Below are 288,358 nucleotides of genomic sequence, written 5' to 3'. Positions count from 1 at the left end.
GTTGTAGAGCATAAGCTCTAGGCGCACGGGCTTCGGTAGTTACGGCACATGGGCTCAGTAGCTGTGGCTTGCAGGCTCTAGAGCGCAGGCTCTGTAGTTGTGGCGCACAGGCTTAGTTGCTCTGCGGCATGTGGGATCTTCCCGCACCAGGGTTCAAAACCGTGTCCCTTGCATTGGCAGGCGGATTTTTAACCACTGTGCCACCAGGGAAACCCTGCATCTTCTTTCTTAGGATTTGGGATCAGGACCAGAGGACTTTCAGAATTCCTTCTGGGGTCTTGAAATATGAAGTGATTAAACACCGAGGCTGGGGCAGCTGTGTCTGATCCACACACAGAGGAAGGAGGACACTCAGTTTTCAGACAGAGACACAGAGAGAAGATGGGGGTGGAGGTGTGCTGGTGGAGTGGCCCTGGAGAAAGTGGGACCCTGTAGCTGGGTGGTGGTGGGCAGGTAAAGATGGGCGGGGTGAGGGTGAGCTGGGAATACGATCCCACAGTTATAATGAGGCCTCAGATTTGTGGTCCAGGGTGTTACCAGCCCTCCTCCCAAACTGCCTGGGCCCAAAGGGTCTGATATTCTGTTTCCTTTTGCATTAAACAACCAAGAATACTCAGTGATTTGGGGCTTCCCTGGTGGCGCAGTGGTTGAGAGTCCGCCTGCAGATGCAGGGGACACGGGTTCGTGCCCCGGTCCGGGAAGATCCCACGTGCTGTGGAGCGGCTGGGCCCGTGAGCCATGGCCACTGAGCCTGCGCGTCCGGAGCCTGTGCTCCGCAACGGGAGAGGCCACAACAGTGAGAGGCCCGCGTACCACAAAAAAAAAAAAAGAAAAAAAGAAAACAAAATTCAGTGATTTTAAAAGGGCAAAGGAGAGAGCTCATAAGAAGCCCTTTGACCATCCAGGTACCTCCTCGGATGACCTGAGACGTGGCAGAAATAAACAGTATTATTCTTGCAGTCAATCCTGATATTACCAATAAAGAAGTTTTAAGGGCACAAAAGCCATGGGGCAAAGCTGCCGAGGTAGCGCAAAGTAAACACTACAGGTATGTTTTGAGTCAGCAAGACAAATGAATGGGCCCTGGTACGATGCTTGCCCTGGCACCCCAGGACCCTGGACCACCCACCCAGCTAGCTACAGGGTAGCTCCCTGCCCTGAAGGGATGCGCCCACATCTGGGCCCAGGTAGGGCTGTGGGTGTTTGAACCTCGAGCAGGTGAGGTGCTCCTTTTGTCACTAAAAGGTCCTGAAAAGCCTTTTTGGAGGACGCCACACCCAAAGGCGGTATTGGAACAAGGCTGTCCTAAGGCAGCTTAGGTCTCTCCACGTCTCCATCCTTCTGTGCCACCCACCTCTTCCCCCAGCAGTATAAGAAAGTAGCACAGTTCCTGGAGACAGACAGACAGACGGACCGACAGACAGACGGATTCTGCTATTTACTTACCTTGTAAACATCAGTGAGTTTTTAACTTCTTTTTACCTCATGTCCCCATCTGTAAAAGGGACTTAATCATGGTACCCTGCCTTGCAGCATATGTGAAGCTTGAAGCGGTAACACAGGTAAAGCCCTTAGAATTGGGATTGGCATTCAGAGCTCCTTACACTTTAGCCGATGTATTAACATCATTTCAAACCTTGGTCTCCTCGGGACTCTTCCTGTCCTGGTAAGCTTTGTCGTAACCACTCCTCCAGCTACTGGTCCCCGCAGTAGTTAGAATCCCATAGAGAGGAAGTTAGGAGAGATCCCAGGGAAGAAGTGGAGGGAGCTGTCAGCTGCTAGCCCTGTTGACCCAAATCTCATTTCTTCCACCACCTTTCCTCCGTGCTTCCGAGTCAATGTTACACACAACTGACTTTCTTTCCTAGCATCTCAGCATTCCAGGCCATCCCAACACACGATCTCAGTCCACACCCTTTATTCTCACTGGTGTCTCTACCATCAGGAGTGAGGCTTTCCCAGAAACCCAGTAAGAGGATCCAGTCCTGGAGGAATCGCGCCCCCATCATGGTCCATGCCAGCGACCTGCCACGGATGGAGCTGCTCTTCTCACGATTGCAACACAACTGGCGTCAAAGTTCTTTTCCCAGGTGAAGGTTGGCTATGCAGTGAGAGGTCCTCTGATCTCTGAAGCAGCCTTCTCTATCCTCCTACATTTCCCTGGAGTGGGATCTGCAGGGTGGGCTTTTAGTTATAATCTTATCTTAAACAAACCTGTTATATACAAATCTGATTGTCCTAAAAAAGAAATTAGGTGGTGAGAATTCTTCCCAATAGAATTCAACAGTTTTTGTAGTAAAGAGTGTGGTCAAATGTGATTAACAAAGTGTTATTTACCCATAGATGGGTGTTATGGGAAGTTAAGTAGACCTGGGTTATATTAACAGAGGTATACTCCAGGGACCACTCTGTAAGGTCTCTACAACTGCAATGCTCTAATCTTTTATTAAAAATTAATATATTTATTTATTTTTGGCTGCTTTGGGTCTTCATTGCTACGCACGGGCTTCCTCTAGTGTGGTGAGCTGGGGCTACTCTTCTTTGGGGTACGTGGGCTTCTCACTGCAGTGGCTTCTCTTGCTGTGGAGCACAGGCTCTAGGCATGGGGACTTCAGTAGTTGTGGCTCACAGGCTCAGTAGTTGTGGCGCACGGGCTTAGCTGTTCCGCGGCATGTGGGATCTTCCCAGGCCAGGGATCGAAACTGTGTCCCCTGCATCGGCAGGAGTATTCTTAACCACTGTGCCACCAGGGAAGTCCCTGCAGTGCCCTAATCTTTAACAGAGCAGTAGCCTAACCAGTCCCTAAAACAATTAGCAACAAATAGAGAAATGTTCTAGGCCAGGGGTTGACCAACTTTTTCTGTAAAGAGTCAAAGAGTTAATTATTTTGGCTCTGTGGGCTATATGGTCTGTGTTACAACTACTCAGCTCTGTCTTTTTAGCAGGAAAGCAGCCATGGATAATCTGTAAAGGAATGGTGTAACTGTGTCCAATAAGACTGTATGTATGGAAGCTGAAATTTGCATTTCATACAATTGTCACATGTCATGAGCTATTATTCTTCTTTGATTTTTCTTCAACCATTTCACGATGTTCATAGGCTATGCAAGAACAGGTGAGGGGCTGCAGGCTGTAAATGCTGACCCCTGTTCTAGCCCATGACACGAGCCTGGTAAATATTAGCTCAGCTTTTGGAAAGAAAAACTAAGATATTAAACTTGGTTATAAGTATCTGAATGTGCATTTGGTAGCATGAAATCCACTTGGGTAGTTTTTCCAAAAATTAACAAGAAACATTTCGTAGGTGAAGAAATATTTCACTAAGAGATTTTACATATATTTATAAAATTTATATACATTTAATATATGTAATTTATATATAGTATATGTATATTATATTCATATACATTGAATAAATAGAGAATATTGGAAATTATTTTAGTGTTCCTTTTCCGTAAGTAAAGAGTTAACCTGTAGTCCATTAATTCCTCCTGAAATCTACACTCCTTTCTGCTGCTGACCCCACGGAAATAGACTGTATTCATATTCTAAGCCGACAAACCTTGAGAAATGCTGCTGATGGAAATTTGAGTAAATTTGCTTTCATCTGCAGATTGCTTTCACCATGCAGCTCACAGGAATGTTGAGGGCTGTCAGTCACAGCGACTGATATTCTGGGTGAAAAAACTGAGGAACAGAAACATCTGATAATGGTTTTACAAAGGATGCTGATGCTATCTCTTTACCTACCTGGGGGGGAACCTGTCCTTCTGAAAGGAGCTGTTTGTTCAGTTCCTTACTCCAGGCTTGAAAGGAAAGTTGGGGCATCACTGGAGTCCCAGACAGGACAAGTATTCATCTCCTTCAGTGACAGGTCCATATCCAATGAGAGTTCGCAAAAAATCCAGGTGATTCTAACTTGAGGGCAAACTTCAAACATTTTTCAGAGCCTGTTGTCATTTTGTCATCCTTAGTTTTGAAAGGCTCCTTATCAGGGGTTGGAATGCTCATTTCTAGCAGGAGGTAACTGCATTCTTTCACTTAAGGCTTTGTAAAAAAAAAAAAAGAAAAGAAAAGAAAAGAAAAAAGGATGTAATTTTAAGCCAAATATAGTTGCTAGAGATAAAAACTTCTGAAAAGTAATTTTGACATCAGGACGCCATTTCGTTCCCAAAGCTACTTCTCATGTGTTTTTTTCAACGTTTGTCCCCCTAAAGCACTCCCTCAAGCTATTTTCTGCGTATGTGCAACAGACAAGAATTTTGTACAAAACCTTCTTATGGGAACAAAGCACAGTATGCTTTTTTCAGACTACCTAAGCCTCATGTTTCCCCCATGATTCTGAGACATTTCCCCCTCCAGGCCCCTCTCTGAGAAGCCATTTGCTTGAATGTCGAGGTTGGAATCATATCACTCAAGATCCTTTACAACCCTGACTATCAGATTTCTCTGTGGTGCTCATAGTAATTTACTAGATTATGGACTCATCTTTTTCTTTCCAACAAGTCACTAACCCATATATGAGTTGATATAGGATGAGGAATGACATCGTCTCCTTCCACTATGATTTCTCATTGATCACTGTCAGGAAGGAGAACAAAAATGTCTACCTCATGCAAAATCCTTATCAGGATCCAACTGTCTCAAAACATAGCTGATCAATTTCTCAGTACCCCAGAGAGGCAACTAGACCTCTTTTGTACTTTTCCAGCAGAAATGTGGGAGATCCTGGGTGGGTCAGGTGGAGGGAGTGCAGTGTAGCTGGACTTCCAGGCAGTCATAGGTACGGATTTCCTGCCGGCTGTAGTGCATTCAATTCTGACCCCATTCCCATGCTACCCTGGCACATCTGTCACTTGTCCAGTGTTGAAGTAGGAATACCCACTTGCCAATGAAGGATAAATAGGTGGAGGGAAGATAAACTCTGATCCAAGCAATGCAGTTAGCAGGAAGAAACCTCAGGGTGGAAATCAGATGGTCTGACCCCACGCTTTGTGTCGCATCACACCTCCCTCAGGGGAGCCAGCACCGAGTCAGCACAATGGGCCAAACCACGTGGGAACTGAGCAGTGTCGTGAGTGCTATGGTGCCCAGCTCTCTCTTCAGGACTGAGGCACCCGATACTGAGCAGGGCCCTATGGGGGCTCCTGGGCACAAAGACTTTCTGTGTCCCCTGTTTCTTTGAGTACAGGAAATAGGCTTCATTCAGCCCCCACGACTTTCCTTGAGTTCCAGCGGGCAGATTCAAGAAGTTGTTAATTAGGGAAGGGAGGGGACGCGTGAGAGCAGGGAGAAACATCAAGAGAAACAATAGCGCAGGCTTGGGGCAGGGTCCTGGTTCCCCATCAAGGGATACACACAACAATATCTCTGAGCTGTTTTGCAGATGCGGAAACCCCTTCCAGGTGGGAGAAGTTAAGGTTAATGAGGGTATGCGGCCCACAAGCACACAGACCCCAGACCAGCTGGAACCCAAGGTCGATGACGCCGACTCCCGATTACCTCATCACCAACCCATCAGAAGAATGTCCACGAGCTGATCATGCCCTCCTCTTTGAACCATTGCTATATAACTCCTCACTGCCCCCTCCAGGTCGGGACACACAGTTCTGAGGGCATCAGCCCGCTGTGGCCCCCTTTGCCTGGCAAAGCAATAAAGCTCTTCTTTTCTACTTCACCCAAAACTCTGCGTGTAAGATTTAACTTGGTGTCGGGGTACAGAGGCCAGATTTGGCTTCACACGCATTCATTTCCTGAGCTGCTGGATGGTTGGACGCTTTGTCAAGGTCATGCCTTCTCCCAAGGCACTGCTTCATCAGGAGGGGAAACAGGACTGGACCCTAAGGCAGGACAACTCTGAAAGGTTCTCCAAGGATCGGCTGGGGCCTTTGTCGTGACTGCATTGGGCATCAACTCCCCCCCTCTCCAAAATTCTGTTTGCTTCATTCCCCCATATCCACTCAAGTGAAGGGCACTCCCTAGTAAACTTCCTTTATGCAAATACCTAGTCAGAATCTGTTTTTCCAAGGCACCCAGTTTAAAACAAGCAAAAATCTCTCAGGACAGGATTGCTTCCTCTTAAAAAGTTCATTCTCTTTATTCCTTTATCCACTATGTACTGAGCTCCTATTATGTTCCAGGTACTGTATAAACTTTTGCAATTACAAGGTGAAGAAGAACTGCAATGAAGATTGCTAGCTAGGATCAGCTAAGGAGGCACTTGGAAAATATAAAAGATAAATAAAAGTATTGACAGCAGGAAAGCAATGTTTGGTTGGTGGGGGCGAATTCAAAACTTGTGGGCCTGAGTGGCTATGTCAGTGTTCCTGAAATAGCTGAGATTTGAAGTTGGCCCTGGGAGGAAAGTGGCTGACGGGGTGGGGTGGGGGAGGAAGAGTTTAAATATCTTTTAATGTTGCACACAAGCCACTGCCTACTTCCTCAGCCTTTTCCCTTCCACTCTTTCCCGGCAACTTTATGTTCCACTTGCAATTCCCTTGCAACGTGTCAACTGCTACTCCCATCTTTTTTCTTTGCCCAAGCTGTCATCTCAATAATACCCGCCTCTTCTGTTCACTCACACACACTTAGTTTAGATATCGGTGAAAATGCCAGAGGAGGGTCCTCTGAAAATCCTCTTCTTCATAAAGGTAATGAGAAAACTTGCAAAAATGTTAAGAATGACCATTTTCAGAAGTCTGGAACTTACCCAAACACCTGCAACAATCCAGGGAGCATTTTTTCGGGGAAAACTGCGGGATCTCAGTAAGAACAGAGAGCTTTGTGACACTTTAACTTGCCCTAATCCCATCTCCCCTGCCCAGCTCCGCAATAGTCTTGAAATCAAAAGCCACAACCAGGTGAAAACCAGCAAACTGAAAGACACTGGGGAGAGAAGTTTAGAGATTAAGCAGCTTGTTAGGGGTTGTGGCTGGAGATCTGGGCAGAGACCAAATTCTAGAAGGATTTACATACCCTGTTATCGAATTTGCATTTTATCCTGAAAGTAATGCAGAATCACGCAAAGCTTAAAGCTTCATTCCCAGATAATTGTCATTATTTGACCTGTCTTGTAGTTCCCTGGAAGGCTGTTTTTATTTGACCTGACTCACAGTTGGCCTAGTGCAAACAGTTTTTCCCAGGGTGGGAATGAGGGTGGGAGCATTTGTTGAAAACCATCAGAGGCAATTTTTTAGTATCTTGGCTGCCTGAGGCAGTGGATAAAAGCTGGGGCAAACAATTGGTTAACCAGAAAGCTAAAAAGAAAATCTGGGGAATGAGATGTCCACAGGGGTTTTGGAGAGTTCAGGCAGAGTCCTTGGGATCTAGAAGGCCATGTACACGTGTAGGGCTGCGTGCACGCCCAGGAAAGACCTCTCTGCTAGCACAGCCCCGCTTTAAAGAATGAACTGCAGAATAGCACAGGGTATGGACCAAGCAGTGTTTCCGGGACAGGATGCTGACCCAGCGGGGCCTGGAGTCCCCGACTTTTCCTCTCTGGGTAGCAGGAGCTCATTTCATCAATGGTGGCGGGAGTCGGCAACAGGAGGGAGCCTGTAGGGAGCCTCGGGACAAAGGCTAAGGAGGACAGACTTCCAGGAGGACTGAATCACCACAGCCTCACCAGAAGCCAATGCCCAGGACCTCGCAGCCAACCCTCTGCCACTCAGGTCCTGCCAGACAGGAGCAGCAGGCAGAGTCACCCAGGCAGAAGAGAGGCTGGTGAGCAGGACGGCATCATGCCAGATGGCGGAGCTGGACGGAGGGCCCACCAGCTGGCTCCAGCCATGTGCCAACTCTTAGCAGGGCTCAAGGAGCACAGAGCAGACAGGAAGGATGGTGGCTGCCTCAGCAACTCCGGACGCCCTGCCCGACCGCCTCAGACGTGCCCTGGTCAGCCTGGTGAACACCACCGAAGGAGAGCCAGTCCTCGGGTCGTAAGACAGGAGTTCAAACCAGCAACATCTTCCTCGTGGGACCCTGAGCAAATTACATTACCTCTCCTGCTCTAAGCAGGGGGCTGTCGTGGTGACAAATTAATGTACACAGAGAGCATTTGCAAATGGCAAACTATAAATACATACTACAGTATGTGGCGATCACAGTAGTGCTGTGCTCCTCCAATACATTCGTTTTCAACTGCTCCCTGTTTGTAGTTCGCCTTTGAATATGAAAAATGTGGACCCACTTAAGGGATTAAAGGCTAAAACAACACTGAAGCAATCAGTGGTGATCCCAGATCAGTCACTCTACAGCTGACAGCATCTCACAGTCTCTAAGGCATGAATGGTCTGGCTGTTAGCTGGGTCAGCCTCCCCTTCCCTCTCTGAGTTGCACCTTTTGCCTCTCTGAGCACCCTCATCTACGGTCTCGAGGCCATGCAGTCACTCACTGAAGCAGAAGTGTCATCTGGCTGTGTCCCTGGCTGAGGTTGGTGACTCTTTACTTCTCTCTCGCTAGTTCACCTCCTGTCCAGTCCATCTCTCCACTCTACGTCGGTTTCCTCAAAGCTCCCGGGACGGAATTTATAGAAATGGTGGGTGTACTGAGTTGTCGCAAAAACAAGTGCACACATTGATCAAAACTGTTCAAATCCGGGAATGTTTGCAAGTCACCTGTGTGTGCCACGTGCTGGCTGAATTCCTCTGCTCCCACACCTGCTGCATGACAGGGGCCACCATCTCACCTTGGGGAGAAAACCAGGACGATGGGTGCAGGCTGAATTCTGTTATTTCTAAACCTTGAAACTGTCTAGCAATTTGAGTCTCTTTCCAATGAAACGGTCCAGATTTTGTAAGTCTGGAAGGTTTTTATTCACCTAATTTATGTCAATTTCATGTAAACAAATAGTCACGGTTTTCCACACCGCGAGTCACATGCTGTGCTAGAACCTGGACACACAAATGGAGATAAGACACAGCTGTGCCCCTGAGCTCTCACAGACCCTGCAGAAGGGCTTCAAGGGGAAGAGTCAGTTCCCTGGAGGTGTCCCAGGGGGCCCCGCCAGGGAGGAGGTTTTAGAGCAGGGTCTTAAAGGATATATACTTTGCCAGGTATCTTAGTCCCTTCCAACAGTTATAACTAACTACTGTACCACGGACTTGGTGGCTTATAAACTACAGAAATTTATGCCTCACAGTTCTGGAGGCTGGAAGTTCAAGATCAAGGCCCCAGCATGGCTGCATGAGGGCCCTCTTCCAGGGCCCAGCCACTTCATCTTCTCTGCATGCTCACATGGCAGAAGGGGCTGGGAGCTCTGGGGGCCTCTTTTATAAGACACTAATCCCATTCACGAGGGCTCCACCCTCAGGACCTCAGCACCAGCATTAAGATTTCAACATAGGAACTTGGGGCATGGGGATGGGGGACACACAGTCAGACCACAGCACCGGGTGGGGAGCCCCAGGTGCATTCCACGAAGGCTGGGGCAGAGTTTGCAAAGACGCAAGACAGGAATGAACACACAGGACTGGGCGATGGTGGGTGTATGTGCGTCTGGCAGGTGTGAGGGAGCGAAACAGGCCAGAGAGGAAACTTCCAAGGAAAGTCCTGTGAGGAGGGGACAGCTAAGTGTCACCGTACAGGAAAGCAGGCCCCCGGTGAGCTCGTCTCTCAGCTTCCGAAAGATGTCAGGGATGCAGATTTTTAACAAATTTCCTGAATTTTTTTTTTAATTAATTAATTTATTTATGGCTGTGTTGGGTCTTGGTTTCTGTGCGAGGGCTTTCTCTAGTTGTGGCAAGCGGGGACCACTCTTCATCGCGGTGCGCGGGCCTCTCACTGTCGCGGCCTCTCTTGCTGCAGAGCACAGGCTCCAGACGCGCAGGCTCAGTAGTTGTGGCTCATGGGCCCAGGTGCTCCGCGGCATGTGGGATCTTCCTGGACCGGGCACGAACCTGTGTCCCCTGCATCGGCAGGCGGACTCTCAACCACTGCGCCACCAGGGAAGCCCAAATTTCCTGAATTTTAATTGTCGGTAACCAATTAAAAAAAAAACTATTCAGGCCAACTGTACTGGATGCTGCGTGCCCGCCTACAGCCTCACACCCCTCAGCTACTCTCAATGTTGGCCAGCTCTCTCCGTGCCCAACCCGCCTCTCCCCGTCACCCCTGCATCCTGCCTTCCCCCCTTTGCAACCTGCCTTTCTTTCTCCGTCACAAGTGTTTCCTGAAAGCATCCAAGCTGGGTCCCAGGCACTACATCTGTTGAACCTGACCTGTCACCTGAGACGTCAGGCAGACAGGTCTGCAGTCCAGAGGTGGCCTTTGGGCCATCCATCTGAGAACTTCGAGCTAGAGCTTGGGGAGAGTTGGGGTCCAGGATGGAGCTGAGGTGGGAGGGAAGGGCCCAGGCTGTGATGCCGAACGGGAAGCTGGACCCCTCCCAGGAGGCTCCCCACTCAGGTCCTGTACCCGCCGTTCCTGCTCTTCCCGTCTCCTCACTCCTTCAGGTCACCACTCAAGTGTCACCTACCCACCTCGCTGCACAGCATCACGCACGCCTGTGCACACCCCCGTGCCCTCACGCACCCCCATCTCGTAACTGCGCTGCCTAGGGTGGAGAGAGAGGGGCAGGCAGGTTCTGAAACTCAGTGCCCACCCCCATTGCCAGGCCCCAGCCCGTGGGTCGCATCCCCAGACGGAGGGAGCTGAGCTGGGCACACAGGCTGAGCTGTGTCCTCGCACAAAGGACATCTGTCCAGGATCTAGACACTGTACCTCTTCTGATCTGCATAATTAATTTGATTTCATCCTGCACTATACCCCCCTTGTTTTTTTTTTTTTTTTACTTACCATCATCCTACACGGTCTATATCTTTTTTCTTTACCTTATTTATAATCTCTCTCCCCGACTAAAATGTTGGTCCCATGAGTTTCAATCAAAGTTATTTCCCAGGACCTAGAATAATGCCTGATATACGGTAGATGTAATGCCTGATGTGTAGTAGCTCAATAACGCATGTTGAATAACTCATGAGCGAGTAGATGGAAGGAAGGACGGAGAAGGAAAGGAGGAAGTGAGGCAGATTAAAGGCAGGGAAATCCATCTATAGGCAATTTTAATAATTAATATGAGAGAGAGTGTTGGAAACTCAGGTGGCCACAATGAAGTGAGAAAGAAAGGGCTACAGTTGCTCCGAGTGTCCGGTCTTTTTCTTTTGACTCTCTGCAGCCAATTCCATCAACCAGTAGATCCCTATAAGCCCCACGTTCCCAGTCCTGCAATTCCACATTCCCACATGCTCAGCTGGAGGCGGCTTCTCCTTGAGCCTGGTGCCCGTCATTTCAGTGGCTCGGTTCCTGTTAGCTTTTTCACATTAAAAAACCTTTTTAACATCCCTCCCTCCATTTCTCTCATTTGAATTTTCATTTAAGCCCAACTGATCTCCTAAGAGGTTGAATTCCTTATTGAGTCATTTGTCCGAGGGCTGAAGCAGGATGATGGCTCTGGGGCCCTTGAGCAGAGGTTTTACTGGGAACCTGGGGTCTGAAGCCACTTAAGGAACCTGCCCTCCTGACCTGGCCACCCTGACATTCTGAACAGCCCCAGCCGGTGACCTCCCTCCCCTCAGGACGGGGAAGGGGACAGGAGTATCCTTCCCTGGCTCCGCACCCTCTGTTCAGTGGAAACACTTGCAATCTGGGCGGCATTTGATGCAGTAAGGTTCACAGATGAAGAGCGAATCAGGCTTTGTCTTTTCAGTGAAAGGCCCGGGTCTGAAACGAAGCACAGCAGGTGGGCAGAAACCACTCTCCTTTGCAAAGCTGTCACACATCTGTGACTGATGCTGTTTTGTGCTTTCAAGCAGCCACAGCAGCGGCAGCCTGGGAACCTCTGTGTACCTGCGGGTCAGGCTTAGCTTTGGTAGGGGGGCTGGGGGGTAGGAATCGGGGTGATTCTGGGTCCTCCTCCTTTAGGGACCCACTTTGGAGAGGGAGTGACTGCTGTCTCTACCAGAAAACCCAAATGTGGGTTTTCTGCCTCTCAAAGGAAACCACTGCCCATGAGAGCTAAAAACAGCTCCACCCACTGACCAAATTTAAATATCTGTACATATTCAAATTTTTCATCTTATCCTCCAGTACTGTATACATTTTTAAGATAAACGATCAGAATTTGATGACTGTAACCGTCTTTTCTCTTTGAGGTGTCCTGGGTGGGATGGGGTAGGTGTGGGTTGGTGGACTCCATGCGTGAATTTCTTAATTTAGAATTGGGGGCCAAGGCAGCTGTCTGGGCAAACCCAGATTAATATACTAAAAAGAAATAAAACAAGAAGATTACTGGAATTGCCCCACAAGGAGTATGTTCTGTGTTTGCCATTTTGCTAAGAAAGGATATTTCCTGAGCTTTACCGGTATCCCAAGAGAAGTTTGCTCGCTTCTTTTAATCTCAGCTTTTCAATTCCTGGCCAACCTTCAGAAAGGTAGCACTGGGGAACTTGCCTTTTCCTCTTCTCCTATTGAATTTACACTGCAGGACCTTTCAGAGTGAAGGAAATGGCCCTTAATGAGTTTTCAGTCAAAGGAGGCAGAACCCAGGCGTGGAACCTAAGCCCTTCCTGGGGAGGTGGAGACAGCCTTCAGGCTGGAGGCTGGGAGGCTGGAGGCTGGGAGGCTGGAGGCTGGGAGGCTGGAGGCTGGAGGCTGGGAGGCTGGGAGGCTGGGAGGCTGGAGGCTGGGAGGCTGGGAGGCTAGGAGGCTGGAGGCTGGAGGCTGGGAGGCTGGAGGCTGGGAGGTTGCTCACCTTGTGCGGAGGGGTGGTGAGCTGTACAATTCTGTAGGAGGAAATCCTTGTCATCTGATACAGATTCCATGCAGGACTAACTGGCACTCCTGAGCTGACTCATTTTTGGATACGTTTTCTTCTGATTTTTTAAAGCATCTCAAAAGCCTCTTCTATAAATGATTCTCAAGGACCTTTGCAGAGAGAAATTAGTCCCTTAACTGTAATAAGGGTAGGCTTTGAACCAGGTTTATAACTGTTCCATGCTTTTAATAATGTCTCCCAATATGGAATACTAAAATCAAAATTTAGTTTAATTTTGCCTAATTCCTTTATCAGTACAGTATTTTAGCTGTCTACAATTCTCACATCTACAAGGGGCACATTTTATGAAAAAAGAGGGACATTTATTTTGGCAAATTTAAATATAGCAGAGGAGAGATTTTTTTTCTGTTTTTGATTTTGCTTTGCACACACACACGTATATATACGTACGTATATATTGCTTTCCTGAAAGACATCTCCTTCCATTTTGGAACATACAATCCAGACTGTGGCCAATTAGCTATCAGTTTTTCTAAAAACAAGCTTTTATATATAGAGTGGATAAACAATAAGGTCCTACTCTATAGCACAGAAAACTATATTCAATATCCTATTATAAACCATAATGGAAAAGAATATTTAAAAAAAGAATGTATATATATATGTGTGTGTGTGTGTGTGTGTGTATAACTGAATCACTTTGCTGTACAGCAGAAATTAATGTAACATTGTAAATCAACTCTACTTCAATTAAAAACAAACAAAGAAAACAAAGTCTCTCAGAGATAATGTGCTTTTGTTGGTGTTCTTTATTTTGTAGTCCAGGATAGTGTGTAAAAGTATGACCTCCAAAATATTATCAGAGAAACTCTGGCCCACATTCGCTCGGGTAGATTATGGCTCCCCTCTGCAGGCGAGGCTCTTTCTGCCCCAGCCGGATCACTTTGTTGGCTGCGTTCATCCCACATCCGCTCTGACCATTGCCTGCTAACAGCTCAAAACTGCCCCTTCTCCAAAAAATGGCCCTCGGACAAAAGGGAGCCCCAGCCCAGGAGATGACACCCTGCTCCCATCCCACAGGTGATGATGGGCCAAAGGAGGTGCTGGGCACAGAAGGCCAAGCCCCTTGCTCATGGTGGGACCAGTTTTATGGTACAGTTCCTGCTCCAGAGCTCCTCAGGGGATCAGGCTGGTGACAGACTCCAGCTGAGACCAAGTCCTTGCTTAGCGTCGTCCTTTGCCTATGGTGCTCCCTCCATGGTCCCCAGACAACACAGTAAGTCACGGGTGCCTGAATCCTTGCTCAGGCTGAAGGGCCTGAATTATTTGCATGAACAAGAGGTTATATGCCAACACCTAGACTCAAGTGACCCTCCTTAGAAAAGTATACAAGGTATTTTCACCTAAAAAGCTTTCAGAAACAATACGTTTTGTTTTTTCTTTCCTGTGCATAATTTATATCCAAGATATATTCCAAACATAAAAAGTGCCATGTGACATTGTTACCAAGGCTGTTGCTGCGGAATCATACCGCTGCCCCTCCCTCGAATGGAAACCAATTACTCTTGTCTAAGTTTCAGGAAGAAGCTGTGAAGAAAAAAAAACAAGAACTGGTCAGAACCAACTAGGTCCAAGATGGCGGAAGAGAGACTTCCAGTAGACCTTTGAGCCTCATTATATACTCACTGTAATACATTAGCATGCTAAATAACACAGCCACCAGTGCCAGGACAGTTGCCAGTTGCCATGACAACAACCAGGAAAACCCATACAAGGATTGAATAGACGAACTGAATCAGTTCCGGGCCCAAACCACAGCCCTGTTCTCAGATAAGTCATGAATATTCCTCCCACTCTTTCCAGTTCCCTCCATTATACCTTGACCCTCCTATATATTTTATATCTCCGCCCGAATTGGGTTGAGAAGTTGATTTGCAAACTAGGTTCCCACTTCTCTATTCTTTGGCCATTGGAGAAAGCTTGTGCCGCACCTGTCTCAGCATTGGTTTCATTATTGGCTGCAGGAATCTGATCAGAAAAAGAACCTTTCTGGTGGAGACAAGGGGTCTCGGCCTGGACTAGGACCTCGGCGTGGGTCCAGTCCATCAATTCAGTAACAATATCACCGCAGCCTAGATCTGGAACACAAACCTAATTACAGAATAGAGGCTGTCCTTCTGCCGAGTTAGTCAGTCGAAATGGCAGTGGCCAAGGCAGTGAGCTATAATACAATTTAGAAATGTACATTTTTTATAACGTGATTGTTTAAGATTTAAATTCACTAGGCGAAGAAGAAAAGAGCGTGATGGCGAGAAGCGGTTTCAATATAAGGTTATGATAACAATAGCGAAGCCTCACTTCTTAAGCATGCATACAAACATCCACACATGGGGCTTCCCTGGTGGCGCAGAGGCTGAGAGTCCGTCTCCCGATGCAGGGGACGCGGGTTCGTGTCCCGGTCCGGGAAGATCCCACATGCCGCAGAGCGGCTGGGCGCGTGAGCCATGGCCGCTGAGCCTGCGGGTCCGGAGCCTCTGCTCCGCAACGGGAGAGGCCACAACAGTGAGAGGCCCGCGTACCGCAAAAAAAAAACCCAACATACACACATACATATAAATAAATGACGTTAGGTTAGGCCAGAAGAAAGCGGGGGTGTGTTGTTTGGGTCCCACTGAACTTAAACAGGACAAAAGCACTTATTAGAATATGCAATAACTTTGTAGAAAACAGGGCATCCATTTACTCATTCGTGATGACAAATAAAAGCATCAAGCAGATGGGAGGCTCTCGTTTGCTGTTTGGTTTATTCTATCCCTCTAGGCAAACTAACTGGGAAATCAAATTAAAATCAGAATTTTTCTTTGTGAGTGTAGACTCTGAAGAGCAGGGGGGTTTTGGACTACTTGAAATGCTGAGGTCACAGACCTGGGGCCGCCAGACCCTCTCCCCCATGGGCATGCCGCCTACAGAGGGCCCACCTGTGTTCCTGGATCCGGCCGCCCTCTCCTCGCCAGTGGGGACGTCTCATTCTTGTTTCCCTGCACTTCCTTGACTGGCCAGCTCCCTTTATTCTAACTGCCATATTTTATGCATTCTTTTCTAGAACAATATTTTGATCCTGTGTAACTTTTTTTTTCTATCAGAGACATACGGTCATGACGAGACCTTCGGACAAAGTAAAGGCTCTCCACCGTCTAGAGATCACCTCTGAGCGATGGCAGCAGGGGGTACGTGCCTTGCAGTGAGGAAAAATGAGTGTGGATAGAATTGAGGACGTTGCCCAGGGCATCGGAAGAGCTCAGAGATTATCTTCCTCCTACCTTTAACTATTCTTTCCTTCAGGCTTCAGCAAACTTTTTCTTTAAATAACCTGATAGTAAATAATTTAGGCTTTGGGGGTTGCATGGTCTCCATTACAATACTCAGCTCGATGGCTGCATCACAAAAGCAGCTGTAGACTCAGATGAACGGGGTGTGGCTGTGTTCCACTAAACTTTATTTACAAAGAAGCCAGCGCGTTGCATGGGGCTCAGGGGTCTTAGTTTGCCCTTCCCTACTACATCATCTAACGTGGCTTCAGAGCAAAACATGGATTTTATGATTAAGAACAAGGTTTATTTTCTAGTCAAACCATTTTGAAATGCTTCTCCCCTTACTTCTGAAATAGACATTTTGTCTGGTATCTGGATCAATTTATAAATAATTGTTCAATGTCCTTGTTGGGAGTGATGGCTGCATGAGAAGTGGAACATGTTTTCTGCCTGCAAATATTAACAGTGAATTTATTTTTATTTTATATTTTTTATTGAAGTGCAGTTGATTTACAATGTTATGTTACTGTCTGGTGTACAGCAAAGTGATTCAGTTTTATATATATATATACATATATATATGTTTTATATATATATACATATTCTCTTCCATTATGGTTTATTACAGGATATATATAGCTCCCTGTGCTACACAGCAGGACCTTGCTGCTATTTATTCTATATGTAGTCGTTTGTATCTGTTAATCCCAAACTCCCAATCCATCCCTCCCCCACCCTTTCCCCTTTGGTAGCCATAAATTTGTTTTCTGTGAGTCTATTTCTGCTTTGTAAACAAGTTCATTTGTATCATTTTTTTTAGATTCCACATATAAGTGATATCACATGGTATTTGTCTTTCTCTTTCTGACTTACTTCACTCAGTAAGATAATCTCTAGGTCCATCCATGTTGCTGCAAATGGCATTATGTCATTCCTTTTTATGGCTGAGTAATATTCCATTGTATATATGTACCACATCTTCTTTACCGATTCATCTGTGGATGGACACTTAGGTTGCTTCCATGTCTTGGCTGTTGTGAATAGTGCTGCTATGAACATTGGGATGCATGTATCTTTTTGAATTATAGTTTTGTCTGGATGTATGCCCAGGAGTGGGTGGGATTGCTGGATCGTATGGCAACTCTAGTTTTTTGAGGAACCTCCATACTGTTCTCCATAGTGGCTGTACCAATTTACATTCCCACCAACAGTGTAGGAGGGTTCCCTCTTCTCCACCCTCTCCAGCATTTGTTTTTTGTAGACTTCTTAATGATGGCCATTCACAGCATGTTTAATGGCCCAGTGACCCAGGCATTCCTCCTCTCAGTACATGCTCTACATGTGTTCACTAAGATGCATGTACAAGAATATTCATGGCAGAACAAAGGAATATTCCAAAACTGAAAACAATTCATGTGTCCACAGAGTAGGAAGGATAAATAAATCATAGTAGATCATACCATAAAATAATATATGGCAACAAGAATGAACAAACTACCACTGCATGTATCCATGTGGACGGGTCTTACAAACAGTGCTAACTAAAAAAAAAGAGAACATGTGGTTTGATTCCGTTTTCATAAAGTTCAAAAATTAATCCATGGTATTGAAGGGAAGAATAATGATTTCCCTTGGGAGAGGGGTAGGTAGTGACTGGGAAGGGAAGGGGGGCCTGGGGTGTTGGTAATATTATGTTTCTTAATCTGGGCACTGATTTCATAGCTACACTCACTTTTCTGTGAGTATATTTAATTTTTTTTTTAATTACAGCAGTCATAATAACAGCTGACTTTTATTAAAAGGCAACCATGGGGACTTCCCTGGTGGTCCAGTGGCTAAGACTCCATGCTCCCAGTGCAGGGGGCCTGGGTTCCATCCCTAGTCAGGGAACTAGATCCTGCATGCCACAAGTAAGAGTTTGCATGCCACAACTAATGATCCCGCAGGCTGCAGCTAAGACCCAGCACAGCCAAATAAATAAATAAATAGTAAAATAAATAAATAAAAGACTCAAGATTTAAAAACAAACAAAAAGCAAAAACAAAACAAACAGATAAAACACAGAAGCAAAACAAACAAAAAAAGGCAACCATGTACCAGGCACTGTGTTAGGCACTTTATACACATTGTCTGCTTTACGCCTCACAAAACTCCTTGAAGGTGGCTTCTGAGCTCTATTTGATAGTGAAAACAAGGCTCAGAGAGGTTAAGAAACTCGCTCAAAATCACACAGCTGGTGAGCGGCAGAGCTGCCACTAACAGACAATAGAATGATACACAGCTTCGTGAAATCAATCACTAGACAGGGCATCTTAATGAGAGAGCCTTGTGGGGTTTCAGAGAGAGAGAAGTCTCAGAGATGAGTAGGAGGGGAGACCTGTGCTGTTTTGAAGCTCCAGGGCTGGAGCTTCTATAATAAATACCTACCCTCCAGTTTGTATTGCCACGGGACAAACAGATGGCCCGGAGATGGAAGGTTTCTTCTGCTCAGCTCACTGGTTCCAAATCAAAATATAAGACAGCCCAAGCATGGCCACAATGGAAAGTCTGGTTTTCTTCTGGGAGTGACATATGGTTCCAGAATGAATCCATGCACAGACTCAGCTTCTGTGGGCTATGACCTTGACTGTCACATTGGAAATCAGATTGGACAGAAAAAGATCTCGGGGCTCAGACTCTGAGCGATAAGTAGAGGGGAAGCCAAGAATCCCAACGAACCAGTCTTCTCTAAGGCTCCTGTGGGTCCCTCTGCCCCTCCTCCCTCCCTCCCCCGCCCCCTCCTGCAAACACTTATTGGAGAGTTGCTATTTGTAAGGCCAGTGCTAGGCACCGCTGCATCTCAGTCTTTTTTAAAATGATGGTGTCACTATAACCTGACTCAAATGTAAGCTTGTGAAATTATTCATACGTCCCCAAATAGAAATAGAAGAACCTATGACCCAATAAACAAATACTGCAAACATTAGGAACTTTCAAATATAGCTGATTTCCAGCACAGACAGTGGAATGTGAGCTTTTGAAACATTTGTCTGACTCCCTGAAGGTACCAATAAACTTTTATATGGAGGAAACAATGTAGAAAGTAGAACATACACACTGTAACATTTTATGTTTTATTTAGCAGCCTACATAAACTCCCCAAGGCTCCGGGGACGATTCTGGTGGGCTGTACTTTCTGGCATTTAAAAGGGCTTCTCAGAATACTCATCTTCTCCATCCTGATGCTTTTCCCATCAGGGAATTTGTGATTGCTCCTTTCAAAATACTCTTTCCAAAATTTAGTGAAGTAAAAACTATACAAAAGATAATAATTTTTGAGAGAAGTGAGTCATCTATGTTTTGTATCATAAGTGTGCATAGGAATCGGTCGCTTTAATTGTGTCTAAATACCTTCTCTTTTATGCCGGTTTTGTTTAAGGATGCATATAGCGGCAAAGAGATAGCTATTACGGCTGTAAATTGTGCCTGATACTGAGAGTCATAGCTGTACAAATAGTGCTCGAGGGAATTAAGGGTCTGGTTTAACCATCTCTGTAATGTTCCTATTCCAAGAACAATATTTCATGGGTGTCGTAAAATTTATAAGCCTATATTCACGAGGTCTGCACGGTTCCAACCAGGCAAGACTGAACGTGTATTCCCAGCATCCAGCACCTATTAGAAGCTGCCTTCTAATCCAGGTGTCAGAAAAAAAACAGTATCAGTGGTTAGGGAAGCTGAACTCCACGCGGGGTCTTGGAGCCTGCCCTGGCGAAGGCAAAGTTCCGTGGAAAACTGTCCTCCCCTTTCTGTGACAACTCAGGAGGGTGGAGGGGCGATGGGCGGGTGGTGGTCACCTCTCTGTCACTGCTACTTCATTGATCTCACCCCCCTGGCCGGACAGGAAGAGGCGTGGACTGACTGTGTGCCTGTCACCGTGGGGATGGAGGCACACTGCTCACCCTGCTGCTGGGCTGGGGATGGCTTTCACCACCAGCTTTAAGGATCACGAGAGGTGATCCTTAAATTTTCAGGGATTTTGTGAGCCTGTGGTCCAGCACGGCCATGATTAAAGATGGAATCCCGCAAACTTATAATTAATCAAATATATTGAAAGGTAAAGTGAAATGCTCAAAATTCTTCTTTTCCTCATTTCGCTGTTGTCCCTGCCCTGTGGGTTGGTGGCATCTGGGTGGTGAGCCGTGTGACCTGTGCTCAGAATCAGAAAACTGGGATTTTGAGCCAATCGTTTGTCACTTTTTAGCCTGCAGCTCTTGAAAAGTCACAGACATTGTGCGAACCCTTATTTTTTTCATCAGAAGAATAGGGGTGAGAAGAGTATCTTCCTTCCTTATGTTCCTTATGTAACAGAGAAGAGCTAAATCGGACTCCATGTTGGATCTGTTTCTGTTACTTTAACCTTTGCTTTCCTGCTTTGGTTCACTAAAAGGATCCTGTCTATACACAATGGCCTGCCTCAGGGAACCCTGCCCCTCTGCCTGAAGGTTAAACCAAAGTGCCTTTGTTCAGGGCAACCTCCGGACCCTGTCCACCTGTGCATGGCTGCAAGAAATAAGAAATTAACACACCCCCTGCCCGAGGCTGGCCATTCCAGGGGATATTGGCAAAACTTAAGGCCTTTTTACTTTACTTCTTCATCTCCTCCCCGTCTCTGTGCCATAAAAGAAACTGGCATCCAGACCCCGATAAGATGGTTCTTTCGAGACTTTAGTCTGCCATCTTCTCGGTCTGCCGGCTCTCCGAATAACGTCGTCTTCCCTGCCTCAGCACCCTGTCTCCGATCCATTGGCCTGTCGTGCGGCGAGCAGAGTGAGCTTGGACTCCGTAACGCTCACTTTGTAGAGTGGTTGAACCTCAGTTCAATGCAGTAAAACATATCTAAGAACAGAATTTGTAAACTATGAAGGGCTCTGTAATGGCCTTGTCACTCCTCACATTGCTGGCTCTTCAAAATGTCCCTGGAAGAGGTCTTTTTTTAGTATGTAACAGAGATAACACTAACAAAAGTTTGTTTAGTATCATAGAATGCAAAGCCTGGAAGAAATCTTTCAGATCATCTATTCACCCTGTGCTCTAACTTATGAAAACTTTAAGGAACTTAAAAAATTCCCACAACCAGTAAGAGCAAGGACCTGAATGTGAAACCCAGATCTGCCTCCAATCCCACCTCAAAATCCTTTAAGCCGAAACCGAAGGGCTGCTTTGGGATCTCTGGGTCACGAGAAACAAAGACTCATTCAGTTCCCTCCGGAAGAGAAATAGGGGAGGTTATTACAAAGACACAAGTGGGATGATGGGAAAGTTCATGCAAATGACAGTGATGCTGGTAACAGCCCAGTATTGTGCTCTATGTGCCATATATTACTTTGGTTAATCTTCACACGACCTGCGAATTCTCGCCTCCATTGTACAGATGAGAAGCCAGAGGCGTAGATAGGTCGAGTGCGTGCAAAATCACAGCCAGCACTGCGCCAGGCTAAGATATGAACTTGGGTCTGTCATGACCTGAGCTCATGACTTGCGTGTCATGTTCTTCTAGGCATGCAAACAGCAGGACGGCTGGCCCCTTGGGAACAGAAGCCAGGGGGTGTTTGCTGGATTGCAGGGGGAAGCAGGTCTCTCCTGTAGTATCTGCTTCTCTCTCAGCCTCTGCCCTTTGCTCCAGGCTTCTAACTTCCACTGGCCTGCAGATCACAGTGGCGACTCCAGCTCCACCAGGCACACCCTCCTGTTAGCTCACCCCTGAGTTTTTGAGTTCTGAACTGCCAAGGTCACCTTCTCTCTGGCCCTGCTCTTCTTTTCTAGCCAGGCTGTAACTCACTCACGGCACTTGCAGTCTTTGGTCCGGCCTCCACTCCTGGTCCAATCAGCTGTGGGCCTGCAGTCTAGACCAGCATGTCCAGGACAGTAGGCTTGTTACAATTTGACCTCCTGGCACCTCTCACGGTCTCCTCGTTGGTAGCTCTTTGTGTATTCCTCGTATCTTCTCCCCTGGACAGCAGGGGCCAGGAGCACAGCATCCACATCCGATCCAGCTTCTTGTCCCAGCATCTAGCACAGGAGCTGGTGGTCCAGGAGGGCTGACTGAAGAGGTGAATTATCATTTGGCTGATGGGGAGGTCAGACTACACTAGTAAAGACTGAATGCTTACTACTTTGCCTCGATTCTCTGACTGTTTCAAAAAGTATAAAATTGTTGGTCTTGGGACTTCCCTGGTGGTGCAGTGGTAAGAATCCGCCCGCCAATGAAGGGGACATGGGTTCGAGCCCTGGTCCGGGAAGATCCCACATGCCGCGGAGCAACTAAGCCCGTGCGCCACAACTACTGAGCCTGAGCTCTAGAGCCCGCAAGCCACAACTACTGAGCCCACGTGCCACAGCTACTGAAGCCCGTGTGCCCAGAGCCCGTGCTCCACAACAAGAGAAGCCACCGCAATGAGAAGCCCGCGCACCGCAACGAAGAGTAGCCCACGCTCGCCGCAACTAGAGAAAGCAGCAACGAAGACCCAACACAGCCAAAAATAAATTTATAAAATACAAACAAACAAAATAAATAAAATCCTTGGTCTTTATTATTTAGATTATTAGGTCAACTCCCAATTTCACTTGGCTGGTATCCATCAGACGCAGAGAGCAAGCGTACTTTCTGGCAACAGTAACTGAGTGTAGCCGTGACCCAGAAAAGGGAAGAAAGGAAGCAGCCCCAGTGTCTCCCAGCCCACAGGTCACTCCGGGCTGAGCAGGAAGGAAGCAGCCTCGCTAGTGCTCGCCCTACCCTCGCTAGTGCTCGCTAGTGCTCGCCCTGCCTTCCTGGGCACATCGGAAGGCTGCATCGGGCCCATGTGATTAGTCAGGCCCGTGGACTCTGAGAAGTGAAGCAAGTCACTTCCAGTTGGCGAGAGTTGAGAGTGGGTGTGAGTTTCCTATGTCCCTTCTCTTTCCCATCTCAGTGACGTAGGAGGCTGCAGGCTGAGGGCACAGCTACCAGATAGATCACCACGGACGGATACCCTGGAGAGTCACCTGGCTTGCATCTAACTTTGCACGAACCAAAAATAAACCTTAGCTGTATTAAGCTCTTGAGATTTTGTTACCAAGGAATACCATAACCTGTCCTGACTGATGCAAGCTTGCAGAACCCTCCAGCCATAGCTCTGGCCTGACCGTGGACTCCCTCAGAGGTCACCTTCCTCTATTCAAACCCATCAGGTGTGTAGCTCAATGACCCAAAGGTAGCAGTGGTGATGAACTTGAGTGATGATCAGGTAGACCCAGGCTCGCATCACCTCTGATACATCAAAACCATATGACCTTGGGAGGGTTAAACCCTCTGCTCCTGCTTCTCATCTGTAGGAGGTTGAGGCAACGTCGCAGGCAATGCATGAGGATAAAATAAGAAAATACATACTCAGCATGCCTTCTATTATTTCATATCCCCTCCTGTCCCCGTTGTGCTGGGAGCTTCTCTCTGTCCTGACCAGATGGGGCTAAAACTAACTAGATGTTAGATCTCTGAGGATCCAACGACCAGGGCAACCATGAAACAAAAGCACTTACCTTCACCGGTTCTAATGAAAAATGCCGCATCACCCACTCTGTCCTCCGTTTCATTCCTGCTTTGCTGAGGATCTGTGTTTATAGGGAAGCTCTGTCTGCTTCTGCTCCAGGCACCTGCATATGTTTTCTCCTCGTGAGAAAGGGGCTGTTAGAAAAGGTAAATGGACATGGGGCTCAAGCAACTTTTGCAAGCCTGGCAGATTTTTTTTCTACGAGATGTTCTTTTTTAAAAAAATTCCTATAGAAAGAGTGTGAATGGTCTTCTTGTCCACTTTCCTGATCTTTGACTTTTCCATGCAGAGAGAGGGGGACAGAGGCATTGCCAGGATTACCCAGGAAAACCCCACATCCCTCTGGACTGTTTGTGGCAGACAGCTAACCTTAGCTCTCGGGAAGTTCTTCCCAGTATTGAACCAGAATCTCTCCTCTTCTTGTCTGAAATATTAAAAAAAAAAAAAAATCATCCATGGTGGATGTCAACAGGTGAAAAAGTAATTCATTTTTATCCTTCCTCCTTTATTCCTCTTCTACCTTTCTCTTTCATTCCCCAAAGGCAGAATTTAGATAGATGCAAATCAGAAGGCACCACAGAGTCCACTGTGAGCTGGAAACAAGAAAATGAAATCAGAAAATGCTTAGCTCAACAAGCCCTCTCTTTGCTGGCCGGGGTCCTCTAATTAAACAGCTGATTGAGTGTGTTCACACACATCTCCTACAGTGGGCATCGTGAAAGCCAAGCACTAAACTTCAGGACTCTTTTGGAGAGATTTTTCACACAGTATTAAGGGAGAAGCAGCCTTACCTTAACAAAGCTCTACCTCCTTCCTGATGTTAACAGCTGGGCTTAAATACGAAGCATCACTTTTTTTCCCTCTGTCCTTGGAAGATGCAGTGTTCACTGACCTAGACAACCCCCAGTGAACTCCCAGCCAATTACACTTGAGCAAGTGAAAATTACAAAATGAGCATTTCCCTTTCTGTTGGTCTATCAGAGTGATGACCCGCTCTCTCCCTGCAGTGTTAATAACCAAATATGAAATATTTAAATGGCTGCAAATAGCATCAATCAAAATTGTTTCCATTCCAAGTAAGCTCAGATGGCTTGCATGTTTTGACCCAACGTCTTTTTATGTTTGATATACTTTCTTAATTAAAAAGTGCACAATGATTAAAAAAAAAAGCATGGGTAATTGTAACATAAATGTTTCTTAAGTGTAAAATAAAGAAAACAAAGTTTAAAAAGAAAGGCTGAGGTAGGATTCTTTTGTAAGATACATATTCATGTATTGCTGCTTCATTATTTTGGCAACCTAACAAGCCATGGATAGAAGGGGCACTTTTTAATTCTAAAATTGACTTTGGTTTCTGTCTTTGGTTCCTAGGATGTGCTGACCACTTGGCATGGCCAGGAGTTAAGGAGCAGAGGAAACGTGTAAGGATGCCAAGAGAGGATGGTACTGAGTCCCGAGCACAGGTCACTTCCGGCATGCAATGAGGCCTTTGGAAAAGTAAATCAGATCAGTCTTTCTCTTTCTTAATATTCTCCAATTGTTTCCATTTAGAACAAATGCAAGCCATTGATGGTAGATGCCAGGGCCCTATAAGCAGATCCCATGACTTCTCCCTTTCCCTCACTTACCTCCCTTTAGCCATATTGACTGTCTTTGTTTCCTGGGAAACTGAGATTATTCCCCCCTCAAAACCTTTGCCCTTTCTGCTCACTCCACTGAGAACATCTTCCTGATATAATTTTTGAGTTGCTAACCCTCTTCCTTCAGGCTCTGCTCAGAAAAAGCATATCTTTAGAGTGATTTTCTCTGACCACCCAATCTCACCACCCCCACCTCCAGCTCTCTGTCACGACACTCTCTTTACCTCTTTCATTCCTTCATCACTCATAATGCCTTCAGAAATTATCTTTTTTTTTTTTTTTTTTTTTTTTTTGCGGTACGCGGGCCTCTCACTGTTGTGGCCTCTCCCGTTGCGGAGCAACAGGCTCCGGACGCGCAGGCTCAGTGGCCATGGCTCACGGGCCCAGCCGCTCCGCGGCATGTGGGATCCTCCCACACCGGGGCACGAACCCGTGTCCCCTGCATCGGCAGGCGGACTCTCAACCACTGCGCCACCAGGGAAGCCCAGAAATTATCTTTTTGAACAATCATTTAGTGATTTAATACCTGTTTCTCTCAACTGAAATATAAGATCATGGAGGGCAAGGACTTCATTTGTTTTGCTTACCTTGAAGCCCCAGAACCTGAAACAGTGCCTACACAAAGCACATACTCAGTAGATACTTGTTGAACTGGCACATCTGCAAATAGCAACACAAGCATGGGGTTAAACCAGGCTTGACACCAAAGAGTGTGCTGGTCTTACTAAGTGTTTTTTGTCCAAGCCTCTGGAAACTTAGGCCTTGCTAAGTCCACCCATCTGGCTAACTGTATCCCAGTACCATGTGATTTTAAATGATAATTCTTAGATAATAGTAGAATTGTTAGAATTGTATTAGAATAATAGAATTATTAGATAATAATAAAATTCCCCTTTGAGAGCCCCTGAGAAAATATTCTAAGAATGGTTCTTAAAGTGACTGAAAATAATAGAAATCAATGTTTAATATTCAGATATTTAAATGATGCTACTTACTCACCAACAATGAAGCATGTGCTTTGAATAGTTTCCTGCTGTGGTGACTAGTCTGAGCTTACCTTTGCTAGTTCCCTCAGTCTCATTTCTCCTTCTGACCAGTGGCCAGTGACTGATTGGCAGGTGGGACCCTTACTAGTTATGGTACGGCTGTGTGCTCCTTGACCCCTGGAAGGCAAGATAGTGCAGTGGGAAAGAGCAAAGTCTCCTGTTGCAGATGACCTGGGTTGAGTCATGACTCCTCCACTCACAAGCTGTGACTTTGGGCATGCTCCCAAACCGTCTTCTGCCTTAGTATCCTCATCTATAAGATGTAAACTAATAATAGCACCCAGCCTCTGAAGGGTGTTGTATATGACCCAGCAATCTCCCTACTGGGCGTGTACCCTGAGAAAACCATAATTCAAAAAGAGTCATGTACCACAATGTTCACTGCAGCCCTATTTACAATAGCCAGGACATGGAAGCAACCTAAGTGTCCATCGACAGATGAATGGATAAAGAAGATGTGGCACATATATACAATGGAATATTACTCAGCCATAAAAAGGAACGAAATTGAGTTATTTGTAGTGAGGTGGATGGGCCTAGAGCCTTTCATACAGAGTGAAGTAAGTCAGAAAGAGAGAAACAAATACCTTATGCTAACACATATATATGGAATCTAAAAAAAAAAAGGTTCTGATGAACCTAGGGGCAGGACAGGAATAAAGACACAGGTGTAGAGAATGGAATTGAGGCCATGGGGAGGGGGAAGGGTAAACTGGGATGAAGTGAGAGAGTGGCATGGACTTACATATACTACCAAATGTAAAAAAGATAGCTAGTGGGAAGCAGCCGCATAGCACAGGGAGATCAGCTCGGTGCTTTGTGACCACCTAGAGGGATGGGATAGGGAGGGAGGGAAGGCATATGGGGAGGTATGTATATGTATAACTGATTCACTTTGTTATACAGCAGAAACGAACACACCATTGTAAAGCAATTATACTCCAATAAAGATGTTAAAAAAAAAAACAGTAAGTGAATGTTAGAGCACAGGGAACTCTGCTTAACATTATGTAACAACCTAAATGGGAAAAGAATTTGAAAAAGAATAGCTACATGTATATGTATAACTGCATCACTTTGCTGTACATCTGAAACTAACACAACATTGTTAATCAATTATACTCCAATATAAAATAAAAAGTTTAAAAAGAAAAGAGTAAGTGAATGAATGTAAGCACTTAGAACAGAGTAGAACAGTACCCGGCACAAAGTGCTGTGCTATCTACCATGCCTGCCCTTAAGGAATTTGCTGTCTAGGAAGGAAAAACAGGACACACAGAGGAAAAGGTAATCAATGATGGCACATTTGATAAATGCCCAGTGAATACTAGTGACCAGAAATACCATGGGGCTTCAAAGAAAGGGAATAACGGCTCTGGGCTTGGACAGCTTAAAAAAACACCTTCATTGAGCTACATGAAAGCTAAAGCCTTGAGACATGAACACGCATCTGTCCTTCTTCCGTGGAAAATTAATTGGGTTGGAATGAAATCTCCAGACATTTTGTTCTGAGGTCCCCGCCTGACAGATGGGGTCACTTCAGCTACTGTGATGAGGGTGGTCCCATCAACCCCTCGGGGTATCATCACACACATAAAGAACCATTTATGATTGTTTGACTGAAGATTTTAAATTCGTCTGTTTCAAGCTCAAGGTTTGATAGATGAAAGCACTGTTAGAGAGAAGGGCAAACTTTTTCCTACCCTGCCAGCTAGCTATTGGAAGTCTGACAATTTTGGTTTTACTGTTACCATGCCTAGAATTTCTCGGGGCTGGCTTTTGTGAAATGGGTTAGCAAATCCAATTTTTGTTCTCTCGACCGGGAAAGGATCAAGAAGGTAACATCTTGAAGGAGAGCCCGAATTCGTGTAAGGAATCCCCACGGGGAATCATGGGGCTTCCATCGGCCCCACCTCCCTGTCCTGCTCTCCTTTCTCTGACTCTGAGCGAGAGGCTGCACGGCTCATACCTCACCGCGCACACCTCGCCCGCAGGCGCCAGCTGCCCGTGCTGCCCCTCTGGGGTTCCTGCTGCTGGATGTCAGGGCATCAGAGACTGGAGGGACCCACATCTTCTGCATTCCCTTCCACTTTAAGTGAGAGAGAGCCTCCATCTGTTGGCTTCCTGGGTGTGGAGCCAGTCTTAATCATTTTACTAGAGTGTTTGGTGAGGCCTTTGAGGATGGTCCTTTTGCAGCTGTGTGACAAGAGCCAGAGGAGTTTGTCTGGAGAACGGCGTCTGATGGGCAAATGCTTTATTAGAGACAGCTTGTTAACTATGCCACATAGATACAGATACAGATATAGATATATAGACATATAGATATATAGATACAGGTATCCCCCCTGACAGTATATATACAGACCCATACATGTAAGTATAGATGCAAAGACATATTTCCTTTTGTGTCCAAATGTTGAATGTTCTGTTAAGACATCTGATGTAGTGCTACCTCGGAGGGAAAATGAAAGATTGTCTCTTATTACAGGCTGTTTCCATGGTAGCTTAATACCCTCGGGTAGTGCCCTGATGATGAGTTATTACTTTTTAGCAAAAACACATTGTAGGGAGATGATTAATAATATGACTTGCATAGCCAAACAACAGGTTAATTTTTCTTACGTTTATTCTCAGAAGGGAACACATGCTGATATCTGTGGTCATTTCTCTCTACGTCTGACTCACTCCTCTTAGCCCTTTCTTCACAGAGTTAACAAAGGAAGGGAAAAGGAAGATGGATAGACCCTCAGGGACTCCCTCAGGCAAAGCATGTAGGTGGCACCTCAGATGCTGTCTGGAGAAGGAATAAACGTTTTAATCAGGAAAGTCCCCTCTTAAAACTGTCAGACCAAGTGTTCTAGCCGCTATATTCTGTCAGATGTGATTGTACCCACGGCACATCTTAAGCACTGTGGCAGAACTGATATTACAAAATGGTTTGACTGTTTACAGGGGCTTCTGGGAGGAAATTGCGCCTGACATGATGAGAAACCTCTTCTCTGGAGGAGAGACTGAATCTCTGTGGTTCTCGGGTTTGACCAGCCAGCCTCAGAGGCTTAGGACAGTGTCCTCCTTGTGGCCAAGATGCGAAGATGGCCCAGGGCCCTTAACAGAATTGCCTATGGGAGAGTGGTGATGACAGGGGTTAGTATAGACCCGAGCCCAGACAAGGCAACATCAGGCTGTGTTGAGAGCTAAAAGGCTTACGGAATTCTCTTAGGAACTGAGAATGTATTTGGTAGCTTAAGAGATTAAATCCCTGGATTTCATGCTGCTTCTACATTCTTAGGAGACGCTCTTCCTCTTCCTCCCTCTAAGTCCCATTTCCCCAGGCAAGTCTTGACTCAGGGAAAGACCGTCTATCATAAATATTCAACAAAGAAAAATAATCAAGAGGACTCTTCCAAATGTTCATGTGGGGATAGACATTTTAAATCCCCCAAATGCATAGAAATCAGATTATCCTCTTCAACGTAAAGATTTTCAGGCCATATATTCGTCCAGGTATAAAGAAAATATAAGATAACAAACAGTAGGTAAAATTACAATAAATAACTAAGATATCTTCCATCTTCTGTCCTGGACCCACTAATACTCGGAAACTGAAAAACAAACAAATTAAAGACTGTAGCTATATTCTTAGTTACCAAAAATACGTATTCCGAAGTTGTTTATATATATACCTACATACAAGATAATACATATTATATTACATATAATACTATATATATAATACCTATATTACAGCCCATGGAGAAAGTTGGAGAATAGAAAATGTACTATTTTATTTGTAGATTTATATTTACAGATTTTCAACAATTTGTTAAAGTTGAATTGAGGATTATTTTTACACAGTTTGAAAAAGAAGAGATGCCAAGATACTTTATCCAGAAATAGCATCTGGTGGTTACCAGGTGAAGAATAAAAAAGAAAAAGTAATGATATCTCTGAGAGAAGGGGAAAGACTGATATGTTTATAGAAGAGAGAAGAACTATTTTCTAAATTGAGGTACAGTTGTCATACAACATAATATTAGTTGCAGGTGTACATCATGATTCGATATTTACATATACTGGGAAGTGATCACCGCAAGTCTAGTTAACACCCATCGCCACACACAGTTACAATTTTTTTTCTTGTGATGAAACTTTTCGGGTCTGCAAGCATCTCTTGGAGATGTTGTGGGTTTGGTTCCAGACCATGGAAATAAAGCAAACATTGTTATAAAATGAGTCGCACGGATTTTTTTGGGTTTCCCAGTGCATGTAAAAGTTGCACTTACACTATACTGTAGTCTATTAAGTGTGCGATGGCATTATGTCCAAAAAAAAAGTACATACCTTAATTTAAAAAATACTTTATTGCTAACAACAGAAAAGCTAACCATCAACTGAGCCTTCAGTGAGCTGTAGTCTTTTTGCTGATGGAAGGTCTTGCCTCAGTGTTGATGGCTACTGACTAATCAGGGTGGTGTTTGCTGAAGATCGGGGTGGCCATGACAATTTCTTATAATAAGACAACAGTAAAGCTTGCTACATCTATTGACCTTCTTTTCACAAACAATTTCTCTGTAGCAGGCAATGCTTTCTGATAGCATTTTACCCACAGAACTTCTTTGAAAACTGGAGTCAATCCTCTCAAACCCTACCACTGCTTTATCAACAAAGTTTATATCATATTCTAAACCCTTTGTCGTCATGTCAACAATCTTCACAGCATCTTCACCAGGAGTAGATTCCATCTCAAGAAACCTCTTTCTTGGCTCACGCATAAGAACTAAGTCCTCATCCATTCGAGTTGTATCCTGAGATTGCAACACTTCAGTCCCATCTTCAGGCTCCTCTTCTAATTTCTCTTGCTATTTCCACCACATCTGCGGTTACTTCCTCCACTGAGGTCTTGAACCCCTCAAAGTCATCCATGAGGGTTGGAATCAACTTCTTCCAGACTCCAGTTAGAGTTGACATTTTGACCTCTTCCTATGAATCGAGAATGTTCTCAATGACATATAGAATGGCAAATCCTTTCCAGAAGATTTTCAATTTACTTTGCCCAGATCCATCAGAAGAATCACTACCTATGCCAGCTTTAGCCTTATGAAACGTATTTCTTAAATAAAAGATTTGAAAGTTGAAATTAGTCCTTGATCCATGGGTTGCAGCATGGATGTTGTGTTAGCAGGCATGAAAACAACATGAATCTCATTGTACACCTCCATTAAAGCTCTTGGGTGACCAGGTGCATTGTCAATGAGCAGAAATATTTTGAAAGGAATCTTTTTATCTGAGCAGTAGGTCTCAGCACGGGGCTTAAAATAGTCAGTAAACCATGTTGTAAACAGACGTGCTGTCATCCAGGCTTTGTTGTTCCATGTATAGAGCACAGGCAGAGCAGATTTAGCATAATTCTTAAGGGCCCTAGGATTTTTAGACTGGTAAATGAGCATTGGCTTCTACTTAAAGGAACCAGCTGCATTAGTCCCTAGCAAGAGAGTCCGCCTGTCCTTTGAAGCTTTGAATCCAAGTGTTGACTTCTCCTCTCTAGCTATTGTTGATGGAAAATTAACCAGTCAATCTAAGAGAGAAATGGAAAATCTTGTTCAAGCCAAATTGAGGAGTATAACCTGGGAACAGCCTCTCAGAAAGCTCCGAGAACTGTTCTGCCAGTTAGGGGGTCAAAGCACAGTTATGTAAGTTTTCAAGACAGAGGGCTGCACATCAAATGATGTATTATTGACAGTTTACACCATGCAGATCTGCAAGTACAAAGTTGGTGGGTCATGTGACCCCTTATAAGATCAAGAAGGAATGCTATCTTTTAAAGAGTTATCACCAAAATGTGACACAGAGACACTGAGCAAATACTGTTGGGAAAATGGCACTGATAGACTTACTTGACGCAAGGTTGCCACAAAATTTTAATGTGTAAAAAACGCAATATCTGTAAAGCACAATAAAGGGAACTGCAGTAAAACAAGATATGCCTGTACCCTCTTAGCAACTTTCACATATACAACACAGTATTATTAACTATAGTCACCATCCTGTCCATTACATCTTCAAGGTATTTATTTTATAACTGGAAGTTTGTATCTTTTGACCACCTTCACCCATTTCACCCACCCCTTATTCCCCACCTGTGGCAACCACCAATCTGTTCTCTGTATCTGGGAGCTCAGCTTTTCTGTTCTGTTTTGTTTTGTTTTAAGATTCCACATATACATGAGATCATACGGTGTTTCTCTGTCTGACTTATTTCACTTAACATAATGACCTCCAAGTCCATCCATGTCACAAATGGCAAGATTTCATTCTCTGTTATGGCTGAGTAGTATTCCATTGTATATATATACCACATTGTCTTTATCCATTCATCCATCCATGAACATTTAGGTTGCTTTCATGTCTTTTACCAAATATTTAAGGAAGTAATAATACCAGTTTATCACAAAATCTTCTAGAAAATTAAAGAGGAAAAAACACTTTCTGTGTTATTTTATAAGATCAGTGTTGTCCTGATACTAAAACCTAACAAAATAATTATTAGAAAAGAAAACTAGAGACAAATATCCCTCATAAACACAGATGCAAAGAATCTTTAACAAAATTTTAGTGAATTGAATACATCAATTTGTAAAAAGAAAATGCATCATGACAAATTACCTCTGGGTTTCCAGACTGATTCAATATTCAAAACCCAGCTTTCTTTGGATTAGTGTTTGAATTATATACCTTTTTTCGTCCTTTTATTTTTCAACTTTCAGTATCTTTATATTTAAATTGTGTCTCTTACAAACTAGGCAGGGTGGGTTTTTGTGTTTTAATACAGTTACTGGGAAGAGGCTGTAGATTTTCTAAAGCTCCCTTTAATTCTGGGCAACGTATTCTGAGCTATGTACTGCCAGCCTTTCTTCTGGGCAACGATATGCCTCCACTAAAGGGAATCTTTACATAATGCTCCCATGTCAGTTCCATGGGGAAAAGATTGTGTCTGCTCGGTTCATTATTGTGTATCTAGTACTTATACCAATTTCTAGAACAAATAAGGTGCTCAGCAAACATTTGTTGAATGAGTAAATACATTTTTGAAAAAACAAAACTGCCATTTGAAGTACGTACATAGGTAGACCTGGGCTCCAACATCAATGTGGAGAGGTAGGGAAATGGCTCAAACTAGGGAAATATCAACAGTGTGAAGACGGGTTCCTTGACAACTCTCTTGTTATGAAGCGTACATCACAGTGAGAAGAAGCTTGGGAAATGGCAAGAGAGGAGGCTTCACTCTTTCTTTTCCTAGCAGCCTGAGAATTCACAAATATGTCACAATTGCCTACTTCAAGCCCATCTCTGCCTTGGCTTAGTTAAATGCACCCACCTGAGGTGATTTATAACGACCTCTATCAGAGCTATTGCAGACGGGGGCATGTTTCTTCCACGGAGCCCACCGCTTAGCTTTCTGCAGTGTCAGAATTCATACGTTGCAATGATGTTCCTTTGAAAATATTCTGTAATTCAGCCTTGTCCTCTCCGTGAGCTATCCTTTATCACTTTAGAGTGACTTGTACACGGACAGGTAGAAAACCCACATGTGACACAGGTATAAGCTGTGAAGAACATAGCACAAATTGTTCTTACCACACGCTTCGGCATTTAATCATATATTGTCTTGAATTGTTATTTACCCTTTTCATAAAAGCGTTGCTCGTCACTCGTCTAAACTGTGAGCCTATTTAAACCAGAGGCTGTGACTGTTTCTGTTCTCAGGGATCTTACCTGAGCCATCAACATGAGCTGACCTGAGCAGAGCGCCAGCTGTGTAGGCAGGGGGAAGGCTGAGAGCAGGGAGACCAGGGAGGATCATTATTATGATAATTCAGACACGATGGTGGCCCGGGCCACGGCGTTGATATTGTTGGTGGAGACCCAGGGTGGAGCCCTGAGACCCTCCAATATTATGCATCAAGGAGATGAAGAGGGATAAGGAAGCACATGAGAAGGTACGACCAAGGCACGGCCAAGGAACTAGAGCGTGGTGTCTTGAAAGCCAACTGAGGTAGCATATCAAGGATCCGGTGGCCAACCTGATCAAAACTGCTGATGGCCAAGCAGGAGGAAGACTGAGAACGATGGATTTAGTTGCATGTGGTTTTTGACAGCCAGGGGACACGGTCAGGGTGAGGGTTGACTAGAGTGGGTTTAAGACACAGTAACAGCGACTTCCCTGGTGGTGCAGTGGTTAAGAATCTGCCTGCCAATGCAGGGGACACGGGTTCAAGCCCTGGTCTGGGAAGAGCTCACACGCTGCAGAGCAACTAAGCCCATGTGCCACAACTACTGAGCCCGCGTGCCCCAACTACTGAAACCCGTGCACCTAGAGCCCGCGGTCCGCAACAAGAGAAGCCACCACAATGAGAAGCCCACGCACTGCAACAAAGAATAGCCCCCGCTCGCCGCAACTAGAGAAAGCCCGCATGCAGCAACGAAAATCCAAGGCAGCCAAAAATAAATTAATTAATTAATTTTGAAAAAGAAATTCAAATTCAAAAAAAAAGATACAGTAACAGGAGAGGAACTGTGGACAGTGAAAACACTCAGCTCTGTCGGGCTGTTCTGCTCAAAGGGGAGTATAGGACTGGGGTGGAGCTGATCAGAGAACTGAGATTTGTTGTTTTATTATTGCTTTTGGAGTTGAGAAATACGAGGTATATGCTAAAAATAAGGATGTGCTACCAAGGGGAAGATGGATGGTTTAGCATAGAGGGAGGAGTTTTGCTAGAATCATGTCCTTGAAAGGTTAAGAAGGCATGGGATTTTAGAGTGACTCACCATCTTGGTATACCTGGGACTTTCCCAGCAATACAAGTCCTGTGTCCCAGGAAACACTTAGTCCTGGGCAAACCAAGACAGTTTTCACCCTAAGGGAAGTAGGAAACAAGGTTAACTGACAATTAGATTGGGGCAGGAGGCGCTGGGGATTTGGGAGTGAAGTGAGGGTGGGATGGTAGTTGTCCTGGGACACCCCTTTGGCCGGTCACCAAATTCCAGGGCAGCAGGAAAAAAAAAGATAGAGAGGTGACCTTTGCATCATAGTTTTTAAGTTTCTGATCAAAACCATCAGTAATGAGAGAAAATCTTTAGCGACAAAGGCTTTGAGGTCATGGGAGAAAAATTCAACTAATGCCCAAAAAGAAATAAAATAGACTTAGCTGATGATCCAGTGAAAAGAGAAAAACATTGAAAACATTACAGCCCTCACTCACCACACTTACCATAGCTGTGCTGTTCATGAAAAATTACATCCTCTGTGAACTTTCTGGGGAGAAAGAACTATTGACCATACCATTTGGTTTCCTTCTATGCTCTTGCTGTGATTGTAAACTTTGCTTGCTTGATAAGAGCCCTTCACGTGAAGGAGCCATAGATAATCTCCTCCAACGTCTCCGGTTCACGCTCAAATGATAAATCATGTCAAGATAAGGAAATCATTTGGTATTTTAAAGTCGAAAAGAAGATGTGATTAAAAATGCCTTTTGGTGGATATATGAAAAAGTTTCCTAAAATCGGTTACCCAAAAGAAATCATATTATTTAGCGGATGTCTGCAGGGAGACAGCCAAACAGATGTTTAAGACAATGAAGGAAGAAAGCTTAAGATATCTCCTACATTTAAGTGCTTCTAAAAAATGTGTATTGATTTTGGAGTAAGGGATACATGTTTATTTTTATTTATTTATTTATTTATTTTGCGGTACGCAGGCCTCTCTCACTGTTGTGGCCTCTCCCGTTGCGGAGCACAGGCTCCGGACGCGCAGGCTCAGCGGCCATGGCTCACGGGCCCAGCCGCCCCCCGCGGCATGTGGGATCTTCCCGGACCGGGGCACGATCCCATGTCCCCTGCATCGGCAGGTGGACTCTCAACCACTGCGCCACCAGGGAAGCCCCATACATGTTTATTTTTAAAATGGTAGCCCAATATTGCTTTTATGGGACAGATTTTTTTCTACATAATACAGAAATTAATGCTATGAAATTTTACTTCAAGTCTGGGAGGGAAAATATAAGATGAAATCTATGCGTAATTAGGATTTTGAACTATAAAAAATATCTCTTTCAAATCCACCAAATGACATATTGGAAATCACAGGGAAATGTGTCCGGGAGAGGTGTGAAGGAGAACTGAGTACATTAGATTCACAATAATTTTGTTGCAATTTCACCCGGGAACATAAGGCAAGGGGCTTCTTTCTTGGATTGGACTGTAGCCCACATGTAGAGTGCACCTCTGCTCCCTTCCTTCTCCCCGCCTACTTCCCCCAAACACCTGTACTTCTTGTCTACACCAAACAACAACCCATACCTCTTGTCTACCCCAAAGAACCTCTGCCTCTTGTCTGCTCCAAAGGGGCTTAGAGCCGAGACAGAGCACACCAGCTTCACCTGCCCAGAAACCAAGGTCTGGGAGAAAAGACCCAGCAGGTAGATGATCCCAGATGATCTCTAACAGCCAGGATGAGACAGGAAAGAAGTTGATTTCTTGACTGTAAATGGGCAAGAGTGGGAAAGGTCTAGAATCAGGAAATGGGGGCACTTTATACTAACTAGACGTTCCCAATATTCATTTCTCCCTCATGGCCAGGCTGTGCGCCCGTGAGAATCAGGCGCACGGCAGCTGAAAGGCCTGCTCGGGTTCCCTCAGGAGCGCCCCTGTGGACTCCAGTGTTTGGGGCAGGCCTGCATTACAAACCTTGGTGGAGATCCCTGAGTTCATGTGCGCTGAACTGAGGACAGTTTGAGGGGACACTGGCGAGCCTTCCTGTGTGACTAAAGACGTCCCTGTCCATGTTCTCTCCTGGCTTGTTCTTCTAATTTAATCTCAGATGGGCTAGCATGTCCCCAAAGGGGAGTTATGAAGAGGCAAGGACAGCACGTCAAATATATGAGTCACTCTCCCATAGCCACTCACACACGCCAAGGAAGCTCCAGCTTTAGGGCAGCAGGAGAAGATCGACACACTTACCTGCCAGCAGCCTGCAGTGGGGTGTGTGACAGGGTCTCATGCAGCCTGAGGAGAAGGCGGGAGGTCTGCGGCTCTGTCCAGGTCGGAAGCAACTTCTGAGCGTGAGAAAGGAGAAACCAGAAGGGGGGTGGGGTGGGATGCGTGCAGTGGTGTTTCCCCTCCTCCTGGATTTTGAGCCCAAACTAAGCTGAGGAGGGCCTTTGTCTCCTTCTTCTCTTCTTCCCCGTTCCCTTCCCCCATCCGTGCCCCTCTCAAACCCTGAGCCCGATGGCAGACAGGAGGTACGTGCAAGAGACTGGGAGAGTGTGTGTATTAGTGAGGGGTGGGCATCTGGAAGGAGAATGATGAGAATTGTTTGGAGGAAGGGAAGAGGTTTCTGTCCGGGGTTCTTCTGTTCTTTCCTATTTTATTTTTTTACCTGGAAGTCTGGGATAACTTCGCCCTTTGATCACCACCAAGCACCATGCCCACGGGTCAACCTCCTCTTCTCCTTCCATGAGCTTCAGCATCCTGGCATGTCCCTTATTTATCGCAGCACCTGGCATGTAGGGAATAGATGAATGGATGAATCCCCAAATGAGGATGAGAGGATGAGCTTCCAGAACATTCTTCTCATCCCACCCTGCTCCTAGCGAAGAAGCAGCCGAGCAGGACATCGCTGACCAGCCCAGGATGAAGAGGCATCTTCTCACTTGCCTTTGCAGGAGAGCAACTGCGCTGACTGCCAAGGCCGAGAGGTGCCCTAGAGGCTCAGGGCCTGGCCACCTGTCCAGCTCTGCTTCTTGTAGAATCACCGGGTTTGCTCTTTCCTGGTCTTATGGGAGAAGCACAGCATGAATATTCTTGTGCCCCTCAGAGAGTTGGGCTTTCCGGCCTCAGAGAGCAGAACTGGAAGGGCCAGGAAAGTGGATGGGAAGTAAAAAACATACTCTGGCCTCAATGTCAGACAGAAGAAATGAAGCCATGTATAGGCTGAGTGATTACGAGCTACCGCCCCTGTGCTGGCAAATGTCAGAAGAAAAGATGAATGAAATCAATTGAAGAGGCTTTCCGATTATTCCTGAGCTCCTGAATGGTCATTCAAAGGAAGCACAGAACTGCCTCACTCAGGGACAGCCCGTGCTGTGTCTCTCTGCCCATTTCCCCTCCATCTTTGAAAAAAATGTGTTTGACCTAAACAGTTCAAAATTGGACTAAGAAAGTAACGGTGCGCGGCCTCCCCGCAAGACAAAGCTCCCTCTTTATACCCAGGCCCTTCTTCTTCTGGATGGTAAGTAGGATTTTCCTCCCTGGACTCTGCTGTGCTGAGAATGGACCAGTTCATTTCAAGCATAGCTATGGTCTAGGGGCTGAGGGACAGTGACACAAGCACATGGCTAAGTTCTAGGTCAACCACTCAGTGATGGAGACTTGCCCTGCACTGGGATGGATCCCTCCAGGCTCTTGGTTCCTGGCTAGACTGTGTCTCATTCACCTGAGCCCTCAGGACATGCAGAATGGCAAATACCTTCTGGCTCAGAGCTGTCTTCTCCCATTCCACCCTCTCTGTCACCTTTGCCCCCTGCTTCAGGGCTTCCACCATCCTCTGGGGCTTTTTCGATCCCTCGTGAAATTGACTTGATGCTGTGTTCCATCTTCTCGGGGTGGTGCCTGTTCTCCTGATTAATCACAGACTAAACTGGTATTAAGTGTTTAACGCTGAGCCCCTGCCAATAATACTGGCATTTTAGTCGGCAGCGGGGGGGGCGGGGGTCATTGATGAACTGGAGCTCCGTTTTAGAAAAATGAACCTAGAAATTGCATAGAGTCAGGAGTGGGGAAAGAAGAGCCAGGAAGGAAGGGAAGCACATTAGAAGGCTACACACAAACTAGCCGTGAAATGAGGAGGTACCAGCTAGCATGATTCCACTGGTGAAGACTTGTCTCTGTGGATGTTAGAATCTTTACGGGTTTCCCGTATTGGGAGAACTTAGGCATGAATCCAGCCTTCTTTTCTCTGTTGTTGAAGCAGAGTTCATTTACGATGTTGTGTTAATTTGTGCCATACAGCAAAGTGACTCAGTTATACGTATATATATGTTCTTGTTCATATTCTTTTCCACTACGGTTTATCACAGGATATTGAACATAGTTCCCTGTGCTCTACGGTAGGACCTTGTTGATTATCCATCCTATAGATAATAGTTGGCATCTGCTAACCCCAAACTCCCAAATCTTTAATGATAGTGAAATCTTTCCCGTCTCTCTGGCACCTGAGGTCCAGCCACCTGACTTACACTCAGCTAATCGGGCACCCACTTAAAAGAGAAGCATGTCATTTGCTGGCAAGGGTGTAGACTGTAGCAGAGTGGTCCCATGATTTCAGAGGCTGTAGGGCAGAGGTCGTAGTGGGTCCACAGGGTGATCGCGATCTGCGTCCAGAGGAGGCTACCCAGGGTCTCTGTTGGAGTACTCTGCCGGGAAGAGTGCCTATGTGCTCTTCCTGGCTGTGAAAACTCCAAGGTCGAATCTTGGGAGGTTCTGTGAGCGCTTTGATATCTGTTCATCAGTTCCTTTTTTGCTTAACCTACCTAGAGTGGGTTCCATTCTTGCAACCCTGATTAATACAAGAGGATTTGATGAGCACGACGGTGCTGATTCTTTAACAAGCTGGTAGATCCTTGAAGGACACTATTTCATCTTCTTGACAGCCCCTGCAGGACCTAGACTATATATAGAGAGACATTTCATAGGTGATGATGACCATACAGTCTGATTGAGAGTCTTCTTATTCTCTGGTTTTAAAACTAGATTTGGTACAATTCAGACAAATGTTCAGTGGTGCTCACAGCTCTCGGCTGAGTCGGGTATCCTTTAGGGTAAGTGGTCCTTCTCCATCTTCGAGGCAGAGGCTAGAAGCACTGTCCAGTAGGTACCTGTCGGTGAAATGCATGGGCTCCTGGAAGGGGCACTGTTCCAGACTGAGCATGGCTCGGGCTGTGGGGACACAGAATCCCTCCCGTAGAAATTGAAGTGGTCTCTAACATTTGATCCGACTATAGGAATTAGGGAAAGAATTTAGCACGATGGATGCTGAAACTGGGTCCTTTATTTGCCCGAACGACTTGTGCGTTTTGCAGTTTATCTCCAGAAGAAAATAAAATAAAACAGAAAAGTCTCCAGCAGAGCTGAGGCAGGAAATGCTCATATTATAAATCGTATTCGCTTAGCTGGCCAGGCGATGACCTCTGAACTTGGGTAACACTCACCACCTCTAGGAAAGCTGTGGTCGGGGCACTCGGATGGGCTGGGCAGCTTGCACGTGAGTGCAAGGTTTCCAGCCTCATCCATCAGAGGCCTGTCTTCCCTGCTTCTTATCGAATACTCCTTTGCTCTGCTTGGAGAGAAGTTGCAAAGAACTGGAAGAATCTCCGTGACCGCGATGTTGGCAAAGCCAGGCGTTGAGTTTGTAGGCTGCAGGAGGAAGAGCCCCTGGATGCTTTTATCAAGATAACTAGGGTCGCATTGATCCTGGCAGATGGGACCCAGGTGATGAGAGCCTCAACCCGGAAGCAACTGAACATACCAGCCAGTCCCAGGGAGGGAAACACCAAGGAAATTGAATGCAGGGCTTAGGCGTCAAAGCAAAGAGGAACCGAGAAACAAGAAAGTGGAGCTTCCCAAATGACATCGTGGACCTTTAGAACGAGGTTTCCTGAACACACCTACAACACAAAGTGCAGATCCCTGCAGAATAAAACTGTGTGACAACTATGGCCGTTTCACAGGCAGGATTTGCTCAGAGTTAAACAGTGAAGTGGGGGGAAGGGCCTGTTGTCTGAATCTATAACATGCTCCTTTTAATGCCACGATGTTACCTTTACAATTTCCTTAAAGTTCAGTGGTATCATTAGGAGAAAATTTAATGAGTTGGTCTTGGATTTTCGCAGTCACTGAAATGTCTGTTTGGGGGACTTCTGCTCTTTTTCTGAACCAGTTTAAGAATAATAACTATGTATACAGCTTTACTGTTTAAGATACTTCCTAAACGTTATTCCACTGCTTTATAACCCTGTGTGAGACTAGTGCTAACGTTCTTACTTTGCAGATGAGGAAACCGGGGCTCGGGGAGGGGAAACTACCTCTCCACATCTTGCAGGAAAAAGATGGGTTGCAGTTGGCGTTTGCCTCTGACCAGCCCCTGTGAGGTCCTAAATGATGCTGACTCTCCAGACCATCACGCCAGCCTCGGTTTTGTGATGGGATTAAGCACAGTTTCGTCTCTCCTATAGTAAAGACCTGGAAAACCTTCCGTGGAGGATAACGGAAAAGTGCTAAAGTCTGCCACGTCTGGCAAAACACACGAGAAAGTATTTTTCTTCCTCCTGAGTAGCACCTGCCTTGGGTTTGACTCTTTCCCCGGCCTCGCGCTCTCAGCTCATCCCGCTTCTCCGGGTTTGTTGCATGACTGAGTCACTGGGCAGAAGAGCTGCACTCAGCCGCCGACTGGTGGCAGGACTTCTGTCAAACGGCTTACCGTCTCTCCAGATCAGCGCGCTGGAGAGTACAATGGAAGTAGGGGAAAACACTGCACCACAAAGTGCCATTGAAGTGCCTAATGCTGTCGTTAGGGAAGTGGTCAGGTCAGCTAAACTGTTCCACACCCGGGAAAGTGCCTTCAAACTTACCCAGGGCAGAGCCTCAACCCCGCTGCACGCAGCGCTAAACCCAGTCCAATTTCCAGTGTTTGTGGGAGGAAGGTGGCTGTCACATCCCTCCAGAGCCTCTTCCACACACAGATCAGCCTCTGGGATGTTCTCCCCCACTAGCCAATCAGATTGTTTGTATAAACGCCCCGGGATAGTTTAAGAAACAGGACTGCGGGGGACTGCGTTGTATAATGAGAACTGCTTGGGGTGGAGACCCCAGCAGCCCCAGTCCTGGGCTCAGCGGGGACGTATCTTCACTCTGTTGTTCTTACTGATCCCATGTGATCAGAGCAGTGGACGGCTCTCCAGGTTCATCCGAGGAAGCTGAGGGGAACCCGAGCTGTGACTGATGGCAGAGAAGCTGGCTTTGAGTCAAGACGTGTCAGGGAGAGCCAGCTCCCTGTGGTAAATCTAGACTAAATCTGTCCAGACAGGCTTGCTCTGTTTCCCACTCCGGGCTGACATGTCTTTAAATAGAAAGCACAGATCTGCATGGAGCTCTTTTCCTCTTTTGTCTTCCTTCCTCTCTCCTTCTCTCCCCTCTTCCTCCCTTTCTCCCTTTCTTTAACCACACTGGCTAATATATAAAATCCTGTTAGAGGTGAATTCTAAGGTCGGTTTTCAGGTCTGTTCTAAATAGGTTTCCTAAAACCGAGAGAGTAAGTCATTATATTCATATATTAACATAATTAAGCACTTCTTTCGGCAGAAACCGTGAGACTAATTCAACACCTGGAAGCTGCTTTGGGTTCAGGATGGGGGTGGGACGGGCAACACCCTCAGAAGTGGGAGTTGTGTGGATGGGGATGGATTTGGAGGAGGGCTGGTTCTCAGGGGATATGCCTGGAGCAGACTCTCCACTGGGGGATGATCTAGGGGTACATGATTCCTTTCTCCAGGTCATGGCAGGGGACGATGCCAGCTCTCAGATGAAAGAGCACATTGGGGCTGTAAGTCGGAGATATTGCTAAAAGTTAATTAAATCTCCCCGGGATGGTGGCCGTTGGAGGAAAGGACTCACATTGCACTGGGTATGTTTATCATCATAAACGCCAAGTACTCACTGCTACTAGACTTTCTCTAAGAGGGTCCCGTCTAAAGTTTGCTCGATAGGATTTATTTCTGACTCATTGGAGGAAAGAAGGGTTTTTTTCACCTAGAATGACTGTTCTTGCATAACAGCTGAACTTTTCCCTTACTTCATCTTAATTTACTTTAATAGATCTTCAAAATAATCTTGTAAAGCAGGTACAGTGTCCACATTTCATAGCCCACACCATCTAGAGGCAGAAAGAACCCCAAAACGACAAGAAAGCTGAGCCTGTGGTCTCGGCTGCAGCCCCTGGGAGCTACAGTGCTGGTGACGCTGGGCTCCCTGACTCAGCATCAGGGTGCGGCCACCACTTTCAGGGGTGCAGAGAAGTCACTGTGTTTCCCGACCGCTGGACAGTACTCGGTGATGTGTTTTTGAACTCTGCCGCTTTGGTGGCGGTCTCTTGACCACCACCTCCCTAGCAGAGGTAGTGATTCTTTCCAGTGGGCCAATTTGGTGTTGTTCTGGGCTCTATCCTGATTTCCAGATCTCCCAAGGATTCTATACATTCCTAATTCCTGGTCCTGAGTCCTCTTTTTGTTGAAAACAGCTTAGGATATGTTCAGTTTCACGCACCTGAACACCGACTGACATACACCCTTCCCCCCAGCGCCATCCAGACATGGGAGTCCCTCTGAGTATGTCATGTCTGCCTGTAGTCCCAGCCATCCCACCTCCCAGGTGACGGTGGTCATAGTTGCCAAACTTTCTCCTCCTCCTAATGTTTGTAATGACCCCTACTGGTAAGACATCTGATGCCCATGAAGACCCTTTGCCGCTTCCACTGCTGTTGGGAACTGAAGGCCACCGAAGGTCCACCACCAATGGACGCTTGGCTGAAACTCCTCTGCAGGGGCCATCCATCCTTTGGTACTTCAATATGGCGGCACGGTGGTAACTTCTGGTAAAAGAGGGAGAATCTCTTCCCCACCCCGGTATCGCTTTGCCATACCTGTTGTATTCCTCCAATGACTCAGAGACAATTGCACAAATATGCCCTCCAGTTTGACTTTGCCAGCTACAAACTGGCACTTGCCATCTACCTCTACAAGGATGAAATCCCGAGCTGCTAAAGCTGCTGACTTTCAACACCCCTTGAAAGGAGTTCAGGGTGGAGGTCAGGAATGAGGCACTCTGTGCTCTGGGGAAAACTGACAGAACAGGTCCTTAGATAGTTAGATATTTCCAGGAGAAGATTGTATGAGCCCGACTCTTGCATCTCCTCGTATCTAGAAAAGCACCAAATCATTAACAGTGACATCTGCTCCTCAGGGCTAGCAGCAAGCTTCTGCCAAAATGTGTGCTTGACTGCATGTCCCCCCTTCCCTAAAATCATATACAATACTGACCTTCCCCTATCTCTTTGGAGCAGTTCCTCAGAGCTATCTGAGATGCTGCCTCCCGGGCTATGGTCCGCATTTTGTCCCGAATAAAACTTAACTCACAACTCTTAAGTTGTGCATTTTTTTTCAGTTGACAACTCGGAGGTTCCCCTCTTTGATACTTGCCCCAAATTCACTAATTAAAGAACCAATTCCACAAGTATATGTAAGGCACCTAATGTAGGACGGGTGTGAGGCTACACCTAAAACCATCTGCTTATTCTGACAAATGACAATTGTCACCTTGTCAAGTTTGTGTCTGGAGGCTCTCTTCCCGCTGAAGGACGCCCCACTGGGCATGAATGAGTCCCTCCGGTCACCATGCAAATGTTCTGCAGGGCTGCCCAGCAAGTCTGCAAGACATGCCTGCAAGCTGCGGGGACGACGAGTGTCACCTGGACATCAGCCAGGAGGAGTGCATGGAGGTTGGGGATGGATTTTGTGAATGCTGGGTCCTGGTTCCCCCCAGAGTGACCTCCCCCAGACCACGATCACTCATCCACGATGAGTCATCCAGTGGATCTCAAAAAGGGTGATACAGATAAGGAGGGGAATCTCTGGACAGCTGAACTTAGGAAGTCATTGCTTTTGCTGACTCACTATAATACAGTCTTCCTGAACCTTCTTTTTGCCTACTCCATCGTTGGAAGATGAAACAAAATATATCCAGCGGTCTCATTACAAAGCTCATCTCTTTGAAAATTTCTCTAAATATTGTACAACACCCCTCAGTACTGTACGTAAAAGCTTAGGTCTGTTTCACTCTTTGAAAACTTTCTTTATTTCTCTAATGATACATCATTTTAGATATAAATGATTAGGATAAAAGTTCATAGAATCAAAGAAGAAAACAGTTTTAAATCTCTACTTATATTTACATTTGCTTGAGCTGTTTAGAGAACCTGTGCTACACTCTGCTATAGGAAAAAAAAACAGCAAGGGAAAATAAGAGGAAACCTTTCTAAAAATATTATTTGGGGGAAGGTTTTCTTTAGAAATATGCTCAAGGGTCTGCAGAGGGTAGGAAAGTGAAGAGAAATGTCTTGGGAATTTGGGGAGGAAAAAGTTGTTTTTAATAAAGTAGCAACTCAAAGAATATTGATTTATTTATTTGCCCAGTTTCAAAAGGTGTCTTCTAGGACTTAGTGAGGAGAGCAATGTGCTGTCTCCTGAGGCTGGTGGGAAAAGGGCAGCAGGAGTTTTAACACACAAGCTGGGCGATTCACAGAGAAGCTGAGTCCTAGAATGGCTGCTGGCCCCTTGTTCCCACTGAGACCCAGAAACTAAGAGAGATGGTAGTTAACACTGCAAAATGTTTCCCTGGAAGATCCGACTTTGAGACAAAGGAATTTTTTACTCTCTAAATTTGCACGTCTAGAGGAAATTTTATGAGGTGTGTGTGTGTGTGTGTGTGTGTGTGTGTGTGTGTGTGTCCCCATCTCCCTCTTGCTCTCATAGATTTTAAGATTTTTCTCTTTACCCTTTTATGTCCCAAACTTTTATCAAAACGTATCCAAGTGTGGCTTTTTAAAAACATGTATTCTGCTTGGCATGCTGTGAGGCATTTTCTCTAAGGCCTCAGGCCTCTGTCTTTTCTTCTGGAAAACTCTCAGGCATCACTTTTCAAACACCGTCCCTCAAGGATCCTAGAACCCAGCAGATAAATTTTGGAACTTCTAGATTAACCCTCCACATTCCTTAGCTTTTCTTCCATATTTTCTTGTTCTTTGTTTCTGTGTGATCCATTCTGGAAGGTTCCTTCAGTTTCATCTTTATTTCATGAATTCACTCTCAAACTGTACTCAGATTCTACTCGTCTCTTGAGTTTTTGTTTCAGTAACTCTGTTCCTCATTTCCAGACTTTCTAACTTATTTTTTCTACAGTCACCCATTCCTGATGGAGCTGTTTCCTCCTCTGTTCCCTGAGGATGTGTACTTCCCTCAGTTGTGAGCTGGTCCTCGTTGGTGCGGGCCGCCTGTCCTTAATGCTGCTGGACTTTCACTGGGGTCCTCTCCCTTACTTATGCGGGGTCTGAGGGTTTCTGGAGAGATGATCTCATTGTGACTTCAGCCTGGGCGCTGGCAGGGATGGGAGTTTGGGCTCCCACACCATGTGGCAGCCGGGCTCCGGCCCAGACACATGGGAGCGTTTTGCTACCAGGCCCAGCGGCGGGTGGGCAGTGTAGTTCTCACCCCCAGGCCCCGCCCCCCCGCCAACTCCTGCTGGGACGGAGACCCCATCCCCTTCCCTGAGTGTTTGCCTTTCTTTAGACCTGGTCCCTTGTAGGAATATGGGGCAGCCCACACTTATAGCTGTGGGCTTCCTTCTGCCTCTGTCGTTTGGGGTGACTGCTCTGTTCCTCGTCTTTTCTTATTTCTGTGCATGTGCTCATAAATATATTTTTAAATATTTTTTATATGTGTTGGGGAGGAATGGAAGTTACAGCCTGTGCTTAGCCCAACATCTGGAACCTCCTATCTGGCTACAAGTTTCTCGGGAGAGGACAGAACGCTCGAGGTTCAGTGAAGACAGCCTCTCCTCCTCATGTCTTTAAACTCTCACAGAGGTAGCAATGGAGGGAGAAGAAACGCAAGAGTAAAGAGGACAAGGGAAAGCAGAGTCACCCACGGAGGGCTAAGGAGAGGCAGAGGATGGTAAGTTCTCAGGTCAAGTCTCCCTGTCTTTCAGATTTCAATCATGATTTTGGTTTATACGCCCGGAGGAAGGAGGTTTGGCAAGTACTTATTTGTAAACATTTTTCTCGCGATCACTTCATGACATGACATATGTTCATAGAGCTTAAGTCTCACGGAATAAAAGCTTTTTCTTGACTGTGGCTAGTAACATGTGGTTAGCATATATTGTTTCACTGTTTCTGCCTTTATAATAAAAATTAAATGTAAGCAGAGTCTTTGTGGGTATTTGATCGGAGAAAGATGGAGGAGGGTTGCCTTCCAGCCTTCCAGAACTACTTTGGAAGCCGGCTAAAATGTAAATTTAATGCTGAGGTTGGTAACCTTGTCTCAGTATTGCTGAGTAAGAAATATTTCTTTCCTAAGCCAAATGTAAATGTTTGGAGCTAATAATTCAAGCCAAAATCAAGCCCTAACAAGATAAGTCTGGCTTGATGCCCAGAGAGTCAGTAGACTTGGGTCCTTAAATGCTATTTAGGAAAACCAGTCCCAAGACAAGAGTTCCTCACTAAAACTCAGAATCCAGAGACTTCTGAATCTGCTTTTGATATTGCTAGCTGATATACCTAAGCAGATAAATACCCACTCTACTGGGTTGGACAGTGTCCTCAAAATGACTGTCCACCAGGGAACCTCAGAAGGTGACCTTGTTTGGGAATACAGTCTTTGCAGATGTAATTAGCTAAGAAGAGGTCGTTCTGGGTTAAGGTGGGCTCTAAATCCGATGGCTGATGTCCTTATAAAGAGAGGGAGATTTGGAGACACAGAGAGACAGAAGGAAGAAGGCCATGAGATGATGGAGACAGTGATCACCAATGCCAAGGAATAGCAAGGATGCTAGCAACCATCAGAAACGAGGGAAAGGCAGGGAAGGATTCTCCCCTAGAGCCTTCAGACGGGGCACGGCCCTGCTGACACCTTGATTTCACAATTCTAGTCTCTAGAAGTATGAGAGAATAAACTTCTAATGTGTTGAAATCCCTCATGTGTGGTTTTTTGTTACGGCAGCCCTAGGAAAATTAAATACCGGCGGGATAAGTAGACACAGAGCCCACGTAACAGATTTAATATCTACGATTAACATCCAACCTCCAATGTCAAGGAAGGCAAAGAAGCTCTTTAGCAAAGGGCCATTGTCAGGCTCTCTTGCACCTTGGAGACAACTATCTGATGACCCAGGGTCAACTCTCATTGTGGGCTCCCCAACACAGACTTCTGGGGTCCAGATCAGCCTTACTTGTGATCGCTGCCTAAAGCCTTCCCCTTGAAAGCTTGCCAACTCTTGACCTACACGAAGAGTCACAGTCTAACTTGGAGAGAATCAGGATGAAGCCAGAGGAGATCATTTACAGCAATTGCTTTGATGGTCTTGCTTTAACTGCAGGACAGAATCAGAGCCCTGTGTCTGAGGCTCAGCTGTCTAACCTACAAGTTAGGTTAGAATTCCCATAAGTTGTCTGATTACTGAGGTCTTCTGTCTGGAGCTCTTCTCGTTTGTTTTATCAACGTACTTCCCCGGGAAAAGGATCAAATTGGGAAAAAACAAGAGCTGCAAACAACGTTAGTGGCTACTGTCATGTAATGAGTTGGCAACATATTACTATCTAAATAGTTGGCCCCGGAATTCCTCTTGGGAAGGGAACTGTCTTTCCCTGAGAAAATTCCTTGGTAAGCCTTCTTAGATTCCTTTGGGCCTGCATGCTGGTTGGTACCAAGGCTGCTGTCAGGAGAGTTGAGTTGCTTTGCATGAAAGATGGTAAAAATTTTAGAGTCCCCAGACCACACAGGTGGGAGAGGTGCTAAGGACCATGAGGATGGGGGAGAAAGAACAGTGGAGGACTTGGCGTGAATGAGAATGATGCTCTCATTCCCTCAAAACATTCTAGAAATTCTAGTGAGTTTGAATCCCTGGAGTACATGACGCATTTGCTGTTATTGCTGGGGAGACTGGGCTTCCCTTTGGGTTGATGTGTTCATTCATTTGTCCAGTGTTTATTGATCACGTGGAGAAGACACCTCCTCCTTCCTATGCCAGGAATATGCAGACATCTTAGGGAGGTGCTGGAATTCTCCGGGATACCGAACTGTAGAGTCTATGTCTCTACACCTAGACTCCAAAGAGCAGGACAGCCTGGCTGGTACTCAGCTACATTATCCATTCCATCTTCCCAAGCCAATATTGTGATTGGAATAGAGATTTTATCTCTTACCTCAAATTAGATTGACTCTCTCAAAAAGAGGTCAAGGTGGTGGCTAATAACATGTTCTATTTGGCTTACCGTGTAAAAAACAATGAAGGCCCACGTTAAAAAATTCAGAGATTTCCCATGGAATCTGGATTTTAGACATCTCTTTTTTAAGAAAATTTATTTTATTGAACTATAGTTGATTTACTATGTTGTGTTAGTTTCTGCTGTACAGCAAAGTGACTCAGTTATACGTATATATACATTCTTCTTTGTATTCTTTTTCATTATAGTTTATCACAGGATATTGAATGTAGTTCCTTGTGCTATACAGTAAGACCTTGTTGTCTATCCATTCTCTAGGTAAAGTTTGCATCTGCTAATCCCAAACTCCCAATCCATCCCTCCCCAACTCCCTCTCCCCCTTGGCAACCACAAGCCTGTTCTCTATTCGGCATCTCTTGAAAAGTGGGAACGCATGGCCGCACTGCCAAAATTAGCTGGTGTTCCCCAGGGGCCGCCCCTTCCCCTGGGCACGCCCCCTGGAGGTGGCACCTCCGCTGTCCCTCCCTGTGGTCTCCCCTGCAGGAGGATGAGTGCAGCTGTAGTTTTCTCTGTTGTGAGGGATACTTCTCGGGACCCACGTCTCCATCACAAGTAAGAAAACAGATTGACTGAGAAGCTGGGAGAGGGCATAGTTCTTTGAGGAAGTGCTGAGTCCTCCTGGCTAATTAGTCTGTACGTACTCTGCTGTGATGAAGGAACGCAACTCGGCTTGAGCCCCTCGTTTACGTTATCTGTCCACTCCCTGCAGGCGTTCCAGCTTGTGATTATGGGCTGAACTGACTTGACTCTCGCCCTCATACGCTCATCCATCACTCACCAATGAATCCTACCTCCCTCTGCGACTTCTGTTCCTCTCTTGAATCAATTTCAATCTCATCTTATTTGTCTTGTCTTTACAACCAGATTGTAAGTTCCATGAAGGAAGGAACTTTTCTTGCCATCCATTCCCTTTCCGCCCCAGCCCGGCGCTGCCCTGCCCAGTGGAAGCCAGGGCAGATGCTGAGGTCACCAGGCCAGAACTAGCCACGCCCACTCCTGCCAGGGAAATTCACCTGGGCCACCAGCTGCCTGAGCCCCCGCCCCCTTTTTTGCTATCTGGTCTACTGTTTCCTCTTGATTTGCCTTCTCCTCCAGCTTAGAAACTCTGGGTCTCCCGAGTGGACTGCCTGCCTTTTGTTCTTCCTCCAAGGGCTCCAAAAAACCAGCACCGCTGGCCACATCAAAGCTGGACTTTGGTACCAGGTCCTGCTGTGCTGGAGCCCACCTGACGCCTGGCCCAGCCCAGACCTGGCCCAGTGCCTTCCATTTGAGTAGATAATAGGCACGCACCTTGATTTATTCAGCAGCTCATTCAGACCAGTGTACACACAGAAGTACATTCCTTCAGCCCCCAAATTCTTTTGAACATTTTTGTTCCTTCTCTTTTTCTTCTTCTGGGGAGTGAGGCAGAGTTTTCAGCAGTTCTTCCTCATTTTGCTGATCTAAGGAGTGATGTTCTCCTCACTCCATCCCTCCTGAGGCCGCCTGCTCTGGTTTCATACTCTGCAGGGGTAGCAAACCCTGAACACAGTCCTCAATCCCTCTAAATGTCCCCCAGTGTGGAAAAGCCCCTCCCCCTCGCCCTCTGGGGAAGCCTCACACCCACAGTAAGAGCCTCACCTTACTTTTCAGCTACATGGACATCAGCTTCTCCACGGAATCCTCGGTGGCTACTTCTTCCACGTGTCCCTCAGGTGAGATGAGAATTCCGGAGGCTTTTTGGATCTGACAGATGCCAGCCTGGCCAGACACTATGCCAGGCCTAGACCCTATGCTCACAAAAAGCTCAGATTTGCAGGGAGACAAATTTCAACACTGCCTGCAAATATAGTAATGATATAAATTGGGAGCCCAGAAGAGGGGGGCGTTTAGCTACGTCAGGGCGACAGAGGCCTGGTTGAAGAGACATTTGTGGTATTTATGCAATGGTTTGAGCAGATACTCATTCGTTAAAAGACTATCTATATTTCAAATTGAAGGATAATTTAAACACAATAAATATAATTTACACACAGATATGAATTGGCTAGGTCGGTGAGTTTTGATAATTACATATAACCGTGTGACTACCACCCCAGTCAAGACAGAGAACATTTTCATCACCCTTGGAAAGACCCCCATGCTTCTGTCCTAACCAATCTGCTCCCCTCCCTTCACCCCACCCCCCTTCCCCACCTCAGTTCCGATTTCTATCACCACAGGTTCATTTTGCCTGTTCCTGAAACTTCCTATAAATGGGATGCAGCCAAGAGGAATCACATAGTAGGGGCTCATTGTTTCAACTCAGGATGTTTTTGAGATCTGTTCATGTCATTGTTTGTATCCACAGTTTCTTGCTTTCTAATTCTAAGGTATTCCATTGTATGACTAGGCTACAGTTCATCCATCCATTCTCCTTTTGATGGACATTTGGGTGACTTCTAGTTTGGGATTATTATGTATAAAGTACCTCCAAAGACTTGTGTCTAGGCCCATATATTTTTGGATCGAATAAAGGTTAGCCAGGACCCTGTCTGTTGCAAGGTTCTGAGAGGTCTACAACTGCGAAAGGAGGTTAAGGGAAACAGATCAGAGGGTCCACTTTCCCGGGGTAAAACCTGGTGGGTGGAGGCTAGCTCATACTCACCAAAGAAAAGTTAGGGTAATGAGAAAGTCATGTGTTCTCCTGTATGAGCTCTACTATCTCTCAGTGGGAGGAGCTGGGGGTAGGGGAAGAGGGGACAGGGGTGGAGGAGTGAGGCACCCAGCTCAGGGTCCCTGCACGCCCCTGGCCTCGCCCCTACCCTGCGCCTGGCCCTTCGTGGCTGGGACAGCAGAGGCTGGGAATAGGTGTGATCTATTGTCTCTAGCGCACTCAGAGCCTGCTGGCAGGAGGCCCGCTGTGATTGCACCTCTGCAGGCTTCAGGGCCGAGGGAAGACGAGGTCTCTTCCCTGCCACATCATCCAGGTAGTGAGCTGCGTGTTTATATTCTGTGAGGGGAGGAGAGGCAGGGCGTGGGTTTACTTGGGCAGGTTAGAAAACCCAAAGGCTGCCGTGTTCAGCGGCAGCTCCCTGTTAGCCAGGAGCTTCTCCATCCTACTGTAGAGGGGCACTTGTGCAGGTCCCGGACCCTCTCTGAGCTCTTATTTCTTCCTCTGTCAAGTGGGGAGGAATATCCTTGCCCAAGTTCCCCCATACGACCATCATGGTGACTAAATCCCAGGAAACGTGGTAAGTGGGATATTTCAAGTGTCCCTATTTGTGAAATTAGTACGGGAATCATCAGACTGATGGCTGGAGTGGTTCATTTTTGATTAATCTGGCTTAAGATACTCTTTAGGGCTGTTGACCCACACAATTTGCTGAGAGCACTGCAAATATTTCCCTGTTTGGTTTGAGCAGAGTTGAGTAAACAAGTGCCTACACAAGCAAGAATTCTACAAAACTTTACTTGGGAAGGCCACCTCAGCAACTCCTCAAAGCCTGTGCGTCCCATAAGTCACCTTTTAGTGGCTTCTGCGTGTTTGTTCTTCCTCATCGGAGTCAGCATGAACATAAACACTGTGTGTACACATGTGTACGTGTGTTACCTGTTCACGTATGTATGAGAAGAAAGATCGTGCTGGTAATGCAACACAGACAAAGGCAGAATTGGAATCCCATACAGGCATGGGATCACAGATGAGTTTTTGAGCTGCCTACAGATGGAAAGGAAAGAATGCATCTAACACCAAAGGGTTATCCAGAAAAATGCTGATATTCTTACAGCAAGAATAAAACATAAGCATTTCCACATTTTTTACTATATATAAAATGATAAACAACAAGGTCCTAATGTAGAGCACAGGGAACTATATTCAATATCCTGTGATAAACCATAATGGAAAAGAGTTCGAAAAACAATGTACATCTATGTATAATAGAATCACTTTGCTGTACAGCCGAGATTGACACAACATTGTAAATCAACTATACTTCAATAAAAAATAATTTTTTAAAAAAAGTAGTACAATACCAAGAAGTAAAAAAAGAAAAAAAAAAGAATTTTAGCAGTTTTAAATAGTAAGGGAGCTTAGCAATTATTTTATCCAGTCCCTATCATTTCACAGGTAAGAAAAACTGAGACTTGGAAGGTCTGATTTCTTTTCACCTGGTGACATAGCTAGTTAGAAGGCAGTTCTTCTAAACACTGGAGGTAAATGATGGCAGCCTGTGAAACGTCTTGGTTACATTAAATTGCAAGACTGTACGCTCAGATTTGGACATTTCCTTCAAGTCTGGATAAGGTATAATGTCTTCTGGCAAAAGAGGATTTATTGATTAGAAACCAGGTGACTAATGAAAACCACTCTGAACAGAAAGGTGACTCTAGGTGTCTCCAAAACCCCAGCAGGAAAAGTTCACAAAGAAAGAAAAAAGAATTCGGAAGAAAGAAAACGACCAAACAAAAAACAGGACAGGAAAGGTCTTAGGAATTTGCATCATTAAATATTTTCTGAAGAAAAAAAGAAAAGGTCTACATCACCAGGGCGGATTCAAATCCCTCAAAAGATAACAATGACGGACTTCCCTGGTGGCGCAGTGGTTAAGAATCTGCCTGACACTACAGGGGATACGGGTTTGAGCCCTGGTCCAGGAAGATCCCACATGCCACGGAGCAACGAAACCCGTGTGCCACAACTACTGAGCCTGTGCTCTACAGCCCACGAGCCACAACTACTGAGCCCACGCACCACAACTACTGAAGCCCGTGTGCTCAGAGCCCGGCTCCGCAACAAGGGAAGCCACCGCAGTGAGAAGCCTGTGCACCGCAACGAAGAGAAGCCCCCGCTCACCGCAACTAGAGAAAACCTGAGCGCAGCCACGAACACCCAACGCAGCCAAAAATAATTAACTAACTAATTAATTAATTAATTTAAAAAGAAAGATAACAACGAGAACAGCAGGGGGGAGGGGGGAACGCAGACAAAAGGAAAGGTTCCCCAGAGGAAGTGACACCAGAATGAGGCCCGGCAGCAACAATGGGAGGTGACAAGGGGCCAGAAAGAAACGCAGAGCAAGGATGCAAAATGAACAGTAAAGGGATCACCCCACCCTAGCACACCTGGGAGAGCAGAGCGGGCAAAGTGGGAAAAGCAATTTCTGACAAGGTACCTGCTAATGAGCCTGAAATGCAGGCTCAGCCACTGCATCCATTATTCATCACTTGGTTTTACAAGAAAAGCAGGACAAAAGGGAGGTGACAGTCATCAAGTACGATGGGGCCACTTCCTGCCATCTACACCGCAGTGACCCTCTAAGGATTCCCCAGTTCCCATCTAAGGGAAGAAATAAAAGAAACCTCCTTGGGGGAGGTCATTTTAAAAATGGAAAAATGAACCAAGGCCTGAGAGGTAGGACCAAAGGCATCGGAGTGAACAGAGGACATGATGGAAAGAGGGAAGGAAAGTGAATTTGTCTCTGTTGGCTGGAGGAGCGCCCCTTTGTTCTGTCATGATGACGAGAAATCAGAAATAAAAGGAAATCTTCTTGAAAAGAAATATTTTCCTGCAAGGGGAGAATGATTAAGAGCCAGGCTTTCATTTTTGTTTTGGGGAAAGATCTGGGTACTTTTAATTTCCAGTGTGGTTTACGGCTCTTGGAAACGCTCAGCCCTGAGATGGAGCTACGTCAAGAATCCGAGACACCCAGGTGCTTTGTCAGCCTGAGGTTTACCCCAGTCTCTGCAGTAGTTACAGTCAGAGCTGCTAAGAGACTGCCTCGTGCCCTCGGTCTGCTCCAGGCCACACCGTCTGGCCTGTTCTCCCGGAATTGGAATCGTTTCTATGATTCGTTCACAGCTTCACTCTGCCTGCTGTGATAGGGCAGGGATGCTTCCTCCTGGCTGTGTAACCTCCTCGGTGGGCACACCAGCCCCTGGTATGTTTGTTTCAGCGGGGGACCCAATGTCCTGTGTGAGGATGGAGCATCTTTCATGTGCGTGACCGCCCAGCCAGCAGATCCTGGGCTCCAGATGAAGGCGTGGGTTGGTGGAATCCTTTAGTCCTCTTTGCTAAGATGGCCTTCCCCTCAATTATTCAGTGTAGTTCGTGATTTTTTAAATGACTAGCTTGAGATATCATTTCTTCTCAAACCAGCAAGTCAGATTGTGCCCCTGTGAGTCTGGTCACAAACACATCCGGATTTGTTCCACCCCACACTGTAATATACTTACTACAGCGCAGAACTATGTCTGTACAGCCATCTGTTGGTCTCTTGGATTCTTCAGTGTAGGCGCATGTGTATGTGCATCCTTGATAGCGGGAAGAAGGAAGAGCCCAGGGGCTATTGTTTAATGTCAGGACTTACACAGGTGGTTCCTAAAAGCTAGTCCATGCCCTACTGGCCTAAGAATCCTGAGTGGGGCTTTATAAAAATACAGATTCCTGGGCACCAACCTGGACTCTGGTTAGATTGGTAGGGGCGTGATGGCAAATCTGTATTTTCGTAAGGCTCCCGGGGGTGCTGGTGATTCACCAGGCTTGATGACCACGGATGAACCATCTCGGGCAACAGGATTTGCTCCGTGCTGGGTTGGTTTGACTGAATCTGTAGTAACTGGGTAATCATTCGTTCAGTCAGTAGGTCTATACTGAAGGCATTCTCTGTCCCAGGCACTATTTTAGATGCTGGGAATAGGATGTCGAACAGATACAGATCCTGGAGTTCTGACGTCCTGTGTCACTCATGTTGAGAGTCTAGTTCCCCTGCAGAAGTAGTATCTCATGTCATTTTCCCTCTTACATCTTCCCTCACCTACTTCTCTCTCCAGCCCCAGAGCACGTTTGTGAAATGGAAGCAAAAGGGAAGATTGTTAACACAATGCCACTCGTCAGAAGAGAGACCAGCAAAGGTTTCTGTAAATATCAATACATCTCCCTGGGTAGAAAGGAGGTGCAAACCGGCCACTGGAAGGACCAGTTACTTCAGGACGAGCAAGGTGGACATCTTGGTTTCCCATGAAAGCATCTCCCTAATCAGATCCTGGTGGGTCTCCTTGTTAGCAATCACTGCACCGTACGGGAAGGTAGCCGATATTATGCCTAAAATAAACCCGTGTCATCACCTGGGGGGGTTTTCGGGGAGGGAGGCGGACAAGCATGGTATTAACACCATAAGCACGTGCTCTGTGGGGTGTGAGCTGCCCCAGTATGAGGGGGACGACGGAGCCTGAGTGGGGACCAGACTGGACCCAAGGGTGTGAACACCAGGATTATTAAAAAGGCGTGGCACTAACTCCCAATCCAACCTGAATGGATAGATAGGGTCCTTGCTTGGCCTTTGCTAACGGCTTCACCTGTGGCCCAGAGGGATGCCCCCTGCACTATGGTGGCATCAGACGGGGCTGCATCTGGAAGAGAGGGTCCCAAACAGATGTGGGGCAGGAGTCAAGTAAAATTTCCCCAAGGTCGCTTTGCCTCCCAAGTTTCAACCTGTTTTGTTTTCCATCAGATCTGCCTTAATTTTGTTAGTCTGAGCTCTGTGCAAGGCACTTTATAGCCTTCCAAGACAGGAGTGGGTGATCGTACACCTGGCCAAAGACCAGACACCAGGGATTTACAAAACCTCTTCATACTTGCACGTGGCTTCCCTTGCTGGTGTGCTCCTTGGTCATACCACGTCCATGGAAACATTGAGGCGGGAGCGAGGGTGGAGATGGACGCCACCTTTATCATTTTCACAGCTTATGTAAACACTCGGAGCCACACACAAACGTCAAAGGATCACTTGAAAACCTCTAGAAAGTCTATGTTTCTTATGAGATGGATCTCTCGGCCTTAAGGGTGGCTTAGACGGCTTTCACTTCCCCCAAGAATTTTACAGAACCTGCATTCAGAACATAAGCTGATCACTTTAATTAGTTTCACATAAATCCCCCACTCTTCACGGTGCCCATTTTGGATTTTTTCTTTCTGGACCATCAGCCCAAACACAACTGGCCGTCTCCCCTACCGCTGCTCAGCCAGTGCGGGGACTCGAAGTGATGTCCTCATTAGACCAAGCAAAGCACGACAGGAGGGTACAGACGCTGCACATACTGTGGGTCCTCCCTACATCCCAGATTCAACCAACCATGGATTGAAGGTCTTAGGAAAAAAATTCCAGAAATTTCCATACAGCGAAACTCCAATTTGCTGTCTGCCGGCCACTATTTACATTGCATTTACATTACATTTGCAACTATTTACATAACACTTACATTGTATTGGGTAGTATAAGTAATCTAGAGAAGATTTAAAGTATATGGAGGATGTATGTAGGTTATATGCAAATACTCTACCATTTTATATAAGGGACTAGAGGATCTGTTGTTTTGGTATCTGCGGAGGCCCTGGAAGCGATCCCCTGCAGATACTGAGCGGTGTCTGTATTTAGATTTAAGACTTTTGATCTGAAGGAACCTGAGTTACTAGACTATCTGATGGGCCTCGGCCTGGCCCTCTGATGGCTGGTAGGTCATGAGGCTGGGTTTTGTGCTGGGACGCGTCATACTGCCGAAGGCTTCGTCCAGTCTTCGCCCACAGACACTGCCAGACGAACCACCAGCCTCTCGTTGGGCCAACGGGGTCCCTGCCCCTTCTCCAGGCATCGCTCTATCAGAAGGTCCCGGAGAAGAATCCTGTTTCTAGTGGGTCTCGTTTCTCTGTCACTCTGAGCCACCCCACTTCCTTCATGCCACTGTTAGGAGTTCAGCTCCACTGGGCTGCGAGCGGGAACTGTCCCCTGCATTGGCCACGGCTGCTTGGTGTCACACAGGCAGCTCCAGGAACTTGGGGTCAGGAGGAAGCCCTGCTTTGTTAGTCTGGGACTTGGTTGTCTACACCCCGCAAGGCGCCACCATCCCCGTGCTGCCCACGGGGTGCAGACGTGATTCCCATGGTGCGTCTACGCAACCAGACAGCACGGCCTGAGCTCTTACCGCATGAGGGGCCCTAGGAGGGGTGCTATAGGGGGACCAACATGACCCACCAGAGCTTCCCCCGGAGGAGCCCAGCCTGTGCCAGGCCCCTTCTCCATCCTCCACCGTACGTATTATTATCCTCACTTTATGGATAAGGAAACTGCTCAGAGAGGGAAGCGCCTTGTCCAAGCTCACTCGGGGAGAGGGTGGCAGTGCCCCAATTCAAACTGACCCCAAACCTGTATTTTTCTACAGGGTGTCTACCCTCAATCAGCCCTCACAGTCCAGAGCAGCAGGAAGACACGTACATAAAAAACTATCATGCAAGTTCAAGGGGACATAGCTTATACCAGGAGTATATATAATAGAAGTGTTCCAAATACCGAAAAGTTTTTAAAGATACAAATCCAGGGCTTCCCTGGTGGTGCAGTGGTTGAGAATCTGCCTGCTAGTGCAGGGGACACAGGTTCGAGCCCTGGTCTGGGAAGATCCCACATGCCGCGGAGCAACTGGGCCCGTGAGCCACAACTACTGAGCCTGCGTGTCTGGAGCCTGTGCTCCGCAACAAGAGAGGTCGTAATAGTGAGAGGCCCACGCACCACGATGAAGAGTGGCCCCCGCTTGCCACAACTAGAGAGAGCCCTCGCACAGAAACGAAGACCCGACACAGCCAAAAATAAATAAAATAATAATAATTTAAAAAAAGATACAAATCCAAGTACAGATGACAAGGGCAAGGAATTGGACCAGGTAAATGGCAGAGCTGCGTAAAGGGGATGGACTTGAGCGAGCTTTGAAGTGTGCGTGTAGTGTAACTAATGGAGATGAAAGCCAGGAGGGAGAGGATCTCTGTGTGTGAAGGACGAAATTGTGGGTGTGTTCCATCCATCTTCAACTTTGCAGGAGTTTCCTCTTGCTAACACGGTTGAAGGATACGACCACCGATTAGTGAATGTTGCCCCTTGGACATCATTCTGAAGTGTCTGCACTTTGCTGGGGTGGCGAGCCCAGGGCCAACACCCCACCCCAGCTGGTTAAGGTGGTGTGGACCCCCGTCAGGCACTCACGACCTGCCTGGTTCAGGTGTCGCCGTCACCCGCACTGGAATGTACCCTGCTCTTCTCTTGTCACTCCTTCAGTTCTTAACACGCAATGAGCAACTCCATCCCAGCACCCCTCCGGATGTCAGATTTGGGACCACATAATCAACAACGTGGATGTCACTTCTGATCAAAGCAGATGGAAGCAAGAGAAGCAAGTTGGGCCCCCCAAACCACGGTCTGGCCTGAGAGCTACCTCTAACTATTTGTGTGACCCAGCGTCTTAAATTGGTCTGCTGGCCCCTCCATCTCTAATAGTCTATGAACCTATCTCAATTGTGTGTTTTAACACCATATTCAATTTCCCTTTATCTTTGTACAAGACAAGGTTTCATTAACCCTTGAGGTACCAGCTAAGTGAATATCTAAAGAGTCAGAACTGTGAGGAAGGCAATCCCAGGAAGGAGACCGAAAAGCTAGTCCATGGAGGAAGAAAAGAACAAACAGGAGATTGATAAGAAAGAAAACTGAGTCCCCAGGATAAACAGTCATGGAACAATCAGGGTCATTCCAGCATTAGTGCAGTACTGTCTCCACTTAGCTTTTCTCAAGTTTCAGGAGGAGTTACAGGACACTGCAGTCACAAATGCCTACCTCTTTTTCGTGTGGCATGAGCATCTTCCTATGTTGCAAAATAAAGATCAAGCCGGTGTTCTGTCCCTGGGCAACACTCTTGTTTCTATGCCTTGTAAGCATTGGTCAAGAAGATCTTCAAAACTGAATTCCTCAGAAGAAATAATAATAATTGATTGCATTTCTGCAGTCCCAGCCTCCAAGGCACCCAAACACCTCATGAAAGAGAATTTTTAAATCCCTGTTTTACACTTGCTGTAGAAGTGAAAGCAGGAGGATATAATTCTGATTCCATCTTATAGATCCGGAAACTGAGGCCCAGAGACCCAAGGTGACTTATCCAACTGGCCTGATAAACTAACTGCAGAGTCAATGGGCCTCAGACTTCTGACAATCTAGTGTTTAAATCATTGGAAACCACATCTTTCAAACAAAGTATACATTGCAAGCTGTTCTCTGTTATTGCCCAGTGGAAAATAAAAAGACGAAACGAGGACAGAAAATATGTGTTAAATTTTTAACAACTAAACCAAAACCAAAAAAAGTAAGAAAGGAAGAATTCATCCAAACTAATAAAACTTTTTGAGCACATCTCTTTAGGATGACACTTTGGTGTTTACTTAAATTGCTGAGAACGGCTAGAGACTGTGGGCGTTGAAAAAGAGGATGGTCCGCACTTGGTGAAAGAGTCCCATGGAGCCTCAAATCCAATTCAACTGGGAAAACATTTCTATAATCACCTTATTTGGCATCTCTGCGGTGTGAGAATGATGGAGTGAGAGAATGTCCTCAGTGCCACAGGCTTTTCAATCATAAGATGCAACCTTTAAAGGCTTCAGTCTTTGGAATTCCAATCGCATAAGGCTGGCCCCATCCAGACTGGGAAGGGCACACAAGTGGGTTCAGGGAGCGCACACCTTCTGTTGGGAAAACGAGCCCTCTTCTTCCAAAGGAGGGTGGAAGGTGTCCACAGACCCCGGCCCCACCCAAGCTCTGGGCAAAGTCAGTGGCCAGGTCCATCCTTTAAAGGTCAAGGCCAAATGTCACACCCAGTTGATTGGCCCCTGGCCAGTCGTCTAGTTGAAAAGGACTGTGCCACGTGGGCCCTGGCTCCACGATATGCACGAAGGTTTCTCCCAAACCCCCTCTTCAGAATGGACTCCCACACCTCTCATAGCACGTGTCGTCAAGTTTGGCACACACATGTGCAAATTCTGTAGAACAAACACTAACCTTTGCACTATGACTCCATTTTGCAGAGTCAGCTCCTGTGCTCTGCTTTTCGCTATTCTCCGCTCTGCGTGCCAGCCGTTCTGGTAAAGCTCTGCTCGTGTATGATGGCATTTGATCCCCAACAACAGTCCCTACACACTAGCCTAACCCCCATTTTACAGAACTGGAAACTGAGACTTGGTCTAAAAAATCATCCCAGGTCACTTAGCTACTGGGTATTGTAACTGGAACTGAAACCAGCTCCGTTAGACCCGAAGCCTGTGTCCCTAATCACTAGGTTGTTCTGTCTGTGTGTGAAAACTAGGTTCAGAGAAGTGTAAGTCACTCCCCAGGTAAGTGGGAGAAAGCAGAAGGCAGACTCAGGCGTCCCGCCTTGTGCTACTCTGTTAGTCCCACACTTCCTACCTGATTGCTGTCACATTTTTCATATGGGACAAGCAGATGAGGCAGTGGCCTTGCAACAGGCAAGCAATGCCATCTGGGCTCCGTCCTGCACACAGCAGCCCCTCTGACCCTCTGCACACAGCCAGCATCCCCACTGGGCCCTGCCAGGCCTCCCAAACCCGACACAGGCCCCTCCCTGGTTTTAGCTTCAGCTCCCTCTGCCCCAGCCACGCCCACTTCCCTGGGCATCATCAGATCTGGCAATCCAGATCCCACCTTCTTCAGTTTTCACTTCCTGCTGCTCTGCCTCGAATGCTCCTCCCATAAATGTCTGTGCCACCTATCCCTTCACCTCCTTCAAGTCTCTGCTCAGCTGTCCTTTCTCAAGTTTTTCTCGCTCCGAGAGGCCTCCCTTAAACTGTCATGACTCTCTGTCCCCTCATCCATTACAGACGGACCACAACTTACAAGGGTTCGACTTAACGATATTTCGACTTTACGATGGTGCAAAAGCCATCCACATTCAGTAGAAACTGTAAGTTATATTTTGAACTCAGATCTTTCCCAGGCAGCTATACGTATTCCTATCCTGTCTCGTCATGCTGGGCAGTGAGCTGCAGCTCCCAGTCAGCCCTACTGATACAATGACAACCACTCTCTACCCAGACAACCACTCTGTTTTTCACTTTCAGTACACTATTCAATTACATGAGATATTCAACACTTTATTATAAAGTTGACTTTGTGTTAATGATTTTGCCCAACCGTAGGCTAATGTGTTATAAGCACATTTAAGGTAGGTGAGACTAAGCTATGATGTTTGGTGGGTTAGGTGTATTAAATGCGTTTTCAACTTCCAGTGTTCTCAACTTATGATGGGTTTATCAGGACATAACCTCATCATAAGTTGAGAAATATCTGTATTTTTCTTCATATCATTCATTTCCACCTAGCATATTAAATATTCATTTGTTGTTTATCTTATCCTCTCAAATATATGCTCCTTGAGGACAAGGACATCTGCTGAGGTTTTTAAACATTTATTCTTTATCTCCAGTGTCTAAAATAATATCTGCACATAGTAGGTGTTTCATAAATGTTGATTGAATTAATAAATAAACAATAGTCTAGATAGGAGTTCCAGTACCCAATACAGTGCCTAGTAAGAAATAAAAACAAACGTGTATAAAAATTTTTTAAATAGATATGACTTGAAATATGAATTCTATTTCCTATGTGATATAATTGATGGTATATAAGAGCTTGTCCAATTTGATCTGGTTTTCAATGGCTATTTAGTGGTCATTAACAAAGTCGGAAGCCAGTAACCAAAGCTGTGTTGGAGTGAAACAAAGCCTGGGGACACGTCACCTGCCAACAAAGATGGCAAAGTTGTCGCTGGTCAGTGTCACTCAGCATCCTCATGTTGCCAGTGGCATTTGTGGGCCATGGGCTCTTCTGGGAGCAATGCAGAGCAGAGAAGAAAGCGGATGTAGAAGGGCTGGGAGCTCACAGAAGTTTACACACTTAGACAGGAATCATGCACGACCACTGCCGCTAAGTTCAGAGATCTGAGATCTGAGGATGCAAAACTCACTCCTATCTCACATATGGACTTCAAAATGACTCAAGAAACACTCCCAAACTCATTTTACAAAGCCAGCATTACCCTGATACCAAAGCCAAGTAAGGACACTAAAGGAAAAGAAACCTACAGACCAATATTCCTGAGGAACATAGATGCAAAAAATCTCAATAAAATAGTAGCAAACCAAATTCAACAGCACATTAAAAGGATCATGCACCATGATCAAGTGGAATTTATCCCTGGGATGCAAGGATGGTTCAACATAAACAATCAATAAATGTGATATATAACATTAATAGAATGAAAGTAAAAATCATAGGATTATCTCAATAGATGAAGAAAATGCATTTAACAAAATTTCACATCCATTCATCATAAAAACTTACAGCAAATTAGGTATAGAAAGAATGTATGTTAAAATAATAAAGGCCATATATGACAAGACCACAGCTAACATCATACTCAAAGGTGAAAGGTTGAAACATTTCCTCTAAGATCAGGAATAAGACAAGGCTGCCCAGGCTCACCACTATTATTCAACATAGTACTGGAAGTTCTAGCCAGAGCAATCAGTCAAGAAAAAGAAATAAAAGGCATCAAAATTAGAAAGGAAGAAATAAAATTGTCTCTATTTGCCAATGACATGATTTTATATAGAGAGAAAATCCTGAAAGACTCCATTACCTAACTGTCAGATCTAATCAACAAATTCAGTAAAGTTGCATGATACAAAATTAACATATAGAACTTAGTAGCATTTCTGTACACCAATAGTGAATTATCTGAAGTAGAAATAAACGATCCCATTTACAAGAGCATCAGAAACAATAAAATATTTAGGAACAAACTTAAACAAGGAGGGGAAAGATCTTCATACTGAAAACTACAAGACATTAATGAAAAGAATAGAAGACACAAATAAATGGAAAGATATACCTACCGTGTTTATGGGTTGGAAGGGTTAATATTGTTAGAATGTCCATACTACCCAAAGCCATCTATAGATTCAATACAATCCCTATCAAGATTCCAGTGACATTTTTTACAGAAGTAGAAAAACAATCTTAAAATTTGTACTGAACCATAAAAAAGCTTTGAAAAGTCAAAGCAGTCCTGAGGAAGAAGGAAAAAGCAGGAGACATCACACTTCCTGATTTTAAGATACACTATAAAGTCCTTATTCTTTTCTCTCTTTTTTTTGTATGTACATGAGAAATGGATGTTAACTAAACTTATTGTGGCGATCATTTCACTATATAGGTGAGTCAGGTCATTCTGCTGTACACCTTAAACTTAATGCTGTATGTGGATTCTATCTCGATAAAAATGAAAGAAAAAAAAGACTCAAGAAATATCTCAAGGAAACTCGGAGTCTTGTCCTTTTTATTGAGTTCGGAACTCATTTGACCTAACCACAAGGTGAACAGGCATAATAACATCTAACATTGTTCCAAGAGAAGCAAATTAGAGAATGATTTACTCTCCGTTTAAATTCAGCCCATTGTCTTTCTGCTGTTCTTTGTGTCTTAACATCAATGTTCAGTGCACCCTTGCCATGTATCCTGGTGCACTGCCAACTCAACCAACACCTTTTCCTTCTCCTTCTCCTTCTCCTTCTCCTTAGAAGGCAGTGGAAGCCTTCTCCTTCAAACTGAGGGTAGTTTTATTGGAGAAAAGCCAAAGAAATATGAACTCATTTTCTTTTAACTTACATTATGGTCCTGATAGTCAAGCTCACAGGTAGCCTTCAAAATTCGGAGAAGTTTGGTTTTAGGGTGAATTTGTTAGCTCAAATTCCATCAACCAGGCTTTCAGAGAAAGGTCAATCTTATCCTATCCACCATTTTTCTTTAAGGTACCCAAATGCTTTTGCTTCTAAAATAAATAAATCCTCCTCAACCATACAAAATAAATAAATAAATAAAAACAGATTTTGGTTCATTGCTTTCTCTTACCTTAAAGCCCTTCCTTTAGGATGCCTTAGGAAAGTGTCTTAAAACAAATTTGAAGGTATGAGCACGTCCCATGGTCAGGAGCTCAAGTACTTTAAGAGCTTCTGGAAGACTTTATGGAAGTTGCAATATATGAGCTGAGGCAGCTGGTGGAAGAAGACAAATTAAATGAACTTACAAGTGCAGCTGCCACTAAAGCAAAACACTCTTCGGCTCTAAGGGGAGGGTGAGAGGTTGCCTCTCTTTTAAGTTTATTTCAAAACTTTGGTTACAGTTGCAGTTTATGTGCACAAATAATTTTGGTTTGCATTTGCATCTTTGTGAGTCACTTAATTTTTGATCACTTAATTAAGAAATGGTATGTTTTATGAAATCATACTGAATCACTGCTATATCTTCTTCTGCTATACCTTCTATACTCACTTTGGGGATACTTTCTGCCTCCAAAATTGAACTTCATCATGGTTTTTGTAAATTTATATACAAAATTTACGTTGCAGCCCTAGTATGTAGAATATGTAACACAAATGTTTATTGTTCCGTGTGTGTGTGTTAAGAGATAAGCCCTTTGGTGGGCAAAATGGTTATAGACAAAATTATTTTGATAAATTTTGCCCATACATGTTAATTTTTTTTGCGGTACGCGGGCCTCTCACTGTTGTGGCCTCTCTCGTTGCGGAGCACAGGCTCCGGACACGCAGGCTCAGCGGCCATGGCTCACGGGCCCAGCCACTCCGCGGCATGTGGGAGCCTCCCGCACCGGGGCACGAACCCGTGTCCCCTGCATCGGCAGGTGGACTCTCAACCACTGCGCCACCAGGGAAGCCCACATGTTAATTTTAAAAAGAACTATATTCTTATTTTTTTTCTTTTCTTATTGAGATGTAATTGACATGTGACATTGTATTAGTTTCAGAGGTACAACAGAATGATTTATATTTGTATATATTGTGAAATTTTCACATAGTGTCTGGTTAACAGCCATCACCACACAATAGTTTCAAAACATTTTTTTGTGATGATAACTTTTAAGATCTTTCCTCTTAGTAACTCTCAAATGTACAATATAGTATTATTAAACACAGTTGCTGTGCTGTACATTACATTGCCAGGACCTACTCATTTTATAACTGGACGTTTATGCCTTTTGTCCCCCTTCACCCAGTTTGCCCATCCCCTACCCAAAGCTGCCTCTGTCTGACAGTCGGCTTAAGGCTACTGGCAAATACCCAGGTTGGGAGGAACTAACTCCTTTACCTCCCTGTGCTCGGCCCCGGGCGTCCCCGGGAGTCCCGACCAGCAGGACAAATCCTTGTGAGTCCGAGGAGGAACCTGTAGGGGTTGAAAAGAGAAGAAGGGGCAGGAGACGCGAAAGAATGGAGGCAAGACAAAATCCTGATCAAGCCTCAAACTTTTATTGCTGCAGTAGCTGTATTTATACAGTACAGAGAAAGGGGGGCGGGATCCAGAATAAGGGAAGTACTTGGCAAATTATCATTGGTGCTGCGTGCGTGGGCTTTCGTTGGAAGCGCGGGCTTTCGTTTTTAGGCGCGGGCTTTTATCTCATTAAGCAGGAAGAGAAGCAGGATGTCGGCCATCTTCTAATGGCGAAAACTTCTTGGCTCCCAACACCTCCCCAAGCTTGCTGTCCTTTCTTCTCCCTTCCCAAACAGAGTTATTTCCTGCACCCACAAATGCTCCCCTCTGGCTTTCCTAATTAACCTAAGCTTCTCTTGAAGGCAGCCTCAGCTCTGTTCTCCTGTAGTTATTCACATGTCTACTCCCTAACCCCTCCCTTCTGTGCTTCTTCACTCTTTATCTTCCCTGTCACTGAAAAAAAAAAAAAAAAGTTACAAGGAGCCACTTTTTCTAGCATATTTAAGAGATCCGTGAATTGGAGACAGCATCATTAAAACCAAAGCACCACAGAAGTCTGGAATAGAGCCACCCCCTCTCAGGGTTTCTGGAGGACCCACTGGAGCAGAGCTGAATGTCTTCTAATAATTCAACTTCACCCAGAGAGAAATAGCTAGCAGTTGATCCAAACACAAGCTGAAGGTTTGTTCAGTAGATACAAATCCTTCACCTTCCTTTTGCTCTTCAGTGACCTCCCAAGTATGAGCTGAAACACATAAAATTTGGGTACAGCGCTGGGATGCTGCCAACAAAAACCACTGCAACATAAGGCCAGCGCTCCTGATGTTTTCCTCCCGCCCTCCTCGTTGGGGTACAGACTTCTTGTGAGCTTCGGCCAGTCCTCGGTCAGCTGGCCTCCAGCTGTGGGCTGTGGCACCTAAGAAATACATGATTTTTTTTTTTCTGGTAAAAGGAAGGAGGAACCTAAGCCAATTTTGCAGATATTTCAGCCAAATTTTCCTCTCACATCCCACATCCAAGATGTTGACCCATCATCTCCAAAGTAGAATGGCTAGACAGAGTCTATAAAGTGTCACAAAATTATTGAAAAAAATGTGGGCAGGAATCTATCTAAAAGAAAAAAAAAAACTCACTTGAAAGATAACTTCCTCTTTTCAGTTGATTGGTTACCTTCCTTCTTCCTTAGGGTTTGCTTAGGTCAGTTTACCAATTGCCACCTGTAAAGCCCGCCTCCATGACCTATAACCAAATAAAAAGACTCTGCCATCTTCCTATTCTAAGAACCACCATTGGTTCCCCAGTGACTCTTTCCCTTCCTGCCTTCTCCCCTCCTCAACCTTTTTTGGTTACCTACATATTTACCATTTTATGTGCTTATCATCCTCTCTTATATTTCAGACCTTCTAACTGGGATGCATCTTTTAGAATTTTCTTTAGTGAGTGTCTATAGGTGGCAAACTCAATTTCTGCTTATCTGTCTTTACTTTGCTCTTGTTTTTAACAAAATGTATTATTGTATAGAATTACAAGGGGCTTCTTTCAGCACATTGAAGATATAATTCCATAGTTTTCTGGCTTTCATTATAATTGTTGAGAAGTCATTAATGAATCAGGTATAAATATGATTTATTATCATTCCTTTGAAAATACATTTTTCTGGCTGATTTTAAGATCCTCTATATTTGGGGATTCTGCACTTTCATGAAAATGTGTCTAAGATTGTCTTTCTTTTTATTTATCATTCTAGGAATTAATTGGGGTGCTTGAATCTGTGGACTGGTGTCTTTAATCAGTTCTGAGAAATCCTAAGACATAATTTTCATAAATATTGCTTTTTGTCCCATTTTCTCTCACCTCTCCTTCTGGTAGTCTGATTTGATGTATATTAGACGTTCTCATTCTTTTCTCCATATCTCTTAGTTTCTCATTTTTAAAATATCTTATGTTTTTTGTATGTGTGCTGCATTCTGATTAATTTATTCTAGCTGTCTTTCAGTATACCAGTCATCTCTTTATCTGTGTTTAATATGTTTTTATACACATCCATTATTTTTAAACTTTCAAGTATTAAAATTTTTCTGGAAGTTCTATCTTTTTAGTCCTGCTAAGTCTTTAAAAAAATTTCCCTATTCCCTACATATATTTTAATTTATTTATTTAAGTTATTTATTTTTGGCTGCGTTGGGTCTTCGTTGCTGTGTGGGCTTTCTCTAGTTGCGGAGAGCGGGCGCTACTCTTCGTTGCTGTGCGCAGGCTTCTCATTGCGGTGGCTTCTCTGCTGTGGAACATGGGCTCTAGGCACACAGGTTTCAGTAGTTGTGGCACGTGGGTTCAGTAGTTGTGGCTTGTGGGCTCTAGAGCACAGGCTCAGTAGTTGTGGTGCACGGGCTTAGTTGCTCCGCGGCATGTGGGGTCTTCCTGGGCCAGGGCTTGAACCCGTGTCCCCTGCATTGGTAGGCGGACTCTTAACCACTGCACCATCAGGGAAGCCCCCCTTACACATATTTTAAAGCGTATCTTTCATTGTGTTAAATGTGGTTGTTTTAGAGTTTCTATAGTTTGCATATAATAATTCCAATATATGAAATCTTCATGTATCTGCTTCTGCTGATTTTCTCTCAAGATAATGGTCACTCGTTATTGTAAGCTGCTTGGTTTTATGGAAAATTATGTTGGAAATCCTTGGTGACTTAGAATAAAGGCATGTTCTTCAAGAGGGATTTGCATTTCCTTTGCCAGATACCAAGAGGCTTTATTAGTCTAAAAATATTTTAAATTAAAATCATAGCCCAAGGGTTTGGAGATAACACATACGATAAGATTTGGGCTTGAGAATACATGAGAAGGACTGCTTGTAGCTGCAACTTCTCAGGGACTTATTTTTTTGAGCCCTGCTTTGCTCAGTGCCAAGGATACTTTCCTTCAGCCTTTGGGGATGGGCAGGCTGGAGTAGAATGGGAAATGCTGGCTCACTCTATCTTAATTATGTAGCATTTTGTATTCTTGGTTTTATGGGAAGAGGATCTTCTATTAGATTCCAGCACTGGACAGCAACTTAATGCACTGTCTTATAATCTCACCTCCTTTCCCTTCTCTCTTGGTTGGCACTCTGTCCACGCTGGGATGTCCTCTCTATTGAATTTAGATGACCACCACATGGAAAGGTGTAGGATCTGTTTCCTGGTTGGCCTCTGAGGGTCCAGATGATGCAACACAGACACGTAGGATGTTAACTCCTGGTGGGATGAAACCTGACCCGTGGGAAATGGAGATGGGAGGAAGCCACACAGGTGAGTTCCTCTCTTACTTGGACAATGCCAAGGTGTGGGCCACTTTTATATCCCTTTCCTGGGAGTCCCACGTGTTACCTAAATACATCCTCTGAGTAACCAGCTATGTCTAGTTCTAGCTGGTCATGACGCAGTAGCCAGCATGGAATGTATGGCATTACACGGATGAACATTTTTTCTTTCCTCACTTCCTTCACTCTCACTGCCCTGGGCCTGCATCTCTCAAATCGCCTTAGGGCTGCCTCTGGCTCTGCCTTCTAGAGAAGCCTGTCTGAGACAACCTCCTATACTGTGAAGTTCTGAGTTTTAAATTCTATCTACTCTGCCCTATGAGGGCATCAAATCAAGCTCCCCTGGGTTGGTAAATTACCTCAGAGCAAAAGTGGTTTAGTGCCCTGTTTATCTTGCTTTCTCTCAAAGTCTGGCTTGATATGTCCTTATTATCTTGTCAAATCTTTGACCCCTTTCAAGAAGATCTGTTTATATTTAGCTAACATTTTTGAGTGCTTTAAGTGGGAGGGTTGATCTGGACAACCTGGGAGCCCATGATTCCCCACTCTATTTTTCTCACAGCAATCAAAGTGCTATTTCAAAGATGAAAATCTGACTGTGCCCTCCTCCGCCTTTGCTTAAAAACCCTTTCAGAACCCAGCGTTCTCATAATGAAATCCAGGAAGTTCACCGTAGTTTGCACGATCACGTGACGTGGCTTCTGCCTCCCTCTCGTTCTCACATTTTTTTTTAACTGTCATCCTAGTGAGATTCTTTCAGTTCCTCCAATAATATGTCCCCGATGTGAGGCATTTGCACGTGCTGCTCCCTCTGCCAGGAATCCTTCTCTTCTCCATCCTCCATTCCCTTCACTAGCCAACTTCTACTCACCTTTAAATTAAGCATCAATTCTTCTAAGGGGACTTCCTGGGGGGGTGGGGTGGGGAGGGGTCTTACCACTACATCAGATGTCCTTTCTCCGTGTGTTTGCTTGGCAGCATTCCTGATACTGAAGTTACTTTTCCCGGGACTCTGTGTTCCGTTTCTGCACTGTCATAACCGTAGGGCTGTCGCCTTCAGCACCTGGTCCGCAGCCGGTAAATGTTGGTTGAATTGAATTGTCTCCTTTCTCAGAGGAATCAGAAGTGCTCTCTGACACCTTCAATCAATTTATCCCGAGGTTACCCTGGTACCCAACAGGCAGAGTCTTCTACCTTCAAGTCTGCCGTGGCCCATGAGTGACTGTCATACTTCTGGAGGCTCCACAGAGCAAGCCCGAGGGTTGCAAGGACTCCCATAGGACTTCACACACTTGGCTGGAGCGCCGGTTTTATGACTAGGTGCTGGGTCATCTTGGGCTCTTTGAGGTGAAATGAGTGTAGGTGAGTTTGTCAATTGTGAATTGCAGGCACTTTGACTATATACCAAATCAGCACTTTTTGTGTGTTCATTCTATGCGGGGCACAATGCTTATACTGGACACACCAACAAGCAATCAGTGTGGTGCTACTCTCAGAGAGCTTTGAGCCCAGTCAGAGAGACATAAGATCATTGAGTTACTAAGGCAGTATTCCCAATGACCAGACGAAAATACTGAAGGGTCGGCATCATTTCTGAAGGTTCCTGCAGCTGGAGAGGGGTCTCTGGAGCTGCCTGGTCTTGGCATGTATCTTAAGAAGGAACTTAAACAGCCAGAAGTGGGCCAGTCTGACCAAATGGGGCCCTAGGTGATGGTCACAAGTGCGAAACCTTGCAGGGGAGAAAGGTAAATAGATGATGCAAGCCAGGGGTACAGTTAGGAGTAGTGAGGCCTGTGGCAAAACAGGAAAGACTGTTCTGTCTAAAGGGAGTGAAGGAAACTCAACTCCTCAAAATCAACGAATTGTGAGACCCTGGACCCTGGGCTGCCATAGCTTCTGCTTTTAAAGGAAATGCTGGAAATCCGGTGTCTATGTGCTGATTCTCAATTTTTACAACATTGTTCTAATTCCATCCCTAAAACCATGTCTATACGGTGAATCGGGCCCATAGGCCACCTGTTTTCTCCCTCTACTTTAGAGGAAAACCCAAGTTTGGTACATCACCTCATTTCAAAGTTGCTTGCTGTTGTCTTTCTGCTTAACTGCCCTCATAAACAGATAGTTCCCGAATCTGTATCCTCAATCCCAGTCTCTGTCCTGCGCTTTAGCACCAACATTTAGTTGCCTACCTGTTGTCTTCGTCCGGAAACGCACCTCAAACTCCATATGTCAAGGGCCAAACTTTTCTGCCCAACCCCCGATCTATTCCTAGTACTCGTGCATTTGTTTGACCTTGGGCCTCAGTTTTCATTCAGAGGGATAATGGGAAGAATAGTAATAACTTGCCCTACCTAACCTTGAGGGTTGTTTGGAAGAGAAAAGAAAATGATAGGTATGCATCTATTTGAATGTTACCCTAGACAAAGAAGAGGCAGGAAAACATGAATTTTGGAATGGCCTTTGGATGTTAAGACCAGAACGTCATCCGGAGCACCTGTGGCGGGGGCTTCATGAGGCTGTCGGCCAAGAAGCACCTAACTCTTGCATTCAGCAGCACGAACTCACTGGATTTTTTAAAAAAAAAGAATTGTAGAAACTGGGAAGCATTCTGTTGGCTCTCTGTCATATTGGCCTCAATAAAGTATGCGTGAATCTTCTCAAAATCAGGAGTCTAAGACCCATGGTTGGGGCTACGTGGGATGGAATGGGAGTTGTGCCGTGGCCGGGCTGCAGCTGCAGAGGTAGCCTATGGCGATGGCAACTTCCATAGAGGGTCGGAGTAAAACAAGGCCACATAACAGAGGAAAATCCTTTCTAAGAGCATGTATGAATATGAGAAATTATAGCCATTACTCTTCCATTTTTTAGGTAAGGGTGTTACACTCAGTGAATGGCTTGAACAGGAACAATCTCCATCAATTCTGTTATCCTCCTCACTCAAGTCCATCAGGCACCAGTTCTGTCACTCAACCTTCTCCGTGTCTGGAATCCATACTCCCGTATCCTTACTGCTGTCCCTGCTCTCACATGGGCTGTCATTATCTCGTACCGGATTGCTAAACATCTTTCTGATTAGCGTCCCTCCCTCCATCTCACATCCCATCAACTCATCCTCCACTCTACGACCTGAGGGATCTTTCTAAGCACAGATCTAAGTCATGTCTCTCTAGTACATAAAGCACTTTGTTGGCAACCTATTAAGTCCCAGCTTCCGATACCATTTCATCCTCACTGAGTCACTTTCCCACACACACGCTGTGTTCCTGCCAAACCTGATCACTTGTAAGCTCTTCCTGTACACCTGTATGTGTCAGGTGTTGTCCACAGAGGTCAAGCATTTACAGACCCAGAGACACAGGAGTGGAGGTAGTGAGAGAGGAGAGAGGCAGGGAGGGTGGGGAGTCCCTGAGAGAAGGCAGATTTTTCTAGACACGTTTCCCAAGCCTACTTAGGCTCTTCCCGGGATACCAGTGGCTTCCAGGGAGGGTGAGAGCAACTGCATTGGTGCAGACTTAGAGTCTGCATATCTGACGTAGAAGCCATTCACCCAGCATCATGTGAATTTCTCAAATGTCACCCTATTAAAACATCCACACGAAATAAAGAAAACTCCGATGATTGTTACCAATATGAATATAAGAGATCATCGTAAAGCTGGTTATAGAGAAACTATGTTTACTTAGCAAACTCTTCCTAGGCACAAATTATTACTTACCAAATCTCTGAATTTATTTCCATCTCTTTCTGCTGTATATCTATCAATAGTTATTTCATCACTTATTGCTTCTATTTCTGGTCTCAGTGCTCCCCTTTCTTCATCTCATCTCCCTCTCCTCTCCTCCCAACTCACAGATTGCACATTCCTCCGGGTGGTTTTAACTACTACCACTTACTCACTATCTTTGTGGGAAGGTCTCCCAAATCTTTAGCTCAAACTTCTCTGGGGCTTTCAAGACTGTCTACCAACCATGTACTTCACATCTCCACTTAGGTGTCTCATAGCCATCTCAGACGAAACAGATCCCCAAATGAACCATGTCTCTTGAATGTTCTATATCTCAAAAAGGCATCACCGCCCTTACCCCCATAGCTTTCACCTCCCACTGCCTTTCAGCCACAGAACTATGTGATCCTACCTCCTAAATATCTCTCTGATCCAGCCATTTATCCCTTTTCTCACTCTGGGTTCTTTAGTTCAGGCACCATGATTTCTCGCCTGTTACTGCAACAGTCTCTAAAGGGGCTTGATGTCCCTTGTTTTGTCCCTTTCCATCTCACTCTTTGCTGTGCAGCCAGAATTACCATTCTAAAATGAAAGTTCAGCCACCGTCTTCCCAGAGAGACTACAAAATACCGTCTGTCTCTTCCTCAGACTAGTCCCTTAGGTCAGTGTAAATCAGAGTCAACAAAACACAGCGACACTTTGTTTCTTTTAGCCAAAAGGATAATTTGGCTGACTCAGTAATGAGGGAAAATGATCATATTAGAGACGATTGAGTGATCTCTGTACTTTCACCAGTGTTTTTCTTCTGCCATCCTTTGCAGCGGCGGTGATATCCTCAGGGGTCAAGCAGAGCAGAACCGCAGCTTGTAGGACGGTCACACAGTGTTGGCTGTGGCTGAGTCTCAGAAAGAAGACACTGGTGATCAAGGAGAGGGAACCGAGTCCTTCCAGGACTGTCCGCTTCCTAGCTCTGTGCTTCCCCCAGGGAGGATGCCCTGAATGCAGGGCTTGGTTGCCAAGAGGCACCATGGGGCGAGATTAAACCCGGGGTGGACAGAAAACCTTGCCCTGGAAAAGAATCAAGGAAGAAAATGAAGCTGCAGCAGGTTGCCCTCCTGCAATCCCCAGATCAAAGTGTCAGGCAGGGAAGGCGTCCACCACCCAGACTGGCTGGTGCTAATGCTTGGGATTAAATTACTCCCCTGGGGCTGGGGCATCCAGGGAGTAAGGCAGGAATGTGCTTAAGGGGGATCAAAGCAAAAGTTCTCTTCTTAAAAAGAAAAAGAAAACCTCAAACTGCCCTCCCAACAAGCTTGAGTTATGGCATCAGTAAGCGTGGATTAAGTAAAAACTAGCAGCGATGATGATCTGACCCACGCATTCTGCAAAGCCCTTGCTAGTAACTAGAGCTGGGAGCACGGGACCCACCCCCTCCTCCCACGTTTGATGTGGTGGCCTCTGCCAGGCGCACCACTGTTCACGCTCCACCCACACCCTGGTTCCCGGCCAGCCTCGCCCGCCCTCCGAGAGCTGTCCTGGCACGGCTGCCAAGCCCTGGCCACAAGGTGTACTCCTCCACATTAGTCACGGAGGAGGTTTGTGGGAAAACGGGAAAACCTCTTCAGATCTCCCTCCAAACTAACGCCTGCCACGCACGTCTCTGCTGATGCCTCCCTCCAGGCCCTGCCACATGTCCTCATGGTGGCGGATACGCTGAGACCCAGGAGGGTGACCAGTCATGACTGACCTCCTCAGAAGAGTAGAACAGCAGACTGTCCACCCAGATAGTCCAAGGACAGTGTTCTTTGTTGGGTTTAGAGGTGACAAGTGTCCATTGAGGACCAACAGCTACCAGGCCCTGTGCATTTCAGATCTCACTCCATTCCCTGCTCAATGGAACGAGCCTGGTTTCCTCATCCAGAGAGAAGGGAGTCAAATAAGTAACCTACACATCTGGTTTGTAATGGGACAGGACCGTAACCTGGTCTCTGCAGCTCTAACACTATGAATGCTCCCGGTAGCAGGAATGTGCGTGTCCACACTCAGACGCCCATCTACGCCCAGTCTGCAAAGCACGACATCACATACGACTGGCTAATGATGTAAGTTATGGCTATGGTGTCACTGGCGATCCCTGCAGTATATCCTGGGCCCGATTGTTTTCACCTTCTCTCATGGCTCCAGGCACGTGTGCCAGAAAGCTGAAATAAACATACTCCCTGACGGCCAGGCACATCCTACCTAAACATACGGACCAACATATGGAAGGAAAAGTGCGGTGGAGGTGGGAAGGCGGGAATAGGAGAAGCAAAAGGAAGGCCACGCCGCAGTGAGGTAAATTATTTTATTAGCTTTTGATTTTGACTGAGGGCAGATGCATTAGAGACCATCCAAAATGCCCACACAGTAAATATGCAACAAGAAGATGCACTTAACTTCAAAGGGCAGTCGATTTAGAACTGCTCCGTGCCATGCAACCCACAGGGCCTGTTTGAGGTCCTGCTCTTTTTTTTTTTTTAATCTTATTTTATTTTTTAAATTTTTGTCTGCATTGGGTCTTTGTTGCTATGCACGGGCTTTCTCTAGTTGCGGCAAACGGGGGCTGCTCTTCATTGTGGTGCGCGGGCTTCTCGTTGCGGTGGCTTCTCTTGTTGCGGAGCACAGGCTCTAGGTGCGCAGACTTCAGTAGTTGAGGCGCGCGGGCTTCAGTAGTTGTAGCACGCGGGTTCGGTAGTTGTGGCTCACGGGCTCCAGAGCACAGGCTCAGTAGTTGTGGTGCACGGGCTTAGTTGCTCCGCAGCATGTGGGATCTTCCCAGACCAGGGCTCGAACCCGTGTCCCCTGCATCGGCAGGTGGATTCTTAACCACTGCACCACCACGGAAGTGCCAGAGGCCCTGCTCTTGAAGATGGTTGCTGTCTGGGGCTTTCTTCCAGGGAAAGCTGCCTCAATTTCACTGGCTCTCAGAGCCGTCAGCTGGGAGTGACGATATTGGGACAACAGCTGTGACAAGTCTCCAAACGGCTGCCATCAGCATCCTCGTGGTCATACGTCTTACCTCTGCTCTTAACATGCTTTCACATACATGACTTCAGCCGATCTTCATAATAACCTGTGAAACAGCCAAGGCAGACACCTTTATATATTATCATTATGCATCAATATGACACACTTAATAGGGTGGCAGAATATTAATATGACGTCGATCTTATCCAAGAGGAAACCAGAGTTCAGTGAAGTGACACGACTTGCCCTTGTTCACACAGTCAGGGTCAGAACCAGGATTCAAGCCAGGTCTTCGGCTCCCTGTCTGGTAGGTTTTGCTGCAGTGCATGACGCCCAGGTCAGATAACAAGTTTCCTGGCTTGACTACAAACCTTGTATCTTAACTAGCAAGGAGGAGCTGGAGGTTGAAGAAGGTGGGCACTCTTGTTCCTTTTCTTTGTAGCTATAGCTCTGTCAGTTCCTGACCTTCTTCCCCTTTATGTACATGATACACGGCGAGTAAGCCTTCATCGACTGGGCGCGTGACATTTGGTCTGTGATGACGAAATGGGACCGGACCCCGCATTTCCACCTGAATTGACCTTCAGAGTCAGTACGTGTCGAGACGAAGAGCTTTGAAGGCAGACCCTCCAGAGTTGGCACGGCAGCCCTTCTTCAACTTGGCAAGTTACTCAACCAGCAGGATCCTTGGTTTCCTTGTCGTTACAATGGGGACAGCAATGTCTACCTTGCAGGGACATGATGAGTATTAAGTGAGAGACTGTCAAGTTCTTGACCGTAAAGAGATTCTCCGTCAATGGCAGCAATATTCTTATCCTGGAGCTCTTTCTTTTTACACTTAAGTTTCTAGTGTTGATACTTTCTTCCTTATCAAAGGTTGCTCAATATGCAGGATCTGGGGTAAGGGGGAGCAGTAGTGGCGAAGCTGTTTCTGAATAGCTCGTCATTGCTTTAAAATGTTCAGTGGTAGCGACTGACTTTGGCATCCAAGCCGAGTTCAAATTTCAGCTCCACGATGTGTCCTGGGAAAGTCATTTAAGCGTCTCCCAGTGTCAGCTCCCTCATCAGCTGAGTGGGAACCGCAGTGCCCACTGCACATAAGCTGTGACAATGGACATGAAATAACACTTGTCAAGAGCCCAGCCCAGAGCCACAGTTGGACAGACATCACCTGCTGTTCTGACTGTGGTTGTTTATAGGAGCCGAGCCCGCGTGGCCCAAGGAGATGCCAGTGGGACGTGGGCCGGCTCTGCAGCTCTGCCTGCTGGTGCTGCCGGCACCTCCCCCCAGGGAAGAGGCAGGACGTCGGGGTAGTTCAGCATCTCAGGGCAGCCTAGCTATGGTCATCCCCAGCCGTCCTCCACCTCCACAGGGACCAAAATAGGGATGTGGGGATAAGTTGCAGGAGGAGGGGGCATCAATGAAAGGAAGAGTTTCCTGCCTGGAAGGTGAATGGATACTAGAAGGACAGCAATCCGGGGGTCCTGGGATGCCGTCCACGGAGACATTTAAATGCAGGGATGACACTCATGCTTAGGGGGAGATCTGCTACAAAACAGGGGCCGGGGCCAAAGGACTTCTGAGGATTTCTTCAGTTCATGATTCCATGGCTTTGTAGAGGTCAGAATCCCAAAGATGTTCTGTGCATTAATATATGCTCAGAACAGAAAGTAAACCTGGGTGAACACACACACACACACACACACACACACACACACACACACACACCTTCCCTTCACTTGCTGGGTTCAGGCAGCTTCATGAAGGCAGGTCCTGATGGGGTCTCTTAAGCTAATGAGAGGGTGAGAAGTGGACACAGGAGGACCTGTGCAGGAGTGGCTCCTGGGGAACTGGACTGAAATGGGGGTCGGTGTTACGAAAATCGAGGGCCACCAGAGTTTAGGTCCATGCAGGGGCTGTGCTGTCAGCCAAGTTTGTGGACTCGGTCCTGACAGCTCACAATGTGCATGGCTCTTTCTTTGATGCTCTGTGAGGTCACCATGCAGGCGAGGAGAGGGGGCTTGGTCTGAGACCCTTCAGTGCCCACCTGGGCCTTTGAACTAGTCACTGCCTTTTCCTGACATTCTTCCTCAGCCCCGTGCGTACCTGGCAACTTCACATCATCGCCTGGGTGTGCTCAGAGGCCGCCTCCAGATGGCTCTGTCCCACAACCTGCTCTCTTTAAGCTCCTCAGGACGCTCCTTGCTTTTCTTGTTTATTTATTACCTATTTATTGCCTGCCCTCCCCCAGAGTGTAAGCCCTGTGGACCTGGGATCCTACACCCTTTCATCTTTTCATTCTCTCTGTGAGCCCAGCACACAGAGGTGCTCAACACATACTTGTTGAATGAAGGATGAAGCTGACTTTCTCACAGTCCCACAGCCGGAGAGGGAGGGCAGGCTGAGAGCCCCCAAGCCCTGTACCCACCTCCGCAACTTGCTTTGCTGCTTCCAGAAGAAGTCAAATAGGCTCAAAACTAAATCCTAGAATATTGAGTAAAAATCTTCAGCTGGACTGATTCTCCCTCCGACCCCTTAAAGTTCTAGAAGCTTCCTTGGCCTTATCTTTGAGCAGTTGCCTTGAAAAATCATCCCCAGGAGCGTTTCGTCTCTAACTGAGCTGGCTGCCGATGAGAACGTTATTTACGGTGTGCACGTGTATGTTGCTGGGGACTTGTCAGCCTTGGGGCACTGGGGTGTCACTCACCTCACACTGAGGGGCCCAGGCCTGAGCTGTAGGGCCTCAGCATCTCCCTGAACCAAACACGCGCTTGCCTAACGTCTGCCACCTTCCCAGGGCAGGTCCTCTCCTTTACAGGACCCAGTAGGACCCCAGGGCCCGGGCCCAATTCACTGACTCCTACTAGGGAAATGGTACTCCCACGGGGCAGACTTTTGATGCCCAGAGAAGGGCCTCCTCCTTCCCCTCCCACACTCTTGGCTGTGGCTGTGAACTTGGTCTTCTGAGAACAAAAACAACATCCTGTGTTTGCTCCCACTTGGCGGCCAGGCGGGTCCAGTGGGCCATTTGGCGGCCAGCCTGAGGAAAGCAGTCTCCTACCGCTGGGAGAGCCTGCCAGAGGGAGGACGATTTGTGTGGACGTCGGGGTCCCGAGGGCGAGGCAGCTGGCGGAATGGGGCGGGAGCAGCTTTGACCTCTGACCAGAGGGAGGTGGGAGGTCCCCGGCTGCTGAGGCTCCCAGGGAGACCCCTGGATCTCCCGTCCGTGAGGAAGTGGGCCTGAGCCCGTGGTCACTCCAGATAACTGGGGACACAGAGCCAGGGGCAAAGTGGCACCTTTGTGCCTTTGGCCTCTCGGGCTGTCACCCTCACTAATTGTTGGGAAGGCAGCCATGCGGGTGGAGACAGCAGGCTTGACTGAAAGTGTGTAGACGTGGATGGTTTGGGATGTCTGGCTGTTCCCAGTGAGTGACTTTGTTCCTCTTTATTCATTACCCACTTAGAGGAAAATAGAAACTTATTTCCAGTTTTCCTGTGCCTAGAGAGGGCGAGCTGCCAGACCTTTCTGCTAGGAAACAAAAAAGCTTGCAAAGTGAGGGTTCCCAGGAGATGTGACTGAATCCCCCCCAAGTCAACCAGGGAGAGTTGTGACCCTGGAAATAGCACTACTCTTGTGGTTGGTGTGTCACCTTGAATGACTGGAGACTACCCACTAACCTGCTCCCCCAGGAGACCACCCCCACCCCGTATCCCAGAAATACCAAGGGTATGAGGGCTGTGGCACCAGCTGAAAAGTCAGGGGCCGCTGGTTTAATAGCAACTTCCACCCTCCTCCCTTCCAGGAGCAAGAACCGTGGATTGGTTTTATAAAATGCACAGAACCTCTGAAAATAAGCACTCTTATCAATAATAAATGGAATGGGAAATAGGAGCAAACAAGTCAAAGATGAGGTGTAAGAAAAGCCCGTCTATTTTCTTTTAATTGCCCTCATATCCATAAATGTCAAAAGAACAGCAGCACTGAAAGTCTCCTAATCACACAGAATGCCAGGAAGGGAAAATCTCATGGAGGGAGATGTAGAGCAACTTGAGTTTAATAAGCCAAAACGTATTATGCCAGAAAGAGGAGACCTGCAGTAAAATTCAATTCTAAAAACAGAAGCTGCCCATTGTAACTTTTTCGAGCTCTCCAATTTTTAGAACATTTTTTTTTAGAACGATATCCACAGACACAAATTGAAAACTGAGCATTTTAAAGTCCAGTTAAGTTCAGTTAGAAACGGCTTTTTTGGTAAACTATCTCTCCTCCAAACATCTCAGCCATCTAAGGAAGACTCACTTAAACTCCCAAAGGAAGTATTTAACTATAAACTTGAATGTTCTCTTCAAAGCCTTCTCCCTCCTAAGCCCTCATTCTCACCTTGTGCCCACCCCATGTATATATGGTCATTTAACAGAGATCAAAGCCTTAGAGGATGAAGTCCTTTCTGACAGTGAAATTTCAAATATCAGCCCGTGGGTAGATAAGGAGTTGACGGACATCAGTGTGCACCCCTCAAACCACACCACATATAACTTTGGGGCAGGAGGATGAAAACTTCCACCAAAACAAATCCCTATAAAAAAAAAAATGAATCTTCAGAAGGAAAATTAGGGCAAGGTGTGTGCTGTGTGTCATCCATACCTGTCTCCTTCCTCTAATGAAATTTAGACTAGTTCACTTGCTAATTAACTGTAGAGACCTTGGGTTCTATTTTATCCCTAAGTCTTCACAGCGAAAACAGTGTTTTTAGTAAACATTGTAATAAAATAATTCTATCACTTCAAATCTATTTGAATGTTTTCTAGCATTACTATTACTATTTATTAATTTATCAAATATTTATTGTATACCTACTGTGTGCTCTGGGAAATACAAAGATGAGCTTCAGACCCAGTGTACTGGGAGGGTTTGCTAAGCTTGTAATTTGAATCTACAATTATTGGCTGTAGAAATTATTATAACACAGGGCAGTCTGTGGTGAACGACATTTAGAGAGGGGGGGTGATCCAGGAGGCTGTAGGGATAGCTTCATTTTACCACTGTGGGCCCAGTGCTGACACATGGTAATCAGGCAATCAACATTTATTACATAAAAAGTAACCAAAGTGATAAAAAGTGATGCTCTTGGCTGAAACTTTTGGACCCCTCAAAATTCATATATTAAATCCTAACCCCCAGGGAACTATATTCAATACCCTATGATAAACCACAGTGGAAAAGAATATAAAAAAAGAATGTATATATATGTATATGTATAACTGAATAGCTTTGCTGTACAGCAGAAATTAACACAACATTGTAAAACAACTACACTGCAATTAAAAAAAAAATCCTAACCCCCCATGTGATAAACTTAGGAGGTGGGCCCTCTGGAAATGATTAGGTCGTAAGGGCAGAGCCCTCAGAAATGGGATTAGTGCCCTTATAAGAAGAGACACGAGAGGTAGCTCTCTCTGCTCTTGGCCATGTGAGGGCACAGCGAGAAGCTGGCTGTCCATGAACAAGGAAGTGCTTTCTCACCAGACACTGGGTCTGCCAGCACTTTGACCTTGGACTTCTCAGCTTCCAGAATTGTGAGAAATAAATTTCTGTTGTTTATAAGCCACCTGGTCTACAGTGTTCTGTTTTAGCAGCTCAAATGGACTAAGGTAAGCGAGAAAGGTCTTAAAAGAGAAGTATGAGGAAACTAGGAGATGGCCGAGTCACAGGTGAGGTGTCTCAAGAATGAAAGCACGTAACATAGGGCCAGGAAAAGGTATTAAGAAGTGTTCAGTTTTCAGCAAGAAGTGTTTCAGTTTCAGCAAAAATAAATACTAATGTTTGGTTAGTGCTTACAGAGCAGGATAACATTTTGAAATGAATTCGTAGGCTCCTTCCCCTATATTTTCTCTTTTTCTCCCCATTGTAACATGACTGCTCCCCTCCCCAAGCCATTCAAGCAGTAGAAAGCCCCGTTCTTCATTGCTTCAGGGGAGATGTGCCTGAAAGATGTCTTGGGTTTGTTTCCAATAGTCTGGGCTCAGAGGAGAAAGAGGATTAACAGAGGCAGTAGAAGAGAGCCAGGGCTTGGTTGAAAGAAGCAGAGGGGCTTGGAAGAAGTCATTGGCAAAGAGGCACTTGATGTAAAAGAAAAGAGAGAGAGAGGGACATTTCCCAGGACTTGGAGAGGAGAAGTGGGTGCATGATGGAGCAATGGGCGGCCACACTGCCTCCCAGTGGTGTGGGAGGGACATGACAAGCTCTCAGAAGGAAGGGGCCAACATGAGGTCACAGGCACAGTAGCTCCCAGGTTCTCCCTAAGTTCCATGTCCAAAGAGGCACTTGACTGGAAGAGCCTATGATGGGAGGGACAAAGGACACCCCAGCAGGAACTTGGGTGAGCAGATGACAATGACCAGGGGTCACCTGAAGTGAAAAACCCCACATACGTGAGTCTGAATTTAAGGTCAGAGCCCTCCCTCTTAATCACCAGGCCTTTCTGGTCCTGATGATTTAAAGTGATTACCCAAATAATTTAGACAGAACAGAAAGAAATAACCAAGACACATGTGAATGTGTGTACATGCACACACACACACGTGAACACAGGCACACCTTCAGTATAATTCTCTTTTTCTGGATTTGGTGGGATTTTATCTGTCCCTCCTAGTGAACAGCCAAGTCCAACAATTCCTTTGACCTGACCTAGAAAAAGTAGCCAGGATAGAAACAATAGCAACGACAATAATAATAATGCCAGACTTGGAGGGAAAAGAAGGCCAAACAAGAAAAAAGATGAGAAAAGGTGGTTCATTTTCTCTGCTCACACCCAGGAATGGGTTAATAGCAGTCAGTGGGAGTCACTTTTAGAATAAGAAACTGATAGAAAAAGGAGAAACAAAGAGAGAGTGGGGTGGGGAAGCATAATGAAAATGAAAGAGCAAAAGGGGAGAAAAGGCTTGATGGAGAAGAAAAAACATCAAGGGAAGGAAATGTTGGGCAGAAAGCAAGGAGATGAGTATGTCCCCAGCAATGCAGCCCCCGCATTGGAAATCCTATTAGGCAGCAAAAATGAGGTTATTGTATTTTTGCTTTGTCACTATATGCAAATAACTCAATTTAGCTGCTAAACATGTTGTTATTGAATTCTGAGAAATTCCCTTCATAAAATGTAGTATTTTTGTGACAATATTGTCAGCAATACCAGATTGCTTTTCTATTTTGGTTAAGCTTTTATCTGAGTCTAGTATATGTCATCTACTCTCAGATTCCAAACGATTGCTTTTATGTAATTTTTGGGTAAGCAAGAAATAATAACATGCTTAGAAATGTGAGACATCGGTTAGCCTTCCCATTATTTTTCACTGCCCAAGAGAATTAGAGGGTGGGCCACAATGGGGGATGTAATTATTTCTCATGATGAATTTTTAATTATGTTAATATCCTTGAGCGCCCACGTATCCGTTATTCACCACATCCGTTTGTTTTGCTCCAGCCTTTATATCCCATGTATTTAATCCTTCTACTTTTAGAAGCTTTTTGCATAACGGACAAAGACTTTTAAAGCCTGTAAACAAAGGACTGTGAAATCACATTTTCTATCTCTGACACATTTACTCCTGCTTCGTCACATCACTCTAATTCCAACCATATTTAATAAAAGAAACTGAGTCTCCATCCCTGCCAATCATAACGCTATTCTATCAAAATGGAATTCTATATATTTTGATTTCCCTAAATTTCTATTGATTTAGATGACTTCTCTGAGAGTCAGTCAAACTTCTCCCACCCACAAGGCTAATCAGCGAGAATTAAGGAGGGAAGCAAACAGAGGAACTTTTTGGCATGACCTATTAGTCATAAGCAATGTGCACATAACCATTTGGAAATCCTCTATATCCAGCCTGTTTGTCTAGACAATTCTATGTGGTGAAGAACAACAGTGACTTTCTCAGGAATAATGACTTTGTCTGGGGTAACGTGATGGCTAATTTTATGTGTGAACTTGGCTGCACCACAGTGACCAGATATTTGGTCAAACACTATTGAAGATGTTTCTGTGAAGGTATCTTTTTTAGGTGAGATTAACATTTAAATCAGTAGACTCTGAGCAGAGCAGATTGCCCTCCACAATGTGGTGAGCCTCACCCAATCAGTTGAAGGCTTAATAGGAAAAGGACTGAGGTGCTGTGAGGAACAAGGAATTGTGCCTCCAGATGGCCTTTGGACATGAACTGCAACGTCATCTCTTCCCTGGATCTCTGGCCTGCCCACCTGCCCTGCAGATTTTGGACACATCAGTCCTCACAATTGTATGAGACGTTCCCTTAAAATAAGCAATGCTCTTTCTACACACACACACACACACACACACACACACACTCCCTATTGGTTCTGTTTCTCTGTAGAACCCTGACTAACACACGTAGGTAGGGTGTACTTCACATTTATAAACCATTAATTGGCTGGGCTTATTGCCCACTACTGGGCCACTGCTGATATCAAGGTTTGGCTAGATAACTGAAATCCTATTCTAAGACCATTTTCCTGAATTACAGACACAGTTCCTTTACTGCCATATCAACAGAGATGCCTAGGTAAATTAAGATCTCCTAGGAGAGACTTACCATAACTCTTTTTTTTTTAATTAATTAATTTTATTTTTGCTGTGTTGGGTCTTCGTTTCTGTGCGAGGGCTTTCTCTAATTGCAGCAAGCAGGGGCCGCTCTTCATCGCGGTGCGCGGGCCTCTCACTGTCGCGGCCTCTCTTTTTGCGGAGCACGGGCTCCAGACACACAGGCTCAGTAGTTGTGGCTCACGGGCCTAGTTGCTCCACGGCGTGTGGGATCTTCCCAGACCAGGGCTCGAACCCATGTCCCCTGCATTGGCAGGCAGATTCTCAACCACTGTGCCACCAGGGAAGCCCTTACCATAACTCTTGCTTGAAGCAAGATGATACCTGAACACCCCACATGTGTCCATTTCAAAGACTTTCAGCAAACCAGGTGACCTCACATGGGACAGAGACATTGAGGCAAATAAGGACTGATAAATGTCCCTAGATTGATATAAACTGTCATTGGATGTTATATCCATTAACATGCCACCCCCAAATGTAAGGACTTAACATTCTTACTATTACTCCCAAGTCTGTGGGTTCCCTGAGCAGGTCTACAGTCAGCCCTGGGGTTGACTGGGTGCTTCGTCCAAGATTATTGACTTGAATGTCTGGCCATTGCGGCTGGCTGTCCATTGGTACAAGTTGAGGTCACTGGGGTGACTGGGCTCCATGCCTTTCATCATTCTTCAGGTCTCCTTGAGCTTCTTCATGTGGAGGGAGAGGGTTTCTATCAAAAAGACAGGAAAAGCCCCAGCGCACAAGCACTTTCCAAGCCTCTGCTTGTATCACATCGCATTTGCTTGCATCCCATTGGCTAACCCTAGATTTAAGGGTGAAAAAAGGGATCATCTCTTGATGGGAAGAATGGCAAAGTCACACTGCAAAGAGGCACTTAGATAAGGGTGGGAGGAACTTGTGGCCATATTTCCCCACCCACAGGCCATTGAGTTGTGCCACTGTAGTGTACACATGAGGAAAGGGTAGCCGGCTGTGCAAACGACCTCTCTGAGAAAGGTATTGAAAGAAATGGTAGAAATTGAATGGGAGTTACAATGATCAGTAGGGCCAAAGATGAGCCTATTTTTTTCTTACTTAGGTTAAAAAAAAAAAAAAAGCTGAAAAATAATGGAAAAGAGGCAATGGCATGGAAGAGACCCAAGATTTTGGAAAAAGAAGAGGTGCCCACGTAAGGTGAGGCCAAGCCAAGGAAGGTGTCCTTTAATCTGCTTCACAAATTGGACTCTGTGGAACATTCTGTTTAAAAAAAAAAAAGGATTCCATTTACTGAAAAACCTTTGCGTAAAGCCATGGCCTCCCTAAAGGGGGAGTACTTTTCAGCCTTTGAGACTCAAAGGGAAATGGAAAGAGAGATTTACACAGAAGAGGACTGAGGTCAGAGGATGGAAAGAGAATAAATGAGAGACAGAGTCATTTCTGGAAGATGAGCGTTGGAAGGTGATGACCCTGGGGGAAGGGAGCGAGCCGGATGTGGAAGAGCTCCGACAAGGGTGGCCTCCAGGGCACCGATGCGGGATGGGTCAGAGACGGCGTGGGAATCGGAGTGGTTGGAGGGCTTGGGACTTGCGCATTGTAGTTGAGTGCATGTGAGTCTGGGGCTGCTAACTGCTGAGTAGATTTTGGTGCAACTTGGCACTCTAGATGGATGAAGTGCAAAATCACGTCTTATCAATCAAATTCCAAAGGCTTTCTCTGTCTCACTGGCAAAGCATACGACGTTTGAGTGCAAAAGAAAAAAATATCACCTAAACCCCAGCCGTTCCCCTTGTTTTATGCCAAATGGTTTGATTGGGAGGGAACAGAGGTTTCTTCTGGTCTGTGGGCTACAGATATTAAATGAATAGGAGACACGGGCTTCTCATTTGCATTTGGTAAGATATTCATCGTGGCAATTCACTAGAAAATAAGGACCAAGGCTCGCGCAGACCTATTAGGGAAACAGCATATGCTGATCCGATTCCGTCCTCATTTCAGTACAATAGCAGCTCTTCCTGGAATCTTTTCTAGATTCATGAAAGGAGGAGGTTTGAGGAAATGAGCTCAGGAGTCTTGTGCAGAGAAAAACACAAACTTGCCCTACTCCAAACCCAACATTAAACCCCGGCCATCCTTCCATTTTAACTCACGCAAGGGGCAGACGTCTGCTAACAGCTCGTGCGGGTCCAGAGAACAGCCCTCTCTCAGGGCTCAGCTCTCTCTGGACACACACTCTGCTGAGAAGGCTCCATCACACCTTCTAAGTAGGAGTCAAAACAAAGCAAATTTTGCTTCAAGCACTTCAGACTTTTGACAGGCTGAGGAGTCGTGAGCACCTGTTTCACAGCAGCCTGGTGAACTGACAGTGGTCAGACTCACCCAGTGACAAGTGAGAGACAGCGGGTAGGGCAGGGAGTCTGCCAGGCTGGGCCACGGGCGAGGCAACTGGCAGAAGGCCCGACTCCTGGTGGGGCTCTGACACACCGAGGGTCCAGGGGAGGAAGGTGGACAGGGGGTTTTGCTCTTTAAGAAAAAGATCTTGGATAGAGCAATAACTTCATCCCTTTCTTCTTGCTTTTCATCCTGGAATGAAGAGTTGAGATTAATCCCCTGTCTGAAAGGAAGCTTTTCCTTGCCCGGCTGGCACCAACAAACCTGATGGTGGCCCTGGTTTGATGAGGTTCTCCATGCCGAGGATTACAGGACAATAGGGTTTAGAGGGAGGCCTTGTTTACAGCTCAGGACCTTGGTCCTGCGGGGCATCAGGAGTGACCTGCAAGGGGACAGCTCTGTCTGCTCCCTCCCTCCTGTGCCTGTTCCCAAAAAATGATGCAGAGAGAGGCTGGGTCTTGGAGCAGACTCTGGGGACAAACTGGCTTAGATACCTGGAGGTACTGGGACTGGTCCCTAAACGGATTATGCCAAACATTCTCCTCCCAGCTCTTCTAACTTCTCACTGTTATTTCAAAGACCTCTCTCAGCCCAGCTAGGGACAACTTCTGACTCTTTGCTTACATATTGAGCTCTAAAGCATCTGCTGGAAGGGGCACATACGTAAACACACAGGCACACAAGCACAGCTAATCCTGACGTATGCTGTGAATTGTTCAGAACCCTGCCCTGAGGCAAGAGAGAGCATAGAAAGATATGAACAGGTTGATTTACTTCACAGTTCTGGATTTCAAAGCAAACCTCTTAACCTCCCAGCCTCCGACGACGTGCTGACACTCTGTGTGAGTTCAGACCTAAAACAGAGCTCTGTTCTTCTTTATGAGACTTTGACCCTAGGGACCATTTTGTCACCGCCCCCCCCCCCGCCCCCCGACCTCCAGTCCCATAATACATTGAATGGGTTGTTGAATTACGTTCACGTGCCTGGAGCCTTGGCAAGGGTCGCTGTCTATCAACCGTAAAAAGCCAAAATGCTGACTCTTTGGCCTCAGACAAACTTCAGATTCCAATTGTGATTGACAGGCCAGATGGACGAGGCATGAAATTCAGCAGTTGTTCTTGGGTTTCTTTTTTCCCCGAGACAACCATCTGATGGAAATCATCTTTGACCTCCAAAAGCTCAAGTTTCTATCAGTTTCCTCACTTGGTCACCCCTGCGTTTGGCAACAGAATCACAGAGAGATACTGGGGCCGGGAATGACCAAGGCTTCCCAGCTGGACGCGTCCCCTCCCACCGTGGTCCTCGGTCCCCATCTTTCCAGCTGGGGTTCTGCGGGCCACACCCCAGCTGCTGGCTGCCCTCTTTACACGCAGGTACCCACCTCCAGCCCCCTCATCCTACACCTGACCACAACGAAGAGTAGCCCCCGTTCGCTGCAACTAGAGAAAGCCCGTGCACAGCAGCGAAGACCCAACGCAGCCAGAACTAAATCGATAAATAGATAAATAAATTTATTTTTAAAAAAAGAATCACAGGGGAGCTTCTCTAATGCAGATTTCTGTGCCGGAATCTTAAACATTTCAATTCCGAAGGCCTAAGATTGGGCACTGAAATCTGCTTTTTAATGAACACCCAGGAGATTCTGATGTAGGTGGGCAGTGGGACACTGCTTTAATTCATAGTGTACCATTTGCAGGTAATCCGTATTCACAGAATCATGTTTTAAAAATGGGTCCACATCTGGAAACCTAACTGAAGCGTAATTGAAAATGGCTTTGAGGGCAACCATCTGAGCATTCTGCTCTACCATGCTTCTTCTGAAAATAAAATAAAATAATGAAATGAAATGAAATAAAATAAAATCTTCATGAATTCCACAGAAGTGTTGAGGGATGGTCTCGTGCGCCACGGCCTCCACACATACGTATGTGGTGGTCACAGGAAGGCCCCGGTGACGGTCCTGACACCACCCCAGGTGCCATGACAGCTGCAGGGCCCACACCTCAGCCACCCCTGCCCCAGGGCCTTCCTCCCTTCCCCTGCCGTTGCCGTGCAGACAGTCCTTGGCTCTCAGAGAAACCTCTGCAGTGATCAGACAGGTAAATCACAGAAAGCATTTGCAGAATCTTGGTTGACTTGGAGCCAGTGGGAAGTGGGAGGTACAGTGAGAGGAACTGAGCCGTGTAACTTTGCCACGTCTGTGAAAATCTTGGCCCAGCCAGGCCGAAGAGAAAACACACACAAGTTCCAGTTTCTGCCTGATTATCTGGCGCAGCAGGCTTGTTTTAGGGCCTCCATGCACTGAAGGAGGAAGGACAGTGAGCCACACGTGGGGCAGGTTTTCATGTCCTGCCCCACAGCAAATCCCTGGAGTGACCAATGACCGTCGGTAGGCCACTGTGACCAGCATAACTGGAGGGTCGTGCTGTGTCATTAGCTCCTCCAGTTTAAGCCATTGTGGCTGGTGACAGGGAGAAGAGGTAGAGGACGGGGCCCTCCCCACATTGATGCAGGTACCATGGGACAGAGCCTTTTGACGTCTGTGACACTGACCCACAGAAACTCAAACCGTGGGGCCTGAGTACATGCATAAAATGTAAGAGCTAAAAGGAAGCTAAGCGATGTTTTAGTTTAATGGTTTTATTCTACACATGAAAAACTGGCCCACAAAAATAAAGTGACTTGTACAAAGTGGACTATATAATTAGTTACACAACTGGTGGAGATTAGCTGTTGAATTATATCTTCACGCAAAGGAGCCAGATATACAAGCTTCTCTGTTGTAAATAAAATACTTCCCTTTCATAAAATACTTCCTCAAATCTTGGTTGAATGGAGATAGGAAACGGGAAGGGGCAGAGATAAAGAGACCTCTGGAAAAATGCAATGAGTTAGTTCATCCTACCTGAAGTTGGTGAGCACTTGACAGTGTGATATTTAAAGAGAAATGAATTCCAGACACTGAATCTTCATAACCTCAATTACCCTTGGAAACCTGGTGTTTCTTTCCTTCTCTGGATGGCCATTGGAATGGTCTTGTTTTGATGGCAGCTCTCCTTATTACTACAGCATGGCTCTTGGCTACTCAGGCCAACGCTATAACCATAAGCTCCAAAGGAATTTGGTACAAATTCTCTATAAAGGGTTCTGGCCCAGATACACCAAGCCTTTGCTTGCATCCCAGGGTTGGAAAGCCAGCCAGGTCCAGATCCCCCTCAAGGCAACAAGACCTAGTAAACCTGACGTGCATGTCTCACCCCACCCTAAAAATCCCCATTTCATCTAGAAAATCCTGACACCAGGCACTTCGAGTTGGAAGAGATGCCCCAGCAGGTTAATGGTGTAATCTTAGGTTAGTGTCTTGTAAATTCTAAAACTTCGTATTTTCCTGACGCCTCAACATCCCCACAGACAGGCTGGGAGCATCCCACCCAGATGACCAGGTGCACTCGGGTGACAAGGCTGCTTCCAGCCACAAGTTCCCCTTCTTGCCCTCCACCGACAGTGACCCCGTGACATTCAAACCCAACAGTGAAATACCTCGCACCTTCTGCTTGTCCTCTCCACCCTGACCCCAAATAAAGACCCCTGCCCACGGGTCCTCACTCTTGGCCCCCACCTGCTTGAGTAAGCCCGTTTCCCTGCCCCGACCCTGACTTCAGGTGGCCCCCTCATGGCATGGATCTGTGAGTATAACAAATTTTGTCGTCCTGCATCCCGTCCACCATGTCCCTTCTTGTGGCTGCAAGAATACAAAACAGTGAGAGTGGGCAAGAAGCTCAGTATGACCCGTGGTGTACTTGCCCCCTTGCCTTCCCAAGGGCAAAGCCAGCGAGACTGCAGCTGCACCGAGGCACTGATGCCCACCTGGGCTCACTCTGGGCTGGTTTGTCCACATCAGGAGCGTGACGCGCAGTTCTGGGTTTAGGGTCATAGGACACTATGGACTTTGGAAAATGTCCCTCGTAAATGCCCTGGGTAGCAAATAGTGCTCAAGATGGGGAAAAGCACTCGTGATCCTGACAAGGAAGGAAAGATTGAAACTATCAGAGATGTTTTCCCTGGAGAAGATGAGTCTGGATGGGGTGCAGAAGCCATGTCAACAGATGAAAGGCCATCAGTGAGCTGGGAGTCTTACGCTCATGGCTCTGAAGGGCAGAATTAGGCGCAGATTTCTTTCCCATATAAACACAAATTTTCTAGCAACAACAAAAGCCTAGGGCTTCCCTGGTGGCGCAGTGGTTGAGAGTCTGCCTGCCGATGCAGGGGACACGGGTTCGTGCCCCGATCCGGGAGGATCCCACATGCCGCGGAGCGGCTGGGCCCGTGAGCCATGGCCGCTGAGCCTGCGCGTCCGGAGCCTGTGCTCCGCAGCGGGAGAGGCCACAACAGTGAGAGGCCCGCGTACCGCCAAAAAAAAAAAAAAAAAAAGCCTAAATATTTAATAAAACTCGTAAAGCAGAAAGTCCCCCACCTGCAGGAGTCTTTAAGGAGAGAGTAGGAAACTATAGGCAAAGGAAGGTACAGTTTGTACTCCTTCCTCGACTGAGAGTGGGTTCAATAACTACACCTGAAGGGAAGGGGCAGACTCCTTGTGAGTCAGGGTCCTTTCCTGTGTCCTGGGCATCGAGCTGCATTGCCAAGTGGACCCTCAGTTGGGAAACGAGCACAGGTACAGAGCTAACTAGACATCGGGGGGGCACATTCAACTGGATTTTGTGCGAGATGAAACAAAGTTCAGAAAAGTAAGCAACCTCTTAGAGAGTGTATCCCTCCTGCCCTCGTCTTGTACGGCACTCATCTAGTAAGGTCATTCTTTCAGTTACAGCTTTAATTCATCTCCCTTCCTCCTAGTGGTCCGTGAAAGGCTGGTAGCAGTGGGAGGCCCCCAGCCCTCACCCGGGGATAAAGACAGGGGCACATGGCTGTCAGCATCCACTCAGTCCATAACCCTCCTTAAGAGAAAATGCCTCCTTTTATCCTGTACGCTTTATTTGACTCTGTTTACAGGACTTTGAAACGTAGCCTTGAAATAATTATACTTTTATCCTACAATGCCTCTGGAATCAGTACAGCAAGTAACACTTGGAGAAAGAGGAGTCCCTCATAAGTGGATCTCGACGGAGCCTGAGGTTAAATTAATTCCCTCTTCCTGGAAAATAACCTGAGCCATCCTGGGAGCCAGGACTCGAGATCAGCTCCCCTGGGAAGATGGGCATTTGAAATGGGACAAGGCGCGGTTTTGTCAGAGATGGTGTCTCGTTCATGCTGAAGACTGGCCAGGAGGTTAGCCAAGAGCAATCGATGTAGATGAAGATGATGAAGAGCTGCATCCCCGGGTTTAATGACCCCCCAGCAGGTAGACGCCAGAGAAGCCAGGCATAAGGAATAATAATAGGACTACCAGGGACCTAATACTTACAATGAGTTCTCCAAAAATGCAAAAAAAAAAAATTATATATATATATACATATATAATTCCATTATATTGATGTATATACATAATTGCATTTTATATATATAATTATATATATATATAATTATATATATATAATTGTCTTACACTGACCTTGCGTATATCTATATAGCACTGCCCGCTACACCCAACACTGGGCTGGGCCAGAGCCCCTTTAGGGGTGGGAGGAAAGGATCATTTTACTGTACAGAATGGGATCATTGATCGCATTTAGAACTTCTAAATAACTTTTCATTTGAAATTCATACATACTGGGACATATCCCTACCCCTATCTCCCATGTCTTCCTACAGGAGGAAAAGAAATCAGGAAACCCTTGGGCCAGATGGACCTCAGACACTGGCCGTTCCCAAGACGACAAAACTCAGCCCAGAGCCAGGAGTCGGAGGCCCGCCTTCTTGGCCTTCCAGGGAACGGTAGGACCAGTAAGGGGAAGCCCAGCTCTTGTAAGTGTCTGTCCTCGGGTGTTGAAGATTTTTCACTTTAAAACAATGAAAAGCTTTCCAGTATTAATCCATTTGGTGCAAATTCCTACTCTCTGGTTTTATGAGGGTGGGTGAAGATTGTTTTAGATTATGTCACAGGTTAGGAAAATGCCAAAATGATAATAATGATTATAATAAAAATACGAAAACTTTGCAAAAAACCCCCCAAAATCTGGTAATGTAAGACTAAGATGATGATTCTCAAACTGCGGTCCCCAGTGCGGCGGCCTGAGCATCTTTGGGGACCTGTCACACATGCGAATCCTGGCGTCATGTCCACATCTCATGAATCTGAAACTCCGTGGATGGACCCGGCTTTCTGTGGATTTACCAAGCCCTCCAGGGAATTCTGACACACGGTCAAGGTTAAGATCCACTGGTGTAAGGTGACTTTAAGTTCAAGTGATTGAATTTAGGGCAAATTAGGTAATGACCCTTCCGTTCAAGGACTTGGGGACTGGGGAAGAGTCGAGAGGGCCCAGGTAAGAGTGGTGTGGAGAGCCTGAGTGGAACACCACGCGGGGTCAAAGGGGGTAGCTGGCTAACTGTCACAGAGAAGACAGAGGGTAGTCTGGAGAAGGAACAGGGGATTCAGGACATCCAGAGTCTTGTCCATGCGAAGCTCCCTGAGGTCAGGGGCCTGAGGAACTCACTCAGACGTGCACTCCGACAATTCTTGGGGAAGAACCCCAGAGGTCCTGGGCAGTCAGGCCAAACCCTACCCTCCAGGTGTGGTAAGAGCATGAGGAGAACACTTTGCACGGTATTAGTACTTGACAGTTTATAAAACATGTAAGTTTGGAATATTTTAAGTTTATTTGGCAAAATTTTAAAAATTGACCTACATGTCCATCGACAGATGAATGGATAAAGAGATGTGGTACAGATATACAATGGGGTACTACTCAGCCATAAAAAAGAATGAAATAATGCCATTTGCAGCAACACGGATGGACCTAGAGATTAGATTATCACGCTAAGTGAAGTCAGACAGAGAAAGATAAATACCATATGACATCACTTGTATGTGGAATCTAAAATATGACACAAATGAACTTATTTACAAAACAGAAGCAGACTCACAGACATAGAAAACAAACTTATGGTTACCAAAGGGGAAGGGGGGAGGGATAAACTAGGAGTTTGAGGTTAACATATACATGCTACTATATATAAAATAGATACACAACAAGGGCCTACTGTATAGCACAGGGAATGCTGCTCAATATTCTGTAATAACCTATAAGGGAAAAGAATCTGAAAAAGAACAGATCTGTGTGTGTGTGTGTGTGTATACATGTATAACTGAATCACTTTACTGTACACCTGAAAATATCACAACATTGTAAATCAACTCTACTTAAATAAAAAAATAGAGAGAGAGAGAAATCGAAATTTCAGACTCTGGATGGCTTCACAAAGTCACCTCAGTAGCTCGTGGCAGAATCAAGACTCGAGCCTGTGGACCCTAGTCTGAGGCCAGGCATCCCTCGGCTCCCATGAGCCTCTGCTCTGCAACAATCACTTATTTCTGTGCTCCTGTCTGTCCTTGCTTCTTTGTTTTATTTACTTTTTTATTCATGTTCCTCCAGAAAATCATCAACTGGATTTCAACAGCGCTCCGTTTCCATACAAGAGCCATGTCCTGTGAACCCCCAGAGTAACTAAGGCTTAGAAGTCACGTGTGTTTGCTGGGGCTGCGTCCGCGGGGCTGGTTCCTTCTGAGGGCTCTGAGGGAAGGATCTGTCAGGACCTCTCTCCTTGCCTCGTCCATGGCCATCTTCACATTCACAGGGCGCTTTCACCGTGTGTCTGTCTCCCTGTCCAAATTTCTCCTCTTTATAAGGACACCAGTCAGATTAGATTAGGGGCCCACCCTACTCCTGTATGACTCCCCTTAACTAATTACATCTGCAACAATCCTATTTCCAAGTAAGGTGACCTTCTTATGCTAGGTGTTGGGGGTTAGGGCTTTAGCATATCTTTTCGGAGTGACACAGTTCAACCCATAGCGGAAGTTATCCTGGAACTCACTATAAAATGGATATGGTTGAGTCTGAGCTGCTGCCACTACCTTTTTGTCTTTAACCTAATACATTTACTCACAAAACAAGAAATCATGTTAATCGCTTGTTTGGTGCATATGTTTCTGCGTGAGTGTTTGCACAGGTAACTGCACGTCCAGAGAAAGCAGGGACAGGTCACCAGGGCAACAAGGCAGAATGACCTGCCAAACTCACACTTGATGGTGAGCTTAAAGAACACCAGTGGCAATCCACATCTTTCTAGTGTTATTCTGCAAATAGCCTCTAACAAAGAAGAATCTGAAGATGGTAATGCAGACAGAACTGTTCACTCCAAATGCATAAATGTATTGTGCCTCCCAGATGTATTTGTATGTTAGAAGAGGACACTTCCGGGCTTCCCTGGTGGCGCAGTGGTTGGGAGTCCGCCTGCAGATGCAGGGGACGCCGGTTCGTGCCCCGGTCCGCGAAGATTCCACATGGGCCCGTGAGCCATGGCCGCTGAGCCTGCGTGTCCGGAGCCTGTGCTCCGCAACGGGAGAGGCCACAACAGTGAGAGGCCCGCGTACTGCAAAAAAAAAAAAAAAAAGAGGACACTTCCACACACACAGGGGATGATGGGAAGCACATAGGAATGATGGAATTTGGGGTTCCGTTAAATAAATACTACAGGAAACATTTGGGGGGCCATGTTCCCAGCTCTCTGGAAATGTAGTCTGCCAGGCCACAAAAGGCCCCCACTCCATCCATCATTCAAAGCAGGCTTTTGCTTCTGGGGAGAGATGCTTTTACCACCCAGTTATATTCTGTGCTTCCAATTACTCTCAGGCAAACACCACCCGGCGGGGAGGGGCATTTGCCTTCCCAATTTTCCAAGGGGAGAACACCTTCAACTGTCAGAAAGAGGACAGAACCCCTCAAGGTACATGAACTCAACTGTGTAAATTGCAAACAATAAATCTATTGGGTCTTGGTTTTTTTGACAATTTAAAAGGTACAAATTTATCATCGAGAAAGAAAATAAGACCCAGATAATGTGTGCTTTCCCCATCACCTCCTCCCTCCCCACGGTTCTCCAAACAGCTGCTCAGCACACAGCTCTGATGCTGGCCGTGGCCAGCCCCATTCAAGGTGCCCAGACTCTGCTTTCCGGTTCAAGTTCCCTGAAGCCTCAGTAATACGCATTGAGAAAAACAAAAATACAAATGCTTGCGATTGGCTGCTCCAATCACACCTGCCCTGTGGATTTCTGCATATTGCTAAGGGTGTGGCCCTGAATCCTTCAGAAATGGTCCAGCTCAGCCCCCTTGGACACATGGGGTCCATCTTTGGGCTCAATGACCTACAGTGACCTAAAGAAGCGTGTTCCAGGGCAGGCAGCCTCTAACCGGGTCCCCTCCCTGCCCCAGAGCTGACTAACCCACGGCCAAGAAGCACATTGCAGGTACATGGTACAGCCACATCAGAGAGATGCTCTCCTGGGCAGTAAGCTGCCTGCTCTGCCCACACCTTTAACAAGCCAGGGCCAGGGTCTAACAGGTTCTCCAGGCAAGTCCCGTATCTCCTGAGAGGCGTGTGCATCTCAGCGGTAAGCTGTGTCTCTTGGGCCACTTGAGGGAGACGGTTCAGGCAGCCTAAACATCACCCTGGAGAAGCCCTCCTGTAGGTAACACGAGGCCGTCGCCTGCACCTGCAGCTCAATAAATCGGGCTCACGTGAGGGTGTTCGCCCCCTTTCTTTCTTCATTATACTCACTTCTGCAAATACAGCCCCAGAGCTTACAGGTGGCGTTTTTCAGTCATAAGATTCCAAATGAGATACGGTCGAATGGCTCACTTTTGGCTTGTCAATGTCAGCCGAGTCATCAAATGCCGAAAATATCTCCAGACTAGGAGAACTAGGCTGGGGCTGGAAAGAACAGGCTTTTCACAGACCGATTCCATCCTCTGGCCTGGGAATGCTCTCCTCCCTGGTCCCGGGGGACGCGACCTTCTCTTCCTCCCTGTGGTCACAGATAGACATAAGGCTATTAACCTTATTAGGTCCGCGACTATCTGGCCTGGGATGGATGCACTAAGCGACACCTTGGCCCCGAGATTTCTGAAACAAATCCGTGCGCGGCGTTTCTAAAAGGGTCTGTCTATAGCCATTTGTGGCAAAGGTCTAGGCCATTCCAAACAGCACTAAGAGAGGATAATAAATGCTTAATAGATACTAAAAGAGGAAACGATCTCATGGAAGAAGCCTGAGTGACGTGTCCCTGTTGCACTGACTGTCCCTGCCTGGTGTCGGGGAATCTGTCAGATGCCACCCATCTGCCATCTTCCGGGGGGCTCAGGGCCGCGTGTGAACAGGCAGGACCCCTGTAGCAGGGCGGAGGGCCAGCAGCCACTCAGCTGTCCTCCCTCCGCAGGGGTTCTGGCAGGGAACGAAGCTCCAACAGAAAACAAATTAAGGGAGGACTTTCTCAGTTTCCCCAGGAATGTCGCAGAGCTCGGACCACTGCAGACACCTGGGGGAGAAGTTAGCACAATGGACAACTTAGGGCCCAGGGCTTCCTTCTCAGGGAACCCCAGGTGAGAAGGGTAGGTCGACTGACGCTGGTGGCCAGAGCATCTGGTGGCCCTGCTAACGTCTCCCCTCCAAGAAGCTGCAGAGGTGACTTCTTGCGTCTTCCGTGTGTGGCTCTCGAAAGCTGACACCCTGGCTGGGGAGCGCAGTCAGAAGGTATTTGGGCTGCGTCTTGCCATGAAGGCCCTGTTTCCAGATCGACAGGCAGCTCCCATCGGGCCACAGGGCCAGACATGCTGCGGGGACGGGCCTGGGCTTGGCCTGCCCTTGTGTGGACTCCTCCTCACGCCAGGGTATGTGTCAGTACAGCCTGTGCCAGCTGGTGGCGGGAGGGTTCCTAATTCAGTCACATCTCTACTGCCTGGAGACTTGGTCCAGTCAATGGCAGCCTCTCGTTAGCAAGTCTGGCTCTAGGGAAGCTCCACCAGAAAAGAATCCAGTGTGTTCGCAAGTCAGAGCTTCATGTGCTGGAGGAAACCGACCTGAGATGTCGAACCTGTGGGCTTAGAGCCCCGTACCTTGACCTCACTTCTCTCTAACAGTGAGGATGAGTTCTTGCTAAAGTGAACGTTTCATCTCTTTGAATACCTCCAGGTGGAGAAGAATCAAATTCCCCACTGGTTTCCCCCCCGGAAATGGGTTCTCTTGCTAAACCCAGGAGAGGTGGGGGAGGGGAAGGGGGGAGCAGGCCAGAACATCCATTCGGGGGTCAAAAAGGTCAAAGGGAAAATGTAGCACATCAGTGAAAAAACCATATGGCTTTTCTTTCTCCAATTTTAAAAGTCAACATTATTTCCCTCGGCTTTACTGGTTTCATAAGATGCAGAAGGAAAACTCAATGGAAGACAGGGATTTTTATCAAGAGAGGACAGAATAAGACTTGCTCTTGGCAGGAGGGTCTCCACATGGAATTCGGGATGCCCAGTCAAAGTTGAATTCCAGGGGAACAACAAATAATGCTTTTAGTGTTCGTGTAAGTATATGCCAGACAAAATTTGGGATGTACTTATACTAAAGTTATTCTTTTACCTACGATTCACATTTAATTGGCTGTCCTGTATTGGTTTTCTTTTTGCGAAATCTGGCAGCTCTGCTTGGAGAACAGCGTACGGTTAGTGCCTGGGACATGTGCCAGCCCCACGTGTCTACCCGCGGTTTGCTGCATCATTTAACAAGGCTGTGCTCCCATCCACTCGTCTGAGCAAAGAAACAGTCGTGCAGGGGGCCGCAGACGTAGATGTGTCCAGGATGTGTTTTCAAAGCCGGTCAAAACAAATCAGCCGTTAAACACAAGGTGTGAGGCCAGAGAGACCCATTTTGGGAGGGACGGCAGCCAAAATGTGTCCACAGCGATTCCAGCTACGGACTGATCACGCGTGACCCGGGCTGAGGAGCCCCCCCTGCCTCTAAAGCCAGCAGACCACCGCTACAGCTGGGGGAGAGGGTCTCTCAAAGACGTCCTCGTCCTCGGGCAAACCTTGAAATTGCTGAACTGGTGAACAGGGGGACAGGCCTGCCAGTGTCTATTTGTAGGGGAAAAGGTCACTCTAAGGGGAGACAAGAGGAGCTGGGCCCAGCAGGGAACCCTTCCAGGGAATCCAGGGGAGAAGAGGGGCACTTCCGAGGCCAGCAGACGTCTGCGGCTGGTGGTCATGCCAAACTCTGAGAGCTGGGAATTTAATGACAGTAAAAGGTGGGAACAAACACAGAAGTGCCACCCACCTATCCTCATACCCGACAAAAAAAGCCACACCGGGGCCCAAGTACACCCTCAGGACTCTTCTTATAGAGAGCAACTCAGAGCGGGCAGGTGTCTTCCCGAATGTCACCAGCATTGACTGCCCCCCTGCCCCCCGCAGGTATGGCATCCTGAGGACTCGAGGGCTGTCACGGCTGCAGGCTGGGGGTCATCAGCTGGGGCTGGCAGGAACCATGGGGTCCAACAGAGGGGGGAGCCTGTAAAGCTTTCTGCTCCCAGCCGAGGAGCTATGGCCCCCCAGGGTGGGTGGGGATGGCCATCACACACGGCGGTGCTAGCAGGACACGGTGTCAGCAGCTGGGAAGATCCGGGGGTGACCCGCGGGCGCCCTTGAGAGCAGAGGTGACACCCGGCAGGACTGGGTGCGATGCATAGGAGTCCAACACTGGGGAGGGGCTGGGCTTCACACACAGTGGGTGCTCAGAGGGTCGGTGAATGTATGTGAGGTTTCCTCATGTTCACACAACAGGTGTGAAAATCCAAGCCAAACCGGAGCGGAAACACAGGTTCGTGTATTAGGCAGGGTTTATTTTTTTTTCCCTGTAATTTCCAAACTGTGGCTAAGGAAACCGGCAGTACTGTTTGATTCAGTTCCCATCTGGCACCTTTCTTGGTGGTAAATTGATTTCAGAATCTTTTTTAAAGCCTCATCACTAAGCTTCTATAGTTAGGTATAATTCCCCAAGGTTTAGAATTAGCCCAAATTTCTCTAACTCCTTCTTTATTTTTTCACACAAGCCTTCATGATTGTAGGTTTGGAACATTAAGATGCAAATGACAGAGGAAACGGAGCACATTTCAATGTGCTGGCTTTTGGCGGGAAGCAGTTCCAGGAAAGAACCACAGTCCTCCTCGGGCTTGTTAAGATGGGAAGGGGGAGGGCAGAGAAAAGGCGGGAGGAGTTATAGGCAGGTTATTCCGACTCACTCTTGGCTGGTCAGGGTGAAAGAAAAAACTTCACAAGCTTTTTTTTTTTTTTTTTTTTTAACATCTTTATTGGAGTATAATTGCTTTACAGTGTTGTCTTAGTTTCTGCCCTGTAACAAAGTGAATCAGCTATACGTACACATATATCCCCCTATCCCCTCCCTCTTGCTTCTCCCTCCCACCCTCCCTATCCCACCCCTCTAGGGGGTCACAAAGCACCGAGCTGATCTCCCTGTGCTATGCGGCTGCTTCCCACTAGCTGTCTGTTTTACATTTGGTAGTGTATATATGTCCATGCCACTCTCTCACTTCGTCCCAGTTTACCCTTCCCCCTCCCCGTGTCCTCAAGTCCATTCTCTACGTCTGCATCGTCTTTATTCCTGCCCTGCCCCTAGGTTCTTCAGAACTTTTTTTTTTTTAGATTCCATATACATGTGTTAGCATACGGTATCTGAAGCAAAGGACAAAGGATTAATCTCCCAAATTTACAAGCAGCTCAATATCAAAAAAACAAACAACCCCATCCAAAAATGGTCAGAAGACCTAAATAGACATTTCACAAGCTTTTAACAACCTAATCACTGATCGCCAGGCACTCTTAGCACAGACCCTGACTCAGCAGGGCAAAGCAGAAATGGAAGCAGATGGTCTGTTTTCTACCCGGAAGCTAAGCTGAGCTTTGACTGGCTCATCTTCCTCTTCCCCTTGGAGAGTTTGTGAGATCTACTCTCCTCCTAACAGAGTTTCCTCTGAGCAGAATTAAAAGTGACAACGCGGACAGGAAGGGAAGATGTAGGGACAGAGGCCAGGCAGTTCCAGATTTGTTCTCCCGGAAGCGTCATCCCCCCCCCAGTCCTGAATGTCCAGGGCTTCTACCAGGCCCCTGCCCCCTCCTTCCTGGCCTTTCCTCAGCAGCCTGTTCTGGATCCTATTCTCATCCCCCCTCCCCCAACCCCTCCCCTCCCTCTACTTCTCCCTGTTCCCTCCCCCTCCTCCCCCTGGCCCCATGTCTGTCCATCCATCCATCCATCCATCCATCCCTCTGGCCTTCAGCCCGCACTCCCAGCCTGATCTTGCCTGCTATAGTCACACACACGTTTGCCCCCTGGGCTCGGTACCAGCGTCTCTGAAATCCACCCATCCTGGGAAGGATAAGCCGTGTGTTCTGGGCCTTGGGCCTTTGAGGATGTGCTGTAAGGAAGGGTGAGTGTTTCCCCTTGAGTCTGAGCCAGGCTTAACTGGGGAGAAGCACTTGTCGTTGAACGTGCCTGACTTGCCCGACAAAAGGGCCGCTGAAACCCAGCTCTGCCCACTTGCTCATGAATTCGGAAAAGAGAGACGGGCCTGCTCTCGCCCGGCGGCTTCCGCTGATGACATTGCTGGATGTCTTGGCGGCTGAACGCATCTCTGGGTGGAGAGAGGAATGGCCTGAGGCAGTGGCCTCGCGTGGAGGAGGCCTCCTTGTGCCAGAGGACCAGTGAGGCTCAGTGAAGATGCCCGGCCCGCTCCAGTTCTGGGATCGCGGCCTTGGCCATGACCGTGGCCAAGACGCTCGCCTCTGCGGAGCCGTTCCTCTTTGGCGGGTGGGTGTTGGGTGAGGCTATACACTCCTCTTGCCAGGGTGTCGCTGAGGTGAGCACGTGACGTGCTGGAAAGCAGGGGGAGGCTGCCCATCCTTAACCCACCACTCCTCTGTCCTTCCTTCTGGGGCTTCTCGGAGAAGTGCCTTCTGTTGACCCATGGACCAAGGGGGTGCCCCTAGGATGGGTGAGGTCAGCAGGTCGGTTTTAACTACCCAAGGAGGGGTTTGCAGACAAGAGCATTATACCCCATGCATCCAACCTCTAGAGCCAGTCACTGAAAGCGTCTCTGCATCTGAGATGCTCCGGAAGAGAAGGCATGTCACCTGGGTAATGTGTCAGGCTGCCGAAGTAAGATTTATATTTTATCATATGCATTTTAAGATACTAAGCCTAGGAATGCTGATCTCAAGGCCTGTTTGGAAAGCGGCAAGATATAAATACATTTCAATTAAAAAAAAAAATCCAGGAAGAGTTACGGAGAAGCCTTGTCATGTTATATCCTATGATGACTGCCCGTGTTGTTGAGCTGGGAATTAAAGGAGAAACTTATCTCCAGGCTCCTCTGCTTTTAAGGGAACAAACCTTCGCAGCCAGTGTCACACAGAGAGAAGGCTGGGTGTACAGCAGCTGCGCGGGTGTCCTTGTGTGGATCCCACCCCAGGGGTTCACGCCGCCGCACACGAGGGTGTGAGGCCAGCCGTTGCCCGCTGAGATCAGCGCCTCCCCGCTTCCCTTCGCCTTGTCTGTCCTGGGGTGGGGCGGGGGGAGGGAAGATTGGTAAAACTGGCCCCTCTGCCCCAAATCTACAGCCACTCAACAGATGTCCATCTGAGAACCAGCAGGAAGAGACACCAAGCTTGTTTATTCCCCTCCCCAGGTGTGCGGGAATGTCCCCAGTAAGAGGAGCCTGAGAAGCTGGGAAGAGTTGGGGGAGGGGCAAGGAGAGCCACGAGACTCTTCCGGGCTCCGTGGACGGCATGACGTCTCTCTGATGATTCCATCACACAGAAGTAAGAGCTTATCCGATTGGTGATTAAAAGGTGATACGTATTTCAGGCAAACCATCTTTAAGTGGATAAATCTACGAGTCAGTTGAAAATGGGATGAGATTACATCATATACATGACCTTTAAGAAGGTAGTTATACTTGAAACGAGGACTTTCTACACGCTATTCTTTCTTCCCCACCTTCTCCATCGTGAAATGCTACACAAACAGGAAACGATGTGCCTCTAACAAAAAGTGCTACTCGCAGGAAAACCCGAAAAGTATATGTGTACGCAAGGATCTGGGTGTATGCCTGTAGACGGGCACATGCTTTTATATGAAAGAGAATGTTTATGGAATTTAAAACATGTAATATGAAAACACTCATCTAGACCATCGCTTTATACAGAGGTACAGAAAGTATATGCTTGTCTCCTTGTTTGGTCACAAATTTCCTCTTGAATTTTTTTAAAGCCCAGCATCTCTAATATAAAATCTGACTCAAAAACACCAGTTTGGTCCAGATTTCTCTGACACAGGCTGTAAATCATCCTATGAAACGTCTGTGAAGTTCTGCAAATTTCCTCAGAAACAAATATATGTATTTATTGATAATAGTCCCAGGAAACGGAAGTCTCCATAAAACCAAAAGTGATTTGTTTCCTGTATGCCCAGTTTCTGTCTCTCCAATCTTCCGAGTCTCTTTGTGGGGATTATAAGAAGAAGCTGTCTCCAAACCCACCCACTGTTCCCCCGATAACTGTGCCCCACGAGTTCCGGGATTTGAGGGGAGTGGGCAGGTTACCACTTTGGTGGTTTGCAGATGCTGTCCGTGTGCTTTGACTCCCTCTCCCCCTGGCCTCCCCGAAGCCCAGGGGCACCTTTCTTTCTCCAGTGAAATGTTCACAGCCATCCCGCTTGGCTTTCTGCCTGCTTCCACCTCCTGTCCCTTGCCCAGCCACCTGACTATCCAGGACACACCCAGGTCTCCTGCGGCCCCACCTCTCCTGGGGTGTGACTCACCATGAGAGATGCAGCTCTTGAATGAGAGGTGCCCAGAGCACTCAGTGGCTCCCTTCAGCATGTGGGGGTGGTGAGCACAGCAGGGAAGCATCAGAGAAATGACCGGTGTGGTTCGGACCACTCTCCCTCCTTCCTGAGTTCCAGACCGAATCCTGCATGACGCCAGCCAGTCCACAGTAGATACGAAGCAGGATGGATGTACTGGATTGCAAACCATCTGCGAGGCAGCTGGTGCGGGCAGGAGAAGGCATCGTCAAAAATCAATATGACTAGGAAGCTTGTCATTTTTCTCTAAGAGTATTTTAACGTTTGAAATTATGTGTGTGTTGCTTGTTTGGGTTGGGTTGCTATTCTACACGCTCTTCCTCTCTCTTTCAACTGTACCTCTCAACCAAGTCTCTTTCTAAGAACCAAGAGACTTCCAACCCGTCTCCTTAAGGGGTCAGCTCTTTCTTGCAGAGATGGAGGCAGCTGGGATTGGTCTCATCTTGTCACAGCACTGAAGGAAATGCTCCAAAGAAACAAGGGCAAGAGGCAGGGCCTGCCTGATGGACTAGTCGACATTGACCAGCTGCCTTTCTCCTGTTTCACTCCTATAACTGAGAAGCGGCACTGAGCAGGGCCTGGATAATATCTCTGCAAATTCTTTTGAAGCTAATGAAAACCGTCTACAGGACGTTTCCGGAAGAACTGTTTGCATGCGTAGTTAATCCTCAGAGTTGTACGTTCCGAGGGCAGAGCTCCTGTCTGCTCCTTCTTTGAAACTCCCAGGGTATCTAGTGCTTCTTTTAATGCCCACCAAGTCCCATACTTACTTGAAACTCAACTTTGAGCATTTCCTTTTCTATGGAACAAATTCCATTTCAAAGCCCTCTTCTAATTCCTCATCTGCAACATGTAAATGATAATAGTACTCACCGTATACAGTTACGGAGCGGATTGTGTAAATTCTGCATGTGATCTGCTCAGCACAATGGACAGCATGGCACAAGATGAGGGCTCAGTAAGTTTAACTCGTATTACCGCTGCAGCTTCTGACTCCAGGCAGCCTTCTGGTAACAAGCCACTCACCTAGTCCCCCTATTTCGTATTTGCACGAGACAGGTCTGACTGCACGTCCTCTAAGTGAAGGACATGCATGTATTAGAACTTTGGGGTCAGATCATCCTTCCAGGAATGTTTCAGATGGAAGTTTGGGGGAGGTGTCATATCTCTGATGCTCTAAGAGCTGTGAAAGGAGAGCCCAGTGGGACCTTTGAGGCGGCTCAGAGCAGCAACTCTTCTTTGTTTGCTGGGTTTAAGAACATGGGCTTTCGTTCTTGGACTTCCTGTAGATCACAGGGCTGTGAACGATCTCCTTTCTCCAAATGTCACCACGAAACATGGTGTCCTGTCTTCTGGACATCCTGTCTTGAGGCAGCATGGCTTTGTCATTTTAAGCTGTACTTTGGTACCAGCTGGTTGTTCCGTTCCTTTTGGGTAGAGCCAGAGTGTAAGGCTCAGCTCTCTGACGGACAACCATAATTTGTCTAACTACCTGCCTATGAGGAAACATTTGAGATTGCGTTCAAAGCAAGGACAATTATCTTGTTGTTGGACTGGACGTATGGCCTGGACCTAATCAACCCCCCTCTGGGGGTCTCAGGTCTGAGTCATCCATCAGAGTGTTTTATATTTGAAGGCTGCCAGGCATGGCTTCGAACGGGCAAGAGTCCTTGACTGAGGGGCCTGGCTTCTCCTACTGCCTTCACTGCTAATGTGCTCTGGACCTAAGCCCTGGAGGACACACCTGGAAAACAGGTCAGACTGCTTCCCCGGTGCAGATGTGCAGAGAGCCAAAAAAGACCAGGAGGGCTTCCCTGGTGGCGCAGTGGTTGAGAGTCCGCCTGCCGATGCAGGGGACACGGGTTCGTGCCCCGGTCCGGGAAGATCCCACGTGCCGCGGAGCGGCTGGGCCCGTGAGCCACGGCCGCTGAGCCTGTGCGTCTGAGAAGTTGTGGCTATACAGGACTTTTCTTTTACAAAATCATCTTCTTTGCTTGGAAGTTTATAGTTAATCCTTGTTTTCCCCCAACATAGAGTTTCGTAAAAGAGGAAAAGTATCTGTAAAACAGTCCCGATTTTCATTCTCCTGGGCGGAGCCACACTAGTCCTAATTGTTGGCTATGAGGGGCCAGCCCCTGCCTGGGTCTCAGCCAGATTCCCAACCAGAAAGAAAAAGGAAAGAGAGTGAGAAACCAAGGACAGGACAGGCTCTTTCTAATGGGTTTGTTGCCTGCAGGTTCAGACGCGATTCCTCAAAGCCACCTGTCCCAAGGTGTTTCTCTTCAGTTACCGACGGGCTGTGATGAGGGCAAAGCTGTGTTGTTCCCTGGCTGCCCCTCCTTGGAGAGTGGGAGGGGCCAGGGTAGATGGGAGGGGCCCAGAGCAGTAGGAGAGGCCGGGACAGGTGTGAGGGCCCGCGGGGCAAGAGGGGCTGTGCCCTGGCAGCTGGAGCCCTGGTAGCTGTGGCATCAGCTCTCCTTTGTTTGACGAACCCTTCAGTGTCTTTGGAATAGACAACACGGAGAACTTCCGGCTGAGTTAGAAACCCCGGGTCAGGGTATGTGGGCAGCGGAACAGGCCTGCGTCTTGGGGGTCTTGGGAAGGATCTTGCCCGGGGAGGCAGTGCTGTGTCGATGTGTATAATTCATCCAGCGTCTAAGTCAGCTGGAGCACGCTCCCGGGTGAGAATACTGGAGATAGTTAATAGCAAAATCCCGGCAGATGACACCAGCTGCAGCCGAGCTGATGAATTAAAATCTAAGTGACAGTGGCAGGAGCTGGAGAGAACACTGCAAATGAAGCTGAAAGGGGAGCACGCTGAGGGAACAGACCCTCCTTTTACAACTGCAGCTCTCTCAGAGGCGTGCCTGTCCGAGCCTGCAAGCTGCCGAAGCTTAGAGAGCCATGGGCAGGGCGCTGCAAGCTGTGGCCAGGCGCCTTAGGACTCAGCTGGAAGGAGGGAGAGCAACCCTGGGCCTGAAATATCCAGACCAGGTCGGGTCCTGCTTTTGCCTTGTAAGAGCTACTTGACTTTCCCACACCTACTTGACCTCTCTGGGCCTCATGTTTATTATTTCCAAAAGGGAGGTAATAATACCTTCCAGACGAGACTCTTGGGAGATTAAAATGAGATAAAGTGTGTGAAATCATCAGAGCTCTTTTGGCTTCAAAAAACGGGACTCCCACTTTTAGGCAAAATGGGGAATTTTGTAAAAGGTTGCTGGAGGATCTCATACACGCTAACTGAAGGGAGGGCAGCCACGCCCAAGAGCTCCTAGAACCGGAGGCTGAAACGCTGCCAGAACTTTCTCTTCATTTCTTACCTCTCCACTTGGAGGCTTCATCTCTTTCTCTGGAGACTAATTTTCTGCACATGTCAGAACCCAAAGCCAATGACAACCCAGCTTTCACATCCACTGTTTCACCAACAGAGAGAACTGACTCTGCTCCCCCAAATTACAAGGAAGGCCTCTGGTTGGCCCATCTTAGGTCAGGTGACCAGCCTTCACCCAATCAACTGTGGCCGGGAGGACAGGGTCTGTGCAATATGGGCCCTCCTGCAGGAACCGCATGGTGGAGATGGGGGCGGAAAACATCCCAGAAGGTGGAGAAGTGGGGCCAGAGGGTGGTGGATGGACAGGCAATATAGATGTCCGCCCAGGGCTTTGTAAATTATAAAGGGCAGTTCACATGTGAAGTCTTGGCAATGGCTGCTGGACAAATACCCTCGATGCTGAGAAGCCCTTTAGAGTCTTGTGTGCCCAGAGGCAGACGAGTATCAGTCTCCATTTACTGGCCCTAAGAAAGATATCTATTCCCTGCACTTGTGGACTCCTGCCTTGAAGCAGTAGCTTAATACTTTCTGAGCTAGAGTTTGGCACCCGTTGAATGCGAATACCCCTGGGAAAGAACTAGGAAGAAATCTATAGTCTGAAGGTCAATTAGCATTTGGACCGACACATTGAACTTGAACATCAGTCGGAAAAGACTAGAGGTTTGTGATTAAATGGGAAGAAAATGAACTTCTCAATAGACTACACTGTGTGGCCAGGGCAGATTATAAGAGTCGTGAGTCTGAGTTATTTAGCTCTGGAAACTGGACTGCCGTGGTTTATTATCTGGTTTTGCTTGTCCCCTTCCAAGAGCTTTGTCTACTCATGAAATAAATGGTCTGCTTTGCAAGCGGAGAAACAGATGATGGGGCCATCCTCGGCAGGGATGGGATGGGGGGAAGAACACCTTCTAACTGTAATTAAGGCTCAGGGAGCTGGGGCTCCCCTTCCACAGTGCACGAAGTGTTCTGCATTTCTCCCCAGTTCTAACTTCTCACCCGGCAGGGTTCGAGTTTCTCTGAGCTTTCAGAGTGTAAGTTGGCTTCTAGGTTGGCAGCGAGCCAGCCCCATCAACCTTTACCTTCGTTTCCTCTGGTGTGTGCTTGGCATCCCCTAGCAATAAATCCTTCATAATTAAATAATAGGAGGCAATCCTTAAAATGCTAATCCTGTCTTCATCAGCGCTGGAGAGTCTGGGACACTAAAACTGAGTAATTGTTTCCGTAGACCAAACGCAGCTGAATTAAAACCTCTGTTTGTGCTGATCTGGTATCTCTCTCTAGGCAGAAAAACACCAGGCACAGACAATGCGTTTTGAAGGCCTGGCTGAGGATGAGCAACTGTGTTTTTCAACACCTCAAGTCTGAGGATTCCGTCTGTGGAGGAATCTGATAGACCTTGGCTTCATAAAACCTCGGTCATTGCTTTAGAAGGAGCAAGTCTGGCATTCTGCCCATCTAACTCCTGCCCCGCAGCCTCAACAGACAACAGGAAATGGGATTCATGCCAAGGAGGGGCGAGGTGCTGTGACACGGACACCTGTTCAGTAGTAAGTGGACTGAAGCAGGAAGTGAGAACTTTAGGTACCTGTGCCCATCCCACCCACCCACCGAGGCAAAAATCTGTCCCTAGGAGACTGTTTGGACTCTTTTGGACTTTATGTGATCACTGGAAAATATGAGTGACACGGGCATGGGAGTAAAGGAGAGTGAGTAAAATAAGAGACAGCTTGGGGCACAGAGGGAGGCACCAAGGCCTAAGAACAAGATGTGGAGCCACCAGAGCACCAGGAGGGAAAAGGTCCCATGGCCCTAGGCTTGACAGTCTGTGGACTGGGCTGCTGGTGATGACTCTGACTTCCCACAGAACTAACTTGCTTGCTACCCACACCCTTCCTAAAGGGCCACTTTTCTGCTCCGTGACTCAGTGGACCTCTGCAGCTTGCTCTGCTGATGACTCTGGACCTTGGTCTGAGGCTCCAGAGTTCTCCAGATGGCAGGCATCCCAACAACAGTCTCACTGGGACTTATCTGCATGTTTCCCTCAGTGATGCCTGTCTTGGTCTGTTTGGGCTGCTATAACAGAATATTATAAACTAGGTATCTTATAAATGACAGAAATTTGTTTCTCACAGGTCTGGAGGCTGGGAAGTCTAAGATCAAGGCTCTGGCAAATTCCGTGTCTGGTGAGACCTTGCTTCCTGGTTCATAGATGGCTGACTTCTCACTGTGTCCTCACAGGGTAGAAGAGGTGAGGGAGCTCTCTGGGGCCTCTTTTATGAGGGCACTAATCCTATTCATGAGGGCCCCACCTTTATGACCTCATCACCTCCAAAGTCTCCACCTCTAATATCTTCACATTGGGCATTAGGATTTCAACATATGAATTTTGCAAGGACACAAACATTCAGACCATTACAATGCATAAAAGAATGCATATGTATCCAAGAAAGAACCATTGAGTTAATCTCAAAATCAGAGCCGTCTGTGTTAAAATATAAATTATAAGTGGGGTTTAAGTACATTTTATTTTAAAAATTCAAATATATATTGTGAAATTTAGAAGACATATTGATGGTTAGGACCAGAAGCAGGCCTGGGCTGAGCGAGGAATTTTCTAGATGGGAAAATCAAGGGCAGAATGAGAACTAGGCAGCCAGAAAGCAAAGTTAATGCATCCATCGCTTCAGAATTTCATAGTTAATTCTGCTTCTCAGCGTCAAGCTCCACCATCAGTACTGTAGGGTTTGGAACAAATGGAGGGTCGTATGCCACATCAAAATATTTACAAGTTTTAAATTAAACTAAAAAACTGATCAATAAAAAAAGTTCTCCCCTTCTATCTTGACTACTATTCTTTCAAAGTGACTTGGAATTAGAAGAAAACATAGATACGATGTTAGATCAAGCAATGGTGTCTTAGATGTGGCACCAAAAGCACAAGCAACAAAAGAAAAAAGAGATAAATTGGACATCATCAAAATTAAAAGCTTTCATGCTTTGAAGGACACCATCAAAGAAGTGAAAAACAGCTCACAGAATGGGAGAATATATTTTCAAATCACCTATTTGACAAGGATCTAGTATCCAGAATTTATTTTTAAAAACTCTTATAATTCAACAGTAAGAAGACAAATAACCCAGTTTTTAAATGGACAAAGAATTGGAATATATATTTGTACAAAGAACAAATACAAATGGGCCAAAAGTACGTTAAAAGAGGCTCAGCATCATTAGCCCTTAAGGAAATACAAACAAAACCCCAGTGAGGTACCATTTCACACCCACTAGGTTGGTTCTGATAAAAATAACAGATAGTAACAGATGTTGGTGAGGATGCAGAAAAATTGCAACCCTCATATATTAGTGGTGGGAATGGAAAATGGTTCAGCCACTTTGGAAAAACAGTCTTGAAATTCTTCAAAAGTTAAACTTAGAATTATCCTATGACTCAGCAATTCCACTCCTAGGTATATGCCCAAGAGAAGTGAAATCACAAGTCTACCCCAAAACTAATGAATGCTCCTGGTAGCATTATTCATACTGGCCAAGAGGGGGAAAAAGCCCAAATGCCCATCAACTGATGAGTGGATGAACAAAATGTGGTATAATGAAATGTTATTCAGCCACTATTGAAGTACTGATACATGTTCCAACATGGATGAACCTTGAAAACATTATGCTAAATGAGAGAAGCCAGTCACAAAAAAACCACATGTTGTACAATTCCATTTGTATGAAATGTCCAGAACAGGCAAATCTGTAGAGACAGAAAGATTGGTGGAGACCAGGAGGGTGACTACTAAAGGGTATCGGGTTTCTTTTGGGGCTTACAAAATGTTCTGGAATTAGACAGTGATTATGGTTGTAAGACCTTGTAAATATAGTAAAAACTATTGAATTGTACAATTTGAAAGGGTGAGTTTTACAGAATGTGAATTAAGTCTCAGTTTTTAAAGTGTCCTGGAAAGTTGGGTTCTAGTTTAGAATCTGCATCTCCATTCCCCTCCCCTCGTCCTCACATCTTCGCTTCTCTTCCCGTACGTGGCTCTTCCTCTATCACCAGCATCCTCACGTGCACCCAGGTGAACAGCCCTGCCCGCGTCCTGGTTCTGTCCACGCGCCCCAAAGCAGCCACCCCTCTGACCTAGTGAGAGCACTGGCTGCAGAACCTGCCCAGGAGGATGGCCCTGGACCTGAGTCCAGAAAGCCCCTAAAATAAGTTTCAGTGACACTGGAGCAGGGGATTCTGGTATTTGGGTACCTGGAGTGTGGTGAGTGATTGTGGGGTCCAGGTAGGCAGTTTTCTTGGTCCAGAAGACCCTTTCCCTGTGCAAAGGGCACAGGTGGAGAAGGGTCTACTCCAGGCCCTTTAGAGTGCGTTAAGTGATCACCCGCGTCCTTTTGTCCAATGGGCAGTGCCACTGGAGGCCCTGAAGGGAGGTATTGATGTTTTTGTTAATAACATGGCAGCAAGGGAAAAGGTGATGGAGAGTTTTCAAAAAATACAGAGCAAGGAAGGCAGCCATTCTCCAGAAGTGTCTACTGTACTGATGCTCCGGGAACCAAGCTCAGCACATCCTGAGGAACTGAGAGAAGGAAGCGCAATCTCTTACAAATAAAAGACCAGGAGCAGCAAAGGGCCCAGGAGGGCGGGTCCAGGGTAGCAGCCAGGAGGTGGCAAGAGTGGAGGCCTAGAACTTGAAGGCATGGGCTGGAGCTTTGTGGGAAAATAGAGGGATGCAAGCCTGAGGATTCAAACATGTGCTGCTTGCCCCTAACCTGTCCCGGCTGCCTGGGGACGGCTCCGCTTGCCCCCCTGAGCCCCTCCTCTGGCCTTCACAGAGGTCCTACCCACCACCTGATCAAAAGCCCAGACGGGCAGTCAGTTTTCCCTGGGTGAGATAGAAGAAATGAGGGTGGGGTTGGAGGCAAGGCGCCTTTTGCATCAGCACCACTTGGGCTTTTGGATCAAGAGCCGTGGCAACCATCTTCAAGAGTGATCACAGACTCTTCATGGAGCAGAACACTTAAGGAGAGAAGACATAAGAGCCGCATCCTGCCCAAAGCGTCCTTTTCTCCCCAGTTGTGTAGAGTGTGAGGGTCGTGGGAACAATGCCCCTGCAAACTCGAGCTATACCTCCTGAGTTATAGGAAATGCATTCGCACGGGAGCCCTGGAAGAGAGCGGCAGCCCTTCCTCTTAAAGACGGAGCCCGGCTTTCCCCGAACAGAGGGGACCAGGGCTTTCACTCCGGTTCTGTTCACATTGGCAGCCACCGTGCTGGCCACTGGGAGAGGGGTTGAAGGACTGTCCCAGGACTTCCATCAGCCCCCCAGCCACCAGGAGCAGAGCCCGGGAAGCTCCAGACCAGCCAGTTGTGTGGACGGTTCCTCGCCTTGCTTGGCACCCCGGTTGTCTTCCATCCCGACGGTGTGCACTTCTGCTGAGGTTCATGAGCTGCTGTGATGAACATCCAACCAACCTGAGTTTGAATTCCCGCCCAGCTACTTAGCATCGATTTCCACATCCTTAAAAATGGGAAATATAATGATTAACATAGGGGTGCTGTGAGCTTTCAGTGGGATTCTGAATGTAAATCTCTTAGCCCAACCTCTGGACAAGCGAAATACTGGAAAACTGATGAAGAGTACGACCATGTTGGTGAAGGGGGTGGAGAGGTCGGGGCCAGGGCAGGCGTCCATAGGCTGAGCCCTGGCTGGACAGCCACAAGCAGAGTGGGGAGTGACTGCTAGGCTCCGCAAGTCTCATCCACTCGGGATGTGCTGGCCGTAATTAGTTCTTGATGGGGAAGTTTCCTTTCCAAGGAAAAACCGATCCTCTCTTTAATTTAGTGCAAATCAATAGTATCAAGAGGGTTCCGGGGTTAGATTTTAAAGTACCTAATTTGGAGAGTTGTTTCCAAGTACTCATTTCCAAACGGAAAGCTAAGAGTCTGTAATCGTTCGAGGAGCTTCTGAAAAGTCTTGGCCGCCGCGTCGGGCTATGGTGCTACACGCATTGCTCACAAAAGCTGTCTTCTCAAAGTATTGTGCTTTTCAGCGCCTTGTCTGTGTGGCCAACACCCCTTGCCCCCTCCCCCAGCCCAGGCACGGATGTGTTATAGCTCAGCTCCAGGCTGCTTACCCCCACCACGTACCCGCCACCTACTCAGTGTCTCCGCAGCACACAGACACACACACACGCACACACACACTACAATGGGAAGCTGATGCGGATCCTGGGCTTTCTGGCTGTGGTGCCACGTGCAGGACAGACATAGAGGAACGTGCGGCAGACACTAATGCACACTCAGCTCTCCCACTAGATATCAGGTGTGCCCCTGCCCCACCTCTGTTGTTCTTGCTCTGTTTGCGTGAGCGCAGGGCAATGACGCCAGGTTGTGTGGGGAGGTGGGACGGGGGACACTACAGAAAACTCAGGAATTCAGATGGTTCAACATTTTGCTATTCTTTCTAAACTATCTCCCATTCAAATTTTGGGCTAGGTGCTATTTTCGGAGCACCTAGCATGAAACGGGAATGATGAATTGTTTGGTGCCAGGGATGGAAAATACAGAAGGACCATGTAGGTAAAAATAATGCTGCTGTAAATCATGGGGCTTCTTTATGCTTTTTCTCTTCTTTCAATATTCTTCCAACTTTTTCTCACTTCTCTTCAAGAATTTTTCTCACTCCTGGTACTTAGTCTTATTTTTATCTTTCCAAAGTTTGTTTCATAATAAATAACTTTCCCTCCAATGGTGTGCTCTTAATGAACCCATGACGACTCATGCAACAGAATTTCTTCAGCACCTACCATGTATCAAGTACTATGGCCATCAACTGGCCCCAGGCCAAGGAGGCCACCCAGTTGCTGGGGGGACAGATGGTCATGGATCTGCCCTGGATCCATGGCAGGTTGGAGGCCCCCCGCCCCAAACAGATTGACACAAGCACAGCCTAAGTTTGGGTAGGTGTTGGGCAAGGCTTCTGAAGATTCCCTTAGGGTAGTGTGGGTGAGTGATCCTTTCTTAGTAGGGAGCCCTTGGTCTAGCACCTAATAAAGAGTATTCGAGAAGCAGGGTAGTGGCTTTTGCAGCTAGGATGTCTGGATTTGAATCCTACCACTGCTACAGGCCACATGGGTGACCTGGGGTAATTTATTTCACCCCTCCAAACCCCCATATGTCTCCTCAATAACATGGGAGTGGTAATAGAGCCTGTCTCACAGGGTAATTGTGAAAATTATTTGAACCACTATATGCCCAGTGCTTAACAAAATTAGCTGCAATAACATTAATGACAAAGTGCTGTTACAACAGCAATAATAACAACTCAAGCCCCATTCAGGATGAGGTCTGTGGTCAAAGATGGGTCTTTCAAGAGGGGAGCATTTGGGGCTTCCAGAAAACTGTTACCAACCAGGGTTCTTGGCCTCCTTAATCAATAGAAATTGATGAGAGGCCAGACAAGAAATTCAGGCAAAGCTTCATTGGGTCTGCTTCTGCAGCAGGGGGGAGGGAGAACAAGTTACAGGTTCCCTGGTTTGCTTGCTCCCTGAGGCAGGGGGCGAGCTTGTTCCTTATAGGAGGTGAGGGTAGGGGTGCGTCCAGGGGTCGGGCCGGAGACGTGGCTTAGGTGTTTTGCCCACGCCTTAGGTGGTGTTGCGTGCAGGGGGCTGTGCAGTACCCTGCTTTTACTCCCAGCTCTTCAGAAGTGGCAGTTGGGTTTTTTAGTCTTTTTGTATCTCGTCCATAATTTGCCCCAACTGTGCACGCCCGTAGTTATTTTTAGTCCCTTATAGTTTCTTTGTATTTTGTTGCTCAAGGAGACTTTTGTCCAGGTGCAAGCACCGCAGCAAAGGGTCCCAGGTCCCAGGTCCCAGCCCGTCTCCAAAGGAGGCCACTGGATCTGGGCGAGGAAGTCAGACCGTGAGGCTGACCAGCTGGCTCGCAGACGCAGGTGTTCTGTTCCCAGAATGGTTGTGAGAGGGGCCCGAGGATGCAGGTGGAAGAGAAACACTCAAACCAGTGACCCAGGCAGAAGGCCCAGACGACTCCACAGGCTACTCACAGAGGCCTGGAGCAGGGGTCCAGAGCGTTCGTTATGGATTCTACAGCAGAGACTTGCTGAGGATGTATGAACAGGAGTGATCAAAGTGATGGACTTAAAGCTGAGAAGAAAGAAAGTGAGAATATGAAGAGCTTTCAAGATGGTAGAAGCTATAGAATGACAGTCCTCAGGGGACAGAGAGTGGTTGGCTTCCGCATATGAGAGAGAGTGAGCTTGAAACAGGGAGATGGGGTCAGAAATCTGAATGCTTGGAACTGGATGCTGGAGAAGCTGTGGTCAAGGGCAGTGGAGTGGGTGACTAGGGCGGGCTGGAAGGTGGACAAGGTCATTGTCAGGGAGAAGAACGTCGGATGAAGTGTGTGCGTGGCGTTGGCATCTCTAGGGCTGATGACAGGAGTGCTCGTGGGGGAAAGACGGAGACATGCTCCATTTTTGGTCCTCGGGAGAGGGCCAGGTCCGCATTAACTGGAAGCTAAGGGAATGTTCATTAGGAAGCCGAGGCTGGAGTGGGGATGCTGATGAATGGCCGTGATTCCCAGAGTGCAGGGTTTGCGTGTCAGAAGCCTGGAAGCCTGAGTCAGATGGGGGGATGACCCAGCCACGGTGAGACAGTGAAGCTCAGGTTCTTACAGCAACTGTGGCCAAGGGAGCTGAAGGCCGGTTGAGATGAAGCATGGATGGAAAATCAGTTCTAACTTTATTCTCCTTCTTGGCACTGGTCTTTCTGCAGAGATGAGGAAGGAAAGTTGGAGATGGGAGAGCTGCAGAAAGGTTGGGGGCAAGGTGGCCTGACTAAGAGCAGGAGAGTAAACTTACTGATGCAGGGATAGGGCCATCTTATCAGGACAACTGGGGCTCCAGGGTCAGCACAGACTTGCTGGGGGGCCACTGAGTGCCAAGACCCAGAGTGGGGACCATGTGTGCAAGGGCAGCTAGAAGATCCCAGGATGCTCCTGTCTAGGGAAGTCCCTGACCACTGTACATCTCGACAGGAGGAAGACTGGACCAGTTCTGCTAAGACTGCAAGAGGTGGGCAATGCCTGCCACCCACATATGCTCTGGTCCCTGTTATAGGAGCAGCCCTAGCATTCTGCTTCCCCATCTCCTCAGCACAGCCACTCGCGTCTGTCTGCGTGTTGGAAACAGCAATGAATTAAAACAAAAGATTAATGCTGCGGGCCTCGTGTATTTATATGCTCAACTTCTATGGAAACCCAGCAGGTAGTAAATCAGCCAAAAAACATATTTAATAACTCCTAGTAAAACCTAGTTTACTCACCTGCCAACCATGGAAAAGTTGGTCACGTTGTCACAGTAACCCCATTCACTGCAGACCATTGTAACTGCCCTAGACGTAAGAAATACGTTTCCCTTTCTTTGATAAGGATGGTGCTTTGAAAATGAGCCATAAAATAGCCTAGAAACAACATGCCTGTGGTTAATAATAGTGCTAGATTATTTTATCTGTCATGTACTCCAGATCCGTCTACCTTGGTAGCTGGCATCATTCCTGAATTTTTAACCAGAGTCCTTATAGGGCAGAGAAAGGAGGCAAATATCGACCAGCTTGTAGAGGAAGATGTAAAGAGCAGTGCCCTTCCTTCCTGGTTGTTAAAAGCAAGTCATTTGGCCTTAGCCTTGGCGGGAGAGATTAGCTGTCTGGATCACATCTTCTGGAACAGTGATTGTACTGTTAGGTTTCCTGGGGACTTTTCTATATCATGACCAGCTAGCTCAGTGATTGGATCGATCTGACTGAAATGATGGGGAAGCATTCATTTCTACCTCATTGATTTCAGCACTCTATTGTCTGCCTAGCGTTCTCTCCAACTCTGCCCTCTTTCACCAATAAGCTGCTTGGTCCTGAGAAAATTCCCGATGCTCTCACGCTGTTTTCTAGATACAAGTGCACTTTGATACAAGACGTGTGAACCGGGAGGGCTGAGCGCTGGGGAAGAAGCAAATGATGCTGGTTGCTGGGTAATTTAGTGCCTACTTCCCTGCCTCTTGCATCTTTTTCTTTGCTGTATAAACATCAATTGTTTCAAGGGGGTGAAATGCTTTTCGCTTCCGATCAGAGCAGTAGAGCTGGTATAACTTAAAAGTTCCCATATCTCTTGGGTGACACAGAACTGGAAAACTTGCACAGGGAAAACCCCAGAATCCAGGACTGTGAGAGGGGCAAGGAACTTGGGGTCTGCGTCCCACTCCATGACTGGCGTAAGTGTCCCAGGATCCAGACCCTTTCCTCGGGCTTGACGATTCAGAGGTGTCAATGCTGGGTTTGAGCTCGTCTGCAAATAGGCCACACCTCACAATCAATTCACTAATCTAATTAGTTCCACACTTTTGTTTGCCGCTGACTAGCCTTGTTTCCGGGGCTGGACTATGTCTCTTTAGAGCTCTTTCACAGTCATAAACAAGAGGGTGTGAATTGTGCGGGCCTCCCCTTTAATGGGTGGGAGCCAAGGCTGGCTCGATATTTTAACAAATAACAGTTCTCTGCAGTATTTCTCAAATTAGGCTGGGAGGATATATTCTCAGAGATCAGAATGTTTGAGAATGACTTGGCTTTTTTAAAATTTTGTCCTACCATTTTCTATTACTATTTAAAAAACTCAGCATGTACTCTCCGAGATCGTCGGCTCATAACTCCAGCTTGGTTTCTGTTTCACGTGGTTCATACTTAGACACTAGCACTGCATACATTGGTTTCCCTAACTGTACACCAGGTACCATTCTTCATATTTTCTAAGGTAGGTGCTCATTTTATCCTCACAGCAACCCTGTGGGATGGCTATTATCATCTGCATTTTACAGATGAGAAACAGGCACAGAGGTGTTAAGTGACCTGCCCTGTGTTACACAGCTGGGAAGGGCTGGAGCTGGACCCAGCTGGCAGTCAGGCCTCAGAGCAGGTAGCTCTTTTTTTTTTTTTTTTTAAAGTTTTTTTTGTTTTTGTTTTTTTTGAAGATGTTGGGGGTAGGCGTTTATTAATTAATTAATTTATTTTTGCTGTGTTGGGTCTTCGTTTCTGTGCGAGGGCTTTCTCTAGTTGTGGCATGCGGGGGGCCACTCTTCATCGCAGCGCGCGGGCCTCTCACTATCGCGGCCTCTCTTGTTGCGGAGCACAGGCTCCAGACGCTCAGACTCAGCAGTTGTGGCTCACGGCACTAGTTGCTCCACGGCATGTGGGATCCTCCCAGACAAGGGCTCGAACCCGTGTCCCCTGCACCAGCAGGCAGACTCTCAACCACTGTGCCACCAGGGAAGACCCAGAGCCCGTAGCTCTTAACTGCTTTGTGATTTTGCCCTTCCCGCCGGTAGCACGTCACTTCTGATGTGGTGTTTCTCAAACTGGGCTCCACAGAAACCAGGAGATTTGTGGATTCATATCCAAAGTTACGGAAAATTGTTCTTCTCAGAGTAAATCTGTACATTCTTTAAATTTGCAAAAGCACAAGCTTTGTGATAATACCGTTTGGGGTTCAAATTAGACAAAGGTCTTACTGGTTATCAGATCTTAGGCATGTTTCTTTATATCTCCAGCCTGTTCCCTTCTCTTTTATAATGGGATACTGGTCTCCCTTGTGGGGTTATTCAGAGTTTGTGTCAGAGTTATGCCAGAGTTTGACGTGACAGCATGTGTAGAGTACTTGGCATACGATGTTCAGCGAGGCTCTTCCCTCTTCCTCTCCGTTCCCCTACCCCGTCTTCCTCCTGTCAGCTGGGTGCAAGGTCTGTGCTAACAAACGTGTATCCTGAAGTGGTAGGACTGCAAAAGGAGAACAATCATTAACTTCAACAGTTACTGCTCTCGGTACGAAGGATGAACCATTTACAGCTGACCCCTGGTATCTGCAGGGGATTGGTTCCACAGATCCCAAACTCTGCAGATGCTCAAGTCCTGTATATAAAATGGCACAGTGTTTGCATGTAACCTACGGACATCCTCCCATATTCTTTAAATCATCTCTGGATTACTTATAATACCTACCACAACATAAGTGCTATGTAAAAAGTCGTAAACACAATGTGAATGCTATGTAAATAGTTTCCGGCATGCTTCAAATTTAAATTTTGCTTTCTGAAACTTTCTGGAATGTTTTCTTTTTAAAATATGTTAGATCCCTGGTTGACTGGGTCCACTGACGCAGAGCCCGTGGATATGGAGGGCCACCTGTACACGGAGGTGAAAGCATTCGAGGTACCGGTCGGATCATTCCAAAGAGACAGTTGTTTGCAGACAGCTGTAAAGATTAGTGAGGCTACCGACAAGAGGAAAGATGCCCTGTCCTATTCTTCTGGGAGATAAGAGACAATAACTCGTTTTGGTTTTTGCCGTAAAACTGTGGTGTGTCCTTGGACCGAGCCTTCATTTTATCTCTAAAATGAGAGAATTTTAGTAGATCGGTGGTTTTACACTTTTTTTTTTACACCCAGAACACTTTCATCAAAAAACACTTATGCCACTCAAAGCATTTTATTTTCATGAAGCGTGACAGCTTTGACCGATTCCTAGTGGCTCTCTGGTCCTAACGGAGAGAAGGATTCTACGACAAGAGAGAAATCTGATGGATTAGCAATGTCTGCCAGGGGCGCCAAGGGCAGACAGGCCTCCCAGTGAGTATCATCCTTTCTGGGAGAAAACTATGATAAACAGGTAACAGGGAACATTTCAGGCTCGACCAGGCAGAGATGCCTGGCTCCAGCTTACTCTGTTTAGCAAACCATTTTGCTACATGAGCTTAGAATTCCTCCTGGCATCTATTAGAGTCTGTGGTGCTAAATCTTGGAGGTAAAATACAAAACGCTATACAGTGGTTGAGACTTTGAGAAGAATTGGATGGCTAATTACTAAAACTGTCCCAACCAAACTCAGCAGAGAAAGTGAGACTAATATCCCGTGCGTCGGAACGTTCAGCCCAGCCAATACAACATCGTTTTCTGCCTAAAGCCTCACTTTAATTGAGAGACAAGTAATAAATTAGGCTTTCGGGAAACAGGAGTTACTACCAGATCATCATATCTGGCCGTGGACTGTTTAGTCTTCTCTTGCAGGCACCTCCTTCGTGTAATTGAGTGTCTTGTGGGATGTTTTAATAGCCTTTTTCTAAGGGATGAGTAATGTCCACTGTATTTGCTCCAGGAGCAAAAAAGGCCACAGCTGGGCAAGATGCTTAGGAACTGTTACTGTGTTGAAGGGATTTGCCAAGCTCAGCAATCTGAGGCAGTCGAAATCCATCACTGTGGTCACGAGGTGCCTCGGTACCAACTAGGATGGGGACGCTTCACGGACGGGAAAAGAAAAACCCTTCATAAAGTCCCGGGGAGAGACCTGCCTACATTCTCAGCAAGCTACGGCACTCAGCGCCCTCAGAATGAGGTACAAGCTCCTTGCCCTGTGTACAGAGTGTTTGTTTAAGAGGACTTGCAAAAGATGAAGGGGCAGTAACCCTCAGCAGCTATCCTCAGACGGCTGCAAATTGTATTTTAACAGAAAAGAAGAGAAACAAAAGCCCTCGGATGAAGACCAGTTAACGACGTAAGTGCATGGTTTATAAGTATACGCCAAACTTAATGTTAGAGAATGCCACCTCCTTTATCAAGTTACTTGCAATGTTGATCCTAAAAAGATAGCTCCAAGCCAATGAAACTACTCATCTGAGGTGTGCTGGACTGGACAAATGTTTTGATCTCATGGAAGTATGTGGGACCATAAGACATTAAAATGCAAAAAAAAAAAAAAAAAAAAAAAAATCTGACACCTGTGATGTCTTTCTTCCTGGATAATCCAGTATCTTAAGCAAGTTACTCTAGCAAAACCAAGATTCTAGTTCTTATCTGTAAATTGAGAGGGAGGCCATGGGAAGTAAAAATGAATTAAATGATTTAAGTCAGTGTTTTCAAGTATTTAGATCACAGAGTATTTACAAAGGGCACACAAATATCTTGTGACCTTGAAGATTAAAAACAGGCCTCGCCTTGGAAGTAGATGCCACTGTTTCTTTTTCAAGTACGTGTAAGTGCCGTTGTTGTTAGGCAGATATGAAAGTCATCACGCTTCTCAGCTGTGCGTCTCCAATCTGATGTGTTTGTCCTCTTTCATCTAATGCCTACTCTCCCATCCTCTCAATCAGCACATGGAAAGGTGCCCAGCATCAACAGCCTTGCTCAAGTCAAAACCACAGTGAAATACCACTTCACAGCCATGAGAATGGCTGTAATAAAAAAGGCAACAGCAAATGTTGGCCAGGTGTGGAGGAATTGGGACCCTCACACCCTACTGGTAGAATTGTAAAATGGTGCAGTGCTGTGAAAAAACAGTCTGGAAATGCCTCAGAAAGGTTAAACACAGTGTTACCATAAGACTTAGCAATTTCACTGTTAGTAATATACTCAAGAAAAATGAAAACACATGTCCGCTTTTACACAAATGTTTATAGCAGCAGTACTCATCATAGCCAAACCTGGAAATAACCCCAGCAGTTCATCAACTGATGAATGGATAAATAAAATGTGGTATATTCATATAATGCAATATTATTTGGTGATAAAAAGAGATGAAGTTAAAAAAGAGAAAAAGAAATGAAGTTCGGATACATGCTATGTGTGGTATGGGTGAAGTTTGAAAACGTTATTCTAAGTGAAGGAAGCCAGACATAAAAGACCACATATTGTATGATTCCGTTTATATGAAATGCCCAGAATAAGCAAATTTCTGTCTCTATGGAGACAGAAAGCAGAACAGTTACTGCCTAGGTCTGGGGAGCTCAAGGGAAATGGAAAGTGATTGCTACTGGGTGTGGGATTTAGGGGGGTAATGAAAATGTCCTAAAGTTAATTGTGCTGACAATTGCACAAGTCTATGAATACATTAAAAATCATTAAACTGTACACTTCAAATGGGTGAACTATATGGTATGTGAATTATATCTCAATAAAACTATTATATATGAAAAAGAAATAACCCAGAAGAAAACCCAGAATATTAATAGCCTAGACTAGATGATTAGAATGAGAAATCAATGGACTAAAAAAAGAGGCAAGAAACATACCATTAACTCAATATATGATAAAATTTGTACTCCAAATCAGTAGTGAAATAATGAAATTATTTCATCAATTAGTTGAAGTTGGCTAATCATCTGTGAAAGAGGAATAAAGTTAGATACTATGCTCACCGTATATATAAAAACAAATTCCAAATGGACAGAGGTAAATGGACAGCAAGTATTTAAAAATAGGCAAAAAAAATCTCATCACATAGAAGGCCTTTCTTTTTTTTTTTTTTTTTTTAACATCTTTATTGGGGTATAATTGCTTTACAATGGTGTGTTAGTTTCTGCTTTATAACAAAGTGAATCAGCTATACCTATACATATGCTCCCATGTGTCTTCCCTCTTGCGTCTCCCTCCCTCCCACTCTCCCCATCCCCCTCCCTCCAGGCTGTCCCAAAGCCCTGAGCTAATATCCCTGTGCCTTGCGGCTGTAGAAGGCTTTTCTAAACAAGAAATAGAACTTAAGTGTTCCAAAGAAAAAGGCGGGCAATTCTGATTACCTGAAAATCACAATTTATGACACAAATGTTAAAAAGTTTAAAAATAAGCAAGACTATTAAGAATATTGCTATGGACAAATGTTTAATGAACAAGATATAGAAGGAGTTTTTACAAGTCAATAAATAGAAGAAAAATAAAAAATTTTAGAAAAGATAGGAGCCGGTAATTAACTAACATAAAGAAATTCATATGGTCAATAAACACCTGAAAATGTATGCATGGAAGTTCAATATAAAATACAAATTTCCTTTTTTACCTATGTGACTGGCAAAAATTAAAAAGACTGGAAATACCTAATGTTGAAGGAAAAAGATATTCACTCTCGTACAATGTTCCTAGGAGATAAATTGTCTATCTTTGAGGGATCAAAATTTGGCCATGTCTATATACTTTTGTATTTATGCCATCATTGTAGTTCCACTTTAAGAATCTAGTCTAAAATAAATACCTGCACAGGTGCACAAAATGATAAGTAAAGATAATTGCAACACTGTTTGTACTAATAAAAAATTGGAAACAAACCGAAGGGACTATTGCTGGTGGATTATTACATAAACTAGGGTACATCCCTACCACGGACTGTCATGCAATCGTTAAAGTAATGTATACTGAACGGAAAGACCTCCAAGACACATTCTTAAGGAATGAGAAGCAAGTCTGAAAACAATAAGCCTGGAAAGATTCCATTTATATAAAATGTCTATGTAAATATACAAAATGATTAGTAACGCTAACACAATTACTGTGGGGCACGTGATATAAGGGAAACAGTCCTCGTACTCAGTACTTGTTTGTTTTCAATGAATACATATTTATGTATCATTTAGTTCATTTTAATTGATACTTAATGAGGGACGCCGGTTAGATTAATTCTCAGTTTCTCTCCAGCTCTCCCCATCTGTGACTCCATATAAGCGTCCGTGGCTCCTGCCTCAATCTGTGTTTATCTCTGCAGAGGCAGGCAAGAGAGCCCTGCCAGCACTAGACTTTCTGACTTGAGGTCACCTCCGATCTGATAAAATACACAGGTGGTTAGCAATCTCGCTTTAACCCGTGCCTTCCAGAGTAAACGTATCCGGTTGTAGGTCAGACTGTGAGACAGTCATCTTACCTTGGCACCAGAATCAAGCCACGTGTTGGATGGTATAAAGCAGGAGATGGTCCACGATGTGGTGCCTGTAGGCTGAAGAGAGTGCTGGCTTTGGTTTTCTCTAGCTGGGTCACCTGTGCAAAACTGGACACGCACGTGGACCTGCCAAAGAGGAAGCCATGGGCCGGGGGATGCGGGGTGCTGGTGGCCCTCCCCACCTGTCTGTTAGCCTTTTGCTGCTTCAGAGGACGGATGGATTTTAGCAAGAGAAAGCAGAGGGCCATCCTATCTAAGAGCATCAACTGTGTCCATGGAAGACTCTTGGGCGGTGTCGCCAGAAATCTAGGTGAGATGCAGAGACCCTGGACCCACGAGGTACACAGACCATCTTGGTTAGGAAACTGGCTGCAAAGAACAGAAAACTTCTCAAGCTATCATTTCGCGCTTCAATGCATAAAATGTAAAGTTACATCCGGGCCACACAGAGAAGAAAACTGAAACATGAAGGTTAGGTGTTGGGACCTACTTTGCCCTCCTCACCCCTTACTCTCTCCTCACTATCTCACAGACACACACACACACACACACACACACACACACACACACCCCTCTTATAGCTTCTGAGGGCCCAACTATTCTTTCTCCTTCATCCTTCCTCTTCCTGCCTTCTGTCTGTCCATCCGTCTGTCTGGCTCTCTCTCTCACTCAGTTGGCTTCTGCTTTCAAAAGTCCAAAGTAACCATTCATTTCAGGTATGCACCATGATCTCGGCCTTCGATATCCCAATTCTAAATCAGAAGTGAAAGGCCTGGTTGTCTCAGAGCAACCTAGGAGTCGGCCCCCACTTGGTCTTAGTAATTGCTCCTTGTCTTAGCGGTAAGAAAGCAAGAAGAAAGGCAGGAGAGCCAGAGCCGCGGGCAGGCTGGACTCAGATTCTCTGGGAGGAAGGCCATCGTTGGAAAAGGGCTGCATCTGGTAGCACAATAGAGTCTCAGGGGTTGAAAGGGCACCTGGAACAACACAGCCTCCTCCCCAGGGTCCCCTACGTGACCCTCTTCATGTTTGCTGTTCAACCTCTGCCGGAGCGTTCCAGAGACGGGGCCTCCCTGCTGTAGGTCATCCCGCTTTAGAGCAAGTCTGACCAGACCAGGGTCCTGGTGCGGATTCTGAGCCCCGCCTCTGTCTGCCCAGCAGCCCTTCACTGTACACTCCTTACTGGAGTTACACCAGCTCTTGAGAGTTATGACCATCAACTCTGGGAAGACTCTGTAGGGGCATATGCCTAAAAGCTGCATTTCTGCAAATCAGTGTGAAATCAGTGAAGAAAAACACCCCTTCTGTCTACGCAGTTCTTCCACCTCTCTCTTCTGACTCTTTGGGTCACTTGGTGGACTGTTGGTTTAGCTACTGAACTGGAATTCATTAACGAACACAGTCATTCGTTCATTCAACAAAGATTGACCACGTGTCTACTAGGTGACAAGTGCTACACCAGGCACGCGGTGTGACCAAAGGACATGCCTCTGCCCTCAGGGAGCTTGTGGTTTATAAGGAGAAAGGGGTTAGAAAAAGAACTTCACAGTGTCTATTGACAGAGGAATGGATAAAGAAGATGTGGTTCATATATATACAATGGAATATGACTCAGCCGTATAAAAGCATGACATAATGCCTTTTGCAGCAACATGGATGGACCTAGAGATTACCATACTAAGTGAAGTAAGACAGAGAAAGACAAATATCATGGGATATCACTTACATGTGGAATCTAAGAAAAATGATACAGATCATTTACAAAATAGAAATAGACTCACAGACGTAGAAAACAAACTTACAGTTACCGAAGGGGAAAGGCGGGGAGGGATAAATTAGGAGCTTGGGATTAACAGATATGCACCACTATATATAAAATAGATAGACAACAAGGACCTATTGTATAGCCCAGGGAACTGTATTCAAGACCTTTTAATAACCTACAATGGAAAAGAATCCGAAAAAAGGCATATATATATGTATGTATGTATAAGTGAATCACTTTGCTGTACACCAGAAACATTGTAAATCAACTATACATCAATAGAAGAAAAAAGAGAAAGACCTGCACGCATCATTCAGGGGATGAAAGGGTTGTGAAGGCAAACCCAGGGGCTGTGACTGGTAGAAGAGGGGACCAGCCCGGTCTGAGTGATCAGAGCATCTTTTCTTAGGAAGTGGTGCTGGGGCTGAGCACAGCAGCAGGAGGGACAAGTCACGGCGGAAAGGGAGGCCTCTCAGGACAGGCTCGGGAGGGGCCTGTGCAGGGCCCAGAGGCAGAGGGAGTTTGACCCGCTTGAGGCAGGGGGAAGAGGCCCGTCTGGCTGGAGGTTAGTGAGTGACAGGACGGGCCGAGGGAGGAGGCCTCCAGCAAAGCCTGCAGGGCACGGGGCAGAGAAACGGGGAGGTCACTGCCAGACTCCAAGCAGGCAAGTGGAAAGGTCGTATTTTTATTTTTTAAAGCTCACTCTTGGGCTTCCCTGGTGGCGCAGTGGTTGAGAGTCCGCCTGCCGATGCAGGGGACACGGGTTCGTGCCCCGGTCCGGGAAGATCCCACGTGCCGCGGAGCGGCTGGGCCCGTGAGCCATGGCCGCCGAGCCTGCGCGTCCGGAGCCTGTGCTCCACGACGGGAGAGGCCACGACAGTGAGAGGCCCGCGTACCGCAAAAAAAAAAAAAAAAAAAAGGCTCACTCTCTTTGCTGTGCCGAGAAAATCAGTAGGAAGGCAGGGTGGGTGGGAGAAGCGCAGGTAGGGGTTACCGTGGATCTCCAAAACGGAGACAGTGGCTGTTTGGACCAGGAGGGTTGGGAACAGGAGAGACCTCAGAGGTGGTGGAAAAAAGTCAAAGTCAGTAGATTTTAAGTGTTTTTTTTTTGGCCATACAGCACAGCATGTGGGATCTTAGTTCCCCAACCAGGGATCAAACCCGTGTCCCCTGCATTGGAAGGTGGAGTCTCAACCACGGGACCACCGGGAAGGTCCCCCTTAAGTTATTTTGAAGGCAGAGGACTTTGTGATTCTTTGGAAGGGGAGGGAGGGAGGTGCGCCATATTTATTGACACAGAGAACAATAACAGTGTAGACGTGTCATAAATTCACTGTGGGACCCAGTATGTAAGAGATACTTGGGAAACATCCGATTGCAGATGTCAGGACTCTAAAGGGAGAAGATGCCTACGCTGAAGCCTGGGGTAGTTCTAACTAGAATTCTGTCGCAGCCTTTATGGGCTTGCTTGGAGCAAACTATCTCATTCAGGTTCTCGTAGATAGTGTAATTCTTCACTCTTCTGTCAACGTGGAACCATGACAATCAAAATGCAAACAGTTGTTTAGTGAATAAAGCATCTTGAGTAGATATGTTTCTCTTTGGCCTTTTGGGGAATTGAGATAATTTCACAACTCAGCCATCATGTTACCATCACTCTACCATTTCATGACCCTTTCCTCCTTTCTCACCAGCCTTTGCTTCCTCTAATCTGTCCACGCGGATGAGTTTCTGGGCTCTGGGGCCTCCTGGGGGAGTAGGTGGTGGTTCTGTGGCTGCGCCAGCAGGACTGATTTCTGATTAGAACCCAGTCTAGGAGTGAGGATGTATGCGATCCTTGCTCTGATAATTAATAGTAACACCTTCAAAATCAGCTGATCAAAGCCCATCTGCTCGGAGCTGCAGCCTAGGACAAGGGCTGGTCCTCAAAGCCTCGTTCCCGTGGGTTAAGCCTGAAGCCCTCCGCGGCAGGGTCAGGCCCCTGGGTTCCAGACTCTTCACCTCACACCACACTGCCTCTGCTCTCCTCTCATCTAAGCCCACAGGGGAAGGCAGGCTGGCTGCAGCCTGTCTCGAAGGTCCTAGAGCTACCAGGAGCTGATGCAGATCCCACCTGGGTGCGCCCAGGATCTTGCATTTACAGTGACTAAAGGGGATCCCCAGGCAGGGGACTCAGACTTGCAGGCTTGCCCCGGGCATGTCCCTATCTTCTTCCCTCACCATGCTAGCTGGGACTGGCCACCAAGGCTTAGATGAGTTGTCACACCCTCTCCTGTCCCACTGCACCCCTGGCCCCTACTCACCCCGTAATTATTTGTTCAGAAGGCCCCTGGCCCAAAGAAACCTCCACTCATCTCCATCCAGCCTCTGGCAGCCCCACTGTGGGATGAGCAGCTTCTCGGTGGCTGTCTGTATTTGTGCACAAACAGACCTGGAGCCCTGGCCCTGGGGGTCTGTGCCACAGCCCAGCTTCACAAGGGAGGGCCCATGGGACTCAGAAGGTGGCTCCCAGGGCTATCCGCCAGCAAAGGGAGGAGTGAAGACAGAAGCCGGCCCACGGGTCGGGGTGCTGCAGCTCAGATGGGCACTGCCAACATTTGTCTCTATGACTTTCCTTTTTCGGACTTTCGATGCCTGTCCTGACCATGTTCAGAAGGACATGGTCCTTGTTTAGGTACATTGATACATCTAATTAGGTCATAGACTTCTCTGGCCTGGTTGCCTTTCAGGTTCTTGTGAGAGACTTTACATAGTTCAGTTCTGGGCTGATTTCATGACTGGAAGAGCATTTCTCCAAGAGCCATCTTCAGGCTGATTTCACACATTCCAAGAAAGAAAACTCTGGGGACTGATTGCAGTATGTGATTTCTTTGGCCAAGATGTCCCAGAATCATAACAATATCCGCTGTCCTAGGAAATATCCCTCATCACACTCTCCAAGGGTGGGTCCCAGAGGGGAGAGGAAAAAAAGATTGATCTAAAGCCCGTAGACTCAAGACCTGCCAGGGAGGCCATGTGTCTTCAAGGACCTCTGGCAGACACGTCTGTGGTGTACACGGTCCCAAAAAGAGATTAGGAGAGAAGATCAGCATGAAGCATGCTAAAACACACATTATTTTAGCAATTTCCACCTCACAGTTAGGTCCAGTTGTACAACATGGTTTTGAGGTCAGTATCTTGCAACTCAAACCACAATTCTCTAGGAACAACGTTATAAAAGTCACGCTACGTAACTCTTCCCCCAAACCTACTTCCCTTTCCCTGGAAGATCCAGTTCCGGTGATGAGCAGCTCATGCAGGGATTATGCAATTATCAGAAAGATGAAAGCACCAGTGCAGAGCACAGCGGCCAGGCAAGTGGCACAGAGGCTCCAGGACCCTGGCAGGGAGGGTTCCTCCCGGTGCAATAAGAGGTCGAAACTGGCCCTATGCGCAAAATAAGGATGCAGAGGCGGGGTGTCTCCTGTGGCGCCAGCCCTCGCACAGGTAGGCAAGTCTTGCCGTCATCGTTCCACCTCCAATGTCAGCGCCCAGGTTCTTCCTTCCCGGGCTCACACTGCCTGCTTGAATATCAGTTACAGAATCAGTCAGGATGAGGTTGGGGTCTACGTGGCAGAAAAGCCTAACTGAGCTTAATTAGCTCTCTCGTGGAAGAGAAATGCTGGTGGTTGCAGCGCAGACAGCGGGGGTCCCACCAAGTCCCCCAGCACCCAGATCCCTTCAGCTCTTTGCTTATCCCTCCCGAGCACGTGCTCCGGGTGGGGGGGAAGGGCATCTTCTCCCACACTGTCCACTCTGGCCACTTGCATCTCACTGGCCAGAGTACGGTCACGTGGCCATAACTAACTCCAAGAGAAATGGAGAGGTAGGCTTGAAGCTGGGCACATTGCCACCCACGTGTGCCCAGGGTTCTGATCCTACGGAGGAAGGGGAGGAGGGTTGATGTGGGCACCTAGCAACCTCCGCCACAGCAGACATGTGACTATGAGCCCTTATGTGAACGTCACTGGCTACAAACGTGGTGATAATAATAACTCCTGGTGTTACCAAGTCCAAGCGCAGACTGCTCACTGCACAGAAGGCCAATAAGTTGAGAGACGAGCCACTTTATTGGAATCCAGCAGACTGAGAAGGTGCTGGACCAGTGTCCCAAAGAACCATCTTACTGAGCTAGTATTCAGGCTTCTTTTATACCGGAAGGGGATGGGGTGTGGTAGGTTGTTGCAGACTTCTTGGCATTGGAATCCTTTGTTTTTGCAGCTGTCAAAGTGGGTCAGGTCAGGATGTTCCTGTAAACTTCCAACAAGGCAAGTGTTATTCTCTGTTGTGCAACTCTTTACCTCTATGTGAGTGGAAAGTGTTACACCTTTAAAGGTCAGAGCCTTGAGAATGGGCTCTCCTGTATGTTTCAGGCTACAGGCAACATTCTTAACTTGTAGCTAAAGAACAGAATACAAAAGTTAAAGAAACAGATCCAGTTTGGAGTCAGATTTGTTCTTCCCTGTGACAGTGCAGAGCTCCAGGCTAAGTGTTTAAGCACACGCTCTCTTAATTCTCATAGTGTTGCTGTGAATTAGACGGTTATTATCCCAGTTTAGTGATGTGGAAACCGAGGCCCAGAGAACACACCAGTAGATGGCAGAGCTGGGATTTGAATACTGCAGATTTAACTTTTTTGCCCTGGGACCAGCAAAGGTCTGAATATGTAGTGGGGCCAGTCCGTGCAGGATTTGGGGCTGCCCCGGCCCATGGCCACAGATGTGTGGGCTTCCCATGGCTGCGTTCACACGTGTCCGTGTTAACCCCAGGGATGGGGGCTTGCCCTTGTGCCAAGATACGGCTGGATGGAGAATCTGACTTTCTTCAAGTCCCCTTGCTGCAATTTTGCTCTCATTAGCTCACAAGGTGCCCCCTGTCCATCCTGCTTTCTTTTAGCGTCAACATTGTTGGTTTCAATCATGTCATTCTAATGCCAGGCATAGAAAAGGCGCCCAGCGGAAGCACCCGCCAAATTAGGAAGATGTTGCTTTGCCAGCAGATGTCAGAGGTCAGAGCTGAACACAGTAGACAGGAGGTGAGCTGCCGCAGAGACCAGGAGGGCAGGGAAGCGAACATCCCTTCCACAGTGGTAGAGCCTTTACATAGATGGTGCTGTAGCTGATCTAACCCCACATCACCCCTGTGCGGTGGGCGCTATGACCATCCCCACCTCGGAGCAGAGGGATGCCGCCGATTACTCAAGGCCACTCAAGTTAAAACACAGGAGAGCTGATTCTTTCTACCACCCAGAGAATCCAAGATGGGGAGTCCGGATCAGGAGAGGGGACAGGGGACAGGCCAGGGGTCACAGTGGAGCAAACACAGCCAAGTCAGAACCAACAGCCAAGGTCAGAGTCCAAAGCTAGAGGCTAAGGCTGAGTCAGGAACGGTCACCAGGGCATGAGAACGAATGCTGGGGCCACGTGGGAAGGCTGACACTGGGCCCTCAGGCCACCTGCCTTTGGACAGAGCTGATCAATACACTGGCGTCTGGGGGGCAGACAAGCCCCTCCCCATCGCATGTGGTGCTGCAGTCTGGGACCAGGCTGAGTGGGCCCTGGAATCCAGTCCCTGTGCTGCTGGCCTAGCTGGGGCTCTGACCCGAGGAAGGGGACTTTCCTAGCGGGACACGTTTCCTAATTCCTACAAAGATGCCTCGGAGGCCAGCGGCATCCTTGGAAGCAGGTGTGTCCACCAGAGGACACTGCGTTCCCCGAGGCCTCACCTCGGCATCTGGTTCCCACCCCAGCACACACATAGATGTCTCCTGGGGATACGAGTCAGAAACTCTGAGTGAGAAGGGGCCTCACGCGGGACCTGCGCCGGGCATGAGTGCCTCCCTAAATGCCACCTCCTGAGGGGCTCAGACTCTCCCTCTGCTGGACTCCCAGCCCTTCACCGGCCCTCTCGTGCTAAAGCCTCCAGTTACTTGTGCATAAGCCCTACCTTCCCAGCATTCTCATGACCTGCCTGCCTCTGTACCCTGCAGAGCATCCAGCCCAGGCCTTGGAAGACGAGTACTGAGAATTCCCACTGCCCTTTCTCTGTGACCTTTGGCTTCTCTGGGGCTTCACTGATCTTCCCGGCCACATGGAAAGGACTGAATCGACTCCCTCCAACCCCCTCCCACAAGGATAACATGATCATAAGAGACTTGATTAAAGTCTCTTCGTGTTACTATACTCACTATGCCAATGAGGGACCAAGAGCTCAGGGAGGGTAAGTGATTTGTCTAAAGACACACAGCAGAATTGAAAGTCAGTTTTTATGCCAAATCCCAATATTTCTCTTTTTTTCCCACATAGCATCATTATTTCAGTTCACAATAAACCTTTTCTTGAACATCTAGCATAATGCTAGGCACTGTGGGTCCAATGAGAAATAAGATACGATCTCTGCCCTTAAAATAATTTTGCTTATGGATTCTAGCAGAGAAAGATCATCTGAGTGGAAATGATATAATTTTATGAGTGTCAGCAAACGCACGATCAAGCGCGATGGCCTCTGGAAGTTCTCCGTTCGCTAACGGTTCACAGCCCATGATTACAAACGGCAGACTTCCCCCGCCGCGCCAGTGTCAGGAGTGCGGTCCCTGCCTGTCCAAAGGCACGGCCAATGCTCGCAGGCTGGGTCCTGCAGACAGGAGCTCCGTCAGAAGCGGGCGGGCCTGCGGGGCTGTGTGCACAGTTGCTTTGGAGCTGCCTGGGGCCGGGAGACGGAGGGAAGACGATGGATGTTCCAGCTCTATCCTCCTCTCCATCCCACCTGTTGCACCCCACCAGGGCTGGTCCCGGTGACAGTGTCGGTGGAACTGCTCCTGTAGACATTTCGCATCGTTCCAAACTTTACCCAGGGACTCTCTTTACAGAACAAATAGCAACTGGGCTGCTTTGTTCAGCGGGGGCAGGCAACAGAGAAAGAAATCGGAGCCAGGATTCTAATCCGCAAGGTTACACTGGAAGCAGCCCCAGGCCAGTTGTCAAGCAGTTTCATGGAGCTGAGACTCTAGTTGCTATGTGGCTGAACAGGGAGCTCGCCCTCTGCTCCACGCCTCGTTCTCACGGCCCCTGGAGCTCTGCAGAGACCTTGGCCGTGAGCAGCTAGCCCGCCAGCCTGGGGATGAGCTCCAGGAGGGGATGGAGGCAGGGTGTGCGCGTCCAGGAGGCTGTGGGCGGGTCTGAGGCTTGGGCACAGCTGCGCTCCTGCGGGGCGGGGGTGTGGACTGCCGGCTGCCCGGGGTTTTGCAAGGTTGTCCCCTTGCTCAGACGTGGCCACGTGCATCTGTCCCAGGGGCTGGTCATGCGCTTTTCTGTCTTCTAGCAAACAGACAAGACCTGGAAAGGGAACTACTTTGGACGGCAGGGGAAATGCTTGGGTGGGGCCTTGGGTCAAGCTGGGGCAAACTCTCTATTGACCAGCAGACAGGGGTCCAGGCTGTGAAACTTTGCCCCTGGTTAAATGTCTTTGAACGAGGGAAGGTACAGGACAAAATGGCAGCGTCATCTGGGGAGGGGTTGAAAGAGAAAGTGGGCGTAGAGGGAGGCATGCAGAGGTGAAGTGGGAAGACGCATGGCAGACCCTGGGAGCCTGGAATCCGAGGGCACCAGCTTCCTGGGGGACGAGGGGGACTCAGTAAGTGGGCAGCTGACAGTCAGCTTTTCCTGGACCTTGAGGACGCAGGAGGGATGCCTCCTTCAGGAGGGGGCCTGGGAACTACCCTGCTCTTCACACCTGTGCACTCGAGGAGGTGCGCACAGACGCCCCTACACACACACCGACAAGAGCACACACGGGTCCCCCTGGTTCCAGGGGCTGGTAAGCTATAGACCAGCAACTCCAACAGAAATAGGATGCCAGCCAGCTACGCAATTTTAAATTTTCTGGCACACATGTTAAAAAAGTAAAAAAAAAAACCCAGATACAATTCATTTTAATAATATATTTTGTTAATCAAATATATCTACAGTATGATCAGTTCACCACGTAATCAAAATAAAACTGATCCACGATCTATTGCATGTCTTTCCACGTCACAAAGTTGTGACTCTGACGAGCCCACTGAGAGGACAGCTGAGTTCTGATGCTCTGCGGGTGTCACCAGGGCAGATCACTCATCCATCTGCACCACGCTCCCTGTTTGTAAAACGAAGGGCTCAGGCCAAGGGGACACCTTGGGCAGGATGAATTAGCTCTAGAATTCGAGCAGCCCTCCCAGGGCTTCAGGACCCTCCCACCAACAGCTTAGGATGGTTGCATGGAGGGAAGAAAATTATGGGGAACACTCAGAATGTTCTGGAAAGCCAGGTTTCCTGGGAAAAAAAAGCCCCGATTTATCAATGCATGATGTAGATGCCCCCACCCTGGCCCATCTCAAGCTCCCGATGACATAACAGCCATCTTGCCAAATTCCCAGAAAGTCTCAGCTGGCTTGTAGGAGGCAAGGCAGAGCCCGGGACACCGTGGTGAGTTCACTCCTGAGGCGGAAGCCCGTTGGTCACGGTGAGTGTCAGGGTCAGCTCCACGGGTGTGCGACCGTGAATGGCGCGGGGCATTAATACCCTGTGGACATCCTCTTAAAATTCTTAATGACTTAAGTTTTGAATTTGTGTTTTGTAAGTGAAGTCTAGTGGGGCAATAAAGCATGTGCTCGTGTGGTCACCAGGGGATAAGGGTGGGGAGGGATACATTGGGAGATTGGGATCGACATATACTCAGTACTGTATATAAAATAGATAACCAACGAGGACCTGCTGTAGAGCACAGGGAACTCTACTCAATAGTCTGTCATGGCCCACATGGGGAAAAGGTTCTAAAGAAACAGTGGATATATGTATACGTATAAGTGAATCACTTTGCTGTACAGCAGAAACTAACACAACACTGTAAAGCAACTATACTCCAAAAATAATTTTAAAAACCCCAAAACCCATGTGTCCTCTTGACTCCAATTGGTCCATCTCTTGCTGCCTCCCTGGGATGGGGCTTCAGATGCAAGCTCCCCCAGCCCCTGGCACCCCAGATGCCAGCTGGCCTCCCCCAGGTGCCCTCTCAGCAGCCACTGCCATCTTCCCACCCAGCGGGGACCTGAGCACAGCACAGGGGGAGGCATGGCCGGAGACGGTGACAGCAGGGGACCCTGTGCAGGCGAGCCACCTTGATCCCGGCACCGAGCGTGTCTTGGCCCAGAGGCTGCTGTCCCTTGGGGGCTGCCGTGGGCTGGGCCATGGTCCCTCGCTGCAGCGGCTGGCAGAAGGGGGAACCTTGCTGAGCCCCAGGATGGGGACCCCAGGAGCCTGTGAGGGTCTGCACTCACCCAGGGGATATCCCCCTGTTCAAGGGGGTGACACTCAATAGCAAATACAAAACAACATGGCAGGTAGTGAGAGAGGGAGAGGAGGGGGAAGAAAGGAAAAGTTCTCAAATGTAGCGTCTTCGTCAGCACAGTTTCTCTACTGTTTGAACAAGGAGACCTGCAGTGCACCGGGCCCGCCAGTCATGAAGCCGGCCCTGGTGAGCACCGCTGGGCCCTGACCAGCAAGGGAAGAGAAGAATTCATTAGGTCGGCAGGTGCGTGGGATCGAGCGGCCACACTCCTACGTTCAAGGCCGACTTCCAGCATGTAAGGCCCCTCTTTTGCCTTTTTATTTTCCTGTACCTCCGTCCCCCACCTGCACTTCACATCCATGTCATGAAGTTCTCAGGGGTCCATCCAATCCATTCTCCACCCATTAACCGACGCTTATTTATATCTATGAACAAGCATATTCAAACTCCTTTGTTGTTTTGTAGTGTTTGTTTCAAATTATATCCGAATGGTACTGTGATGTTATGCTCTTCGTTTTTCTTCATTCTGCATTACTATTGTCCTTTTGAGGCCCAACTATTGGCTCTGCAGTCCTAGTTTATGCCACCTGGTTGCTTTGATTGCTGGCGAGGCTGCAAACCTCTTCATACACTCACTAGACTAGGGTTCCCCTGCCGTGACACGCCTACTCAGATACGTTGCCTACTTTTCTATTCATCTTTTTCTCTGGCTAATTTGCCAGAGTTCTCTACATATTCAAAATACCAACATTTATCTGTTATAGAAAATGGCTGGAACTTATCCCAGATAATACTTTCACCCGTCTTTTTTTTTTTGTCTCAGATGCCAGTTACAGAACAGAAATCTTGACTTTCTTTATTTTTAAATATATATATATATATATATTGTATTGAAGTGAGTTGGTTTACAATGTGTGTTAGTTTCAGGTGTACAGAAAAGTGATATATATTCTTTTTCAGGTTCTTTTTATTGGTCACGCCATGTGGCATGTGGGATCTTACTTCCCTGACCAGGGATCGAACCTGTGCCCCCTGTGATGGAAGCCGGGAGTCTTAACCACTGGACCACCAGGGAAGTCCCTCTTTTTCAGATTCTTTTCCCTTATAGGTTATTACAAAATATTGATTATAGTTCCCTGTGCTATACAGTAGGTCCTTGTTGGTTACCTATTTTATATATAGTAGTATGTATATGTTACTCCCAAATTCCTAATTTATCCCTCCCCCCTTGACTTTCAAATTAGTGAAATCAATCAAATTTTTCTCTTCTGGCCTTTCCTTTTTGTATTTTGTTTAATAGAGCTTTTCCCAGTCAAGGTTATAAAGAGAGTCACCTACATTTCCCTCTGGTTTTATAGTTTTCCATAGTTTTAAATCTATTTTCTAGCTTTCTAGATTCACCTATTATATTTAAATAGGTTCATGAATCTGGAGTTTTTGAAATTTTAATTGTGTGAAGTCCAGGATTGGCCTTCTACAATTCTACAACTTTACACAAGGATAGAAAAAGTGGGCAGAGCTCCAAGGAGCCCACAGGGAGAGGGGCTGGGACTCAAATAATGAATCAGACTGAATGCCAAGTGAGGAGCTGTTAACAGCCTAGGATGTGGCAATTAGACGCTCCTACAGCATCCCTATGCAAGCTAACAATTCCCAGATAGGATTACCTTTTTTTTTTTTTTTTGCGTTACGCAGGCCTCTCACCGTTGCGGCCTCTCCCGCTGCGGAGCACAGGCTCCGGACGCGCAGGCCCAGCGGCCATGGCTCACGGGCCCAGCCGCTCCGCGGCATGTGGGATCCTCCAGAACCGGGGCACAAACCCGCGTTCCCTGCATCGGCAGGCAGGATCTCAACCACTGCGCCTCCAGGGAAGCCCAGGATTCCCTTTTATCCGAAGCTTCGCTTGTAACCAGGTCTCTGTCCCTTTGGGCTTATATTCTGTCATCCTCTGGTGTGCTATGCACTTGACGTGAGGCCCAGGGATGCCTGGCCTGCCTGTCCGCTCTCAGACACCCGTGGACACCCACTAGCTGTGAGCCCTGGAGGGCTGCCCTGTCCCCGGCACAGGCTGGATTGTCACTCCCCATTCCTCACCCTCCTGACATTTGAGGACACAGACATTGGGATCTGCTTGTCTGCAGTGGCTCTGGACTCTGCCTTCAGTCAGGTTCCCTTTAGCCCCACAAAGGAGGCCCAGCGAAGAATTGTTGCATGATTGAACCTGAACTCCAGGGGCCTCAGAGGGTCCTGGCTGGAATGCCGTGCACTTTCCATGGCCTTTCTGAGTTGTCCACTAACTGCCTTAGCTCCTCGTTCCTCTTCACAAACATCCACCCAGCACCTAATGCTCGGTGACAGGATGCTAGGAAACAGGCAAGAATTTGAAGAAGCAGCTCACACGCTGGTTGCAAAGATTCACGCATGAAAATGCAATCTGATAACGGTGATGGCCGAGGCAGTTCACCGTCAATGTGCATTTGCCAAGCCCCTGGCATATGCCGGGCAGGATTTCCGGCACTGAGACAGAGGTTGGGGCAGGACGGGGCAGGGGCCCCCATCTAGAAGGGGTGTGTAATGCTATTAATAGCTAGCTTTTATTGAGCGGTTCCTTGTGTGCCAGGTCCTTTTCTAAGTGCTTCACTTGTCTGTACTCTTTCTATTATCATCCTTCTTTCGTATGCGGGGAAACTGAGGCCCAATGAGGCCAAGTAGCTGTTCCAAGGTCACACGGGTCCTAGGAGTCAGAATCCTGTATTTGAACCCAGGAAGCCCGGTGCCAGAAGCCCTGTGGGGTGGCCCATCGGAAGAGACCTATGGTGAAGGAGCCCGGAGGGGAAGATATACTATTTTCTAGACTTCAACTGTCCTCCTGGCAGCAGTGCCAAAGTAAAGGGGCACCCGGGACACATGTTAGCATGTGTTACACACAAATGGGCGTCCCATAATCTCAGTTTTTGGCGTGACAACCGTCAACGAGGCAGCTAGTCTGTGTCAAGGGATGTGCCAGTTGTAAGGGATAAAAAATGCGCTGCGAAATGGACCGTAGGCACTTAATAAGTGTCTGTTGAAAGAATGAATGATTGAGGTAGTAACTGAATAAACGAGAGGCAACGTCTCTTCTTCAGGTAGGCCGGCCAGGTGCGTGATATCACTGTGGTCCGTTTGATGGATAAAAGGCAGCGGAATTGCCCAGAAGAGCTTGTGACTGGCGAAGTCTACAGAGGGATGTGTCAGGGGCACTCACGTGCAAAGTCGTTCCTGGGCATGGCTTTGAAGGAGGAGCGTGAGGTCATTGGGCGGAGAAGATGGGAGGGGACATACGAATGACGGCGTGGTGGGTTTAGGAAGCCGGTGGGCACGTGAGGGGAGGGAGGCAGGGTTTTATGCTGAAGCCTTCCGGTCAGGTGCTGGGTGAGGCAAGACAGACGTTTCACAACTCCCTCCCGCCTGCAGCGTGGTGCCGGGGGCCACGTGCGGGTGGGGGCAGAGCCTGGGAGACCACTCAGGAGCTGGGCGCCAGATTGCAGGAAGGCAGTGGCGGCAGTGATGCTTGCGAGAGAAGATGGAAACGTGAGGACACATTTTCTGGGGTGGGACATTAGAACGACCACTACAACTGCAGCGTCTCTTGATGATGGACTAGATGTAGCCAGCGAGGAGGTGCTGTGACCTAGGCTGACTCCTGGCCCGGGTACCAGGCGGACGCTGTCACGCACTGAGATGAAGATATGGGAATGCAGGGCGGAAGCTACTTGGGGAGGTGGTGGAGGGCAGTGCTGGGGCTCCTGTCTAGTGATGATTCTCTCCTCTCCTGCAAGACTGCAGTCACCCCTTCTCTTTCTCTACGTGCTTTGCGAGAAGCTGACCCAGGGCCAAGTTCCAGGGGGCCCTGCAGGTCATAACTCAGCCCTGCCTGCTGTGATGAGCCCTGAGACGATGATGTGGCCCAAGTTGCGCAACTGAAGTAAACCTTCTGAGTCTCGCTTGATCCTTGGGGAAGACATGTGTCTTGTCTCTCTCTTTCTCTCTCCCTCTCTCGCTCTCTTTCTGGGGCAGCCACCCTGGGGGCAGGAGAAGAGTCAGCCTCACAAGGAGGCGGACCTCCTGAGCTAGACAGAGACACGTACAGGAGTCAGGGCCTTGGGAGCATGGCTGTGCCACCAGACGAAAGCCCTTCAGAAACCTGTCCGACCTTGATTCCCTGTTCTGTGAGCCAAAAATTCCCTTAGGGTTCAAGTCTGTTTGAATTGGGTTTCTGTTAATTATAATTGAAAGCATCCTAATTGACACAGAAGAGCAGACTTCTGGTTGGGGAATCTGGAGCTGGGAGAGGGAATTGACGTAGAGACGGAGAACCAAGAAGCAAAGCCTCCGCTCTCGGCGAGAGGAGCCAGTGAGCTCTCGGAAGCAGAGGGTGGTTTGTAGAAGTGGCTTCCACACCACCGGAGGCTGCAGGAAAGGCAGTAGGGGAGCAGTGGGAAAGGTCTGGAAATCCTGTATGGCTTATAAACTGCCCTGCGCCAGGGGCTGGCACGTAGAAGGTCTATAATGCAAGGTGACTCTACTTAGAAAAATGAAATGTCTATTTGTTTTGGTAGCTGGTGAGCCCTTGGTGGCCCTCATGAGAGCCGTCAGGGTCGAGGGTAGCGGTGGAAATGGAGGTTGATTCCAGGGCACCTCGGGTGGACCTGTAGACAGCCAGGGAGACTGCCTCATCGTCAAATACAGATCAGACAACGAGAGAAGAAAGGCAGCTATTAGCAAAGGAGTTTTTCAAGATGAGAGAAGGCAAGCGACGTGTACAAGCTGAGTGGAAGGAGATTGTAGCGAAAAAGAGGGAGAAGGTGGGGATGGAGGGTGCCCTTGGGAGAGGTGGTGGAAGCTGGGATGGGGCGCCTGGGAAGGGTGCTGGCCTTGGTGGGGCCAAGGGACCGCTCACCTTGCCAGGTGGGAGAAGGAGGAAGGTGGGTAGGAGTGAAGGGGGCTCAGGATGGCAGGGAGACGGGGAGGCCAAGGCCGGAGGGCGTGGCCAGAGGGGGCTGTCAGAGCTCACGGCTTCCAGGGGGAAGCAGGTACATCCAGGCGTGGCCTTGGCCGTGGGTAGCTGCCGTGGGGAGGAGATGTACCTCGCAGGAGGCAGAGGCAGAGACCATCCTCCACGCGCCTGCTGCAGCACCAAATACACACCCACACACACGCAAACACACACACGGCATTCTCCCATCCTCCCTGCGTGCACCTGCCCGGTCTCACCTCTCACCCACCTCCCACCCTCACGCAGGGAGGCAAAACACATTGAAAAGGGGTGGGTAGGAAGGGGAGCCCCTGAGGATGTCGCACGTTACCTCCAAGTACTTGGGGTGGAGTGTTAGCCCCTCGGAGGGACAGTTCACTGCGGAGGTTCCGTGGCCCAGGTGGGCAGTCCTCAGTGGACAGACCGAGGTACGAGGAGGAGAGGGCAGTGGTCCAGGCCTGCCGGCTGCCGTCCCCAATGGGAATGCTCCTGTGGTTCGAGGGGCTTTTCACCTGGCTACACAGCAGCAGGGTCCCTGGAAGAGCCGCTGCTGGCTATACAAGCAGGAAGCCCTGGTCACGGCTCGACCTGCCCTAGACCACTGCTTCCTGCTCTCCTTGCGAAGTCCGGAGAGTCAACCTCAAAGCCAAGTGCGCTGAGCGCACAGCCCAGCTGATGTGTTAGATCCCACCTGGAGGCGGCAAACCAGGAGCCCAGCCCCAGGAAGAGAACTCTGTCTCAGTTTCCCCGATATCCAGTACCCCTTCTGTTGCTCACCTGAGCGTGGACGCGTCACGAGCTGGTCCCTGTAGCAGCTCCACCCATTCGGCTCCAGCTAGCAGAAGCGATTCCACGGAGGAAGCCTGGAAACGTCGCTGCAGAAGAGCTGGCTGAACTCCAGTGCGGGGTACGCGGCCGGCCTGGTCGGCGCAAGGCTGAGCAGCGTGGAGGTGATCCAGTGGCCTCGCGTGGAGCGGCGCAAACAGGAAACAGCCTGGCTGTCATTCCTGGGTCCCTGGAGGAACACGGGAGCCCAGGGAGACCAGTTCTGGACACCTGCTGGAGCCAGGCACAGGCCCAGATCGCTTTTGTTTTGCCAGATTTAAAAATTTAAAACTTGGGGGAGGGGTGGTAGCGGGAAATGCTTTCACTGCAGGTGTTTACTTTGGCATGGGACACGGGCTGGCATCCCTTAAAATGAGTTGGCGCCTGGCTGGGAAAATGCATTGTTAGGTCTCTTTGCGGCCCCATTCCCGGCTCAGCGTGCCCCAGCCGGCCCTGCCCTGGTGCGGTTTGCAGGGAGCCTGGAGCTGGGGCCGGGAGCCGGGTCTCCACCCACGTCCTGGGTTAGCTATGGGGAGAGGGACGACCAGCCATCTGCAGTTTCCTCTGTGCCTCTTCCTAGGCCCAGCCTCCCTGTTCTAACCTGGCCCTGAGCGACCCAGACCGGGCAGGGGCTGCGGGCACTCAGAGCTGGTACTCAGGGGGCGGCCCAGGTGAGTCTCACCTGCCCAGGGGTGGTGATGCGGCTCCCTGACACTGGGCACTTGGGCTGCCTTGCGGTTCCAGCTCAGTGTGTGTCCTGCCTGTCTTCCACAGTCCCACTGGCTTTCTGCTGCTGCTGCCCAACAAGTCCCAGGAGACACACAGCTGGGCTGATTTACAACTATCTGCCCAAGAGTGTGGTTTCCATAGGGCCACCCAGCCTGAAAGCAGCCAGCGCCAATACAGGTGTTTGTGGGTTTGAATTGAGAAATTAGTCCATCATCTTGGTGCACTCTGCCAGAAAAAGAAAATGACTTTACAGCAACGATACTTCAATGAAAAAACACACACACACGCACACACACACACTCACACACACACACACACACACGTATTCCTGTTGGACAGCACTGGTATATAAGATGCATTTTCTTTCTTTTCTAAACATTATTGCTGCAGGATTGGTTTTTATCCTACTTAAGTATCACTCATGCTCTCAATTATTCTTTAAAGATTGTCAATGATATTCTGGTAAATTCCTCTATACATTGCCAACCACCTCGGTCCAGAGGACAGAGATGATCTAGAATAGTTGGATTATGTCATAGGATCACTTCTAGAATTCTTAATTTGATGACCTCAAAAAGATGTTAATTCTATTACTTTCAATACCCTTGGTTATTCTCTTTGACAAATAAATCGTCAAAACGGGGACGAAAGGACTTTTTATGAAGTTAACCCCCACATTTTGTTTGTTTGATCTCTGGTACCCACAGTGTAAGATGTTCTCCTCTCACGCCTGGAAAGAAAGCCCACCGTGGTATTTCTCGCAGCAGCGGGTAGGAGAGGAAATGAAGACCAGACGAGTCGTGGGAACGAGGACTGACCAGCTGGCGCTCCTGGCACCCGTCTTTGCCCTCAGCCTCCTCTCGGCAGACAGCGCTCGGTCGGTCCTTGTGTTGTGAGAGACGTCACGGTGAGTCGTGAGTCCTCTACTGATAAAGACGTCTCTCCTGAAGCACCACCCCCTAGACGCCAAGGCTGTCTGGAAATAGTCTGTGGCGGGGGAGGGAGAAGAAGGGGGAAGAGGGGGCGTGGTCACGGGAGGTGGTTAGGAGTTCTATTTCAGTGGGATGAGCCATTCACGTCACTCATGGAAGAAAGCTCCCACAAGTACTACTAGCACTGCACTTGAGAATATTATCCATACATTATCTAGATCCTAGATTCTGCTGAGATTGTTCCTTCCAGGGTTTTCTGATATTTGACAACTCCTAGGCCCAGCTATTGCCCTTAAAAAGCACAGGCTTGGGCTTCCCTGGTGGCGCAGTGGTTGAGGGTCCGCCTGCCGATGCAGGGGACACGGGTTCGTGCCCCGGTCCGGGAAGATCTCACACGCCGCGGAGCGGCTGGGCCCGTGAGCCATGGCCGCTGAGCCTGCGCGTCCGGAGCCTGTGCTCCGCAACGGGAGAGGCCACAACAGTGAGAGGCCCGCGTACCGCAAAAAAAAAAAAAAAAAGCACAGGCTCCTCCAGGTGGGAAATGGAGGGCATCTTGAACAAGAACTCACTGGGAGTCTCAGCTTCCTCAGGCCAGGCTCTGCCCCTTCTCCTAACCTCAGTGTATGAACACTCCTGGTGAAGGACAGCGGGGTACGCCATCCGTGGGGTGACGTAGCCTGTCCGGGCAACTATTTAAGAGCATTTACCTCTTAATTTCAGAACTGCGTCACACCCTAAGCAGTGGGCTCAGCCAAGGGCATGTGGACACTCATCCTACTTTCTCTTCCTGCCAGGGCCGGTGAGCGGAAAGGAAGCAGAATTTGGGGGGAGTGCATATTAAAACTCTGGCCTCTGCTTGTGTAGCAGTCAAGGGCACCAACAGCTGTTTCGCGGCTCTCTCACAGCCAGCCAAGGCCTAGCACTGGCCGCAGAAGCTCTGTGAAAACAAAGACTACCTGATTAGCCCCTTGATAACTGCCCATGGCACTGTTAACCATGACCTCTCCAGGTAAAAGTGTCAATAAGTGAGTCAACACAAAGTCCCAGAGGCTCAGAACAGAAGTGGCGGGTGGCGGGGGTGGTGCTGACCCCATGTCCTCCATGACCACAAATTCCATCTTCCTTTCTGGCTGGGCTCCGTCGGCTTGGGTGCAGGGCTGAGCTGGATATTTCAGCTTTTGGAAGAACAGGAAACTGGGCAATGCTCCTATACCTCTGCAATGCTCCTATACCTCTGCAATGGTGATGTGGGAACCTGGAGAGCCTTGAATCTGACCTGTTCTACATCTGTGCCTTGATTTTGCTCAAGGGTTCAACGGCCAGGTTGGAAATCACCACGGGAGCCAGGCTGTTAGCGGGTTCAGTAGGACAGAGTTTATGATTTCAGGCAGTGTTGAAAAATTAGGATTTCCCCGAAGATTCCTCATCTCAGAGGTATCCAGTGATGCTTCTTATTATTACTTCCTTGTCTTGACCTAACTTGACCGAGATTAATCAAATCTTGGGTACAGATATCCTTACCCAAAATGCAAACAGTGCCCCAAATTCACAAACACAGCACTTCCTCTGATACAGCTGAAGAGTAACCTCACTGCAGACCGTGTTATAAACCCGGCCTTGCCTGGGTTCCCAGCCCTCAGTCCATCCATCCAGCACGAGTCCTCTTTTCTATAAGGTGAAGCAGGGGGTTCCTTCCAGCTCTGTGGCTCTCCTTCCTTCCAGTCAGTACCAGGGCCTTCTCATAATGGCCTTTGTTGTTTCTTCCTTTGAGGCATGGTTTCCTGGCTTCGGAACCCTCAAGCGCCCCCGAAGCTATTCATCTTTAATCCCTTCCCCCGCTGCCCTGGCATCTGATCTCACCCTTTAGCTCATCCAACCTCCTTATCCTACCAGATGCTCCAACGGCAGAGCTAACTGTGAACATTTAGGGCCTGGAGCAAACCTTTCAGAATCATTCTTCCTCTGCTCTGCATTAATTACCAAATTAATCACTCTTTGGAGAGAGGGCTTCTTTCCTCCGTTGCTTCTCCCGCGGGCCTCCGGAGCACAGCTTCTTGGAATGATGTCTGTCTGAATATATGGCAATCGATCAAAGTCTGGCTGCTTTCTGACATCCAAAGAGCACCCTGGTGGTGTTTTATATTTTCCTGCATTTGTTCCAACAAGTCTTTATTTTTGGTGAGCCTGAGTGTTCTGGGTTCTCTGTGCTTATCCATCTCAAGTCCCTGAAAACTAACTCATTCACGTTCCCATCCCTGACCTTTTAAACAAATGTATTTATTTTGAATTGTGGCGAAATACACATCAACTTGACCATTTTCACCATTTTTAAGTGTTGAGTGCCGTGGCATTAAGCGCATTCATATTTTGTGTGATCGCTGTTATCCTCCATCCACAGAACTGTTTCCGTCTTCCCAAACTGCAAGTCCATGTCCGTGAACAACAGCTCTCCATCCCCCTCCCCCAGCCCCTGGCACCCACCGTCATTCTGCTTTCCCGTGTCTGTGAATCTGACTTCTCTGGGTACCTCCTGTAAGTGCAGTCATACAGTAGTTGTCTTTCTTTTGCTGGTTTATTTCACTTAGTGTGATGTCCTCAGGTTCATGCATGTTGTTCCCTGTGCCAGAATCTCTTTCCTTTTTTAGGCTAAATAAAATTCCATAATAGGTATATACCATATTATCCATTCATCCATCAATGGGCACTTGGGTTGCTTCCCCCTTTTGGTTCCGGTGACTCCTGCTGCTGTGAACATGGGTATGTAAATATCTGAGTTCCTCCTTTCAGTTGTTGGAGGTAATGACCAGAAGCGGAATTGCTGGACCACATGGTAATTCTGTTTAATGTTTTGAGGAACCACCATACAGTTTTCCATAGTGGCTACACCGTTTTACATTTCCATCAACTACATGTAAGAGTTTCAATTCCTCCCCACCCTGGCCAATACTTGTCCCATCCCTATATCCTTTTCATTTACGATACATTTCATCACAAGGCCTAATTCAGGAGAGGGCAATGAAGTCTCAGAGAAGAATGAAGATAACGGGTTTCTGGAAGAGGCAACAGTTATTGCAGGAGGGCTGGCTGTGTCAAATTTTCTAAGCAAGGTATTGCAAATGGTCATATACGTGGGCAAATATGTTTATAACTAAAATATACATCTGTAAGTTAGATGTTCACATCTATTAATGTAATGTATTTAGATGGTAGAACCAAGCTCATTCACCCAAGTAGTTCTTTGAACAAGTGAAGGTAGGATTCTTGCAGGCATCTTTCTGCACATGGCTACGTTCTTGGACGATATCTAAACAATGTAATTTCACGTTTGGAAATCAGTGTCACCGGCAGGAATAACCCTCATACAAACAACGAGACAGTAGACAATTAGGGTGGCCAAGTTTATTTAGTTCAATTGTACATTTTAGGGCAAATCATTTAAGAGGTTCCTGCTTTGAAAGAACAGAACAAGAACCTGTTAAATTAAGAAGAAACACTGGATTTCAGAGTTCATCTCAACAATGAAATTAGTATAAGCGGTGTGTCCCTCCTAGGCTTGTCTCTTTAACTAGGTCACTGCCACGCTTCCCTCTACTTAGCAGCTCAGAGATGAAACGGTTTTAGAATGATGCTGGCTGAACAATGAATGGCCTTCGGAACGTTTAAGTAAGGCAACTATACTCCAATAAAAAAAAAGAGTAGCAACGTAAAAGAACCAAGTAGGAGTCGAGGGGTTAAACCCGCTGACCCCTGTGCCCCGCTACAGGCCATGTCTCCTACTTCCCCGAACAATGCTATCTTGAGTTCTCGAGTGCTTAATTTACAGCAATATAGAAGGCCCAGTCTTGGAATTCTCTATGCATAGAAATGGGCATTGTGGATTTCAGCCTGCTGTTGGGCAAGCCCTCAGCCCAGACGGGGTTCAGTAACGACTCCTGCAAGGTGTTTAATCAGATCCTAGAAGAGCCCATGACTGCCGTGTTTAATTATTCCGATTTAATGGAGCATTCAGCTGGATCCCACTTGGTTTGCGAGCAATGATTACGGTCATGGGGAAGAGGGGCCGAGGACCCAGACAGACACCCGGGATCCAGTGATGCGCTACACAGAGATAGAGGAGCTCTGCCAGGGTCTGACATCTCCAGCTGCAGATGTGTATTTATAGCCATTTTCTCTGAGCCAGCACCGATTTAGTCGAGGCAGATGATTTACTGAAACGCTACGGCTCTGAACCTCCTCCCGCACACGGCCTTCCTCCCGACTTCACTGCACAGGGAAAGGCTCGGGGAGCAGCTGATATTCAAACAACAGAACTTCTACTCCAGCACCTAACGGCCTGATTAATGGGTGCTGATGACCAGGACATTGGGAGTCTAACCCTTCATCGTGTTCTTTAATAAGCGGGCAAAGATACTTGCATGTCAAAGGGGCAGGTTATGTTTTATTTGCTCCTGTGAAAAACCAAGCTGCTCTGCAAATTTTAGGTAGGTCTCTGATATGAGGGCTGGAAAACGGAGGGTGGTATATTTCAGTCTGCAGACGTTAATGGTTGAGTCAGAATTTTGATTGTAAGGATTGAATGGGGCAGTGAATTTTCTTATATTAAGATGAACTGGAGGGCGCTTATAAATTTTTGGTTTTTTTTTTTAAGTAACTTAAAGGCCCCGAATCTTATATAAAACGCAAGAATGTCACCTTTAGAAGTGACGCTCATTTAAACCTTTTGTAAAATTCACGAGGAGATTTTCTTTGGGCTTAAGCTCCTGCCTAATTCCTGCTACTGAAAGTCAGGAAGCTTGGTCTTTGGGTTAACTTGGAGGTCACAGGTCAGAAACCCAATGCATTCCTTGGATTTTGCGGGTTTCTTACCATGTTCCCTCGCTAAGGAGCATAAACAAACACATTTCTCTCCCACCTGCCTCTAATCAGGTGTTGAATTAAATCCAGTCGACCGTATCTACTCTCCTTTCTGCTAGTGACTAGCATGCCCAAACTGTGTCGGCTAGAACTAGGGAAATGCTTTTAAACTTGTAAGCACCAAATCCACAAACGCTCAAGTGAACTGGAACTCTTTCTTACTAACCAGTCACCCAAAAGTGCAAAGCGTCTGTAAAAATTTTTATCACCTCCTCCCATACACCCCCAATCTTGGAAATTCTCAGGAAAAAACATTGGCTTGATTTCAGAGGATCTGAGATTACTTAATAACCTCCAGAGGTTGGGACTACAAGTGGGGGGCCTTTGCAGCTTAGGAAGGCTTGCGTAGGTGCAGTACACAGTGACGGCGGCAGAGGGGTGGCTTTGCCATAGATGGCCGCTCGTTCTAGTGACCCACCATCCTTGTTGGAAAGAAAGTAGGGTCAACTCTTCAAGAAGTCATATTCACAGCTTCTCCACAACTGGAGATTGCCGGTCCATCTAAATGTCATGTCTGTTCTCTCCTTAAATTGCCGTCCAGGCTTCCCGGGCCAACAGTTTACATAATGTGGAGCAAGACACGTTAACATCCACGTGCCTGACACCTAACCACAGTCACAGTTCCTGAAGAAATCTATCAAGAGCATGATTCTTGGGCTTCCCTGGTGGCGCAGTGGTTGAGAGTCCGCCTGCCGATGCAGGGGACACGGGTTCGTGCCCCGGTCCGGGAAGATCCCACGTGCCGCGGAGCGGCTGGGCCCGTGAGCAACGTCCGCGGAGCCTGCGCGTCCAGAGCCTGTGCTCCGCAACGGGAGAGGCCACAACAGTGAGAGGCCCGCGTACCGCAAAGAAAAAAAAAAAAAACAAGCGTTTTGAATAGATATCTCTTTGGTCTTTGGCTCTGCAGAGAAGCAGCTATGGTTTATGGCTTCATGAGTTTGATGGAGACTTCGGTTAATGACATGTCATCAGTTTCTGCATTTTAATGGGTTAGCAGGACAGCCAACTCCTGACATTTCAGAGATAATTGTGGTATCAGTAAAGGCAGGACTGTATTTTTACGCTCTCCACCCCTGCCCGATGTAAGCTATATTTTTAACGATAAACCTGCTCCTTGAGACTGAGAAGAGCAGGATAAAGCCCCTGAAATACGAATTAACTTTGTCACATATGAGAATGGCCTGAATACATAATAGATCACTGCCTATGGTTAGAAAAAACCTGCTTGATATCACTTATTCTAAAATAAAAATGGTTTCTAGTAGATACATTCTAATATTTAATTAGTTTGTACCCAGGAAGTCCTTACAGAAAGTCAACGTGTTTAGCTGCTAAGGGGGGGTACCTTTTGTAATTAACAGTGTCTACGAGGACGCCAAGTTGCTCAAAACCACGCACACTAAGGGGAACACGACACAGGGATTTTCTACAGGTTGGCTGTTCACTGGAAACATACGTTTGAAAAAAGTTGAGCAGGCCAAAAGTCATGCGGCCATGTTCTCTGGCATGGCCACCTGGCAGACTTGAGAGGTGATTCATTCTTTGCTGGTACAGACTGAGAAGTATATCTTCAAAAAAACCTTTCTGGTCTGTAGGTGTGCCCTAGGGAGGTGGGATGACTCTCCATTAGGCTAGGTTTGGGCCAGGTTCCTTTGTTTTCTCGAAGCGACGTCAACCTTGGTATCCGCTTGGTTGCCCTCTGAAGCAAAAGCATCCATCTCTGCCCAGTGACGCAGAGCTGCATGCAGGCCCTGGCCAGGACACACAACTAGCCCTAGTTCAGCTTTTACTGAAGGCAAGAGATGTTTATGGCAAACTGTCTGGTGAACATGCAGTCCGGTGATTCCTCTGAAGTTTAGGGCTTATCCCTGAACCAAACCTTTCCCTCCAGTCTCCCACTCAGCAGCAGCTCTGTGGGTGCTACCTGCGAAGACATTTTCAAGTGTGACCCAACTTCTTGCCCCCATCTTATCTGCCCGCATCATCTCTCACCTTCATGGGTCTTCCTTCTCTACTCTTTCCCTTATCCCAGGCGTTGGTCAACGATGCCAGTTGAGTGGCCTGCAAGCTAAGAATGGCTCTTCCATCTTTAAAGGGCAGTAAATGAGAACTGAACAGGCAACAGACAGTATGTGACTCTCAAAGTCTAAAATATCGACCGTATGCCTCATACAGAAAGTCTGCAGGCCCCTGTTCCATGCAACTCCTTCCGCTTTCGGAGTCAGAGTAAGCCTTTAAAACACAGGACGTATAATAAAGTAAACAAAACAAAACAAAAATAGAACACAGGACACATTACCGGGCTTTCCTGCTTCAACAGCTTCCTTTTGACTTAGAATAAAATCCAGACTGTACTATGGCCTAGAGTTACTTAATGATCTGGCTTTTACCTGTCTTTTCTAACGTCTCCTTTCCCCATCACTACCTATTTTCCCTATATCCTTTCTACAGACTCGGGGCCTTTGAACCTGTGTCCCCTCTGCCTGGAAAACTCCCCCCAGCTCACCCTGGCCTGCTCCTTCCCCACCTTCAGAAGTTTCCTACCCACGGAGGTCTCCCCAAGCACACTGTCTACACCTCTGTTCCTCACCTGTAGAGAGGGGATGATCTAGGTAGCTGTCCTTTAGGGTTGCCGTATAGACACAATGGACACAGAACAGGGCCTGGCACACGGTAACGAGTCAAACAATGTCAGTTATTACTATAGTTACTACAGTATAATTTTAATAATAATTAAGGGAGCCCATCCCAGGCACTGTTTATTTCTTTGAGTTTCAAATAATCGGATGCCTGTCTCCCCTTATTAGACTGTATGCCCCGCGAAGACAGGGCCCAGCTGGTCTTGATCACTGATGGCTCTTCCACTCCTGGCAAGTGCCTGGTTCACGGTGAGAGGGAGAGCGAGGAGGGAGGAAGATGCCTACCTGGCCCACGAAGCCCTGGCTTCCTGAGAACCCGCAAGTCCCTGGATGTGTCCTGGAGGCGCGCCTGTATCTTCTGCAGGGGTGGCTTCAGGAAACAGCCTTATGAAGCCTCCCGGTCTATCCGCTGCAGGACCGTTTAGTTTTCAATACGCCGCTCATGTGAATGAAGCCCACGTGAGAAATCCCTCTGAAAGGTAAATTCTAGGAATCACTCTCCTTCCTCCAAATTCTCGATACGGTTTCTGTTCTCGGAAGGTGGAGAACTTTGTACCGTGATTACTGTGGTTCCCTTCCCACTCTGGCTCACGTTCTGTCTTCTTTCTGTCTCACCTTTGATTCAAGTTTGCAGTTTACTCCTTCCTGATTATTTTTCAAACCCCTGTTACTTTATTGCATTTATTTTCTTGTAAGCAAGACCAAATGCTTTGCTGAATTAAAAATTAAAAAAAAAATCAAAATGAAAGGCAATCTTGGGTAAATCACTTGACTTTAGCCTCAGTTTACTGAGCTGTAAAATGGGAATCCCGGCACCCACCTAGTGAGGATACTGTTAGGATTCAATGAGATCTATGAGAAGGTGTAGAGGACAGTGTCTGGCACGTGGCAGCCGTTAATCGGTACTAGTCACTTTTTACTTTAAATCAGGTTGGGATTCTGTAAGAAGGCTCGGTAGTACTCAGTACAGATTAAGGTCCTAAATTACCAGGAATAAATTCTCATACACTCAGACTGTGGACATATTAGAACCCCAAAGTCTACATTCACCTGACAACACTGTTCCTTGTGTGGACTCTTTTAAACATTTATTAAAAAAGCAAAATGTACGTTCATCTCAAATAGAACAGTTAAAAATGGTAAAGCAATACAAACAACTCGTTACTAGCAGCATCCAGTTGTTAGAAGGAAGGTCCCGCCCCACTCCTCACTCTGCTTGGGCAAGCTCGGCCTTTGCTGAGCCTGCTGCTACCTACACCGCCCTCCAAAGTAGTGCAGGTGAAACCAACGTTTATAAAATTAACAATTTAAGGTTAAATAAGCTTAAATAAGGGTGTTAAATACAAGACACTTCATCAAAGCTTCTGTACAAAGATAAAACAAATTTGGCATCGTACAAGTGATTCTGCTGGCTCAGGGCACACGGGGAGCTCTCGTAAGTAAGCAGGTTGACTCTTTTTTTTCAACAGAGCATGAACTATACAAAAGTGAACTAAGAGTTGAAGTAACTACTCAGTGAGCCATTTACAAGGCATATGTATCTTTTCTTTTCTTTTCTTTTAATCAGAACACTGTTAATATTCAGGCACCATCTGCTTCTGCAAATAAATAAGTCTCTAAAGGAACTGCATTTGAACCCGTGTTAGACACATCAGTGCTTTTTCTGTCCCCCTCCCGACACGGCTTTTCCAACTATTTCCCCTGCCTCTTTCTTATTGCTATGATAATGTGGCTGTAGAAATAAAAACTACTGTACATCCAAAAAAATAGAGCACCTTTAACATTAAAGTATATGTCTGATTATTTGTTCTCAGGTTTATTTTACAATTCTAAAGCCCAAGCTATGGTCAATTGTTTTAATATCTCTACCAAGTCACCTGATATATAGGACATAAAACCCAACCCTCGTCCCTCAGGAGGGAAGCCCACGCAGAGCTCCGTTTCAGCAGAGCCTCAGAGGGCCACACTGACACCAGAGTTTACATTCATCTCGACACCAGCGTTACATTCATCTTCACGAGCGTTGCTCTCCGCGGTCACACGGCGGCTCCCTGTGCTGCTGGGGGCGTGGTGCTAGACAGAGTGGGACAGCAAGCACAGCTACGGTGGGCTGGAAGCACAGCGAGAAACCACATGTTGGCGACTGTGAAGGGACCCCGGGCTTCCCCGGGGCCCCTGGTTGGGCGGCGCTCAGGTTACGGCTTTTTGTCGATGGTGTTGAAGAACCACTCCGTGAACTTGCGCAGCTGGGCCGTGGCCGTCTGCGACTCCTCCTGAAGCCGCAGGTTGTCCTGCCTCAGATGCTGCACCTCGGCCTGCAGCACGGCCTTGTCCTGCTTTTCCTGGGGGAAGGGGGTGGAAACAGATGGTTATGCATCTGCCGGACACGCTCTCTCCTCCCAGCTGCGGTCCGAACGCTTCTACCCCGTTTTTTTTTTTTTTTTTTTTTTTTTTTTATTGATTTACTTATTTATTTCTTGAGGCGAGAGGGAATCTGATTGCCCGCTCTGGTTTCTGCCAAAAACAGGGGGGTGGGGACGAGTAACTCAGAATATTCTTTCCTTTCATCCCACTTTGCTCCCAACAGGAAGCGAGACAGCTGTTATACGGGAAGGTGATTAACCACAGTCTATACTATCCTCTCTCTGAAAAAGGGGGCCTGGGAAAAGGTATAGCCTTGGACAGGAGGGCAGAGCTTCCCGGGTGCACCTCCTTACTGGACAAGTCGGAATCAGCATAGCTGCTGATCCTGGGCTTGTTTATCATGAGCTCATCTCATCTTAAAGCTTTCCTGGGACAGTGTATTTCCCTAATGACCTTCAAAGGGTGCCACTAAAAGCTATGTACAAATTATCAAGATGTTTCAGGGGCTTCCCTGGTGGTGCAGTGATTAAGAATCCACCTGCCAACGCAGGGGACACGGGTTCGAGCCCTGGTCCGGGAAGATCCCTCATGCCTCGGAGCCACTAAGCCCGTGCGCCACAACTACTGAGCCTGCGCTCTAGAGCCCGTGAGCCACAACTACTGAGCCCGCGCGCCACAACTACTGAAGCCCACGCGCCTAGAGCCCATGCTCCGCAACGAAGAGTAGCCCCCGCTTGCCGCAACTAGAAAAAGCCTGCACTCAGCAATGAAGACCCAACACAGCCGAAAATAAATAAACAAATAGTATTAAGGAAAAAAAAAAGATTTTTCATAAGAATCAGACCTGGAGTTTCCAACAGACAGTAACGGAAAACGTACAACACAAGTTTGAGCTCCCAGACGCTGAAAGGGATGTCTTGCCCCAGACAGAGAGAGGGGGGTCACTGTCACAGTGGCGGTGGGAGATGACTCGATGGCTAACTCCACAGAGGCACCTGCAGCCCTGTGCCCACGGCCGTGCGGGTGCGTCGGGGGCTAAGACTCTTCAGGAGACTGGCCCCCTCGGCGTGTCTGGCCCTGCCCTCGAGCTTTGCTGCTATTTCCTGTCCCTTCTCACCTCTCGACCAAAGACACCGGTCCCAAGTGGAGGCTGGTGTTAGAACTCATTGCTGACTCAGCCCACTTCCCTCAGTCACAAGAGGTTCAAGCTCCTGGCCGCCCCAGGCCCCAGGGCTCTCATTCCCAACACGGCTCAGACATCCCCAGGGCCCTGCTGCGGCTCAGCTGTCCACCTCTCCTGAGCCCTTGACCCTTTAACTCCACCCATGGAATGCGTCCTGTGTCACCGAAACCTGCTAAACTCTCAAGCTTTTCCCTGGATATTCCCTTTATCTTCAGCTAGACATGAGTCTTGACTCTCTCCTGGGGACGAGGGCTTGTTCTGAAGAGCACAGGGCCTGGAGGCTGCCAGGTCAACACCTTGCCCCGGCTGCCCGGTGCAGGTAACTCCTCTCCCCTAAAATCCCAGCTCCCGTGAGAAGCCTGACATGGGCTGTAAGACCTGCCACCCCTGCTCTTTGCCATGGTTGACTATATCTCCACTCCCTTCCATCACGGAAGATTCTAGAATGTGGTTCACCTTTCTTCTTTCTTCGTCCATCCCTCATGTTTATTGATGATCTTAAGATGCCGTAGATGTTCCACTTGATTCAGTCTCTTTGTGACCTCGAAGACTGTCCTCCTCACGCCCCCTCCTGGGGCCATGAGGCCCCAATACCTTGAAGCTATTACTGATAACCGCACATCTTCCTAAATGCTTCAAGCTCCCACTGCCTGACCACCACCTCTTGTCTTTCTAAAATAATTTCTCCAGTATCCACCCCTCCAAAAATGATCTAATCTACCAATCTTACCTTATTGTCAGCATCCACTGACACCCCCCCTGTGATGACATTATTCCTTCTCACCCACCTTAGACTCTGAGTCCCTCAGTTTAATCACATCCTACACACACTGAATGGTCCTTGTCTATTGCTGCTGGTCTTAATTTCTTGTCTGAAATCGAATATTGGTTAAGTTCAACTCTCTAACTTTTCTACACCTACATCTGGAGACAGGGTGACCAGCTGGCCCAGCTGGTCTGGGACATTCTTAGTTCCAGCTTTGAAAGTTCTGTGTCCTGGGAAACCCTCCACGCCAAGCAAGCTGGGACAGCTGGTCATCCACACTGGAGGAAAATACCTAACTTATGCTGCAGTCTTACCAAATACATCTGATCCAATTATCCTCCACTCTACACCTTACCCTCCATCCTTAAATCTCTCACCCTCCTTCCCATCGCTCACCCTCAGCTCTGGAATAAAGAAACAACCAGAGGGGAACTTTGCCAACCTATCTCTGTTTGGACTACAGCCATGCCTTGCTTTGCAGATACCGGTGTTTTACAAATTGAAGGTTTGTGGCAACCCTGCACCGAGCAAGTCCATCGGCGCCATTTTGCCAATTACATTTGCTCACTTCATGTTTCTGTGTCACGCTTGGTAATTCTCCCAATATCCCAGACTTTTTCATTATTATCACATTTGTTATGGCGATCTGTGATTTTCAATGTGCTGTAATTGTTTTGGCATTGTTTAGCATAAAAAGTATTTTTTAATTAAGGTATGTGCATTGTTCTTATAGACATAATGTTATTGCACGCATAACAGACGACAGTATGCCATAAACATAATTTTTATATGCCCCAAATATTCCCGTGATCCAGTTTACTGTGATATTCACGGTATTGCAGGGGTCTGGAACCAAACCTGCAATATCTCTGAGGTAGGCCTGTACTCGTGTATGAAGGCATGTGTGCTCGCATGCATACGGACACACACACACAGACACGCACACACACTCTGCTCTGGTAACTATGTGTGGACGGTCCTCACTCCCATCCAGGCCAGCTCCCTCTTTGTTAGGCTCAGGACATTCCCTCCCAAATGGATCATCTCCACCAGCGTTCATGCCGGCTGTCACCTCTCCCTTCTTCCACCAACAGAACCCTCCCCAGGGCCCCTCCCGGCCTCACCATCACCCTCCAGCTACAGCACTCCATTCCATTTCCCCGGATAGCAAAGCGGCTACTGATAACACGGTGCCGATGATCCAAAAAGAGCTCAGCAAATGTCTGTGGAATGAATGACTTCACATCTTTTGAGGACCAAGCTCGCATAGGGCGATGGGTAGAGCAGACGCCGACTCAGTAGGAGGAAGCAGCTTGGGGAGACCAGGCTTCCTGATAGCAACTAACTCTTCTTAGGTCAGCTCATAAATGTTGGTGCAACTGATAACTCACTGAACTGAAAAACGCTAGCCTCATTCTGAAGACTGGCCATCCAGGGCTCAACCTCATTCAGTCCGATCTACAGGACCTTGTGTCCCCTACAATGAAATACAGTAGCTGTGGGCAGGAAGATGGAATCAGACCTCAGGAGTCTCCGTTTCCATTTACTGTTGGGTTTTGATTAGGGCAGTTATCTTTCTTGAGTGTCTTTTTTTTTTTTTTTTTATTCCTAATAGTTAAAAAAGGTTGATTGTGTGAGAGAAAGAGTTCTGAGCACGGGCTTCCCATCGATTGCTTTACCTTCCGAAGGTCGGTCTGCAGCTGCCGAAGAACCAGCTCCAGCTGGTTGACTTTCCCGGTCAGTGTGGATGGAGACCGCCCCCTAGCAAGGAAGGAAAGACTTAGAAAGACTCAAGCACGCTGAGGTCAAGACACCGCGGTCAAGAGTTTTCGTTGGTAAAGTTTTCACGTAAAACATTCTACTGTGCGCTTAGATCCCCGCAAGGAAATAAATAAGATTATGTCAGATGTCGAAAGTGAACGCATTGATGCTTTGGTGGAAAAATCCCTCCTGGGTCGCTTTTGATTTCAAAGGGGATTCAGAATCTCTACAGGCATACACATTGGTAAGAAAGCAAAAGATGGGTGATCTAAACGCAGTTAGCAGCTGAGATTAGGTAGCCCAGAACGAAGTCCTGAGAACCAAATATAGACTCAATGTCCCCAAATCTGCGTTTCTCTGTTAAGGAAGTATCAAGAGGCTCATCACCAAGATGAACATGCAAGTTGTTGATAACTCGAGTTGACAGAGAAGTTGGAATTAGGCGTGGGTGACACTGAAGGAACATACGCTCTGTGGTGATGAGCACGCCGAGAACACAGGGGTAGAGACGGCTCGCTCTCGGCACCCCTCAGCGGGAGCCGTGGGGCTGGGGGCGGGACCGGGGCTGGTGGGCGGGAGCGTGCCCTCGGCAGATGGAGGACGGTCAGCGAGGTACCCCCGTCTGATGCCGCTGCAGTGATCAGGGCAGATGCTGACCGGGCGTCACACCCTCCCACCCGGCCCGAGAGCCTCACCGCCAAGGGCACTGACTACACGTCTTGGCAGGACACTCCCGCGGAGCACAGCAGTTATGCTTCCAAGCTCCACCCACCCGGCACCGCAGAAGCCGACTCGGGCCCGCTCGGTCCCTTCTCTGGGTCCTGAAGGGCTGGGGAAGGGAGGTGGAAATGGTTTCCTGGAGGTGGCCGGGGCTGAGCTGAATCCCTGTTAACAACTGGGGCCCGGGACATGGGAGGGAGGCGGTCCACAGGAGTCACATACCCAGCGGCGTCCATGAAATCTTTGCCACTGCCAGGATCGACACATAAAGGCAGCTCCTGAGCCCCTTCCAGGTCCTGCTCGGGGTGCATATCTGTCAGGGTGCAGAAGGATGCCACTCTCTGGTCTGGGGATGGGAGACACACACAGAAAGAAGCATTAGTAATAGCCGCAAGGCACCGTTTCTTCGTGGAAATGAATAGTTGCTAAATAAAACCTTCCCCCTCCCCCCAGTCAGTTACTGCCCTGTGTGAAACAAAACAAAAGAACAAACTCAGGCAAGTTGCTGACAATCGGAAAGCATTCAGACTGGCCGTCCTTCTGGGCTGCATGGCACACTCACATCACAGCCGGGGGAGCAAGGAGCAGACACTGGACTGGCTAGAGCCAGTCTTTCTTCTGTCCACGTCCCAAAAAATGCCCAAGCTGCTGGCTGGGCGTGAAAGAACGGCGTCGGGGGATGACATGACTGATTCACAGAACCAAGGAGAGGGACCTCTCCTCAAGCTCTCCCCAAAGCCGGAGAGCTTCCTTGAGACAATGGCCCGGACACGTCACCCTGTGCGTCCCCGACCCTCCGTGCTTCCATAACCATGCAGACGTGCAGACAATGAAACAGAAAGAAAAGGTTACGGAGGATGGAGACCCCACGAACAGCCCCGGACAATCACCTAGATAGGACGTGTGGTGACAGAGTAGCCCAAGTTCTTCGTCTGAGTCAAGACCTGAAATAAGATTTAGAATTTTCTTTTGAACAGTGGTATCTCTCCTCACTTGAGAGCCTCTGGGGGCCCACATCAGGCTCAGGTGATGGAAATACAGCTGTGTGTGTGTGTGTGTGTGAGGGGCACGTGTGTACACATGTGTGCCAGTGTGCACATCTGCATGTGTGTAAGTGTATGTACATGTCTGCCTGTGTGCATGTGTTGTACTATGCCAGGAACTGCCCCGAGAGACAGTATATGCATCTCCAAAGAGTGTGGAGAGATGGTACGTTTCACGTGTCATAGTCCTGGCCGGACGCACGGCTGTCGTGACACAACAATGGTAAGTGGCATGCCACACACGTGCCAATCCAGCTGCAGGAAGGAGTGACCATTTGGGGTTTGCTTAAATGACCAGCTCCCTGAAGGTAAAGATAGTGGTGGTGAGAGAGATTAGCTGCATATTCTCACTAAAACCCTTAGAGGAAGATCTGCAGTGTTTACAGCAGCAAGAGCCATGATCAGCTCGACTACCCCTCCTTAGCACGGGGCCATTTCTGTTCCTGGCACCAGTGACTTCACATCCAATGTCTCAAGAGCTAGGCAGGAAAGGGAATGTGATATTCTTTGGAATGGGAACCAGACTGGCCCAGCTCTGGGCGCTGAGCTCTGACACAAGAACGCTGGCCCGGAAATGCTGAATGGCATGCAGAGAAATCCTGCTTTCAAGCAAAAGGTACAGGGGAGAACCAGGGACACATCTAATCATCCACCACCCACCCCCCCCCCCCCGCCCCCTGGTACCCAAGCGCATCCACACCTGGGATCCGAGGGATACGGCAGGTGTGTTAGTGCTGCAGTGGCTTTTTCACGTGATTTGATTAATGGCTGAGAAATCGCACCGGGGGCCGTGTCAGGGGTGCTCTGATCTTAATTTACCCCCCTCTGTCTCCCGCTGGCTGCTGGACGCCTCTCCTAATGAGGCCACCTGCTCGTCTGGATTCTGGAGGGTCACGCACATCCCGTTAATCAGAGAGGATGGCGGAGGGGCCGGGGGCCCTGGAAGGAACTGGGCCTCAGGGATGGGGGCACCCACAGAGTCCGGGCCCTCTCAGAGCTGTGCTGAGTACCCCGCCTGATCGATCGTACAGCAGGCCCCCCAGCCATGTGTCCCTTTCCTCTGTCGTGACACCTCAACACCCGTGACAGGTACGCAGGTGTCCTCAACCGACATTCCTGTAAAGCTTTAAGGGGCCCTTCTCCACGCTTTGCACCTTGTACAGGATGAGAGGCCTTCTGTAACTATACATTCCTGAGAGACAACCAAGCTCCCAACTTGGTACAGACTAGTAGGGGTTTTACATCTGATGAAATAATTTGTAATTTAATTAAGATGAACAGCATAACTTGGGCACTGCCTACTTTTACACCTGATGGGAAGTGACCAGCAGAGGTGGGCAGGAAGGACGGGGCACACAGGCCGGGGGTGAGTGGCCCTGGGGAGGGGTCGAGGGTCTGGTCTACCGGAGTGTCCAAGATAACCCTCTGTTCTGTGATGGCCCCAAAGCAGGGAATGCTTCCCAGTTAAAAAAAAATCAACAGCAGAGGCATTTTTTATTCCACGGTGAATTTAACTACGGACCAAAAGGAGTGAAAGAAAAGAGCTTATTCTTCTCACTTTTTAAAAGAGTCTCATTGACTCATCCACATTTTATGCAACCCGGCAATAATCTGGTTAGCTTGTATCTTTCTTAATATACTTGGTCCTGATGGTCAAGCCTAAATATCTCAATGAAAACGTCTTAGCTCGCTTCATCTATTTTTACCTTAATTGACAAAGTACCCACATATTTGAAGAAACAGAACTTGCTACTGGCAGCCATTCAAACATTCTTTGGGGAGAAACAAGGTCCCACCGGTCAGGAGGCAAGAAGCCAGAAATAGTTTTGCCAACAATGTAATTTCACAAAGAGGATTTCACTTTGAATCTGAAAAGCCTGGGAGGTTGAAATGCAACCAGAATGCTACTCGATTAAGTACAGACACTAGACTCCTTTGTCAAGGAGCTAATCTTAGTGACAAGTTTCCAGTGGGAGCTTTCTTCCTCCACAGCTTATTTCTGTAATGATAAATATTCAGTAACCAAAGTGATTACTGACATGGAACCGAAAGGCACAGGCAAAACTGTAAGAAAAGGGAGGCTCGGAGTATGAACTTCATGTAAATGGTGAGCACAGTTTCCAGTCACCCACACTGTTTGGTTTTTCCCTTTTCTGTTCTTTCCCGTGCGAGCAAATCTGGCTAAGAGGGGACATAAGGGCATGGCTTACACGTGAAACAATCCTTCCCTTGAAAGAATCTTCAAAAAACCTGATTTCAATGTCCGTTTCTTTTTTAAAATGTATGTTTTTGATTAGTATAGTTGATTTACAATGTTGTGTACCAGAGTGATTCGGTTTTATATACATATTCTTTTCCACTATGGTTGATTACAGGATGTTGAATATAGCTCCCTGTGCCACACAGCAGGACCTTGTTGTTTACTGTCGGTTTCTTATTTTAGTGCATTTAGCACTAAGCAAGAGGGTGAACGGTCAGCAGACTATTCCGTGTCAATCTAGAGCTGACATGGCACAACAGTGGCCTGCAAATAATCCCCTCGACTCCAGGCAGGCTGCGTGGAGCAATGTCAGAGACCCGTAAGTCCAGGCCTGAATCGGGAGGGACGGGTGCTCTGATCAACTAGAGCCGTGTCTGCCAAGGGCGTAGAACAGGAGAACGTATGCCAGATGTATGCCATACGAGACATGCAGGTGTGAGGCTAAATTACACTCAACCTATTTCCACAAATGAGGCTGTTCTAATATGTCTTTGCTACAGCTACAAATTACAGAAAAGCTGGGGCTCTCTAGCTACAGGTAGAAAATCACAGGTTCTGTTTCTGACAACTGGGCTTATCCAACTGTAGCTTATTTAACTGACTGCCAGGAAAAAGAACATTTTTCAACATAAAGTACCTTGGTTTAGCCTTTTGTAGCCTACTGATGAACGACACAAGGTAATGGTCTAGAATCTGAGTAATGAACGAAGAAAAGCTCTGGATTTATTCTTTAAGATACAAGTACTGTTGTCTGGTCCGCAACAATTTTCTTACTTTTGAGAGAATCTAAGTCAATTTACTATAGTAAATTAACGGTGCATTTTTCATCTAAGTAGCTGTCATTTCTCTTTTCTTTCCTGTTTTTTTAAACCTTAGGAGTCTTACCGTATGTCCCATTTTGTTTATGCTTATATGCACGCAGTGATTAAATAACAGTAACTAACAACTTCATCAAATTTAGGCTGAAGCTTCAGAACCGAAAAAGTTCTCATCATAAACATGTATGCTTATTGCGCTCTGTTTAAGAAACCAAGGGCAGCGTAAACTTCCATTTTTTCAGAAAATACACTTATGTGGAATATTTCATCCCCACGGCAGTGCCTGACAAATGAGTTGTTAATTGTGCACGTGTCACGACCACACACATCCACTTGCAACAGTTACCACCAGCGGGAAAGAGTTGAGATCCCGAGGGGAGGAAAGGCCCGTGGGGATGCATGCAGGACGCTGACACGCAGAGAGCCTCCAATCACCAGTTTATAATGTTGCCTTTGACACGTGTTTCCACGTAAGACAACATCATCCACTCAACGAATGCTGGAGAACACACCAACTGGCAACCTCTGATATTTTGATAAGAGAACTACTTTAAATCCTAGAACTTTTAAAGACACTCCACTTTTCCCTTCCCCGGCTTCACTGTCCGCCCCACAGCTAGCTTTGCTAGTCGGGTTTGTTCACTTGACCATATTGGGGGCATGGGACCTCTCTCTGTCATTCGGTCCCTCTATACTTCACATTATTTTATGTCATAGGGGAAGTGACAGATGATGGTCTCAGTGCCTAACACTGATGACAGGTGTCGTGTAGGAGTTCTGATGGGCCGGAGATCACATCTCACCCTTCCCCCCTAAACATAACAACTGCCCACGTGACGACAAGCCAGAACTGGGACTCGGCCAGTTTTCAAACCTGTCACAGGAGAGGGCAGTGAGGGGCGTGGGCTGTGGTGGGAATCGCACTTGGCACTTGACTCACCTTCTCTCTCCCAAGCCTATGAAGGAGTTCTCAATGTTTAGACACTGGTTTTTGGAGTAGAGCTGCATTACCTATCTATTCACTTACTAATTAATTTTTAACAATGCTGCATAGCATTTCTCTGTTGGAAGCTTTTCTATTCTTTTAAATGACTGGCAGGAAGCAAATCCTCAGGAATGAGATTGCTGGTCAAAGGGGGGGTATATTTTCTGGCTCTAGTTACGGACTGTCGTATCGCTGGAACGCAAAGATGGATCATTTCATAATCTTTATAATGATACCAGCTGTGAGCACTCTTCATAGCTTTCCAGAGCTGCTGCATCGTTTTTCATACTCAAGAGATGTGAGCTGGTACCTCATTACTGTTTACATTTACATGTGTGGTTGAACACTTTTCAAGGCCTTATCTACTGTATGATCCATCTTTTGGACTGTGCGACACATGACTGTTTGCTTTTCGGGCGTTTGGCATTTTTGGGGGGTCGTGTTCCTTCATTCACTGGAGATACCCCGGTTTTATCCATCACATTTATTACAAATCTTTCCCATGTTCCTCTACTTCCCCTTTTATTTTAATGTTCTCGTCCAGGTTCATAAAAGATCTAAATATTTAAATACTTTTATCTGGTCGTATGACATTGTGTATGTTCTCTCATTACTCCATAATTATGGCACTGGCATGCTTCCAAAACATTAATCTTTCTGTCTTTACTTTTTCTAGAACTGACTTTTCTAATTCCTAAATCCAAATGGAGTACATAAATTCCACTCCCATTTAACTCTTAAATATACACAGATTTCAGCCTAGGCTCTTTCTTTTCCCTTCAGAAGGACTCATTTCTATCTTCTGAATCGTTATTATGCTGCTTTATTGCTATTGATTTATAATAAACTTTTTTGTTGACCCTTGTTCATCTGTTTTCCAAATGCATGCAAATATCCTTTAGATACTTGAACTGAAATGATACGAAGTCTGTGAATTAACTCAGGAAGGGCTCTCCTCTTTCCCATGTGCTTTCTATCCATTCCTATCCTTTCACATATTACGACTTTTCAGGTATCAAAGTGTCCAGTGCTTTTCTCTCATTATGATTCTAATGATGGCTAACTCCCGAGGAATTTATAATTTGGTCTTGCTGATGTACCTAAGGTGTTCTTTATGACTGCTAAGTGGAAGGCTGTCTGCAAAGGTGGCTGTGTGCGCATGCCACCCCTCATACCAGGAGGAAGAGCCTACTTCCATCCTGGGATTTGGGCTGGCCTTGGGGCTTTCTCTGCCCAATAGAATGTGGTGAATATAATGTTCTGGGTCTTGAAACACCGTGTATCTTCTGCTTATGGTCTCCTGATTCCTTAAGCCACATGTGAAGAAGTTATTACCTGCTGGAGACAAGGGTCCAGCTAGACCCCAGCTGTTCCAGGTACAGACACATGAGTGGAGTCCCTTAAGGCTCCAGACCCAGCTGAGTTCCAGCTGAATATACCCACATGTGTGACCTCAGCTGAAACCGTAGGACGCAGAGGAATCACTCAGCTGAGTCTTGCCAACCCATGGAATCATCAGACATAACAAACCACTGCTGTCTTCAGCCGTAAATTTTGGGGTGGTTTGTTATACAGAAATAGATAACTGAAAAAATTAACAATGCTTTGAAATGAGGCTTATAAAACTATGAAACATATTTTAAAATATCTTACCTACTCTATTTTATAATCTCTAATAATTTCTTTTTGATTTTTAAAATATTTCCTAGACATAGAATCATATCTATAAATATTTCTTTACTTCCAAAATTTATTCCCTTTTTCTTTTCATTGCTTGTTTAAATGTCAAGGATTCCAATACAAAATCAGAGGACACAGTCTCAAAGGATACCCTTGTTTAGTTTCTATACTTAAGGGATCTACTTAAAACATTAAAAACATTTTTTTTCATTAAGTATTATGTAACTATTTGGTATAGTACTATGTAACTATACTCAATATCTTGTAATAATCTATAAGGGAAAGGAATCTGAAAAAGAATCTATCTATCTATCTGTCTATCTCTATACACGTGTAACTGAATCACTTTGCTGTATACCTAAAACTAACACAACATTCTAAATCAACTATACTTCAATAAAATAAATTTTTTTAAAAAGTGCTAAGGGAATGGATCACACCCGGTCACCACCATACCAACTTGTGTCACAGCGGGGCTGACACCGATACAAAAGAATCTGATTAGCCAAAGGTCTGGAGTTGCAAATTCCTGAATTTTCCTGAGCTGACTAATGTCTCAAGGTGGCACGCTACCCTACGGAGTGGCACAGAAAACAACTGAAATTTTTAAACACAACCTCAACTCTTTCCACATTTTCTATAAAATGTTGATTGGAAAGTTCAGAAAGGTCAGGTAACCAAAGTCCTCTCCCCCTGCAAACAGAATCCCACATTCTTTCGGTTGAACTTAGGTACCCCTGCCCCTGAGGCACTGGCTAGCTGGGATGTCTGTGCTTTTTCCTCCTTTGTCTGACGATGCCAACTCCCAGCTAGCCTCTAACTCCAGCTCAGAAATACCCTGAAGAACGGAACTGCAGAACTGGAGGGTAGGGCTGGGAGAAGCCTTCCAGGTTCTCTGGAAAGGAATTCATTTCATAGACAAGCAGGCTGAAACCCAACACAAGCACGTACCTTAGAGGACTGGTGTCCAACACTGAGTGTCGGCACAAGGTGTGTAGCTAAGTGACTTGTCCAAAGGCCAGCAGCCCAGCCGTAGGACCGCGATCACAATCACAGCCCCCCCGGATGGAAAATTCAGTCACTGCTGTCTGCACCATTTTGCTTTCTCGCCCTCCCACCTGCAGCCCAGCTCCCTGAAAAACTCCACTTCACAGCAGCGATTTTATTCGGAAGGGGTGGAAGGGAGCCAGGCAAAGACACAAATGAGGGTGGAGACAAAGTGATATGTGCTGTTTTAAATCAGAAAAATGGACACAAAATGCAGAAGAACCTCAGAGGTTACAAATTATGCTGTGAGCTGAGACAGCCCAAGGGTGCACAGGGCCCTGTGCATTTGGACCTACTGGCTCCTTTGTACGAGCTCTCTCCTCATTCGGTTATCTTGATCTGCACTTGCTCAATAGAGATAAGACAAATTGAAGAAGCAGGCTTCCCTTGAGAAACTCATCATCTAATAGGAAGAGACAGAGAGGTGAATAGTGCAGAATTCAGTGTGGTGAGCACTACGCTAATATCTATGCAGTGGGGGAACGGAGAAGACGGAATGGAAGTTCTTACGCTCTCCTCGGGCAGTAAGACAACAGTGTGCACGGAACAGGCCAGAGACAATGCGGCTCCGTCTTGCCTGGGCCGCTCTGGACAGAGGGGAGACTGTGTTCGTGCCCTCTGGGGCTCGGTCACGTCGGGCCAGTGTTCGGAGGGCTGTTATAATGCACCCTAACCATCTTCTGGTTGAGAGGAATGAAGGCTGCGTTACCAAGCAGACGGGGGCATTCTCGAGTTTCCACACGGGACGAGTATTGTAAAGCAGAAAACCCCAAACCGTTGTACTCTGTCTAGTAAGGGAGCAGAAACAGCCCGTGCCCGTTGCAGGAGTTTCTTCCCAACACTTTCCCCGCCCCCCATCTAGCAGAGCTAAACGTCCCTGTACTGAATTAAGGTGTCCCTGAATTAGCTTGAGAGGAGCTTTCGACTCACCCCTCCCCCAGACTCCCCCCCAAATGGTGCTTAGGACCAGAGGCACTGATCCCAACTGATGAGAGAAACTGCCTAGCGGGGCAGCTCGTTAGACAGGAAGTCAGGGCAGCTGACCTCCACAGCCTGCAGCAGCCTGACTGCAAAGTGCACCTGCCCCTCCTGGGAAAGGAATCTGAATCCCTTTCCTGAAGCCTGCACGTCACAGGTGACGGGAACCGATGACCAGAGCAGGTGAGTCAAAGGAGAGGGAGAGAAAAGGGCCACCCAGGTGGCCGTGGCCATCCCTGGGGGGCGGCAGTGAAGACGCAGACACACAGGGGAGTCCCCGACAGGTCACCCAGGTGCAGAGGCTGTGGTCATGGAGAGAATGTAGCAGCAAATGGCAGAAAGTCTGAATCCGGGTCGCCGGGGTCCCTGGACCCACGCGTAAGGTGCAGAGGGTGCCTGGGAGGCAAGCATCTCCCTTGTCCGTGGCCCCCTTTACCTGCAGCCTGGAGAAAAGGTGCCGCTTCCCCTCCTAAATTCACAGAAACTTTCTCCAGAGATGGTGGAGGGCGGTGTGAAAGCCAGAGGGCCCCAGAGATCAGCTAGCCCAGCACCATCCTGACCACATGGTTAGACGAGGAAGCCGGGGCCCGTGCCGGTGACCCGCTGGGTCAAGGAGGCCACACCAGAGTCTGCAGGGACCCCAAGCCACCAGACGCCTAGGCCTGTGCTTGTCTGGGTGGCTTGGACCTCTGAAGGGCCTTCTCCTCCTGTCTCACCTCGTCACGCTGGGAGGAAAGACAGTCTGTGTCCTAGATCCCCACCTCTACATTCCAGGTAAGAAAACACAGGTGTTAGAGAACAAGTGACACCTGCCAGGTCACAGCTGGCGCCTGACCTGGAAGCAGGTTTGGGGCCCTTTGCCCGGTGCTACTTCCCTGCGTGCCTGGTTCTCCCTAAGGAAAGGCCCTCAGTCTCAGCCCAAGCCATCCCCTGGTTTTCCTCTTGGAAGATGCTCAGAGCATCCAGACATTAACCCGGACGATCCCTGTGTTGCTGCCCCGGCCCCAGAGGCTGTGAGTCATTACCTTCAAACGCCCGGGCAGCATCCACGAGGTGGGACCAATCTAACCCCGTGGCCGTGTCCGGGAGGGGCATCAGGCAGGGATCTGCGCACTTGGACTTATCTGATAAGGACCCATCGGAGAACCAGAACTCATCTAGACAGAAACAAAACCAGAGTGTCAGTCAGATCACACAGCATGGGTACCGGCCGGGCCCTCAGAGGGGCCCAGGGAGCTTTTTGTAAAAGATCTCCTGTCCCAGTAAAGAAACAGACATCCCACCGCAGTCACCCAAGAGACACAGCGCTCGAGAGGAGGGGCTTTGTGAAAGAGCCGCGACCTCCAGGCTCACTGAGAGGTCGCCAGCCGGCAGGGGCCGGGTGCAAGATGTGGACTGAGCCTTCACACGAATCAGAAAAGCAGAGGTGAGTTTCTCCCGGGTGGGCTTCTCCCGAGGGCACCACCCCAGTCTGACCACCCTCAGGATCTCTTCCTGTTTCCCTTGGGGTGACTTCCCCCTGTGGGAAGAGTGTTGAAGCCTCTACTGTAAAAACGGTTGGGTGCAATCTCTTTTGTACATTTCGCTATGTACAAAAATGGTGGTTGGATTACTCTTTTGACTTAATGAGGCAGCTCGATCACTGGCTAAACCAAAACCCTCTCCCTAACTGGCACCGAATGCTTGCTAGTCTTCCTTTCTCTGTGCAAACAGACCTTTTACATTTCTTCTCTTTAAACTCTCATCACAGGACTTGAAGCGTTTTCGTCACTAGCCATACTGGTTGTTAGGAACTCATTACGCATCTGTGGACAAATTTCCCAAAGGCTGAACCTTCTCTAAGGTGCCTCTCCTGGCCCTGCCCAGAATGTGGTATGCAGCTGCTCGCAGACACATCTGACTAATTAGACCAATCAAAATAATGACCACCTGGCCGTCTGAGCCCGCAATTAAGGAGGGGATGTAATTAACCAAGTGCACCTGTAATTTTAGCGCCCACATCCTTTGGGGAAACTGTGAAATGCTCGCACCTGGACCAGGACAGAGGACGCCTGTGATCTGGCCTTGAAGGACCCTAACGCTCTGTTTCCCAGCACCGTCCACATGCAGCTCTTAGCCTACCTCTAACAGCGGCTAGAGCTAACGATGAAGCCACTCTGTTTTTAACATTAACCTGCTTAAAGGTGGAACCGTTGCCCCCTCCATCTTGAAGGGAAACCAGTAACGGGTATTTTATCAACGCCGTTCCCGCCACCCTCCCTCTCCAAATGCTCCAGCGTGTTCTATGTGTGATGTCCTCTGTCCTTGTCTGCTTCTCTCCTGATGGACCCCTCTGAACCCAGGGAGGCACCGAAGGGCAGAGGCTGGGCTGACCCCGCCCAGGTCCCGCCTTCACCCAGAATTTAAGGTTCAACCACCCCCACCCCGCCCCAGAGAGAAAGGTCAGGAAGCCCAGGGACCCTCAATCACTTCCCGTCTCTCAAACACATCAGCTGCTTTGCTTAAAGCAGGTTTTCTGCACCAACTGAAAAGAAACTATTTGACTAGGTGGGAATTACTTTTGCCACTGATTTCCCTGCAGCTGAGTTGGTCAGGAATAGGGGTGTGCGTGTCACAGCTCTGGGAAGGGTGCCCCGGGCCAGCTGGAAGCCGGTGTGCATGGGGCACGTTCCTCACCCCCTGCCTCTCCTTCCCTCACTGGAGAGGAAAGCATCGTGGAGTGAAAAATTGTTCAGCTGAATAAACATTTTTACCAAAAGTACAGTCTCTTGGTCATGTATCGCTAAGAAATGTCAACCTGAGGATTTTCTTTGCCTTTATAAAGAAATAACCCTTCACCGGAGCTTCTGGTATCGCCTAAAATCAAACCTGGTACACATTCTGTGCGCTGTCCGCTTTCTCCCCAGCACCAGCAGACGACGCCCTGACTGGCTCTAACAGGAGTCAAGGCAGACAGCAAAATAATAGAGGGCAAGAGGGGAAGAGGCAGCGAGAGAGGAGGGCTGGGCTACAGCCCCTTGTCCCTTCCTCCTGTCCCTCCTGCGTTCGTGAGCTCAAAGAGCATCTTCCCCAAACACCCAACGGGGGACTGACAAAGGAGCCCTGACCATCTTGGGTTAAAGATCGGAGCTCTCGGGCTTCCCTGGTGGCGCAGGGGTTGAGAGTCCGCCTGCTGATGCAGGGAACACGGGTTCGTGCCCCGGTCCGGAAGGATCCCACATGCCGTGGAGCAGCTAGGCCCGTGAGCCGTGGCCGCTGAGCCTGCGCGTCCGGAGCCTGTGCTCCGCAACGGGAGAGGCCACAACAGTGAGAGGCCTGTGTACCACAAAAAAAAAAAAAAAAAATCGGAGCTCTCATCTGTGTGGCACCAACCTGAAGTTTGGTGGCCGGGAAGCTCCTGCCCAGAGTGAGTGTGTGTGGAGTGAGTGGGCCTAGCGACCCACAGAGCAGGGGTGTGTCACAGTCAGAGGCAAACCCAGGGCATCCTTCTAACCTCCTCCAACTTCTATGGAGAACCAGGAAGGAAAAGGAGGGATATTTCTTCTTTACTGTAAACAGTCACTCCTCTCCCCCAGTTGTCAATGGGACTTGCGTGTTTATTTGACACTACAGAACTGGCAAAGATGCTTAGTAAACTGGAGAAGATTCCCTCCCTCAAGAGTTTATTTGGAGTACTATCCACTCCACCATCTACGGTGTGTTTGTTAAATGCCTACTGTATGCCTAAGGATGGGGTGGAGCAGTGGGGAAGACAGGCAAGGCCACCCTCCCACAGAGCTTACACGGCAAGTGACACGGGGAGAGGGAAGAAACAAATGAACAAGATCATACAAGCAGCGGCATGTCGGAGGGAGGCCTGTCCGAGGAGGTGACAGTCACCAAGACACAGCCCAGCAGCAGCTGCCTGGGGAAGAGAAGTTCCGGGAGCAGAGCTCCGAGAAAGCACAGATTGAAGTCCAAATGCATTGTCGCTCATTTTTTTTGCGGTACGCGAGCCTTTCACTGCTGTGTCTCCCGTTGCGGAGCACAGGCTCCGGACGCGCAGGCTCAGCGGCCATGGCTCACGGGCCCAGCCGCTCCGCGGCACGTGGGATCTTCCCAGACCGGGGCACGAACCTGTGTCCCCTGCATCGGCAGGCGGACTCTCAACCACTGCGCCACCAGGGAAGCCCCAAGGAGTGTCACCTTAAATGAAGTAGGAGCCGCCTAAGTTCCTCTGTATTGTTTTTTATGGCTGCACTGTACAGCTTGCGGGATCTTAATTCCCTGACCGGGGATGGAACCTGGCCCCTTGGCAGTGAAAGAGCGGAGTCCTAACCACTGGAACATCAGGGAATTCCCCTAAGTTCCTCTCTGAATTATCAAAATGAAAAGCACCGTACACACTGCTATATTTAAAATAAATAATCAACAAGGACCTACTGTAAAAAAAAAATTTTTTTAAATAAAAATTTTTTTTAAAAAAGCACCTAAAACTTTTGCAATGCTTGGAAAATCATGTAATCGGAAAAAAAATTACTTTTTTTAAAATTTTGGGGTCCAAGCCTCCAAACCACCAAAAATTCTTTGTAATACTTATAACTGACATTAGGTATCACCCAGCTGACGTTTACCCTGCACCTGCTGTATTCTGGGTCCCCCCAGGTACCGTATCGGTACCTGGGGATGGGATGACCACAGGCGCAGGTTCTGCCCTTGAGGGGCCGACAGGAGCAGGTGAGTCCTGCTGGTGCTGCTCTGGGGTCTGGGAAAGTATGTACAGGAACCAGCCCCTGCGCTTGGCGTGACCACAGCAGCTGTAACTGGGCTGTTCCCTGAGCTTTCCAGATGGGGAGGAAAAGGTGCGACTTAGGTACCAGAGCCTGTTATTTCAAGGCCAGTCCTCTCGAGCCACTGCTGTTCCAGAGCCCACGCTGCTCCTCCCGCCAACCAAGGAAAGAAACCGACTCGCGGCTTCTGAAGGGCAGCCGATGTCCAGGCACCGCTGCCGGGGCCTCTGCTCTCTGGCCTGGACATCGATCTTGGGGCTTCCTGTTTGTTTATCCCGACCCTGAAATCGCAGGGACCAGCTTTACTGAGTCTGACTTTCTCGCTGTTGTTATAAATGCGGAGGAGCCTTCCCGTTAGCATTTCCTGGTGGTCAGATAGCTGTGGTTTCACAATTACTCTCCAGGAACCAAGGGATGTTTATTACAGTGGAGACTGAGAACATTTGAAAAAAAGAGAAAGAAGCGCCACATAGAGTCGGAGAATACTCTTCCTCTGATGGCCACGGATGCTGTCTGCGATGCCAGCGGAAGCAAGGGCAACTCTTCTGCAGGCCGCATACCACTAAGTCTGCACCTGGGGTCTGTGGCATCTCGAGTGGGTACTAAATTATAAGGAAAACACTAATTTCTTTTATTTCTGCTAAAACTCGCTTTTAAACTTCAAGGAGCATCCTTTGCAAGGGGCCTAGGTCACAACTATAGGATTTGGGAACATATAGAACCTAATACCTCGTTGGGTTTTTTTAATTAATTTATTTTATTTTATTATTTATTTTTGGGCTGTGTTGGGTCTTCGTCGCCATGCGTGGGCTTTCTCTAGTTGTGGCGAGCGGGGGCTACTCTTCGTTGCGGTGCTCGGCCTTCTCATTGCGGTGGTTTCTCTTGTTGTGGAGCACGGGCTCTAGGTGCGTGGGCTTCAGTAGTTGTGGAACGCGGGCTCAGTAGTTGTGGCTCGCGGGCTTAGGTGTTCCACGGCATGTGGGATCTTCCCGGATCAGGGCTCAAACCCATGTCCCCTGCACTGGCAGGCGGATTCATAACCACTGCGCCACCAGGGAAGTCCTAATACCCTGTTTTATTTTTCAAAATTTAAGAACTCTTGTTCTAAAAGTTTACCCACATAGGAAGATTTCTACCATTCCTTGGAGTGTTTCATAAAACTCCATTTCGTAAAAAATCAGTAATTCTCTTTAAACATGCTTTAAACCTGCGAATGCTTGGGACTGCACTGAACAAAGCCAGGTAACCCCATGCCCAAGCAGACAAGGATACTATGAGAGCTTTTCAATATCACTGGTTTTCGGGCCTGTGAACTGTCTGTCAGAATGGCCACTCCCTATTCTTTTTTTCTACCTGGGCCTCAGAAGAAATTTTACTCTGAAATCCACCAGTGATGGAAACAAAGGCCCTAAATGCAATGCAGAAAGATCTCAGAATTGTTTCAATTGTTCGAGCTGGTCAGATTTTTGTACCTCCAAGTTGAAGACATAATGATACAGCACATTCAGGGATCCCCAAACCGCCCCCGGGAAATATATATGAATCATGACATGAGTCACATCCAAAATGTGTTTGTTAAGTGTCATCTGTCTTCCAAGGTTGGATTAAGGTCCTGGTCTCAGGAGAAGAGAGATTCTGAGATGGGCCCAAGTTTGAGACTTGGAAAAGCTAAAACTGTCTGAACGAGCAGCCCGTGACTGATAATTACATGGAGAAAAGGTGCGGCGATGAGGTCTCCTGAGGCTCGCTGTGAGAAGATGGACTTGCCGCCCCTCCCCTGTGCTGTCCTTGCTCCAGATCAGGAAACAGATCCAAATGAGTCTCTATGAGTGGAAGGTCAGATGCCTCCTGGGAAACTTTAGGAGGACACATGTGCCTCTGCATATCCTTGCTCAACCTCTGTAGCTAACGAACCATCCAGGGCTACACGCTCTGGCAGAACTAACCTAACTGCCACTGCAAGTTTTCTCGTGAAGCTAAGTCTCTGAGAAGCTCAGAGAAACACCTGGGCGACCCCAAATAGTCCTCATTTCTCGCTCATAGGCATCTGCTGGCCACAAGCTCCCACTTGTCAACTCTCTGGCTTGTTCCGGGGTCAGACTGTTGCAACTACTCTCAGAGCGAGATCTGCTCACAGGGCCTCTGCTGAGTGACCAGAAACCACAGAAAGCGAAAGATGACTGAGATCCGCCCCGAGCAGATACGGGGATAATAGCCCCACAGGTGACTGTGGGCGCCAGGGGTCCCAGGGGCGAGCATCCTCCCTGGACAACCAGATCCTTGCAGTTGAGCCTCTTGGTGGGGAGGGAGGAGGGAATCAGAGGTGTCCTGGGGGAGACACATTAATTCAAATTACTTACTCCCAGCTCCCTTTTATATATATATATATATTTTTTTTTTTTTTTTTTTTTTTTTTTGCGGTACACAGGCCTCTCACCGTTGTGGCCTCTCCCATTGCGGAGCACAGGCTCCAGACGCGCAGGCTCAGCGGCCATGGCTCACGGGCCCAGCCGCTCCGCGGCATGTGGGATCTTCCCGGACCGGGGCACGAACCCGTGTCCCCTGCATCGGCAGGCGGACTCTCAACCACTGCGCCACCAGGGAAGCCCCTTTATTTATATTTTGTCATTTGATCCACCAAACCTAGAGAATTTTTTTTTCTGAGTAGGTTGTGAAGTTTAGAAATTGGAGGAGTCACATGGCCAAATAAGGTTTCATCTGAGAAGCGCAAACAGCAAGGGCCACTCTTACTGCTTTTCCCAGAAGAAGAGACAATGAAGGCAAGTCAGGCACTTTTTAACCTGGACAGTGGAGAGTGTATCCTGCCTGTTTCCATTGTACCTTTGAACATACTAAGAAAGGATACAGGGACATCCCTGGTGGCGCACTGGTTAAGAATCCGCCTGCCGATGCAGGGGACACGGGTTCGAGCCCTGGTCCGGGAAGATCCCACATGCCGCGGAGCAACTAAGCCCTGGTGCCAAAACTACTGAGCCTGCGCTCTAGAGCCCGCAAGCCACAACTACTGAGCCCGCGTGCCACAGCTACTGAAGCCTGAGTGCCTAGAGCCCGTGCTCCGTAACAAGAGAAGCCACTGCAATGAGAAGCCCACGCACTGCAATGAAGAGTAGCCCCTGCTCCCCGCAACTAGAGAAAGCCCACGCGCAGCAACGAAGACCCGACGCAGCCAAAAATAAATACATAAATAAATATTTAAAAAAGGATAAATCGGCATACCCAGACAATAGAACAGTAGTCAACACTAAAAAGAAGTGAGCTATCAAGCCGTGGAGGAAAGTTAAATGTATTTCTGGAAAGGCTACACCCTGTATGACTCCAACTATATGACACCTGGAAAGGACAAAACTATGGAGACAGTAAAAAAAGAACCACTGCTTTACCAGGGGTGAGGGGCAGAGAGGGATGAACAGGTGGGGCACAGAGGCTCTTTAGGGAGATGAAAGTACTCTGTAAAATACTACAGTGGTAGGTACGTCATCATGCATTTGTCCAAACACATAGAACGTACAACGCCGGGGGGGTGAACCCCAATGCAAACTATGCACTTTGGGTGATGAAGATGTGTCAGTATCCTCTAACAAATGTTTCCTGTGGTCGGGGGCAGACTGAGCACCTGCAGGGGCAGTGGGTGTGTACCCGGGAAGTCTGCATACCTTCTGCTCACTTTTGCTGGGAACCTAAGACTGCTCTAAGTAAATGATGTTTATTAAGAAAAAAAAAGTGAAGCTAAAAAAAGGATAGAGAGTTTACCCTTAAGCAACGTGGCTGTTAGGGGCGTGGACCACCCACACAGTGGAAAATCTGCATGTACTTTACAGTTGGCCCCCATATCCGAGGTGCCACATCCCCTGATCCAACCAACCGTGGAGCATGTAGTACTGTGATATTTACATGGAAAAAAATCTGTGTGTAAGTCGATCTGCACAGTTCAAATCCCTGTTGTTCAAGGGTCAATTGTGCGTCTTCCACATGGAAGCAAGTGAAAGGTAGAATGTAAGAACTACAGTAACATCTATACTGTAGATTTCACAATCATACCTCAAGCATTTTTGAGTGGAAGATATGACATCTGCAAGAAAATAGAGTTTTACTGGTTTTAGGAAAGCTTTAAGAGGCCATTAAAGTTACCTATTTACAAAAAAGGGCAAACATTTGGAGAAATATTAGGGTATTAGAATATGTCTGTCTGACCTTCATACCTTTATCAAGAGGGAGTATTTCTTCAATTTAGGCAAATGGACTTTTCATAACAGGCAGGATATTATGTTACTTAAAGAAATAGATGGGCTTCCCTGGTGGCGCAGTGGTTGGGAGTCCGCCTGCCGATGCAGGAGACGTGGGTTCGTGCCCCGGTTCGGGAAGATCCCACATGCCGCGGAGCGGCTGGGCCCGTGAGCCATGGCCGCTGGGCCTGCGCGTCCGGAGCCTGTGCTCCGTAATGGGAGAGGCCACAGCAGTGAGAGGCCCGCGTACCGCAAAAAAAAAAAAGAAATGGATTAAGAATTTTATGAGACAAGGTTCATTTCCAATTATGTTAAACATTAGAAAGATTAGTAGAACTTTTATTTCATTTAGCCTGGGACTTATATGTGTATTATGAAGTTCAAATTGGTTCCAAAGATAATGCTTTCTACGATGAAATTTAAGAAAACCCTGACAAGGAATATATTTCTGATTTAATCCTCATTCTTCCTATACAATAGAAATTAACCATGAAAAAATGAAATAAAGCTAACTAATGTTAAAAAAAATCGCCCTTCAACACTGACATGTTAATAGCAAACTAACACTATGTAAAAAGGAAAGATTTTAGGATTTGAAGGAAAATCATCTGGAAATTATCTAGTCAACCTGTGTCCAATAAATTGGAGTGAACTAGACACAGAATCTAAGTGATGGGACATGGTACCACGTGGGAAGAGCCGGGGCTGGGACCCAGGTGTCCCGATGCCCACCTGCCACCTTCGCCTTCACCAGATCTGGAAGATCAAGAAGAAACAGACACAGGAGGCAAGAAAACCAACCTTCCTCCCTGCATGCTGCCCACCGGAAAAATCTACCACCATGGCGCTCTTTTCTCTTTATCGGGTTTAGACACTTTTTTCTTTACGGATGTAGTAGCTGAGCTGAGTATAAAGGTCACTATTTTACCTGCTAAAAACGTTTAATACGGGTTTTTCAATTTTCTGAAAAATTGGCAGTAGTGTTCAACTTTTAAAAAATGTCCACTTTGGGGCTTTTACCACCTTCGAAAATCACTAAAAGAGAAAACACACCACCAAATGATATATAGTTTAAAGAATAAACAAGTCCCTCCAACCCCCGTAGGAGACCCACCCCAGAGAGCCCATGAGGACAGCTCTGGCCACCCCGGGCACTTACTCCGCAGGCTTCCCATGCTGGGCGCCGGCTGGGTCCGGGGTGGCAGGGTGCTGTGGTAGGGCGGGGTGGTGCTGAACAGGATGTCACTGGGCAGGGCCTGGTCAAGGATGGAACTTCGGGAGCTGCCGAAGGAAGACCCCCTCCGGTGGCTGCAAATGCTCTCGTCCGAGAGGGTGCGGTACAGCGAGCGGCGTGGGGACAGGTTCCCATAGAACGAAAACTAAGGGTTGAGACAGGAGGAGGGAAGGGAAAACAGATGTCAGAAAGCTGACAGCGTGAAACTCATCCGACTACCTTAGGCGGGGTCCCGTACCACCGTGGGAGCATCTCTGAGCAGCAGGTGTGCACACAGCCTCAGCCTAGGGATGCTACAACCAGGCACGCAGGTCACCGAGGCAAACGCACAAGGGCTTCGTGCAGTTATTGGGTTTGGCTCTTTTCCTCCTTTGACGTCCTGTGAAATATCACCACGAATTAGACAGGCACAGCTTTGTTCTGAAATGTTAAATGGAGGCTCCATAACCTTTTAGCTGTGGCATCTGGAAATACAGAACGCTGCCATTTCAGGCAACACTTACTCAAAATCACACCTAGCGCTGGCTTGATCTTCATTGGAAATGACTACATTTTAATATTAGGTGATTTCTGTACCAATCTACTACATGCGAGGTTCAACCTAATCTAGGTCATAATAATAATATTAATTTTTGAGCACTGCAGCTTTCTAAGCCACACACAGGTTCAAGAAAGACAGTATTGGTCCAGGAAAGTCTTACTGTCTACATACTTTAAAGTTTCACTCACAGAAGTCTATTACAGTTGTTGAGAATTGAGTTATAGTAATCAATCGTAACCAGATTTAAAGAAACCATTAAAATTATTGTGTGGGTAGGGAAAGTTCCTACTAAAGAAGCAAGTAGTCAAAAACTCAAGAAAAATTAAATCCAATCTGAATTTCCAACTTCTCCTATATCCTGAACCACGTTCCTTTTACATCAATAATAGTAAAAGCCAGAATGTTTGCATCAAGCAAATACAGAAATGGTTATTTACGTTTGTGAATGTAAAGTATTTCTATTGTATGTGTCCCTTTCATTCTGTCAAGTCTGTCCAGCTGATGAATGGGAACCAGAGTGTGTGCGAACTGCAAAGTTAAGTTTGCGCTACGAAAAGAAGGCAATTTGTCTTAGAAGAGAAAAAAAAACACATGTCAAGGAGAAGTTTGTTCCTATTAAAAGAAAAGCTATTTGCACTTTCGGTACAATAGCCCGCACCCAAGCTTATACAGTACCACATACATGATTTGATACGAGTTAAAAAATAAAAAAAAAAACTCATTCTGTTGAGCTCTTCCGAGATTCCCTCTTCACACACAACCAGCAGGCTCTTCAGAACATGACTACAGGCCCATTAGATTAAAGCAGCTTTGAGGTAGTATCTCATGAGAGTGTTATTCTAAGAACACAATTAGGTTAATTGCAGCATTGTTTTATTATAGGGAAGATGGTAGCACAAAGCCTTGCTGTTTATCTTGATCACAGTCAAGATGGCCATGCCTGACTTTTTTCTTTTCATTTGGACAAGAGAGTGCTGAATCAGAAGGGAGAAAGGCCTGCGTTCCACGGCTGACTCTGCCACCGAGTATTTATGGGAACGTCACATTTCATCAGTTGGGGCCTCAGTTACTTGCCAGAAGAGGAGATTGGGCTGGATTACCTGGGAGTCCTTTTTCACTTTCCATTACTTAACAAAGTGGTTTAAGAGACTGTAATGATACATAATAAAACTAAAACTAATAAGGACAATAAAGTCATCTAACGGTAGCGAGGGTCTGCGCCCTGGTGATGAAGCCATGCCCTCGAACGTGAGGTTGGTTTGTGAGACTGACGCGTGGCCTTTCCTCGTGAGTGGGCACGGTTTACAAGCACGGGGCAAGTGCCATCTGATTTATGATGCCAGGCAGTAGAGTACCTAAGTCCAGCCCATTTCTGGAACAGGATTACCCCCAAGCAGGATGGCTTGGAGAACTCTATCCTTGGTACAAGTTCCGGAGCAAAAGTCAGGCGGTGTGAATTTTAACAGCTACTATTTCTGATGACCTGTTATATCCGGGTCCTCTGTGAAGTTGGTTCTTACCTTTGCTGTAACTCTGTAGTACATTTATCATTGCTTCCTTTTTTCAGAGGATGACGCTGGGCCAAGAGATTAAGTCACATGAACAAAATCACACGGCTGATGGTCACTGCAACCGAGAACTGAGGCCAGGCCCGCCTGCCTCTAGCTTCCTCTGTCCCTCTAGAAAGCTGCCCTTCCTGACCTCTCCCAGGCTCACTCTGCTTCCTGGGGGAATAACAGTGAAAATGGCCAACCGGGCACAGAGCTGTAGGTAGGATCACGAGAGAGGCCACATGTGGGAGAACTCTGGAAGCCCTGGTGTCTCTTTACGCTTTTCCTTAGTGTTTCCGGTCACTTCAAAGCTACACAAAAGTCACTCACCTTTCTCCTCCCCTCCTCCACGGAGGGGCTGTCGGGAAGCATCAATTTCAGAAAGTCTTCTTTGGAGAGCACGTGCTGACTTTCTGAGACATCATCTCCCACCACTGCCTGCTGCTGAGCTGCGGTGGACAGGAGACCCATCTCACCATACAGCCTGGTGAAACAAGGCAGAAGGAAAATGAAGGTGAGTCATCGGCCTATCTGTAAAACGCCGGTAGCCTTATGAATTAAAATCCAGTCACCAGCTTCACCCACCACGTTCATACACACACAGCTCTTCTCAGTTATTGAGCCGATTCACTTCTGCTGCATTTCTCCCAGATCCCCGTGCCATCCTACGTTTGTGAAATGAGTGCAAACTTAGGTTTCTGAATAATGCAGAACAAATCAGATCCCCAAAGCCCTGAATGAGAAAAACAGAGAGCCAACTGTTCAAATAAGGCTGTGTCTTCCCTTTCCTAACCTGTGTCAGAAAACACAGTTTCAATAATTCATCGGAGATTATCTCGTGTTCTTTGAAGGAAGGCTGGTGCTTGTCCGGAATTTGAGAAAGCCCTTCTCTTGTGGCTGGGCAAACCCACGCACCGTCCACCCTGCAACACGGAGAGCCAGACCCCGGGGAACCTGACGTTGAACAGTAATCCATCCGGGTGCATGCCAAGTATTTTTATTATCAGCCATTTCGCAAAGCTGTTTGGATAAATGAAGCAGCTGTCCCCCTTGATTATCAGTATATAGAAATGTATTTATGGACAACAAAAGACTGTCTAGCCGAATTACTGTTTTCAGCTCTTTTCCAGGGAGAAAACTGGGGAGTCGTTTTTAAAAGGTTTGGTCTGCAAATGTAATCTGAGCCACGGAACGTTCCTGAAGACACGGTGGGTGAAGAACCAGGGCCTGTACTGTCAGCAGAGGCGGCCGGGACGCACGACCTGAAACGTGATGCTCCAGGAACCCACGGCCCAGGGCGGCAGCTTGCAGAGGATGACCTGTGTGTGACTGTCCTGCATCGCCGAGATGACCCCATCTCTAAAGCCAGGCTACTGTCTTGCAGGGTGACGGCTCACTGGGGAATTATCAGGATATGGAACTCACGTGAACATGCTCAAAATTAAGAACGATTTATCGGAACTCGCTATGGCTCTTGCTTTGTTCCCGAGGTAGATCAGGAACTTTTTGGCTCGGTAAGTAGCAGCAGCACTGATGACATGAAAGCAGTGACTGGGGAAGAAGCTTTCAAAACTTTTAAATGTGACTGATGATGTGGTTGTCTTGGGAGCTAAAAAAGAACCCAAGACCCGGGGGATGGGGGCTCTGCACGGAACCCCCGTGGGAAGACCCACCATGGAGGGTTTGTGACCAGGCCATCAGACGTGCCCATCTGTGGGCCCTGAGATTCGGGGGTGGACGTGCTCAAGAGCTCCAGGCCCTATCTGCTTTGGGAAAGACGTAGGGAAGAAAAAAACAAACCCAGGTCTCATCAGTAACTGCTGGGATAATAAGGTAACACCGAAAATCACTAATAAAATGCACTATTCCAGTTTCCCTATGTGTTTGAATAAAAATTGCTAGCCTTTTTTCCTGCTAACTTAGTGACTTTATTAAAATTGACAAATGATACGTCAATAAGTATGCTCCGAGGGTCTACTACCTGTGAGTCACGAGGAAGTACAGAGGTGAGCAGGACATGGTACGTGAATATAAAAGCAAGGAACAGAAATTTGTTTTAGGGACTTCGCTGGTGGCACAGTGGTTAAGAATCTGCCTGCCAACGCAGGGGACACGGGTTCGAGCCCTGGTCCGGGAAGATCCCATATGCCGCAGAGCAACTAAGCCCGTGTGCCACAGCTACGGAGCCTGTGCTCTAGAGCCCGCGAGCCACAACTACTGAGCCCACGAGCCACAGCTACTGAAGCCCGTGCACCTAGAGCCCATGCTCCGCGACAAGAGAAGCCACCGCAATGAGAAGCCCGCGCACCGCAACAAAGAGTAGCCCCCACTCGCTGCAACTAGAGAAAGCCTGTGGGCAGCAACGAAGACACAACGCAGCCAAAACTAAATAAAATAAACAAAATTATTTAAAAAAAAAAGAAATTTGTTTTAATTTTATATGAGAACATCAAGGAAAGAGAAGACTTTTAAAGGGAAATATAAATGCCAACATTTAAAGAGCTTTACCAAGATGTTTCTCGATTACTCTTTTTTAGAAAATCTGTTTCTACTGGGGGGGAAAAATACATTAGCTTGGTCCATGCCCCAGATGCCCAAGGTTTGCCTAGAGAAGAGCCCCCCGGACACCTTACCCCTGACACTCAGCCACTTCGGGTTCCTCGGGTGGCGGGCTGTCTTCCGATTTCTTCCAGCCGATGACATATTTGTTCATGGCCCCTTGCCGGTGGTAGGCCTTGGACACGCACCCCGGGGCCTGTTGACTGCTGCTGTGAGACACGATGTACACTTTGGACGTATCCAGAGACCCACTAATTTTGGAACCGTGAGCTGAGGGGCTCCCTGAATGGCGTGAACCACTGGGGAGAAAAAGACAGAAGCTGCGATACAATCAGATCTCAGCGGTGCGGGCACGTTGCCAAACTCAGAGCCACCACACACGACTCCTGTCCTTCTCTGTGAGCAAAATCGGGCAGCGGGGGGCAGATGTGGCCGCCTCTCTGCCACGTGCCTTTGGAATGCCCTGCTTCCTACAGGCCAAGGGTGTTCCCATGCAAAGCTGTACGCCTGTGGCCAGAAGGATGTTCAAAGCCCAGTCAGGGGAAATCTAATAGAAAAATGGGCACCACAGCGATGCCTCAGAAGAAAAGAAACTCAAATGGTGAATAAACATAAGAGGAAGGGCTCAACCTCTGCCATCCCCAAGGAAACCAGCGCAAACCACTGCAGGATATCAGGGCACACTCACCAGACTGGCAAAAGTGGGAGCCTCTTATGATGAGAGTCCAGTGTTACCAGCACCTGGGGCAATGGTCACAAGCCCGATGTGCTTTTCCATTTTCCTCATTCAGGCTTGATTAAAATGTCTTTGACCCCAATAGTAAAATATTTTAAAGTTAAACTCTAAGAACAAATGTAGGGAATCCATTTGACGAGCAACGTGGCAAAGACCCGTGTCTAGCAGCAGTAACGTTGCTCTAAAGGTTTCCTCTGAAGCAGATCAACATTCTAGAATGTTGGCAATAAGGTTTTCATGAATCCTTTCCTTCTAGACTCACGTTCTTATTTTAGAGTTTCACTGCCAACTCTCAATCCTTTACGAAGAGTAGAGTATGATGACATGAATAAGTGTGAACAACAGATAATCACATGAGCCATTTACAGGAGAAACCAGAAAATGGGTTTTTTTGCTTTGGTTTTTTGGCAGTTGATTTGTTTCACTTTGCAAAAGCTTGGTTAGGCTCCTATGAATACTGCTTTATATTCTGAGCTCTTATCTAAGTGCCCTGCCCTCGTAGGAGAAAAAAAAAACAACCAACCAACCAAAACGGGTTTGCTGAATTAAAAGCATGGAGTGGCAGGGGAGCCGTCTTAATGGGTGGTGATTCCTGCACACCCCTCCCTCCAGCCCCGTTCTCGCCGCGCACCAGTGCGGCTTGTCTTCAGGGGTCATAAGTCCCCGTTCCCAGTTCTCAGTGCAATCCCGGAATCGCACCACAAACATAATGGACGCTTGCTCTACTCCTGGATGGCTGTTGGGAACGTGCGCGTGTGTGGCGGAGCTGGTGGGGGTGGCAGTGATGCTGGTGGTGAAAATCCAGAATCAGAGTATTAAGAATGTGCCATAGATGGTCTGGGAACTGCGAACAGTCGACCGCTGGTGCCTCCTATTTCCTTAGGCAACCCAAGGCGCTGGGTTACTAACTCAATCAACAAGCATTTATCCACAGTCTTCTTAGACTTCCCTCCTTCACTCAACAAACATTCCAATGCTTGTCAAGTTCAAGGACCTGTATGTACGAAGTGCTGTGGCTACAGAGTGAAGGAGACAGGCCCGGGCTCTCTAGATGAGAGGAGGCAGCAGCCTGGGGTGAGATCCACACTGAGTACAAATCATGTCAACCAGGGTTGAGCGCTGAGAAGCAGCTAAAACATGGTGGGATACATGAGTGTGTGGGGTGGAGGGGTGACTAGCCAGGATGCTCGGCGCTGATGCCAGCCCCTAAGAGGCTCTCCTGCTCTCCTGTTCCCTGGACTGTGCCCCGTCACAACTGAGCCCCTGGGCAGTGGGCCTCAGCTCCGAGCTGACCACACACTCAAAGGCCGACGGTACTCATCAACACAGGGAATGTGCGTCCCGGTCTGGGAGTCTCAGCACCACTGTGGCAGGTGGGTCCCTTGTGCACTAATGAGCCAAGTTCCTTTTACCTCAACACACTGACATTTCAAGTCTTATTTTAAATGTAAAACTATTAATAGAGAACACTTAAAAATACTTGAATATTTTAAAATTAAAAAAACACTTTAAATTATTGAAATCTTATTTTCTCTAGCTCTCCCATATGGGTGAGGGGACAGACAGGAGGAAGTGTGCAAAAGAGTTACTTTAATGATGACTTCCACATGAGCAAAAGCCTGCAACTGGAGTTGAAATTGGCTTTAAAGTCACTGTCAACTAAGAAGGGCAAGAAAAAGGCACCTGGATGGGAAAGGAGCCCCTCACTCAGCACACGGCCCTTCTGCAAGCGCTGTGCACATGTCCCGCGTAAAGGGGTTGAAAGAAGGAACGTCGACCAGAAATGCAATCTAGCAGTTTCCTGTGCTTTCTACGAGTCTGACCCATCACATTAATGAATGCTTAAGGTGTTCCAGAAAATTGACTTCAAATCCCTATAAATATCCTGACTCTATCCATAAAAGAAGGTGCTCTGAAAGGGGTTTCCACTGAAATTTTCCTCAAGGGTAATACAAAATTCTGTTTGTGATGCCAATTACATCTCTCTAACGAGGTATCAGGAAATCAGCCATTTTACAAAATCTTCTACACTCTGAACAAGACACCAGAAGATTATAAAATCCCAAGATGGTTTTTACAGCCTGGCCAATTCAAAACTGTCTCTGAAAGTAAGACAGGAATAATTCAGGTAGCCAAAGCCACTGATAACACTTAAATATTATTTTAGCTAGTACTAAACCTATTTAAAGTCAAATTATTAAAGAGAACTGGTCAAAAGTAATAGGCGTTTCTACTTTGAAATAGTTTCCATATCCTGCACTCCGTCTGCCCAGGGGAAGAAGACAGAGCCTATGGTGGGTGCTCAGGACGCCCTGTCTGCATCTCTTCCCCCTTCTCCCAGGGACACGATCCTCTGATTTTCTTCTGAGGAAGTGGCTCTCTTCCCCAGTCTCCAGCTGCGTGGTTTGGCAGACTGACCGCCAGGCCCCCAGAGCACGGTGATTAAAGCCAAGAACACGTGAAGAGACACTGGTGGCAGGGCAGGGGGGCATGTCTGCAGGAACTTGAAAAGATCCGCACTTTCTTCCTGTGACAGGGGAGCAGTAGCATGGGAGGCCTGCAGGTGACACAGCAGGTGACACAGCCATTCTCACCGCTGAGATTTCAGGGCCGTCCTGCCAAGCCCACGGACCGGGGGGACCTGGTCTCAGGTGACATCATGTGAGCTGCTGTGTCAAAGCGGAACCTTCGCAGTTCTGGCCTGCGGGGTTCCATAAGCCAAAATACTACCTTCGCCGTGTGAGCTAATTCGTACGCAGTTTTCTTTAACTTGTCACGTAAATGCCCTCGAATGACACAAATGATGTAAATGTAAGACACAGACGACGACGTTAGCAACAGGAGAAGGAAAGCAGAAAGGCGGCAGTGAGCACGTGTGTGCAGGCACCCTCGTGTTTTAGGTTTGTGTAAAAAAAATTAATCTACGGTAATTTTCCGGGACTTAGAAGTTTAAAACGTTTTTTCAAACAAGATCAGACATCACATGACATCAGTCATGAAAATAACAGCACCGCTGATGAGGTCTCGGCCTCGACTGAGAGGAAAGCCGAAGCGATTCATGTGTCTGCTTTGTGGTCACAGCTACTCTCCCTTCTGCCCATTGGTTCGTCCCTCCCGGCTTGGCAGTGGCCGCGTGAGGACAGGCAGAAGGTCAGAGGGCAGCGGGCTCGGCCTGGGTGAAGGCGGCCGAGGAGGACAGAGGCCGGCACTGGGAACCCCACGGCCAGACTCAAGCACCATCGCTGGAGAAGTGCCTCCGCCACGGCCTTAGGGACCTGGAAGGATAATCCCATCAGCGTTCATCTGACTGCCCTCCGGCAGCTGGAAGAGTTCTGAGGAAAAGTCAGACAGTCACTCAGAGCTGAAGTAGGGAAGGCCTTGGAGACGGCAAGGAAAACGAGAGCGGTCGTCGGTTCGCAGTAAATCCTACGCACAGCCGAACCTGAATGAGAGCGTTTCTCTGCCTGGTCTTTGAAGGGAGGAATCACCAATTGTGAGTTTTAAGGTCTCTGCACAGACACATGTCAAACAGGAGTTTAAAACTACTCATGACTATACACTGCACATTCGTAGTTAGAATACAATTCCTTTAAATTTAGCTAGTCTTTTTTTTTTTAATTGGACTGTCACTGTGAACATACTTCCATTGGTGCACACGCTGGTGAGAGGGGGCCCGCGGACCAGAGGAGAGCGGGACACGGGCCTTCGGAGGGACGACGAGAGGCCACCCCTCGCCCCCCGTCACTGTCCACTATCCCCTGAGCGCTGTCCAGCTTGCCATCTCCTGAAAATCAGGGACAACAGATTGAACTGGGAGAGAGAGATGAGTGGTCTGATAAGGGCCATGAGCATCTCTGTTTAGTTTTCTCTCAACTTTCAAGAGAAAGGAAGATCGAAATCACAAACGTATTCGCGTGCACATTTCAAAGGAGACTCTGGAAGCATTCCCTCTGAAGTCACGCCACGTGGCACACAGGTGACAATGACCTCAGGCGCCTGCTGGTCCTACTTCGGGCCCCTCTCCCACCCCAGCGCAGGCGACGGCGCCCAGGGTGCCCGGAGTGGGCGCCGGCGGCGGCGCGGGGACTTACCTGGAGTGGGATGAGATCTCGCTGAGGTCGCCCAGGCTGCCGTCGGCAGCATGGCCGGCAGAGATGCTGGGCGCATAGCCGTGGACCGCGTACATCTTGGCCTGCTCGTCGTCGGGCCCCGGGATGTCCGAGTCAGCCCACTGCTCCGCCTGCCCGTGGACCAGGGACCTGCTGCCCGCTAGGTGCACGGGGCCGAGGACCGCGGCGGGCATGCACGGGGCCGTGTCGATGCCACTGTCCGTGGAGGCGCCCTTGATGTACGTAAGCCCCGGCAACTCGGGGTCCATCAGGTCCCCGGACCCAAAATGCTTGTCATCGCTGTTGCCAGAGGTGTCGCTGGAGAGTGTGTTGCTGCTGGAATGGCTGGGGCAGCTCTTCTCTCCAATCTTGAGAAGAAAGAGAAACGGGAAGGCTTCCAACAAATCCCACACTTTGCTTCTTCGTGAAGAGGTCATTCCCCCCCCACCCCCGGACTCAGGAAGCCACAAACCAGATGATTTCACCCGAACCCCTTCTGCTCACTTGTCAGTGAGAGGCAAGGAAAGAACTTCCTTGTAAAAAACATCCTGGTTTCATGCAAAAGTCCCCCCGAGTCATAATTCCTCCCATCGTTCAGCTTAAGCTAAATGGGTATCTTTTCAGGTCTTTGTTCAATTGCTTGTGCATGAAACGCCGAAGTATTGCCAGGGTGTCGCTAACCAGAAAGTAATCAACGAAGGTTACAGAAGCTGAGAAAGCACGTGGGGAATCAATAAAAGGAGGACAGCAGCCTTTCCTCCAGAAGATGCTCCTACAATGAATGACAGGGCCAGCCCTGCGTCTGGGGCTGAAGACCCAGGTCTGGATCACAGCGATGGGGCTTTGGACAGCCACTCGATCCCTCCCTCTGCTTATTACTCTAAGCCCAGCGATCACTGCATGGACCCAACCAGCTCACGTGCAGAAGCACGGCATAAGTGCGAGCCATATGCCCCAGAGCCCAAGTCAGGGCAGCCCCGGGGGGGGGGGGCGCTGATGAGATGGGGTGCTCTCGGGAGTGCTCTGAGATCCCTGGAAGACGAAGCCAAGAGAACAGGGTAAATGTCCCCGTCTGAGGATGTCCTGGTACAGACATGGCCCCTCTCCTCAGGCTGGGAAAACTAACGAGGCCCAAATCGTCAGTCGTGAGACCCAGCCGAGCCCCGATCTATTTTCAAGTGGTTTGGCCTTTCCTTCCTTCCTATTACATCCTTAAGCAACTCCCCTTGCCCTTTGTTATCACACATGGATCTTCTGTGCAGGTGGCATTGATCGGCTCCATGAGGCTTGAGACGAGGTGGGGATACAGCTGAGAGACGGAGGCCACGTGTTCGCAGGTAACACTCGGCTAGCTCTACAGCTGGCCGGTGACGCACGGAGGAGACGGAAAGGAACAACTCAGCTCAAGGCCCGATCAAATGCCCACAGGTTCTGAAAAATCAGCTGCTTTATAAGGTTGGCCTCATTTGGCAACAACTACAGTTCCTGTTTTCACGTTTAACTGGAAGTTTTATTTCATTGAGCTACAGTCACCGACATGGCCCGCTTTTTCATTTTTGCGGAAAGTAAACCAAACCACGCGGGCACTGTGGGAACACCGGCTGCCTGTCGGTTGGCTGGGGCCGGTATTACTGTGCACCATCTGCGGCCGTCCACTGAGCCCTGGGCAGAGTGTCGCCCACCACACACCCCGCTCCACAGGTTCCGCTTCTGAGCTGTGCCCACAAGTGGGTAAGAGTTCACAGATTAAAAATACCAAGGATCAAAGGCTGAGTCTACAATCTTGGCTCTGCCAATAATTTACGGTATGACCTTTCTTTGTGGTTCTTTATAAATCAAGGAGGAAAAAAAAAAAAACCCTTCGCTTTTCATTTAGTTTTTTTTTTTTCCCCTCCACCCAAGAGCCTTGTGAGGTAAAAGACACCCCTGAGAATCCCTGGCAACAATGGTAATAAACCGCGTGTGCTGAGACGATCACAAGGGCCGAAGGAACGCTAGTTCACGAGGAAAGGACTCACATGAGAAAGCTTATTGGGGGAATCCTTGCAGCCTCCATCATTCTGCAGGCCTCTTTCTTTATAGGAGCTCAGGACTTTGGGAGGTGGGCCGTGCCATTTGGTTTCTGTCACAAAGAGAGAGAAGACTTAACATTTCATTTCTCGTGTTAACGAAGGAGCGAAGAAATGCAGGAGCCGAACGAATGGTTCAGTGATCGCGAAGAGGACTGTGGTTCTAGGACCTTCTCCCGGTCCTGCCGATGGAGACAACCTGGAGCAGGCAGAACTGCCCACAACGCTCATGGTCTGTTCCCCAGGCACCACAGGCACCACCCGCCGTGACCACGTCCCAGACGACGTCGCGAGGTCCAGCGGCCAACTCACACAGGGCGGGATGCAGCCGACCAGACGTGCACGGCTGAAGGAACGGGTGATGGGGGAGGGAGAGGGCAGGAGGGAGGGGCGCCTCGGGGCAGGGGTCCTTGTTACCGGGGTGTCTGCTTCCTTCCATGGCGTCCTCCCGCTCCCTGGCCCCTTCACATTCCAAAGGGCCGGAGCCCTGGTGCTCAAGCAGCAGGGGAGACTGGCACCTGGAAAGAACACAGAGCTGAGCCCGCCTTGCCCCCCATCATCCCACCACTGTCCCGTGTGTGTGCTGGCTCCCGGAGGGGCAATCCCAGGGACCCCTAAACAGAGGCTGTCTCTGGCAGATGGAAATGCAGTCTGCCAGCCCAGCCCTGCCTGAGAGACTTAGAGCGTCTGGAACTGGGGGCTCTTGTTTCACCACTGGGTCCACAGAGGCACTTGGATGACACTGTTTACAGATAAAGGAGGTGGCCGACGCCAGGGGATGGAAGGACTGTCTGGGGTCAGGCGGCTCATCCCTGATGGGCTGAGGATGGGCTCACTGCTTTTGCTGTCGCTGTTTCTCTTATGCACTGATACTTTCTTATATCAAAGTTTTTAAGGAAAAAGAAAATCAGGTTGATTGGCGCTAGACTACATCCAGGTGGACTTTATTTTATGAAAACCCCCAAATAGGACAGTTCACTCTTCCAAAAGAAACTGCAGAAAACTTATTCACGTTACAAAGGGACACCTACTTACAGAATCCCAGTTACAGACCCCGGTTTGCAGAAAAAGCCAGAAGTGGTTTTTCCATTGACAGAAAAGGCTTCCCTCTACTTTAAAAATGCAACTCAACGGAGAAACATTTCTTGAAGTACCACTTTTAATAACCCCCTCTAGGATCTAAGGTAGGGAATGCACGGAACTCGGACTGCAAAGCTCTACTTCTCAGCCCAAACCAGAAGGAAGGAGCATGCCGGGGAGAGACGTTTCCCTGGGCACGTGCGAGAGCAGTAATAGAAGGTTGTCTGGTCCGGTGAAAGCCTCCCCGGCTGACCTGGCCGTTCTCTTGTCTAATCAGGGCAGCCAGCTCCTTTGGGCAGCAGAGACAACACTGGGCCCCAGCAGCACACAGAAACACTGCTGCCCTGAGCCTGGCCCACATCTCCGTGGGAAAGCACACCCACCCCGCTGTTTCCCCTGACTGACTGTATCAGTAAATTCTGTGCCCTGTTCACAGGTGCCCTCAGGGTCCTAGATGCTCTGCTCACACCCTACAAGGGACCTGCTAAATCTGCCTTCTCTGATTCTGGGCTGGGTTTGGGAGAGAAAACGCTTGCAAGAGAGGCTGTGAATTTATCCCTTGTCAGCAGTTCAAGTGAAGGGAAACTCCCAAGGGCCATCACCCACAGGGTCTCCAAATCCTTAACTTCTACATGTTCAGAAGGACTCTCCCTTATTTAAAAAAAAAAAAAATCAGACAAGCTCAGAATACAGACAAATGAGTGCCACCTCCATAGAAATGATGAGCTATCCAGCCTGGATGCACCCGTCCTATCAAAGGTCTGTCTTCATTTCTCTGTCCCCCAGTGGCCCCGCGCACAGTAAGCGCTTCTGAATGTGCCCCGCAAACAAGTGCCCCCCAGGGGCCCGCAGAAAGGTGAAAGCGAGCGGTACCCGTCGTATCCAGCTTGTGGTCTCCAGGGTCCGCTCCCGCCGGGTCCGGGATCACTGGAGGAGGACTGGTTGCTGGGTGAACTTCTGAAAGGTTGACTAGAATCAGTAACCGGGCCCTGAGGGGTCTGCAGGTTGCCAACATCCTGACCTGGCTTGTTTTGTTTTATAAGTGAATTCATTTTTCAGTGATGCAGAAAAGGACAAACACGCATCGCAGTCGTGGACAAGTAAACTAAGAATTGGTGATGCCATGAGATTTCAGGTGGTTTACGGTTGGTAATTTATTATAAGAAAGAGACGTGGCGGAAACAAGGCTTCACCATCTAAAGATTTCAAGCACAGCTAATGATGCCAGTGAAACACGCGGAACCCCCAAGAACACAGAATTATGAAAACATCACTACTACTCGGTCTGTGAGACTTAATGCAAGGCACGTTGTGGTTCTATATTTAAAATCCATACAGAGAGAAAACCCTAAATTTCTGGCAAAGCCATGTATTTCCACACATCGATTGAATGCCATCCTATTTATTTCAGACACACAAAAATGAATGATCCTCGTGAGAATTCACTTGATGAAGATGTGCTCGCCAACTTCCCTGTTGCTATTAGAACCCTTCCTTATAATTTACTAAATTCTATGTTAATAAGGGACGTTCTGCAGACACCTTTCCTTCCAGATGTCACCCTTTTCACCTGGGCTATGTACTATGTGCATTTCTCTGAATATGGGAAGTTTATAAACTCAGCAGACCTTTGAGAAGAGACCAAGAGCCCAGATCACTTAGTGTCAAGTTGAAGTAACACCATTCCTGCACTCACTCTTGGAAGAATAGACTGGAGGAAGCAGAGGAAGACCACATGTTTTCATCTTAGCAATTATTATTAACACCTATATAGGCTCCCTATGTGCCAGGAACGGTTCTAAGCCGTTTACCTCTCTTGATGGACTCAACCGTCCTAATGCCCTGTGGAGGTCTCTATTATTTTTGCTAAATTGATTTTTCAAACGAGGAAACTGGAGACTGGGAAAGGCCGAGTAACAGGCCAAGGTGATGACCCGTCAAGCAAACAGCCCGGCCCAGCGTCTGCTTACAGCATACGTTCTATTAGACGAGAGCCTGACAAGACATTTGGAGGAAACTCACGGTGTCTCCATGGCCCATAAGTTATGCGAAAGTTAAAACAAAAGGAGTAGGAAATCAACAACCACAACAAGACAAATTTACTACGTTGTTCACTTAAAACTACCTTTGCGCATTATGCAACCCCCGAAAATTCTCACCAGCTTCTAATGCTGTTGGATTTAACTTTTAAACAAGTGCATTCTCTCAGGGAAAAACTTAATTTTAAGCTCAACTCCCTTTGCTTAAAATGAGAGAGAAAAACAGAGATGCTAACGATCCTAGGACCTCTGAAAATACTACACCCACGAGGGTGATGGGATTTCATCGCTGATTCCGCGGCTTTCTTTATACTCAAACCGTTCATATTTATCTAGACGCTCCTGCAAAATGGTTTCTGGGATATCTTTCCCGAGACGGTGTGGAGAGCGGGTTGATAGGAGGATCGCAGTGGAGAGGGATGGCCGTGGCCCTGGGGGGCAGCGTCCGTGGGGAGGACCTGCACGCCATCAGCATCATTGCTGGGCCAGGAACCCAAGCACCCCAGCATCTGGGGCCCGCCTGGCCACCCTGCCTGCCCACTTGGTCAGAACAAGCTAACTCAGAAATGATTAAGCCACATAAAAGTCCCCCTGACCCTCTGAAGTTCTAGCTGCAAGAGCTTCACAAGGGCCGCCCTTGAGGAAACGGTAGCAGCCTTACCTGGTGCCGTCGGGCAGCTTCCGGTCAAAGGAGGTGCTGCGTGGGATGGCGGCCTGGGTCTGTGGGAGCAGCGGCTGGCACTGCAGCCTGTCAGGCGTGCCGGGCACCGGGGAGGCCCTGGGCAGGGGCTGCAGGGCGGGCGTGGGCACTCGGTGCCATGTGGTGTTCCTCCGGAAGGGGGTCTTGTACTCACAGGGGGTGCCCTCGCTGTCGAGCTTGTACTCCACCATGGGGATCCGGCAGAGCTCCGAACACCCTCTGTGAAGCCAAGAAGAGATGGTCGGGGGGTGCTCAGCGCCGAGCCCTCAGCACCGTCCCTCGCAACCGCACACGTGCTTCTCGGGGCGCACAGACAGTGATGCAGAGCCATCACCCTCAGGAGCAGCCCTGGCGACGGTGACCTTGTCTGTTCACCCCCCCAGCACGGGTCAGGAGGAGGCAGTCTCGCACCCGTGGCTCTGATTAACCGACAGATACACCTGTCAGGTGTTTCATTCATAGGCTCTGTCTCTCCAGGTAGCCTGCAAACTTCGTGGACAGACTGCCGTGTATCTTTAACCACTTTGCACACACTCAATCACCTGCACTGAACATGGGGGATAGATAAACTTCAATCGATGAAAAACGCCTCATACATAATCTAAACAGATAGCTGAAAGTACAGTTGTATCATCGGGGATCAGAGTCACATGTTATACCAAGTCTGAGAAAAGTGAGAAACAAACTTCGCAAAAAGCTGTCACAGTCAAGGGAAAGCCTGAGTGTCCATCCTGCCAAAGTCACGTGTGGTCTTAGTTACACGGTCACTCCCACGGGTCCTCACAAGGTCATCTCCTGTGGGCTCAAATGATCAATCAGGGATGTACGACCCTTTAGCCTGAAAAATGTGATCTCAGACATCCCTCAAGTTACACCGTGCACGTAGTGCTACTGACTTGACCAAAGTGACCTGCAAAGCCAACTGGTGCTGTTTGGCCAGGACACAGGAAGCCTCGGTGAGTCTCAGATTGGAGTGTCAGGGTAAATCATCCCAAGTTACCATATGAATGAAGCCATGCCTCTACCTAGACGTTCCGGAGCCAGGGGAAAAACTTTCTCATATTCACTCTAAGAAATCTATTAAGGTGATAAGGTATCGCTCTTTAAACAGGAGACTTTCATCCTCAAGATGGTGGAGTAAAACTTTTCAGAATCATTACAAAAGAACAAAGAGAACAAAAACCAAAACCAAAGTGGAACCATCAACAAAACTTGGAGACACCAAAACACAGTATATAAAGATGGAAGGCAATATTGAGACTGGAAAATCTATAGAGAAGGACAGTAGATAAGCTGTCACCTAGGACTGGGGATGGGAATAGAGAGTGTCTCTAAATCAGAACAAGGTTTCTTTTTCAGATGATTAGGATTTTCTAAAATTAGAATGGGGTGATGGTTGCACAACTCTGAAAATATTCTAAAAATGGGTAAATGCTATGGTGTGTTAAATAGATTTTAATAAATTTCATGAATTAAAAAAAAAAAAGATGCAAGGCAAATGGGAGAACGTCAATGGTGGAGCAGAGAAAGGCAAACCCAAGGGTGTGCAGAGGGAAAGACAAAGAGAAGCATGACCATCACCTTGCACACTTGAACAGGTGCAGGAACAGAGGTGCCACAGAGAGCGGAAGGGGAAGGGAAGGAGCGAGCAGAGAAAAGTGTGACGCTGGGGTCCAGGCGGCACTGGGCCCCGCCTGGCAATACCCACCCCTGCCTCTCGAGGGCAGGAGCAACGGTCTCGGGAACCCAACCTGAAAGGAGGGACTCAAGGTCACGAGGTACCCAGAAGAGCACAGCTGAAAACAAAAGGTGAAGTAAAAGCTTCACTGGAAATGAGACCCCGAGTTGCTCCTTCCTCCAAACCCAGCTTCAGGGTCACGCCTCAAATAATAGGGATCTTTCTCCAGAGTAAAGACAAGCAGGTGTACACCACCTGATCACCCTGCCATGAGGCTCACCACCCTCAGAGAAAGAGAAGGAACTTTTGAAATTTAAAAAGTGGATGGCTAAAATTCAAAATAAAAAATCCAGTAAGACAGGTGGAAGGTAAACTGAGGAACTCGCCCAAAACGTTACAGGAGAGCAAATGCAAGAAAATTCAAGTTCAATCTCAGAAGTCTAACATCTACCTAACAGAGAAAGAGAAGAGAGGGGAAAAGGTGGGAAGAAATGATTAAGAAATAATACAAGAGGGCTTCCCTGGTGGCGCAGTGGTTGAGAGTCTGCCTGCCGATGCAGGGGACGTGGGTTCGTGCCCCGGTCTGGGAGGATCCCACATGCCGCGGAGCGGCTGGGCCCGTGAGCCGTGGCCGCTGAGCCTGCGCGTCCGGAGCCTGTGCTCCGCAACGGGAGAGGCCACAACAGTGAGAGGCCCGCGTACTGCAAAAAAAAAAAAAAAGAAACAATACAAGAAAATTTCCAGAACTAAAAGATAGGTAAAACCAGATTTGACGGTCTCTAGTAGAATGAATGGAAAAAAGGTCCGTATCAAGACGTATTACTGTGGAATTCAGAGTCCTGGGTTAAAGCAGAGACCCTAAGTGTCTAGTGCAGAGCCCACACAAAGGCCTGGGTCACTGAACGGTCCGTTCTTCTCAACAGCAATGATGGGTGAACGGTTCTCACCTGTCAAATCAACAGTACTTGGAGCTTGGGACGGAGAGAGGGATAGAAACCAAAAACAATGCTCTGCTTTTTGGCTTGGGAAACCAAATGGATGGTGGTGCCACCCTTTGAGAATAGAAGAAATGAACCGAATAAAGCATCCTAAGGAGATACGTATGCCTGTTACACAGAATGGGGCAAGGATTATCTCTTTACCAGTAAACTTGACTTTTATTATCTTTTATTTTACCCTCCTCCCCCCAAAGCAAAATTCACCTCTCTTTATCTAAGCAAGTTTAAATTACTCTTGATTTACTGAATGTGCTAAGTTACTGGTCAAATTTAATTAAGTCGAGATTTACACTGGATTGCATTTTTTTAAATAAAATGCCAAGACGCTACAATTTTTTGCTCACGGACATATTGTTTCCAAGTGCTTTTCTATTTAACTAGATACCACATCCCCTGGGACTACTGACTCATGCATATGGCCAATGACGTAATCAGAAATCATAAAGGTGGGATATTAGTATACATCAAAACATCAAGAAAACCGACTCTTGTAGTCCCCCGGAACTGATGCTGTAAGCAAGTCACTGGATGTTCAGGTGAGCCTCAGGCTTTGGTGTCTCAAAGGCTGAAGCTGTCTGAATCGTCCAAGTCAAGGAATCTCTAACAGAGACCAACCAAAGTGACAGGTCCCGGAGTTATGTTTTGAATGAAAGGCAAGTGAACCTTGAATCCTAGGGACTAAAGGGCACCTTGCGTTTCCAGTGTTTGCTTGGGTTCCCAGTTGATTGGGTTTGGTTTAAAAAGAAAGAATGAGGGGCTTCCCTGGTGGCGCAGTGGTTAAGAATCCGCCTGCCAATGCAGGGGACACGGGTTCGAGCCCTGGTCCGGGAAGATCCCACATGCTGCGGAGCAACTGGGCCCGTGCGCCACAACTACTGAAGCCCGCGCGCCTAGAGCCCGTGGTCTGCAATAAGAGAAGCCACCGCAATGAGAAGCCCACACACCACAACAAAATGTAGCCCCCACATAGCAACGAAGACCCAACGCAGCCAAAAATAAAAAGAAACAAATAAATGTATTAAAAAAAATTAAAAGAAAGAATGAGAAAAGAGAAGACAGATGGCTGGGTAGTACAGGGTCTAATTCACGCTCATAGATTGTAGTCTTCAGTAAGATGCTGTAATTTAGCTTCAATCTTGGATGAAAAAAAGGTTATATAAATGCATAATCATGAGTAATATTTGAGAGACCACCACTGACAAAAACTCGCACCATGCATTAGGCTGAAGAGAGAGTCAGGGTTGAATATTTCATTTCCAACCTCTCGCACAAGGTCATATGCAAATGATCTTTTAATACTAAACACGGGCATTCTTTTGCCCTGATAAAAATCAGCTTAAAGAATGACTTAATTTTAAAGTCAAAATTAATTCTGTTATGACACTTTTACAGTAACTACTCTTACAAAAGAGATTTTTGCTTTGTTTACTTCTATGACCAAGACATCCAATAAACATCACTAATTATAACATATCATCAAACCTAGTCAAACTCAGCTCGGCTCCAGAAGTATGAGGAAGTCCTTGAAGGATACATATGGAAATTCAACCAATTTTTAGGGAAATGGGAAGAGGTGTAGAATAAGAATTACACATTAGTCTGCAGAGGGGCTCACGCTCCAGCAGGTGCCAGGAACTGCACCTGCCCGTGAGCACACTTCTCTCTCCCCCTGGGGTGGCCGGACACCAGGCGAGATCTCAGCTCATCTGGGCATCCAACCTGGCACTGCCGTGAAGGGAACGCGGCACACATTTCTGGGAAGTAAAGGCCAATTCAAACCCAAACTGACCAAGTGCAAAAAAGACAGCACAAGAAGTCATCTCCGAACAAGTGAGCTGCTAATCTTGTGTTCTGAAGAAAAGACTTAAGTCTTTTGCTTTCCCGCACTGGTGCAGAAATCCAGACCTCACTGATAAACGTGCTCCATCTCCTTTCGACACACCAAATCGAGTCAATGGATGTGAATGGCATTTCTAGCTTCTGGCACCGTTTTTTTTTTTTTTTTTTTTTTTTGCGGTCCGCGGGCCTCTCACTGTTGCAGCCTCTCCCGTTGCGGAGCACAGGCTCCGGACGCGCAGGCTCAGCGGCCATGGCTCACGGGCCCAGCCGCTCCGCGGCATGTGGGATCCTCCTGGACCGGGGCACGAACCCGTGTCCCATGCATCGGCAGGTGGACTCTCAACCACTGCGCCACCAGGGAAGCCCAATAAACATAATTTTTAACACTGTTTGTCTAGCCAGTAACTTTTCTGAGGCTAATAATCTCTCTCAGTCATCTATCCTGGAAGGGAAGACTTTCTGTAGACCAAGAACATCATAAAAAACGTGCCGGTTAAAAATGTGACACTACAAAACTGTAAGAATAACAAGTGGTTCCGTGAGTTGCAGCCCTCAGAGGATCTTACGTTTGACTGCTTTAATCTGACAAACAATCCCATTGTCCCTCTAAACCTGGCACCGTGGACTCCGCAGGATGGCTTATTCCTGTACGAGGGACACTCAGTAACTTCTTCACATCCACACGCATCTGTGTTCTCCTCTGCTTCCGGAAGCTCCCAAGTCCAGGGTTTCCCACCTGTAGATTTCTAGTCTGTGGCTGCTCCCACATCCTGGCTTCTGGGCACGGCCAGCGCAAAGGTGGTGTCCTCTCTATTCACAGCTAACAGGCACCCATGCTCACTGCCCAGCACTGTAGCTACAGACGCACAACTTCACAGACACCAGCAAGGTCCCCAAGATGGCATCATTCCTTTCAAATGACACCTCCAGTCTCCCAGAAGCACCCTCCGTTTAGCACCAATAAGTGGGCACTTGAAGCAGAATCGCTGCTGGCCAGGTTGTGGACTCGGCTCTTTAAAGCCATTCAACCTCAGCAGCCTGGCCGTCAGGACCATCACTGTCTGAGCCCGGCCAAGCTGCAGTGTTCTCTGTTCACTTCCAGCAGGAACCCTCTACAGCAATCAAACTGTTCTCCACTGAAGAGAGAAGTCTATGCCCTGGGCTCAAAACCCAATGTGTAGCTCAGAAATGGGACAATCTCTTTGGACCCACGCTTCTCCTCCTGCAAGCGGAATGGTGACAGCAGAGGGTGTGTCGAGATTAAATTATACGAAGTATGCAAGCCTCCCAAAGCAACAGCTTCAAAGAAAGAAGTTAGTTTCAAACGGATACTATTAATTGTTGCTTCTGTAGAGACAGTCAATATAAAACAGCAAAAGGCCCATACGCTTTCCTGAAAGTTCTTTCTAGATAGTATATATTTATAGAATTATAGAATTGTAAAGTTTAACTTAATGTAACAATCGGAAGTACAGAAAAGTTTAGAGCTGTGAAGTTCCCTTCGTGTACATCCATCTGTAGAAGAATGCATCATTACCCCGTTACTTTCTTCTTTCATCTTATATCAAAGCAGGACCCGTGACTTTCAAAAACGATGAAAGGGGAAACGTCCTAGGGATAATAAATAGGGATAAATACTTTTAAAGAGTAACAACAACAATAACAAAAAAATCCCCCAAACCTAGAGAACTGAGGAAAGTTTAAAGGAACAAGACGTATTCTTTTTGTTCAAAAAAGTTGAATAAATTAGCAGGACGTGGAGTGGGTAAACCATGGACCCACAGCACGGCTTAATCATGTAATTACAACTTGCATTTACTCTGAAATTGCCTGTTGGTTTCACTTTGTTTGGTGGCGTCACAGCAAACCGTCACCTGAACCCACCAATCTAGTGACGTCTTCCAACATACTGCGATGTTATCTGTTACTCCTAACCCACACTTCTCTTGTGTGACACTTTACAGGTTTCCACCTACACTACACCATTTCAATTTCACAAAAATGTCTGAGGCAGTACAAAGGACATGTCCAATTTTCAGAAGCCTCAGAGACTTTGGAAAGGTGAGACAGCTTTCACCCTGGAACCAGGAAGCTGACTCCTAGCTCGGTACTCTTTCCAAAACACATGCCCATCTCCTTAGGAAACTATCAAAGAACACTTAATGAGGCCCACATCCTGTCAGTTTCCACTAGGACCTGAAGGAGTCTTTGGAAACAAAGGCAGATAGATCCCCTCAAAGGAACTACCTGCTTCTTTTATATTAGGCACTTTGTCAAAGAGCCCTCATAGCCCTAGGGATTGAAGTAATCACCGATATTTTAATCATTTTAATGTCTGTTATGCTAATAGCCTGCTAACAGCTAAAAGACTCTTTCTAAATTATACAACAAGGTGACAGGGATAATTGGGGCTCATTCACTCGAATCGCAAACTCTTTCTGCTGCATAAAAAAATTAAACATTTCCAATAGGGAGATAACTTACTGTAAAGGTAAGGGCAGTGTCATATCTGAAATAGGCACTAAATGAAATATTAATTCACTTTTCTACCAATTTCCTTAATTTAAGATTAAAAAAGACACCTAGACTACAGATAGTACAAGAGACATCTAGACCAGAAACCCACTTGACCAAGCCCTTTGAATAAAGGTCTTTGAATTGAAAAGGTGCCTGTCGGGAAGTGAGGCTGGCTGATATTGAATAATTCATCAGCTTCTCCAGGCCTTTCCTTCTCACCAGACACGGGGTGGAATGTGTCTTCACCCTCTGCACCCCAGTACCTAACACAGCATTCGACTTAAAACAGGGCCAAACAGTTCTTTGTGAAGCCAACCACTTCCTTTTTTTTTTTTTTTTTTCTTAGAAAGTTTGTTGAGGAACAACATTCTATTACATTATACACTTCACAGTTCAACAGAGGACTCAACAGCTATGTGACGCCTGACTTTTAGTGAATATATTTCCACAAGAGCGCATATTCACTGGCTGTCCATCACCACTGCCAGTGTCACTAGTCAAGCAGGAGACAGTTACTTGCCTAACGGACAGAAAGCTCGTGCTTTGCTGTCCCCTTTGGCATCCTGGTCACTGTGTCAATATCACAACATCTCAAACTGCCAAAAAAGCAGAGGTACTAAGGTGTAGATGACTGACGGGAGAGTGCGAGAGTGTTTGCAGCACTGAGATACTTATTCTCCAGATAAAAGCTCTTGCTCTAGTTTGAGAAAGCCATTTTTAAGTAGCAAAACTATAAATGGGAAGTCCTATACTTTAGAATGCCACACAGACAAAAAGGAGCCCACGGATGTAAAGATTATGCCTGTCCTTTCCATTTTTTTTTTTTTCGGTACGCGGGCCTCTCACTGTTGTGGCCTCTCCCATTGCGGAGCACAGGCTCCGGAAGCGCAGGCTCAGCGACCATGGCTCACGGGCCCAGCCGCTCTGCGGCATGTGGCATCCTCCCGGACCGGGGCACGGACCCGTGTCCCCTGCATCGGCAGGCGGACTCTCAACCACTGCGCCACCAGGGAAGCCCTGTCCTTTCCATTTTTAACAGTCCTGGTGCCCAGCAGCTTCTAGCACAAACTACTGCAGAGTGAAGGACTGAACGAAAGAAGTGAATGCATAGTAAACGTAAGGCAACCTACCTAACGTTCGTTCTGTAACTCAATGTTTATATTCTAGGAGGGATAAGATAATTCAAACATTACATTGGAGGACTGGGCAGAGGACTGAGAATTGTGACCGTGCTTCAGGTTACTTTGGGAACCTCAAGTTCCATATATTTTCACAGTTCACATTAAAATTCATAACTTGAGGGCCCATGAGCCAATACCAGATGGAACTGATTTTTCTTATCTAGACACATAAATTGGAACCCTCATCTAAAACCTCACTTTAATCCAGATTACAACACACTATCTATCTACCTATCTATCTGTCTGTCTACCTACCTGTCTGTCTATCTATCTATCAACTGCTAATCTGACAAAATTGAACTTTCCTTCCCATTTCTATTTCCACGCCCCCTCTGTGTACTTCGGGGAGTTGAACGGTCACGGCAACCGGCAGCCAAACAGAAGACAAGAACATACAGCTTCAATTTTATAGAATGATCAGAGAACAACAAATTAAAGTCATGACAACATGAGATAATTTCCACTGTTTTGCATTATATAGAAAAATACGTCTTGGACAGTATGTCAACAAAGTATGGAAAATCACACAAAACAGATGCGCCACGCACAGAATTTCATTTCCGTTTTTATTGGACATATTTACTAAATCACTCACATTGTATAACAACTCGTGTATAACTCTGGTGAGTCGTTATTTCCTTTGTATCAGCCTTTTAAGTTGATGTGTTTTCCTTAAAATGACATTGATAAAATGTCAGTCACCTTTGAAGGCTAGGGGCTGGGGCCATGCCCTGCCTTGCAAAACCAAGGAATGCTTAATTAAGAGTTTTGAAAACTGTTCTTCATCATTGCCATAGAGACTGTCTGCCTGGGAAATGTCCTTGCTCCCTTTCAAACCTCATTTCCATTTGAAGACTGCTATTCCCTAACTGCTTCTGGCCACTCATTCCCAATCACTACGCAGCCTCTCCCGGATCCATTCCCAGCACGAGATCAGTTAATAAGCATTCCCAAAGGGAACCTTCCCTGCTTGGTGTTCTCTGGGACTCCACAAGGAAAATAAAATATGGCTCTGCTTTCCTTTCAAGCCAAGGGACAGCTGAGTTATTATCACTCTGAGGCTTGAGAATGGGACTTCAAAATGCGGGGTGCCTTTTGATTCCACATAAATACTTCCCCAGCTGAAGACTTCATTTAATCCAGCAGCTTCTGAGTCATAAGCAAACACCTTCTGACCTGTGGACAGCTAGGAGTGAGTCTATTAAATGACAGGCCTCTCCCACCGCTGACAGGAGCGGATGGGATCTGAGGAGAATTACCTTTCCCCGATGTCCTGCAGGACAAAAAAAAGCTGATCATGGAAAAAACGAATTGAGGCATTTTTCACTCTTTTATTCACAATGTTTACGAAGACTGAAATTATCTTCTAATTCATTAACTTGGCCATTTTGCTAGTCCTCATGGCTGTTATATTAAAGACAACTTAAAAGGAAAAATTACACACACACGTCCATTTAAATGAATGTTTTCTTTTGGCTGCCTCCCTGACAAGGCCTAAGACCCAATTTGTGAAAGATGGGGTCATTTTCCACGCCACAAATCAAATGCGTAGTTTAACCTGGAGGAAGCTGTTTGTATATTTTGCTGCAGGAGTCATGGTACTAAGTGATATTTCATTTAAAAGGTTTGGACTTTATCAACAAGGACCCACTGTATAGCACAGGGAACTCTACTCAATAGTCTGTAATAACCTACATGGGAAAAGAATATGAAAAAGAATGGATATACATATATGTATAACTGAATCACTTTGCTGTACACCTGAAAGTAATACAACATTGTAAATCAACTATACTCCAATATAAAATAAATTTTTTTTAAAAACGTCTGTACTTTAATTTTCAAAATGAGCAAAGTGCTGCTCATTTCTTCTTTTACACCCTCCTCTATAATTTCTTTAAAAAATCTAATAGGGCTTCCCTGGTGGCGCAGTGGTTGAGAGTCTGCCTGCCGATGCAGGGGACGTGGGTTTGTGCCCCGGTCCGGGAAGATCCCACATGCCGCGGAGCAGCTGGGCCCGTGAGCCATGGCCACTGAGCCTGTGCGTCTGGAGCCTGTGCTCCGCAATGGGAGAGGCCACAACAGTGAGAGGCCCGTGTACTGCAAAAAAAAAAAAAAAAAAAATCTAATAATGCAGAAGGCTAAACTTGCTTAGAGTGGGGAGGAAACGTAAAACGACATTTCACATAAAAGACCCTGAAAAGCCAAAACAATCTTGAGAAAGAAAGATGGAGCTGAAAGAATCAGGCTCCTGGACTTCAGACTATACTACAAAGCTACAGTAATCAAGACAGTATGGTACTGGCACAAAAGCAGAACTATAGATCAATGGAACAGGATAGAACACCCAGAGATAAACCTGCACATATGGTTACCTCATCTTTGATAAAGGAGGCAAGAGTATACAATGGAGAAAAGACAGCCTCTTCAATAAATGGTGCTGGGAAAACCGGACAGCTACATGTAAAAGAATGAAATTACAACACTTCCTAACACCATACACAAAAATAAACTCAAAATGGATTGAAGACCTAAATGTAAGGCCAGACACTATAAAACTCTGAGAGGAAAACATAGGCAGAACACTGTATGACATAAATCACAGCAAGATCCTTTTTGACCCACCTCCCAGAGAAATGGAAATAAAAACAAAAATAAACAAATGGGACCTAATGAAACTTAAAAGCTTTTGCACAGCAAAGGAAACCATACACAAGATGAAAAGACAACCCTCAGAATGGGAGAAAATATTTGCAAACGAAGCAACGGACAAAGGATTAATCTCCAAAATATACAAGCAGCTCAATATCAATAAAACAAACGACCCAATCCAAAAATGGGCAGAAGACCTAAATAGACATTTCTCCAAAGAAGATATACAGACTCCCAACAAACACGTGAAAAGATGCTCAACATCACTAATCATTAGAGAAATGCAAATCAAAACTACACTGAGGTATCACCTCACACCAGTCAGAACGGCCATCATCGCCATCATCAAAACACCTACAAACGATAAATGCTGGAGAGGGTGTGGAGAAAAGGGAACCCTCTTGCACTGTTGGTGGGAATGTAAATTGATACAGCCACTATGGAGAACAGTATGGAGGTTCCTTAAAAAACTAAAAATAGAACTACCATACAACCCAGCAATCCCACTACTGGGCATATAGCCTCAGAAAACCATAATCCAAAAAGAGTCATGTACCACACTGTTCATTGCAGCACTATTTACAATAGCCTGGACATGGAAGCAACCTAAGTGTCCATCGACAGATGAATGGATAAAGAAAATGTGGCACATATATACAAGGAATATTACTCAGTCATAAAAAGAAATGAAATGGAGTTATTTGTAGCGAGGTGGATGGACCTAGAGTCTGTCATACAGAGTGAAGTAAGTCAGAAAGAGAAAAACAAATACCGTATGCTAACACATATATATGGAACCTAAAAAAAAAAAAGGTTCTGATGAACCTAGGGGCAGGACAGGAATAAAGACACAGATGTAAAGAATGGACTTGAGGACACGGGGAGGGGGAAAGGTAAGCTGAGACGAAGTGAGAGAGTGGCACAGACATATATACACTACCAAATGTAAGACAGATAGCTAGTGGGAAGCAGCTGCATGACACGGGGAGATCAGCTCGGTGCTTTGCGACCACCCAGAGGGGTGGGATACGGAGAGTGGGAGGGAGACGCAATAGGGAGGGGATACGGGGATGTATGTATATGTATAGCTGATGCACTTTGTTATACAGCAGAAACTAACACAACACTGTAAAGCAATTATACTCTAATAAAGATGTTAAAAATAACGAAACAAAACAAAAAATGACGTTTCATACTCAACATCACAGTCTAAAGCAAACGGCTGTCACTGCACGGATAATTTCCTGTGTGTGATGCGAGGCTGCCGGACAGCAGCGAGCACTTTTATCCGGGTGCTCAGAGAGTCGCAGGCAGAACCAGGATCCAAAACTAACAAAAATGTGGGTTTGCAAATTTACAAATTCAAATTCTCAGAAAATTGGAAGGCTGAACCGAAAGCATTTCAAATGATACATGCTAGGCTTAAAAGCTTCCTGGCTTCTGGAAATGTGGGTGACAGGCAGGCCAATTCTGGAGTGTTTACTACCAGGCGATCAGCTAGTTCTAATCCTGGCTAAGGTTAAAAATATAGAAGATGGTTATTCCAGATTGAACGGGAGAAAAATCTGCATCTTCAGGGAATGACATTAAGGATACTCTGAGGAGACAAATGCAAAATCTCTAAATATCTTGAATAGCTTCAATAAGAGAATTTGCATTTAAAACAAAGAAAGAATTAATTATGTGCAGACCAAAGCAGACAGCATGCCCTTGGATAAAAAAATAACAGGCGGGACTTTTTTTTTTTTTGTGGTACGCGGGCCTCTCACTGCTGTGGCCTCTCCCGTTGCGGAGCACAGGCTCCGGACACGCAGGCTCAGCGGCCATGGCTCACGGGCCCAGCCGCTCCGCGGCATGTGGGATCTTCCCGGACCGGGGCACGAACCCGCATCCCCTGCATCGGCAGGCGGACTCCCAACCACTGCGCCACCAGGGAAGCCCGGGACTTTTAAATGGTAGTTTTTATTTGTTTATTTGCTTTAGGTGAAAAACAATTCCGTATTTCTTAGGAGATTCTATTTTTCTAAATCATATGTTTTAAATATCAAATATAACGATAACTTTAACATTTTTATTAAGCAGATCTCTTGAAAGCTTAAAAGAAATGTCTTATTGAGTAACAGTAGACCAAAACTAAAAATAGGAGAGAAATGTTGGTTTTTAATTTTGGGAGAACATGGTAACAGTTTTGTCTAATTCTATAGAAGTAATCAGCCTCTAAGACAGATGAAAAGACTTGATTCTCACCACAAAATTTACAAACCTATAACTCTAGCCAATGAAGAAAGAAATTTATCTTATGGAAAAATTTCTAATAACTGGTTTAAAATTTATTTTAAAAGGCTAACACAAAATTATTTTAGTTTCCAAGTTTAAAGGATTTGTTTTCTGTTATTTCCAAGACTGATTTTTAAAGAAATTTTTGTCTCTGATTTTCTTGTACGCATACCACCATGAGTGATTCATGGGATTCGTGGGGAGCAAATAGATTTAATGGGACAGAATCCTACAAGGCAACAAGAAACTCCTTGGGTATTTCCTGCGACATGCGTCTACTACACTCAGGAAGAATTTCAGCTCGTTAACTTTTATTCTGTAAACTTACTGGGCAGATAGAGGAAACAAGACCATAGAAAGTCAAGCAAGAGGCAAATGGTAAGATAACCAATAGAAACACACTTTTGCAAAATTTTGCACATTAACCAGAGAGGAAGGTGGTATACCATTGGTTTGTTTTCTAAAAAAGACCATGGTTTAGAGCTCCTCTATCCAATATGGCAGCCACGAGCCAGATGTGGCTAACTGAATCTTAATTCGTTAGTTAAAATGAAAACTCCTTTTCCTCAGTCACACTAGTCACATTTCAAGTGTGTGCTACCCATGTGGCTAGTGGCCACTGTTTGGATGGTACAGATATGGAACATGTCATCAGAGAAAGTGCGACTGGACAGTGCTGGTTTGGAGGATGGGCAAAGGAGATGGACAGGGTAGAAAGAGTGACCTGAGTTACTACAGCAGATCAGAAAGTGGGCACAGTCACCTTGCTATCTTTGAGTAAGGATTTCTTTTACAGCATGAAAAAATTCAAATGACTATCCTAAAGTTTTAGTTTATTTTTCTTTTAACTAAAATGAGTAAGGTGTTGATCATGCCAGAAGGTGTTAAGTGCCTTACACATTATCGCCTTATTTAATCTTCATCACAGAGGACGAGGTAGGCAATATTATAATGCCATCTTACAGATGCTAAGGGATGCTTAGAGAGAGCATGTGACCCACCCAAGATCACACAGTTAACGTCTGGATTGCAAGCATGCTTCATCCCTCCAAAGCCAGGGCTCTTGGCCAGCCAGCAGGGAACTGCATTTGAGACAGAGGCACAGAAAATGCGCTCCAGATATCACTATAGACACTGCTGCACAACAGGGGCCAAGGCCAGGTGGGTGGCTTGTTCTTAGTGAGAGTTTTTTCTCCCCTTGGCCTAATGCTTCCTTGATATTGAGCAGGAAGCAGGAATGGTATCACTTTCTAATCCCATTCTTGTCCCTAGCCCCCACCCATCCGCTCTGAGCTTTCCAAGTCCAGCCACTTCTTTTCCTAGGTGTCCCATGACAGCTTTTGAGGATGCCCTGGACCAGTTCAACCAGAATGGAGTGGTCACCAAACAGTGTATCTGATGTCCCAATATTCCTCCACACATTGATATCCTAAATCAATGAGATCTCTTAAATATCCTGTTAACCCATGACTTCAACGTCCCAACAAAATGCTTAGAAAATGACAGCTTATCACTTATTATATAATAATGACTTTTTTAAAGCTCTTTGAAGTTGCCCGAATGGTTGACATCCAGACAACTTAGGTGGAAGGTGCACGTGACCACACTTTCTGAGGACCTTGCAGGATAGCACCTGCCACAGAGGCCAAGAAGGAGCGAGCGTGGATGAGAGCCTACCTCCGAGGCGAGCCATCGTCATGGGGCTGGATGATGACCACCTTCACAGTCACCGAGGTCCGGAGAAGGTCGATCATCTGCTCGTGCGTCAGTGTGGCCACGGCCACCTTGCAGATCTCCACGAGGCGGCTCCCCTGACGAAGGCCGGCCTTCCACGCAAAACCGAAAGGTTCCACGTCTGCGACGATTCCTTCGAAGTTCACGTGGAAGCCCAGCTGGCCCAGCCCGTTCCTCCTCAGGGTCATTTCCACAGTCTCGCAGCCCCTGGTCACGATCTAAGGGGGAAGGGGACCGTGAGGGGTGGCGCTGCGGGGGGCACACATCCCAGGGACAAGATGACAAGACAAGGACACGGTTCAATCCAGACTTTACCGTAATTACCCCTGGCATCAGGCGCCATGAAAATAACAAAAGTAAAACGAAGGTTTCATTCTTCAAAGGCAAACCAGGTACAGGTGTCCTGCTTTTTCCTAGAAGCCACTGACACACAGCCTGTGAGATTAAGACGGGCTCTGATAACTCCCCCCTCTCCTTTCTACGTCACCTGACTCGGCTCTTAAGCATATAAATTCCATTGTTCCAGATGGACTGAAGCAACTGAAAACATGTGAAGCCTTTCACACATCAAGCAATAAAACCTATTAGACAATTTTTTTTTTTTTTGGCCGTATGGTGTGGCTTGTGGAATCTTACTTTCCCAACCAGGGATGGAACCCGGGCCCCTGCCAGGGAGAGCACCGAGTCCTAACCACTGGAGAGCCAGGGAATTCCCTATTAGACAATTTTATTCAACTTAAAAAAATGGCCCAATGGTGCAGCAGCTATGGAAAGCAGCATGGCAGTTCCTCAAAAAATTAAAATGGAATTACCATGAGACTCAGCAATTCTACTTCTGGGTATATACCCAACAGAATTTAAAGCAGGGTCTCAAAGAGGTACACCCAGGTATTTGTACACCCACATTCTTAGCAGCGTTATTTACAATATCAAAAGGTGGAAGTAACTCAAGTGTCCATGGACGGTTGAATGGATATGCAAAGTGTGCCATATACAAACAGTGGAGAAAAAAATGGCCCAAAGCCCTTCCAAGCTAACAGTTAGCGCCCTGCCCACAGGATGGGCAGCAGCAGGAAGTCAGACTGTCAGGAAAACCTTAAGTGCTCTCTGTGCACCAGGCCTGCGGACATCCTGTTCTAGCCCCTAGGATCCCTCTCCTGGGGACAGCCTGCCCTTGCCTGCCCTTGCTTGCTTGGGTGGTAAGGACCATTCAGATCAAATGTGGCCAGTCAGCTGGCCTCCTCGGTGTCTGTAGATAAGCATCCCACTCAGTGAACTAAAGCACCAATAATTAGTTAATGCCACCCTCAAAAGTGCTTAATGAGAATAGCCCACATGCACTGAAAGAAAAACGTGGGCTCATTGAGGATATCATTTGATGACCACGACATCACTTACTTGTGGGCAGCTGGAAGCTGGGAGGTATCATACCCGTATCCCCCAAAGCACAGAGTTTCAGTTTTAATAAATGCTTCATTCCCATGAAACACGCTCTGAATACACAGATTCCTATTTAATAAGACCTATGACTGTAAGTACAGCTGCGGGACCGGGGCTGGTTCATGGTTATCACCGGTGTGGCGGACGTTACCGTGGTTATTACCGCCACGGCGCCCACCCTGCTAATCAGGCACACATGACAGTTTGGGGCTTAGGAAAATGGGGAAAGGGATTGCTGGGCTCAGTGGTGAAGTTTTGAAAGACTGAAGTTTCCAAAGTTACGAACTGAACTAATTTAAAATTGCTGAAAAGGCACTTTTGTAATATATACAACCTGAATAAATGTGTCCTTCACTTCTTTTTCAGCTTTGTTTCAACTAAGCTCTCTGACCAAAAGACTACATCTGACATGTGCCCAGCCTTCTCTCCAATATGGATGCAATTTTCAGCTGAAATTTAACATCCATATATCAGATTGAAGAGTGAAAGGTTTTTCCGAGTCCTACCTGTTCTGTCTCTTCCTCTTATTTCTTCCAACCACCTGCCACGTCCCCTACTTTTTGTGATTTCTTTCTCACTTCTGTTCCTTACTTCTTAACATTTGCAAAGGCTGAAGGATCAAGCTCTCCATTTATTTGGAGTTCCTCACATAATTACTTGGCCTCAATGATCACACGGTGGCCTCCTATCCACGTACCCGCGACTGGCTACATAATCTGTGGAGTCTGGTGCAAAACAGAAATGCAGGCCCTTTAGTCAAAAATTATTGAGAATTTCCAGATGGCAACAGGAGAGCATTCAACCAAGCCTGGGCTCTGCTGAGAGTGACCGGCCCTACCTGTCCCTTTAGGTGGGAGCTCTTTTTTTTTTTTGCGGTACGCGGGCCTCTCACTGTCGTGGCCTCTCCCGTTGCGGAGCACAGGCTCCGGATGCGCAGGCTCAGCAGCCATGCGTGGCATGTGGGATCTTCTCGGACCGGGGCACGAACCCGCGTCCCCTGCGTCGGCAGGCGGACCCCTCAACCACTGCGCCACCAGGGAAGCCCTAGGTGGGAGCTCTTATTCCCCACCTGTGTCTTTACCTGCACAGCAGACACCTTTGATTTCACTTCCCACCACTAGAAAATGCAGAGCTCACCATCTGCCCAGCAGCACCCCTTCCCCATCTCTCCACTACGACAGCTTCATCCTCTTCCTTTCCATTTCTGTTGCTCCTGTCCTGCACCAGCCTTTTGTTCTAACCCCCCGACAGTCTTTGCGTTGGTTTGTTTCCACCATCTCCTGCTACAAGTCATCCGAGATACAGAAAATACTTCCTCAAATATATTCCAGATTATCAGACAGTCACCTTAGCAATATAGTCATTTTTCTAGGAAAATGGTAGAATGGGGTCCACAGAACAGTGAATGTGTCAGAACCTACGGGACGTGCATTTTGGTGGTTGGTGAAGGGGGTGTGTTTATGTTGTATTTTCCGGAGCACAAATTATGATGACTCAGTAGGTCTCCTAAAAAGAAGTATTCGCAGTATTACTAAAAGCACAATGTGTCCTGACACTCACAAGATAACTCAATTCTCCAGGTACGTAAACTGATAACACACTTAATCATCCCTGAATCACATCTCAGCTTACGTACATACGCCCTCAATACTGTTGAACACACTGAGGCCCTTTCCTGTAAAGAGCGTCTGCAAATAATGACATTATTTCTCCAAGGCCAGCAGACACTGACATGATTGCATTGTCTCATCTTCGTGGTCTGGACTAATAAAAGGTTTATATTTGGTGGGAGGAAAGGGGGCAGGAAATGGGTATCATTTCTCTTTTTCTCATGATCCATAACTGACTAGATCTTCTCTAATTAATGAAATATACATCCCCTTGGGGGAAGATTCACACATGAAAAATTCTTTCGTCAAAGCACATTTTGTTCTTATATTTCATTTATTCTTAAAATTCTATTGTATATACTCAAACTAAAATCTGTATCTTCCTTTGTTAAAATATGAAGTAGAAATACAGCTGTTAAATACCATGGGCATCATGGTTTTGTACTGAAAATAACAATCTTTTTTATGACTTTTTTCTTCAAGTCTTTCTAACTTAACGGGTAATTCTATAAAACCTCTGTAAGAGACTGGCTGCGGGATTAACAACATACTTAATCTGGCAGACTAAACAAAAATACCTGTTGTGTAAGTACGCAGAGGTGAAACAGCGAAGAGGGCTTACCCTGACCATCAGTATGGTCAACGGTGATTCTGTGCCTATTAATTTCCCCCTGGGAAGGTACTGTCGTGCCAGTCTCTACAAACAGACATAATATCTAGTAAATTCTTGTCCTTCCTTGAAACACTATGAAAATATATCCCGATGTTCCCTTTGGAAAGTTGGCTTCACTTTTCCTTTCCAATCAATTTGTAATGGGTGTTTCGCCACCATTCATGGATTCAGCAACAGCGCTAAAGGACACAGCATTGAAAATCAAACCCTATAACACAACACTGTTAATCAACTATACTCCAATATAAAATAAAAATTTAAAGATTAAAAAAAAAATTAAATCAAACTCTACCCCTAAGAAATAGTAACTCACTTCCTAGGTGATGTAATTGGGGAGGAAGTTCCACAGCAGAAGGTACTACGAATCTGGGATTGCAGAGCTAAGGATGGTGGATAAACAGAAACCTGTACTTACCCCCAATCGCTGGACAATTTCCCTGACGTCTTCGGCACAGTTGTCCACCGAGGACAGAAGGATGCATTCTCCTCGTTCGTAAAACACTTTGATACTCACTAACCCAGATGTCCACCCAATGACATCCCTGCAGGAACAGTTAAAGACCACGTTCTTGGAATCCTTCTCGATCAGCATTATGAACTCGTTGGAAATCCCAAGGAGACACTCAATGTCCGAGGACTGGCCGAAGTCCCGCGCCACAACGTGCCACGTGATCGCGCCGACGCTGAAGAGGTGGGCGTCCTTCCTGGGCTTTACTTTCTCCTTCTTCTTGGCACCCAGGGTAATGAAGCTGAATTTTGCAGACGTATCCACGGTGGCGGTTGTGACGAAGTTCTCCGCCAGGTCCTTCAAGTACTCCTGCCTCGTCCGAGTGGCCATCGCTCGAAACTTCTCTGATTTGTGGGCTGCGTTTTCTGCATTGATTACTTTCGCTAAAAGGAAGTCCCGGAATACTGCTGACTTTGGGAAAGTTACGCCTTTGGGAATTGGTGGACCAAATGGTGGCACATCTTTTGATCTAGAAACTCCAACACTGAGGGAGGAAAAGAAGAAACAAGATGAATTGTGAGGCCGTAATAGTTAGCTTCAGAAATGTGACATACACCCACACTTCCGACTGAAGCCAGCTACTTTGTAGCCTCTTGGTATGCTCATTTCTGGGTATCAAGTTTTTCTTTGTTTTTAGCAAAACTTTTCAAACTTCGTAGTTGAGGGGGTGTTAGGGGCTGAGTAGTGTCCCTCCAAAATTTGTATGCTGAAGTCCAAAACCCCAGTAACTGGGAATGTGGCTGTGTTTGGAGATCAGGTCTTTAAAGAGATGATTAAGTCACAATGAGGCCATTAGGGTGGGCCTTAATCCAGTCTAACAGGTGTCCTTACAGAAGGAAACCTGGACACACAGGAAGATACCAAGGATGCACACACACAGGGGAGAGACCATGTGAGGACACCGCAGTTAATCTGTAGGCCAAGGAGAGAGGCCTCAGGAAAAACCAAACCTGCCAACCCCTTGATCTTGGACTTCCAGCCTCCGGAACTGTGAGAAGTAAGTGTCTGTTGTTTAAACCACCGGGTCTGTGGTCCTGGTCACGGCTGTGCAAGCTGACTAAGGTAGGGATGAGGGATCTGTAGCCAGGCTGGTGCTCTGTGGCTGGTCACCACAGAGAGGCAGTGACACTTTCAACAGCAGTGCGGTTAGCCCAGCCGGCTATTCGCGATCTCACTGCTATTGGACACAATGATCATGCCTACAGGGCCCAAAGTTTTGAATGTCACTTTTTTTAAGGAAATGCTCACTTGATCACGTTTTGAAAATCTAAATGAAGATTTTATAGGAGCAAAGTTTTAAGAGATTCCAGAGACTGAAAAGATCAAATGTATAGTGACGGCAATAACCATCTTAATATGGCAAAACCAATAATGCTCTCCCCTGTATCGGACAGAAGCTTTCGTTGTCTCAAATCTTTTTTGAAATAAGAGTGAATTAATGAATGAGCAGGTGAAGGACTGGAGTGAGTGAATGAATGAACCCCACAGCATGCCCCAGTTACTGAGCAGCTACTGCAGACCAAGAATGGGAACCAACCCCACATCTGCCCAGGCTGGTATTTTCTGTGTTGGGATAAACAAAGGAAGCAACCTACGTTTCATCTTCTTCATGGTAGAAAATCCTGAAAGAGGTGATTAAGGAATGAAAACATTAGGTGTGAATTCCTTTTCTGGAAGGTGGCTGGTTAGACTCCAAATAGGTCACAGTCCCCAGGGATCTCTCCCCTTTGCTGTAACCTGGACACCCTTCAGCGGCGTTCATCATTTCCGGGGAAAGAGCTATACGATGGAAGAGGGTCTGGGCGGGGCCTTAGCTGGCGTGAAAGGGGAGGGAAGGACTGCTTCCCTTTGGGACAGAAGACCAAACTCACTCACATGCATGGTAGTAAAGGCACTGAACCAGAGAGGGAGGTGGGGGGACTTGACTCATGTCCTCAAGGAAGGTCCTAGGAACATCGTGGAGGTTTCAAATGGCCGAGGGGCTGACACCATATATGACCCGTCTTCCCCTCACTACCATCCTTAGGAAGAACCTTCTAGACTGAGTAGGAATTAACTTGTCCTCAGGCGTTATTTCGTAGAGAGCTGTCCCAAAGCTACATGTCTGGACTGTGGGTAGTGTAGCCACACCTGTTGCTTCCCCACCAGAACGATCAACCAGCTCAAGTGGCCTCTCAGTGCACTGGACCCTGCCCTCCCGACACTGGCCATAATCAACTCATGTGATCACCTCTCCTAAACATGGTTTTCTCTTCCAGTGATGAGCACAGGTTCCTGGAAGTATTTTACCCATGGAACGCTGAGGAGGTCAAATCCCATTTAACACCTTACAGGATTACTTTTTGCACTTAGCTCTGTGGATCTCAAGCTACTCTCTGTGGATGCACTTAAGCCGAAGCATCAGGGCGAACTTTTTATATCTAAATGTGTTCCAAGACGGCTCTCACTGTGGAGCTCCAGAGTGGGCAGAGAAAGACATCTGTTAACAGGGCGATTCTTCTTGTCCCAAATTATTAAACCAAATGTCTAACTGGACACCTCCACTACAGTGTATGGTGCAGTGTGGCTAGATAAACCACTATCCTATGTATCTCAGATCAAAGTGGTACCAAAAAAGAAGCAGAATCCAGGCACAGCTGTTACTATGATCACTATTACTACTATTACTAGTCCATGATCACCATGACAGCCTGAGAATGGGGATCAATTAGAAACCCCTGGTTACAAAAGCCTATATAGTCCGTAATGCTTTCAAGCAGAGTTAAGATGGAATATTCTTTTGCCACACTGGGATAATTCCCAGTGGGTGGAAACAAGAGTATGTTTTAGAATTTCTTATTTTACCCAAATAACTTGATAGCATTTACTGATGGTTTAGACATAAGACCCCTCCACTGAGGGCAACAGTACAAAGAAGAGCCTTCCTTCATGTGCCAGTTAAAGGGTTTTAGGAAAGCAACGTGGGGTACAGCAGATTCCAGGATCCGGTGCTCCTCGTAGGAGTCCAGCTCCACCACTTTCTGAGGGACTCTGAGTTACTTAATCCCTCAGTGCCTCGTCTGTAAAACGGGGGTTAAAACAGTACCATCCTCAAAAGCACGCTATGAGGATTAAACAAAGTAATGCATGCTAAGCTATTATTATTAACTCAACTGTTAGCATCACTACAATTGCCACAAATAATTATCGTTTTCATCATCAATTTAACATTGTCATCTAATGCTTGTAAGAAGGGGATACATAGTAAGTTTTCTAAAATGGAAGTCATCGTTTTATATAGATACTACTTCCCTTTTAAGTGACAGTTAGCTACTAAGCCTCCAGACAGCGAGAAGTTTACTCATTCAGTTATTAAAGGATGCATTTTGCAAAGAGTTTATCTTGAAAAGCACACAAACACATAAATCCCTCAGAGTTAGCTCTACAATGGCTACAACCACTGAAGTGAAAGAATCTCGCATAAAGAAACAGGTAATCAGTTAAGTTTGCTTTTTAATAATTTTAGACTAAAATTACATAACATGGAGCTTTGTGGATGTTGCCCCATTATTTCTTTCTAGGTTCAACTGGCCCCAGCATCACCGAGAGAGAGCCCTGCTGTATCCAGGGGGCACGCCTCGGACTTCTCTGGAAGGTGGGAGCCTGCTCTTTCACACTCCAGACGCGTGCCCTGGTTAGCAGCACGCTTTTATCAGAGGAGGGCATCTCGCCCCAGCAGTCTGCCTGGACCACGCCTCTGAGCTACGTGGTACTACAGGTCGTGATCCGCCAGAACTCACTGCCACTCAGCGCCTGTGCAAAGCTCACGGGACGAACGATGCACGGGGGTCACAGGAGTGTGTGCGGCCAACCCAGGCTTCTATAAAACTCGCCCGTGATTCAGATGGAGCAACCTAGAAAACAGCAGACCTGGACTATATTTTATCGTTTCCTTGGAAATTATTTTAATGAATTTATTTTGTATCTGGTATGTTTTGAGGAAATCATAGGAAACAGACCTATGAGGTGTTTCTGGAAAACCTGGGCACTGACAGAGTAAACACATCTTCATAAAAATGTCATGGAATCGATTTGACTAGTTTTCCAGAAGATTACAATTGATTCTTCGAAGGACACTCATGAGGTGGTAAGTGTGATCATTATGAATGTTTATGAGGCACTTCCAAAACCTAGAGGCACTCCACTGCTTTACATTTGAATCTCATTCGTAAATGATAATTTAGTGATGGCAACGTGGTATCTGCAAAGGCAATGACCCCATCTTTGAACCATTTGTACAAGCTGGTTTCTACCACAGGAAACATAATGCCAGCCACTTTGTTGATAGGTAAGATCTATATCAAAAGCATCCCTCCCCGGTCATTTAATTAAACACAGAAAACCTAAAAGAGATAAAAATAAAGAGGTATTATTTATCCTTAAGATTCTTTGTGCTAATCAACCACCTCATGATAGAAGCATAAACTAAAGATAGAAAGTAATTAAAAATACTTGATTTGACCTAAGAATAGCAGCCTCTACAATAACCCCAAATACAATAAAGCCCCAGGCTTATGTTTCCAATCCATTAGGAAGGCTCATTTAAGATTACTCTGCATCATTACCATTCATCAGGGGAGATCCCAGAAGAATAAGCCGACTGAGCATGTTTGCACCAACGTCACCGGTTTTAAGCGTATCGTTTATACAGACTAGATGTCCTTTTTTTTCAAATATCACTTTTTTTTTTTTTCAATAAAAAGTCGTTCTGAGCATTCAGGCCAGGGGTCTTGAACTGAGGTGCACACAAGCATCACCACGGGGGAAAACCATGCCGATGGGGAGAGCGTGGGGTGGGGATGCAAGCTGGCGACACCAAGCACACAGGCCAGTCTCCTTGCCCCTAGGAGGGCACGGCTGCAGTTCACAGGCCCCTCTGCCCCCTCACACGTACCCAGGCCTGGGCCCCATCCAGGTCCGGGAGGCTGCTCAACCGGTAACCACTGCTTTAAGATGAGCGCCAGGAACTCTAACAGGTGTTTTGCATAATTCCTGCCATTCATTCCTCATAACTACACATTGAAGTGGGTACTATTATCCCCAGTTTTCAGAAAAGGAAATGAAGGCTCCAAAACATAAGCTAACTCGTTACAAAGCGCCATGAGGGGGCAGGAGAGCTGGATTCTCACTCAGGTCAGAGACCGGCTCTTTTACTGACACCCCACAAGGCAGGAGCCTTCGGGGACAGCTGTTTCCTAAGGAAGAGCATGGGTACAGGAAGGGCAGACCTCGTCAGTCTCGGGATTCCGAGGCACCTGGATGGCCTTTTGAAATCACCAAAGCGAGTGTCAAACCCCTATCTCGACACACCACCACACCACCGTGTGTGTGTGTTTCCAAGCTCTTAGACGGGAAGAAACATTTTACCACCAGAATGCGCTCCTTTCAGGGAAGCACTGAAATGGCCAGATCCTCCACTTCTGAGGCTGCTATCAATCAAGCGATGGTCTGGCAGGGACTGGAGGAAGTCTTTAACATTGAGGAAAGGCGAAACCTAGGACTGTGAACTGCTAGGAATTTCACTGTTTCAAAATGGGAAGAAGGCAATAATTTCTTACAGAAAGTACCTGAGTGTAAGACTTCTCTGGTGGCGCAGTGGTTAAGAATCCGCCTGCCATTGCTGGGGATACGGGTTCGATCCCTGGTCCGGGAAGATCCCACATGCCGCAGAACAACTAAGCCCGTGCGCCGCAACTACTGAGCCTGCGCTCTAGAGCCCGCGAGCCACAACTACTGAGCCCGTGTGCCACAACTACTGAAGCCCGCGTGCCGAGAGCCCATGCTCCACAACAAGAGAAGCCACCGCAATGAGAAGCCCGCGCACAGCAACGAAGAGTAGCCCCCGCTCGCCGCAACTAGAGAAAGCCCGTGCGCAGCAACCAAGACCCAACGCAGCCAAAAATAAAATGAAAGAAAAGAAAGAAAAGAAAAGAAAGAAAGAAAGAAAGTGCCTGAGTGAAGACTGTGGGAAATACAACTAGAAAAAAAAAAGGATAATTATGGGCATAGAAATGCTAATTGGAAAACTAATTGGAAGACATTTTGGGGAATGAGGTCCTGTTGGAACAACCCTGGGAGCATGAAACGCCAGGGACTCACCTGTAACACACATTTTCAGTGCACGGATTATGCACTTTGACTATGACAAAGACATGTTGAAAGTGGGACCGGATGCTTTTTGGAGTAAAAGGAAGTGCTCCAGGCTCTTGGAAAACAATGGTCACGATGTCATTTCCTATGTGCCTTTTCCTCAGGAGCTGCAGTCAGGAAAGTGAACACACACACACACAGAGTTACAGACACGGTTTTCTGTAAAGACAAGATACGTAAATGTATACAATTCACTCAGCATTCAATTTCAAGGAGTTTTTTAGAAAAGCAGAGTCATCCTTCGGAAGCTAGGGCTCCTTGACATGGCTGCGTCCAAAGACCTATGGAAAGAAAAGCCTCAATATTTAAGTTCATCTTTTGCTTTGAAAGGCAACTGGTGTTCTCTCTCCTTTTCATCTTTATCACTTTTTGCCCTGAAATGACAGCACATTAGAGCTAAAATCGCTTTAAGGAATCTTGTAGATTAAGCTCTTCGACTTAAAAGGAGGAGACGGCAGAGCGTCCAGGGGAAGGTACGGTGGCTGAAAGTCCTGCACGAGGGTGTCAGGGGCTTACATGACACATGCATTTCTGCAGCAAAAATACAGAAGACTGTTATTTTGGCGGCTGATATATTCAAGCTAATTAACTGAAATCTAGCCTTTTCAATGTATTTCAGGAACAGAGAATTCCACCAGATTAACAGTTGGAAAATCCAATAAATTACAAATGCATCAGGAGAGAAGGAACCCCAGGTCAGTAACACCTGAAGCCCTTTACTTGCGATGTTCCTTCTGCCGAGAATGCCCCCTTCACCCCAGGTCCCTCCTAGACCACTCAGGTCTCTGCTGAGCTACCAACACACTGGAAAGAACGTCCTTGGAGGGACTGCACAGGCCCTGCACCCATACCCCAGGCCCATGGCGACCACATTAGCTGTCGTGTCCTGTTCTAAGTCTTGGTTTACTTCTCCTGCGTCAGGTCATAATCATGACGAGGGCAGGAGCTGTATCTCGTTGACTTTTGGTTTCCCAGTTTCTAATGGGCTGCCCAGGACACAGCAGACACCCACACACACACTGGCTAAGTGAAATAACAAGCGTTACAAACACACAATCACAGCCACGTAACACCGCGCAAGAAGATTGTGACCAACTCTGAATACACACCGACAAATCCATACACTCCGTCAGCTTACGCACCTAAAGCCATCAGGATCTGTGCTCCCAGAGTCTGGGACCCTCAGTTTTCACAGAGACAGTAATCCTTACATGAGTTGGTGATGTCACTGCAGGAACGGGGTAATCTCGGGTAGTAAATCTCTCTTTACGAGCAATAACAGAGGCAACAAGCTCGTGCTTAAATTTATTTGGCACTTACGGAACATACTTCACTGTAAAGAGCATTAATTTCAACTTTTAAAAACCTTTTAAACCCAGATACAGAAAGGATTTCATTGTCAGGCCCCTGACTTGTGATCTAGCACGATAAAAGGCCTGGAAAAGTGGGAACGAAATGTCCTTTCTTCCAGAGTTCCCTACTATGGGCCAGTTAAGTCGCTGACTCATATGGTGGAAAACTGCTATTTAAATCCCGATGGTTAAAGTTATAAACACACAAAAGTCGTTTTACTGCCTGAGTGAAGTTTTGAAAGCTATACTAATATCCATTAATGAGCCAGCTGTCGTCTTAAAAATGTTTGCTAGATATTTAAGTAAAAGGTGACATTTTAAGATGCACGTAAAAAAATCAGTAGCAAACTAGTCATATATTCACTGTGCTACTATTTACCCATCCTAGAGTGGACACAGATGTTAACCACAGTAAACGTTTCATGAAAAGAAAAGAAAACAAGGCAAGCACACGTATCTAAAACAAGCATCACGGGACTTCCCCGGCGGTCCAGTGGTTACGACTCCTCGCTTCCACTACGGGGTGGGGGGCGGGGTTTGATCCCTGGTCAGGGAACTAAGATCCGGCAAGCCGCACAGCACGGTCAGAAACATAAATAAAAAAATAAAACAAGCATCATGACAAGCTGAAAACTGTACGAGGCTAAGATGTATTCTTCCCTCGTTTCCGCAATAACTGAAATACATGACTCACATGTACTGTAACAGGACAACAAAATTCAGGAACAAATGAAAAATGGAAAGAAAAGCTGAACTACCTAACAGTGTGTTCAATGTATCTGCTGAGTACGAACACAGTGGCCTACACTGTACTTTCCTCTGTATCCTTGAAACGTGGGAACTCTCGAACTCCTTGAAACACGGGAATTCTCAGACTGACGAGAAGATAGATGGAGCTTGCGGGGGCCAAGGCCACGTATGGAATTCTAGGCCCCTCCTTCCTCAGTGACTGGGGCGTCCGCTGGCCACCCTCCTGGGTTAATAACCTCAGAGGGCAGCCCAGCCTCATTAGTCAGTGAAACGCGGACAGCTACTCCTACCCATTTCTCTTGCTCCTGAAGGAAGACCATGGGTCCAGTTCTACACTTCACCACGGGGACATTTAAAGCGCAAGTGAAAGGAAACTTTCAGGCTAGTTACCTCAACGACGTGCCAACCCACCTTTGCCCCTTTCTAAGCACATTCTTTTGCTTTGTAAAATGGGCTAGAAATAGTTTTAAAATTCTAGTTAATTTAACCATGGTCACAAAATGCACTTTGTAGAAAAAGTGCGGGGGAGGGCGGGGAACAAGGAGATTCATTAAGCAGAGGAAAATAGGGCTTCCCTGGTGGCGCAGTGGTTGAGAGTCCGCCTGCCGGTGCGGGGGACACGGGTTCATGCCCCGGTCCGGGAAGATCCCACGTGCCGCGGAGCGGCTTGGCCCGTGAGCCATGGCCGCTGAGCCTGTGCGTCCGGAGCCTGTGCTCCGCAGCAGAAGAGGCCGCAACGGTTAGAGGCCCGCGTACCACAAAAAAAAAAAAAAAAAAGAGGAAAATAAAATCGCAAGCTCTCTGTAGAGAATAAACAAAGAAAAATGAACACCTGGGCCATCAATAGGATATCTGAATCTTTTCAGAGACTAAAGAAATACAGCATCTGGCAGGTTCACGGAAACATTCATTGCCAGACAGTAAACAACCTAAGTAATTCTTGGACTTCTTATATAAAGGTTAGGGTTCTCTTCAGCAGTTAGTTATGTCTTGTTCTAACTCGTCAATGAAATTCTGTAGAAGTCGACTCCGGAAATGGAAGGGGAAAGGGCACGGCAGCCCATAAACCAGGTCGGCCCAGCAAGACAGTAAGGCAAGTTCCTGGTCACCAAGACGCTGCCGGTGCTATTTCGGGGATTGAGGAACGACGTCTTCCAGGCCTTTCCAGACGTGAGAAGCTCGTAACACTTCTTCAGTGCCAAGAGGGCCAACTCAAGAGTCTTCAACCGCGAGAGTGAGTTAATAAATATTGTATTAGATTTACAGAGTCAATTCTGCTAACTTCCCGACACTTGATTCAAGCTGTGAGCCAGGAATAAGCTCTTGGTATGACAAGGAAAGTGAAACTGTGATTCTTCACCCAATTCCCTGACAAAAAACGTACAGATGCTACAGAAATAGCAAGCTGTGGGTTTATCTTCAATTCCTTAAACACACTTCAGGGTTTCACAGGTCCAGTTTTAACTTCATGCAAGAACTGAAAGCAAGTGGAAACAACCAACCTCCAGGCAGCTGCATATGCAAATAGGTTAAAGTCTTCGTTAAATTCTTTTTTTAAAAAACCTGGGAAGTTAAAAAAAAAAAAAAAAAAGCATGTTGCACCTAATTCTGGAGGAGAGGGGGAAAGAGGTTGCACCGTAACAAGGAGATGTGACGCGGCTGGGATGTCGTTCAGAAGTCGTCTCTCAGGGTCAGCAATGAGAAAGCTTAATTTGAAACTGGAGAAGGCGGATCTCCAGACAGAGTTTCTTGTCTTGAGAAGCAAACATGTGAAAATGAGCAAGATTTCAAAGAGAAAACCGCATCGTTTAATGATTACGAGTTCTGAAATTCAAAGAGATGAGTCCAGAAGTGAGGAACAAAATCAAATGTATCCCGTTTTGAAAAAACTATCATCAATTCTGGATCTCAGTCCTTGGGGGTACGGTCGGAAAGCCCCAGCAGTAGGAGCAGGGCTGACAAAGACTGGTCTGTCCTGATCCTTCCCGGATTCTGACCCCGTCACCCCCCTCCCCTTCTGGACAGCCACCCTATCCCTGCAACACGCCCACCTGTCTCTGCAGCAGGCACCTTGCGTTTGCCAACCCTTGCTTAGAAAGTGTCTCCCCTTTACACGGTGTGCTAGCTTCTCCTCCTTCAGAGACCGTCCTAACTATGCACACTTGCACACAGAACATACACAAACACACATGCATGCACACAACACAGCCCCCTCATATTCTCTGTACTCAAAAGAGCATGTACCAGTGGCCAGAATTTTGCTCTCATTTTTAAGAGGCATCTATAAAGTTTCCTGTATAAAGACACAGAAAAAGTGAACATAGAATAGTAGTCTGACCAGCAAGAAAGAGGCGGAAAACCTACACACATTACCACATAAATACAAAAGATCTTGCCTCCTTTGCTTCCACAAAAAAGTGACCTCTAATTAACCACTGTGATCTCAGATCAGTAAGAAGAGTTCAAATTTAATTACCGTTTCAAGGACGCATTGCTGATTTACCATTCTATATAACCAATATAAAAATACTATATAAAACATTTTACCAATGGCAAGAGTAAAGGCACAAACCAGCTAAGCAAGACTGAATATTTTGGAAACGGAGGAACAGAAATAAACCAAGAATGCGGATTGTCAATGATTTAATAACAAAGTGAAGATAAGAAAAGATTATGACGATACAAATGTTTCTCCTCTGAAACTGTGCAATACCAGCCCTTCTGCAAAGCAATAATTCTTATTATCTGGTATAAGTATACATTCTTCTTTCTGGCCTGGGAATAAAGCTAATCATGAAAAGCTGGATATGGCTTTGATGCTTCCAAAATATTCCAGATTACTATTTATAGGTGAACCCAAGAGCAGTCAGGACCTGGCTGTAGAGAGAGCACTTAATGAGATAGATTCCTCCAATATTTAAATGGCTCCTCGGCTGTACCAATTAGGGACTTACAGAAGTATGTACACAAACCTTTTAAGGCAGGGGCTGACCATCTGTCTAAATTATATGGAGAAGGGGTTCCAGCCTAGCCTAACAAGCTCTGTCCCTATTTCCTCTGTAGATATCAAGCCCATCCCTAGGCTAAGACCAGGATTCTTCAGATGGAATCTCAGAAACCCAGGGGTTTTGTCTTTTTCCTTAGGGACCTCCATGGAGCTCGGAAACCCCTTCCAGGCAGGGCAGCTCTAACATTACACATGCATTCACACACACACACAAAAGTTTACTGTGTGCCAGGAACCATGCTACCTTCATCTGTTTATATACTTAGTTTGTCTCTGCCAAAGTGAAGTCCCACTGATAACATCCCATGATGGCTTAACTACGATCTGTCTATAGGACAAGCAGGAGGGAAGCAGCCAGGGGAGACAGCCCTGGGAAAAGTGGACTGACTGACTGCCAAGCAGACCCAGAGAGAGACCTGGGGGATTTGACTGAAAAGGGAAAACACGCCAAGAACGGGCTTCTTATCTGGCTACGTTTTCTTTGTTAAGAGTCCAGACATTCCAAAGACTGAACTCTCTTGCAACTGTCATGGACTCTCTGAAGACTTTTAATACATCTTGGAATCAGCTTTCAGCTTGATTTATTACAAGAGCAAACACAAGAAACTGTATCTGATGTGGCTGCATCTAGAACAGTGAAATAGTCACAAATACCACGGGGCTAATAAGGCCGAAGTCAGAGGCCCAATTCACGTACAGACCAGTTAACTTTGCTAAGCTGTGTGGCCTCAAACTGCAGTCATGAACCCGGATGGTCACTTCAGACACTTATGCCCTTGGTATTACCATCATCTGTGGGCACGGGTGGGGTGGGTGCGAGAGACGGCAAAGTAGCACCACCCGCAACAGATTTGGAAAGTCCGTGTTCCAAGACTGCACGGTGCCATCACTGATCTATGACCAGAATATTCTGGTTGTGATCAGCAAAGTATTAAATGTCAAAGTAAAAATGATTTTCTGAAATTATTGATAAATTAGTCCCTCCCTTTCTTAACTATTCAGGCCTTAGCTTTTCATGATAGGTCTTCAGCACTGGGAACAGGAAGATAAAATGCAAATTAAGTCATCTAAAATACTTGTCCTCTGTATCTCGTAAGTTATAAATTATAATAACACCTAAAACTTATTGAGCACACTCTGTGCCAGCACTATTTTGAGTGCTTTATACATATTAACTCACCTAATTCTAACTACCATCTAAGAAAGGTTCATTCATTCATTCAACAAACGTTAACTGACTGCTCTCCACGTTCTGGGCAGTGGTTCTGTGTGCATACAACACTCCGTGAAGAAAGAGGTTAACAGTCTCTACCTTCAGGGATAAAGGAAAATAAAGCACAGACAATTGAGCCCAAGGTCACAAAGCTAAGTAGCTGGGATTCATATCCAGGAAGGTTCTAGAATTCTTGCTCTTAAGAACTACATTTTTCTGCTGAAGCTTTTTGCCAACCTAGAAGGAGGAAGCCTCAAAGAAGGCCCTAGAATCACAGAATTCTAACACTAAGAGGGAGATGCTATGCATCATCTTGTCCAAATACGCTCAGGTGTGCCACTCTTCCCTGCTTCCAAACCCTCGGAAGGTATCTCAAAAATACAGCATTCTTCCTGCCTGAGCCTCGGTGTAGAGCTCTTTCTTCTCAGTACAGGGCTCCAAGCACCCACTGTTGGCCACCTAGACCACATCCTCATTATATAATTGTCAAATTTCTTGAGAGACTAAGAATCTTTTCCAAGGCCACAAGGCAAATGACTGACTACAAGAAGTTCAGAATACAAGTCCAGTGACCCTTATCCCCCATCCTACACTCATCCCTGTTACACTGTGATTACTCGCCTACATCCTACGTTGAGTATGCCGATTTCCCAATGAAACACATATAAGATCATGTCTATTCTACACATAGCAAGAGCAATTAAAAAAGCAAAACAAGCAGTTTTCTACCTCTAATGCATCGGCATAACATTCAATGCCACGGATTCTCACTCAAGATAAAAAAGGAAAACAAAAATGGAACCAACAAGTCTTTAGGCTACGGAGTTTGTAATATACAATCTCAATGTACAGGGATTTTTGTTTTTTTAATCTCCCATTTGGGAAGTTGAAAACACCCACGTACCTCACTCCCCACCCCCATCCTTCCATCCACGTTTTTATGTGCAGGACTTTTCGGGGAGAGTTTCAGTGAAAGAAACTCTGGTACAAAGAACTCATAAAACTACACGTTTAATTACTGTTCAATAAAAAGGGGACGGGGGAAGCCAGCTTTGAGTTCTGGTAACAGCAAAGTCAAGGGACTTCGAAATTTCAGAGGTTGCCCTCTGAGAAACAACGGAGTGGATTCGGAGTCCAGTGACTCAGGTAACTGGGGAGCTGGCAGGGCCTTGTGGGTTGAATGCTCCATGAGAGGGGTCCAAAGGCACTGGTTCTATTTCCACTAACCTACTGACAGAGTCTCTGGGCCTGAGTCAGCCCTATCAGGTTTCTCAGCAACAACTCACCCAGAGTTTAATTACTGGATGATCGCAAAAGTAACTGCATGGTCTAAAATTGAGCATCTTAAAACTGAGTGAGCCTATATGGCATTATTCCAAATAAACGTTTGAAGAGCTAGAAACCCTTTAGTTTACAACATGTGTAAAATTCATACGTGTGACCAAGGGATTGTAACTCCATGTCATAAAAAACATACAGACGTGTGATCAAAAGACAGATCCTCTGAAGGTAATGGGCAGAACTCTGATTACTAGAAAACCCTGTAGAAAATACAGGAAGGACAAGGGATTGAGGTTAAGTATTAGGTAGAAAAAACCCATCTAGCAATTACCACGAGAAGAGGAATAAACAGAGGAGCTACAGCCCCAAATGTGACAAAGCCGGGCTGGGGGTCAGGGGCCTCTTCTTCCTCTTGGCTGGGGGATCTAAGGTGGCTCTTCCCACCTGGGAACAGGGCAAGTGGCCTCGTTGGAAAAATGCACCCCTTGACTACCTTCAATGCATTTCATGAGCATTCAGAAAAAACGTAAAAGAGAAAGACGAAGTTCTCTGCAACAATTAAGTTTCATTCCCATGACAAATGCTTATCGAGCAACTACTATGTAGTCCCTGGTGCTTTAATTTAGCGCAAAGGAGTGCGGTTACGTGACATCAGCAAAATTAAGTTTTCTAAGCGTGGAAACAAACCTTGCTTTAACTCTGCACTCACCCCAAATGTAATCAAACCCCTAAAATTAAAGAACGCCTCGAGTGAGTTACAAGATTCTTTCTTAACAATATTTTCTAGAAGTTATCTACCCACACGCAGAAACGGAAGGTCAGGTTACATTAGTTGACCTCTTCTGTAATTAATACAGTTGACACTGCTTCCCATTAAGATTTTGCCTGGCAAGCAATCCAGGTGAGTGTGGAAGAGTTTCTAAGTTCTGTAAGAAAAGAGTGAAATAACACTTGTGCCATAATAATCCCTTTAAAGCCCAAACACTTCCAGATGATAAAAGGGTCAAAGACTATGAATGCCATTCGAAGAGAAAAACCTACTGATTCTTTGCAAATTCGAAATACACTGATAGCACGGAAGGGCTGCCCTCCGAGGTGGCACCTGTTGTGGGGGTGGGGGGTGGGAGGAGGCCGTACCTGCTGCCTGTTGTTGGGCGTGTGTGGGAGCATGGTGCACACATGGAACATAAGCTCGTAGTCTTTGTACGTCGTGTACAGGGAATGCGTTCCTGTAGAATCAGCTGAAAACAAAGATTAATTGCAAGAACAAGTTAGGCCACTGCAGATTGGCAATTCAACACTTAGAAGGTCATTATTACAAAAGGCAATTCAACCGAAAAGAACAGACCTCCCAACGATAAAGGACCAGTGTCTTGGGGGTGGCCCCGCTCTCTCACTAGGCCCTGTTTCTCCCACTTCCCAGCCCACGCCTGCGGCCTGAGTTTTGCTGTCTGCTCTCACCCAGGCGCTTTCTACTGAACGCGTGCGTGGTTTCCCCTCTCTTTTCTTCTACACTCTTGCCTTCGCAGTGCTAACTTAGATGACCCACATGGGCGAGATGCTGCTGCCACAAGAAGTACAGGTGAGCACAGGAGGAGGTGTGGCCTGGCACCGGTCTGGGTGCAATTATTAGACGGGGCTGAGCTAACCAGAAGTTATCCTTGCCCCATCGTGTGTGCGTGCACGTGCGTGTGCGTGTGTCTACGGTTAATTGTCAGCTATTCTTGGGCACTTGACCCTCCAGAACCCAGAAAAAGGCAACAGGATTGACTTCATATGGAAATGGGAATGAAAGACGTTAAGGATTTCTTCCCTGAATGATGGAAGTAATTTTCTTCTCTTTCTGACAGGCAATGCGATGATGCAGTCATATGATTAAGACCAGGGAGGATGAATGTGATCTCTTACTGCATATTATGCACTGATACATGTTAAAAAAACTATGACATCTGAATCCCTGTTAATCATACAGCTATTCATCTTTTGAAAAGCAGAATGATTCTGTGCAAATTCGAAACCCATCTGTATTATCAACAGACTACCTCACTGAGAGTTTCAGACACCCAAGCCAACAGTGACTATAAAACGTTTAAATAATAATTTTAGGACGGAGGTTTGAACCACTTTGCATATGGATAAAGACAAAAAGATAAATAGAAATTAAGATGTAAACAGAACTCAAGACTGCCCTTCTCAATCCTTGATCTATATACAGGTTTATCGTCTACCTTTTAAACAACAATAAACAATACTGTTCGATATTATTGAAAACAAAGTTTATTCCATTGTGTTTGTCGGGGAAACTCTAAGTAGTGATCTTGGGCTAACCTTTTCTTAATCTGAAAATTAAAATTTTTACTTTAAGAACATTAAAACACTTAACCTTCATGGGCATTTATTATTTTCTTTCTAAATCATGCAACATATTCTTATTTCCAACATTTATATCCAACTCAGAAATAGTCCTGAAAATCCTCTAGAAAAAAGTGTTGCATGCAGTTTTGTGCTGAGAGGTATTCACAGAAGGAAATTTCACGCCTAAGGGGAGTATGTAGAATGTTAATCTATGGATACTGATAAATTAACTTGCAGACGGTCAGAGAGGATATTCATCTAATAAGCTCTAGATTATCCAGCCCCCATTTTCTCTTTTAGCTGTTCATTAAATGCATATTTGTTATTTTTCTTAGGACTTCTTAGAGAGTAATCTTCCATTTCAACTGTCTTGTCTCAGGATCTTAAGGATGAAACGTGGCTTTGGAAGTGAGCAGGCCGGTCATGATGGAATGACGACTGTTCCTCCCACGAAGAAGTAACACTGAAGGTCAGAGGATGAACTAACCCTGCAGGTTCAATGACTCCCCTCACAACACTGTTACTACGATGCTTAAAATTCAGTATGAGAAATGCTGACAGATATTTCACAGTCTGGTCAATGGGCTTCAGATTCAGGAAATCATAATGAAAAAAGAAAAATGCACTTTTAGGGGGAAGGGGGAGAAACACTCTCAAAAACGTGGTCATAATTTGTCTATCTCAAGTAGTGCTAAAGGACGAATTTCTAAAATTAAGTATTCAATATTTTCGAAGTTTTTCTTTTAAACATCAGAAGGGTAATGCAAAAGGTCAGCTCAAGCTTGTTCAAGGGTTTGCTGCAAATATTTCTGTTCAAAAGGAGATACAGGGGGGCTTTCCTGGTGGCGCAGTGGTTAAGAATCCGCCTGCCAATGCAGGGGACAAGGGGTTCGAGCCCTGGTCCGAGAAGTTCCCACATGCCGTGGAGCAACTAAGCCCGTGCGCCACAACTACTGAGCCTGCGCTCTAGAGCCCGTGAGCCGCAACTACTGAGCCCGCATGCCACAACTACTGAAGCTCGCGCACCTAGAGCCTGTGCTCTGCAACAAGAGAAGCCACCGCAGCGAGAAGCCCGCACACTGTACCAAAGAGTAGCCCCTGCTCACCGCAACTAGAGAAAGCCCGCACGCAGCAACGAAGACCCAACGCAGCCAAAAATAAATAAATAAATTTATTTTTAAAAAAAGAGAGAGAGAGATAAGGGCCATCACGGCAGTCTCCGGTTTTATCATTCTCTGCAGCCAACCAAAGAAAGGCCGGCCACGGCCTGGGGGTCTATATTCTATTGGATAGCAGAGCACCTTAGCGGCTCACAGCGCCTCTGTTCCTACCCCATTTCATTCTGTACTTAAGAGAGGAACAACCCATTTTAAAGCTGGAAGGGACATCTCAGATACTCTAGCCTGAAACTCTGACTTTTCTTTGTGAAGAAAATGAGGCCCAGATTTGCCCAAGGTCCTGTGGGCAGGCGGAATGAAAACTGCAACACAACTCTCCTGTATTTAAGAAGGAAGATATTTTTTTTTTGCCCACTTCATGAAAGACATACTTTTTATTTGACCACTCCATGAAACATAATTCTTAGAGACCTCCTCTCTAAAGGCATGCCATGATTTCTTTGCATCTCATAGAAGGTCCTGCTCATAAAAATAGAAGACTCGCTGATTATTAGAATCAACATATCAAAATCTTGTTCTGAAGTTATCATTTCCTTGTACCAAAGTACTTAGCACTACCTCTGTAATGTATTAAAGACATCTCTTAAGCCATGAAAACTCCAAGCTGATGTCAATTCTATACATAGGAAAATATCTGCATTACCTCTGTTGTAGTTTTCTAGAATGTACAGCTCAGAAGCTCTTAAAATGCTTCCCCAATCCACCCCACAGCAGAGGGACGGCAGGCATGCATAGCAATGAGTGCACGTTGGCAGTGGTTCTCCTGGAAGGACGTCCCTAAGGCTGGCACGCCAGCACCTCTAGGGGGTATGTGACTGTGGGTAAGGGGAGTTTGCACAGGAAACAGAGGAGAAAATCAGAAAAGGTCTCACTGATCCTTCTTAAAAGATGTGGATACTTGCGATGGCTTGCAATGGCTGTCACAAATTACTTTCTAACCTTAGTATTTCTGAGGCATGAGCTATATACACATTCAGCCTAATAGTCAAACTCCAACCTTGGCGTGTGTGGAGGACACACAGGGCCCGCATGTGAGCCAACACCGTGTCCATGTCTTGCGATCTATCCTCTAAGTGTAACTTTCAAAAACAGATCAAAACCCCAGAACTGATGACAGGCCACGCGCACCAAGAGTGGCACCACCGGCGATCTAGGCAAGTATCTCTGATGGTCGCAAGGTGAGCGGGCCAGGGGCCACAGGGGCTCAGGTGGCTTCCATGCCAACCCTGGCTCGGCCACACGTTGACCCTCCCCCAGGGAAGAGTTCCCACCGGCCCCTCCTCTAGGGCTAGATGCCCCCCCCAGACCTCCAAGTTCAGAATCTATCTGCTCATCCTTCATTAAAAGAGCAAGCGCTCAATTGTTTGACGATAAGCAGAATTTCCCCAGATTCACAAAATTACCCTGCCTGGTATTTTTACCAGGTGTGCTGAGAGCAACTAAATGACAACACAAATACGAAGGTGAAACGCTTCGAATTTATGAGGGCCATAAGGAACACGGTTACCTAAATGGAGAGACAAGACAAATTCACACATCATAGGAGGGGACCTGACTAAGGTTCTTGGAAAGCAGGATGCGTCAGCTTTTTCATCACTGCTTCAGCTCCCCAGGTAACATCGTGAAAACGGAAACAAGCAGAGATAAGGCCGTGAGCACGGCCTGAGTGGACGTGGTGATGTTTAGACTTTCAGAAATGAATGCGGGGCTCATCCTTGCTGCAGTGGGACAGGGTGTAACGGACAGGTGAGGTGAAAAGAAAGAAGAACATATTTAAAGATTATTCACCAAACACCGGGGGATCTCTGCTCTTGTTACGTGGGAACAAGAATTGACCCTTTGAGCTTATGAGAGACACAGAGCTCTTGAGAAATGTGCCCCCTCTGCTCATGTGAGGAAATCTCCACTCCATCCCAGATAAGCCAGCTCGGCTGCTGCAGGGGGTCAAGAAGGGGAGGGCTCGGGATCGCTAGCTTAGATGTCTGGGGTGCGCCTACTTTTGGAGCATTAAATCTGTGTACACACAAGCAAGTCTGAAGCTTACTTTTATTGTCCAGCTGAGCCCGGTATTTACTAAATCCTTTCAGCCGCACCCTCTGGCCCAGCAGGTCGAGGAATTCTTCAAAAGCTGGTCCGGCCGTCTCGTTGTTGTACATCTCCTCCTCGGTGCTCTGGCCAGCTCTGCAATACAGGATCCCGATCTTGTGCTGAAAGCTCAGCTGAAATGGGGCAGAAAGGGAATTACTCGGCAAAGAGTATCAGACAAGGACGCCTGAAACTAAGCAACGTTGTAAATCAACTCTATTCCAATATAAAATAAAAATCAGATTAAAAAATAAAATGGGGGCTTCCCTGGTGGCGCAGTGGTTGAGAGTCCGCCTGCCGATGCAGGGGACGCGGGTTCGTGCCCCGGTCCGGGAAGTTCCCACGTGCCGCAGAGCGGCTGGGCCCGTGAGCCATGGCCGCTGAGGCTGCGCGTCCGGAGCCGGTGCTCCGCAACTGGAGAGGCCACAACAGTGAGAGGCCCGCGCATCAACAAAAATATAAAAATAAAAATTAAATTAAAAAAATATAAAAATAAAATGAAAACAGAAAGTATCAGACGCGCTAACTTCCCGTAAAATTAAAATGACAAGGAGCTGAGAATTCTGTTCTCAGGAAAGCATGTCAGGAACAATTCCCATAAGCTGAGAAGCAGAAGAATAAGCAGCTGTCACTGTACACAATACTCCAAGTACATAACAAACCCAGACACCCGAACATAACAGCTGGAGAAACGTCAGACACCCTAAGAAATATGATGAATGGCCTTGCCCATGTGGGAGCTGCCAGGGTTCCAAAATGGAGAGCCAGGTTCAAGCGTTTATTTAAAAATACAACTGTGGAAATATTTAATCTCATACCCTCTATATAGTCATAAGCATTATCTTCCAAGTTAGAAAGAGAAAAAGGCCGCACACTTTAAAAAGTTTTCCCTCTCTGGTTCCTCATGCTTTTCTGTTGTCGTTATTTGAACATTCATGGAAATATGAAAGACTGTAATTAAAAAAAGCAAATCAAATTCAGGTCTGGTAAGGAAATTGCGATATACGTATAGTGACAGAATAATGTTTTGTTTCCACAAAAGTAACTCTGACTCAACAATTACAGTCCTTTCTACATTTTTGACTGGCTTGAAAACATCTGCTAGATATACAATAGGCCATAAAGAATTTTAATAGGAATTGAAGATTTCCTGCTGTAGCTCTATCTCCCTGTCTATCCCGTATTGTTCTGGAAGCTACCGCACTGCTTTCTCCCAAGGCCAGGGAGAAACTGGATCCACCTTTACAGCTTTCGTATTTTCCCTAAAGAGGAACTACTTGTCACTCAGGAAATCAGGGCACTTCATCTTACTAGCAGCAATCTGAGCCTCCAAAGGCTGGCGGATTATCAGCCCTCTCTGATTCCCTAAAGGCATCCATCCGTAACACTGTTCACTTTTATTATCAGCTGTAAAACAGAGCCTTTAATCAAAACTCATAGCTGACTAGATCAGCAAAATAAGGTAAAATGGTACTCATTTCCCTTGAGTGGCAAAGTGATCACAGCAGTCTCATTCGGGTGACCAATGACAACGTACAATCCAAGCAAGGTAGGGATCCGTCTGCTTGGGGCATCTCGGCAGAGATGCTAGGGGAAGCTCAGAGCTGGGCGGGCAGCCGACTGCCAGTACATTCTACACGCGCTCCACCTCCTGAGTGCTACGTGGGAGGCGGGAGGAACCAAACGAGACATCAATCACCTGTTCCTAATTGGACCGGATAAGCTACCTACAGGGATGGCTCCCACAGTGAGGGGTTTGGGGGGCGGGTGGAGAGCGCACAGGCCCCAATCACACAGTGAAGACAAGGATCCAGGCCCTTGAATGTGGGGCTATGAGATGCTGGCCGTAAGCTGTTAGTGTTATGAGCTGTGCTGTACTAGTCCTTTAGCGGCGTCAAGACAGAAAAAACATTTCTATTTGCCCAGGGATTGAGGAATACATGTTTCTGATCAACTCAACTATCCAAATAAATGAGACACCACATTTACTGCAAACAGACCATCATCCTCCAAAAGCAGGAAGTATAATACAAACGTCTCATATTATTTCACTAATTGTTTCAGAACACTAATTGTTCTGAGGGACCCAGAAGACGCTCCAGGATCTCAGAGTACTTTAGGAAACACTTGGGATTGGCAATTGTCACCACAGATGTGGATCGCCTTGGTGACTGCCAGAACTGGATAAATCCTCTAACGGGACCTCTACGAGACTGCTGTACCTCCTCGACACCATGACGCTTGCACCTCCCGCCTGCTGTTAGAAGCGGATTTCTGCTCTCCCCAGTCGTCCGGCCCTGGCCTCATGGAGAGTCCCCCAGAGATCCTGTGGAGTGATTAGCAGGCACCGGTACCCAGGGCCCCACGGGCCCCCGCCCACACATCCTCCACACCCAGCAGGGGCGGCCGTACCACCACCTGCATCCTGGGAGCTCACTGTCCCAAGGCTGCCACCCTGTCTGTCCCCCTGCCTGCCGCCCCCCCTAGAGCCCTGCCACCTCTCCTGGTGCCACCTCTCCTGGTGCCACCTCACGTCGCACCCCTGCCACACCTGCAGCTTGTCCCAGGCAGCCCCGCCATCCCCAGCAGGAAACCCTTCCTCTTCCTCTTTGCGGAGCAGGCCCGGAGCAAAGCTGTCTGGGGCCCCAGGGGTGGGGCCGCGGCGGCCCCATGCGGGTGGAGCAGAGCCTCCCTGGACCAGCACAGTTTCTCTCTGATTCCTGACTCTTGCGGACCTGATACTTCCTGTGGACTCAGGCAAAGGCCAAATACCTGGAGAGCTGAAGCCCCCGGAGCTTCCCTGCTGAGCGCGGTGCCATCCGCTCACACCCCTCTCCTTCTAGCCATCGCAGACCAGCCTGTGTCTACATCCCAACTGGGAACAGGACTTGCTTTCTACCCAAACAGCCCTGGGCCCATGGGAATCAGGGGATGAGGCTAAATTAGACTTCAAAGCCCCCAGGTGTCTTGCCCCAGCTCCTAGAGCTCTGGTCCAGTGACTGAGAATAAACCACTGTGGCCTGTTTACTACAAGGCCTGTGATTCCACTAAACCAGTAAGAGGATGAGACACGGTGTGAAGGAAGAGACCTCTCTCACTCCGATCTCTTATAAACCTCACGAAATCAATGGAAACGCAACACCAAGGCTGACCCCCTCCTGCCCGTGGTTCACCAGAAAGCTGGCACACCTCTTCAGCCTGATCGCGGTTCCAAGGGGAGGACAGACTCCAGGTCCCCATGAACTAAAACCCCCAGTTCTCTCGGAACAAGGCTTTGTTTCTAAGCCCTCTACACCTCAGGCTGAGTCTAACCACGCCCCCGTCCCACTGACCTTCCTTTAACTGTTCTGATGTGAATCACAGCCAGTCCCACTGTCCTGGGGTGAACGAGGCCGGCACTTGGGCGTCACCACGGTCAAAAACTAAAAACACCCACTTGCCCAAACTCTATACTGCTCCCGTGCCCAGAGTTGGACACACAGACCCTGCACGGACAGGCAGACGATCCCTTGCCTCCTGGGACTGGATAAAAACTGAGTGCTCTGTTCCAAAGGCCAGAAGCCCCATCATTATTGACAAGAAAATTTAAATTTAAAGGAAGGTGACAAAAAACAGAGCCTCAGAGTGGCCTCGAAAATAAATACAGGAAAGTCCTTCCACTGCATCCTCCCAACTCAACCATCTGCTCTAAGCGTGTAGTACCATGGATTTAGACCCGCTTGACTTCGTGTCACGTAAACCTGGTACGTGAGTGAACATACATCTGGGTGAGGCGGCAAGAGCAGAAGGGGTGATTGGCTTGTGAACAAATTAATCCAAAGATGCCCTAATATTCTAAGTTAGTGAGCTGTCATAACGTATCTGAATTAATTTTTTAAGAAGTCAACCTAGTGGGGAAAAATAAATTAGGAGTTTGGGATTAACAGATACACACTACTATATATAAAATAAACACAGGGAACTATATTCAATATACTGTAATAACCTAAATGGAAAAGAATCTGAAAAGGAATACATATCTATGTATAACTGAATCACTTTACTGTACACCTGAAACTGACACATTGTAGATCGACCACACTTCAATTAAAAAAAGAAAAAAGTCAACGTATATAATCTTAGGAATTCACCTGTTATACAAACTAGGATAGTCTTTTAAAAAAGGAAAAAATGGTATCTTAGAGGTTGGGAAGTGAATTTATGTAGATAAAGTAGCAAAACTTTCAAAGTCCTGATTGATAATTACTTCCCTTATGATTCTCCATGGCATGGAGTCTTCCTGTTCAAAACATCTTACCAAATGTAAAGAACGGAATGAATGACCCGATACCCACCATATCTCCCACTGATACAACATGTCTTGCGCAGAGCAGATAAACAGTGACTGTCAAACCAGGAATGGATCCCAAACTCCAAGAAAGCAGAAAACGACAATATGTCCTTTAAAGTATTTTTTCAAGATTAAAACCCCTTAAGACCAGTAACATAAAACTGGCCCATCCCCTCCCTGGGAAGATTTTCTATCAGGAAAGTAGATAAAGACAGCACTACCCAGAAGTGACTCACAACACCCCGACAGGTTAGGGCAACTTTTAAGGATCCTTTGGAAACCAGGATGTTCGAAAAGCTGTCTAATATCTTTCAGAGATGAGCATAAATAGTAAGTAGCTCTTGCTGACGTAATATGGAAATGAGATACCACTAAGAGTCGGGGGCGTTAAAATGTTATATTGTACACCATTATGAAAGTATACCGGAGTCAAATAAATATAATCTCAAAAGAAAAAACACATGAATACAGCCAGAGCTCTAATTGTACTGGTGTGCTTAAAACAAGCACCCAGTTCTCAAAATTAATTCATTGATGTCAGATTGTAAACAGGTGTCCATTCAAAGTACCCGAAGGCTTAGTTTAAGAGAAATTCCCTGGCAGAGCCATTTTTATAACCTTCACTGCTTCCCACCGGCGCAGCTCCTGGACCTGTCCTGCCGGACAGACATCCCAAGAAGTGTCTGCTTCATTCTGTGAGGAGACAGTCACCTGTGGCTGCTGTAACGTCTCTCAGGGCTTGGGCGTCAGGATCCAGGCTGGGGAACACAGGGCCACCTGTGGACTCCTCCACAGCAGCCTGAGGGACCAAGCACCTCATTCGCCAGGCACCTGCTACCCAGCAGGTGAGGGACATGTAATCAAGGGAGAAGCAACACGCACCAGAAACATTAAGGGATGAAGACCACGGGGGTCGGCACCTCTCTTCCAGACTCTTCCATGACACGGAAGTGAATGTGTAACAGAGCAGGACCCTATGGGGCCTTCCCAGGACAGACCCCTCCCCCATATCCTCTGCTGTAGCTCCTCACTGAAGTACCCAGATAACAGACCAGATAACAGTATCTGACGCCTATTTCCTGAGTTGTTTTTCAGATGTTAAAACCACCCCCAAATGGAAGAAATTACTTGATGATGATGAGCACGTAGCTCCCAGACCTTCTGGAGCCTAAGGACTGACCACCATCAGCCAATCAGAGCACTGTGCGCGAGCTGATCACAGACCCTGGGGCTCCTCCCCCTCACCCGGCCTTTAAAATTGCTCTGCTGATCAAAGCTACAGCGAGGTATCACCTCACACCGGTCAGAACGGCCGTCATCAAAAAACCTACAAACAGTAAATGCTGGAGAGGGTGTGGAGAAAAGGGAACCCCCTTGCACTGTCGGTGGGAATGTGAATTGATACAGCCACTATGGAGAAGAGTATGGAGGTTCCTTAAAAAGCTAAAAATAGAACTACCACACAACCCAGCAATCCCACTCCTGGGCATATACCCTGAGAAAACCATAATTCAAAAAGAGTCATGTACCACAGTGTTCACTGCAGCCCTATTTACAATAGCCAGGACATGGAAGCAACCTAAGTGTCCATCGACAGACGAATGGATAAAGAAGATGTGGCCCATATATACAATGGAATATGACTCAGCCATAGAAAGAAACAAAACTGAGTTATTTGTAGTGAGGTGGATGGACCTAGAATCTGTCATACAGAGTGAAGTAAGTCAGAAAGAGAAAAACAAATACCGTATGCTAACACATATATATGGAATCTAGAAAAAAATGGTTCTGAAGAACCTAGGGACAGGACAGGAATAAAGACGCAGACGTAGAGAATGGACTTGAGGACACAGCGAGGGAGAAGGGTAAGCTGGGACAGAGTGAGAGAGTGGTGTGGACATATATACACTACCAAATGTAAAATAGATAGCTAGTGGGAAGCAGCCGCATAGCACAGGAGATCAGCTCAGTACTCTGCGACCATCTAGAGGGGTGGGAGAGGGAGGGTGGGAGGGAGATGCAAGAGGGAGGGGATACGGGGATATATGTATACGTATAGCTGATTCACTTTGTTATACAGCAGAAACTAACACACCATTGTAAAGCAATTATATTGCAATAAAGATGTTAAAAAAAAAAAAAAGAAGAAAAAATGCTCTGCTGAAACCCTTCGGGGAGTTTGAGGTTTTTGAGCACAAGCCACCCATTCTCCCTGTACTGGTGATTTTACAATAAACGCTGCACTTTCCTTCACCCACACCCGGTGTCAGGAGATTGACTTTACTGCATCTACCTGCAGGTGAGTGGACTCAGGTTTGGTTCGCTGACAAATGCTGTCCTTCCCACCAAGCCCTCCTGAACTCTGAGTCCCTGGACCAGCAGCGACACACCCGCTCTGTCCCTCCATGACAACAGGATTTCCTCAACTGCCTCATGACATGACCATTCTAAAAGCACTTTACCAGTGGTGACCATGATGAACTCTTCTGTGGGATTTTAGAAGCCAATTGTTCAAGGTTCAAGTTTTGGTTTGGTTTAGCTGTTGTTTTTAATACATCAGCCTTCATTCTTGAGAAAGACAGACTGCAGGATTATCCACTCTGAATGTCACAGTGCCTGCTTCCTCTGGCTGAGAATGCAGTGTTAATTTGCTAGTGCAATTACAACTTCATCTCTTAGGATTCCAGCCATCTGAGTAGCAAATACTCCACCAATATACCACAGGGAGTGTGTTACTGGGTCCACCAAGAAATCCCACATACTCCCTCCAAAACATGAGAAAGAATTGTCCTTGGAAAATTCTGGAAAGACATCACAATTGTCTTTTTCTTTCTGCAAAGCATGTATTTAAAAACAAATCCACACATTTAAAATAAAACGCATACCCTTGGGCACCGACCACTCAGTTCCGCCTCCAAATTATCTTGCATCTGAAGTTAAAAGGCTTCTTTCCGTCTTCTGGGCCACCACCTAAATCCTGTCCATCATTAATTCTCTCCCGGATGCTATCAATGATCACATAATTGAGCTCCAGGCCATCATCAGGCTCTACCTTCACCAGCCTGTCCAGTACCCTTTCTACCAGAATAATCGTCCTAAATTACGGCTACGAGCATGTCACATCCTACCGGCAAACCTTCAATGTTCCCTACCACCTCCTGGATCCAGTGCTAACTCTTTAGTCCAGCATTCACTCCAGCCTCAACATATTTTGTGACTGCTGTTGTTTTAACTCCTAACCTCCCTGCGTGTGCCCTTCTCTTGTAAAGAAACTGGCCATAGTTTCTAAAAGAGCCAACTGCTCGTATCTCCCCGTTGGAACTCTACTCGTCTGAAGGCCCAGTTACAACACCACCTCCTTCAGATGTTACTTTCTCTTTTCCCAGAGCACACACTGCATTTCTATGTCTCCATGACCCATGACTACACTAACGGCCGTGGTGTTCTTCGTCTTAATGGCCCCAAGGGTAGGGACCAAGTCTTAGCTTCAAGCCTCCTGATACGTGCTGTTCACTGCCATCTGTTAGCATGACACTTCGCCCATAGCAGCCAAGAATAAATGTGAGTTCAGGGCAAGGCCCAACGTGAGTTCTTTACGCCCTGGGAAAATACACCAGCGGTCTCTAATAATCATGCACCAGTTCTGCTCCTGCTGGCTGGGACACACCAAAACCCTGGTGAAGACAATGCAAGTCACAACTCCGCAGGAGGTGCACTGCACTTATTATTAAAGGCATCCTGTTACTTAACTAGTATAGAGGCATATTTGAGAAAAACTGGAGGAAAATGCTTTAAGGCATTAAAAATACACGATCTCCAAAGGCAGATGGATGGGAAAGCTCCAAAACATTCAGAAACATGGACACAAAATCCCGCACACTTACAGTCTCCCACGTGATACACACCCCTTGCTCATCAAGTTTGAGCAGCTGCTCCGAGACCTTGGGTGAGCTCGAGGCCTGCCTCAGGCACTGGATGCTCAGCTCTGGAATGACGTATTCCAGGACTTCTTTGAGAGGGAGTCCCCGTGCAGTCCCATGCCTGGCGGTAGAGGGTATGGCATCTTCCAAAATCGCTCCTCTCAGAGTTGTCAGCTGCAGGGGCAAATACAACATTCCAGTTAACACTTATTCCTGGTTACCTCTTTAAAGCATAACTTTTTAGTTGCCTTAAAAAAAGAGGAAGAGAGAATGGACTTGAGGATATGGGGAGGGGGAAGGGTAAGCTGTGACAAAGTGAGAGAGTGGTGTGGACACATATACACTACCAAACGTAAAACAGATAGCTAGTGGGAAGCAGCCGCATAGCACAGGGAGATCAGCTCCATGCTTCGTGACCACCTAGAGGGGTGGGATGGGGGGGTGGGAGGGAAGGAGACGCAAGAGGGAAGAGATATGGGGACATATGTATATGTATAACTGATTCACTTTGTTATAAAGCAGAAACCGACACACCATTGTAAAGCAATTATACTCCAATAAAGATGTTAAAAAAAAAAAAGAGGAAGAAAGCTAAGGCTCTTTTTGGAGTGGGGCAAAAGAGGCTAAAAGTTCTCGATCTGAAAAAGCAAATTCAACACTCAACAGTCAGTCTTTGAACAACCGAAGGATTCGTGCGTCAGGAAGGAGCTGATATAACCAGACGTGCGTGAAACACGAGGAGGAGTGAGACAAAGCCCTGCCCGGGGACATTAAGTCACTCCCACCACGATCGGAACCGACAGAAGAGGAATGCCGAGGATGAGCCGGGGGTCCTAGGGCCAGGCTAGCCACAACGACCTCCTCCATCCTTCCGTTTTCTTTTTCCCATTTTTCTCTACATCATCTTCTTTTCTTCCACTTTTCCTATTTAATCTTCCATGGCTGGCAATTCCCGAGGCTGAGTGGGGCGATCCCGTGTCCCCCGTGGGCAGGTGACCCAGGGCTGGGAAGACCACCACCGGACTCTGCCTCCTGATCTGTGATATGTCCTCAAACACGTCGTGAAAGCCTGGAGCCACTAGTCTGACTCGTGTCATCTAAGCCCAGGTCAAATACGCGGAGAGAGGAGGCCCAGCACAGCCAGCCGAGAGGTCTGGTTCTAATCCCACCCCTCCGACAAAGCAGCCGTAGTGACGTGGTAACAACGGCGCCTAGCATTTGCACAGAGCTCCGGGGCACCGCCGTGCAACAGGACTTTCTGCGGTGAGACCGCCCTCCATCTGCACTGGCTGATACGGGGGCCACCAGCCCCGGGTGGCTGCTGAGTGCCTGACCCGTGACACGTGTGACCGTGGAACCACATTTTTTATTTTATTCAATTACCTTAAATTTAAATAGTCACACGTGGTTAGTGGCTACCGAACGGGAGGCTGCAGGTCCGTAACTTACAATATGTCACCTCCAGAGAGGGCTTCCTTTCCTCTTTACGGCACAGAGCCCAGTTCACGGGAGCACCGATGCACAGGCAGTGGGCACCAAAGTGCCAGGCTTGGGCAGGGCTGGCGAGGGGCTCTCTGTACTCTGATGCAGAAGGGATCACATTCTGGACTGTGTGGACGACACATTCCCATCTAATTACAATGGTCAAGAGGATAAAACCCGAAGTGCAGGCCAGATCTAGTTCTTCATATAAATCAACATCCCCGCCTACAGGGCTCCACGCATCGGCCATATGGTGTATAACAGTCGCACTTTTCACTCAAAGCAAGACCAGCGGGCAAGTAGCCTGGGTGCTGGCGGGACAAAGTGCAGGGCCACAGAGCTGCTGCACCTACAGACACGCTAAGCCAACACCCACCCCACGGGTGGCCTCCTGGTTTTCTGCATTCGACGCTGAAGTCGTCCTTCAATTCTGACATGAATCATAGAGTTCAAGTTTGTCCTCTGCTTCAGGCCCGAAAACCTTGCATCTTGATCATTTTATCCTTTCTGTCATGTAAGGTGGCAGTCAAATCACTGCCACATCCATCAAAGGTCTTCACATTTTCTACTTTGAACAAAACAGTCTAAGCCCTTTTGGTCACCGGAACTGCTGGGATCACAGCACTGACAGTGAAAGCAACACCTTAACCAAGCGGTGACCCCAAGGCCCAGCCCAGGACACACCCCATGAGCGCCCAGTACCTCGCTCGTCCTGAAAGCCACCCGGTAGTTGAACTGGGACCCTTCTTTCTCCTTGGGGTCTTCCACCTTCTCCCTCCGGATGCTGACTGCCACAGGGCCGAGGTTCTCATCGATTCCAAAGTAGTTCTGGTGCTCTGCAATGGAAGAGAGCAGTGGCATGAGGAGAAGGGAACAAAGAACAGGGTGGGTATCTTTCAGCGTGTGTATCCAATCCTTGAAGACGTACCAGTGGCTCTGGTGCAGGATTCCCCCAGATGTGATCCATTTATTTGCCTCCAAATCAGATGCACTTTTTTTTTTTTTTTTTTGGCGGTACGCGGGCCTCTCACTGCTGTGGCCTCTCCCGCTGCGGAGCACAGGCTCCGGACGCACAGGCCCAGTGGCCATGGCTCACGGGCCCAGCCGCTCTGCGGCATGTGGGATCTTCCCAGACCGGGGCACGAACCCACGTCCCCTGCATCGGCAGGCGGACTCCCAACCACTGCGCCTCCGGGGAAGCCCCAGATGCACTTTTAACCTGTCATTTTCTACTACTTCATTCTCCCATCCTGCTTCTCACTAGTTCATAAGCCGCGCAGGAGTCCCAAAGTTGAGTTTGGCATCACTGGAAAGAGTTTTGCCATCTTAGAAACTGTTAAAAAAGGAACCTGGCAACTTGAAGAACCGAGCCTGAACAGTTTCCCTCCGGCTGGGAAGGCCACCTCCTCTGACTGATTAAAGGCAGCAGAGGTGAGCTAATCAGCCACTCAGACGAGCCGGATTCATCTCGGAGCACAGGGCGGTGGCAAAGACCGCCCTGTCACGATGATGTCATGAAAGCACCTAAGAGTCTAAAGCAAAATGGATCAGCCGACAAAAAATAGATAAAAGGTCATTAAGTTGCTGGGTCCAAATTATATCTCCTAAAATACTACAACTTAGTTTACTATGTTATCAGCTCATCATTTCTTTCACATAAAGTCAGGGTCCCATAGAGGTCTAAATGCACACAATCTCACCAGAGGAATGCACTCTGGGGCCCTCCTGTCCACCTAGCACAGGGACCCCCGAGGACATTCTTCCTAAGAGACGGTCATTAGGCTTTTATTTATACACTCAACAAGTGTGCACCAGGCACTATCTCAGGAGCGGGGTAATAATCCAGAAAAACTCCCCGCTCACGAAGCACGCGTTCTAGTCTGAGCGCTGCCAGTGACAGCAAGCTCACTGCTTTGTGAGAATCCCTTTGGACACGTGAGTGAGCGCTGCTAAAAAGAAGTAAACATGCTTCACTGCAACCAGACTTTGTAAGTGTTGTCTTCTGTAAGGACCCAAACTTAACACTCAGGTGTGGTCCGACGCATACAAAACAGAGGGTGCAATCAGCCAAACGTTTATTCGTGCTGCTCCTGGATTTTAGCAACCCTTCACACCAGTAATCCGTGCAGAGCAAGTGGTCCATGCAAAGCCCCTGGTGTTATTCATTTATTTCCTATTGAACTGCTGTCTGGGCCGTTCTCCAAGATGTACGCTTAAAACATTGATTTTTTTCACCCCACAGGCAAAACCGCTTCTATCCCTTTTCAGTGTCACCTTAGTGGTTCTGGCCAATCTTTCTGACTTAACGGTCTTCAGTTAAAAAGAAATATACTATATCAAACGTTTGTAAGCTTGAAAAAAAAGCCATAGGTGTTCCAAAGGCTTTGGGTTATGCTAACATTTTCTGCCATAGTAATTTCTGAAGGAATAGAGAATGTTATTCAGAATGTGGAAAACAGGTGAAGTTCAACAAAGAAAAATGGCACTTGTGTCACTCAAGGGAAATATTACCTAAAGCCGCTTTATGAATACTGGCTACATCTTAAAAGGCAGATCATTTACGTTTTACTTCTTGCAACCAAACGAGATAAATACTGACATAATTTCCCTTTTAGGCCAGGCAGGGCTAGAAGAGCAAGTCGACTCTTTTAGGGACTAAAAGGTGAATTACTGACTTAGTTCTAGACTCATATGATAGGAAACGAGCCTTTGTTTTTCGTGGATAACTCTAGTAACAGTCTGGTTAACTATTACAAACCTGTAGGGCTCCAGTGAAATTAAGCATACATTGAAAAAAAAAGAGTTATTTATCCCGAGGAGTTATTTATCATCAGCTTGATACATTAAGACCCCACTTCAAGAAGTTACCGGACGAAGTAAGAGAGTGTCATGGACATATATACACTACCAAATGTAAAACAGATAACTAGTGGGAAGCAGCCGCATAGCACAGGGAGATCAGCTCAGTGCTTTGTGACCACCTAGAGGGGTGGGGTAGGGAGGGTGGGAGGGAGGGAGACGCAAGAGGGAGGGGATGGGGGATATATGTATACGTATAGCTGATTCACTTTGTTATAAAGCAGAAACTAACGCATCATTGTAAAGCAATTATACTCCAATAAAGATGTTAAAAAGAAAAAAAAAAGTGACTGGCAAAAATGCTCAAATCGTTCCTTGTTAGGCATCTGATGAAATCCGTGACAAATCAAAAGAGCTTCAAATTATTTTAGGGAGAAATAGTGAACAAACAAAACCCTTTTTCAGGATAAAACTGAGAGCCCAGATTAAGTGCATCCAATTATTAATTCAAATACGTGACAACTAAAAATCCTAAAGTGTGTGTGTGCTGCTCTCACACTTAGTAGGTGCTCTAGGGACAGATGACAGAGCAGTGACGGCAGGGGCAGGGGCTGTCTACAGGGGTGCACGGGGGAGTTTTCCGGGGTGATGGAGCTATCCCACATCTTGATTGTGGTGATGGTTACGTAACACACTCATTTGTCAAAACTCAGAACTGTACACCTTTTAAAAGGGGTGAATTTCACTGTATGTGAAGTATATTTTTTTTAAACTGGGGAGGAAACAGAAGGTCAGTGAGAGGAAGAATTGGTAGTCCTCGGAAGTGGACGGTAGTCCTCTGGCACGGATACAAGTCATGACCATTTCACTCACCCCAGCAGTTTCACCCCACTGCCTCCAGGGAGGAGAATTACTATTCCTCAAGTAATCACCCTCTCTCTTCCCATTTTCTCAACCATCAGAGGTCCTCAACCACCGCTCACTTTCTTCCACACTACCGCTCTGCTCAGGACTCCACGGCGTCTGCCGGCAAAGCCAGCACCCACCTTCCAGTCTCTGCCTTAGCAGTCTGCCATGTGTGCACCACTGGCCACCCACGTTGGGCTGGGACCCTCTACTTCCTAGACCGCTGGAACGACCCCATTCAGAATGAGGCATCTCCCAGCTCTTTGCTTCTGGGTTTCTTGTGTCGCTCCTCCCCGGCATCTTCTCAGCCAGGCTGTCCTCTCTGATTCTGCCTCTGTCTTCATGCTTACATGTTTGAAAGCCTATCCTTCTGTCTCCCCTTCCGTCCATCAAACCATCTTCTCCTTTAAAGTCCTCAGTGCTATCATCCAATCTCTGTCTAGGCTCTTCCCTCCTAAGTCTCCTCACTCACACGCCTTTGCCCCCTCTGCCTGTCACCTCTCCCACTTTTCTTCGCTTGACATTCCTATTCATCGTTCCAGACTCAATGCAAACATCATGCCCAGCCTTCCGTCCATCAAACCATCTTCTCCTTTAAAGTCCTCAGTGCTATCATCCAATCTCTGTCTAGGCTCTTCCCTCCTAAGTCTCCTCACTCACACGCCTTTGCCCCCTCTGCCTGTCACCTCTCCCACTTTTCTTCGCTTGATGTTCCTATTCATCGTTCCAGACTCAATGCAAACATCATGCCCAGCGGGAATATTCACCGCCTCTCCAGACGAGGCTAAGTCCTTCAAAAAATTTTTTTAAAGTATAGTTGATTTACAGTATATTAGTTTCAGGTATATAGCATAGTGACTCAGTATTTTTATAGATTTCACTCCATTAAAAGTTATTACAAGATAATGGCTATAATTTCTGTACAATATAATTGCTGTACAATATATCCTTGTTGCTTATCTATTTCATACAAAATAATTTGTATCTCTTAATCCCCTACTCTGACCCTCCCTGCTTTCCTCTCCCCACTGGTTACCAGTAGTTTGTTTTCTATGGCAGTGAGTCTGCTTTTTTTCTTTTATTTTTTAGATTCCACATATATCATACAGTATTTGTCTTTCTCCATCTGACCTATTTCATTAAGCATAACATTCTCTAGGTACAAACACATTGCTGCAAATGGCAGAATTTCATTCATTTTTATGGCTGAGTAATATTCCATTATATATATGTACCAATTCTTTATCCATTCATCTGTTGATGGACACTCGGGCTGTTTCCATGTCTTGGCTACTGTAAATAGTGCTGTTATGAACATTGGGGTGTGGGTATCTTTTCTAATTAGTGTTTTTGTTTTTTTCTGGATATACAGCCAGGAGTGGAATTGCTGGATGATATGGTGGTTCTATTTTTTGTTTTTTTAGGATCCTCCATACTGTTCTCCATAATAGCTGCACCAATTTACATTCCCACCAACAGTGTAGGAGGGTTCCTTTTTGCCCACATCCTCGCCAACGTGTGTTATTTGTGGACTTTTAGGTGATGGCCATCCTGACTGGTGTGAGGTGATCTATCGTTGTTTTGATTTCTATTTCTCTAATAATTAGTGATGTTGAGCATTTTTTTCATGTGATGGTTAGCCATCTGTATATCTTCTTTGGAAAAATGTCTATTCAGGTCTTCTGCCCATTTTTTAATTGGGTTGTTTGGTTTGTGATATTGAGTTGGATAAGCTGTTTATATGTTTTCATTATTAACCCCTCATCAGTCATATCATTTGCAGATATTTTATCCCATTCGGTAGAATGTCTTTTTGTTTTGTCACTGGTTTCCTTTGCTGTGCAAAAGCTTTTAAGTTTAATTAGGTTCCACTTGATTATATTTGCTTTTATTTCTTTTGCCTCAGGAGACAGATCCAAAAAAAATATTTCTATGACTTACATCGAAGAGTGTTCTGCCTATGTTCTCTTCAATGAATTTTATGGTCTACAGGATTTAGGTCTTTAATCCATTTTGACATTATTTTTGCATATAGTGTGAGGAAGTGTTCTAATCTCACTCTTTTACATGTAGCTGTCCAGTTTTCCAAGCACCACTTATTGAAGAGACTGTCTTTTCTCCACTGTATATTGTCTCCTTTGTCATAAATTAATTGACCATAAATGTGCGGGTTTACTTCTCAGCTCTTTATTCTGTTCCATTGATCTGTATGTCTGTTTTCATGTCAGTACCATGCTGTTTTGATTAGTGTAGCTTTGTAGCACAGTCTGAAGTCTGAGAGGGTGATACCTCCAGGTTTGTTCTTTATTCTCAAGATTGTTTTGATAATTTTGGTGTTTTGTGGATCCACAGGAATTTTAAGATTATTTGTTCTAGTTCTATGAAAAACATCATGGGTATTCTGATAAGGACTGCATTTGATCTGTAGATTGCTTTGGGTAGTATGACCATTTTAACAATATTCTTCCAATCCAAGAGCACCAGATATCTTTCCATTTCTTTGTATCATCTTCAATTTCCTTCTTCAGTGTTTTATAATTTTCAGAGTATAGGTCTTTCACCTCCTGTTTATTCCTAAATGTTTTATTCTTTTAGATGCAATTTTAAACGGGATTGTTATTTTTTAGTCTCTCTTTATGGTAGTTCATTATCAGTCTATGAAAAAGCAACTGATTTCTGTATATTAATCTTGTATCCTGAAACTTTGCTGATTTCATTTATTAATTCTAAGATGTTTTGGTGGGTGTGGGTTGGCCACAACTGGGGAGAAGACTCAGCTACAGGACACAGAGGAGACCCAGTCCCGGGGCAGAGCCTGGGTGGGGTGGCGCCGGCCACTGTGGGCGTTTAGTCAAAAGCAGTATCTCGGGGGCTTTCCTGGTGGCGCAGTGGTTGAAAGTCCGCCTGCCAATGCAGGGGACGTGGGTTCGTGCTCCGGTCCGGGAAGATCCCACATGCTGCGGAGCAGCTGGGCCCGTGAGCCATGGCCGCTGAGCCTGCGCGTCCGGAGCCCGTGCTCCGCAACGAGAGAGGCCACATCAGTGAGAGGCCTGCGTACCGAAGAAAAAAAAAAAAAAAAAAAAAAAGCAGTATCTCAGAAGCATCCCAGATCTCTGAAGATGGCTGCTCCACCACAGCTCACCCTACCAGCCCTTCTTCAAAGGTACCTGCTCTGTGGTCGTGGGCTGGCTAGCTTCTGATGGCCTGTCCCTGCCGCACACCGCCCTCCAACGCTGGCTGGAGGTGGCGCCCTCTAATCTGCAGAACCATCCAACGCTGGCTGGAGGTGGCGCCCTCTAATCTGCAGAACCATCCCGTTCCTCTATCAGCTTTGGCATTTCTTTGGCTTCTTCCTAGTTTTCTGCTCCTTTGTGGTTTTATGCCCTTTTTGTATTCCTTCATTATCATTTTCTTGTGGTGTTTGAAACGGGGAGAGAGAACATGTGTGTTGAAATTGTCACGTATAACTAGCAGTCCTAAACTCATTTACTCCTAAATATCTATAATTCGAATGAGCCTGATAATGGGTTTCTGAATCTGAGCTTTCCTACTTACCACCTCCTTAACCTTGGGTTAGTTACATAATCTTTCTTAACCTCAGCATCCCCACCTCATCCACCCCTAAAATATATATAATACATTTATCATCATTAACCTGAGAGAGACATAGTTGAAGGCAGGCATATTAATGACAACAACAAAAAAAAACCTCAATGAAAGACAAAAAGGGAGTGAACATCAAATAAACAGCATTATGGGGCATTTTCATTTGAAGCCCAACAGTCTGATAGTTCAAGAGTCATACATACTAAAGGAGATTCATACTTTTCATCTCAAAAGCTGATCTGTAATCAGAGGTTACATCACATTCAGGGTAGTCTTTTAAAGAAAGCAGTGGCATATATAATATTTTACTGAATAATTTCTACCAGTAACGAATTTCTATTTAAATGAGGGGAACCCAAAATATGTATATTACCCTATCCACCAAAGATGGCAGGCAAATTGGTGAGAAAAACAATTTCTTCCTTAGTGTCTACCTCTCCAAGCCATGACCCACACTTGTTTTTGATCTTCCTGTCTCTCACACAGACATACACTTTCTGAACGCAAGTAGAGAAGACATTTCTGCTACGTACAAACCATCACACCTTTGGACTTGCCAGTTCTAAGGCCCCGTAGCTATTTTCTAAGGGATCTCTCCGTGCTTTCAGTCTCACCAAGAAAGCCAGCAGGTTACCTGCACGTGTTTCTAAAGAAACCACAGTCTTAGGCTGCGTGCTGTAACATTCTGTCTAGCTTTCATACGGGGCGTTCCGCACACGGTGGAGGTTAGAGCAGGGAAGGTGCTCCCTATGGCCTCCAGGAGGGAGCCTAGGGGACCCTCTCAAATGACACCTGGTCCCCTTCAGGACAGCTCAGCCTGTTCGTCTGCATCACAAGAGCCTTCCCCTCTGTGGACACAGGACAGTGAGCCCCTCACCCACTTGAGCCCATCATTATCCCAAGCCCTTGATTTCCATAAAGTTGCTTCAAGGGGGAATCAAATAAAATCCTTCCTTGGCAGAACGGAAGCTCTGAAAAGACTGGAAAAGCTGAATGAAAATCTACATATTGTGCAAATACGACAGGGCCAGATTAAAAAAAAAAAAAATTGGTTAACGAGGTTTCAGCGTAGGAAATGAGATTCAGTTTATCTCTGTGGTGCACTTTGGCTGCACGGTAAAGAAAAGAAAAAATTCTAACTCAGAGGAGTTTTAGAAAAGAAAAGGGGTACGTTGAACCTTAGCCCAAAGGCTGTTTCCAGGTACTGGCGTATCTTGGAAGGGAGAGGTATTGGGTCCGGCGCTCTTGGAATGAACAGGTGAGGATCTCAACTCTACACGCCTCCCGAGGCCAGTATGTAAAAGAGAAGCCCCGTGGCTCTGCCTCACGTGATTTCTCAGAGGTGTCAGCGCCATATGGGCCACGGCACCATCAACAAGTCCACAAGAGCCACTAGCAGCTGTGGACTATGCCCCACCGCCCTTCACAGCAGAAGCTTTCCTTTAATGTTTCTTTGTTCTTTCAATAGTCAGTTGATCATTTAATTGTCAGCTCACTGCCTGTCTGGGTTAAACCCAAGGCTGCAGGTGGCTGCTGTCTAAGCTCCTACCTATAATGTATCTTCTGTCACTTTCTCCTCCAAACAACTGTTAAATCACCTCCCCCATTCCAGGAGTTATAAAGACGTGAACAGGGAATGGTGAATACATAAATGGACGAATGGAAAAAAACAACAGGACATGCTTTTGCAGATAATAACATTAAGAGTCATTAGAGAACCTCCAGGAATCTCAAGCTCCCTGCTAATGTTTCATGGATTAAATTACCTAATTTGATGGGGAAAATGATGCATTTTTGCTATGTGAATTCTCCTCTGACCAAAATTTAACCAAAGCATTAGCTAAGCTTGGAAAATCTGAGGTATTACAGTGAAAATAACAATATTAAACATACCTTATGTAAACTAACTCATTCATCTCCCTACCTATGAGCAGGTATCCCCATTTTACAGATGGTAATACTGACGCTGAAAAGTGAATGATGTGCTCAAGGTCACAAGCCCCTGTGACAGAGTCAGGATGCAAACCTTGGCAGTCTGGCTTTAGAGCTCTCTCACGTAAAGCAACTCAAGGGTGATGAGGTTACCGTGAAGACTTAAATTATAAAAATCAGTTCACGCACAGTAAAATGAACACAACTTAAAGATGAGACAACAAATCTGTCCTGAACATAAGGACGGTATCTTGGAAGATGCAATTTTAAGAAAACCTTGAATAAGAAGCGCAAGTCTGGGGACTTCCCTGGTGGCGCCGTGGTTAAGAATCTGCCTGCCAATGCAGGGGACATGGGTTCGAGCCCTGGTCCGGGAAGATCCCACATGCCGCGGATCAACTAAGCCCGAGTGCCACAACTACTGAGCCTGCGCTCTAGAGCCCACAAGCCACAACTACTGAGCCCACGTGCCACAACCACTGAAGCCCGTGCACCTAGAGCCCGTGCTCCACAACAAGAGAAGCCACCACAATGAGAAGCCCGCGCACGAGGAGTGGCCCCTGCTCACCGCAACTAGAGAAAGCCCGCACACAGCAACGAAGACCCAACATAGCCAAAAACAAAAATAAATAAATGAATGAATAAATTTATTTTTTAAAAAAACTGCAAGTCTGGAGAAGTAAGGCAGCTATCAAAGACTTCCTTTGATAATGCATAATTTTTAGCGTCATTTGCTACAAGAATGGGAAGGAGAAAGAAAACATCACGAGAGCAAAGAAAGGGTTCACTGCGTAAAAGCTGAGAGGCCCAGATCATTATTGAGCCGAGTAGTTGTCCAGCTTTCCTTTTATTTCCTAAGTGAGACAAAGAGCGAAATAAATTTTGGATCTGAACAAGTGCAAGGTAGGTGGGTTTTAGTAAGTTCTAGGTGCTCTGAGACCTTACCTTCCAGAGACCTTGACTTCCAGCTACACTGGACCAGTGTTACCAAATGCCAAGTTCGTGTGCTCAATGCACAGTGAGGCCAAACAGACCCAAACGTCGGCGTTTGGAGCAGTTAGAAAGGTTTATTGCAGGACCACGCGAGAAGACGAGTGGCTTGTGCCCCAAAAGCCCCGGAACTCCTTGAAGGGCTTCAGAGCAAAGCACTTTTAAAGGCAAGGTGAGGGAGGAGTGTGGTTGGTTGTCGCAAACTTCTTGGGGTCAGAATCCTGTGTTCTTGCAGCTGTCCACATAGGTCAGGTCACCATGTTCCCATAAACCTCCAACAAGACAAATGTTATTCTCTGTTCTGCAACTTTTTATCTCTATATGAATGCGAAAGTGCTGTACCTTTAAAGGTCAGAGCCTTGAGAATGGGCTCTCCTGTATATTTCAGGCTGCAGGCAACATTCTTAACTTGTAGCCAAAGCAATAAAATACAAAGGCTAAAGTCAAAGAAACATCTAATATGGAGGCAGATTTGTTCTTCCTTATTACACCAGTAGCAAAATGCAAGGAACTTTTCACAGTTAACTGCCGCATGGGTCAAACTATACAGGAATATTAGAGTATTAATAACTCTTCCTAGAGAAATATGAGAGCATCAGTTCCTCCTCAGTAACTGACTGAGAACACATCTGAGGACAAAGGATGAATAGGATGAACTAGCATACAGTCCTAAAATGCTGCAGGGGATGGGAACTGTGACCTCCCAGCACAGCATACATGTTTCCCAGCCCCCACTACCCTCTGCCCCCTCAGCCACATGGAACCCATACGACTATAACCCACAGGCTGAACCCCCCTGTGCAGCTGGGTGATTCCTCCGTGCTAAGAGCCCCCCTGGACCTCCACAGGAGTTCTGTTTGTGGAGGTACTGGCCAGGCGCTATGGTTAAGAACTGAGTTGATTGTGTCCGCTAAAGGAAGAATTTGCATCCCAGAACAGTACAATTGTTAGGTGGTACTCAGTTCCCCCATGTGAATTTAATAGTGTCCAATTCGCTATTAGTTTTCTGCAGTGACTGTATAAAACCAGAGGGGGGGAAAAAAAAAGAAGCCACCAGGCATGAAATTCAAAGCAAATGCAGCCATGCATCACTCAGCAATGGGGTTCATTTGATATGTAAAAGTACCCTCCTGCCCACAACTGCCACATTAGTGAAACTTAAGTGAATGTGTTTGGAATGGAGTGGCAGACTTCACCAGACACCTTTCCCCCGGGGCCCACCCTGCCATATGGTTCTCTCTACTATTTCCTCTCTTCATCTTTTTAACCATTAAAATAAAGTCCTGCCCTTTAAATGCTGCACTGGCAGTGGGGACACTAGTTTCTTTTTAGAGAGAAGTCTCATACATTTATTGAAGAACTCCTGGGAGGACCAGGATATATACTATGTAACAGGCACTGTTCTAAGCCCTTTACAGGAGATATTTTTATATTTTTATTATGATCCCATTTTTAGATGATTAACTGAGGCACAAAGAGGTTCAAGAAGTTGTCCAAAACTGAGCTGGGATGTAAACCCAAGGGTCTGATTTCAGAACAGTCTATGCTCATTACATCAAGATACGCTGCCCTGCCTGCCGGTAACAGGCCTCCAACTACAATGAGAATGGACAGACACCGCTGCCCATTGGCAAAAAGACAATTCCCCAGCCACTAAAGAGTTGGCTGGTATCAAAAGGGGCAAGAGTTATTATACATATTCTAGAAGAATTCTTTGCTTTTATTTGTTAATTTAGCAGATGTATGTACGAATAATAAGCTTCAGTTAAAATATGAAGGACAAAGATTACCACTGGAGAAAAGGATAAATTTACATAGAGCTGGGTAACAGTAGTTAAAAAAATTAGTGAACTTAAAGATTTTTACAGAAAAGAGGCCCTGGAGAGAATGGCTGGAGGTGCTATGTATCCAGCAGCCAGGGCTGGGCCAGACACAGGAAGGGCCTTCAAGGCTTAAGGGCTGGCATCTTGGGGTGTAATAAGGGAACAACAAATCTGACTCCATACTGGATGTTTCTTTTACTTTCACCTTTGTATTAATACGCTAATATTTCTGCATAGTTTGACTGATGTGGCAGTTAACTGGGAAAACTTGCTTGCATTTTGCTGCTGGTGTAATAAGGAAGAACAAATCTGCCTCCATATTAGATCTGTTTCTTTGACTTTAGCCTTTGTATTTTATTGCTTTGGCTACAAGTTAAGAATGTTGCCTGCAGCCTGAAATATACAGGAGAGCCCATTCTCAAGGCTCTGACCTTTAAGGGTCTAACACTTTTCTATTCACACAGAGATAAAAAGTTACAGAACAGAGAATAACAATTGTCTTGCTGGAGATTTACGGGGAACATGGTGACCTGACCTATGTGGAGAGCTGCAAAAACAAAGGATTCCGAGACCAAGAAGTCTGCAACAACCAGCCACACCCTTCCCCTTCCCGTATAAAAGACGCCTCAGTTCTAACTCAAGTTAAGATGGTTCTTTGGGACACTAGTCCACCTTCTTCTCAGTCTGCTGGCTTTCCAAATAAAGTGGCTATTCCTTGCCCCAACAAGCTGTTTCTTGATTTATTGGCTTGTCACGTGGTCAGCTGTCTGACCTTGGACTCGGTAATAGGGGCAGAAATGGACCTTGGAAAGGCCTGTCTTACACCCGACGCTGTGGTATGGATGTGGCTTCTGTTGGACACCCAGTCTGCTCAGAAGCAGCTAAACACTGTTTTCTGAAAAATTCCAACCTTTTCAAAAAGAATTCCAATCTGCCCACACCTAAGAAGTCTTGTAAAGCTACGATGGGAAGGGGAAATCAAAGAAGTTCTCTGTCCTATTCATGGGCACATGACGGAACTATAAACACTAGGGCCCCTAAGCACCAGGCAGTGGGGAGAGAAGAGGGCAAACTAAGACTCTCTTTCATACACACTACAGAGTCTGCCCCATAAAACCAATTCAGCTCTTTACAAAGGATTTCTACTAGATACATACTTCTTTTGTTGTACTTGTCATAGAAAATTCCAAAAAAAAAAATGAGCTGGGCACAAAGGCCTCCTTCACAGAGTTCAGTGAAGATTTGGGAACCCCAGAGTGCCAAGGACATCCCAAACAGCCCCTCACAGCCACCTCACCTTAACCTGCAGATTTCAGGGGAAATTCAAAGAGAATGTCTTTGTGCATTTCAACACAGATAGCAAAAACAGTAAATTCTAGGGCTTCCCTGGTGGCACAGTGGTTAAGAATCTGCCTGCCAAGGCAGGGGACATGGGTTCGAGCCCTGGTCTGGGAAGATCCCACATGCCATGGAGCAACTAAGCCCACGCGCCACAACTACTGAGCCTGCACTCTAGAGCCCACGAGCCACAACTACTGAGCCCGTATACCACAACTACCGAAGCCCGCACGCCTAGAGCCCGTGCTCCCCAACGAGAGAAGCCACTGCAATGAGAAGCCCGTGCACCGCAACGAAGAGTAGCCCCTGCTCGCTGCAACTAGAGAAAGCCCGTGCACAGCAACAAGGACCCAGTGCAACCAAAATAAATAAATTTTAAAAAAAACAACTAAAGCTAGCTTATAAAAAAAAAAGAGTAAATTCTAAAGCTTAACAATTCCCCTACCCCTCAAGGTAAGTTTGAGAACGATACTCATGGCAAGTGTGTACAGGAAGGGCCCTGGAGGTTTGCTACTTTTAAGAACTGCATCCATTTTTTTCTTTCTTCTTATTTTAAAGATTCTCATTTTAAATATATCATGAAAATTTACAACTTACATTTTTAAAAAAATTAAGTAAATGATTTTAAAATTGTTTTTGATTTATAGACAAGCTGCAAGGATAGCAGAGAGTTCTTTTATACCGCTCACCCAGTTTCCTAGCTGTTACCAGCTTACATACTTTGGTATATTTGTTCAATTAATGCACCAATATTGGTATATTATTATTAACTGAAGTCCATAGTTTACTCAGGTTTTTTTAGTTTTTACCCAGTGTCCTTTTTCTGTTTGAGGATCCCATCCAGGACACCACATGACATTGTCATAGTGTCTCTTTAGGGTCCTCTAGACTGTGACAGTTTCTCAGACTTCCCCTTTTTTGATGACCGTGGCAGTTTTGAGGAGTACGGGGCAGGGATTTTGTAGAATGTGCCTCAGTTGGGATGCGTCTAATGTTTTTCCCTAAACAGACTGAGGTTATGTTTTTTGGAGAGGAAGACCACAGAAATGCCATTCCCATCACATCAAGGGTACAAACCATCCACATGATTTGCCCCTGTTGATGCTGACCTGGATCACCTGGCTGGGGCAATGTTTGCCAGGCTTCTCGCCTCTTCCCACACTCCATCCTTCCGAGGTGAGTCACTAAGCACGGCCCGCATTCAAGTGGAGAAGGGGAAGGCCATGACTGAAATTTCTATAATTTTTCAAGGTTTATGAAATTTAAACATTATAGCAATTTGCTTTTCGAGTAAAGATCTGTTGTTAAAATGAACGTTCATTAATATACTTGACATGAGTAGTGCTGCAGGTGGAAGAAATATAGGTCTCTTTATCACGAGGTTTCTGTCAAGTTGAAAGATTTTTCTCTGAAGTAAAGCAAATACAGTCATTAACTCTTCTGCCCAGATCACGGCTGGCAAATACCTGGCATCTCCCCATGCGCCCGCGGTGGACGATGATATTGCTAATGGCTCTTAGAGCGCTGACGCAGCTGTGTACACAATGACAGAAGTACCAATGAAGGAAGCATGAGCGCCCAAAGCAAGCTCCACATACATCCATTTACCTGCATCAGGAAGAGTCTAGCAGGATAACGATGAAACTATTCATGGGAATTGTCTCTTTCTTATGGATTGGAGGGGTTTTCTTTCTCTTTCTTTTGCTTCCCTACCTTTCCTTATTTTCCCATAATGATCATATGGTATTTATACGCCATTTAAAAATCCTAAACCAAAATAAAAAAGATAAATATTGTCAGTCTTAGTATTCCCTCCACTCTCCACGTCCACAGGCACATACATAATGCTCCCAAAGGCTCAGACACAATTCAGCCACTTTTCACTTCCCCCCTGAGTTATCAAAGAGGCGCAGCTTTATCCTTCTCTCTGGTTTGACCTCCGTTTACCCCAAAGTGACTTACTTCGTCTTCAGGAGCCATTCTTGTGTGCGTGACCTGAAGCAAGGCATCGGGCAGCTTTAGAACTCCTGAGCAACTCTCAGGTACACTATTGCCTAAAAAGTGCAAGACACACAGAAACCCACGGCATCCCTCCGCTGTCCGCGTGGCTCCGGCCCCAGTCACACTCGGGACAGTCAGTTGCTGGCCAGCGGCTCTAAGTGGCTGTAAGCCCCAGGAGGTCTGCTGTGCTGCAAGGGAAGCTAAAGGCAATTCAAACCAAGACCACAGGTGGAATCCCCATCTAGGGGGCCCTAGCTCCCAGGAGGGAACCGCAGTTTCACTAGAGTTCCATGAGGGACAGAGCGGCCTGGCACACGGCACCAGGGTCATCGCCAGCGAAAGGAAGGGACATTTGAGAGCATTCACTAAGCTTGCTACAATCCGGCTCTTTTAAAAAGCCGTTTCACTGAAGGCTACAGAGGGATTTGCCCAGACAAGCAATGCTGCCCACAGGGCACCGTGGCAGGCCACTCCCCTGCATAAATCCCTTTGCAAAGTTATTCAAAGCCGTTCAAAGCCTACGTGTCACAGGAATACACCTCAACATAAGGTCAGCCATTTCACGTTAACTACCCAATAAGGAGTCAACCAGTGTGATGAACTGGGCGATTGGGATTCACACGTATACATACACTGATGTGTATAAAACTGATGACTAATAAGAACCTGCTGTATAAAAAAATAAATAAAATGAAATTAAAAAAAAAAAGAGTCAACCACCTTATTAAAGCTGAAAAGTTTACCTATGACAATCGATGTAGGGCATCGTCACTTGAAAGAAGGGAGAGAAAGAGAGAAAGAGATTCGGAGAGCTGGGTCTTTTAAACCTTTCCCAGCGATTGGGAGCCATGTCATTCTTTTGAAAATGAAGTTTCACACAGAACAATGAAGAATGGAGGAAAAGAAAAGGCATTCTGGAAAGTATCAAAAGATTCCTTGAAAGCCTGCTTCCAAAGAGAAGAACTGAGTGAAGGGAAAAGAGAAAAAGGGAAAGAAAAAAATCTGCAAAAGTGCTCTGTGACAGTCTGCCCAGGGCCTCTGTTTTTAAACACAATGCTGTTCCTGCAACTTGTGATGTGTTGGCAGATATGAACTCCAGTGGTTGAAGCTGGTGTGAAAAATGGGGGGGAAATCATTAATTTAATCATTACACTTTATCTGGCAGACACATGCTTTTGTGATCCTTGGGAAAAAGCTGGGCTCCAGTCCCACACGTAGGAGGCCTCGGCCACCTGGCCGCTGGGAATCCGGGCTGCTGCCTCTGCCTTTAGTCCTTAATGGCTCTACAGAGAGACCAGCAAAAGCAGCAGCAGCTGCCACTGTAGCCAATTGCAGTTTGAAGCCACACAGGCCCACAGGGGAAGAGCGGAATCGCTAAATACAGGAGGAAGCAGGCACAGTCCCGGGCTGCAGGGAGAGAGCACAGAGTGGCAGGGCTGGGCTGGGTCTGATTCTATCTCCTCCTGCTCTGTCCTGGCCCCGAGTCCCATCAGCCACACAACAGTCACCGTGCCCAGCACAGAAGTGGAGCACACAAGACAAAGGACCCCGGGGACGGCTGTCCCGCACCTTCATTGTGCAGGCTTAGTGCAGGAGTCTAGACTTTGGCCGTCTGCCTCATTCACAGACCCAGAGACCCGGAACTGTCAAACCACACGTGTACACCCACTTACAACTCACCGCAGGGCGTCTACTCTCAGCTTGTCCTTATTTATGTTTTACTGCACTTTCAAAATCTACCAAGTTTGATGATGTCATTTCTAAAGCCCTGGGAAATCCTCAGTAGCAAATCAGGAAAAGCGGAGGAAATAAACCACTCACAGACAACTCTTCACAATTATCAGGAAGTGACAGAGCTCAGGAGAAAAACTACGAAAACCAGTCAAGAGAATTAAGAGAATCTAGGGACCTAAAACTATCTCGTGGAACAGACCTCAAGGACATTAAATGGATCAGAGGGCGGCAGCCCTGCCTGGGCCCAGAAGACATCAGTCCTTTATTCCATATACACTGTGTAGACTTAATACACCAAATGAGATGCTGGCACGAAGTATTTGCATAAATACACATGTATACAGATACATACACATATACAATTTTTACAAACTATCTTAAGCAGGAAGCCTACTTCTCCATGGTCTCCCTTTCCAAAAATAACTAAGTCCCGCCTCGAGAGCATCCGTGAGCAGAGTTTTATAATCCTCTGCCCCTGGATGAACAGTCCTGGGTTATTTCCCGCACAGAGAAGATCCGAGATTCCGTGCATTCACTGGCTGGAAGGCAGTAACATCACAGTGGGTGATGCTGACTCCCACCAGCAGCCAGGGCTGAGACGGGAGTGTTGGGGACACAGCCAGGGACTCAAGATGTTGACAAAGTTATTTCAGTCCCATCATGTCGTCCGTACAAGACCAGAAAGACAACTCAAGCTACATGACCAGTCACAATTCAAATGCCTGCTTATTTAGCTACGTCGCTTATCAACATTCTATTCATTCCATTGATTAATATGATTTCATAATATTATGATTATGGATGACTGGTTAAATCTGGAATGATGCAAAAGGAGCGGGGGGGAATGATTAATTTAATAATTGCACTTGGTCCAGCTTGTAGTCCGGGGGAAAAAGCACTAAGAAGGCTCCAGGGACTGAAGTGGATGGAGTGACCTCCTGAGGTTAGAGCTACAGCCCGACCAACCCCAAAAAGAAACAGCTGGAGTCAAAGGTTGCAGGCAAGCACTCTGAAGACAGAAACCAATTCTAAAATGAATTCTAAGTACAGTCAGCTGGAATTTATCCACAGCAGAAGGCACAGAAGGAGGAGAGGCCCCCCGAGACTGACTGGGCCACCTCTGCCTCCTTCGTGCTCTAAGAGAGGTGACACCTGGGAATGGAGAGGGGTGGCAGGTGAAACCGCAAACAGAAAACTAAGCCCCAAAGAGTATGCTGTCCTAGAAGGGAGGGGCCACAGAAGCAAGTCACACCCACTAAGAAGACAGGGCGAGAGTCCCTGGGTGTTCTGTTCGGCGTGTGTTACTGACGTGCGCGTGGTACACGTTTCTCTGTGGGCCTGTAAGACGGAGTGGCGTCTCATGTCCCTGGCATGACTAACGACACATTGAAAGGCTGGGGGTTCAACTACATGACTTCTGAGGGATGCATCCTTCAAGGCTAAGCATATAAATAAAATAGACATCATTTATTCTACACGTACTTGAAGAATTTCTGAAATCACAATACCAAGGAAATGTCTGTATCTGAGCCTTTAGGCCTATGTGTAAAACTGCAAGAAGGCTAAATTTGTCCAGCCTACTAAGTTATACATTCATACATTCTTTCCACAAAGATTCACTTAACGCTTCCACTACGTACAAGGCAGAAGGAGCTGTGAAGACGTAAAATTAAAAAGATGAAGCAAAGGTGTAGGAGGAAAGTACAGAAAAAACGAGAGGGAAAAGAACCAGAACTAGAACCAGTGTAAGAGATTATTCAGAGCAATGGAGTTCATCAGCGAAGACTCCCTAAAAGGGGTAAACCTAAGTGGAGTCCGACGTCCGTGACACTCACACGTTGGCAGAGAGAAGGAAAGAGCAGACGTTTCCACATCAGGGACGAGGGATCAGCAAAGGCAGGGAACTGGGGATTTCTAAAGAAGGGATCTGGGACCTCCCTGGTGGTCCAGAGGCCAGGACTCCGCGCTTCCACCGCAGGGGGCACGGGTTCCATCCCTGGTTGGGGAACTAAGATCCTGTGTGCTGCATGGCGTGGCCCAAAAAATTTAAAAAATAAAAAAATAAATAAAGAAGGGATCAGTCTGGCAGCAATGGAGGCTCTGTGACACCGAACAAGCTCCAACCTAGTGGACAACGGCCTCGGACAGGCTCCGACCCAAAGCCGCATACCACAAGGGGCCCCAGGGAAGCGGCCCCGGGACACACAGGGCCCCTTACCTTTGCCGTAGAAGAACCTGCGGTAGTAATAGGCCCCCAGGTCGATGTGCTCGATGACGTAGCGCCTGACCTTCTCCCTGTGGATTGGCTGGTTCTCCCTGGGCACCTCCAGGACCGAGACGCCCGCGTTGGTGCAGTGAGAGCTGAGTGAGGCCTCGAAGGAGCAGCTTTCCCCGGAACTGAAGGAGGACGAGTTGGCCCTGGACAGCGCGATCCTCCTGTCGCCCTCCCCGCCTGTCTCATTCCGAAAGTAGGGACAGCTGAGGACCAGGTCGTTGCTCTTCCCGTCCCCGTCGTCCGTGTCCAGGTTCTCTTTGGAGTTGAGGTCCTCTTTGCTCCCCAGCGGGGAGTCACAGCTGCCCGTCGGGCCCATGGGCATCTGGGTCTGGGATGCCGCCGAGGCCCCGGTGGTGATGTTTTTCCTCTTCCCCACGTTCGCCCTCGTGGCCATGGCTTCGTTGATATTAAACAAGATGCTCTGGACGTCATAATGTGCAAAGCAGCGCTGGCAGTTCCAAGGGCGGACGCCCCTCTCCAGACGCCCGTCCTCCAGCTCAGAGGCGAACTTGAACGTCTCGTGCTCACTTTTCACGGTCCGCAGCTTGCGGAAGAGGGATGTCTCCATGGACTCCGACTTCAACCTCCGTTGGAAAGGCTTGTCCCTGTCTCTCCCCAGGAGGAGGGCACTGTCCATATAGTCTAATCCTGAGACGTGCACAAATTCGCCTCTAGAAATCTGTGCTGCGGCGTGAAGGCTGGGGGAGATTGCAGGGTCGCAGGGGAAAAACTCGGGGAACCCGAACGGGGCCATCACCCTGTGGTCGTAGTTCTCTAGCCGGTAGCCTCGGAGCATAGCAAAGAAGTTCTCCCCCGACAGGCCCTGCCGGTCGATGGAAGACGTGCTCCCGTACTCCCGGTGCAGGGCGGCCCCGGTATTGGGGTTCACTGCATTTTGGTCTAGGACGTCTTCCGCGTCGATGTCACTGATGGTAACATCACTGTTGCTCCTCTGTCTTATGGGGTGCAGTCCTCTTTGTGGAGAGTGAACGAAGATGTCTCCGACGGTAGACTTCGCCTCCACGAAGTCGAGGTCGAGTGGTTCCTCTTGCTGGCGCTCACTCTGGTTGTTCTGCCCGTTGTGCATAATGGACGTGACACTTTCGTAGCTGGGCTGTGACCGGCTTTCCCACAGGGCCTTGCAGGTCAGCTCCTTGGAGCAGTCCTTTTTAGGAGGCCACTCAGACACCCTTGCTCTGACACCCATCTTGGGCACGGCCGGGGTACCGTTAGCCGGACCACCGTTCTCATTGGAACTGGAAGCACTTAAGGAAGGGGCGGGTCCCATGTTGCCATTGATGGCTTTAAATTTTCGAGCAAAATAATCATCGGACTGCATGATTCTGGGAGGACCCCTGAACTTCGACGAGGCTCTGCCGACCTTTTGCTGCTCTTCCTGTGACTGCCTGGGGTCACTCATGTCTACCGATGACGCGGGAAGCTCCAAGTCTCGCCGGAAAGACTGATGTAAATCCAGTGACACTGTTATTTACAAAGGCTTCTTCTATGCTTGTACGGAAGCAGACATCCTCAGAGTGCAGCTCCTCCAAAACCACCCTGCTCCTCAGTTGCTGTAATAATTTTGAACACCTCTCTCCTTTTCAAAAGCATCCCTTAAGACGTCTGGCCAGTTCCTTTACCTGAATTAAAAAACAGAAAATAGCCATTAACAATCACTGGAGCTCCAGTTCAATACATCCTCCACGTGGTTTCTCATCTGCCCTTCTCTCCAATTCCCCGTAAACTGTCGTGAAGTTTCATGGTTCCCTGTTCACACTCTCCTTCTCTCCGGAACGCTCTGCCTACTCACTGTAGTACCTACCTGGCTGCTTAAAATTTACACCACACAATCAAGCAGTCCCCTCCCACGCTCAGCCCACATCTGAGCAAGGACCGCTTCCTCTATGTTTCCATGGCTTCTGCACCTACACCAATCACAGCACTTTCCCTTATACTCTTACTGCTGCTGTACTGACCTGTCTCCACCACCAGCTAACTGTAAGCGCCTCTGAGCCAGGAGCTACGCCCTTCAGCTCAGTATCAACATTATCTATTGATGTAACCTGGCTTAAATCAGGTAATCAAGCAACATTTCAATTAGTTGTAAGAGTAATACAATGGTCATGGAATTGTTTGGGCATTCTTAAACTTTCTTTCAAACCAGTTAAACTCAAAATGTCCAGCAGCACCAACGTCAATACAAGGCATTAACCATGAGTTTCCAGAATGCTCTCTTGCAAGCAAATAAGAACTCACAGAGATCCCCTGACAGTGAAAAGGAGTCTTCAAGAATCTGGCGTCTGAACAAGTACAACTTTCTAGTTCATTACACCACTAGCAAGTTGACAAATGTGCAGGGAAGCTTAGAGATTTAAGACACAATTTACCTTTGTGTCTGGCAGAAACTTGACTTCACCAACTCTCCTCTTTAATTACAAATAATTTTTCAATTTGTTCTATCTTTAATTAGACAAAAATATTTTCCAGGTATTACTAGTTCCCGAACTCATGGCTGTCTGGGAATCTTACTGTTGGCACAAGAATAAAAAGAAGAATGACCCTACCACGTCTGAAAATAATGATGAGAATAAAGATGTAATATAGCTGATTTCCCTCAGCCTTCACCAAAGCATAAAAACTAACTGCAATTCAGTTAGGAATAATGTTAAAATTCCAACTAGCTAAACAGTGTAAGGACTCCTTCCAGTGGGTTCTTAATGACTTTGTGATGACCATGTGATGGTCTCCTGGAATAGCAGATATTTTCTTATGAGGGCAGCTTGCTTTCTTCCCCATTGGGGGGAAAAAAAAATCAGTCTGGGCATGACAACATGCTGTTTGCTCCCATGGCAGCGTCATAACTGAGGAAATAATGATATTTTAGGGTGTGGCAAACAGAGCGGGGATGTGCAGTCAGATGCTTCCGTGCGCTCGGCAGACCAGGATATGCCCAGAGTTCTCAGAGAGAGACCAGAGCTGACGGCATCTTATCTATTTCACTTAGAAGTATTGTATTGAAAAGAACCAGAGATGATTCTGAATCATAGTGATTTCCTCCATAATTTAGGTTATCATCAAATCCTTTCCCGGAAACTGAAACAAAACGACGACCGAGATACGAAAGAAAACAACTTCTTGCCTAATAGCTCTCTGTTGAAATGGTATTTGGTTCACTGTAGTAGGCTTCTGCATAATCCATACATTCTATTAAGTCTCCTGCTTACAGAACACTCAACACAATTTGAAAGGGTAAGAAAAGCTTCTAATGGTTGGTACAGAGCTATGTGAATTCTCAAGAGGCATTAATCTGATACTCATTTTCATTATCTAATACTAATCTGTATCCTTGTTACCGAAGAAAGAACCATGCCCTGCCAAGTACCCAGTTCCAAACACTGAACTGTGACATTTCTAGAAATATTATCAGGAACTAAGTGCTCACCACCTCAAGGAATTAGAAAAAGAACAACAAAATGTACCAAAAGAAACCACGAAAGAAGGAATGAAGAAAGATACAAGCTGGAATTAATGGAATGGCAGGGGGTAGGGGATAAAAGAATAGACAAATCCAAAAGGTGGATTTTTTTTTTTGAAGAATAAGAAAATAGATACACTCCTTCCCAAACCTGAAAAAGGGAAAGAAAGAAAGAAAGGGAGAATAATATTACGTAAGTTTGGAAAGGAGAAAGGAGAAATGACCACACATATAGGAGGTATTGAAATAAATATAAGTGTAAAAGAATTATACCACAAGCAACTCTACAGGAACAAACTTAGAAACGTAGAAGAAACTAAGATTTCCTGGCAAAACACAAACTCCCCAAACCCATCCAAGAATGGAAAATTTAAATAGAGTGATTAGCACCGAAGAGAGTAGAAATACAACAATCCCTAACTAAATATATGACCGATGTATGCACAAAATGCAAAGAGCTACCTTAACCACGACTTTGAAACCCCTTCATCCTCTCATTTATGAGACCAAATGCTATCTAAAAATGTAGTTTGTACCTTGCTTTTCTTCCTTTCCCCTGTCGTGGCACACCCTGAAATACCAATGTTCCCACAGCACATGGCAGTCAAAGCAGGAAGGTGCTCAAGGCTCGGGGCGCAGGTGAGACTCTGGTCCCCCCCCCCATTCCACCACCAGCAAACCAGCACCCCCCCTTACCAGCAGCCCACTCACACACCCCAGAAGGATGCTCTGAGTTCAAGCCACCTGCCAGGAATGTGTAAAACACAGAAACCTGAAAACTAGGATTAACGTGGACAACACAGACACTGAATAACTTGTTCTGGAAAAACTAACCATAAAGTTATCAGAGGTCACTGGGCTTGGACTCCTATCTGAAAACTGGTCTTCCAAGCTTTCACATCCGTTTACATTTACAATAGCATCATTGTTTGCAACAGACAGCATTAAAACTACAAAATCTTTATTCCATAGATCTATTATAGAAATGGAAGGGCTTCCCTGGTGGCGCAGTGGTTAAGAATCCGCCTGCCAATGCAGGAGACACAGGTTCAAGCCCTGGTCCGGGAAGATCCCACGTGCCACGGAGCAACTAAGCCTTTGCGCCACAACTACTGACCCTGCACTCTAGAGCCCGTGAGCCACAGCTACTGAGCCCACATGCCACAGCTACTGAAGCCCATGTGCCTAGAGCCCGTGCTCTACAACAAGAGAAGCCATCGCAATGAGGAGCCCACGTGCTGCAACTAGAGAAAAGCCCGTGCACAGCAACGAAGACCCAATGCAGCCATAAATAAATAAATAAATTTATTTTAAAAAAAAAAAAAAAGAAATGGAAGACACCGACAACTGTCAAAAAGTAAGGCTTATTACTTTAAAACATGAATGAATAATAGCAACAAATAAAAATAGATGAACTAGTGTTGAATTTTACTACTAGGCTTGCCAAAAACCACAAAAACTGTAGCAAACTCAGAGTACACAGACCCTTTGCCAAAGAAATCTTCTGAAAATATTCCTTCAGTTGTGATTTTTTAATTTTGTGCGTGCGATAAGAACATTAGCTGTATCAGAACGGCCACTGGTTTTTCCTGTCTCAGATGTGTTCCTCTTTCTTGTGGTAATGGGTACCATCCCTCTAACTAAAACCATTTTAGTTATGTGGGGCTAACTCCACCCGTAACACGTGACCCAGGTTTGACAAATGGAAGTGCTGCATCTTCAGGCCACAGTGACTGGTCCAGGGATGAGCCCAGGGGCCAAGCCAGGAAGGGTACCCCAACATTGGTGCTCTGACCCTTGGCAATGCCCAAGCAGCTGAGGGCTCACCTTGCCAATGTGACTGAGAATGGAAACAGCAGCACGAAGCTGGGCCAAGCGAAAGAAATGACGACTCCTAAGGATGCGGCTCTGGAACCAGTTCCAGAATTTTCCAGTTGCTTGAGCCAACTGATCACCTTTTTTGATTTATTCAGTTTGACTTAGATTTCTGTGTTTTCCAGACTAATTTTAAATGTCCTAAGAGACCCAGCTTCTATTCAGTTAAAGATCAAAGACAGGAAATTTGACGAACACAGCTACTGTGCGCGGTGTTGCCCAGATTGCCTGGTCAATGAATGAATGGACGGAAAGCCACAGTTCTGGCACCAGCGTCCAAATCAAAACCAGAGCCTTCTGGGCAAGATCCCTGCTCTAATTCCATAATTATATATCTTTTAACACCTTTTATGTGTGCCACTAACAATTCAAAGTGTTCAAAGCCAAAAAATTCTTGACACAGTAGCTGATTAATAAACAATCTACAGTTGCAACAGAACTCCTGCAAATCTCCTCTGGCCACCTTTTACTCCTAGCCACATTTTCTAGCTTGTTGTAGCTCCTCGAATAAATCTCTAACAACAGAATGATAGAGGGCACCTTCCTTTTAAAGATATTACTAAAATACTTATATATTTGAACACTGTCATAAAAATAAAACACCTCAAAACAATTATAGCATTTGTTTTTTCAGGAAAATAAATTAGAAATAATAACATCATCCAATTTAAAAAGTATTATGGTTCATGGGGAAGAACTGAAATCAATGTCTTTGAAAAGCAGATGTCAAGAGGGGTGGGATAGGGAGGGTGGGAGGGAGGGAGACGCAAGAGGGAAGAGATATGGGAACATGTGTACATGTATAACTGATTCACTTTGTTATAAAGCAGAAACTAACACACCATTGTAAAGCAATTATACTCCAATAAAGATGTAAAAACAACAACAAAAAAAGAAGGAATGGTACAGGCTCTGAACAGAGAGAAATGCAGAAAGGAAACAATGGAGGGAATGAAAATCTAAAGCATGAGCTGGAATGACCTCTGGAACAATCCAGAACCTAGAGGTCAGACTGTGGATGAGAGAGACAGAGACAGGCACATACACGCGTGAGTGCACACGTGCACGCACACACACGCACGCGCGCACACGAGACACCCTACACCAGTAATTAATCCTGTTTGCCCTGTAGGGCCACAGATGTAAAGTGGGGACCCGGGGCAAACATGCCTGCTTACAGGCATCTGGAACATAAGACCCCTTTGTATCTCTCATTATCTTTAGTTTTTCCCCAAGTTCTAACGTTCTGCCTGTTTCCATGAAGCATTCAGTTGAGAAATTTCTATAAGACCGGGATTTGCACTCTTAGTAGCACGTACATGCATGCAATGAAGCTGTAATCTAGGAAGCATCCTGCAAGTATTGTACCTGTCCCCAAATTATTCTCTATACTCATCAGGTATATATACATCTTCTATGTTCAAATCCACCATGAATGTCAAGAGCAGGCAGGGAGCCATGCAGCTGACTGATGTCCATGGGTCTGACTGATGTCTTCCCTGATGGAAGGGACAGGAAAAGGATGACATTTCAGAGGAGTGTCTCGAAAGAGCCGCCTGCAGAAATTAGGGGCCTGTGACTGGCCCCCAAACAAAGCACAGAACACACAGTTCCGGGTGGGCACCCCGACAGAACAGGGAAAATGCAATTTGCAAAGCACAGAACGCTCTTTACCCAAAGTCTCGAAGGGGTTTGGTGAGTCTGTGACACTACCGAGAAATAAGGGCCAATTATCCAGGTTGGTCTCGTCCTTGTCATCTCCTACCCCGCTCCCCGCAGCAGCCACTGAAAGACCTTCCTGCCCCAGCATCTCAGCAGAGACCGCAGCTTCTTACTTCTCGGAAGACAAAGAAGCCAATGCGTTTCTTTCAGCTTTTATCATCACTTAACGAATGTACCCTCTTCTGACCCTGTCCTTCCATGTTACCCTTTGTTGACAACCTTTTGAGACTTGCCATCTTTCCCAAGATAAAAACCCGCATTATGGCTCACCAGCCTCTTCCCAACCACCCTGGCTTAATCGGAAACATCTGCTCTCCTCCCTCCACGCTGGGGTCCAGCCGTCCTCAGCGTCTTCAGGCTGCGCCCTCTCCAGGCCTGCATCTGAGCTGCTTCCTCTAAATGCAGCATTACCTGCCAACCCTTCATCGTCATCCTGTTCATTCCACCCACCCCCACCCCCGCCCCGGGTGCCCCTCCACCTGCTCCGTGGCGTCCTCTACTTCCTCGTGGAAACACCCCTGTCCACACCTTACCACGTGTTCCTGTTTCTCTCTCTCCAACTCTCTGCGAGGCCCCAGGGCTGTGACTGTTTTGTTCCCCACTTGATCTGCAGTGCCTCGCACGGTTTCCAGTACATGGTAGATGGTCCATAAATATTATTAAATGAATTAACAGATTACTAAACAAATATGGCAGGCAGTAATCCTTCATAATATAAAACGTTTACTATCGAAATGGCAAGCTCTTGTAGTTACAGAATCTACTATAAATCAGAAGTTTAATCACTTTGCAAAAACATGAGTATTATAGAAATAGGGCCAGTTGTTAACTCTTTGCAGGACACTCATATCCAAATCCTCACAACAACAGGCTACCCTGAACCTACGTTCAGCACCTGCTCCACTCTGAAAGAGAGCTTCCCACCCCCACTTCTGTACCAGCCAAATGCAGTGATGGCAGACAGGTCTTCCAACTGCACAGAAAGAAAGAATGCCGTACTTCTCCTTCTAACCGTCTCAGCAGCATCTCAGGCTAAAGGCCCGTTCCAAACACGAAGCGCATAAGGAAGCCTGCGTGACCAATCCTGTCCCCTCCTGAGTCGGACAGAGCAGCCGATGGGGTGCAGATCTCCATTTTGCTGTAGGTGGCTGGTGCCAGCGTCCTGGAGATCTGGAAGTATGCCCGCGAGTGGTACCACTCCAAAACAGGATGGCAAGAGGAAACCGTGCAATCAGAGGTCCTGGTCGAAAGGGTACCTGGGCCTCACGTCCCAGTTAGAGAGGAAGGTATATGAAGCCAAGAGCCCCGCACATCACGTTTTTAATGAACAGCTGTGAGTCTGCTCCTGACTTTCCTCTGTGATTTTACACCATTTCGTCATTCCAACAGATTGCAAAACACTGGTTAGGATAGCTTTCAACAGGCCAGTGCAGAGTTCTCAAACAGAAATGCCATGCATTTTTCCATGAAAAGCGAAAGTGCTATTTCATGAAATATTAAGAAAGCATTAAAATAAAGCGGACCCTCATACTTGCAATTATGGGGGTCACCATTTCACCCACTCCTTCCTGCCTCAATTCTACTTAAGAGTATCTTCAATGTACTACTTTCTTAACTTTATGGATAAATGATTCACACTGCTACCTTGGTGTGGCTACAAAAAACTTAATCAATGAAAATGAAGAGTCATTTAATTTCTTCCTGAGGATTTTATAAAGAGAACAGAATAATAATCTGTAGTGAGGGCCTCAGTAGCATGAATAGGTCCTCTCCAGGTAACTCCCCAAACCTGAACACTGACCATTTGCTGGGACAGAAGACACAGGGGTCATCTTAGAATCATCACCAATTAAAAGGGATCTCCAACCTGCTCTTCCAGACAGTGTTCTCCCTTTCTTTCAGTTCATCTGTAATGTCAAGGACATCCCCCTCTAATAGTTCCCAAGTATTCTTACATTTCATCAAATTCTATGGCTCTCGCTCCCCAGGGGGTAAAAAAAAATCAAAACTTGTCACCAGCACTCGGTGGGCACTTTAAAATCTACATGTGGACCTGTGTGATCTCACGGATGGCAGGGCAGCCTTGAGAGAGGACGGGCTGGAAGAGGCAGTGAAAGACCCCTCAGAGAAATTCAAGAATTTCAGAGCTGGAAGGACTGATCTGTTCTCATGCTAATGGTCTTGGTAATAATTTTTCAAGGACAGAACAGAAACGGGGAAAATGTAATATTTAAGCATAACTGTGTTTAAATAGAATGTTGTTCCAAGTTTTCCATAAGACATCAGTGAGTCTTCAAGAGCAATGCTATAGTTATAGTTGAGCCACTTACCAGGACTGCAGCTGTAGCAAAAGGATTGAAAACCACAAAATGCACAAATTATGAGCCTCATTCAAGGGAAAAAATGGTTAAAGTTATATGACAGATTTATAATAAAAGTATAACTACCACAAAAACATTTATTTTTCATACACATATTCCATCAGCTCAAATACTAACATGCATAACTGAGCAGGGAATAAAAAGAGGAACAAACGTTCCCCAGGTTCATCCTCTCTGTGGCCGGGAAGGCGACAGAGCTGAGGTGTGCTCACCGCAAGGTCTCATCACCGGAAGTGCACTTCCCGTAACATCACTAAGTTCAGGTACATTCAGCCAGGTATGCAATGAAGTTATGACTAAAGACCTATAAAGCAATCCAGTAGCTCAATTTCTTACCATAGTAGACCATGAACATCAAGGATAGAAACAATTTGACAAATGGGCTATTATTCAATAATAATGGTCATGAATGGATATAGATGGTCCGTAATAATCATACTTTGCTAAGTTTTTGGTAGATCTGAACATGAAAATTTGTTCTTAGCCATTTATCTTGAATTAAACATTGGGATGGGGCTTCCCTGGTGGCGCAGTGGTTGGGAGTCCACCTGCCGATGCAGGGGACGCAGGTTCGGGCCCTGGTCCGGGAAGATCCCACGTGCCGCGGAGCGGCTGGGCCCGTGAGCCATGGCCGCTGAGCCTGCGCGTCCGAAGCCTGGGCTCCGCAACGGGAGAGGCTGCAACAGTGAGAGGCCCACGTACCGCAAAAAAAAAAAAAAAAAAACCACTGGGATGGTACCAAAGATAAATGTTTGGAGCATGAGAATATTAAAAAAAAAAAAGAGCAAAATTCGTCTCCTTGAGGTTTTATAACATAGAGGTAATGTATGATTTGTGAAGAATAATTCTTTTTGCAGGGAGTGGAATGTTCACGCTGGTGTTAGACCATTTTTCAAAGCACTCCATGTTGCTCTTTGGAAGAATTTCTCAAGTGATGTCCCCAGAAAACGTGATGCCCTTGGTGTAGTTAAGGACTTTTTCATCCAAGTAAAGCAGAGACCCCAGTAAGAAGTGTCTAAAGGATTCAGTCTCCACTGGAACCCTGTATTATGACTACATTATCCTGAATCCGTGCTGAAAAAAAGGACCAAAGCAAAGGTTTGTTAGATGGAGCCCTTGTGTGACTTTCTAAGTGAAGCGCCTATATGCTTCGCCAGGGCAGGATCCTGGTCCCCCCTATTCACTGGTGTCCCCCCGACCCCTAGAGTCGGGCGGGGCACTTCGTTGGCACTCAGTGTTAGCTTACATCCATCCGTCTAAACTGAAATAGTTGCAAACCAAACTACCCCAAAGCACTGACTCAACATACTACCGCGACACACACAGAACATGACGATTCCTGATGCTCTCTTTTTGGTTTCTTTGCTGGCTCCTCCTCTGCTCTTTAAGTGTTGGTGCTCCTTGGGGCTTATTCTAGGCTGCCTTCGCTTTTAATTCCACCTATCTCCTCGTGCAGTTCTAGCAGGGTCACGTGAATCTCCACGCCGACGACTCTGAGATCTACCCAGAGCCCAAAGACGTCTCCCATGCCACACAGCCACGCTGCGCTATGACAGCGCACGCCCTCCAGCCCAGGCCCTGGGCACCTGCTCTCCCACTGCCCAGCTCAGGAGCGGCATTCCCATCTCCCTGCCGCCCAAGCCCAGCACCCGGGGCCCATCCTGCCCTCCCCTGACAGACAGTCCACGTGCAATTTGAGACCAGTCCACTTGACCTGAATGTTCTCAGATCCATGCAGACCTTGCTGTCTCGACTGCCATTAACACTCTTTATTTCGCCTAGATTACCCCAAAACCCTTCACTACTTCCCTGTGTCCCCAGAATAGAGCCTGAGTGCTTTACGTGACACAGGTCACTCAGGGTTTGGTCCATGAGTAGCTGTCCAGCCCCTTGTCCTGTGGCCCAGACCCCACCCCATGCCCGCACGTGCTGCCCTTCATTCTCCTTTGCTCAAGGGGGTCTGCACAGGCTGCTCCCCTGCCCCAATACTCTTCAAGACTTCTTCCCTCCACTTTGCTAACAGGTGTTATTAGTGCAACCTCAGCTCACAGATTGGGCTGTCCGGAAGCCTTCTCAAATCTTACCTCTGGTTCTACGTTATCTTAATGCAGGCTCCCCTACCATCCTGCCCCTTTTTTCTCACCATATGTTAAACACCACACTATTTTATCCCAGCCTGTTTACATGGCGCTAACCTCCTCTACACTCCTCTAGTTCCGGGCAGGCAGAGTCACGGCTTTGCTCGCAGCACTCAGCAAGCCTCCGAGCTCTGACCATGCTGGCTGAGACCACAGCAAAGCGACTCATCCTCTCTGACCTACCTGTAAAATGGGAATAATCCTATCGATGTCAAAGGATTATTCTAAAGATTCGACAAGATCCAGATGCCAAGTGCTTATCTCCATGTTTCCTATAGCCAAAGTTCAAAAAAAATTAGCTGGATAAATTGATTTATATATGAACGAATATTGATGGATAAACTGACTTCCAACTGGGCAACTAAAACGAGTAAGACACATACTAGACCCAAGGAGCACAGTCATGTTTACAAAACCTAATATGGTAACTGCTAATGGATTTCTGTACAAAGACTAACAGGAACACATAGCTGATTGAACTTTGTAACTGAACTGCAGTAGCTAAGCTGATTTGCCAAGAGGCAAACAGAAGCTTTCAGAAGGTGAGGGCAAGTCCCCAGTCTCCAGTCAGGTGCTACCAGCTTCCCAACTACAACTTCTAATTAAAGTTATTTTAGGGACTGCCCTGTATTTTAACGAGATGATTCGGGAGTTTGAAATTTCAGTGTGTCCATAAGAAACGGGAACCCATTTCTGGTAGTAAGCTGCTTTCAGCCACCCCTCCTTCCACGTATGTGTATGTCAAAGAGAATAAACAAAGAGCCATTTTCTGAAATGGAATATTTTGATCATGGAATTTTTCCAGGGAGACAGAAGAACAGTTGTGGATATTGACAGTTTCCCGTTAAATCTTTTAAATCAGAAAAAGATAAAAAGAGATAATCCTGCACCTCCTTCCCTCAGGAGGTTATTAGTTATGGCATTTTTTCAGCCATGCGGCCACTGACTTACAGATGACACAGTAGGAAATCAGACGTTCCAATTAATAATTTAAGTGGAGGCACTTGTGTCTTAGGAAAACACAGCAAAAGAATAAAAGAACTTCTATTTGGTGCCAAGTGATTTAGACTGTACCTCTGTTATTTGCGTTTAAATATCATAGAAGATAATCTGTTTTATTCTTTCAATGAAGGTTGAGTGACACTAGGTGACCAAGAAGGGAACCTGAGCATTTTACAATAAAAACCTGGGAGGCTGGAGCCTTAACAAATACTTTTAGGGGGTCCTTCCTGTTGTTTACCTCAAAGAGAAGCAATCCTCTCACTTTCTTCTCACCCCTGGTATCTTCCAGTGAATCCACAGCAAAGACTCTTGCAGAGTGAAGGATCTGTCTCACCTCGCTCTACAAAACTAAAATCAATCAATACTATCGAAAACTGAACTAAACGGACAAAGCAGCTACCTTCAACGCGTTCTGCGTTAAAACCCAACGAGTGGACCAGAGAGCCGTCAATCTGAAGATGCCTCCTTTCCACTGAGCGTGAGGGGCACAAAAAGAAAACCCCGCCAATCTACACAACAGTCTAGTATTTGATTTTTTTTAAATAGTGATTTCAGCAGCAAACACACAACAAACCGCATTCACTAATCGCACACTCTCCAAGCCATCTCTGCGTTGTTCTCATGTTTATTTGAATTACAGGATACTGAGTTTTGCTGAACAGCATTATGAGGTTTATTATGTGATACAAAAACCCTTTGGAGGGCTTCCCTGGTGGCGCAGTGGTTGAGAGTCCGCCTGCCGATGCAGGGGACACGGGTTCGTGCCCCGGTCCGGGAAGATCCCACATGCCGCGGAGCGCCTGGGCCCGTGAGCCATGGCCGCTGAGCCTGCGCGTCCGGAGCCTGTGCTCCGCAACGGGAGAGGCCACAACAGTGAGAGGCCCGCGTACGGCAAAAAAAAAAAAAAAAAAAAAAATCTATAGACACAGAAATACTGCAAAGAAACACCCCCATACTATGATACTAAGTATCTATTACAGGAAGGCTAATACTTGGTTTTTGCTTTCTTCCTTGTATTTTTCTCTAAAGTTCCAAATTACTAACTATATGTGAACATGTAAATCCGCACATACATATATAAATAGTTTAATTCAATAAATAGAAAAATTTTTAAAATAATCCTCCGTAAAAGCAATGCGTGTTTCCCTTAGAGAGCATATTACCCTCATTACATAAAATGAGACGACCGTCAACTTCCTCTCCTTCAAGTCCCACGGTAAGATATTTAAACATGGAAACAGAGACTAGTGTTAGATGAGCCACACCTATTGCCGCTTACCTTAAAGAGTATACGGTTTTTTATGGCAAGTATTCACAAAGATGGTGCCCTCCACTCCCATGCACTGGAAATGACGCTGGTTAGAATAATAATGTCTTACATTTGCATCTATTTTCCTGTGACCCTGGGTACACCACAAGGCAGCAGTGTGGAAGACAGCATAAAGGGCTCAAGATTAAGAGATCGGTGTCTACCTCTGAGGACACGATTAACTGTGGGCTCTTCAGCCATCTAGGCATCCACTATGACTCAGTGTCGCGTGTACGATGGGGATCCAGTCTGCTGGCACACCTCAGACAGGTGCCGGGGGACCAAGCTGAGAGCTGACACAAGATGCTGAACCAGACAAATGCACAACATGAATGTTACTGCCTTGCGGGAAGGAACCAGGAGGATAGCCCAACCCGCTTGCTGGATTCTACTGCAGGGCAGCCTCTCGGGGCTGACAAAGGCAGAGGGAGGGCCAGCTTCAGGAAGGCGGCCCACCTACTGGGGACCGTCCCCGACAGAAAACAATCCGGCTTTCAGAAGGCCGGGCCACGATAAACCCAGGACCTAGAGGGTGAGGAAAAACACTGCACGTACTCAATATAAAAGCTACCATGGTGTCCAGTCCGAATTCTCCATCCCTATCTGGCAATAAACCTGTCCTAAGAGAAAACTGGAACCCTGCGGCACAGACACTGATGTCAGCAAAACAGAGAAGGGGAGGGACACAGTGGGGGCTTCGTTCACGCCCCTCACCATCTGATTTTACCCCGAAGTGTCCTAGTGTCGTTGTCTTGCGTTCAGGAAGCGCACTAGAATACTCTAGAAAATAAAGTTTCCTGCAAACTCAAAGTCAGGGGTGATGTCAGAACGACTCCTTCAGGAAGTTTTCCCCATAATGTACCTCTTCAATAAGGCACTGGCTTCCAGGGCAACACATTCCATTTCACTAGTCACAGAGAATGAATTCCAGTGCACTCAGGGGGAAACACTTCCTCAACACACTTTCTTTGGAATTTTTAAAGTATGAACTGAATGCCAGTTATATAAACCACTTTCGATTATGGAGGCATACTAATTAATTTGGGCTGAGTATTTCTTTAATAAAGTTCCTAACACCAAAGTTCTTTACCTGAAGAGGAAAAATAACAGAATGACCGCCTAACACATACACACTACTACATACAAAATACATAAGTAATAAGAGCCTACGGTACAGCACAGGGAACTCTACTCAATATTCTGTAACGGTCTACAGAATCAAAAAAGAAGAGTGGACATAGGTATATGTATAACTGATTCACTTTGCGGTACAGGAGAAACTAACACAGCATTGTAAATCAACTATAGTCCAAGAAAAATTAATTTAAATAAATAAATAAAATATCTTAAAAAAGGACCACCTAATAATATGATACATAACCGTTTATTAAAATAAAAAGAACACTAAGAACCCTATCTCCTTATAAAAACGATGGTCATGGAAATCACTGCTTTCTCTGAATTTCTAGGGTAATGAGTGAGAGAGAGATGCACACGCTGCGATTCTGACGACTACTTGTCCCGAGACGTAAACGGAGCGCTAGCCAAGGAAGACTGACCTCATGTCGGCAAGTAAGGAAATCATCTGTGTCACCAGAGACTCCCTAAGCATCATGGGTACACCGAGAGAGCTTGTGTGACTAATCTTGATCATAAAATGTCAATATTAATGCATGACATTTATTTGGGGATTTACCATTTCCAAAACCCTCTTCTGTTCACTTGATCCTAGGAAGACCTCTGAAGAGACAAAAGAGAGACTGCTCTCCCATTTCACAGGTCAGGAAGGAACTCTTAGGGCAGCTAAGTCAGTAATTTGCTACGATCAAATGCAGCAGAGGAATCAATCAGGAGGATCAGAACGGGAATCCAGGTGACTTCATGCTTTCCACCATTGCTGGTAGCATCTCAAAGTTACACATGGCCTTTAAAACTGAGGACTAAAAACACAACGAAATGACTACTCTGGCCAAAAGAAGCCAACCTAAGGCAAATCCGCCAACTTCAAATAAAATAAAAGTGCCTATCTCCACTGCTCTGAGGCCTAAGGAAAGGTACAGTATTGGGGCGGGGGGGACACAGGGGATGGGCCCTGAGGGAGACGGCAGCTTCCCCAGCCCAGCTGTACCACAGAGACCTGTGCATGGGCCCAGCTCATAAGCCAGTGGTCCCAGTTGGTTCCTGCCAGTTCAGTGTTTGTTGGGCAGGGCAGATTCGACATCATCCCTACCCACAGAAGAACACCGCCAAGACTTCCACGACACCACTAACAGCAGCATTTTTACCGGTCCTTTTCGTTTTGCTTCAAAGAAACATCCTCTCTTCCTTAATACTAAAGACCACTGTCTAGTGTTTTCACTATTAATTACCCACTCAGACTCAACAATCACAACGGAAAAACTATTCTGACACCAGTGCTTCATAAACCCTGAAGCCAACTGATTTGCTTAAGGTTACAGGACTACTTACGCGCAAAATGGATTTCCAGCTGGGGTGCCCGAACACTCATTGCTAGCAACTGTTTGTTTTCCTTTTTTATATGACTGTGGTATTAATGGAAATCATACATTTCGATTCACGCATCTCACTACGGCTGAGAAGATCTGCACAATATCCCCGGACCCTCCCGCCTCTATGCTTTTGCTTATCAGATTCCCCTTGCTGGGCTTCCCTGGTGGCGCAGTGGTTGAGAGTCCGCCTGCTGATGCGGGGGACACGGGTTCGTGCCCCGGTCCGGGAAGATCCCACATGCCGCGGAGCGGCTGGGCCCGTGAGCCATGGCCGCTGAGCCTGCGCGTCCGGAGCCTGTGCTCCGCAACGGGAGAGGCCACAACGGTGAGAGGCCCGCGTACAGAAAAAAAAAAAAAAAAAAAATTCCCCCTGCTTGCAAAGTCTTTCTCCTTCCATCAGAAGTGAACAAAATCTAGTGCATTCAAAGCTATCACGACTCTCTCCCCCTGCAACTCACTCTTATTTACCCTGAAACTTTACCTTGACAGGACTCTCTGTTCCTTTATTGTATCCCAGTCTCCATCAGGTTCATCCATGTGACAAACACCTATCTATCTACCTACTAAGTGCCAAGCTGGGCAGGGAAGGATGGATGATTCGGTTCTTGGCTCAGAGGAGACAAATGAAAGCTTCCAGGTAAGGCAACTGATGAGCCAGGGCTCAGGCGCACAGCCAAGAGAATGCCCCGCTGAGGATTTCCTGCTTCTGTTCCTCGTTCAGGTGATTTAAAATCATGTTCAGCGCTGGGCACCTTCCCTTCCTTACTCCAGATTAAAAACTCACCCATCCCTAAAACTGGAGAGCAGCAGGGGGTGTGGCCACAGAATGGTGGGTAAAGCATCCCGCTTCTCTCTTTGTTTAGAGACAAGGAGTAAAGATTTGCAAATTTCACCCTTCTTCCTCATGGGAAAAAAAATAGGTGTTGCCATCTCTGGCCAAAAGAAGGCAAGAGTGAGCCCCAAGAGGCCCGTTTCACATGTTGAGGGCCGCCCTGCACTACCAGACTGGGTGATCTGGGGGAGAGGCGCTGGTTCCCAGACTCTGGGATGAGTCATCTCGTCAAGGTGATGAAAGCAGAACTCCTCTGACCCCTTTGTCACTGAAGGGGCACCAACCTGTTTTTCCTGCGCTCTGTCCTGTTTAACCAGAACTCTCATCATGTATCACCATTTATTCTACTTGCATTTACAGTTCCCTTCTTATTTTAGCCACAGACTTTTTTTTTTTTCTTTAAACAAAGGCCCGAGTCTCTCCATAAAGATGCAGTGTAACTAGAAAGGTATCTTCAAACTTCAGAACCAATTTCTAAGCAAAAAGGGAAATATACCTTCTCTCTAAGAACACGGTGGGGGTAGTTTTGAGCAGTGGTTCCCAATTTTCCAAAGTACCTAAGAGATATTGAAACCTGGATTCCCTAGCCCTGAGACTCAGGTTCACAGGGCCTGGGGGGAGCCCTGGAATCTGTACCTTGAAAAGGTGATTCTCATGAACAACCGGGATCGGAAGCTACTGGTTTAAACACAATAAAAGATGAAAAATAAAGCTGAATGCGTGCTTCTCAAATCTTCCTATTTTCCTGTTTCTCAAGTACTAAAATATCTTACTCAGATTAACAGCTGAATCCCTGGCAATTTTATTTACTCACAATGTTTTTTAGTTAACTTTAAGGAAGATAAATGAAATCTGAAGTTGAGAAAGCTCTAGAAACCATTTACATGAGTCCAAAGGACTAGAAGTTTCTACTCTGGTGACCAGAGTCCAGGTTTGCTCTGCTGACAAGATATACTTGGGGTGGGGGGATGGGGGGGAAAGATAAAACAGGAGTGTTTTATACACTGCTATGTATAAAATAGGTAAACAACAAGGACCTACTGAATAGCACAGGGAACTGCACTCAATATCTTGTGATAACCTATAATGGAAAAGAACCTGAAAGTGTGTGTGTGTGTGTGTGTGTGTGTGTGTGTGTGTGTGTGTGTATAAACCTGAATTGCTTTGCTGTACACTTGAGGCTAACACAACATTGTAAATTAACTATACTTCAATAAAAAAATAATAAAGATATCATGTAACATTAAAAAAAAAGATATACTCCAATTGCAATATTTTTTGAGCACTTTCTAAGTACAAAGCACTTTCCACATACTTGTCCAGTATTAACTCCAATAGCCTTATGTGGTAGGATCACTACTCTCCCCAGTTTAAAGTAAAACTTGCAGGGCTTCCCTGGTGGCACAGTGGTTAAGAATCCGCCTGCCAATGCAAAGGACACAGGTTCGAGCCCAGGCCCGGGAAGATCCCACATGCCGCGGAGCAACTAAGCCCGTGCGCCACAACTACGGAGCCTGCGCGCTAGAGCCCGCGAGCCACAACTACTGAAGCCCGCATGCAGCGAGGAAGACAAAACACAGACAAAACTAAAAATAAAATAAATAAACTTTAAAAATAAATAAATAAATAAAGCAAAACTTCTCAAGCCCCCCAGTATGGCATTTAAGGCCCTTCCCAAACTGAGTTCCATTCGACCAAGACAGCCCTTAGTATCTCCTCGCTGTCTACTCAAACAGGAGCCCGTTCCCACCTCTGTACTTTCTTCTTGGAGTTCCCTCTCCAGAACGTCCTTTCTGTTCCATCATGCTGACTTCTCTGTGACATTAAGAACTCAGACGCTGACATTAGACCTAAGTTCAACCTGGCTTGGTCACTTCCTTTTGGTGTTTCCCCTGGGCAAACTCCCTGAACCCCTAGAAGCATCTATAAAAGAATACTGTATGTATTCCACAGAGACTTGAGTTCCTGCTCCGTTCCAGACACCATTCTAGGATTGAGGATCCGGTAATGAATGGACCGGAAAAGGCCCTGCTTTCACAGAACGTCTAGTCTGGCAGAAGAAGTCACATAATAATGAGGACAGATAAACACATAAGCTGTCACGGGTGAGTGTCATAAAGAGACAGGATCAAAAAAGGTCAGGATGTTTAGGCGTGGGTGTGATGTTAACAGAAGGGTCAGGTGGCTACAGGGAAGACGAAGGGGAAGGAGGGAAGGATGAGGGCCTGGGTCACACAGGTGGACAGGAGGACGCTGGGGAGAGGGACTCCTATCAGGGAAACCACGACTGGAGTTGGGAGCAAGCCTGGCAGATTCAAGAAGACCAAGGATCCCAGGAAAGGGGTTGGATCACAGAGGGCTTTTATTCCAGAAGGTTCTGAGCAGAGGAGTGAAGATAACCTTGTTGCTGCAGTGAGAGTAGGCTCTAGTGGGCAAAGGTGGGCAAAGGGATATGGTCAGGCCAGTGTGATCATCCAGGCAGGAGAGGGTGACGGGGGCTGGAAGTGGCTGGTGAGAATGACAGATTCCGGAAGGGAGAATCTGGATCTGGATGAGAAGGTAGAACTGTTAGCACAGCTGACGAATGCACTGAGCAAGGATGAGTCTGCCATTTGGGGCCTGACTGACAGGAAGGCTGAACTTGGCCCTTATTAAGATGGGGAAGATTATAGGAGGAGCAGGGGTTTCAGGGTCAAACGCGATCACGTGTGCAAGATGCTTATTAGTACAGGCCTGAAACACGAAGAACCTGATACACAGGTGGTTGTCAGCAGCATTCCAGGCCGAACCTTGAACTCCCAGCCCAGGCTGATCCCTCCTTTCTGTGAACCAGTTATATGTTCCGTTCATCTGGGCACATGATAAATACTGACCTGCCTTGCATTTTTTGTGCAGTTTTCCTGGGGATAGGGGAATGAAAAGAAAATTTAGCTTCCAAAATCGTCCCCGCACTCTTTGAGGGTGCTTTTTTTTTTTCTTAAAGAATGAACATTTTTGATTTATCCAAAGTTTCAATCCCATAATACTTGTTAAAATGAACTGCAATGTCTAGGGAACTGGGATGTATATTTTGAAGAAAAGATTCTGAGGCTTAGCTGCTACATGATCCAATCTGAACAAATACCCAGGCTTCATGTCCGTGTTAAAAACTCTGAGGTAGGGCTTCCCTGGTGGCGCAGTGGTTGAGAGTCCGCCTGCCAATGCAGGGGACACGGGTTCGTGCCCCGGTCCGGGAAGATCCCACGTGCCGCGGAGTGGCTGGGCCCGTGAGCCATGGCCGCTGAGCCTGCGCGTCCGGAGCCCGTGCTCCGCAACGGGAGAGGCCACAACAGTGAGAGGCCCGTGTACAGCAAAAAAAAAAAAAAAAAGAAAAAGAAAAAAAACCTCTGAGGTAGAGCAAGGCCAGGGGCCTCCTGTTTCCATCGCAGGGGGAATGCTAGGGAGGACTTCGGGAGTAAGGTCCCAAGAGTAGAATACAGGAGATGAGCCCGGTCAGGGCCAACCCTGCCTTTGGGTGCAGGGCTCTCTCTGCCATTAGCTGCATCCAGGTCTGGCCTGTCAGTTTTTGAATTTGAGATTCTGGAACTGGCTGGGTGAATGGGTCAGGGGTTCCCAAAGGCCTGTCCATGGACCAGTGCCAGGCCAGTTGCCAGAAAAGTGGCTGAGGAGAGTCTGTTAAAAACACAAATTCCTTAGCCACTCTTCCAGAATTCTGGCTCAGGAGATTGGGCGTGGGCCCCCAGACTGTTTTTAACAAGTTCCTCAGGTGTTTCTCGTGTTGATTCATCTTTGAGATGCATGGGGTAGGAAAGTACTTTGCAAAATCTAAAACATGACACAAGCATATGGTGTAATTAAGCCATTAATGCAAAAGCAGGGCTAGCAGCTTAGCTGCCCTTTAAAGTCATCCCCACATTCCCTTCCCTATGGTGACGACATTCACCTAAGCCCATACTTCTCCAACGGCTGGATCGATCCCAGCTGGCCCAGGCTTACAGACCAAAGAGCATGGAAGGGCAATGATCTCTACAGAAAGCCGGAGTCAGACTCTGAGATGAGAAAAGCAAAGGAGAAAACGGAAACAGGTTTTAAACCAGAGTAGGTGTCCTGAGGTCAGTGTTCAGTCTAAAATATGAGAGGGAACAGGCAAAGTGGTGGGTAAAACACAGAGGACAAAGCTGGTGCAAATACAGATGTCCAAGGTAGGCAGAAAAGCACAAAGGGAAGAAAAAGATATCACACACACTCTGCTAGACCCTTGATACGTAATATTTACACAACCTCCACTTAAAGAAAGGAAATCACAGCTCGGAGACCCCAAAGAGATTCATCTGAAGTCAAACAATGCGTTAAGTGGCAGAGCAAGAATCTAATCAGGTCCGCCTGGCTACACCCAAATCTGTACTATTGACAATAAAGAATATATATTTAAAAGTATTAGACTCAAATAAATGGGAAAACATGCCTCATGAATCGGAAGACTTAATATTGCTAAAATGTCAATTCTACCCAACGTCATCTACAGATACAATCCAATCCCTACTGAAATCCCAATGATGTGCTTTGTGAAAACAGAAAAATCCACCCCAAAATTCATATGGAATAGCAAGGGACCACGCATAGCTGAAACAATCTTGAAAAAGAAGAAAGCTGGAGGCCTCTCGTATTGATACAATATCAAAACTTATTACAAAGCTACAGTAATCAAAACAGTGTGGTTCTGGTATAAAGACAGACACATGGATCCATAGACCAGAATACAGAGCCCGGAAATAAACTCTCATGTATGTGGTCAAATGATCTTCCACAAGAAGACTGTTCAAGAGGGAAAGCACAGTCTTCTCAACAAATGGTGCTGGGACAACTGGACATCCACATGCAAAGAAATGAAGTCACATCCTTACCTCACACCATGTACCCAAATTAACTCAAACTGGCTCAGAGACCTAAACGTAAGAGCCATAACTATAAAATTCACAGAATTTTCTAAGAAAACATGGGGCAAAAACTTCACGACACTGGATTTAGCCATTTCTTGGATAGGACATCTAAAGCAGAGGCAATGAAAGCAAAATGATGAAGTTGGACTTCACCAAAATCAAAAGCTTTTGTGTCTCAAAGGACACTATCAATAGAGTGAGGCGAAAAGGCAACCCAGGAGAAAGTATTTGCAAATCATGTGTCTGACGAGGGGCAGACAACAGCACACAGCATCCCCGCTGAGCCCAGATGCTGGTGTTAGGCTCTGCTGTCACCACCACAGAGGGGTCCTGCTCTTCTGGCAGGGCAGAGTCCAGGGGTGTGCATCTTTCAGAAAGAAGACCCTCTGTTCCAGCATTTACATGCAGCCATTCAATGAACCCTCCCATTATGTGCTCCCCAACCCAGCTTCTAGCTTCTCACAACTTCAAGTCCTTCCCCCTCTATCTGAACAGTATATGAAAATAAATTAGTTGCGTAGAGTATCTGTTGAGCTTTGACAAATGGAATAAATCAGTTGTAACTGGTAGCTTTATACTCACAATCTAAAATGGCAATTGACACTCACAAATCTAATACAATATGACAGGACGGAATTACTTCCACTGACAACACCAGGTTTTGATTCTACAGGAATGTGTACGATACAGTTCCAATCGTCAGACTCTAAGCTGTTAAGTTTTGGGTCCACTAGTCCAAAGATAGATAAAAGAGAATTTAATAAATGGCTGGAACATCAAGAAGCTAGGTTCCAAATCTGCCGGGGAGAGTACACTCAGAGCCTGGGAAGTATCCACATCGTATGTTTCGTTAACGCTGTCATAATTTAAAGTCTCTCTAAACATCTACTGTTTAATCTAATTTTCCTTCATGAACGTTTGGCTTCGGCTCAAATCGAATCAACATTTCCATTATAAATCTCTATTTTCACATTTTCCTGGTTTGATTGTAAAATGTCTTTAGCCTGAAATATGACACGAGCAGAAGCCTGCATTTTAATGCTCTTCATTGGCAAAACGGTTTTACTACGGAACCACAATCACAGTTTTCTGCAAGCCAAGTCTGAAAGTTAGTCTAAGCAGAATGAAAAATAAAATTCTATAAAATATTCCCCAATTGCAAATTTTCTCTCCGTTCTTTTTTTTTTCCCAGCTCCCCCCCTCCCCGTTCTCAAAAAAAGAAGACCAAAAAACAACAAAACTTCTGCTGGTATTTCATGCACCATGGAAAGGTGGCCCAATGCTGTCAGGTGCCAATCACGATATTCACATCAAACACGTCCCTAGTAGTAAGGAATTCAGCACCACAGCATCATGACAGTTCTTTTAGCAAGAACTCCGTAGTGTGTGCATTGTAACTGCTGAAAAGCAACAACAACAAAAACTCTACTAGTCATTTTTATCAGGGTTACCGATTTTATACATATTAAGACAGAAAAATAAGTGAGGCACACTCCACTTAAAAGCGATTTAACGTTCAGCCAGTTATAAATGCTGGCGTGTCGAGCGCCTTCTTCCTTAGGGCCGTGCTGTGTAGCTCAAACAGGAGAGGATGCTCTGACACTCACACCCAGAGTCTGACAGCAGCCAAGACCAAGGGCACACACGTACTGCCTGGACCTGTGGAGGAGGCCGGTGCTCTCCAGAGACAGAGGACAGGCCTCCGTTGGAGAGATGGGGGCTGGAAAGGGGAGAAACCACACAGCAGGACCCAGGAACCACGTGCCAGGAGTCCAGCTGCTGCTGCCAGGCTTCCCACCATCCCCCCCCAATCCTTCTTTCCATTGGCAACACAGCTTTGCCTCGATACTCATGAAGTAGGATATTCTTACCAACGTCTTACATACACGGGTGATTTTCACATACAAAAAAGACTCTTTCAGGAAAACTGAAGGGAACCCAATAAACAGCTAGGAGTTCACAGATGCTCAAGGCCATGTATTCATTCCAAGGGACCAAAACAAAGGCCCCCCTTGCGTCTGTCACTGCCCCTGAAGATCCACTCTCCTCTCACTCTGCTTCAAACAGTATTTGACGCCAGTTACGAAAGCCCAGGGACTGAAAGAAAAAGTTGCACCTAAGAGGAATCGGGCTACAAAATAAATGAGCCATTGGACTGCACTACAAGATAGCTCTCAACACCGACAGAATCTACACAGAGACCGGTGAAAAGTTACCAAAACAAAACCCCGAAACCTAAATTCTGAAAGTCCCTTCTTCTCTCATAACTGCAATATTCCTGGGAATGATTTCACGTTAAGAACTAAAATAAAATGCTCTTTTGTCTAAAAAAAACTTGAGCTGACTGACTGACAGCAGCAATAGCTGATGTGACATAGATGGAAACATTAAAAACCAATTTCTCTTGTGTGCAAATCTTTGAGAAACTGAATGGCTTAAGACGCTTGTGTTTCAAAGAAGGTGCTTTGGTGGTACCCAAGCAATTTGCAATTATAGATTGTCCTGGTTTTTGGAAGAAATCCTGATCAACAGAACTAAGAAATATTCATGTGTATACAAACACGTAACTAAACCAATCGTAAAACAGCAAAAACACTTGAGTTGCTTGAAAAGAACAAGAGCAGCAATTCATCCTTCCTCAAAGTTCCCACAGTAAATACACACTGACATTCACGGGTCCAAAACATGAAGGAAAAAGGGATACTTCACAAAGTAGGAAGTTACTTTTCCTAACTTAAAAATTCCTAAAACTGTAATTTTCTGCCCATCATCCTTGTCTGACAGGAGATGTGGTGTAACGATGGCTGTGGAGTCAGACAGAGGTTAGAACCCCAGCTACCCGCTCGGTGACCATGTGGCTTAGGCAGGTAACCTAAGTTGTTGAGCCTCAGTTTTCTCATCTGTAAAATGGAGAGAATGACAGCGCCTACCTCGCAGGAGTGCTGTGAGGATTAATCGCGGTAAGGCAGGTAGAGCTCAGAACAGCGCTTCCCTGGGCAATGAGTTCAACAGTTCTCATCACTGCTGCCTCCTGAGCCTTGCACACCCGCCTAACACGTAACATACTCTCTCTCTAAGGAAGGTAGTAGTTTCCTTACAGTCGTCTTGAATGACAACAGCATTCTGGGTGGAACCCTTTTTTGTAACAAATATCACTAAAGCTTTCTGTGACAGTCTCCCAGAAAAGTGCTATACCCCTGTCAGTGACTGAATGCTGGGTTCAACCCTCATTAACGCTCGTTAAGTATAAACCAAAGAAAGCTTCAGGAATGTCAAGGGCAGCAGTGCAAGCTCAAATACCCCATTCCAGCACTGGCGGGTCACTGGTCACCAGGAAGGGCTCAGCACACCTGTCTGTTGAGGGGGTGACAGGACAGACTCCACAGGTGAGGAAGGAGAGGAGGGGGCTCGGAGGAGGTTCTGGATGTTTCTAACACAGCTAGACCAGGACGGTCTAGAACCGTCTCTGAACCCTACAAGTTGGCGCCACCATCTCAAAAGTGGCAGAGGGCAGGAACTGACCCGGGTAAGGGGTCACACCTGGAGAATGACTCAGTACACGAGCGCCTGCTGCCACCGCGATTTCTGCTTCTGTCAGAGCACCTTTTTACAGGAGAACAGGCCTCTGGGAAGCACAGACTCCCTTTCCAGAGAACCTACAGCCACTTGCCACCAATGGTACTCAAACAGCACAACCTAAAACTCAGTATCCAATCTTGCTGGCTTCAAGCTACCCAGACGGAGAGAAACACTCTACAAAATCTTAAAGAGCTTTCACTGTGCTAATTTCTACTCTGTATAATCTTGAAATCCCCTACGTCTAGTGTGTTATTACTACACATACCCCACAAAAGATAGGAAAACACACATACACTCACATGTACACGCACAAAACTGAGAAGAAAAGAAAAAACGATTTCCAGATCCCTGTGGCCATGGCGAGGTACCCAGGTGCTGCCTAAATTTGGGGTCGAGAGCTCAGTCGCCCTCCCCCGCGGCTTATACTACTGGCCCGCCAAGAACACGACAGCTGCGGGGGCTGACTCACCAGTCATGAGAAAGACAAGATCTGACCTGGGCATCTAAATCGGCAAGGGTGTCTAATATGCTGTTCTTTTTCCTACTCCTGTTACCTACTCAGACCAGCCGATGGATATTCCAGGGATGCAAGTTTTGTCTACGTTGTTTTTTCAACGTATCCTAAAAGCGTCTGACCTCGGATGCAGGTACTAGCTACACGGTCGTGTCTATGGCACCCCGGAAGGAGCCACCTCTCTTGGGTTCCTCTGTGGGGCAAACAGGAAGCTCGTTCCTTTGGCATCTTCCGTTGGCAGTCTGCAGCCCTGTACCATGTTCATCACTGCAAGTAAAGCAGCAGAAGCCCTGGGCTGGGGTCCCAGCTGTGAATCTGATCTCTCGTCCTGGGCGACCAGCTGCCTCCCGAGGGTGTGAGAAGAGTCCTTCCCAATACTTCCAGGGGTGAAGATGCTGAAGCTGAGGGTCAAAGGTGAGGCCAGAATATTTAAACTCAGTTTAACTTCCTCATTTTATAGATGAGGTGAAAGACCAACAGAAGCTAAGTGGCTCCTTAGTCACCCTGAGCCTGGAAAGCCCTGTTTGTTACAAGGAGCTGTGAAGACCTGAGAACAGATCACCCCTTCTGCATCTCTTAGGAAGGAACTTTTTTTTTTTTTTTTTTGCGGTACGCGGGCCTCTCACTGTTGTGGCCTCTCCCGTTGCGGAGCACAGGCTCCGGACGCGCAGGCTCAGTGGCCATGGCTCACGGGCCCAGCCGCTCCGCGGCATGTGGGATCCTCCCGGACCGGGGCACGAACCCGCGTCTCCTGCAGCGGCAGGCGGACTCCCAACCACTGCGCCACCAGGGAAGCGCGGAAGGAACTTGTTGGTTGATTCTGTACTTCCCACAGAGGAAATCTGGGCCCAGGTGGCCTTGCCCTTGAAGCATAACCTTAGAAAGTCTGTGCACAGCATCCCCGTGCTCAGCTCTGAGCTGCCAGTGGGTAGTAGAGGAGCTGAAAGGACCGAAGGGGGCAGCTCTTCCCGAGCTCTGCATGCCCCGCCCCCTAATTCTGGAAGCAGAGCCAGGAGGGCTCTGAGCTGTACCGCGGGGCCGGCACCTGTCCACCAGGAGCCTGAGGATGCTGTTCAAGCATCGGAAGGTCCCAGGGACCCGGCAATCCAGAACTGGCTTGATGCTACCAGTTTCTGTTATTAATTCCTGTTTTTGTGCCGAGGGGAAGGCCCCAAGAGGAGCGGGAGGCCTGTGGTGTACCTGGGGGCCTATGTGCCTTCCCTGGATGCCAGACGGCAGAGGAGGCCCAGACGAGCCCCAGAGCCAAGGCCAGTGCTGGGTGGTCCACAGGGTCGGCCTGTTTTCCCCCTGTAACTCACAAGGTCAGGTCAACAGCACCAGTCAGGAGAGCCAGGGAGCGATGCAATGGCACCTTCACACTGGAGTCTAAATTCGCTTGACCCTTTTTCCACACCTCCATTTGCCCAGCTTCAGCCCTGCACTGCCTGCTTCCCGCACCACCTATTCCCTCCCCGACGACAGAAACCCACGGGCAGAGGGTCCTAAAGTGAGTGAGGAAAGGAAATATGAGGACAGAGGACAGCCAGGGTGTCTCCGGCTAATGCACAGAAGTGTTCCAAGAAAACGGCTCTGGAGGCCACCAGGTACACTTAACAAAAATACATCAGAAAATAAAGAACATGTAAGACCCTTAACAGTTTCCTGTATTCTAAGGTCCATGGGCCAGTAAGATTTTCTTTAAGAAATGAAATCAAATATTGATTTTTTTTTTTCCTTCTAAGCTTCAGGTTTATCGACAGTGGACACACGTCCTAAGTTATTTCCTTGCCAGTATCTGCATTTATGAGTTAAGACAATAAGTTAACACAACACAATAACTCTTATACGATAAAAGTGCTCAGTTCAGATTGAGCCTTTATCACCCATTTACTTTACCTGCTCCTTTGATGATTTTTATTGCTGTTGATGGAATTTAGGGCAGGCTGCCCCCAAATACGCCACTTTGGCATATTCATTATTTAGAAATAAAGTTACTTGAAAAACAGCCGTGGCAAGAAGGACACTTTGACCCTCCTTTGTTCCCCTGAAAGCAGGAAACAAAGCTCCCATGGGAAGGCATCCTCCCTGTGCCGGGGAGGATGGAGGGTTTCCTTATTGCTGGAGAGACGGAATTCGGGGCAGAGGGAGCTGTATAAACAAACCGTGTTAGGGAATTCCCTGGCGGCCCAGTGGTTAAGACTCCAGCTCCCACTGCTGGGGGCACGGGTTCAATCCCTGGTCTGGTTGGGAACTAAGGTCCCACATGCCGCCTGGCACAGCAAAAAAAAAACCCAAAAAACAAAACTGTGTTACTTCTTCATTAATTTGCTACTCCAAGCCCAAACCCTTTATATTTGTCAAATCTTCACAAATAATTGTTTATTTGTCTA

At 46.8% G+C, this 288,358-nt stretch overlaps 1 protein-coding gene across 1 annotated transcript; it reads right to left on the bottom strand.

Moving 5' to 3' along the window:
* Positions 1–151,872: 151,872 nt before the first annotated feature.
* On the bottom strand, positions 151,873–261,111 carry SIPA1L2 (signal induced proliferation associated 1 like 2). The gene is made up of 21 exons (XM_065893741.1): positions 259,635–261,111; positions 240,990–241,123; positions 238,791–238,979; positions 230,515–230,689; positions 226,075–226,178; positions 217,284–217,441; positions 211,053–211,629; positions 206,858–207,132; positions 192,000–192,257; positions 190,173–190,256; positions 188,637–188,737; positions 188,169–188,272; positions 186,133–186,518; positions 181,380–181,604; positions 179,077–179,230; positions 176,581–176,800; positions 167,434–167,565; positions 158,488–158,541; positions 157,820–157,943; positions 156,796–156,877; positions 151,873–153,145 (listed from the first exon to the last, which is right to left on the bottom strand). The coding sequence occupies exons 1-21, from the start codon at positions 261,109–261,111 to the stop codon at positions 152,999–153,001; spliced, it is 5,160 nt and encodes a 1,719-aa protein (XP_065749813.1). The 3' UTR covers positions 151,873–152,998.
* Between the last annotated feature and the right edge of the window lie 27,247 nt (positions 261,112–288,358).

The sequence above is a fragment of the Phocoena phocoena genome, chromosome 16 (assembly GCF_963924675.1).
Source record: "Phocoena phocoena chromosome 16, mPhoPho1.1, whole genome shotgun sequence".
NCBI classification, from domain to species: Eukaryota; Metazoa; Chordata; class Mammalia; order Artiodactyla; family Phocoenidae; genus Phocoena; species Phocoena phocoena.
The sequence above is the reverse complement of the archived record's forward strand: the minus strand, read 5'-3'. Positions and strand labels throughout refer to the sequence as shown.

Coding starts and splice junctions, on each gene's coding strand:
- SIPA1L2 (XM_065893741.1), bottom strand. CDS start 261,111: ATGAGTGACCCCAGGCAGTCACAGGAAGAGCAGCAAAAGGTCGGCAGA. Junction 241,124..259,634: donor CAGGTTCTTCTACGGCAAAG/GTAAGGGGCCCT, acceptor CTTCCATTGCAG/AGCACCAGAACTACTTTGGA. Junction 186,519..188,168: donor CCCCCAATAAGCTTTCTCAT/GTGAGTCCTTTC, acceptor TTTCTTCTCAAG/ATTGGAGAGAAGAGCTGCCC.